Genomic DNA, 222,084 nt, shown 5'->3' on the forward strand with positions numbered 1-222,084 from the left:
GGCTTGGAACATCCGTGTGTTTGTGTAATTACTTTAATACTGTGTTTCACTCACTGAATATATAAACCTTTTATTAATTGTAAGATATTTAATATAACTTTATGTTGAGAGGAGGCTCAAAGCGGAACATTCAAGAGCGGGAACTAAAATCGTTTTCAGTTTCTTCAGTGCAGCCAAAGTGAAACACACAGAAAGCTACGGAGCTCACGAGGTAGCATTAGCTCCTCTTAGAAGGTAGTTTGAAAACAGGTTTGGTGTTTTCGGTAAATATTTCCGGGTTTTCAGTGAAAATGTCTTCAGTTCCGCCTCAGAGAGAGTTTATCAACGAGCAGGTAACTCCTGCTGGAGAAACATTCACAGAGTTTAAAGAAATCACGTTAAGATGGAGGAAGAGATGGAGGATCAGCGCAGACTGATGGATTTTACCCGGATACCGAGGATCATCTTACACCGGATAGGTACGAAACACCTTCATGTTTACTGATTAATCAGGTTTAAGAAAGACGAAGCTGAAGTTGGTTTCCAATTCAAGCTTCCGATTCGGGAAATGGCTAAAGGGCGATTCCACCTATTTTTTCCTTCCGCATGTTTATCGACTCTAGTTTAAAAACTACAACACCCAGACTCTTCAAAGCTGGACTGGAGTATTCTGCTCTAATACAGAATATTTAAACCCAGGGGCGATTCTAGGATCTGACCTTTAGGGGTCCTTAGCCCCAGCAGTGCTAAGGACCAAGAGAAGTTATTTGTTGGTGCATTTTTCTAAACTTCACTGCTTATTTACATACATTCACATAAGAAATTAAATAGTTTTGTCCAACTAAAACCGTTAACAACTACATACAGGTCTGGAAAAATGAAGAGACCACTTGCACTAAACCCCATTGAAAACCTCCTGGTTATTCCACCAAATATTGATTTCTGAACTCTTCCTGAGTTAAAACATTTGTTTTGTTGTTTCTAAATGAATATGAGCTAGTTCTCTTTGCATTATTCAAGGTCTGAAAGCGCTGCATTTTAAATTATTTTGACCTTTTCTCATTTTCTGAAAATAAACACAAAGTTTTTGCTCTGCAATTTCAGAGACATGTCAGTAGTTCAACAATCTTCATTTTATTTAAACATGTACCTATACAGTGAACCCTCGTTTTTCTCGGGGGTTGTGTTCCCAAAAGAACCCATGATAGGCGAATCCGTGAAGCATTTACCTTTATTTTTTACAATTATTATAAAGCATAATTACCACCCTACCCGCATTTTCCGCACTATAAGGCGCACCACATTATAAGGCGCACCTTCAATGAATGGCCTATTTTAAAACTTTTTTCATATATAAGTTGCACCGTGTTTAAGGCGCATAGGATAGACGCTACAGTAGAGGCTGAGTTACGTTATGCATCCATTAGATGGAGCTGCGCTAAAATTCATGTCATCAAAATAGTCAATAGGTCAGTCAAACTTTATTAATAGATTACTGTTGTGGATAAATACTATTTCCAAGCACTGTTCAGGTGAAATCACTCAGTCCAGGTTTATTCATATATTGTGCACAATACAGAGAGCTTGTAGGACAGTCAGTAATGAAGCAGGTCTGGATGAAAAGCTGTCAGGCAGAGAAACACATGAGTTTTATACCAAGGATAAAGATTTAACAACAAGAGGTGAGACAGTCTGTTCTGATGCAGCTGTAGAAAACAACTTCCAACCTTCTACATGTAACCCAAATAGTTCTTTTGGTGAAAGTTCACATAATTCATATAACATGACTAGCAGATGTGACCTTAATGTAATTTTTCCATCACATTTCCCCCCTTTTGATTCTAAATAAATATGATAATAGTTAATATTAATCAACACACATTTCCCTCCTCAGTCATAAGACATAACACAACACTATCCTGGAAGATGTAACAAAAACAACTAAACACATATACACAAGATACGAAAAACCTACCGGCATTCACCTGTTCAACCCTATAACAATATGACTGTGTTTGGTAGGAAAAGTTATCTTGCAAGCCCCTCCTTGCCAGGGAGGCGGTCCTCTATATGTTCTGTCCAGGAAAAGTGTGGAGGTATCATACCAATGATTGAAGACGTAAAAACCCAAGAAACAATAATAAAAGAAAATGAAAATGTAACACAAAAGCTAATTAAGGAGGAGAAAAAAAATTACAATAAAAAACATTTCAAAGGAAAAACAACAAAAATCAACGTCAAAACAAAAACAAAACCCCAAGCTTAATAGAAAATTTATATCTAATCGAATAAATCAGTCTAAACCACATCCCAACAACAATCCATAATCATGAAATACCTTACTCCAACTAAACTTAAAAAGAGAAAAAAAACTAAAATGTAAAAAAAGATTTCATTTCCAGATCAAATGAAAAATAAAATCAAAATATAAAATGCATATTTAGAACATGCAGAAAGGATAGGCATTTGTTTTTGTGAAACAGACATTTCAGTGAATTGCAAAGCAGTATAGGAAAGCTAGGATACTAGCCTGAAAATATCAATGATTAACACTACTTAAAGACAAAAAACAAACAAAAAAAACCCAAAACAAACGTTACACTGAAGGAAATCTTACAGCGAATACAGTTTACTGGAGAGACTGGTTAAACATCACTGTGTCTGAAAACTATTTAACAATCTGCACAAATGATAAATATTAAATACTCACTGGTTGGCTGTAAGGGCCAGCAGGTTCTTCTCTGCTAGACCTAAAAAAATAAAAATAGTAAAAGTCTCAATTATGTTTAATTTTAGCTATAATTTAACTTTTATTCTACAAATTAGTTGCTTATTGGTGTCATTGAGGTTTAATTTCCTACTTTAAAAAGTGCCTTAAACGCATCTCATATCGTTCTAAGTATTTAAAATACTTGGAAAGATCAACTTTGACCTGGACTGTTTACTATTCATCATATAATATCTAAATTACAGTTTGTGATCCGTGACAGTCTTATCTTATAAAAAATGTCTGTACTCCAGCTTTTAGTTTATGTATTCATCTTCAGTGAGTTTAATAGATGAACTCTCACCTTGCCCCATACCTGTCAAGCTGTAGGTTTGAGAATATGGGAAATGTTGCCTGGATTTGGGGGAGAGGAGGCGAACGAAGGAACATAAGATGTGTATTAAATTAACGTATTAAATTATTATATCATTGTCCATTTTCACCTTTCATATTTAATCTTCCAAAGTGTCCAACATTCATGTCAAATATTTTCAATAGGATCATTTTGCCATTATTTTCTGCATGTTAACAACAATCACCCCACTGTTACCAATTCTGCTGCGAATCGCAGGAAAGTAAAGGCTGAGATTTAGTCGTGCTTTTGAAAGTGTGTGTTGAGTGTGTGAGTGGAGCAATGTCTGACAATATCAGTGGGTCAAGATTTGAAAGCACTTTAGGGCTTTGCTTTAGAGATTTGATGTCATTCTTTGATGTGATATATATCCTGAAGCTACATAGAGGAAGAAAACGTTTTGTAATATTTGAATGGAAGCCACTAGATTAAGCCACTAAGTTAAGCTATCACCATCTTGTTTACTCACCTGGAGGTCCATAATATCATATTTTGACTCACATCTAGTTCCATTCTGGTCAGAAGAATCTCATTGGTTGAGTTAATGTTCATTCTTGTAAGATTGCGATTTTAGAATAACCCTCCAGAAATCCTGTTTTTATCCAACAAAATATTAAAATGAAGACTTCCTTGTTTGATTGACATTTAAAGGCTTTTGTTTTGTCTTTTTGTCCAGATCTCCCACAATGTTGTGTGTGTGAAGAGGAGGAGGTTCTCAATGAAACAGAACCACAGAGGAACCAACTCATCTCTCATGGCTCTGCAGAAACTGAGAACCAGAATCAGGAAGGAATCAATTCTGAAGACCCAGGAAAAAAGAGAAAGGAAGAACAAAAACAAAAGGAGAAATATGAGAAAACCAAAGAGCAGAAAGGCAGAACTGACACTTCAAAACAAAAAAAGCACAAGAAAGCTCACGCAGGGCAAAAATTATATTCTTGTAAAATTTGTGATAAAACCTTTTCTCGAAACGATATCTTGCTAAGACACATAAGAATTCACAAAGATGAGCGGCCTTTTTCTTGTGGGACCTGTGGAAAGAGTTACAGTAAAAGAGGGACTTTAACTCATCACATGAGAATTCACACAGGTGAGAAGCCCTTCTCATGTGGGACCTGTGGAAAGAGTTACAGTGAAAGAGGGCCTTTAACTGATCACATGAGAATTCACACAGGTGAGAAGCCTTTCTCTTGTGGATCCTGTGGAAAGAGTTTCTCTCGAAAGGACGTTCTAAATGTCCACATGATAACTCACACAGGTGAGAAGCCTTTCTCTTGTGGGATCTGTGGAAAACGTTTCTCTCAAAAAGGTGTTTTAAATGTTCACATGAGAATTCACACAGGTGAGAAGCCTTTCTCCTGTGGATCCTGTGGAAAGAGTTTCTCTCGAAAGGACGCTCTAAATGTCCACATGATAACTCACACAGATGAGAAGCCTTTCTCTTGTGGGTCTTGTGGAAAGAGTTTCTCTCGCAAAGATTATTTAAATGTTCATATGAAAATTCACACAGGTGAGAGGCCTTTCTCTTGTGGGTCTTGTGGAAGAAGTTTCTCTTGCAAAGATTATTTAAATGTTCATATGAAAATTCACACAGGTGAGAAGCCCTTCTCATGTGGGACCTGTGGAAAGAGTTACAGTGAAAGAAGGACTTTAACTCGGCACATGAGAATTCACGTAGGTGAGAAGCCTTTCTCTTGTGGGTCGTGTGGAAAACGTTTCTCCCTCAAAACTATTTTAAATGTTCACATGAGAATTCACACGGGTGAGAAGCCTTTCTCTTGTGGGACTTGTGGAAGAAGTTTCTCCCTAAAAACTAATTTACATGTTCACGTGAGAATTCACACAGGTGATAAGCCTTTCTCTTGTGGGACTTGTGGAAGAAGTTTCTCCCTAAAAACTAATTTACATGTTCACATGAGAATTCACACAGGTGAGAAGCCCTTCTCATGTGGGACCTGTGGAAAGAGTTACAGTGAAAGAAGGACTTTAACTCGGCACATGAGAATTCACACAGGTGAGAAGCCTTTCTCTTGTGGGACCTGTGGAAAGAGTTACAGTGAAAGAAGGACTTTATCTCGGCACATGAGAATTCACACAGGTGAGAAGCCTTTCTCTTGTGGGACCTGTGGAAAGAGTTACAGTGAAAGAACTACTTTATCTCGGCACATGAGAATTCACACAGGTGAGAAGCCTTTCTCATGTGGGATCTGTGGAAGAAGTTTCTCCCGAAAACCCAATTTAAATGCTCATATGAAAGTTCACACAGGTGAGAAGCCCTTCTCATGTGGGACCTGTGGAAAGAGTTACTGTGAACGTGGGACTTTAACTAATCACATGAGAATTCACACAGGTGAGAAGCCTTTCTCTTGTGGGACTTGTGGAAGAAGTTTCTCCCGAAAACATAATTTAAATGCTCATATGAAAGTTCACACAGGTGAGAAGCCCTTCTCATGTGGGACCTGTGGAAAGAGTTACAGTGAAAGAGGGACTTTAACTAATCACATGAGAATTCACACAGGTGAGAAGCCTTTCTCTTGTGGGATGTGTGGAAAAAGTTTCTCTCGGAAAGGCCATGTAAATGCTCATATGAAACTTCACACAGGCGAGAAGCCCTTCTCATGTGAGACCTGTGGAAAGAGTTACAGTGAACGAGGGACTTTAACTAATCACATGAGAATTCACACAAGTGAGAAGCCTTTCTCTTGTGGTGTCTGTGGAAAAAGTTTCTCTTGGAAAGGCAATGTAAATGCTCATATGAAACTTCACACAGGCGAGAAGCCCTTCTCATGTGAGACCTGTGGAAAGAGTTACAGTGAACGAGGGACTTTAACTAATCACATGAGAATTCACACAGGTGAGAAGCCTTTCTCTTGTGGGAGCTGTGGAAAATGTTACAGTAACACAAGTAATTTATCTCGTCACATGAAGACTCACTCTGATGAGAATCCATAGGTCCAAAACAGAACCGATCCAATTTGGCATCTAATCTTATGGAAAATCTGGTCAGATGATGTAAACAGCAAGTTGAACATATTAAAGTCAACAGATTCTTGCAGGCTGCTAGTGATTCACTGTGATTGTGTCTTTCACTGTCTGACCAAGATAAACCTGAGGTCTACTTTTGCCTAGCAGCTTGTTTTCCTTAATCCAGTTTTTTGTTTTAATTCTCAGTCGTATTTGTACTTAAGATCCCCATCAGTATCCCATTAGATACTGAAGTTAAAGAGGGGAACACATTCAGACAGGATTAATTTCTGTGCATTTCAGTTTTCATGGAGTTCTGTACCATATAGAATAATTGAGTTTAGCTTTTATTTGAAGTTTCTGTGTATGACTGGATGTAAAATACTTTAGAAATGAAAGCAGTGAAATGTTCTTGTTTTACCATAAATAAAACTCTATGATGTTTGTTTGAAAAAAATCTCTAAAATAATTTTGATCTGGTCAGATTTTGATTTAGAGCTAACCACACAGTGGTTTTTATGTTCCCAAATGTTTGTCATTGTTACACTTTGCTATGAGAAGCAAAGTATATTATTAAAAAGGTTTGTTAAAATATACACTAGTATTTTGAGTAGAATATGCTTTTTAATAACTGTTGACTTGAATAAATATTGATGGATTATTCAGTGATTGTCATCGTCATTAACTGTTGCCATATTTTTAAATGTCAGCTTTAAGTAAAGCATCTAAAGATCCTTGCAATAACAGTAAAACATGAGTTTTACACAAATACATTTTTTAAATTCTGTTATTGAAGAAATTAAAAAATTCAAACATTTTAAAAAAGCTCACATACATTAAATTTTACAAAATTCAAAGTATTTTTCATCAATTAGACTGATTTAATATTCCAATCTCAAATGTAATGTTTTCATTAGTTATTAATTAATTCTGCATTGTCAGAAACTACATCTTTATGGACTTTTCATGCACCTTTCAGTTACTGTATCCAAAGATAACATTGCAGACGATCTACAATACTGTAATGCGACACAAAAACAAGTCAGAAATATCTTTTGCATTTGAAGGATATTTTTTAAAAACCCATCAAAAATCCATAAATTAATGAACTTGCCCAATGCCTTCTATTGTTAAGAGCTTTGGATTAATGATCCTTTTCAGTTTTGTTGTCAAATTGTTGATTTTATGGCTTTAATTAAAGTGATCTGTCTTCTTCTGACATCATGTTTTCACTTCTTTTTTGGCATCATGAACCTTTTTTCCACAACAGTTATTCTCCATCTTTACAAGTCAGAACAACGAATCTCTGCGTTCCTCTATAATATATGTAGCCATTTACTGTTTAACTTCAAAACTGAATCACAAAATACAAAACTATAATATTAGACTCTGTTTCACAAGCTGAAACGATCACACACAAGAAATTAAAATACCTTCTAATATGGTTCTTTTGTAAGATTAAAAGTATCTTTTGATAACTGACTCCAAGCTCACATTTTTTAATTATTCTTTTTTCATTAGTGTCAGTATGATGTAATATTCTAATCATAAATTCTGTGTTTCCATTAAATGTGGAAAATCCTCATAATTAACAGAAATAAAAGGCTTGGAAACATCCGTGTGTTTGTGTAATTACTCACAGTGAGTGATTAACTCACTGAAATAAATGAACCTTTCGTTCATGTTCTAAAATATTTAATATAAAACTGTATGTTGAGAGGAGCTCAAAGTGGAAATCTTATTTAGATAATATGTATTATGGGTATGTCCAAGTTTATTCAGATTCTTCAAAAAATTCAAATAGCAATAATGGGGTGTCATTCATTGTTCCAGAATTTAGTATTAAAAAATGTAAAAGAATTACTGATGGAGTATCAGTTTATGCAGGAGAGATGATGGGAATCATTTTGGCTTTAGGATGGATTGAGGAAGTTCGTCCACTGAGAAGTATATGTTCTGATTCAAGTTCATCATTATACTCATTAAAAAATAATCATGCTATTAGTAGACCAGACCTTTTATTAGAGATTCAGTTATTAATTTATAGAATTTATTGGGTTTATTAGTTATTTTTACATGGATACCATCACATATAGGAATAAAGGGATAGGAGTTGGCAGACAAATATGCAAAACAAGCTACAAAAAATAGTTTTAATGTTATATTGGTACCATTCAGTAAAGAAGAAATCAAATCTATTATTAAACAAAAGGTTAAGGAAAGATGGCAGAAGCAGTGGGAAGAAGATAGAAGTGGTAGATGGCTTTAAAGTTTTCAAAGAAAAGTTGGTGTAATGAGGAGAACGGGACGAAATAGAAAAGAGGAAACCATAATAATCCAGATTACGTTTTGGTCATACAGGATTAAATAGTACATTATTTAAAATGTGAAAACATCCAACAGGAAATTGTGATTTTTGTCTTCAAGAAGAGACAGTAGAACATGTTTTGTTGTTTTGTTCTAAATATTCTGTTGAGAGAAGGAAATTAGTTTGTCGATTACGAGACAATAAATTACAGTTAAATATCCAAGATATTTTGGAACAATTTTCTACTTCTGAATATTTTTGTTATTTAAAAAATTACCTTAAGAAAACGAAATCGGTAGAAAGGTTCTAAGGTTTACTTATTTACTTTGGGGGGGAATAATATCATCCCGATCCACACTCCATTCCAGTAGATGGCGGTAATGCACATCAGTAAGTTGCTTGCCAACCGCCATAAGAAAGAAGAAGAAGAAGAAGAAGAAGAAGAAGAAGAAGAAGGCTCAAAGCGGAACATTCAAGTAGGAACTAAAAATCGTTTACAGTTTCTTCAGTGCAGCCAAAGTGAAACACACAGGAAGCTACGCAGCTCACGAGGTAGCATTAGCTCCTCTTAGAAGGTAGTTTGAAAACAGGTTTGGTGTTTTCGGTAAATATTTCCGTGTTTTCAGTGAAAATGTCTTCAGTTCCGCCTCAGAGAGAGTTTATCAACGAGCAGGTAACTCCTGCTGGAGAAACATTCACAGAGTGGAAAGAAATCAACGTTAAGATGGAGGAAGAGATGGAGGATCAGCGCAGACTGATGGATTTTACCCGGATACCGAGGATCATCTTACACCGGATAGGTACGAAACACCTTCACGTTTTACTGATTAATCAGGTTGAGTAAAGTTGGAGATCCTGTATATTAAAGAGTAACAGACTGGTTAAGGAGCGCTGAACTCAAAGAGCTTTTACACCAAACTGTAATGACGAATCCGCCCCAGCTGCAAATATTAAATGGTTAAAAATGATCAACTGCGACCCGGACTATTATTCATCATATAATATGACAATTACAGTTTGTGCCCTTATGCCTACAACCAGATTAAGGAAGTACCCGGTCAATTTATTCACTTCATGTTTGTCTGTGTGAGGTTGAGATGAAGCTGCACATGAAAACGGCCCTTCATGAACCATTCAGACAAACCAACACAAAAGAGACACAATCCAAACTGTCACATGACTTTATTACCCCCTGAAAATAACTCAGAAATAGTCCAAGTCGTTTGGATGTATTTTGTCTTTCCTTCTTAGGGAAAGTTTCTGTTTATATTTTAGCAGGGAGATGGAAAGCCCATGTTTGGCCTGTTTTGCGTTTACATTTTGCTCGTAGGTTTGTGGTGCATTTCTATCCTAAAGAAGAACAAAACTTCAGATATTTCACCAACGAGATAATAACATACAAGGAAAAACCTTATGAAAACATTATACAGTAGCAGAAAGTACAATGGCCACCGCAAGAAAGACTTTCAGTCTTCAGTTCTGCTGCATGAACCGATCAGTACGTTATTGCTGGGTATCAGATGACGTAGCGCTGACGTAACCCAATACAGACGGAGGGCAGGAAGTGAATGCAGCCATTTACTTTTATTGATCCAGCATCAAAATGCCTAAAGTCCGAGGCCTGTACGGTTGTTCCAACCGTTCTAATAGAAAGAAAGATGAACGTTATTTTCGTTTTCAAACCGCACAATAAATTTCATATCATCCCGGTCTGAACAAACGTAGCGGTACATAGCTGGTCGATGAGTTTCGGTGTGTGACGAACGAAGGTGCCGTAAATATCCCGTATTGCTCCCCCCTTTCTTACTTTCGTCCTCTGGTCTATTTCCTTCCCTCCCCAACTCCAGCCAACATTTCCCGTTTTCTCAAACCCAAAGCTTGACAGGTTTGGGGCAAGGTGAGAGTTCATATATTAAACTGACTGAAGATGAATACATAAACTAAAAGCTGGAGCATAGACATTTTTTATAAGTGTTTGTGAGCCTGCCTCTTTATTATTAAATTGAATATAATTTAAAATCTTTGTATAACTTTTCTTCAGGTTAACTTTGAAAGTGAGATATTATTTTTACAGGTTAATTTTCTAAACTACAAATAAATGCTGACTGATATTGATAGCTGAAAGTAACACTGGTGTTATGCCAGATTTACCAATATTTAATTTTATCAATTTATTTTATCCGATTACTCAATTACTAAAATATTCGTTTACAACAGCCCTACTATCCATCCAATTATCATTAAAAACAATTCATTGACATATTTCATGTATCTTGTCACATATGCTGAACTGTAGCTCCTCTGTATGTTGCAGACCTTTTATTGTGCATGCGTACTCAATGCATGTAATTTATTCTGACAGAATAACGACCCAAATTTAAGTTAAAGAAGGTCAGTGTTAGCCCCGCCCTCCACTATGACTGGGGAATTATTTTATGGTGACACTGCAGGAACTGGAACCGGGCGATAATAATAATGATCAAAACAATTAAATGCATATTTAATAATTGTCTTCATTGGCTGCTAAGTTTCCATTTTAATAATGTAATGACATATTTAATAAATTGTGTATTAAATTAACGCTTTAAATTATTATATCATTGTCCATTTTCACCTTTCATATTTAATCTTCCAAATTGTCCAAAATTCATGTCAAATATTTTCAATAGGATCATTTTTGCCATTATTTTCTGCATGTTAACAACAATCACCCCACTGTTACCAATTCTGCTGCGAATCGCAGGAAAGTAAAGCCTGAGATTTAGTCGTGCTTTTGAAAGTTTGTGTTGAGTGTGTGAGTGGAGCAATGTCTGACAATATCAGTGGGTGAGATTAAAAATTACTTTATACTTTTGCTTTAGACATTTTATGTCACTCTTTAATGTGATATACAGTACAGACCAAAAGTTTGGACACACCTTTCTAATTCAATGGGTTTTCTTTATTTTCGTGACTATTTATAAGGCAAGAAATCCCATTTATTAACCTGACAGGGCACAGCTATGAAGTGAAAACCATTTCAGGTGACTAAATCTTGAAGCTCATCAAGAAAATGCAGAGTGTGTGCAAAGCAGTAATCACAGCAAAAGGTTGCTGCTTTGAAGAAACTAGAATATAAGGGGTATTTTCAGTTGTTTTACACTTTTTTGTTTAGTGCATATTTCCACATGTTATTCATAGTTTTGATGCCTTCAGTGTGAATCTACAATGTCAATAGTCATGAAAATAAAGGAAACTCATTGAATTAAAAGGTGTGTCCAAACCTTTGGTCTGTACTGTATATCCTGAAGCTACATGGAGGAAGAAAACTTTTTGTAATATTTGTCAGGAAGCCACTAAGTTAAGCTATCACCATCTTGTTTGCTCACCTGGAGGTCCATAATATCCTATTTTGACTCGCATCTAATTCCATTCTGGTCAGAAGAACCTCATTGGTTGAGTTAATGTTCATTCTTGTAAGATTGTGATTTTAGAATAACCAAAGAAAATCCTGTTTTGTTGCATCTAGAGATTATAGTGAAGGATTTCTAGTTTGATTGACATTTTAAAGGCTTTTGTTTTGTCTTTTTGTCCAGATCTCCCACAATGTTGTGTGTGTAAAGAGGAGGAGGTTCACAATGAAACAGAACCACAGAGGAACCAACTCATCTCTCATGGCTCTGCAGAAACTGAGAATCAGGAAGGAATCAATTCTGAAGTACCAGGAAAAAAGAGAAAGGAAGAACAGAAACAAAAGGAGAAATATGAGAAAACCAAAGAGCAGAAAGGCAGAACTGACACTTCAAAACAAAAAAAGCACAAGAAAGCTCACGCAGAGCAAAAATTATATTCTTGTAAAATTTGTGATAAAACCTTTTCTGAAAACAGTAACTTGATGAGACACATGATAACTCACACAGGAGTAAAACCTTTCACTTGTTCAACCTGTGGGAAAGGTTACAGACAAAAACATGGTTTAATTTATCACATGAGAATTCACACAGGTGAAAAACTGGCCATGTGTGTGACCTGTGGAAAAGGTTTTCATGACACCAACTATTTAAAGAGACACATGAGAATTCACACAGGTGAGAAGCCTTTCTCCTGTGGGTCCTGTGGAAAGAGTTACAGTGAAAGAGGGACTTTAACTCAGCACATGAGAATTCACACAGGTGAGAAGCCTTTCTCTTGTGGGATTTGTGAAAAAAGTTTCACTGACAAAGGCAATTTAAATACTCATATAAAAATTCACACTGGTGAGAAGCCTTTCTCTTGTGGGACCTGTGGAAAGAGTTACAGTGTAAGAAAGCTTTTAACTCATCACATGAGAATTCACACAGGTGAGAAGCCTTTCTCTTGTGCCACCTGTGGAAAAAGTTTTTCTCGAAAAGACACTTTAAATGCTCATATGAAAATTCACACAGATGAGAAGCCTTTTTCTTGTGGGACCTGTGGAAAGAGTTTTACTCGAAAAGACACTTTAAATGCTCATATGAAAATTCACACAGATGAGAAGCCTTTTTCTTGTGGGACCTGTGGAAAGAGTTACAATCATAGACAGAGTTTAACTCATCACTTGAGAATTCACACAGGTGCGAGCCCTTTCTCCTGTGGGACCTGTGGAAAGAGTTACAGTAAAAGAAAGTATTTAACTACTCACATGAGAATTCACACAGGGGAGAAGCCTTTTTCTTGTGGGACCTGTGGAAAGAGTTACATTCAAAGACAGAGTTTAACTTATCACATCAGAATTCACACAGGTGAGAGGCCTTTTTCTTGTGGGACTTGTGGAAACTGTTTCACTAAAAAAGGCAGTTTAAATGCTCATATGAAAATTCACACAGGTGAGAGGCCTTTCTCTTGTGGGACCTGTGGAAAGAGTTTCATTGAAAGAGGCAGTTTAAATGCTCATATGAGAATTCACACAGGTGAGAGGCCTTTCTCCTGTGAGAGCTGTGGGAAAAGTTTTTCTCAAAAAATCGGTTTAAATATTCATAATAAAATTCACACAGGTGAGAGGCCTTTCTCTTGTGATACTTGTTTAAAAGGTTTCCGGACAAAAACAAATTTACTTGATCACATGAGGATTCATACTGGTGAGAAGCCTTTTTCTTGTGGGACCTGTGGAAAGAGTTACAGTCGTAGAAGTATTTTAAGTCATCACATGAAGACTCACACAGACTAGAAGCCTTTGGCTCGAAACAGAGCCGATCCGTTTGGTATCCGATCCAGTGGAAAATCTGGTCGGATGATGTGCACATCAACTAAAAAACGTTGACGTCAACAGGGCCTTGCCTTTCACTTTTGTTTGACTGTGACTGTGTCTGTCACTGTCCAACCAAGATTGATCTAAGGTCTACTTTTGTTTTCTTTAATCATTTTGTTTTATCCTCAGTCGTGTTTGTACTTAAGATCCTCATCAGTATCCCATTAGATACTGAAGTTAAAGAGGGGAACACATTCAGACAGGATTAACTTCTGTGCATTTCAGTTTTCATTGAGTTCTGTACCATGTAGAATAATTGAGTTTAGCTTTCTACATTTTTGGCGTTTCCATGTATGACTGGATGGAAAATTCTTTACATATTAAACCATTGAAATATTCTTTTTTTTCCCCTGTAAATAGAACTCTGTCATGTTTATTTTAAAAAATGTAAATATAATTGAGATCTGGTCAGATTTTTATTTAGAACTAACCACAGAGAGGATTTTATTTCCCCAAAAGTTTGTTTCACAGAAGTCATTGTTAGAATTTGCTATGAGAACGTGTTTGTACATTTAAAGGTTTGCACATGTTGAAAAAGTCTTAAACTATGTACCAGTATTTTGAGCAGAATCAGGCCTTGACCCAGAAAACTGGTTTAGCCCGGTGGTCGGGGCACTGAGGCGGTCCACTGTGTTTTTGTATTAAAAGATGTTAAGTAGACAGGAAATGTAAAAATATTTGTGGGTAATTATATGTTACGGGAAAATATCGCCAATGAAACGCTGTTTATACCCACAACTAGTCTTAAAAACAAAAACTACTATTAAAATGAATATCAAATATTTGCACTTCTGTTTAATCCAAATTATGTCAGCGGCTCCATAAAGACCCCCAGGCTCTTCCAGGTCGCCCCCATAAATGCTAATGTTTTATCACAGATACATAAATGTAACATTTATTTATTTGGATGATCAATGCTGCTAAATTTGATTTAATTGTTTCAGCATACATAAATGAAAAGATTTTAAATTATTTAACATTTAAATTTAAGATTTTACGGAGCTGGCAAGTTTACTTTGTTAAAGTTCAAAGAATAATGTTCGTAGTTAGATTGTTTTGTTACCATAGCTACAATCAGATGCTGTGAGTTTAATCTTTGAGTTTGAACTCTATTTGTTCAAAAATACAAATGAGTAAACTGATTGTTTTACTCCCCCTCTCCCAGATTAAATCTAACACAGAAGCTGTTAGAGATGCTGATGTTTTAGCAGCAAGAGGTCCCCCAAGTCAAATTTTGCTCCAGGCCTCGTACAGCCTTGGACCGGCCCTGCATGATGAGCTAAATCCGCGATCCGCACTGAGATAAACTTTAGTGCGGATCTCAGTGCACATTGCTTCCTGCGCTGCTTCTGCTGCTGCAGAGCAGGAAGCAATGTGCAGAGGCATCAGCTGCGTGATTGATCCGCGGCGCCCGGCTTTCGTGGCTCAACTGTAAACTCATCTTTAAGAAATAAATCTGCTTGACCAGTAAAACACTCAGAGCAGCAGAGACGCTTGCAATATGGCTTAAAAAGTAAGCAATTTTTTTTTTTCCCAATAATTTTTTTCTAAAAACAAAAATAACCAACCCTTAGCCTGGCGGGGGGTCAAGTAAAGTATGGCGGGTTGCCAGACTTAAAATACACCCTACAGAATATTCTTATTAATAAATGTTGATTTGCTAAAAATATTGATGGATTTTTCACTGATTGTCATAGTCACTAACTGTAGTCATATTTTTAAAAGTGGTTTTTAAGTAAAGCATCTAAAGATCTTTGTAACAGCTACATTAAATTAGTTCTTTTATACACATTTTTTTTTTACAAGTAATATTTGTAGTGGCTTTCAGGAATAATGCATTTGAACATTTTTAGATTTAAACTTGTGGACTCCTGGTGTTTATCCTTTGTTGTACTTATACTTTGTTTTATTTTCATGATTTTGGTTAGTGGATACATGTTAGATTTTACTGTATGCCCTGGTGGAGTCAGAAATGAATTGTGCTTTGAGAAAATGTTTTCTGAATGTACTTTATGTAACGTTGCAGAGGTTTCTCAGAATGCTGTACGACATACCCTGGACTAAAAGCAGAACGACGCCGTACTATACGATGCGGTGCACAAGTCAAATTAACAGACAATCTCAGACAAAGTAACAACCATTAATCTTTCATCACACCTACATTTCTTTATTACATTTGGGTTTTTTTTTAGTGGTTTGATGTTTGCTTGAATGTTGGAATTAACATTTATGTGTAAATTTATTTGCAGGTCTTCATGTAAATGTATTAATAGTCTTAAATGATCTTTTCCTCTGACCGATCACTTTATCAAACATTTTAATAGCACTCTGTTTTCCACCTCACAATAAATTTAATTACGACAGCGTTTAATTGTATTTTCTTTACAATCACCACCTGGAATAACTACATTATCATTTCACTAATCATTCAATAAATATCAGTACTATTAAATTAAAAGTTTATACACCAGTTATCCATGTGTTTTCTATATACATAACTGAATATGAGAATGAAAATATATCGGACATAAAAAACAGGCCAAGAATTTTTCAAAATAACCAGAATACTTTTGTTGCTTTGATGACTTTAATCAAAGTGATCTCCTCTCTTCTCACATCTTGTCTCATCAGTGACCTTTCATGTTTTCACCTCTTTCTATGGCAACATGAGGCTTTTATCACAAGACAATCAACTGCATTCCCAATCTTTTCAAGCCAAAACAACAAATCTCTTTGTTTCTCTATATGTAGTCATTTACTGTTTAACTTTAAAACTGAATCAAAACTACAACATGGTGTAACAATATTAGACTCTGGTTTACAAACTAAAAAGATTATACTCAAAAAAATTAGAATACACGTCCAATATGTTTTTTCTGTAAGAATAACATAATGCTCATAATTAATTTAAAAATCAGTCTTTGTGTAATTATTCTTTATACTGAGCTTCACTCGAACACTGAAATTAACGAACCTTTCAAAAATATTCAATTCTACTTATTTTACATCTTAAAAGGTGGCAAAAAGCGGAACATTCAGAGCGGAACAAAAAACACGTTTACAGTTTCTTCAGTGCAGCCAAAGTGAAACACACGGAAAGGTACATAGCAAAAGAGGTAGCATTAGCTGTTCTTTTGTTAGAAGGCATTTTGAAGACAGGTTTGGTGTTTTCGGTAAATATTTCCGTGTTTTCAGTGAAAATGTCTTCAGTTCCGCCTCAGAGAGAGTTTATCAACGAGCAGGTAACTCCTGCTGGAGAAACATTCACAGAGTTTAAAGAAATCAACGTTAAGATGGAGGAAGAGATGGAGGATCAGCGCAGACTGATGGATTTTACCCGGATACCGAAGATCATCTTACACCGGATAGGTACGAAACACCTTCACGTTTTACTGATTTATCAGGTTGAATAAAGTTGGAGATATATTAAAGAGTAACAGACTGGTTAAGGAGCTCAAAGAGCTTTTACACTAAACTGAAAGTCTCTGTAATAACAAATTCACTGCATCTGTAAACATTAAATGCTTAAAAATCATCAACTACTACCTGAAAATTATTCATCATATAATATGACAATTACAGTTTGTGATCCGCGGCGCCCTTATGTCTACCGAACCAGTTTAAGGAAGTACTGGTTAAATTTTGTGTTTAATTACGTCATGTGCAGATTTAAAATTAAAGTTCAGACACAAGGTCTAAACTAAAAAAATAATAAGACATTATCCTTTTTCTTGTTTTTAAAACCGATAACCTATAGTTTTCTCATTCCAAAGCCGATAGCAACAAAAACCAACAACATACCTGGAAATAAAAATGACTAGTGAACAAAAATGTAAAGTTTTAACATCAATATTCTAGACAAGAGCACAAACAGCTGACTTTTTAAAATGTATACAGTTTTGAAATGAAAATCTGTTAATCATTTTGCAAAAAATGTGTCAACAGAAACCAAATCTCAAATGAAAGAATCTATTTTAATAAGGTTCATTACTTCTGTATGTTAAAAAAGGTCTCTAGAATTAATCAGGGATGTTAAATAAATACAGTGAAAATAAAAATGGATTCCACCTGTTAAAATGTGTGAAATCTTTCCCTCTTCCAATGTATAATGAGAAGGAAGATTAATTAAACAAACTGCTTAAGAAATGAAATATATCTGATGTACATATGAGGACCCATCATGATTTAACTGTTTTTATAAACGGCATAATAGTAATATTAGTTTTAACAGTTAATATATGTAACCATACAGTGAGTGTTTGTGTAATCAGATGTAATGAATAACAGCAACAGACTAGAGTTTAACATAATGTTGACCTGTAATGTGTTTCACACACAGCAACAAACCGGCCTTTAGAAAACTTTCCACAGGTTTCCAAAGTAACAGAGTGAGTTGAGTAATGCTGTTGCAGGTTATGTTAGCGTGCGTCCACACCAGCCCTGATTAGTCCGCTTCAATTAGACTCTAATTCGTTTGTCTAGAAAGTCCGATTCATTTGGGGAGTGTGAAACAGACTAAAAAAGTGAACTCTGTACCGCCTAAAAACCTCGGACTCGGTCCGGCTGAAGTGAACTCTGAAACAATTTGTTGTTTCTGTTGTTTTATTTACTTTGTATATTTAAAATGCCGTTAAGTATTTCTTAGAATTTAAAGTTTGTTGATCTTTCAGAATGTGTTCTTGCATTATCATCAGCATTATATTGTTATTATTTTGTGTATTGCAATAAATTCTGAGACGATTCATCGTCCAGCAAAACTTATAGTGACAGTCCTAACATCACCCACTGAGAAAAAAGTCGCAGGTTTCTGTGGTGAATGACCCTCCATGTCATCATCTTAGGTAAATATTTCAGAACATTCAGTCTTTCTCTAAAAACAGATGATAATCTCAAATGCAATTTTCTACAGGAAGTCTTAATTACTCCTATGCCACCAAACAGGAAGTGGCTGCAACTTCCATCAAGAAGGTTTGGTGTCTGCCAAATTTTGAATACTCCTTTTTGGAGCTAAGCTGAGCCTGACTGAACATAATATAGAGTCTTTGTCAATGTATTGCTTAGTGACGATATGTAGAATTGATTGGTGGAGTTGGAGTTCGTCGATCAGCGACAAGTTGGCAGTTGCAACATGCTCCAGAGCGTTGCTGAGCTGCGAGGGCTATTTGAGGTTGCTTACAACTTTAATTTGAATTGTTTCAGTAATAAACCACAGATGTTTTATGCAGAGGATTGGAATGGAGACATGAAACCTACCAAAAGCATCAACAGGATTTAAAACGCTCATTTTATCTTTTTTTAAGGTGCACTAAAAAACAAACTGTACTGTTCATAAAAGGTAGAACTATGTGAAAGACTCTAAGGTACTATAACAGGATTAAATCAAGCTGCTGTTTGGAATATTTCTGTTGGGGAGCCACTAGGTTATCTGTCGCCATTTTGTTTCCTCACCATGAGGTCCAAAGTATATATTGACTGACATGAAGTTCCCTTCTGTTCAGAAGGACTAAATTGGTTAAGTTAATTTCCATACTCATAAATTTGTCATTTTAGTCTTTGAATTACTTGAAAAGGCTTCAAGTCATTAAAGGGAAGGGCTCATTCTTTTACTCACATTTAAAAGTTTTTGTTTTGTCTTTTTATGCAGATCTCCCACAGTGCTGGGTGTGTAAAGAGGAGGAGGTTCTGATTGAATTCACAGATTGTTCCAAGGAGGAGAACTCCATTTTAGAACAAGAGGAACCAGAAGCTCTGAAGATAAAACAAGAGCAAGAGTTCAAAGAGGAAGAGAAGCAACTCTGCATCAGTCAGGATGAAGAGCAGCTTGTGCTGAAACAGGAGACTGATGACATTTTGGTGAATCCTCCTAATGTGCAAAGAATCCACAATGAAACAGAACCACAGAGGAACCAACTCATCTCTCATGACTCTGCTGAGGATGAGAACCAGGATCAGGAAGGAAGCAATTCTGGAGATCCAGGAAAAAAGAGAGACAAAGAACAGAAACAAAAAGAGAGATGTCAGAAAACCACAAATTCTAAAAGTAAAACTGACAGTTCAAAGCAAAAAACACACAAGGAAACTCAACAACACCAAAAATTATATTCTTGTAAAATTTGTGATAAAACCTTTTCTCAAAGCAGATACCTGACAAAACACATGAGAATTCATTCGGGTAAGAAGCCTTTCACATGTTCAATCTGTGGTAAAAGTTACATTCAGAAGGTCAGTTTAATTTATCACATGAGAATTCACACAGGTGAAAAACCGTTTACATGTTCAACCTGTGGAAAAAATTTTCCTGAAAAAAGTACTTTGAATGTTCACATAAGGACCCACACAGGTGAGGAGATGTTTTCATGCATTAATTGTGGGAGAAATTTCAGTAGGCAATCAGCTTTAAACAATCATATGAAAATTCACACGGGCGAGAAACCTTACTCGTGTGTCACCTGTGAAAAAAGGTTCATGAGTAGACCCAGATTAAATCTCCACATGATGATTCACACTGGAGAGAAGCCTTTCTTATGTGGCACCTGTGGAAAAGGTTTCCGATTCAAATCTAAGTTACTTTGTCACATGAGAATTCACACAGGTGAGAAGCCTTTCTCGTGTGTGACCTGTGGAAAAAGTTTCGCTGTGAAAGATAATTTAGATCAACACATTAGATGTCACACAGGCGAGAGGCCTTTCTCATGTGCTATCTGTGGTAAAAGTTTTACTAACAGATCTGGTATAACTTGTCACATCAGAACTCACACAGGTGAGAAGCCTTTCACATGTGTGACCTGTGGAAAACGTTTTGCCCAAAGAACTGTTTTAACTTATCACATCAGAACTCACACAGGTGAGAAGCCTTTCTCTTGTGTGACTTGTGGAAAGAGCTACCCATCCAAATCTCAGTTAAATTGTCATAGGAGGAGTCACACGACTGAGAGGCGTTTCTCATGTGGGAGCTGTGAAAAGAAATTCTTCACTAAAATAGTTTTAGCCACTCACATGAGGACTCACAAAGGTGAAAAGCCTTTCTCATGTGTGACCTGTGCAAAAAGCTACAGAGCCAAGTCTCATTTAAAACGTCACATGATGATTCACACAGGTGAGAAGCCTTTCCCATGTGAGACGTGTAGAAAAAGTTTTCGAAGCAAATTTGAGTTACTGAGTCACATGAAGATTCACACAGGTGAGAAGCCTTTCTTGTGTGAGACCTGTGGAAAAAGTTTCCCTGTAAAAGTTTGTTTAGATCAACATGTCAGAGGTCACACAGGTGAGAGGCCTTTCACGTGTATTACCTGTGGAAAGAGTTACATTGCAAGAAGCAGTTTAGTTTATCACATGAGGATTCACACAGGTGAAAAGCCTTTCTCTTGTGTGACCTGTGGAAAAAGTTTTCGGTGCAAACCTCAGTTAACTAGTCATATGGTGGCTCACATGAGTGAGAAACCTTTCTCATGCACGAGTTGTGAAAAAAGTTTTTTAAATAAAATTAGTTTAACGTCTCACATGAGGACTCACACAGGTGAAAACCCCTTTTCTTGTGTGAATTGTGGAAAAAGCTATCAAAGCAGAACTAATTTAAATCGTCACATGAGAACTCATACAGGTGAAAAACCTTTTTCTTGTCTGACTTGTGGAAAAAGCTTCCATAGCAAATTTAGTTTAAATCGTCACATGACGATTCACAAGTGAGGAGCCTTTCTCATATGTGACCTGTGGAAAAAGTTTCACTCATAAAATGAAGCTTAACTGTTCATATAAGAACGGCATAATGTGAACTTTTCCATGACATTTTTTTTATTTGAAGTGAGCTATTAATCCAGTGTTTTAAGATTTTTTATGTATTTTTAAAAGTGATATTTGTAGTGTCTTAAAGGAATAATGCATTTGAATATTTTTAGTTTTCCATAAATATTTTTGGAGTCCTTGCGTGTTGATCCTTTGTTGTATTTATACTTGTAGTTTCATTATTTTGGTTAGTGGTTAGCCGTTACTGTGTGAACTGGTAGAGTCTCAAATGAATTTTGCTTTGGGAATAATATTTTCTGAATTTTAATTTAAATATGCATTATTATACATTGAATGTAGACGTACAGTATCTCAGCAATCTATGACAAAGACTACACTAAAAGCATGAAGATACGGTGTTATACGTTGTGGAGCAAAAGTCTAATAAACAGAAAAAATAACAACCGTTAAACATGCACAACACCCACATTTCTGTATTACATTTGTTTTTTGTGGGCTCTAGTTTCCCTTATATGAAAGTAGGCTGACAGGAAACGGGGGAAGACATGCGGTAAATATCGTCAGGTCCGGGAGTCGAACCTGTGACGGCCGCCTGGAGGACTCAAGGCCTCCAAACGTGGGTCTCGCTATCCGCTACGCCACCACGGCACGCCCATTACATTTGTTTTTTTAGTGGTTTGATGTAATGCTGCAATTTTAAAGGTCATGTTTTCATTACCTGTAAATGGAAAATCATCATATTTAAAAGAAATAAAGGCTCTCACATATGAATTTGTGTGGTTTTTATGCATATAATGTGTTAGATTTAGTGAGCAAATTTCTGGACTAAATGGGTTTTTAAGCAATATTCTAATTTATTGAATGAATGTACAAATCGCTGCGTACTGTGTGTTGGACAGTGTTGTCAGTAACACAGGAGCTCCACAAGGGTCTGTCCTCTCTCCCTTCCTCTTCACGCTCATTACGTTAAAGTTCAGCTGTTGCACTGAGATCTGTCGTCTCCAGAAGTTCTCAGATGACTCGGCTGCGGTCGGTTGTATCAGTGAGGGTGATGAGACTGTTCAATCTCTGTGTTCCTCTAAAATACATGTAGTCATTCACTGTTTAACTTAATGATATCCTACAAAACTACAACCTGATATAATAATATTCTAAAGGTAAAAAGTAGTTTTATTTATATAGGACATTTTCAGCAACAAGGCAATACAAAGTGCTTTACAGGAATTAAAAGGAAATGCAAACAAAATAACAAACCAAAGGAAAGAGCAAAAGAAAAAAAATCTAATGTTGATCTAAAGTATGTAAGCTAGGTGCTCCTGTTCAGGGTTACTTACTTTTTCTAAGTAATAAAAAAATTTAATGTTCCTGTTCTGGAAGATTTTATTCTGGATTCTAAGTTTGTTCTAATTCCTTTTCTGGGTTGCAGTAACAGGAGTCTCTCTGCATAATAATCTAAAAATGAATCTAAGAAGTTTAATATTAATAAAAAAAACTGTTTTACAAACTAAATAGATCATACTCAAAGAAATTTGAGTAAATACATACCAATATGGTTCTTCTGTAAGATAAAAAGTATCTTTTTATAACAGGTAATCCTCGTAATTAACAGAAGTAAAAGGCATTAAACGTCAGTTTGTGTATAATTACTCTATACTTTATTTCACTCACTGAAATAAATGAACCTTTCAATAATATTCTATTCTACTTAATTTGCATGTTAGGAGGTGACTAAAATCGCAAAATTCAAAGCAGAACAAAAAACTAATTTACAGTTAATTTAGTACAGCCAAAGTGGCACTGCAGGAACCAGGAAACAATAATAATAAAAACAGATAATTAAATGCATATTTAATAATTATCTTGATTGACTGCTAAGTTTACATTTTGATAATGTAATGACATATTTAATGTTTATTAAATAAACGCTTTAAACAACTTTACCATTGTCCATTTTCACCTTTCATATTTAATCTTCCAAATTGTCAAATATTTTCAATAGGATCATTTTGTCATTATTTTCTACATGTTAACAACAATCACTCCACTGTTACCAGTTCTGCTGCTTATCGCAGGAAAGTAAAGGCTGAGATTTAGTCGTGCTTTTGAACCATCTTTAGTCTTGGAGGTTTGGATCCTTTTATAAGTCATCTCTACTTATGTTAGGATCTTAGCAGAAACTCAGTTTCAGTTGGGAATCTGTGGTTTTTCTCTTGCCGTCTCTTTTCGAGGCTCGGCGACTGCTTTCAGAGGTTCTCTGCCTCGGGTAATTAGAATATAAATCCTTCCTGGATGGGTGAAGGTTTTCATTCTGGCATTTTAGAAACAAACGGGATCTGCTAAAGTTAAAGTAGCATTTTGATGCAGCCCTTTAAATGCATTTCTAGAGCTCATTCTAGGAATCTGTTGGTTCTGGCTCTGCTTGGGTTCTGCTGTGTCTCACAGTGAGGTTCTGTGGTTGCCAGTGGAAGAAACAGAACCAAAGTAAGGGCATTTTGGACTGAACATACCTATCAATCCACCACAATCAGCTGATCAAACAGAAGAAGAAATGTTGCAATGGATCTGCAGCGTCTTGCACTCATTACTGACCGTTTTTTAACGTTTTATAAGTTACAGTTGAGCTAAATAACATTAGCAGGTTCTGTTGTTCCAAGCTGAAGTTAATATCTGTGGTTCTTAATAGATCTGGTTCACTGTTGACATTTTCCACCTGAAACAGATGAGAACTGATGTCAGAACAGTTTTCTATTAGGTTATCAGCTGAATGTCTACTGGGCTGGATTTCCTCTGTGAATAAGAAGAGATCTCACCAGCTCGAAAATAAATTGTTTTGTGTCAAAATTGTTATTTTTTTTAAAAATTGATGTAATTTCATATTTTATAAATGTCCTGGTTTCATTTGTTCTGAATATAAACTCGCCAAAAAGTGAAATAAAAGCTTTAAAACATTTTAATGTGAGTAATTCATGTGTTTCATTTGAACTGAGCTACTGGAATAGCTCCGTACACAAGAGTGGATTGATATACTGAAATAAATGAACTTTCAATAATATTAATTTATTTAATAAAACTATTTTAAAATACGAGACTAAAAGTCGAAAATTCAAAGCGGAACGGAAAGTCGTTTACAGTTTCTTCAGTGCAGCGGCAGTGAAACACACGGAAGCTAAAAACAAAGAGCAGATAGTTAGATTTAGTTTAGTTAGACGGTAGTTTGAAGACGAGTTTGGTGTTTTAGATAAATAATTTACAGTAAAAATATCTTCGTTTCAGCCTCAGAGAGAGTTTATGAACGAGCAGGTAACTCCTGCTGGAGAAACATTCACAGAGTTTAAAGAAATCAACGTTAAGATGGAGGAAGAGATGGAGGATCAGCGCAGACTGATGGACTTCAGACGGATACCGAGGATCATCTTACACCGGATAGGTACGAAACTGCCTCGCGTTTTACTGATGACACAAGTTAAAGAGAGTTGTTTGGGGCAAAGCTGAACCCCCAACCGAAAGACTGGAACAACAAATCCCGTCCAGCCAGAAATATGAAATACTTAGTGATCAGTTGTGACCTTTTCTATTTACTGCTCTTCATATATTAACTACAGTTTAAGATCCGTAACACATTTATCTTTACTACAGATAAAGATAGTAAATATATCTTTACTATCAGTTTAAGGAAGTACTGGTAATTGTGGTAATTGTGTTTTCTGCGTTATTTCAACCTTACACACCCAGTTTGAAAACTGTACAACAAAGCTTGTGAAAGCTTCATTAAATTCGTGAAAACTCAAAAAAGAACCACTTATTCAGGACCTTAGATGTGATCTGTCTAGGATGAAACTATATATTACCCTGAAAACTTAAAAATGGACTGAATTATTCTACATTAGTCACAGAATATATAAGATACAGTTTGACTTCTTCAGTTTTCTCAAACTCAATACATTCTATATAGTTTCATACTGAACAGTTGCATAAAACGCAGTTTGGGATTTGTGAAAACTTCAAACAGGATATGAAACTCATGACAGTTTTTAGGGTATTTTTAGATTGACATCACCTGACCTGAAAGCAGGTTTATTTGGACCTGCTTTCAGATGCGTATCCAAACAGAAATGGAAACATATTAGAATCTTTCCTTTACTTGACATTATTTGATAAAGTCAGTGTCTATTTAACTTCCTGTAATGTTTCACTTTGTAACAAGGCTGTTAAGAGGCTTGTTACTGTTTTCAATTTGTCAAATGTTGCATTACTGATGGCATGCAGGCCCGGCGGCATGGGTGAGCATTGGGGGCCATTGCCCGCCCACAGAGTCAGCCGTGTCCCCCCCTGGACTGGAAGCTGTTTGTTGTTTTTACCTTAAAGTGGCCAACTCTCTGTTGTTCATATATTGATTTGATACAGTAGCGGCTTCCGCACTTGCCATATCTGTGCCTTTTGTCACTTTTTTCAGCAGTTAAAACCGTTTAATCCGTTGTTAACACGTCGTAACCTGCTTTTCCGAGCCGCCTTTAAACGCAACATGAGGACTGGGTTACACCTGTGCGGCAGCGAAGGAGACCTGCTGCTGTGCAGAGCTACTCAGGTAGAATCATGGCAGCAAACCAGCAAAACGAAAATAACTTTGCACAGTTTTTCTCCTCAGACTAACCGAGTGAGTTGAGTAATGCTGTTGGATCCAGGTTATGTTAGTAAAAGATGACTAGTTAATAACAATACAGGACTTTAAGCTTGTTAACAAGCAGCCTATAGGCTACTGATGTTGTCTATGTTCAAAAGTGTGTAGTACTTGTTACCTTCACTTGAGTAACTTTTTTGGGAAAAATGTATTTATAAGAGTAGTTTTACTGCACTGCATCTTTTTCTTTACTTGAGTTATATTATTATTGCTACATAGAATAATTTTGCCCCCCTGTAAAACTCGTCTGGAGCCGGGCTGGCAGCACGTTGCTCAGTTGTTTCTTTAACTGGATACTTGCTGCATTGTGCCTGCAGGTTTTTTGTATGTTTTTGTAAAAAAAAAAAACATCATACAACCAGTATGCATTTATTTAGCATTTATAGCTAAATTGAAAAGTTACCAGCCAACCCTGGTGATCTGTATTGTTGTGGGCACTCAAATGCGATAATTTACGTTTTAGAATCAATTCTCAAAAAGGTTGATTTCTAATTCAAGCTACTAAAGCATTACTTCTATCAATTAGTCTAAATTAATCTTTCTTAAATTAGAGCCAATTTGCTTCACCAACAAAACACAGCAGTGGAGTCATCTAAATTACTAGTTTTATTAATAATTGCCCTAGGCAATACATAGTTATTTACAGCCAAGCTAGACTCTGTCATTGACTGCCAATCCTCTGCTCACCATGTCGTTTGTTGCTTCACCTGTAGTCACTCATAAGATTCCCTAAAATTAGTTGAGCATTGGTTGAGTGTGGGATCTAGAACTTTATCTGTTATGTCAAAACCTGCCTTCCGTTATTGTATTCATTAAAATTCAAATTCAAAAATAGTTTATTAATCCCAAGGAGACATTAAATGTTGTAACTCCTTAATTTAGATTCTTCAAAGATTTATTGAAGATCGTGATGGATGTTGGCAGGGAAGATCTCTTGTAGCAGACTGTATTACAGCGGATCTGAAGAAGCCTCTGACTGAAGATGCTCTGCCTTCCCAACACAGTCTGGTGGATAGGATGCTCAGGGTTGCCCATAATTTTCTTCATTTTATGAAGAATCATCTCCAGAGGTTCCACAGTCATCCCCAGAACAGAACCAGAACAAAACCAGGCTTCTTTATCAGACTGTTGAGCCTTTTTATGTCCCTGGCTCTGGTGCTGCTGCCCCAATAGATGACAGTAGAAGAGATGACGCTCTCACCAACAGTCTTATAGAAGATCTGCAGCATCTTGGTGCAAACCTTGAAGGATCTTAGCGTCCTCCTGCTGTCTCTTCTTATAGGCGCTTCACTGGTGCATCTCCAGTCCAGTCTGTTGTCCAGATGAAAACCAAGGTATTTATATTCCTCAACCACCTAAACCTTCTTCTCCCATGATGGAAATTGGGTTTGATCTAATCCCGTTCCTCCTGAAATCAACAGTCATCTCCTTTGTAGTTATCATGTTACACACCCAGCACTTCCGATGCAAAACCCTGGTAAACTACAACTCTTTTCCCCTCCAAAGTAAATTTTCCTTTTGCCAGGCCATACCTTATTGCTTTTGTTTCGTCTTTTTGTCCAGATTTTCTCCAAAACTTTGTGTGTAAAGAGGAAGAGGTTCTCAATGAGCTCAGCAACCAGGAAGAGAACTCCACTTTACATCAAGAAGATCCAGAACCTCTGCGGATAAAACAGGAACAAGAGGAACCAGAACCTCTGCAGATAAAACAGGAGCAAGAGGAACCAGAACCTCTGCAGATAAAACAGGAGCCAGATAATCCAGAACCTCTGCAGATAAAACAGGAGCCAGATAATCCAGAACCTCTGCAGATAAAACAGGAGCCAGATAATCCAGAACCTCTGCAGATAAAACAGGAGCAAGAGGAACCAGAACATCAAGAGTACAAAGAGGAAGAGAAGCAACTCTGCATCAGTCAGGATGAAGAGCATCTTGTGCTGAAACAGGAGACTGATGACATTTTTAGTGATGTGGCAAAAAAAATGCACAAGAAAGCTCACCCAGAGAAAAAAAAGTATTCTTGTAAAATTTGTGATGAAACCTTTTCTCGAAAGAGTTTCTTGACTAAACACATGGTAATTCACACAAGAAAAAAGCCTTTTACATGTTCAACCTGTGGAAAAGGTTACAGTCAAAAACGTGGTTTAATGTATCACATGAAAACTCACACAGGTGAAAAACCATTCAAATGTGTTACTTGTGGAAAAGGTCACCATCAAAAAAGTGCCTTAAAGAGTCACATGAGATCTCACTCAGTTGAGAAGCCTTTCTCGTGCATCACCTGTGGAAAAAATTTCAATGACAAAACAATCTTAGAGAATCACATGAGAATACACATGGGTGGGAAGCCTTTCTCGTGTACGTCCTGTGAAAAAAGTTTTTCCAATAACCAAAGTTTAGTTGTTCACATGAGAATTCACACAGGAGAGAAGCCTTTCTCGTGCATGACATGTGGACGAGGTTTCTCTCAAAAAGGTAATTTAGGTATTCACATGAAAGGTCATACCGGAGAGGAGCCTCTCTCATGCACTGCTTGCGGAAAACGTTTCCTTACCAAGTCTTGTTTAAACATTCATATGAGAATTCACACAGGTGAGAAGCCTTTCTCATGCACAACCTGTGAAAAAAGATTTGCCTATAAACACACTTTAACCAATCACATGAGAATTCACACAGGGGAGAAGCCTTTCGTATGTGTAATCTGTGGGAAAGGTTTTGCTCAAAAAGGTGGTTTAGTCACACACACCAAAGGTCACATGGGTGAGAGGCCTTTCAACTGTAATACTTGTGGGAAACGTTTTAGTCAATCAACTCTTTTAGCTACTCACATGACAACACACACGGATGAGAAACACTTTTCGTGTGGGACCTGTGGAAAGAGTTACAGTAAAAAAAAGAGTTTAACTTATCACATAAGAATTCACACAGGTGAGAGGCCTTTCTCTTGTGCCACTTGTGGAAAAAGTTTCCGAGGCAAATCTAATTTACGTTATCACATGAGGACTCACACACGTTAGAAGCCTTTCTCACATGTAACCTGTGGAAGGTTTCAGTCAGAAAGGCAGTTTAATTTATCACTAAATAAGGGTTGATAACCCTCCAGTGTCATGCAGGATTCTTTCCACACTACCAGCATCAAGGTGTTCAATAACTTGCTGTTTAAAAGAAGAGTAATTACAATCACATTTTTATAACTGTCACAGCTTAGTTTAAAACACTTTTCAAATAGTAGGCTTTGCTAAAATACTTAGGAACATTCTCATTATTCTGGTCTTTGTTTTTTCCATTTAAATTGGAGTTTCCAAGTGAGATTTTAATGGTGGATTCTAGAGAATCAATGGGTATAAATGCTGTGAGTTGACTTGTAAAGGTTTTGGTGCCCTTAGTGTGTTTTTATCCTTTGTTGTATTTATACCTTGTTTGTTTGTTTTCTTTCAATGATTTTGGTTAATGGATAAATGTTAGCTGGTAGGTTACAATTTGTTTTCTTAATTTTCTCTATTCATTTCTGACTCAGGACAACAATACTGCTGATTATATGATGGCAACAACACAGATGTAAGGTTTACTAAATTATGATGAAATCTGGGATTGTTTCTCATATATATATATATGTATATATATCCTGTGGATTGAAGAGAGATGAGGTCTCTTAAAGCCGCGTGCCCTTTTACGAGTTTTTCTTTCTTGTGTTGTTTCGGGAATTGACAATCTGACGGTACCAGAACATCTAAACAGTGATGTCCAAGTTTAAACATTTTTTTAAACAAAAAACTGTTGTTGTTTTTTTTTTACCTATATTTTCTAAATCTGTAACACGGTTTTATGGTTGTGGTTTATATTTTAGGATACCAGAAAATGTATTGATGATATAGAAAAGTGAGTACTAAAAAAAATGTTGCTGTATTGTTCTTAAATATTAAAGTTAAATTTCCATAATGATGTTTTTTTTCCCCTCATTTTAGTTGTGTCATGGTTTTAGTGATGCTTCTGACCCACATGCAGATAAACTCAGGCAAGGATATGTTTTTAAAGGTTTATTTACAAAATGAAATGTGCAAATGTAGAGGTTGCAGAGGGGATGACCAGAAGACCACAGTGGGGAACCAGGATATTGCAGGAGATGCTTACTTTAAAGCAGTGTTTCCTAATCCTGGTCCTCAAGGCACACTGTCCTACATGTTTTAGAGGTTTTCCTGCTTTAATGTGCCTGATTCAACTGATTGCAGTTCAACAAACGCCTGTTAATCAGTCATCAACTGAAATCAGCTGGACTGAAGCAAGGAAATACCTAAAACATGCAGGGCAGTGAGCCTTGAGGACCAGGGTTGGGAAACACTGCTTTAAAGGAGCAAGGCTTCAGCCTGGAAGAGGTGAGCAGGATCAGGTGAAAGTGACAGGAGCCAACCCTGCAGATGAACCAGATGGCGTTTGGATAATGAGTTCGTCTGGTTTACTGACCAGGAGCACCGAGGAGAGCTGAGCAGGTTCGGGCACGGCGAAGTAACAACAGGATCGAGACAATCCAGGCTTGCCAGCCAGAAAGGAACTTGTCCAGAAGTTTCGTCTACAGCAACTGATCCAATGTGTGGAAAATGACTAGAGCCGGAGTCCAGGCGTCGATCTGGAGCCGGAGTCCAGGCGTCGATCTGGAGCCGGAGTCCAGGCGTCGATCTGGGAGACCTTAAAGGGTAAGTACAAAAACACTGGTAAACAACCAGTGATCACTTAAAGGAAAGCAAGATGTTGTGGGAGGCTAGGGGTTACCACAATGGTTAACACTCTGGTGTTGGAGCGTTAACCGTCACTTACACCCTGCTGATGAGGCCCGAAGATGCAGATCCCCCAACCGTGCTCCCTGATGCCATCTGGTGGAGAACTAATGGAGGTGTAGTAAACTTTAACTTTTATAAATTTGTAATCTCTCCCTGCCAGCTACTTTTTCTTAAACAATTTTTGTTGTTTACTTTAAACTTCAATTGGACGGTTTAGAAAAAAAACTAGTGATGGGTTTCTGTTGAATTATTAACCTCCAGCAGCAGAAAACGATGGGCGTCTCTTATCTGCAGGCCTGAAATGGAAGCGCTTTCATGCTGCCACCTACTGACAGGAACATGATACTACAACTGCATTGTTTCAGCTATGCAGTTAGTTCTGCAAAACTAATCGAGTTAATTCATTTTTCAAGCACAAAAGCTTGTATTTCATGCGTTTGATCTCTTGAAGAAGATGTTTCTATGATCTCTGTGACTGAATTATTTTAACACCAAATAATGAGTTTAATGAAAGGTATGTTTAATACTTAAACTTAAAGATTATATTCAAAAGGCTTCCTAAAATAATGGTGTTTCTTTTTAGAAAACTGTTCTAACATAATTTCCTCAGGAGTCTCCGGTGGAAAACAGTAACAGTGAACCAAATCTGTCAGGATATAACGTATTCTAAGCCTGCCTTCTAATTTGATTTAGTTCAACTGTAACTTAGCTAGTTAGGAAGGTCAACAATCATTCCAACACACTGCAGATCATTTTCTTCTTCAGTTGGATCAGTTGATTGTGTCAGATCAAATATGCTCAGTTTAAAATGCTCTTATTTTGAAATTATACCAAGAGGCTTGACAGTGAGCAGTGCTAATGTTATCACCTGTTGCTAGGTAACGTCAAAGTGCTTTGATCAGCTGTGAGATAATAGGCGGCGAGCGTTCCAACTCTTCCATTTACGCTGAATCTGTTTGTCAGAGAAGCACAAAGAGAAATCTTTTAGAAATCCTCTCAAAATGAATCGCTTTGTTTACGATAGTCTTCGAGACATGGGAATTTATATTCCCAAAGATCAAGCTGATTGTTTATACTGTGGAGACGGTTGGTTCTGCTTCTTCCACCAAGAACAGGACCTCACGGTGAGACGCAACAGACCGACCACTGCATTTCAAAAACTGAAAATGGATCGCTTCCTTAGAGAAACTCTTCGAGATATGGGAATTTATATTCCCAAAGATCAAGCTGACTGTGTCTACTGTGGAGGAGGTTGGTTCTGCTTTTTCCACAGGCAACAACAAGACCGCAGGGTGGACCAACCAGAGGACCTCAGGGTGGACCAACTAGAGGACCTCAGGGTGGACCAACCACAGGACCTCAGGGTGGACCAACCACAGGACCTCAGGGTGGACCAACCAGAGGACCTCAGGGTGGACCAACCACAGGACCTCAGGGTGGACCAACCACAGGACCTCAGGGTGGACCAACCACAGGACCTCAGAACCCCGACAGAAACAGAACCAACTACTGAAGAGACCCTACCGATTCCTAGTACAAGTTCTTATATTGAAGCCATACCAAAAGATGAGACATTGACCAGCAATGATGTTATCAGCACTAGTAAAACATTTGCAGGACTCAGGAAGTTTTATGCAAGCACCCCATTAACTTTAGCAGATCCTGTTTTGATTGAAATACCAGAAAGAAATCCTTTAATCACCGTAAGGTTGGATTTTTATTCTGACGAGATGAGGGAATTAATCGCTCATATCAGTCGTCGAGCCTTGACTGAGGCGACAGAAACTCTGGGAGCAGAAGTTTCACCTGACCGTGTTTTTACAGAACGTTCTTCCACCACCGATGTGGATCAACAGGTTTATTGCACCACTTTTATTGGGTCTTTCAAGCAAAAGGCAGGAAGAGTTTATCACAAAATTGATGAATATACTGCATCTATCTTTGGGAGAGCTGTGATGCCGTCTCCTAAAGTAGGCCTGGCAACCGTTCTGGTGATCCCACTACTGGTAGGTGGGCTCCTAAAACTGACAAAAAGTCGTCTTTGGCGCTAGTTACAGACTGGCAGGCAGACTTGGTCACTCTTTAGCTTATTTTTACAAAAACTGTAAAGAAACTATTTAACTGCAGAGACTAGAAGCCCAGAGGACCCTTTTGGATCAAGACTAATTTTTAGACTCCTGTTCTTCCAACCCAGAACTGAAATTAGACCAGATGATACTTAGCAACCCTGAACAGGAGCAACTAGCTTACATACTTTAGATCAACATTAGATTCTTTTTCTCTTTCTCTCCTTTTTTTTTCTTCTCTTTCCTTTGGTTTGTTATTTTGTTTGTTTGTATTTCCTTGTAATTCCTGTAAAGCACTTTGTACTGCCTTGTTGCTGAAAGTCTGCTATATAAATAGAATTACCTTTACCTTACAACATTGATTATTCTTTTCCACAATGCTGTTTATTAAAATGTTGCTATCCCTCCTTCAAAGCAGGCTGGCTTTGTCAGTTTGTTTTTGACTCAGTGAAATATTTAAATCATCAAACTGATTTAAATATAAAACAAAAATAAGCTGCATAATTACCAACATCTGTATGAAAACATTCTATATATATATATATATATGTGTGTATTATATATGTGTATATATATATATATGCATATATATATATATATATATATATATATATATACTGTATATATATATGTGTATATATGTATATATATATATATATATATATATATATATATATATATATATATATATATATATATGTGTGTGTGTGTGTATTGTATATGTATATATATGTGTATATATATGTATATATATATATACTGTTTATATATATATATACAGTATATATAAATAAATAAAGCGGTCTGCGCTGATCATCCATTTTAATTTCCTTCTAGCAAAATAAAAGCTAACTCTTCCATCTTTTTTTCTCTTTTCTCTCTAAATTTGCTCTACTGAACAAATTTAACTACTTTTGGTTCCACTTTGAATTCTCCCATCTGCACTGACTCGCCTCTTATAAATTAGAGAATATAAATTCTCTAATTTATGTTCAATAAATTAGAGAATTATTGAAAGGTTTATTTAACTCAGTTCGTCAGAACCACATGATCAGGCACACACGTTAAATGATGCTTAAAAGTCTTTATTTCAGATCAACTAATGAAAACATTACATTTAAGAAGAGAATATTACATCAGACTAATTCATAAAAACATTTCTACTGCAACATATAGGCTTGGAAATTATTTTACCTCAGTGTTAAGAAATTTGAGCTGACAAAAAAAAAGTCATTGTATTCTAAGTTAAGCAAATAAGTGTTTTTGAATACATCATCATCATCATCATCATCATACTTTAGAAAGGTAATTTATTGCACTACTGTATTTACTTTTGTTCTACTTTTAAACTCCTCTTCATCTATAGTTTATAATAGATTAAATTATATCTATGTTATATTTAATTCTAGCATATTATATCTAGATATGCTAGATATCTAGGTATTAGATATCTAGAATACATCATCATAGAGTAGTGCAATAATATCTAGCTAATCTATTAAGGAAGCTTAATAGATCCTTCCTTAATATATTAAGGAAGCTAATTGAATATCTGTTCCCCTTTCCATTTTCTTTCTGTAACCCAATTTCTTCTTCTTCCTGTAGTGGTGAGTTAGGACAGACGAGACAGAAAAAACACTGATCATGTCTTTTTGCTGTTCTTGCAATAATTAATAAGGAGCTGTTTGAGTGAAAATCACCGATCACTGCTTGGTAATTAATAGCAGGTAACGTTTGTACAATTAAACAAGCTCAAATGGGCAACATTAACAATGATAACATTTAAAAATATACACAAAACATAACAAGTTTACTGAAGAAACACTGCACACTATCACATTTGTCCAAAAATATATTGTAAAATGTGATATTTGTGAAGAAAACACAGAGCTTATTCTAATAGATGCCACAGTTAACGGACATCAACAGAGAAAGGAGACGAGCTGTCAGTTACCGGTTACTATGGTAACCACCCACCGCCAAGAGCAACATGACAAAACCAATATGTCACCAATAAATGACTTGTAAAAAAATAAAGTCAAAGAACAAATAAACAAATTTGGACAAACTTCACATTTACAACATTGTTGCATTAAAACCATGTTACATATACATCACATTTTTCACTGTGTGCCAAATTTATTGGCTCTCACTCTGAAAAGTGTGTTGATTTTTAGATCACTAGAGTATTCGTTACTTTATTTTGATTCCAGAACCATTCAGACGAGCCTTGTACTGTAGTTCTTGAGATACATTGGATCATTGGACCTGTCATATCATGTCAAGAAGGATGATGACCTTTGACTTCCTCATCACAGTCGAGGAAAGATTGACCTTAATGCTGCAACAGCTGTGATCAGTTTCAACCAATCTATATTCATTAACAAATGATCTCAGAAAATTTATCTTTTTTATGTTGTGACTTATTATTTTTGTTTCTTCAGTAACATTTTGCTGAATTTGACCAGATGGTGGCGCTCTGAGATTATAAATCCCTAGTTCTGCTTGAACTACGTCTATGAACATTTTGATTTCCTTTAAAAAGATCTGAATGTATAAACTTAATTAAATGTTTGCCACCTTAAAATCTCAGACTTTTCTAGCCTAAAACTAACCTTCACTGCTGCAGAATCTGTCTAAAATCTGCTTAGTAAAGTGGATTTTTATTTGTTCAGGAAGTGATTCTGTGGTTTAATCTGACAGTTTTAGTCACAACAAGGCGGATCATTCCTGAGGCGGAAGGTGTGGCTTCGGCTCAGTCAAAGTAAGGATCAGTCTAAAGATTTCTCTTTTGAAGATCAGCACCGAGGGACGGAGCAGTTCGTTTTGATTCTGTGATTAAGAGGAAACTCCTGAAAAGTAACGAACTAAACTAACTAAGCGTTGAAGGTGAGCAGAGTCACGCAAGAAAATTTGGAAATTTTTCTCTGCGTAATTTTACGTGAGTTGTTGCGCAGCTGTCTTTGCGCCGAATCGACCTTTATGTAAACAATCTGCAAGAAAATCTTCATGTCTGTGAAAAGGTTAAAATTTTCTCTCCTGGATTTGTCTGTTTTAATGTTCGTCATAACTGATGATAAAATGTTTATGATGTTTTTAACTCGCTGCTTGTTTAATGTTGTTTTATTTGTATTTTTGGTAATTAAATTTTTTAAAGGAGTAATTATTTTCATTTTGGTTACGTGTTTTTAAAAAAAATGTTATTTAATGTGCAGCTCATAATATATTCATCATTTCTAGACCTGATCCGAGTGAAAACATAAAAGTGAAACTGAACTCAACATTTAGTCGTTTTAATGACAGATGAAATGGAAGCAGGTTTTAAAACACGATTTAAAGTGAATAAAATTAACATCTAATTTCTTGTTTACAGGTAAATAAAAAATGTGGAGAATTGTCCCGTTGTTATCGGTGCTGATCGGGGCTCTGTGTCCTGCTGCACAGGGTGAGGAACTGATTTCTTCTGATTTGCTTTTAAAAATAATTTTTTTAGTTAATTATGGTTTTAGCAGATCCTTAACCAAACTTAAGCATAAATAATTATTATTACAGGGACTATTCCAGCGAAACATGGGACTTTTCCCATGTTTCTACATGGGAAAGTGCATGTAGAAACGGTAGAGTCTGTAATGTGTCCTTTAAAAGACATGCCATCATCCTCCTACCACTTCCTGTCGTTACTTGTAAGTTAGTTTTGTCTTATTTCAAGACAAATAAGACAAATATTAAAATATTTGCACTAGAAAATAGATAAAAACTACTTGGTAAAAGTTTGTGTTTTTGCAGCATGGCCTCTCAATCGTAAGGGAGTCAATACAGTACCAATTTTATTGGAGTGCCTTGATGACATAAAAACTTGGATGGCTCTGAATTTTTTGAATTTTAATGAAAGAAAGACGGAAGTTATTATTTTTGACCCTGGTACTACCTGCAAGTCCACTCCTGTGGATTTGGGTCCGCTATCACATTACGTAAAGCCATTTGTTACAAATTTGGGCTTTGTAATGGACGCAAATTTTAAGTTGGATAAACAAATCAGTGCCGTCGTGAAAACGAGCTTTTTCCATTTGAGGCGGCTTGCTAAGATTAGGAATATTGTACCAGTGGATCATTTTGAAATATTAATCCATGCTTTTATCACAACACGACTGGATTACTGTAACTCCTTATATGTGGGTGTCAGCCAGTCTTCTTTGTCCCGTCTTCAGCTGGTCCAGAATGCGGCTGCACGGCTCTTAACTGGATCGCGGAAGAGAGAACATGTTACCCCGATTTTATATTCTCTGCACTGGCTGCCGGTACATTTCAGAGTGCATTTTAAGATTCTTTTATTTGTATTTAAATCTTTAAATGGCCTTGCTCCCTCCTATCTCTCTGAGCTGCTACATATACACTGTCCTCCTCGAGCTCTTAGATCAGCGAGCCAAATGAACCTGGAGGTGCCGAGGACTTCCAGGAGGCAGAGAGGAGACAGGGCGTTTGCTGTTGCAGCTCCCAAACTTTGGAATTCTTTACCTATGTTGGTAAAACAGGCCCCCTCTTTAGCAATTTTTAAATCTGCTCTTAAGACTTACCTTTTTCTGTTGGCCTTTGATTCAGTTTGAGATGCTGCTTTTCTGTATTTATCTGGGTATGTTTATGTATTATATAGAGTGTTTTACGTCACTGCATTGTTGGTTTTTATGTGTTTTAATTTTGATTTTTATTTGTTTAATCTTGTGATTGTACAGCACTTTGGTCAGTGGTACTGTTTTAAAGTGCTATATAAATAAACTTGCCTTGCCTTGCCTTGCCATGGCGATTGGTGTGTAGTGATTTTAATTATGGAAATCTGAGTCAACACTGTAAATACTGTAAAAATGTGAACAAAGCTGTCAAATGTGTTTTGGAGGTTTTACAATTAAGCATTACGTATGTGAAAGTTTGATGTTAGGACACGGCATGTGTGGAAAAGTTAGAGACTTATGAAGCCAGAGAGCTTGGTGGTCACTTTGGGTTTGTTGTTTAGGTTTTAAGTCACTTTCTTCCCATCTTTAAAGAGAGTTTTTCAAATATATTGATGAGAGCTGACTTTATCTCTTCATTCTGACTCCTGCAGGAAGACCTCCGCTCGATGTGAACGACACTCAGCAACAATACCAGGCAGACGAACACTCGAACATCACACTGACGGTTTTGTGTCCAGTTAATTCTTCCTCTGACTGGCTGAACATTGATCTGATGACCGTCAGGCCACTGAGGAGTATTTATCAGTATGACAGCAGATTTCAGCCTGACCCGCACACAGATGATCAGTTCAAAGGTCGACTCCAGTGCGACCCCCAGCTCAGGAACGGGAGGGTTGAGTGTCTCCTGTCTGACCTGAGGCAGAGCGACGCAGGACGGTATCAGTGGATTGTTGCCACTAAAGGAAGAAGTAACCTCACAAAACTGGAGCTTGTAGTCAGAGGTAAGCTTAAAAAAACTGACACATGCAAATCAAAGTGTGACCAATATAAACCAGTATTATAATCACCTGCAAACAAAAGATACATTTAAAAATCTTTAATCTGGTTTTAATTCTGCTTTTTGGAAACAAACTCATGCATGTAACAGATAATGTCACAATATACAGGTGAAACCTGAATTAATGAACAAATACTCCACTTTTGTTTGGCAGAGAAAAAAAACTATCAGCTGTCTGCAAAAAATGAATTAAACAAAACTGATCAAAGCAGCTCCTTCAGACTAGCCAGCAGCTGTTAGCAAACACCCAGTGGAATTGCGTATCTGCTGAGCTCGCTGATAAAAATGTCGTTAAAGGGTTAATCTAACTTTCATAAATGAGTTTTTTACATATTTGTTGGAACTGCCACCATGTTGTGACAGTACGGTATGAGATGGAAGACACTGGGAACACTGCCTCCTCCCAGTGCTCTCAGTGCCAACTAGAAACATCCCATCAGAGCCAGGAGGCGAGTCTTACTGCTGTCAATGACCTGGGTGGTGCTGTTCATTCCGGCTTGCTCGCTGCTACGATGCAGCTAGCATAGACTGTTGTGAATGCTAAGGCTAGTTAGCATAGCCACCAATGACGAGAGATGAATGGTTTTCCTGTAGCAAAGAGTTGTTCCTCCGCCATTAGAACATTTAGCAGTGTGTACATGAGATTGACTGACATACTTTATAGAGGATCCATGTTGTGATGACGAAGGCGAAGTGTCTGAAAGAGCAGGAGCTTCTTAAAGAGACAGAGGCCCAATTTCAAGCCACTGAATTGCAAAGTTAAATTTCTTTTAAGTCATGCTTTATTTTCTGTCCTTTGTGGACTTTGAGATAAGCTTGTTTAGGTTAAGGTTGGATTTTCTATTTAAATGCCTCCATCTTGCTTTCCAATGCCTGAGCATCAGGAGGCTTCACAGCACCCAACCCCTACAGCTCTTTGACTTATTTTATAGTTTGAGCAAGACTATAAAATAAGTTGTGCCTTTGGGTCTTTACTGGTGTTAATCTTAATGTTCAAACATTGATCCCTTCAGCATTTATTTCTTTGTCTTGCTGCAGTCAGTCGATGGTTTTTACTGACCTGCTGTAAAATAGTTCCTCTTGCCACACCCAGGTATGTGAGTTTTTGTTTCTCAGTCACCTGATGGCTGGTTGCCCTCGGCAACATATTGTTCACAGAAGCATGCTCTTACGCTCAGGAGGTTAACTTAGTTCAAAGCCACAGCTGCCATTGAAAGCAGAATTAATTCACTAATTTAGATCAAATCAGTCTAATATTGGAGTTCTTGCTGGATTTGTTTATTGCAAACACCTGAACGATTTTACATTTTGTCAACAAATCTAATTTTCTGCAGGGTTGAGCCATTTTTTTGGAGTTGCTGAAGGTCAATATGGTTTCAGCACCTTTTTGTTCTTAAGTCTCCTGGTAAAAACAATCTGTGTGTTTGGTAAAAACTGCAATGATGAATTCATTCTTGTTTCATCTTTTTGCAGCTGTCATGTCTCAAACTCAGGAAGAACCTTCAAAGCCAACAGAACGGGAAAGGATTGGGTTGTATATGGCCTTTGGTTTACTTGCAGTGGTAATAGTTTGCCTTTTCTTGGGCAACATCATTACATTTTGCAACTTTACCCGGTTGATCAGTTGTCTGAGAGACAACTTATCTCAGAAAAACTAAGTATTCAAGCAGTGAGCTCGCAGGTTTCGCACACAGCAGCCAGCGTAGCTTCACGGCACCTAACCACTTCAGCTGTGCAACTACCTCATTCAATGTTCAAACAGCTGTAGTGGTGGTTACTGTTTGATATGTTTATGGTTTACGAACCATGTTTCTCTCTATGGTTTTAATGAAAACCATTTTTCTTCCCATTTTCATGGGGTTTCAAGCACTCAGTGTCCATAGTCTGACTGATTCTCAGCAGCTAAAAATGGTATAAAGCCAACGGCTTAGTAGAAAAATAAGCTCAATCTCTGGCTTCTTATAGCATTACAGAGAATGCATTATTTATTCCACGGAATAAAAAATGCAACCTGCACAAGTATTCATGTGATGTTCAAGCACAGTATTTTATGTAGCTACGGTTCTACTGATACCCACAAAGCGTTGGGAAGAAGTACTTTCAAAGTGTTTTACACACTCAACCAAGAAAACAGTATTGTAACCTACAAATTGTAGTAATTTTGCACTTTATTCTTGGGAAAAAAACACTTTGTTCAATTTATTGTGCCTAAGAAGTGTCGGAAATTCACATTTACGTGATCACTCAACAGCGACATTTCAAGTGGATGCAAAAGAAAGAAAAAAAGTCAGACCTACAAGTGATGCATAAATGCACATTGCTGGTCAAAACGAGATGCAGTCATGGTAAAAAGAAAGTACACCCACTTTCAGTTTTAGGGCTTGATGTGTGAGAACATGATCAAAACATATATCTGATCTCATTTAAATCTAACTGCTACTGTGCACAAACACAACAGGGTTCATATGTCAATATTTAGTAAACAAACATGTTGCAAACATGGAAAAATATCAGCAGTGATCTCAGAAAAGAGAACAATGCTGTTCTGCAATCTAGACAAAAAGGTCACTTCCAGGCAGTTTAAATCCTATTGTTCCACAGTTAGAAACAAATATTCACAAAATGACCCACAAATGTCAAAATCAAGACCCAAATAGAAACTTCAAGATAACAGGTGTGTGCTTAAATATTATTTTATCAATCAAATCAAAGTAGTTTTTATATGCATAGCGTCAAATTACATCAATGTCAAAAGATTTTCAATATCATTGAACTTTAAGGAATACCCTTCGAATGAAGAGGCAGCTTTTTATTTACATGTTAATGGGTAGTTTTACCAATACGTTCTGCCACAGCAGGCTGTTTGAGGATAATCATGATCTTGACCTCGACATCAGTGATTTAACCCAAAGGTTAAGATCTCAACATGCTTCACCCAAAGTGCCAAAATCGGTTCTCATTGACGTAGATGCATGACAAAAATGGTATCATTTTGTTCGCAAGGAGCCATCCGCTTGCCGAACTCGACACCAGGCCTCTGTTGAACTATTTGGACAGATCTCTGTGCAAAGTGTTGTGTGATTGTTAAGAAATCTGTTGCTGTGCTTTATGTGGAAATTCGCTCAGACAGCAATATTGATATTTCTCTTCAACTAGTTCGCTTCCACTGTCTGATTTTTGTGTTTGCAAGCGACATGGCTACTTTTGAGGAATATTTATCTGTTGCGATGAGGAATTATGTGCATTTTTACAATTCTTCAATAAAATGTATCGTCATTCACGGAGGAGGCTGTCTGCAGAAAGTGTGGCTCTTTCTGTGACCGTTTTGTAAAAGCTGAAGAGAGTCTGCGCCGTTGTAGGGAAGGTGTGCGCGAATACAAACGTGTCGAAACCACGTGACTGCGCTTCGACTGTTTGGCTTTGGGTGAAACATGTCGGCGCCCTTAGAGAAACGGCAAAATACCCAAGAGCTTCATCTCAGACGCTACAGACCTCAATAAGCATGTTAAATGTCAAAGTTCATGACAGGACAAGAACACTAAGCAAGTGTTAATTGAGCCACAAGTTGAGATGTTTTACTAAAGTATACAAGACTAGTTTAGCAAAAGCGCAAAAAAGAAAAAAATTGTGGTCTTAAAGACCTCACAGACAAAGTCATGGTAGTTTAGGCTGGTAATTTAACTCCATGAAGATGTCAGACATGAAAGGTGTCTGACATCTTCATCATCCTCAATGGAAAGAAGTGACACAGGAAAGAGGAATAAACTGATATCTCTCCCCAAACGTACAGTTCTTTTTACTATGACTGCAGGCCAGATGGGCCAACCAACTTTTATTCTGAAGTTTTTCAACTTTGGAAAAAGAAAAAAAAGCAAGGCACTAAGAGCAGGTTGCTCCGATTGTGTGAAATGACTGGTAAATCCCTGTAGTGGTATTCTCCACTATCAAGTTCAGAGACCTCCAAAGCACTTTGCACTACATTCAGTCCTCCAGTCATTCACTCAGACACAGATACAACAGGTGAGTGAGGCTGCAGCATAAAGCGCTTTGATTGGTCGGTACGACCAATCAAAGCTCTTCATGAGTTCATTCACCTTTCTGAATGTTTCATGGGTTCTTCTCAGATTTACTCAGGTCTGATGTTTCTGAGCTTTTCTCTAGTTTCTTTTTATTTTAGGGTTTTAAAGAATCAAATGTTGGTTGAAGGTTTTGGGTAAAAAATGTGTCATCGTTATTTTATATCCGTCTGTTTTTCGTTTATGACGATTTTAATCCAACTAAATGTTACTTTGATTGATTTTTTTTCTTTGTTTGCTGTTTTACTTTGTTAAACTTTCTTCCTTTTAATTTTTTGTTTCAGTCTGAATCTGTTGTGTTGCAAGAAATCGATGTAAATATTTGATTTGTGCTGCAAAAATAAAACTCCTTGAGGAAATTAAGTTGTTAAGTTTTTATTGGAAGAAGTTATTATTAAAATTTTAACACATTTTTAAAAGGATGAAACATTTCAATGCAGCTCATCTGCACTCCCTGTGAATTTAACCTAAAATAACACAAAATCCTGATCTGTTCATTTCTAATAGTTTGGTCTCCAGTTCATCCCAAAGTTCATATTTTTTAAAATGCAAACAGAAAAATGAGTTTGCATTTTGTTTTTAAGTTTTTTGACTTTTGAAACATGGAAAAAAAGCAAAAAATCTCTTTTTTCTACTTCTTTTTCTTTTTTGTGCAGAAAATCTAAATAATTTCATGCTATTTTCAGAGATGGATAGTTTAAGGACATTTAGTTTCGACATATTAGGTCAAATATTTTATGATTTTTAATAAAATAACTCAGACTCACATTAAATTGCAATGATCTACACTTATGTGTGCATCATTTAATAACTTTTTATGCATTTTTTTTGCTTTTATACAGAAAAAAATGTGCATTTAAGACTATTTTTGATTTCGAAGCGTTAAAATACTTTTTGCTTTAGACGAACCGAATGTTCTCATCAGAAAGTCAAAATGAAAATAACTTCCTGATAGCGTGTGAAACATCAACATTTCTGTTCCTCGTTCGGAGGTGAATCTGGTCCAGCAGGTTTTTATTCAGAGTTTAATTTTCTGCTGTTAGCTGCATGCCGCTGGGCTGCAGCCAAGAACATCAGAGGAGTGGCCATCGACTCCAAAGGTGGAAACACGAAACATAACAAAAGATCATCTTCTGGGTTAAAGTTTCTCCTGAAATGAAACTTGATTTGAGACGACTTTCTTTCTAGTTATGTTAAAAATTCTTAACCTTCCTGAAAGCAACCTGATCCACCTGATCCATTAACTGCATACTTTCCCTTTTTCTTTATGCTTTGCTTCCTGTCCAGCTACTAAAGAATAAAGGCCACAATTTATATACTTTATCACACCAAGAAAATCTTGTTATTGTGACCCTGAAATGTATCAAACCACAAAGGAACGTAGAGAAATCAGAGATTTTTCTCATTGAAAAGTGTTTTAATCCTGTTTTAACTCACTTGTTCTGTTTGTTCCTCTGTAACCGGATCGGCTTAAAGCAGCAGCAGTTTTAAATCTGACCTCAGATCAGATGTTTTTTTTAAAGGAGGGACCAGCAGTGAAGCGGTCCGACTGGTTCTGCAGTTCTTCCCTTTGTCTCTCTGACAGCAGCCAGCAGGAATGAACCATCAGGGTTTATTTTTATCACACCAACGTTTATCAAAAATTTATGGATTTTTCATCCATAAATATTTAAACTGACATGTTTATTAATAGTTTAGAGCTGGTGATGAGAGACACCAGTTCTGAGGTGGAACTGGACCAGAATGAAGCTGAACTGGTCCAACTGGACCATCAGTTCTTCTTCCTGCATTATGACCTGAAGCAGCTCGTCATGTGATTGGATGAGAACAGAACGCGGCAGATTCTCATTCGTTCCCACAGCCACCAGTGATCAGACCAGTCTGCTCCCAGTAAAACTCCTCCTCTTCTCTGCTCTGATTTGTCTTCATTCACAAATCTGGTTTGCTGGTTTGTTTTTATTAATCTGTCTGTTATGTATTTATCTGGAACAGGATTAGGTTCACTGGGGAAAAAATCTGATTTTAATAGATTAAAATTCTGAGATTAAAGTCAAAATTATTTTTTTTTTTTAGTCTCCTTAATCCTCTTCTGGTATATTTATGTACAAAGTGCAGCTTTATTATGAAGTTTATTAGTTTAAATGTCCACTAGAGGGCAGTAAAACACCATGACTGTATAAACAAGGGGCGACCAAAGAAAGAGAAATCTCTACTTGTCCATCACAGATGGTTGATGCAGAACTAGACTTGCCTTCCTTTTACAACAGAAAATGTGCAAAATAAATGAAAAAATAAAATAAAACCAACGTAACTGTGAATAAATATCTGCTGAGAGCGATCGAGTTATTTTATAAAACATATTGTGATCATTAGCGCCCTCTGCTGGCGAGGATCAAACACCGTTAGCAAATTCTTTCGCACTTTAAACGTCATTTCCCTCCAAGCTGCTTTAATACTCTTCAGTTTTTATAGTTAAAATATAATCTAAACCTCCACAAAAGGCCAAACTCTCTTTAAAAATAGTTTTCTTCAATTGTTTCCCAGATTTCTGGACTTTTCTGAAAATCTTAACGACTTTGGCTGATTTTCTTCCCCATTTTTATTATCCAGGCTTAATTTCACCTATAATTTAAACCACGTGGTAGAAGAAGCTGCTGAACGCGACGATTATCATTAATAATCGAACTTCTTTATAAATATCCTCAATCAGAGGATAATTTTCTAAAAACCAATAAACAATTAGCTGAAAAGTTGACATTCAAAAACAGTCAGAGAAATCTCTGGTTCTGTGTTGAGATTTTTAAAGACATTTCTTTAAGATATCGATCATCTCCTGATAATATACTAATATCCAGTGTTGTATAGTAACGAAGTAAAAATACTTCACTACTTTACTTAAGTATATTTTGGAGTACTTCATACTTTCCTCGAGTATGAAAATTTTTGATAACTTTCACTTTTACTTCACTATATGTCCGAACTTAATTGCGTACTTTTACTCCGATACATTTTCAATGTGTGGTTTAGTTACTCGTTACAAAAAAGGAGAGAGAAACAAAGTGTTTTGACCCCACCTACTGATTAGCAAGTAGCAAGCAGGCTACCGAACAAAGTCGGTAGCCTTACTTGCCTGGGCTTGTTCATCACCACCAATAGGATACACCTGCTTCGCTTCTCCCATTAAACACAAAGCAAGTCTCGCAATCAGCAGCAGCCACATGGAGGAGGAGACGGAGACCACAACGACTGCAACTACGTCAGACACGGCTCCAGGGGAACCACCAGCTGGTGATGAGAGCCCATGGCCTTATTTAAACACAATGCACTCTTTCGTGGGTGTTAAAGATTTTGTTGTAGCGCATGCAGTTTATGTTATTCCTGCCCGAAGATGTGGAAATTCTATCTTACAAAAACTCCCCGTCCAACTTGAAGAAACACATCGAGGTAACGTCTTATGAAATGGTTATAATCCTCCTGTTTCAGTAACTATAGCTTGGTCACTAGACACTACTGTATTGTGAAACATTGACCATAAATGAACTTTGTTTGGCATTGTTTCAGTTCCATACGTGGTGTATTTAGCTGAGGCCTAATGTTGACTGTAGCAGGCTACCTAGACTCCTCTGTTCAAGGGGGACAGAAGCCATAGCGATAGCAATTTAGACTAAATTTAACGAATATAGGAAAGGCATGCAAGTTCAAAACCAGGTTTACAGATGCCAATAAGCTGCATTTCCCTCCCAATTCTTTTTTTCTTTTGCATAATGACCAGTTGTGTGCACCACCTACTGACTGTAGCATTGACTGATTCACTGATTTGTGAAGTAGAGTAATCGTAACAGATCTTTTTCTTCATGTTGGCCGCATTTTCTATACTATTTATTTTTCTCATTTTCAGCACTGACCTTACTTGAAGGGAAAACTTAAGGCTTACAAAAACTTTGTATTTTCTGTCCTGGAGGGTTTACTAAGAAGCTGGTTCAGTTGTAAAGCAGGTTAAGTTAACCTTGTGCTATAGGTAAAGCACCTAATTTTCTTAACTAAATGATGCCTGCAGGTATATCTATTAGCAGGTTTAATTTTGCCTGCACTTGGTTGTGTACATTATTTTAAGTGTATTTGACAAGTTTACCAAAATATAAAAAATGTCATTCAAACTGCATTTGCTTTGTTTTACTTTTTACTTGTACTTTTCATTACATTACTTGAGTACATCCATTTTTACAGTAATTTCCATACTTAAGTACAAGAAGTTTCAGATACTTTAAGACTTTTACTCAAGTAACATTTCAGTCAGTGACTTGGACTTTTACCAAAGTCATATTTTGGAGAGGTACTTATACTTTTACTTGACTCTGAGATTATACAACACTGCTAATATTACTAATAATGAGATAAAACTGAAACGTCGTCAGAAAGTTTTAAGCTGCTCAGAAAAAAAAGCGTCAGAAATTAGATCAGGTAAGTTTTTTCATTTAATCTGTTCAACAAATTAAATCTAGTTTTGTTTATTCGGTCACTATTTTCTGTCCATTGCATAAAAATCCAGTCTGTCTTTAAAGCTACAAACTGTAAAAACCGTAGAAACTGTTGATTCATCCGCTTTTGTTATTATTTTTGCTGAACTAGCAGATAATTTCACAACTTCTGCTGCTGAAACAGAAATTACTCCACTTCCAGTTTCTGTCACCCACAGATCCACGGCAGGAGACGCGGAGCGGCCCGGTGCGTCCATTTCCACGCTGCGCATTTTACGCACAGAGCGCGATGCTGCAAAGCTGCTGCTGCGTATTTAAAACCTGCTCTGCGCCTGTATGTCTGCAAAACACCGCAGTCACTGCGGCGCAGGTTTATCCGTGAGGTTTTCCTCTCGTGTTCAGGAAACTTCGCCTGCTGAGACGGAATCGTCGGTTTGGATGAAATATTACGAGGCAGAAATGATCAGATATTTTCTTTTACGCGTTTATAAAACTTAAAGCATCAAATATTCCTGACTCAATCCAGTTTGGCTCATGATTTAAAACATTCAAACCGATCAAAACGGGACTGAATGAATATTTTAAAAACAATTTAAGACTTTCTTGTGTTACTTTTCGTTTTCTAGAATAAGTTCAGGTTCGCTCAGTTCTGTTAAACATTTCTGTACATTTAGAAACATTTTCATCGTTCAAACACAATTCCCTGTTTTAAAGAAACTATATTTAGTTTATAATCATTTAACTTCATCAGCACATCAGTCTAATAAATCTCCGGACACAAAGACGTTTCAGTTGCACAGATTCTCATTCTCATTCAAACAGGACAATATTTCATTATTTAATACATTTGAGCCAAAGAGCCGCTTCTGTTAGTCTAGAACCGCCTCTGCAGGTCTGAGGCTTTTTGTTAGCATGTTTTCTAGCATCCTTAGCTTGATATGAAGCCTGATCCAAACTGGCAACCCACGTTAATAAAATGGAGACATAATATTGACCACAAAACACTGAATTTATAAAAGATATCAACATTTTTCCTACACAAACGTTTTTAATGTTGAAAAAAATAAACGGTTTCTCTTCACAATATTTATTTATTTATTACTTTATATATTTGTATGATTTGTTCTTTAATTTGCCATCTATATTATTTTTCGGTCTCAGGAAATGACTGAGGGATGAAGTTCTGGTTCTTTAGGTTCTGACGGGTCTGCGGTTCCTCTCCTGATCCATTCTGTCTGGTATCAAACCCACTGAATATCGCCACGCATTTATTTTAATGCTCCTATTAAACGTCACTGTGGTTGTTCAGCCTGTTTCTTCCCGCCAGAGGTTTTATTTCTAAGGACGGTGTTTTATCGGGTGGACGTTTTGCGGGTTGATAGCAACTCACTGCGGCTGCGTAGCGTCCGCCTCTAGGTAACCATGACAACAGCGTCTTTCTCGTGCCCCGGAGTTTTATCTGCCGCTCCATCTTCAGCTCCCTGTGGTCGAGGCTTTACTACAAAGTTAAAAGGAAAAAAAAAAAAAACGCGCCTCAGCGCTTCTGAAAGGGAAGCTGCCTGTGTCGGAGGGGAGGGGGGCTAACCACTGCTGTTCCTCTGCTGCTGATCATTTCATACACAAATAGCTGTACTAGAAAAAAAAAAATCCCACATTGTTTTTGCCCCCCGCCCCCTAAGCGTTGCATGTTGGTTTCAGGTGCAGAGGGATTTTCAGAGAAGGATTTTAACCTGTGACTCAAAAACGTTTTCAGACTGAATCTGCAGCTCGTGGCTTAGTCACTCGTGTAAACTGGGTCACTTCTGTAACCTCATGTAACCTCAGAGAGGTCAGCATGGAGGACGGTTCATTGTCCCCAACAGTTTCTGCTTCATCTGCTTCAATGAAACGGAGAGAAGCCAGAAATCAAACCAGAGGAGCTGATAAAACCAGGCTGTGGTTTTTCTTTGCAAACATAAAAACATGCTGAGACACACCCAAGAGTAAAAACCGTAAAGTTTCATAAATCATCCAGAACAATTTCATTTATTACCTCTTTCTACCCACTGTGAGGTTTGTCAGATTGTTTCTCTTGCAAACAGCAAAGGAAGTTTTTCATTGTGCAAGGAAAAGTGTTTCTACTCCATGTAATAAATAAATGTTGGAGTTGGTGCCTATCTCCACCTTACACTGAAAAAACACAACAATGTGGTTTCTAGTGCAAATATCTTAGCATGATTGAAATAAGACAAAATGAACTAAAATAACTTTCCAGCAAGATGTAGCAGCTTATTTTAAGAAATAATTCCTTAATGTTGATGAAAAAAATCCAACACTGGCATTTTATCTCACTTACAACAAAACATTTTTCCCAATAGTGAAATAATCTGCCAGTGTGGGAACTTTTTCATCAACATTAAGGAATTATTATAAGCAAGCTGCTTTATCTCGCTGAAAAGTTATTTTTGTTTTTTTATTTCAAGTTTAATAAGATATTTGCACAATAAATTAGACAAAAAAACTGGCTAAAATGTTGTGTTTTTGCAGTGTTTTCCTGAACTAGAATGCATTTTGAACATTTTTTCAGACTGAGGTACATTTCAGTCAGTACAGAAAAGGAAGTCTGGTTTTCAAACCCACAACCACATTCAGTTAAATGATCAAACAGCCTGGGTTAAAAACATAATCATACTTGGCAAGATGTTGTGTTTTTACAGTGTATGGTTATGTAGAGCAGTGGTTCTCAAATGGGGGTACGCGTACCCCTGGGGGTACGTGGAGGTACTGCAGGGGGTACGTGAAGCTTTTCAAAATATCTTTAAAAAATCAGTAGGCTCCTCATAATAAGTCTTGGGAAAAATTATTTTGTAAAAAGTTCGATAAAATATAAATGTGTGTTCATACACTGAATTTTATATTCAGTATTTACAGGGTATTTACAGCACTGTACCTCTTTTTTATTCCAAAAATGTTTTGCCCGTGTCAGGGGGTACTTGATTAAAATTATATTTTTAAGGGGGTACATCACTGAAAAAAGTTTGAGAACCACTGATGTAGAGTATTAAACTGACCTAACTGTCCTACTGAGCATTCAGGGAAAACATGCAGAAAACTCAAAACCTTCAAACTGAAAGAAAACCGAGCCACCAAATGTACAACACAAATCTGGAACAAACTTCCACAAAACCGCAAAACTGCTGAAACACTGAGTTCCTGTAAATCTAGACTAAAAACCCAGCAGGTTAAAGTTGCTTTTGGTAACTGGATCTCTGATCAACATATTTGATGTTCATTTACATGATGATTTTATCAAAGAATGAAATGAATTTTGCTATAAAATCAAACTTGACCTATTTTGGAGGAAACTGCAACTAACTCTAAATTATAGCGGACATCATTCGCTTTGTGTCACCTGACATCCAGAACTTCACATTTTTCCTGCTTTCAAAGGTTAATTCAATCTTATTCTGTACGAATTGATCATTTTAGTTAAAATGTTGTGATTCTTCCTAGCCCTCATCCATAAAACTGAAATGTTTGAAAAAGAACAAACAGAAAACAGTCAGATGAAGATGAAGAAGATCTTATTGCTTATCTTCCTCCTTATCGCAGATCTGTGGACGCCCATCTCAGCCCGAGGGCGTCTGTGTGGTTCAGTTTGGGTTTCACTCACTCACTCACTCACTCACTCACTCACTCACTCACTCACTCACTCACTCACTCACTCACTCACTCACTCACTCACTCACTCACTCACTCACCTTTCTTTTCTCGGTATTCGTCTCTGAATTCTGCCACTTCCAATTAGCTGCAGTGCAGACGATGCTCTGGAAATGAGTCAGAAATGAGTAAGAGTTTAGCAACTTGCTCCACCGTTAATGTGCAAAAGCCCGGAGACACATGAAAGAAATTAGCAGAGGATGGCGGGTTTTCAATGTTTTCATATTTCACTCCACATAACCTCAGTTGCGCCGTTTAAAACTGGCAGTTAGCATTAAAACAATGGAGGGAAAATTCAAGATGGAGGCACCAGTTCAGCTCACAACCTTAAGTTACCTGGCGTTTGATTTAATGACCAGAAGAGACACAGTCGCATCATTTCACAGGTCACTTGCAAAGCGATGACTTGGTGCCGCCTGTGGTTATTACTCAGTAGAGCCCCGCTGTAAACACTCTGGTTATTACTGAGTATTACCAGTAATAACTCTGGTTATTACTGAGTAATAACCAGAGTGTTTACAGCAGGGCCAAGTCTTCGTTTTGATTTGTTGTTCCGTCGCCATCTGTGCTTCTCTTCTCTGTGGCACTTTGGTTTTTGTTGGGTTATTTGTAGGTTAAGCAAATAAAAAAAAACTAGCTTTGCAAACAGATTTTTTTAAAAAGTAAAATCTGTGTAGTTTGATTGGCTGCAGCTCAGCTCATGCACATACATGCAAAGTGTGGAAAAACGGAGACAGTTTCTCTTTAAGGCAGAATGAGTGGAGCGAATTATTGTGAGCATTTTTTTAACATGAATCTATTTTAAACTTTGAATTTTGGGTGAAATATCAGATTTTTGAGGAAACTGGTTCAAGTCACTGATGTAAAAATCACAAATCACTGAACATCATTTCAAATCAAGCTATTTATATGAATTGTTGTCATTTTGGTTTTTAAAATACCAAAATTTCCACATAGCTTTATATTTTGGGCCATCTGATTAGTAAATGATTGATAATTTGATCAGTTACTTGATTAGACTTCCTACCAAATACTTTTAACTCTTAACTGACTAATTTCTTGGACGGCTACTTTTTACTTTTACTTTAGTAAACGTATGTTGAAGTAGTGCTACTCTTACTTGAGTTTAAGTTTTGGCTACTCAACCCACCTCTGATAGTAACAAATCTTCATTTTAAAACATTTTTACAGCGTTTTTATGGTCGTCTGTTACATGTGGGATTTCCCCTCCAGTTCAAGTTGCTGCTGAGCTCCGGTGGGTTAAACAGGCTCAGCTGGTGTCACTCTGCCTCTTCATTAGCAGAGACTTAGACTTAGACTTAGACTTGTACTTTATTGATCCTTTGGGAAGACTCCCTCAGGAAATTGAAGTTACCAACAGCTCCCAGGCAAAAAACAAAGATAACACACAGTAAGCAAAAGTGCAAAAGAATACAAAAATACAAATTAAATACTAAGGTACACACTAAATGTGAGTAACCAAAACCTTAAATTATGCAAGAAACAAGGAATAAGAATATAGAATATAAGAATATAAGTAAATATAAATACAACACAAAAAAAATATAAGAATTTGGCGGATAGATTGACCAGTGATATCGTATTGCACTATGTGGTTTGACCTGATAAGTATGGAGAATAAGACTAGCTGGGAAACTGACTTTCAGAGCCTCATGTGTGCTGCAGCTTTGTGGTGCTGTGATGGAGGATTTGTCTACTAGAAACCTCGGTTTTTGTTGTTATTCTCCCCTTTCTTTTCTTTTAGGTTCTCATTTTCACCTTTGAGACTTCTTCCAGTCCCACTTAAAGAATAAACCCTTTAACTTTACCCTCCTGGTTTTGTCTCTTCATTTTTACCTGGTTTATCTATTGTTACAGCCCCCCTCCAAAACCCTTAGACTGCCCTGGGGATGTAACATTGTCTAAATCCAGATATCTCTATAGGTGACGAACCGACTCCTGCCACGGGTTTCAGACTAACAGGTTTTTGTCTGGAAGTTTGTTCAAGGCAGATCCACTGTTGTGTCAGCTTGCAGTCAAAGTAAACACAATAAAAACAGAGCAAAGTTGTTTTTAGGTGTTACGAGGAAAGCTTAAAAAATAAAACACTCATTAGGCAAAATTTAAATATCAAACTTTACTTGTGTCAACAGCAGATTTGGCTTCCTGTAAGTTACATCTACGACTGCAAATATGTGATTATTTCTGCTGCTGTGTTCATGTTTTAGAACATTTGGTTTTTGCAATGGTGTCAGATTATTCTGACAATTTGGAGATAAAATCAGCAAACTTGAAGGCAGCAGTCTGAGGCCTAAAAGTCCTGCAACACAGAGACATTTCAGTTCACATGAGCAGCACGTTGGTAACTCCTGCCCACAGAAAACATTTCTAAATCACGAATAAAAGAATGTGCAGTAATGCAGGTGAGATGAAGAAACAAATATCTATTTATCTGTTAGGAAAGAGTAAACTTGGATTTGTGCAAAACGGCACCAAACTTTTCCACAGGAGATCTAATGTGATCATCTGGAGATGCAAGCAGACAAATGTTTGAGTTTTAATTGATGGAGTTTTAAAGTATCACTTTTATTAAATCTACTAAAAAATGACTTTTAGTATAGAAACTACAATAAAAATAGAGATGAGCCATGAAATGAGACTTGAGGGACTCCATTTAACTGCATTCGTAGTGAATGTTATGTCTGCAGAAAAGATTTAGGTATAATGTTTCAGTTATGATGGGATTAAAATGTTAAAATATTGAGATATAATTTGGAAAATGAGCAGGATTATCCAAACTTTTTCCCACACGGGCGAAAATCATTAAGTTAAAACCATTATAGACCATTAAAAACCATTGTATGTAGACACAAATCATAAAAAGTTATAGCAAGATTGCACTATTTTCTACATTTGTGGGGTTGGTTGTGCTATAAAATTAGCTTTTTATTAAAATTAAGTCAATGTTTGTTAGTCTAGTTCATCCAAAATTAAGATAAATGCAAAATCTTCATTCATAAATGGAAACTTATTTTACTTTAAACATTTTTAAGTGTTAATGTTATTTGTCTGTAAAAAAAAAAAAAGTGTCTTTCTGACTTTCACCACCTATGAAACAAATCATATTTGACTTATTCTAAAACTAAGATTAAATTGCCCCAGAGTGAACTTTGAACTCTTCTGCTGTGGAACGTCGTTTTAAACTGATCCAGTTTTCTTCCTTCCTGCAGAATAAACGATGATCAGTAATCTGAGACCTTCACACAACATTTATAATGAGGTTTAATTACACACAGTAATTACCTGTTTACTAATTAAAGCCATTTGGTTGAACTAGAGTTTATTTTTTTCACTTCCAATTCTGCAAATATAACTTGATGGTTTTGAGTTGGTGTATCACTGAAAATCTTCCCCATTAAAAGTGAGCAATGTGGAGAAAGTCCAAGGTGTCTGAATACTTTTGAAAGGTTCTGCACATCCAGGTGTCTCGTTTCAGACTTTTATGATTCAGCAGGAGCCAGACCCGGAATATATGAGAGTTTCAAGTTTTCAATTACGTAAACAGCGGCTCCTTCTCCACTCACCGTGACCGTGGGAATCTGTCACGTCTCCACTCCGCTCACATTTCTCACAATATTTCCTAACATTGTGAGAAATATTAGGAAAAATATAAAGAAAAAGCTGCGCGACTTCATCCACTTCTGCTTGTTTTAGTGCGTTTATCTGTGAAGCTGTTTGTGTTGCGGTGCCGCTTTTGAATGAATTAAACTGAAGTGATGCCCAATCGGACTTTCCCTGATTCACTTCCGCCTTTACTGGCTTTCAGAGCGCGCCTCTTTTTTTTTTCTTCTAAGAATCCGCGAGAGGATTTCGTAAATGCTCGGCTCCGATTGGCTGACGGGTCGTACGTGCCTCTCCAGTGGTAATGGCGAGCGGGTTGAAGGCACCGTTGGCATTACCCGATGTTTTTTTAATTTATTTTTTATTTTCTTAGTTTCTGTCGGAGATTCCGCGACCCGCTGCAGAATCATCTCCATCATTTCCCTCCTGACTGCGTCTTACTCTGGTAAGACTGAAAATATCTACTTCCTCACCTTAAAACCCTCCAAAAGTAAATTTTAAACACTTTAATTGCAAGTATTAGACGCGGTGCAGCTGCAGACTGAAAGCATTATTATCGTTCTGGCGCATTTAAAGCATCTCTGTTAGTTTTGAAAGGCAGGATAGATGCTTAGTAAGCTGCGTGATTAGAAGGGAAATAGGAACTACTTTATCTGAGTGCATGAAATGCTGCGTCATCCATCGATAAATGATGTTGCAAAGTGTTCAAAAGTTCTCTCTACTGTTTGTGTGCGAATAAATATGAAGACAGAAGATGATTTTAATCGAGTTTAAGATGAAACAGGGAAGAGAAACGACATTAATTTCTCCTCTAATAGGAAACACGTGCAGATCCTTTCATTGAGAAAAAACAGAGCAAACTCGATACTCCAACATCATCTGTTCCTTTATGAACTTAAAGATGAAGATCTTTGCTCAAAACTTAAACTCTGTTGGTTTTTATTGTTAGTAGTAAATAGTAAACAAATAGAAACCAGATCCAGTGAGGTTTTCTATCCAAATAGTTTTAATAAAGGAAAGTGTGATTAGGAAAGTAGAAACTTGTTCTTTATTTTATCAATAATTTGCAAACTATCACACTTTATATTTAAAACATCAGTTTTAACCTATATTTTATTTGATATTAATGAAAAATGAAGTCATTTACTAAGCAAAGTACAGATATTATATGTAGTAAAAGCAGATTCTGTAGAGGTCATTGTTTAACTTTCATTTATACACATGAGACAACAAACACCAACCCGAGTTCTTACACGTCTTAAGATATTAAGTCATGGTGTTGGCTTCCCATTGAGAAAATAGTCCAAATTAAAGTTATTCCAGCTGTTTTCTCTGTGTTTTTATGTAGTTTTGACCCACATGGATCCAATATTTAGCAGGCAGACTGATGTGTTTTACAGAGAGATTTAATCTGAGCAAACTAGTGAGAAATTAAACAGAGGAGAAATATCAACCTTTTACTAAATCTGACTCTTTATCCCTTAAACTGCAACTATTTAATCAATAACTAATATACACATTAAATCCCGGACTTGATATGATGTTTTTAAAATGTGTGCCTGTGTGATGCTCAGGCATTACAGGGCGTCTGTAACACGTGACAAACCTTTTTCATGTGGACTAAAAGCTACATTTAATTATTTTCCAATAATATTTGCTACACATGTACATTTTTTCAAAGGAACTTTAAAGAAAAAAGTTTCATCTTCCATGTGGAGGAGCTTTCAGGAAACTCAGAAACGGCTGCGTCTACTTAGAACACGTGTCAAACTCGGGGTCCGGGGGCCAAACGTGGCTTTTTATGTGGCCCTCCAGACTCCAAATTACATCAACAAGTCCCTCCAGATTTTCAACAAATCTGCAAAACTCAAACAAAATTCACACCATCTTCAAATTCCCACATTTCTTTCTGATTTTTACTGCAAATTTTTCTCAAAACCTTTTGGTTTCAGTGACTGCTGCTGCCTCAGCCTCCCTTCATGTGAAGCTACAGCCCAGGATTGATATGGCGATTGATAAAAAAAAAGTCATGTTTAATGTCATACATTAGCACAAATATAAAAATATTTTTAAATTAGGACCACAAATCATGATCACTGATCATCGCAACCAAAATCTAACATTTTGATTGCAAGAAAAAACACAAAATAATCACGAAATCCTGGTTGGACTGATCCGTGTGAAAAGATGTTCAATATTATTTCATTTTAAGAAACACTTACTGAAACAACTACTTATTGGTATTTTAACTATTTAATGGGTTTTATCAATAGATTCTGGCTCAACCGGCCCTTTAAGAACATTCTGATTTTTGATATGGACCAAAATGAGTTTGACACCCTGACTTAGAAGATCCTAATTTATAGAACACATTCCTGTGAATTTATCATATTTCACATTTATCTTATTTTGTGTTTAGTTTATCCACTTGTTTTTTGTTTAAGCTACTTTAATTCAACATGTTCTTTTAAATTTTAAAGCGAATATGTTGTCCAAATTTAACTGCTGCATCCTGAACTGAGCGGCTCAGAAACTGGCCTTCACTCGGTGCATTTACTGTCGCTCCATCTTGAATCCTTTTTTTGTCATCTTCTTAATCTAGTTAAAGATTTAATCAAATAAAAAATAAAGATTTTTACAAGAAAAAGTTATAAGCAGGAGCCCGACAACACAACCGCTTTATCTTTTAGTTTTGTAACGTCAAATTTGAACATATTTAAACCTTTTCTCCTCTTTCTGCTCCGTCTCCTGTCTCAGCCGCCATTTTTAGGAGAAAGAAAAAAAATCCCCTTCTGGTGAGTTTGTCAGATAGTTTGAATTATATTTAAATATAAAGTATTTTAACAAAGAAGTACTGAAATGTCAGAGTTTAATACAGCTAACAAAACCTGTAGGTTGACGTGAAGCAACCCAGATGTTGCGTTTCTATGACGTCATGGCGACTAGTCAACTTTCATCATGTTGACCTTGACTTTAAAAATCATAAGCTTGTCACAATCAGCAATAAATCAATTAATCACAAAGTCAATCATTTTGATTTGTGCGATTTATCGTTTTTTTCTCTTTCTACTAAAAACTGGATGATAAAAACTTCAGCCTGGTGTTTTGGCCTCAACTAGCCTTTTTTTGAAGGATCATTTTGTTTACAGAGACTTAATTCATTTAATTTGTTTTTTGTTTTGTATATTTAAAATATTTTCCGGTTTCGGTGTTAAATTTGGGTTAAAATTCAAAGTTTATTGATCTTTGAGAATGTGCTCTTTCATTTTTATACCGTTACGATTATATTACCTGAAATTGGTCTCAAAACAACAACATTATCGTTTATTGTGATAACTTCTGGGACGATTTATCGTCCAGTTAAACGTTATCGTGACAGACCTATCAGTCCCTAATTCATTGTTTTTAGATTTTGTTTCGCCTCGTTTGCTTATTTGTTGTTATTTCTTACATTTGTTTTACTCTTTTATGCAGAGAAAGTTTTAATTTATTTATTTTCCTTCCAGTTGAATGAATAATAGACTAAATGAAATTTCTATCATTTACAGATGCACCGATATGATGAAATGTTGGGCTGATGCCTCTATTGATATTAATGTTGCTCTAATGGCCAATAACCATAAACTATTTTTACATTCAGTGTTTTTGTAACCTCCTTTGTTGATTATTTTTTTCTGTAGGTGTTGACATTTTAAGTGTTGACTAGTCGCCAGTCATGAGTTTTTAAACTGGAAACGTGACGGAATCAGTCGGCGGCTTTAACCTTTACAGACCTTTATGTGGTAACATAAAGGTCTGTTTGATTGATTTTTACTTCAGGCTTTGATCCTCCTCTTCTCTTTTGGCTTTGCTAAAATAGATGTTTAATTCATAAAACTCTGGGATCTTTTAAACATGTTGAAACAAGAACAAATGATGATCAAATCTTAATTTAGGGACAGGTGGATAGAGCAGCCAAAAACTGTACTTAGGTAAAAGTAGCACTACTTCAATGTATTTTCACTGAAGTAAAAGTTAAAAGGGTAAAATGGATTTGGTAAAAAAGTTTACTAAAGTACTGATGACTGATCAAATCATTAAATATTTAAAAATGACATCATCATGCAGACGGAATATAAAGTTAAGTGGAAATTTAGATATTTTAAGAACCAAAATGAATTACTTATAATCAGGGCCGGATTTAGGAGGATGGGGGCCTCTGGGCTGGAGTCAGGATGGGGGCCCCTGGGCTAGAGTCAAAAAAAAAAAAAAAAAAAATATATATATTTTGTATGTGTTTGTTTTGTTTTAGAGGATGAGCAGAAAATGACCGAACAGTAAGTTTTGACAACTTACAACTTTAATAAGCCAGTTGTCACAAACTACAAACAACTCTGAACTCTTTTCTAGAAAGACTAAACCACATGTTGGGGTTGAAACTAGAATATGATGCTTGCATCACAAAATAAAATCACTGAATAGTTATTGTTGCCTGGACTTCAACACAAACTATAAAACAGATTGAGTGCAAGAAAGTGCAATGCTCAAATATACTTTTACAAAGCAAAGCGAGTAAAACAATATTTATACAAATATCCCCAGCATTTACAAGTCCATATAAGTACAAGTGGAATATATCAAAACTCAAACTTTTTCTTTGGTTTTAAAGTTCTTGGTAAGCGGGGGATACTGATGTTTCTGCTCCATCTCCGCTAACAGGTTTAAAAAAGCCTGTCAGTTTAGGCATTTTGTTTGTCGCCTCTTTGGCGCGATGCTCTTTTTCTTTTCTCTTCCTTCTTTTCTGCGCTCCGTTGTCATATTTTCTGTTGTCCGCCATTGTAAAATAATATTCCCTTGACGCTCCTCCTCCCCAATGCGTAAGATGCGTCAAAAGTGGACCAATAACAAGCAAGCATTCAAGATGGACGTTTGCCAGAACAAATTGGAACATTTTTCATCGGTGCTGTCAAAATCATCGTAGTCATTGATTAAATTCTGACACTATCCATTCACAAAAATATATAACTTCCTTCGGGGCCTCCGAAATGCCGGGGCCCCGGGCTGCAGCCCCGGTAAGCCCCTGCTAAAATCCGGCCCAGCTTATAATTCATATAAGTAACAAAAAATAACAAACTCAGACAAAAGAAAATGTTTCCAAATTAACTTCACTCAGCATTTAACTATGAGTAAAAGATTTGTTCCAGTGATTTTTTTCTGTTACTCAGTTCGTTCTAAAATAAACTATTTTATGTTGTTTAAACTTCCTGGATGTTTAACGTTCCACCGCGTTGAAACCCCGACACCTTCTCACCTTTACCATTTTGGAAACTTCAATCAGCCAAATCTCGATTCTCATTCTGATTTTTTTATTCTCTGTTCTTCATTTCTGCGGGTCCATAAATTGCCGGTGCGTGTTCAGATTGAGCCCCTAACAGGAAACATTCAGGTCAGCACAGGAAGTGCGAACATCCGACGATAAATCCTGAGTGAAGTGAACAGACAGATGAATGAAAATGGCTTCGCTCACAACATCACCGCACTGAGGGCGTGAGAAACACCTGCGACTACAGAGCTGCAGAAACGTTTCACAGATGTAAGTATTAAAGTAATCTATTACTTTTAAGGAAGAATGTTTATTGCAACAAGAGGCTTTAATGAGCTCAGAAAACAAGACGTGGTTGCGTGAGTTTGCTAAAAAAATCCTTCAAACATCAACGTGTGAAAAGCTGCTTGAACAAACATCAGTAGAGCTTTGGGCTAATCTGTAATCTGACTGTTGTTTGGATTAAATCTGAGATTTTTACAGAAAAATCAGGTGAAGCTAAAACAGCCACATAAAGAGTTTAGGGCAAAACATTTACAGACAAAAAAAGTTATTTTATCTTAAATGCAAAATGTTTGTATTTATTGAACAGTTCTGTCATAATTAATGCTCTGACTGGGTTGGGTTTTCTTTATCAAATGGCCTTTGTTAGGGTCTATATACTCCAGTTAACGATTAATTGATTACTAAATTAGTTAATTTCAATAATCAGTTAATCATGATCGATCTGATTAATCGTTTCAATCCTGTTAGAAAGTCCAGTTTGATTGAGGAGGCCAGACCTCGGCCTCGGTTCGGTTGAAGTGAACTCTGGTCCTGTTTGAATGAACATGTGAAAACAGACCAGATATGGCAGAAAGTGGGCTGCGCAGGGGATTCTGGGTAAATGCAACCAAAAGAAGCGTGCTAGCCTAGCACTAGCTGGTGTCTTTGGAAATCTCTTCCTGTCGTGGAAAAAAAACTATTTCCAAGCACTGTTCAGGTGAAATCACTCGATCTGGTTTATTCATATATTGTGAACAATACAGAGACAGTCAGTAATGAAGCAGGTCTGGATGAAAAGCTGTCAGGCAGAGAAACACATTAGTTTTATACAAAGGGATCCTAAGCATGGGAAATAGACTGGTTCCCATGCAGCTTTGAAAAACAACGTCCAACCTTGTACATGTAACCAAAATAGTTTAACTTGGTGGGAATATACTGGAACTTAGAATAAACATATAGCAATACAACTAGCAGGTGTGACCTAACTTTAATTTTTCCACTACATTTCCCAAAGACAAAAGAGAAATCCTAGAGTTGCGCTCGGTGTATTCTTCAGAGGTTTTCATGTTGTTTCCTTCATCTGGCTCTTGTTGTAGCGCCCCCACAGGTGAGGAGAGGAACTGTTTAGTCAACTAAATGATCAAATATTTGGTATTTATTGATCAAAGTCTAAGATATATAATCTAATTTGAGATTATTATTAGAAGCAAATTGATTAAGATGAGCACAAACACCAGGCCATATTATTACATTATCACTTTCAAAAAGAACAACTTCTGTATTTTTAATAATTGCATGTATGTTAACACATAAAGTATTACAAAATATGTTCAAGGATATATTTTGTGTTGATTATCACATTTTATGACATTCTTCAGTTATATTTTGTAACTTCATGACTACGTAGTGCTGAGCCATTTTAGAAACAGCTGGTTTATTATAGATCATTTCTAAATAAATAGTTTTTATGCTAAACTTGTAAAACAAACCTTTATTTACACTCTTTTGCAGGAGAACACGATGTGGGAGATAATGTTCCTCCTCTTCATCTATGATCGCTGCAGTCAGTTTTTACTCTCACTTATTCTCTATTATCTTATTCTAATATTATTCTAATCAGATTAGAAATATACATGCAAGATGTGACTTATTTCAACTTTTTCTCCTTTGAAGAGATGTGTGCCACGAACAGCTTGAAGGTCTACAGAGCCAAAGAAAACGAGAACGTCACCGTTGTTTGGAGAACTCACATGAAAACTAACTGGACTCTCATCAACATGATCTGTGAATTTGTCTCTGACTCGGCTAAGATCGTTTTCGACACAGTAAGAGGCTCTTTGGTGCCGGCGGATGAGCAGTTTGCAGGACGGGTCCATTTGGACAAAGACGCTCCCCAGGAAGCAAAGATCCGGCTCAATCTGTCCGGAGTCCAAACCGAAGACTCTGGGACTTACACCTGCTACCTGAACGCCGACTTCGATGATGTCACCGGGAAATGGAGACTTCAAATGAGAGGTGAAAAAAAAAAAAACACAAATAAGATTTAAGTTTTTGTCAAACAAGAAAAGAAATGTCACTGAGCTGTTTCTTTCCCCTGCAGAACAATTTGTTCTGAATGTCACGACTGGAGGGAACGACGATCCGTCAAGAAACACGCTTTGCTGCGTGACTTCTCCATGTAAGTTGGTGGACTTTGATATAGTTTTCATACTTCCACTTAGGTTTCTGCTGCTCCTAAAAACAGCCCAACAATGTTTTGGCAATAAGTTGTGCTGCGTTCACACCGAAAACACGTGTCCAAAACTCTGAGTTGGACGCTTGACATTTTGCTCCAGACTCGTTGTTTTCCGTTGCTGGTCTCTTTGTACAACGGCGGATGAAATTGAGAGGTTGGCACCAAAATATTTTGTAGTGAAAGTTTGTACATAACTGAGGCTCAAATTTCTTTACTGAACATTTCGTGTTGAGTTTCTGCTGAACAAACGACGGCAGCTGATAAAGGAACGATGTACGTTCTGAGGAGTCTCTGGCCTTTTTCTTCCTTTCCTGGTTACTTTGAATGACGCCATTGGACACGTGTTTGAATTTCCCAGATAATTCAGAGGCGTTGTGAGTTTTGTGAGTTTCACAAGCTAGCTGGGTGCTGACGATGGTCGCTATCGGCGCTGTTTTCGTCTCACTCAAGCCCAGTTTGATGACCTGCTAACCCGCATCTCTTGGCAGGACACCAACTACATCACTACGTCTCATAGCGGTGTCTCTCTGTGATTGGTTGACGCTCCGCATACAGCAGCAAAAGTTCAGAATTTCCAAATCCAGCATTGAAGCGCACCAAGTGCTCAAAAAACTCGAAACGCTCAAACGCCTCAGCTGTGCAGCTCTAGACGTGCGATGTGCCTCCACATAGACTTTGACACTCCTGACCCTCAAATCACATACATTGTACGGGGGAAGAGAGATGTAATGGTTTCACTTTGAGCGAGGGAAATATTGTAACGAGGGAAATATTGTAACGAGTGGGCGATAAGTGTAGAGGAATACATGCTTCTTCATTTTGATATTAGGTTGAGTTTTTTAAGCAGATTTCCATCCCCACCAACCACAATAACCAGTTTGGTGCGTTGTTTCATGCACTTCTCCAATTTAAGGAGGTGTTAATAAAGTTACACCAATGTTGTGTAGTTTTCCCTGATCTTTTTAGAAACCTGATAAAACAGCATAAATCTTTGTTCTTTTAGTTTTTATTCTGATTCATTCATGCTTTTTCTCCATGCAGACGCCGAACTCGCTCCAAGCGGACCGGACCAAAGCATTAGATTGGCCGTAACACTTCCAGTCGCCTCAGTAGCTGTGGCTCTTATAGTTTACATTATTTACCGTTTTGCTCGATCTCGAAGGTAACTCTTTGTTGTGGATAGGTGAGAGGCGGGATCACGTGGTGTTATTAGTGATTGTTGTTCACCTGTTGCGGACTTAGTGACTTTAGTGAGTGGGTGATGGGGGAGGTTTACTTTTTGCTGACCGCCTTATGCTAATATGGTTTTTTGTCCTTGATCACTGTTTAAACCTGCGGATCCGGTTTTAATGCTTTTTTGGACACTGTTCTTGGATATTGACAATATGACAAAATAAAACCGTCTTAACTGCATCCTGGAATGGCGTTTTTGTTCAGCTGGCGCGTCAACAAGGACTCCCCTATTCAGCTGCTTGGCGACTTTGTTTGACAGTCACTAATACTCTTAATCTGTCTAAATCAAAACAAATCAAAGTTCTGCACCAGTCTTGTTCGAAACATTCAAAATATTGAGTTTAATTGTGGTAAATTATATGTAGCTCCTCTGACCTTCTGTGAGAAATTTGAGGTTTCCCTCGCCGCCTTCGACCTCATGGTGACATTTTTCATCAGACCCGTTTCAGAGGAGTGGGTGTTTCTGTATCAGCACTCTTACTGCTAACACACTGTTCTTTATACTGGTTTTTATGGTGAGTGCTAATCATTAACCAGTAACAACAGCAAAACCGCCGCACGGAAATCACACCAGCTGTAGTTAACTAATGGAAACGGTTGCACTAAATAATATTCTGTCTGTAGTGGAAGAAATATTAATAATGAGCTAAATCCTAAGTTAAATCACTGCACAATAAGGAAATCCACAGAAAACAGCTTTAAATTAATTTGTTGTCATGGAAACGTCATGATCCACACATGTCCCAGCAACACTTTCGATATTTCTTTTTAAATTTAAATTTTAAATTTTATTTCCGGAACACAAGTTTCTGTGTAGTTGGAGCAAAGTACAAAATTATTCACAATCCTGTGAGATTTAGGTTTTAAATATTGTTTTATTCATCCAGGAAGTTTTCTTCTGATTGAATTTGAGGGAGGCATCCTTAAAAAGAAAATCAAAGGAAACATGCTGGTCACATTAAAAAATATATTTTCATTTTGAACCTAAATATATCTATTAATATTAACACTTTTCGTTCATTTTTGACAAAGCTTATGCTAATTGTGGATTTAGCCACTGGGGGATTTTTGGTGCTGAATTAGTTTAGTTTGTGTTGCTTTTGTTCAGCAGCTAGTTTAGCTAGCTGGAGTCAAGCTATTTATAATAATAATTTTATAACTTGAATATGAATCGACATATTTTTGTACTGTTTTGTATATTTACTTATTTAGTTGTTGTTGTTTAATTTCTAAGCTCCAAAAACATTTTATTATTCAGTTACCAATTGCTAAGCTAGAAATTAGCATATAGCAGCTAAATAGATGTAAATAAAAAACAGTCGTCTTTATGCAACAGTGTTAGGGCCACACTAAGAAAATTAAAAAAGCATAAAATTACAGGAATAAAGTCAAAATAATACAAGCATAAAGTGATAATATTTCAACTTTATTCTGGTAATATTACGACTTTATTGGTGTAATTTTATGACCTTATTTTCTTGATTTTACTCCATCATATCTTGGTGCTGGAAGATTTTTGAAACCATTTTTATTCTTATTTTAGCAGATGGTTTAAATTATTCTACTGAGTGAATCAGTTTCAGTTTGTGTTAATGTATTCATGCTTCTCTGCTAACTAACCTGGTTCCATGATGTTTGGTTTAAGCTGGTTAATATGTCATTCAGGTCATGCAACTATTGAGCAAAGTTAGTTTGTCACGTTGGTGTTTTAGTTTTCAGTGGTCAGGTTTTGTGGAACATTACAAAGTGTTTCTGGGAAACAGACACTTGTGCCCTGAAGTGAAAGTGAAGACTAAAGAACACATTTCAAGTACAGACTGATATTTAATACGCTGCAGGGCTGCTGGAAACATTTATTTTGAAAGTCCAGTTGGACCTTGCTCAGTGCAGATGATGGATGGCGAGTAACTCCAAACGTTGGTTACTTAAAACCTGCGTCTCATGAGTGATTTACGACTTCCTGGCTCTGGAAAGTCATAAATCACATTGCAGTTTTTAGTAAATGTAAATTACCTGATTTTTGTTCAAAGAAAAAGTTCACTATTTTTGAGCCTGACTTGAAATAAACCTCATAATTTCATCAAACCGTGAAGTCTTATTGTGTGTGAAGCTTGCTACACTGTAAAAACACAACATCCTTCCAAGTATTTTTGGTCTAGTTTATGGTGCAAATACCTTAGTACACTTGAAATAAGACTAAACTATCAAGTAACTTTTCAGCAAGAAATAGGAGCTTATTTTAGTCACTCAATATTAAATTTAGAAAGCACTACTTCCTCTGGCACAATATTTCACTTATAACAAGACATTTTTTCATTTTCTTTGAAAGTTAGTTTTATCTTACGTCAAGTGGTATTTGCACCAGAAACTAGACAAAAATACTTCGTAAGATTTTGTGTTTTTGCAGCGTAACTCATCTTGTTTGTTATAATCTGAGCTCTTCAGAGCAAATAGTAGGGGTCCGAAGATAAAACCTTGGGGTACACCAGATGTAATTTTTGCCCACTCCCATGTAAAAATACCCTGTTTTATTACTTAAAAAATGTTATTTTGAAATACAATTACTAGAATACTACAATTTTGTGTTTTTGTAGTGTAATACCTAATAAAATAAGACCGTTGTAATCAAAAAGCATCAGATTAAGAAAATGTTTGACCTTTCTGTCACCTTTTTGTCTCGTCTCCAATGAACTTTATCCTGCCCCAGAATTTAGATTATTTCCTGTGTTTTGATTTGTTGTTGACAGAAGGAAGATATTTACACTTGAAACTAAACAAATATACTTGATAAAATTTTATGTTTTTGTCGCGTGGGGACAAAAAGTACAACTTAAGAAAAATATAGTTTATTTTAATCTTTGAAACGTCAAAATTCAAGCTAAATCTTATTAGACAATTCAGACAAAGTAGACGTGTCAGTTTATGTGAAAGTGTGAAGATGAATTATTAAACGTTCTGCAGGAGGCAGGTGGGACTTTCCCTTTTCTATGGGCACAATGAGCCGCTTGTCATATGACAGGGGAGAAAACTACCAGAGGTGGGAGGCAGTTTAGATTGAAGTGGTGCAACTCTGCTGTGTGTTTTTTTCTGTTCAGTTGAAGGTCAGCGAAAATGTAACTATTTCAGTAACAAAAAAAGAATTAAAAACGACCTCCATGGAAACGTTAAACAAAAAAAAGGCAAATTTAGGCAGAAATATGAAGCTTCTCATTAACTCCAGTTGCAGAGCATCTTCTGGGATGTGCAAGTTCTTATCATTCTGCCTTTAGTCACGATAAATGAAAAACCAGAAAGCAGAGTTGATGCCGCTGAATAAACTTTTGTTAAATGTAAAAACTTTTTTTATATTATAAAGGTTTTTAGAAAGAAAATCCAGACTCTGCAGACATCTGATTTGTGTCCATCTCTCTCTGACACACAATGACCACAGGAGTCGTTACGTGTCGCCTTGCTAGGATAGGAATGTGTTAGAGATTTTTTGGTATTATCATTTTATTTTCTTACTCTAGTTCACATTAAGTCTATAGATCTTTGTGATTTTCTGTTTAAAGTGTTCTCTTCTTTAAATGACCTGGAGGTCACTACTGTCTGTTCAATTTTACGAGAAATAGATAACACTGAGTTTCTCAGACTTTAAACCCTTTTGCAAGAACACCTCCTAATTTAGTAACTACCTGTGAACAGTCGTATTTTGTTTTCTTGACAGTATTGACCGAGATTTGAACCGGGCTCAGACCTTTGATCAGATATCACATCTGGACCTGGGTTGTTAGTTGTTTGGGTTAGAAGCTTTACGACCTCTGTTGTTTTTCCTGACTGTCCCCTAGGTAGAAATTCCTTAGTCGTAAAACTGTGTTTGATTGTGTTCGTTTCGGGGGCTCCTAATCTTGTCAGCACCAGCCCCCTTTGCTTTTGTTTTGTGTTAATAAAAAGACAAGCTCTACTGCAGAGTTTCAGAACACATGGTGAACTGGTCAGAGGACCAGTTCTCTGTGTTTTCTCCTTTTGCAAAAGCTTGGCTATAAAATTCATAATACGTTGTCTGTGGTTCTTTATTTTATATAGGTTCGAAAGGAAAAATACCTATCAGAATGTCTCATCTGTTTCCTTTGGAGTAAAAGTGGAACAGAAATAGTTTATCCTGCAGAGGATGAGTATCTCTTACTGTCTGGACGATTCTTAGTTTTTACGGAAACTATTAGAACAGAAGAAACCCCGAGGTCAGGCATTTAAAAACTTAAACATAGTCCACATATTTAGAAAGTGAAAGTGGTCATCCTTGCTGGAAAGTATGAGTACATTCCTGACTGAAGAGTAAAACACAGGTAGGAAACAATGATCTCTGTATGAGAGACATTTTAGACTTTTTAATGTCTTGTTTGCTTTGTATGATCTTAATTTCATTTAAAAACTATGTTAAAAACTATGCATTGTTTATTCATTTATGTGGAGCTCTGCTGCTTCTAAAAACAACTGAATCGCTTAAGATAAAACACCCAGACATTTTTTGGCAATAAGTTAATCTGTTTTGGTGTCTTTAAAACGAGCCGTTTCAAAAACGTCCAGCATGTAACGTTATGTTAAGTTGGACAAAATTCAAGACCAAACTTCAGCTTTAAAAGAGAACAAACAGCTTTAATTAACATTTGCAAATGGAGAAAACATACAAAGCCCACATCTCAGTGAGAATCGGATGAGTTCTGACTCATCTGTTCTGAACGTCCCCTCATTTACATAGGATGCATCACACATTACTTAGCCACACCCCCTGGCTCAAGTGTCAGGTAAAAATCTATACGTTACTTATCTGTAAGTTTCAGTGGAGCAGAGTTGCATACACATTCACAGCTCAACTTTAGGCATTTCTCCAAAATGCCTCTCTGCTGATTTCTAAACAGATACTAGAAACTGAATTTCTGCAAACTAGGCTCATCACCTTAGCCATGTCTCACATTTCTAACCGCTGAACATCCTGTTCTTCACTTCTTTGCAGAGGGTCAGAAGAGCATATATCCTGTTGAGCTGCAACTGAGTGCAAACCTTTAATAGAAACATCATAAAGTGTACATTCAAATTTATTTAAACATTGTTAATAAATCTTTCCTTTACAATTCCTCCCTTTGATTCCATTAAGGAATCACATTCTAGAAAATGATCACAAAATAAATGAAATAACTAAATACAAATTAAAAGATAACATAAGGTAAAACACATCTAATAGCCATAAAACAGTCTGTATTGATAAAACTTCAAGTTGCAACCGTCACTTGCTTAAGTGGTTTGGGATGTAAAAATCACAGGTCAATACATAGAAAACATGCTGTTTTTTCAAGGTCTTCTTGTGTCGCGTTGGTTAAAGCGGTGTTGTTTTCGGTGTGAGTGTGCAGGGTTACAGTTTCAGTTCTTCCTGGGTGGGTTGCAATGCCTGCAATTAGAAAAAACAGGAAAACCTTTTGTGTCCATGATACCTGTGATGTCATCAACAATCCTTTTTCATGAGGATGAAAAAGGATTGTTGAACAACAATCTGAACAATCTAAATTGGTGGTTTCTCCATCTCAAATTGCTTCAACGGACTGATTTGGACGGAGGGATGTTTCTGTCTGACGGTTTATTGTTCAGCGGCTAACCGAAGCTAGCTTGTTAGCAGCTAACCCGTTAGCAGCGGCTGTGAAGCTGTACTGGGACTGAAGCGACAAAACAACTTCTGAGAATACGCCAACTCTCCTTATCAAGACGTCGAAACTCTACTTTATCCTGCTTGGCTGAATGAAAGGTATTCATAAACAGCGATCCGAAGCTAGCCTGTAAGCGGTGGGAGCTAACTGTAAGCTATTCTGGAAGCCGGTGTTCTATCAGATAGCCATACATGTCAGAATAGCATACATATGGTAAGAGCGCATGCGCACGCATGCGCATTCTGCAGGAGGTCCGCGATATTGAGAGGAGTCGTCAGCTTGTCATACGCGAGAAGAGACACAATAAAAAGTAAGTAAATAAATTAAATTTAATGCTGCTGCAGCTGCAGTAAACTACAAAACACGCCCTGTACGCGTATGACGATCTGACAACGCATGGCTATCTGATAGAACACCGGAACATGAAGGCTTTTCAGGTTAACATATCACATACACGACATGCTATCCAAGTTAGCAGACATGTTATCCAACCCAAAAATATCAAGGAACTGGGGGACGTGAATTTAAACAGGGCGTGTTTTGTAGTTTACTGCAGCTGCAGCAGCATTAAATTTAATTTATTTACTTACTTTTTATTGTGTCTCTTCTCGCGTATGACAAGCTGACGACTCCTCTCAATATCGCGGACCTCCTGCAGAATGCGCATGCGCTCTTACCATATGTATGCTATTCTGACATGTATGGCTATCTGATAGAACACCGGTAGGCAGTGGAAATCTGGAAGGTAACTCGTAAGCAGTGGAGAGGAATTTTCATTGGAGAATAAATAGTAAAAAAAATAAATAAAGAAAAAAAGAAAAAAAGTGAAATTGAAAGAAAATGGGACCCAGAAAGACTCCAGCTTCGGAGGATCTGGATGATATCAAGAAATCCTTGGATTTTCTCTCGGAGGAAGTGACAGCTATACGGCTGCACCAAAACAACATTTTGGACTTAGTGAAAGAAGTGAAGTCGTTGAGACTTTCTAATGAGGAAAAGGATAAACGAATCGCTGCATTGGAGAACCGAGTGGCCGAATTGGAACAGTACAGTAAGATAAATGATGTGATCATCACGGGACTCAGAGTTAAGCCCAGTTCGTATGCCAGCGCTGTGGCTGCAACCAGTACTGTTGGTGAACCATCGGTAGAAGGGCTTGACTCCACAGAGAAACAGGTGACTTCTTTCCTCCGGACCAAGGGGATAGAGGTGGACTGTGACACTGTGGAAGCATGCCACCCGCTTCCGAGAAGAGGAAAAGATGATAAACCTGCCATTATCATGAGATTCACAAAGAGGAAATACAAGTTTGCTCTGTTAAAACAAGGCAGATTGCTGAAAGGATCTGACGTATTTATTAATGAGCACCTGACCAAGAAGAATGCTGATATCGCCAGAAAGGCTCGGTTTCTGAGAAAACAAGGAAAGATTCAAGCAACATGGACAACAAATTGTAAGGTTTTCGTTAAACTTAATGGAACTCCAGAGGAGGCAAAGGTTCTGGTTGTTCGAGACATCGCTGACCTGGATAAGTACAATTGAATGTTTTATGTTATATCAGGGATCTTAGATGATTGCATATGACACTCAATCACCATGTCTCAGTTAAACAACATGTTGTCCTCATCGGCTATGGATACAACATTAGCACCTCGAACTAAAGCAGACTACCCTGAACTGAAAACTTTTGACTATACTGAATATAAAAGCCAGGATAAGGAAAAGGAATTGGACCCAGAAAACAACTTTTTCTATAATAATGGGAATAACTGCTGCTACTACTCGACTCAACAATATAATATTACAGTTAAAACAGACAATAGATTCTCCATAATACATTTCAACAGTAGAAGTTTATATGCGAACTTTAACCACATCAAGGATTGTTTAAATCAATTTAAACAGCCTTTTAGTGTCATTACTATCTCAGAAACCTGGCTTACTTCGAATAAGGGAGCCGATTTTGAATTAGAGGGTTATGAATTTAGTTATATTAATAGAGAAGGAAAGATTGGTGGAGGAGTAGCTGTATATGTGGACAACAATTTCAGATATAAGTTAATTGAAAACATGACTAATGTGGTTAAAGATCATTTTGAATATTTAACAGTTGAAATATATATGGAAAAAAATAAAAATATAATTGTTAGCTGTATATATAGGGCTCCTGGTTCTAACATGAACCTCTTCATAGAATGGTTTGAGAAAACATATACAGCTATAAATTCAAAGAACTATTTTATTTGTGGGGACTTTAATATTGATCTGCTAAATGTCAACAATCACAAATTGACTGAAGAGTTTATTAATACCACATGTAGTTTGAGTCTTTTCCCTCAAATTACGAGACCTAGTAGAATCACAGCTAATAGAGCTACATTAATAGATAACATATTTACAAATTTAATAGACAACACCATAAGTGGATTGTTAGTTCATGACATCAGTGATCATTTACCTGTTTTTGTTGTTTGTGATATCTGCCACAAGAAAGTAATGACTAAAAATAATCCAATCAATAAAAGATTAAGGACGGAAAAAACTATAAATGCATTTAAAGAAGATTTATCTAAACAAACTTGGGAGTCAGTACTAAAAGAAAATGACGTGGATGAAGCATATGATAATTTTCTGAATATTTTCAAATTATTATATGACAAAAATTGTCCGATTGTAGAGTTTCCTTCTGAAAATAAATATTTTGATCATCCATGGATCACAAAGGGATTGCAAAATGCCTGTAAAAAAAAGAATAAGCTATACAGAGATTTTATAAGGCATAGATCAACTGTGGCAGAAAATAAATATAAGAAATACAAGAACAAACTGACTGTTGTTTTAAGAAAAGCAAAACAAGATTACTATAGTAAACAGTTGGACAGAAATAAAAATAATATTAAAGGTATTTGGAATATCTTAAACAAGGTTATTAGAAAAAATATTAAACATGTCAGTTATCCACAAAACTTCACAAACAATGAAGATAAACATTTAAATAATATGGAAGAGATAGTTCACAATTTTAACAAATACTTTGTGAGTGTGGGCCCAAAGTTGGCTGAGGAAATACCGCAGCCCACAGGACATGAAATATCAAAGGATGCATTAGTGAGAAATCCAGATTCCATGTTTATTACAGCAGTGGAGGAAAACGAAATTATAGATATAGTAAATAAATGTGAAAATAAAAGGTCAACTGATTATGATGGCATCGACATGATAATAATTAAGAAGGTGATTGTGGAAATTATTAAACCGCTAACATATATCTGTAATCTGTCATTTCAAACAGGAATATTTCCAAAAAAAATGAAAATTGCAAAAGTAATCCCACTATATAAATCGGGGAATAGACATGATTTCACAAATTATAGGCCTGTTTCATTACTTCCACAATTTTCTAAAATTGTGGAAAAAACATTTGTTGTCAGACTAGAAAGTTTTCTTAGTAAACATCATCTACTGACTGAAAGTCAGTATGGATTCAGGTCACAAAGATCCACAGCAATGGCAGTTATGCATTTAATGGAAGAGGTGACCAGTGCTTTAGATAAAAAGAAACATGCTGTTGGGGTATTTATTGATTTGAAAAAAGCATTTGACACAATTGATCATGATATACTACTCAGAAAACTTGAGTGTTATGGTCTAAGAGGAGTAGTGTTGCACTGGATGAAAAATTATCTCAGCAATAGGCAACAATTTGTGCAGTTGGGTAATTTCCAATCCTCATGCTTGGATATTGTTTGTGGTGTCCCTCAGGGCTCGGTATTGGGGCCAAAATTGTTTATTTTGTATATAAATGACATATGTAAGGTATCTAAGAGATTTAACTTTGTATTTGCTGATGACTCAACCATCTTTGGCACGGGTGAAGATTTAAGAAAGATGTTGTTTGAAATGAATCGAGACTTATGTAAACTGAAGGAGTGGTTTAATAGTAACAAATTGTCACTAAATTTAGATAAAACAAAGTTTATGTTGTTCGGTAAGTGTAAAGAGAAGAGTGATTTAATAATACAAATTGATAATATGATTGTGGAGAGAGTGACTGAAATTAGGTTTTTGGGAGTACTGATTCAAAACAAGATCTGTTGGAAACCTCATATAAGATATGTCCAATCTAAATTGGTAAGAAGTATTGCAGTCCTTGCTAATGCTAGAAAATATTTAAACTCCTCTGCCCTATACATTCTGTACTGCTCACTTATTTTACCTTACCTAAGTTACTGTGTGGAAATTTGGGGCAACACTTACAGAACGTTACTACAACCATTATGCACATTACAAAAAAGAGCCATTCGCTTAGTTCATAAGGTTGATTTTTACTGTCATACCCACAATCTATTTATAGATTCTTATTTATTGAAATTCACTGATTTAGTAGAGTTTCAAACTGCACAGATTATGTTTAAAGTCAGAAATAAAATATTGCCAGAAAAGATTCAACAATTATTTTCCGATAGAGTGGGGGGATATGACTATAGAGAAAACCTTAACTTCAGAACCTTGAAGGCTCGTACAACAATGAAAACATTGTGCATTTCGGGGGTTGGTGTGAGGATCTGGAACAAACTCTCTAAAGAGCTGAAGCAAAGTCCAAGTATGAGACATTTTAAGAAAGGTCTCAAGGCAGCTATTATTCAAAGTTATAAGGAAGAACAAGGGGGATAATCCTGGTTGGGAACCAAAACTTTAGGTAGGATGTCATCAAGTAGGTGGCATGTCGGCGCAGGTGTGGGTAAATATATAAAGGTATGAAAATAACAGTGTATTTTGTCTATAAGCAGATGGGTGTGTATATGGGTGTATGTACGTATATATGTTTGTATATGTAAATATATATATATGCATGTGTACAGATGTGTATGTGTGTGTATGCACTATTTTCATCTAGCTGAGGAAATCTTATTATACTTATTATTTCCTTTGTCAGAAAGGATATCGGACATTGAAAATACTGTGATAAATTACAGCTGGAAAAGGGGTATGACCACATAAGTTATACTTCAGCATACTCCTTTTCAGACTCATAATCACCGATGTGATGTGTTTTTTTTATTGTTTTTGTTTTTGTTTTTTTTTTTGTTTGTTTCTTTTTTAAAAGAAATATATTATGTACTTTGTGTCGTTTACACTGTCGGTGAAAGGTTTGTCTGAAATAAACTAAACTAAACTAAAAAAAAAAAAGACAAATTTCCCTTAAAGGTTTTTCTAATTCAGAATAAGTAGGAATGAAATGTCTGCAGTAACCACACAATCCTAAAAAGGACATCAGCTGTTTTTTGGTCTGAGGCAGAGAAACAATGGACACGTTTTTCTGAAATTGCCCTTATTAGAAATCACATGACCCAGAAATGTCACACATGGCTGCACAAATTGCACTTTTGATTTGTTAACCTTATGACCATTTTCAGATAGAAACCACAGCAGCTTCATGCTCTCAGAGCGGCATAGTTCAGCAGTGGGTGCTGCCAACAGCAGGTCATCCACGTACTGAAGCAATGCACAGTCTGGGTGCAGAGTCAGAACACTCAAACTCTGATTCAAGGCCTGATGGAAAATTGTGGAAGATTCACAATAACCTTGGCACAATCTGGTAAATGTGTATGTTTTCCCTTTAAACTGAAAAGCAAACCAGAACTGACTGTTAGGGTGAATTGGAACACTGAAAAAATGCATTTGCTAGATCTACAACAGTGAAAAACTGACTTCCAGATGGGATTTGGGACAATCGGTGCACGGGGAATGACAGCTTCATTAACTTTTCTCAAATCTTGAACAAATCTCCATTCATTCGGCTGTCCTTTGTCTCTAATTTTCTTTACAGGGAAAATAGGTGTTCTTACTGGTGAATCATCACAAGGAACAATCACTCCTGCTTCCAGCAATGACTGAAAAATGGGTGTTATTCCTGCAACAGCTTCAGGTTTCAATGGATATTGGTGCTCATGTGGTCTAATGTCAGATTTTGGAGTGATGTGAATTGGTTCTTGACCTTTAATTAGACTTCGACTTTGACTTAGACTGACTTTATTGTCATTTTGCATGCACAGGGTGTATACAGAACGAAATTTCGTTGCATACGGCTCAGGACAATGTTTTGGTCCTGTTGGATTAATTTGGTCCTAATTAATCCAACATCATATTTATGAGCTGCCCATAAACATTCAGGCAGTGTGTCCAAATCAAGATCATTTGCTTCCATTTTTGAGAAAAATTATCATGCATTATCATCAATCACCTCTTTAGAGGGCTTTGCAGCCAAATCTCTGGGCATAGTTTCTCTGTTCATTGATAATGATGGAGAGAAAAGGATGCTAGGAGAATGGTAAATCCAGTCTGTGGCTAATTGTGCTCGTTTAGCCAGAGGTCCCAGTGATTTCCACTTGTCCTCAAGACTTTTTTCATGTGAGAGAAACATGTGGAAATGACTCAGGAACTGTAAAAAATCGCTGTTGTTCCGAGTTGAGACAAACCAGTAAGAACGATGTGAAATGAGACCAACACGTGTGTGAGACATGCAGCGATGTCGAAGGGGAGCAGAGAAACTTATCACCTAGTTCATCAGTTGGATCTGTGTTTACCAAGGCTGTGCAATGCAAGTTGTGAATGATTTCATCAGCAGTTGGGGAAACTCTGTGTCTGGCCAGACGCAGGATTTCCTCAGCTTGTGAATCCACAATGAGCCATTCAAAAATATAGAGCAATTTTAGTGTTTTGAGTAGGCCTGTCGCGATAAACGATAAATCAATTAATCGTACCATAAATTAAAACTATCGATGTCATTTTAATTATCGGCATTATCGCCTCTTCCGGCCTTTTTCTCTTTCTGTTGATGACACCGAATAAAAAAAGGCTCAACTCCGGTGCTCTCCACTGACTCCTCCCTTCCTCATTTCCTTAGTGTAAAGCCCAGCGCACACGACACGATCTTAGAGCTGTCGGCCGATTGTCAGCCAATTTTCAAAACCTGACAGACCACACATTAGCCGACAGAAATCCTAGGTATAACGGTTCGATCGGGTTCGGTCCTGGGCACAAAATAATGGTTACAAGTTCAGTGAACTAATTTTAAAACCGGGCATTAATCAATGCTTTACTACAATCTACCTGCAATGCATGTGGCTAGTGTCAGCGTAAAGTCCTGACTGAATGAAAATCATTAGAACCTATTTATGTCACCTTAACGAAGAACAGCTGAAAAGTTACCGGGTTTATCAACTGCAGTAGCAATTTCGCTCCAACTCCTCCTCTTGTCATTTCTATATTCTTTGCATGTTGAATAAACATTAATGTTTCCACATATCATCTCCAATGTCCGCTGGACTTGGGGTTGCACCGTGTCAGTTGTTTGGGATTCCCCTCCGTAATTTCCCCTCAGAAAGCGCAGAGGGGAATCCTCGCTTTCTGATTGGCTACCTGTCACATTCAACAGGTGTAGTTAAAGCTCCCAGTCGGGGAAAACCCCTGGTTTGGATCGGAGCGGCAACAATAATCTACCGTAACACACCACACAATCTTAGAAAGACCAACAAGATTGTCTTAAGGGGAAAAATAGCAGCAAAAAATCATGTAGTGTGAACTATTGCATCAGGTAGTCGATGTGCCCATCTTCTCTATTTAAATCTAATTATTACTGAAGGGCAACATAATATACAGACTTCATAATCTGCACTCTTTTGGTTGAATGCAGTATTTATTTCCACTTTGGCTTTATGTTGTTTAGTTATTTTTCAAGTGCGTTTTTTGTTAATGGAGACTGAGAATCCATTTTATTTTTGTTTTTGGTTGTTTTGTTTATTTTGTTTATTAGCTGTATGAACACCTGGAAATTTCACTGACTGTAAACCTCCAAGTTATTTTCAGGTTTCGACAGGTTCAGCGTCGAAACTATTCAGTTTGTTTGAAGTGTGACTGTCTGGAGTAGTTATGAGTAGTCAGTATCTCACCAGCAGCGCATCCTTCAGAGGTGTGAAACTTCAATCTGGTTCAAATGGAAACGTCTAAATAAATAATTAGAATAAAAGCAGAAAGTTCTTGATCAAAACGTTAGCTTTACAAAATGTAAAATCAAAAGTAATCAAAAATCTATTAAAACATCTGAAAGCTCTTCAGTGGGACATCAGTAAATTTCCTGTCTGCAATATTCCAGAGCACAAAAAATGAAATATGGTGGAGCTTTTGATATTGCACGACTTGTTGAAAAGACAATTATCATGTTAGCTAAATATCGACAACAATTTTTAAATGATCACCATTTCGTTTCCAGTTTTAGGATTCAAAATAAAAACATTGCAAAAATGAGATGGGAAATTATGTAAAAAATAAAAAATTTGAAATATTCCAACCTAATGACAAAAAACCATCTAATCTAAACTCACATTACTATTACTTACTTTTGTTGTCATTTTTTGTGGAAACTAAATGCAAATATTACAGGAATAAACTAAAAAAACTTAATAAAAAACATGGGTTTGCTATATATAACTTTAAAAATATGAGCTGTTTTATTCTTTTTTTAAATTATTGTTAGCCAAAGTTAAACCAAAACTGTTTTTTTCCCCACTTTTCAACAGATTTTATCATAACGTGATGTAACAGAGCATTTAAATTAATGCAGAAAGATAAATGTTTTATTAAAATAAAACAATTTTCTTTTAAAAACAACAACAAATTTTCTTTTAAAACCAACAAAAAAACATTTTTATTTTAAAAACCAACACACAATGTGCTTCAATGACAGGAAGTTTGATTTATACATGTTAAAGTTCAGGTAATGATAAAACGACATCATTTCAATTAACATAATAAAGTTGGTAAATAAAAAATGTTCCACAGCTGCTTATCAGTTTGGATCAGAGCATTAATTAAAGCAGTGGCTGCATATTTTTACTTCTGTACAGTAAAGAAATTGTTCATAATAGTTAAAATAAAAACAATTCTTCAGAATTAGATTTGAAATTCAAAGCTTTCGGGTTTCTGTAATGATGTGAGGCACAAAATATAGATTTAATAAGAAGTTTTTACAAAATTGTACATATTGACGGTAATTAGGAGACATTAGCTTCTAGTCTTTATTTAGTTTATTTAGTTTGAGAAACGATAATGTGTAAACGGAAAGCCATAAAAACTCATGACTGTTAGAAACGCTAAACTAAAACAGAGTTTGATTCGACGGCATCAGATGTTGCAAGTTGCAGTTTTTCTAGATTTTTTTTAATTGTCTGTAAAAAAAAAAAAGGATAAAACCACTTGAGAAAAAATAACATTTCATCATCAACACAGTTCAAGCTGACTTTGGGTTAGCTTCGTGTTTAGCTTGTTGTCGTTTCAAGTAAGCAGGGAGGCATTTTGACGAAAAGAGAGAGAAACTTTTAAAGACCTTCTGCTGATTCTGGTGGGAAGGACGTTCAGTCTCTGCTTCTGTGGGAATGTTTGGTGCTATGAAGAGGAGGAGGAGGAAGAGGAGAAGGAGAAAGAAGAGAAGGGGAGGACCGAGGAGGTCGGCGGAGAAGTTAGGAGCTGATCGGACCAGGCCGGATCGTCAAGGTTTATTTCCACAAATGGGTCGGTGGAGCAAACGGCTAAAAAAGGAGAAAAGGCAAAAAAAAAGTTTTCATTTATTTGATCTACTCTAGAGATAAATATGTTTAGAAACAAAATTATTTAAACTCGAAAATCTTCCAGAAAAAACGAGCAAAATTTTATTTTTGCAAGTAAATAAATGAGTAAATGTCTAAGTCAGACATAAAAATGCATTTTCCAGAGTAAAAGCTCAAAATTCTACTAAACAAATAAAAATAAAAAATAGCAGCTAAAGTCCAGAAACAAATGAGTTTTATAAAACGCGTTTATCGAGATTTTCTCAAATGTCCTACATGGTCGGCTGAGTGATAGAAAGAGATGATGATTGTTTGGGATTTTTGCTTGTGGGTGAGCGCCACCTACTGGCCGATGTTTCATCATCAGAAACCCATTCAGCAGTGCAATATGTCATTTCCTCGTTCTGGAATAAACTATCTGAGTCGATAAAACACCAATGGAGCCAAAAATACTTGAATATATAAACATTCACACACACATAAAGTATCATGTCAATAATTATGATTCAATTATATCTTTATCTCCCTTTAAATCAGTCAAAACTGGACGAACGGCTACAAAATGTTAAAATGACCTTCAGTCAGAAGGAAAATGAAAATACAACCAGGGGTATGAATAATTTTGGTAGTTTTTTCAGCTGTTGTTTTCTTCTCTGGTTTTATACAGATACTTCAATAAAACAATACATTTAAACGATGGGAAAGATTTTTGATTTATGTCAGATTTTCTTTTTGCTTGCAGAGAAAATTATATCAAACTGGATATTCAAAACTACATATTAAATTTTAATGTTCAAATATAGATAAATATGTCATTTAAGCTTAATTTATAACAATATATTGAATTGATGTTAAACTAGACCTTAAAGTTTTTATTTTTCCATTTTTAGTGGAGCTCCTGCTCCTTTTGTTTCCAGATTTTCCACTAAAATAAAAGTTTTAAATCCTTTAAGGTGCCTTTAAGACTGAAGCTTTGATACTTTAGAAAAGAGTCAACATCTGAACTGGGATTCGGTTATTAGAAGAATATTTTTCCACTGAAATAGTTTTTATAGCACCTGTTGGTTGTATTTGTGTGGTATTTAAATGAGCTCACATGGATTGTTGTTGTTTCCGTTCTGTTGCTGCGGCTGCGTCTCCTCGACTGCATCGAAGAACAAGTTGTTGCTGCTCATCTGGTTGGATTTCGTCTCTGCCTGGTCGCCTCCCGATAACGAGCTGCTGCTGGAGGAGGAGGAGGAGGAGGACGAAGATCTCTGCGGGTTGTTTGCTTCTGGTGGATCCTGAAGAGCTGCAGGAAGGAAAGGAGTTAAAGAGACGGAGTAAATGTCTGAATTCACCAAAACTGAGTCTGGATCATCAAATGTTGCCTTAAAGGGTAAAATTCACTTTTCATACATCCATTTATTTTATTCTAACATTATAATGGTTTTTGTGTCTGGAAAACGAGCTGTTTCAAAAACCTCCTGATTGTTAAGTCACTCTGTGCCGTTACTGAGCAACCCCAGCCAAGCCCAGCCCGTTGCCTAGCAACGCAAGCAGAGCTTCAGCACTTTTAGTCACCTAGATTTACCAATGTATGTGCCGTACAATGGCTGCTGGAAAGGACAAGTGCTTTGTTGTTGACTCACCATCCATTTCTTCTTCCTCAGGGTCAGAGATGTACGGTCGTGCAAATGTGCATCTGTTTGTACCCATTTTCAGCTTATTCTGATTCTGAAAGGAGCTAAAATAGGCAGAACTGAGCAAATACAATCTAATTATGCTTCCTTGAAGAGGTTAGAATAGGTCTATTGGTGATACACAACATTTTTATAAAATTTTTTTGCACAAAATAATTCTTAAATAATGAGATTTCAGTCTGCTTAGTTCTGCCTAGTTTAATCTCCTTTCAGAATGAGCTGCTTCAGAGCCTCATGTTGATTAAATCCAAATAAGCTGCTGTTGGTCACGGCCCCCAACTCAACGTTTACACTCGCACGTCAAAATAGCTGCACATAGATGCGTAATTATACAACCATATATCTTTGAAAAGCAGAAGTGGAGCCTCATGCACAACCAACAAGAATGCAGCAGAACAAAACACTTGTCTTTTCCAGCAGCCATTGCACAGCGGTAAAACCAGCTGGCCAAATATGCGCAGTGTGACTGAACAATTGGGAGGATTTTGAAACAGCTCATTTTCCAAACACCAAAAACCATCTGGGTGTTTGTTTTTAAATGTTTGAGATGTTTTTAGAAGCGGTAGAAACCCAGATGGAAGCATAAAAAAGATGTGAAAACTGTTAATTTTGATAATCTGCCCCTTTAAACATGCAGGTATTTGCTAAAATATTTAAATACTTTAGATTTCCAAACACTTGACTGGAAAACAAAAACCAAACATTGGTACCGTTCTCTTCCCCGTCTGCGTTCTCCTCCGGTTGTGGGCCGGTGCCGTTGGGTACCGGTGTGGGGGACAGATCATCCGAGATCACATCTTTGTTAGCCGGTTGGTCTGAGAAACAAACACAGAAACAAAACAAAAACATTCTTACTCAGGTTGTCAGACCTTTTAAGACATTTAGACGGAGTTAGTTGGTTACCGAGGTCATCCAGGTAGACCTGACCAAAGGTGCCAGTTGGTTCGTACGGACCGCTGGAGGCCGGAGGGCGCTGGAGGTCAAACGAGTACGTCTGGAGAAGATAAATAGAAATCAAAACATTTAAATATTGATGGTATCATAGTGTGACAGGTTTTCTTTAAGGAAACATGGATTTATTTGTTGTTTCTCACCCTGGACGCCCTGCGGAGCATGTAGAGGATGACACACAGAGCGATGATCACGATGATTATCAACACCAGCAGGATGTAAGCTGCCGAGAACAAAATGACGAGGTTACCTCCTGATTGTCCTCATTTTAGATTAAAATACAGAAGAAACAATAAATATCTAATTTAATGGTTTGAAATATTCACATTATACTGAGTTAATTTGCCTTGTATTCTAGTGACCACTAGAGGGCGCTGGAACATTAGCAACATGTTAGCTGTAATTTCCTGAAGATTCCAACCAAAATGTACAAAACGAAACATCTGCATTCAATAAGAAAAGTATTAACAGCATGAATGACTTGCATCTATTTTAGTATAACTTTGGTTTGTTTTTGAAAACAGGGTGATGATGAAACACCCAGCAGGAGTCGGGGGGATAATTCACCTCCTAGTGAATAACTGGACTACAACAGAAAAGAAAAAATACTAAAACTGAGTTTAAAAAGAATCAGAGCGAAGATGAACTCAACAGATAAACTGGAGTAAAAAAAAGTGAACTTACCCCAAGATGAACGGCCTGGAGCCACTGAAAGAAACACATTAGATTTAGTTTTTCACTCAGGAGAAATCTGATTTAATGTTGGTTTCCTTTATTTATACTCTAGGTTAAAAGAGCAGGCGGCCATTTTCAAAACAAACGCTGAATACTATTGTTCTTAAAGGGACAGCGTGCGTTTTCCAGGCACAATCAAGTAATTATTGCCTTCAGTTGGAATTATGACTTTGTAATTTAACGCTTGTGTCTCCTTTAAAAGCTCCTGCTGTTTCTGAAACGGCGCCTTCAGGAAAAAACACAACATGGCTCCTCTGTTAACCTTTAGCAGCGTTTTTACCAGGGCTGCTCTGTAGCTCAGTTTCAGCTAGTTGCTGCTGCTCAGCTAGGAACTGCCGAGCAGCAGGCCTTTGTGGAAAAGGTAGTGATGAACGCTGACCTGAACCTTCAGAGCCACATAAAGATAATTATAAAGTCGGCCTTCCAACACCTGAAGAACATCTAGAAAAACTCTTTATCTTTAAATCTAGATTAAATCCCACCTGTTGAGAGTTGCTTCTGAAACATTAGAAATGGAACATTAATCAACATTTTGATGTGTAACGACAGCATTATGTGCATTCTATGACTTTATATTTTTGTGTTTTCATGAACGTTGAACTGCTTTGTTGCTGAAATGTGCTATACAAGTAAACAAGGTTGATCTATTAATATGCAACAGTGTCTAAAAATACCAGTCAGATCCAGAATGCTGCTGCTGGCATCCTGAATAAAACCAGGAGACAGAGCACATCACCCAGTTCTACAGTCCCTACACTGGCTCCCTGTAGCTCAGAGAACAGACTTTAAAATACTGCTGTTAGTTTACAAATCACTGAACGGCTTAAGGATCTGCTGTTATCGCCATAGCAACCTTCCAGACCTCTCAGGTCTTCTGGTTCTGCTCTGCATCCTCAGAACCAGAACCAAATATGGAGATGCAGCACTCAACTTCTATGCACCACAAATATGGAACAAACTTCCAGAAAACTGCAAAACAGTTGAAACACTGAGTTTGTGTGAATTAACTGTCGTAGGTAAGCCTGTGTCCTCCCTCCCTATGTTACCAAAACGGCAGAAATAATTACAGAGAAACAGTAAATAAATGTATCTTACATTAACAATTCATTTCTGTGGATATTCACACAGTTAAACTAAACAAAAACAAAACGTCTCTTTCCCATATTTAGTAACAAATTGCAGCCGGTTATCATAAATCTCGCTCCTGAAAATGGCAGCTAAGTGGTAACGTGTTTTTTTCCGTCCTGTGACGGTTAGCGTTCTGGTTTGATGGATTAAACTTGGCGTATCTGAATGTGCTCCTGTGGGTTCTGGTGAGCAGCTAGAGAGAAATCAGGCGTGTGAGTCGCTGTGGTTTGATGCAGGAAGACAAAACGAGGCAGAGAGTGAAGCTGCAGCCTGCATGAAGCTGCTGAGCTACCTGCTGCGGACGCTGTAGTCGCTGCAGAGGTCGACCCTTCACTGCTTTCTTCTTCTGGCTGTCAGAGAGGAAACAAAAACTCCATCAGTTAACTCCATCTAACATTCTCTTTTTTATTTCAACCTCCTTGCATTTGAAAGCATCTGATGGTTTGAAATGTTTGTTTCTTCTACTGGATTTCTGAGAACTGGCTTCGTGCTTCTGTAGCTTTTCTTGTTCATGGTGGGCTTTGCACTACGACCCAAAACTCACTTCCTGTCTGCTGTTTTTCTAGAACGGCAGCGGTGGAGTGGCTTGATTAAGCTCACCTAAAACTATTTTAAAGAACATTTTATACAACTTTATACAACAAGCAGCATCCAAACGACCACATCTGTATTTTAGGTGCCAAAATGTGAAGATATGAGGTTAATCATGACAAAACTTTGTTCATTGATGTTGTCCTTTGTGTTGTAAATAATATGTAGCTCACTGCAGGGATAATGGGGATCAGAGTTTGATCGTTTTTTATCTCCAGAAAATTAAAAAAAATCTGCAAAAGTGTGTAAAACGTTACAGATTGGATTCATTTTTAATCCTGAAGTACTTTATTAATACTAAAGAGAATATTTTTGTCATGGAGTTGTAGATGCGGCTCCTGCAGCAGTCTGTCTTCCAGCAAATTTGAAGAAGCCTCTGACTGAAGAAAGTTGTCCCTCAATGTAGCTCAAGATGGAGAATTTCTAACACAGCAATTCTGCACTTTTAGTAAAAACAGAGCAACCAAGGAGGAAAATAAATCATGTACATTCACATCTGTTTAATTTTAAGACAAATTAAACAGATTTGTACAGAAAACTGAAGAAAGTTTCCAGTGTAAATGATTCAAACCATCAGAGATTTTTAAAATTCAATAGAAAACATGTTTTGTTTTTTAGAAAAAGTTGAGTCAGTATTTGGTTCTGCTCTAGTTCCACTCATAGATTATTTCTCTAATAATATGGGAAAAATGTTTTGTTATAAGTTAAATAATCTGAGAATGGTACTTTTTCATCAACAATAAGCAAATACTGACTTAAAACAAATTCCTATTTCTTCCTGAAAAGTCTCTAATAAATTAATTTGGTCTTATTTGAATTGCACTAAGATATTTGCAGTAGAAACTAAATGAAAAAGCCTTGGTCGGATTTTGAGTTTTTGCAGTGTAGAGGTCTGCAGTAGCACCAACACGGTTTCTACTGTTAATATTAAATCATATTAATTAACTATTAAAATATGCAGGTTAACAGGTGACTGGGGTTCCTAATCCCCATGAATAATCCACCGGATTTCAGTTTCTGACTTTGATGAATGTTTTGGTTTGAGCTGCAGCCGCTGGATAAAAATATTCGTGTTACTGAGGACTGTTACCGTGGTTACTGGTGGTGAGGTTGGGCTCTGAGGCGCTGGGGGTGACGGAGTTGATGCTGATGCGTTGTTCGTCTTGTCCATAGTTCCATTAAAGTCCATCTCAGATGTCGAAGCATTAAAATAATCCGTGGCTAATACAAAAGAGACAAAAAATGAAGAAGAATCTCAAATCTTCAAATTAAAACTTCAAAATGTTGTGATAAGATAAAAACAGAGGCTAACTCTGTAAAATAATCCGGAGTTGATGGATAGGAAACAAAACATTCCTGCACTTTGAGTCAATAATATAAATACTTTAGTTCAGATTCTCTATTGAATTTGTATTGTAGTTCTCAACTCTAACTCACTGAAAATGATTATTTTTTAACTTTATTTAGGACAAAATATAGACAAATGTGATCTATTTTTCTATTATGATAATATATAATTAGATTGTTTAGTAGGCATCTACAAACTTTATCCAAATTCTGTCCTAAGTTTTAACAAAATGACTGAAAAGAAAAACCAGAAAAAAACTTAAAGGTCTTTATGATATAAACATAAATAATGAAAAGTATTTGTATCAATATCAGTATTGGTTAATTAAGTAAATACTTTGTATTCTGTATTTAGTGTGAAAAGATTCATACTTTTTCACTTTACATAATATTTAGTCATTTATAAACCATTTATTGAAGGTAAAATAACAATCATAACATTTTCATCAGTACATTATACTTTTTTTTACATTTATGGCATACATTTGCACTTTAATAAATCATTTTTAAATTAATTAGATACATGGAGATCATCTCAAACCTATAAGATCTGTCACAGAGCAGCAGTGGAAGTCATCAAGATAAAGAGATCAAAATAAAGGCAACATCGATCAACATATTTGACGATGCTAATCAACAAAATGTAACATTTGTTTCTGGTTTCTCAGCTGGATTCATAAAACTCAAAAAAAGACTGGAGGAACGAGAAGCAGAGGGAGAACGAGGAGAGAAGAGAAAATTACGTCTCTTGGTAGATTTGGGTTAAATTGAGCTCTTTATTTTATAGAAACATTGCAAAGTGTAGCAAGTTGTTATTCTGTCAAAATACTGAGGAGAAAAGACAAGAGGTGATTCAAAAATTAAACAGAATCAAAGTCAAATTAAATTTAGTTGATTTATTTAAAAATAATTTGAGAGTAAAATTTGTCAAGTAGTATTTCATCATCTTAAATTAACGCAATTATTTAATGAAATTTAATTCTGGAGTTACGCTCTGCTCCAACCTCCACACCAGTAGGAGGCGATAAAGCAACAATTTCATTGTTTGCCAACCGCCAAAAAACATAAAAGAAGAAGAAAAGGAAAAAGGAGAAGAAGAATCTGACTTAGGAAGAATATTTTTTACCATTTTCCTTAACATCCATGGCCGTTTTCGTGTCATTTAGTTGTGTGGGAGCGGAAGATGCTGGAACTGAATAAGAAACAAAAAACAATAAAATAAATATAAATAAATAGATAAATAAAGCTAGAAAATTCTAAATTAAGGAGGCAGATCAATGAAGGTTCGGTTGTGTAGAAGTGGTCAGAGTTTAAAAAAAAAATTATAAACAGAATTGTGCATTTTTTTATTAAGACTTTTAAAATGATTTTAGATTAGAAACTTTAGGCTACTGCTGTTAAAGAGGAAAAACCTTGGGGCAGAGAAGTCTGAGTACCAGGATGTAAGAGTTCAGCTAAATGTTAAAACAACCTGAAAAACAAAATACTTACTTTATCTGAAATTCATCAAATGATGCAGAATAAAGTAAAAAATTTGATGCTTGTAGCGATGATTGCGTCTCTTTGGAAACAGTTTAACAATGTAAACAGAGTTGGGTAGTACTTTACTCAGTTACGTTTATTAGTTTTAGGAGTATTTTTACTACTCTGGACATTTTATTTTTACTTGAGTAACTTTATTATGAAGTATTTCTACTCTTACTTGAGTAATTTTTCTGGATTTTCTACCAGCTGAATGAAAAACAAAAGCAAAAACTGACCAGACTCAGACACACACCTGCAGTTTCTGTTAAGGTTTGATCAGTTTTTCTGATTTGGAATTTTTTTTAGTCTGATTTTGTTATTTTTGTTACTTATATGATTTATCATCATTTTGATCCATAAATGCCAAAATTGCAACTTAAGTTTATATTTTGGTGCGTCTGATTTAATGTTTAAATATTAAATGATTGATCATTTGATCAGTTGCTCAATACTTGAGTCAGATTTTTACCAAATACTTTTTACTCTTATGTGTTGGAGTAGCGCTACTCTAACTTGATTGCAAGTTTTGACTGTAGCTTGTTCACAGTATGCTAAAAAAAAAAAAAAAAAAAATCACTTTTAAATTTGAAAATGAATTCAGAAGTGCTTTGAGTCTGTGACCAAGATAGAAACAAAAGTAGACTTTGCTAATTCGTTTAAAATGTCAATCAGGCCTTTGTGAAGCATCATTCATAACATTTATGTCGCTTTTTAAAAGCCTTTTAGTAAATTAGCATAATTTTACACTGATTTTTTCAGAAAAATTCACTGTGTGGGGTAAACAAATCCCACCTTAAGGAATTTGTGTTTTAAGAAAAAAAAGTCACAAAACAAATATAATTCTTCAGCATCTGTAGCTTTTACTTCTATTATTTGCCGTATTATAGAACTTACAAGATGTTGATAATAACATTTTCCATTATAAATCATGTTTAGTGTGTCGGTTTTTACCTGGAGCTACAGGAGGTATCGTCGTATTTAGTCTTTTTGAAACAGCAGAAGTAGCTAGAGCTGCAAAGCAATAAAGAGAAATATTATAAAAAACAACATTTTAACATTGAATTCAACAGCTTGTCCTTTAAATCATAAACATAATGTGAGCCGCATGCAGTTTACTGATAAGTGACTGAGTTTTCTGGTAGCTGCAGCTGCTTTCAGATGTGTGAAAAAACAACCTACAGTTGGTGCAACATGAGAGCAAAGTGTTAAAGTCTGAGACAACAAAACATTCAGGTTTTCTGATCACATCTTTATTCTGCTCTGTCTGCTGCCAACATATGACCATATAAAACCTCCTTCTAGTGCATTGCACAGTTGCTAACATTTAGCATGAATACTTTTAAATCAAAGTAAAAACAGAAACAGCAGCTGAATCTCACTAACATGTGAGGTTAGTGGTGATTTTTGTTTAAACTTTTAGAACTAAAAACTTGCTTTAATGTTTTAACGTCTCTCTCCTCTCACACTTTACCAAACATGTTAGCATTCTCTTATCTTAGCATAACGCTGCTAAACTACAACCTAGCATTTAGGTTTAGTTTCTTTTAAATATTTTAGGTGTTTTATTAAATATTTACAGAGTGATGTTCAGATAAAGGATGTTATATTATAAAGGTAATCTGCCTCAGAGTTACAGGCCCACCATTTTTGTAGTTTAATATTTTTTCTAGAGTTTGTAGTCTGACAAACACGAGGCAGATGCAACTGGTTAGCTGCAACAACTGAATACTTTCAATGTCAATGTTTAAAATATATTTAAAAAAAAAGGGTGTAAAACTGCACCAAAGTGCTGTACAAGAACGACAATAACACAAATTGATAAAAATAGAGTATCAAAACACTACTTCAAATAAATGCCAAAGAAAAATGAGTTTTGAGAAGCGATTTAAACTTTCATAGTTTTATGAGCTTTTAAAAACCGTCACCTATAGCTAATAATTTTTCCATCCTGAAAGCTCTAAGTGATTATTTAGTAACTAAACTCACTCTTACAGATTCTTGATCATTTTTTTTAACTTAATTTAATAATAAACATGTTTTACTTTTATATTCCTAAAAGGCAACACAGTTTAATATGTTCACTGCAAAAACACAAAATCTTACCGAGTATTTTGGTCCAATTTTAGAGCAAACATTTTATTACACTTGAAATAAGACAAAACTAACTTAAAAATGACTTTTTGGCAAGATAAATGAGCTTATTTAATATAAATAATTCCTTAATATTGATGAAAAAGTTCTATTTCACTTATAACAGGAAAAATGTCATAACTGAAACAATCTGCCGGTGGAACTAGAACTTCTTCATCAATATTAAGGAATCATTGATTTAAAATAAGCTTCAATATATTTCTGAAAAGTTCCTTGGAAGTTCAAGTGTAATAAGATATTTAAACTAAAATTAGACCAAATATACGATAAGATTGAGTGTTTTTGCAGTGTAATACTGCAAAAACACATTAATTGACATAAAAGCCATTTCCCATGATGCTACATTTTGATTATTTTTCCTGAATTATAAATGGAGTCAGTAGATTTCTAATTAGTAGATTCATGTGGAAGAAGTCCAGTCAAATCAAAGAGCATGCTCTTAGCTTCCTAAATCTAAACATTGATTAGAAAATATGCAAATATTACACTTTTGCACCTTCATCAGTTTGCATTTGAAAAAAAAATAAAAGTTCGTTTGGGGGAAACCTAAGCTCACTGCGGCGTATGGTGGCTTTGCATTACTTCCTGGATGGGAGGCATCAATTAAAGGCCTTTATATTCTGTGGAAATCATGCAAATGCAGATTTATGACTAAATTCAGGTTTTCCAGGTGAGTAAATAAATGACTAATTTATGTCCAGTAGCTCATTTTGAACAAACATTCCTGTAGCATTTGATTAAATTGAATTGAAGAAGTGAAAGTTTTAAATTAGTCGCCTCAGTGAGCATTTCTATGTTTTTAATATTAAAGATTTGAGTTTTAAAAAAAAAGGACCTGGGAGGAAAAGTCTGTTAGTAGTTGAAGTGAACTCACCCAGGAAGCAGAGCTGAGACAACAGCTTCATCATCTTGATTCAAACCGTCTCCCACACTTGATTGGTTTTTCTTTTTACAACAAAAAGCTGTGATCATCAGCGAAGCAGCAGCAGTTTCCCTTTTATTCGAGTTATTTTGTTCCTTTTTCTTTTAAGCTCCTTCCTCTGCGCCGTTCCTCAGTCCTCGACTTTTAGACCTGCAGCTCTGAAAGCGTCTCTCTTCCTTTCTCTCTCTGTTTCTCCCGCCCTCCCCCATCCTCTCTTCTCACCCGTTTTACTCGCCCTCGCCCTGTTTAGCCTCGCAGAGTTTCTCTGTTGTGTGTGTTAAACTTTGCGGTTTGAAGAATTCAAATTTGACCGGCGGGCTCCGAGGCCTGATTTCAGAAAGTTTTTTTGTCGTGACGAGGAAACGTGGATGAAATGTGGATTATTTTTGGACGTTTTTATTATTTTTCACCAAGAATTTAGTAAATATCTACAGAAAAGAGAGAAAATCTAATAAAAACACAACTTTATGTGCGTGAAATCTGTTGCTCTTTGTATTTTTCTTTCCATTTTAACCTTCCCCTTATCCCCTCTATTTTCCACCTATATTTCTTTAAAAAAAACAAACATCACTCTGAATCATCTTTTTCTATGTGCCACACTCGTTGGGCGTCTTTCTGTAAATCACTCTTGGTATCGCTCAGTTTTCAGGAACTGAGTCATCAGCCGCAGAGCGAGCGAGCGAGCGCCACGTCCCCCCACAGGATGCAACAGTAGCTCTGCTTTCTCGCTGCTTCTGCCTCACTAACGCAGGTGTCAACCCTTTTCAAGCTGCTTCCAACCTTTAACACACAGATAAACATTAACTGTGCAGGTTTCTTCAGCTCTCCAGCCACTTTCACCTCCTTAAATACCAGCCAAAATACAACTAGACGTAGTAAAGGTCACATGCTGAAGGTTAAACTGAGCATCAGAAAGGGGAGAAATGGGGATTTGAGTCATTTTGAAGGCGGCCCGGTTGGTCTGAGTAAAACAGAAACTGTCAATTTATTTTGGGTTTTCACCATCCGTGCCATCTCTCCACGTCTGAAATAGAGAAAAAGTCAAGTTTGTGAATTGAAAGGTCTTGCTGATGTCACAGGAAAATTGAATGGGATGAGGAAAAAGCACCCAGATAAGTGCAGGAAACTTTCACTGAGGTCACAATATGTCCAGGTTCACTAAAATCAGACGATAAAGGAGTGAAACCATGAAACCTGGTCAGAAGAGTCTGGAAGTCCAGATCCATCCTGTGTTGTATGCAGAGGTGAAGGTATAGAAATCTGAAACACTGGAAGGTTTAACAATAAAAAAAAACATTTTTCATATGACAGAGGTGTAATTGCAAGAAATTAAATTTAGAAATAACTTGGAATGTGTTGTAAAACAGTGTCTTACCTAAAGAAGAGGGATGGAGCGGCCAAAAATTACATCCGGTGTACCACAAGGTTTCACCTTCGGGCCCTTCCTATTTAATATCTACACAGTGGCTCAGATTACAACAAATAACAAGGTAAGTATAAATACTTAGCAAGTTACCAAGTATTTCAGTCAAGTTTCTAGATCACTTGAAATAAACCAAAACTAACTTACGAGTAAGTTTTAATCAAGATTTAGGAGTTTGTTGTCAGACAATAATTACTGAAGCAAAAAGTGGTTCTGCTGACATATTTTATTCACTTTTATAAGACATTTTTTCAATAATCTGCCAGTGGAGTTGATACGTTTTCATCTATATTAAGGAATAATTGGCTTAAAGCAATCAATCAAGTTTGTGTGTATAGCGTCTTTCAGCAACAAGGAGGTTAAAACTTCTTTACATCATAAAAACACAAAAATACAAAGTCATCAACAATTGAAGAATTACTTTAGCCAAAAGTCGTCATTACACATCAGAGTGTTGGTTTCATTTCTTAGGGCTCAAAAGCTGCTCTAAACAGCTGGGTTTTTAGTCTAGATTCAAAGAAACTCAGTGTTTTGATGGTTTTGCGGTTTTCTGTAAGTTTGTTCCAGAGTTTTGGTGCATAGAAGTTGAATGCTGTTTGGTTCTGGTTCCTGGGATGCAGAGCAGAACCAGAATAAGTTCCTATATCTTACCAATAAGTTAATAGTAAGTTAGTTTTCCTTATTTCAAGTGTAACAAAAATGTTTCACCTGAAATCAAATGAAAAATACTTGGTAAGGCTTTGTGTTTTTGCCGCGTACCGTCGTTACGCAGATGATACACAGCTCTACATCACAGTGTCACCAGGTAACTATGAGCTAATTTAGTAGAAACTTAGAAAAGATTAATGCATGAGGGTGCCATAACTTTCTCCAGCTGAACAGAAACAAACTGAAGTTATTTCAGAAACCTGCAAAACAGCCGAAACGAAGAGGACTTAAGCGGCTGTGTAGAGATGCTGAATGTTTCTGCAGCACCAGGCCTGAAGTTCATCCAGTCATAACGCCCAGACTGACTGGTGTGCATGTTGAATATTCATTTCTGCCTCTCAAACTTCCATCAAGAGGTTTTAAATGCAAAAGGAAGGAAGTTTTAAGCTTTAATTATTAACTACCCTCAACTTCTCCTTCATGTCTTCACTTTCTCACAAACTTTCCAAACGTCCTAAAAGTCGTTCAAAGTTGAGCTGCACAGTTTGATGAATCACAGTTGGCATTGCAACCTGGGCTACAAACATCGTAAAAATAGAAGCATCAACAAAATGTGGGCTGACAAAATAATATCACTGACGTCTTTGCAGTTTTCACGATTAAATGTCTCCAGATATTTCACAGCCTTATTTCAAAAGTTATTTTTGACCAAGTTGTAAGAAATGGTTCAGAAATTAAACATCCCGTATGCAAATCGATGTTTCACAAAATAACAAAAAATCATTTAGTCACCAATAAAATGTGACATTTTGAAGTGACTCCAAAACAAGGGAATGAGAAAAGTAATTATAGAAACCGAATAGCATAAAATGTGAGAAATATTGAACAGATTCAAAAACTAGTCACAAATAATTGTTCAATATTAGTGTTTTCAAAAAACATGCAGTTTTAAGAGGAGACACTGGCACCAAAAATGTGTTTTTAGCTTAAAAACCATGTTTAGAGTGTGAAGACGTAGAGAAAACAGATTTTAAATAATTTACATTTCCGCCAAAATACACAAAGAAAAACAAATACACAATAAATGTCAAAGGACCCAGAATGTTTTAGACCACATTGCTTATTTAAAGTTTATTACATTGTTGCATAATGGAGCAGAAATTACATTATTTGGTTCATTTTAACACTATTTGTTTATCTTATTTAACACCTTTTCAGCAGGATTATAGTTAACAGAAAAAGTCAGAATAAATGGTCTGTTTTTCTTCTTTATTATCATTATTTTCAGTCTTTCAGACACAAATTTAAGATTACAGGAAGCAGGCAGAGGCTGTATTTAGTGACAACAGCTCCTCTCTGTGGTGAATGTTTGGCGGCTGAATGGAGAGAAGGAGAAGAAAACCATCAAAATTCAGTTGGGAACTGGAGGAAACTATTCCTGTTTCATACAACAGAGTTTCAGTATTTACAACCCTGTATTACAAACTATAATACTGTATTATAGCAGTATTATATATATATATGCCGTATTACAATAAATACCTGGTATTTATTGGACTTTATTGCAGAAAACTCAGTAAAAATCACAGTTTGAAGATTGTGTTCAATATGTTCAGAATAGAATAAAAAGTCAAATATCTATAGAAAATATTTCAGTTACTGCAGTTTCTCCATCTTTGAAAATCCCACATTTAGCCAACGAAGGACGTTTTGAATTAATGCATCAAAATGTTTAAAGCAGGAAGTCAGGAAAGCATTATGAAGATTAGATTAGAACAGGATTTCCTCTTATGGGGAAATTCTGGTGCGACAGCAGCAGAACATGCATGGAAAGTAAGATAAGAATATGAAACGCAGAGAAACAGAATAAAGAATAAAACACTTTAATGTAAGGGCAAAATTTTAACAAATATTCTGCAGTAAATGCTCTTTTGTATATATTTCAATTAGCAGATCAAGAAGAGGTTACCTGAAGAGGACACATAGTTGTAGTTACTGCCAGATGTGTTTGTGCCATTGAATTCATAAAAATCGGGATAATAAAAACCCCAATAATCTTCATCGTCTGTCTGTGATGAAGCAACAGCAACACCTGCAGAAGTTGTAAAAGTAGCAAGTTAAAACCATCCTGTTCTGCTCTCTAATCTGAACATGGAAACAATACGGCACAACTTCAGACCCAACTGGTGTAGGAGGGCCGCCCTGGCCCTCCTACACCAGGGCGGCGGCCATGTTTAAAACAAGCATGGCAGTTCTCTCCCTGGATCAATTCACATTGACATAAACAGAAAGTAATAACTACCACCAGGGACTAAAACTAAAATATGCAGGACTTTAATCAGAAAGGAAACCTCTGCTGATGGGCTTTTTGTTTTCATTTGTTCTTCTTAAATTATCCTTTCCTATTTCTCAGGTTGTTTGAGTTGGTTTTGTTAGTTTCTGTGTTCCTTCGTTCCTCTTCTTTGATTACATCAGAATGTTTCAGAGTGGCCTACTCAAAGTCTGGAAAATTAAAATGCTGTTGCTTGACCTAAATCAGAATTTGAAACGGATTTTTGTGTTGACTGGGTATCTGAGGAATGTGTCAGGCATAAAAGCAGAACTCTGTGAAGGGAAGATACTTTTTCACAGCACTGCATGTGAAAAAAAATCACTGCATCATCTTCAAATACAAATAAAATCTGCAAAAATGACTTCTTTGAGCAAAAAGATTTCATTTTTTTCACCCATATAAAAATAATCTCAACTATTTTCCTAATAGAAACTCAGAAGCTGTTTTCCTTGTTTTTTTTACAAACTTTAACTTAGCTGGTTTGTGTCACTAATATCCCATTGGTCCTTAACTCCACAGTGTAGTTTGACCCATTTTGTGTCAGTTGAGCTCAAATCCTAACAGTGAAGCACTGGAACAACTGGAACAGTAAAGGCAGCTGCCACTTTTCCATCAACCTCCCCTAACCAAAAAGATGAAGCTACCAAGACAGAATAAAGACATTCAGACACCTGAAAAAAACTCACCAAGAACTGAGGCCAGCAGGAAAACCTTTAACGTTTCCATCGTCTCATCCGGTTCTCCTCGTCCCCTCAAATGCTCGGACTTTAAGTGTGACCAAACATTTGAGAACAAGAAATAAGGAACTAACTAACCGCAGTTCAAGCTTCATTAGTTATGTGCTTCATGTAGATGCAACAGTTTCAAAGTCAATACAAATACCAAAGTGTACAAAGACAAAGAGCAGCACCCAGCTGACATGATGAGATATAAAACATGATGAAAGATCCAGAATCCCATCAAACACCAACTTACTTCCACAATATGTCTCTATTGGGTGACATTAACTTGGTTCACTGAGCTAAATGTGAAGTGCTGCTGAATTTACAAGTTGCTGTATGCAGATTCTGTTTTATTAATATTTTCTTTCCAATTTATGTAGCTGAATTGTGTTTCTGAGGATTTCCAGACATCTTGTCCCGCTCCCAGACAACCACAGCTCGCTGTGCTGGTGATTTGTCTGAAGGTAGAAGCAGAAAGTCTGATGTTGAATATTGTTGGTGATTTTGCTCCACAGTCTGATGTAGAAGAGAAATTCTGGAAGGATCTTATTTATTCAGTCATCAAATAATAATCCACACCTCAAAACACTTCAACCATGTAAACAGCTTGACTGAAAAGGAACAGTCACTTAAAAAAGCCTAATTTCTGTTTTTGTTGAAACACACTTCTCTGTCTGCTCCATGTGTCTGGCATTCTCTGCATATTATCACCTTCCTCTTTCCACTTTCGATAACAGATTCCTGTTTCAGAGTGGCTAATATGTATTTCTGCTTATAGTTTGTCCTTAACTTTCCACCAAATCTTTACTGAAACCCTGTTAGTGGTGGTGACGCTCTAAACCAGAAGAATGGCCCAAATTTAATCTACCTATAAGGCCTCATACCAGGTTGAGTCGTACCTGAGACCAAGAGATTCATGTTAGCCTTGAAAATAGGAAGTTATTCCTGGTTTCCAAGGTATTAACCTCCAGGTGACCTCTTATGCTTCCTTGAAAAGGTTATTTTTGCTCTATGGTCTATTCAAAACAAGCTCATTACATAGTTTGCACAAAATCATTGTCGCTTTAAATCCAAATAAGCTCAACTTAAACTCAACGTCTGCACTCGCACGTGAAAATGGCTGCGAACAGATGCACAATCATACATCCGTACATCTTTGAAAAGCAGAAGTGGAGGCTCCTGCACAATCAGCAAGAATGCAGCAAGTGGTTTCTGGATGGCGAAGTCAGCAACTAAACACTTGTCTTTTCCAGCAGCCATTGTACAATGAATACAGCTGGAACTCAGCTTTGGTTGCTAGGTAACAGGTGGAACTCCGCTGGGGTTGCTAGGTAACTGAGATTAAACTACTCAGTCTACAAAGTAGGAGGCTACTGAAAGTAACATATTGTTTTGGATTTCAATAAGGAGGCTGAGTTCAAATGCTTAACGCAGTTTTTAGATCTTTATTTGTAAAAATAAAAGGAAATGGAATCCCAACGTGTACAGGAACATTTCTTACGGTTTATTTTCCCAACAGAATTAACCTGGGTAAATAGACAACATTGCATGGTAGAGGAAATATTATTATTATTTGGATTATTTTAATACACTTTAATCATCTAATTAAAACACTTTTCGACAAGGGACAAAACAATGAGTGTGAAATATTCTATAACTCTGAAAATGACTATTTTTAGGCTTTCATGCACAAATTTAAAATTACAGGAAGCAGGCAGAGGCTGTATTTGGTGACAACAGCTCCTCTCTGTGGGGAGTGTTGGGCAGCTGAAAAGAGAAGAAGAAGAAAGCCATTACTAGCTGGAATCTACTTCCTGTTTCACAGGATTAGTTTCATCTTCCAGTATTCAGTGAGAATATTTAGAACTAATGCAGAAAGTGTCATTAAAGTCACAATTTTGAAGAATTTGGGTACCAGGAAATTACATTTTCTGCTTTAATCTCATTTGATTTTAAGTACAAGTGAAACTGGATAATATGTGTGTAGAAAAAGTAAGTACACCTCACAATTAGCTCATTTTTTGCAGTAGTAACTCTTAAATCTTGATTCTTTAGCTATTTGTTACTTTGTTTGGGATTCTTTGGGACACTGTGGCTGCAAAACAGGCCCACATTATCAACCCTCCACTACTGTGCACTTAACTAATGAAGAGCTGAGCTAATGCATCAAAATAATCATAGCAGGAGGTTCTGAGCTCTAGCGGAGCAGGACGAGGTTACCTGAGGATGGAAGGGAGCTGGAGTCATTTCCAGCTGTTGGTTCTAATGTTGTTTCACCGCTTCCAAAAATCTCCTCCAGTCCAAAAAGCTCCTCCAGTTCATAAAGCTCCTCCTCTCCAGAAATCTCCTCCTGTCCATAAGAGTCATTATCAACGTACTCTTCTGAAAAGACGGCAACACCTACAGAAGGCGGGAAACGGAAGAAATTAAAACGGTCCAAACAAATCATGTTAATAGAGATTCATTTTTAAAGAAATTCAAGAACTCTTATTGGAAGGTTTTAGAAGTTTAAAGGTAACATTGCAGCAGAATGTTGGTTTATTGGTATGTTAGCAGCCTTTCATGCATGTGTCTCTAGTATTTGTGGTTTTCAGCACCACTTCCTACAGGAAGCAACCAGGCACATTTGAGTGGTTCATTATCTAAACTACAGCTGCTGATGTTTCTGATCAAGTGTGAGATAAATTCATCTCGCTGTAGTTTTAAGATCACATTAAATCGTAAATGTAGCAGGTTGATTGAAGAATAAACACAAAGTCAGACATAAAGCATAGAAAAAATGTGAATATTTATTACAAAATCTGACAAAACAACTTAAAAAATATTTTGTAGTTTATATACGGAGCTCAGGTGGGAGAATCAGAAAAGGCTATTCCATTTAATGCTTTCAATATTGTCACAATATTTCCTTCTTCTCTTAAACGCTAAAATCACATTTTTGTTATTTTAACTATGCACAGCTCTGACTGCAATCAGTTTAACTTCAATTTTACTGTAAATGAGTTGATACTAGGTCATTTTGGCCTCTAAACTATTACCATTTTAAACAGAAGGTGGTTCAGTGCGCCATTTTATCAGTCACAACAACATATCAGCCAATCAGCATTCACTCTTCTGAACCCACACAAACCACTATGTTTTTTTTTTTTTTTTTTATTAATCAGACCCAAATCTGACTAATGCCAAACCATTAAAATCATAAAACTAATTTTTTAAAAAATCAACTTTCTGGCAACATGAAGTAGGTGAAAAGATCTCAAAAGCGACATATCACGTCCCGATACGAAGAAATTCAAACCACATGAGCAAAAAGTAGATAACTTCTAATCTACATGTGGAGAAAACAGTGGAGAACATTTAATAACCAAAATTACTCCAGGAAGACGTAAACGACTCATCCAGGAGGTCACCAGACTTTTTCCATGTCCATCATTTTGATTGAAAGGGTCAAAAATATTCCATCATAAACTATTTTTACTCGTCCATTTTTAAAATTATAACATGTTCAATCATGTTCAGAGTTAAGAAGTAATTAGTTACATATACTTGAGGAGTTTTTTTTTGAGAAAATGTACTTCTAGGAGTATTTTTACTACGCTGTACTTTGACTACTTTTATTGTGATGAATAACATACATGTTTTAATCAAAATTTACACCTGCAGTTTTTGTTAAAGTTTCATAAGTTTTCTTTTTATTGAAAAAAATTGATTTGGAAAAATTAACTTTTGCCTGAGTTTGTTATTTTTTTGTTACTTACATAAATTATTGTCATTTTTGCCCTTAAAATACAAAAATTTCCACTCAGCTTTATATTTTGGTCCATCTGATGATGCAATTTTTAAATATATTAAATGGTTGATAAATTGATCAGTTTCTCAGTACTTTTTCCAAATACTTTTTCACTCTTGAGTCATTTCTTCAACAGCTACGTTTTCCTTTTCCTTGAGTCACAGTTTGCTGACGTAGTGCTACTCTTACTTGAGAACAACTTTTGGAAACTCTACCAGAGTCTGATTGCATTTAATTTTTATTCAGTTTAATTAATATTCAACAAGATGAAGAGAATCCACATCGTCTCATTACACATCAAGCAGATTAATACATGTAGCTTTTTCTCCACAGTGACAGAAACCACTGACTGTTGCCCCGGTAACTACATATGAACAATGAAATTAAACAACTCCACCAACAAACAAATTTGTCCGTGAGCGGACAAATTTACAACTTCTTTCTGATGCGCTTGGACCTGATTTGTGTTTAATCAAATATCCAAGAGTTTTGATGTTGATCTGGGAAACTGGGATTATAAACGGCACTTCGGACAAAGTTTTGAAATCAGGGAACATTTCCAATTGAAGTAATTATAGGTCGGGAACTCTGATTGTCTGTACCAAGGGATCTGGTGTTAATCTGTCAAAATTACATTGTTTTCTGAGACGGAAATCCCCTGACATGTCAAAGAGTAACCCAAAAAAACATTTAGATCACATCAGGCCTCTCTAGCCTCTGGTAATGGCAGCGCTCATGAACAATAGAGAACAGACTAAGCAAAAAACACCATTTATAGGAGAGTTTCAAGGCCAGAACCACTGCTGACCCAAAAACAAACACTCACATTTATCAACACACATCTTGATGATCTCCACACTGCAAAAACACTCAATCTTATCAAGTATTTGTGGCCTACTTTCCAGTGCAAATGTCTTAGTACATTTGAAATAAGACAAAACTAACTTACAGTAACTTTTAGCAACATACAGGAGCTTGTTTTAAGTAAATAATTCCTTAATATTGATTAAAAATAAGCTATGCTTCTAACAACAGTGAAACAAAATGCATGTGGAAGAAAATATTGTGGTGTGTGCCACGTTACATCTGACATAAAACTAACTGCATTTTAGAAAAAGAGCATTATGCCTAGAATGAAACATGGTGGTGGTGGTGTCATGCTCTGGGCTGCTCTGAACGACATCCAGTGACTGTTGGAACAAAACCCAAAGTTTAGCTTGTTTCGGCACAATGATCCAGTTGGTACACGTCCAAATGACTCAAACAAAAGGAAGCTTCTGAGTGGCCTAGTCAAAGTCTGAACAAAAGCAGATGATTCGTACCTAAATTTCTCCAGATATCCGCAAAAACACTCGTTGATAGTTATTGTAAAATCTTGACAGCAACCAGTCATGAATCATAGCGTCAGATCGGCTTCTTTCTTTTAACCAATCAGCATCTAAAACGGCTTTTAGAGTTTATATTTTGCAAGTGGAAAATACTTTTTTATGACACTTTATGTGAATTATCAGCTCATCAACATGAAAAAAACCGAGTTATTCTAAATCAGGGGTGTCCAAAGTGTGGTCCGAGGGCCATTTGCGGCTCTTTGAGTAGTTTTTGTGGCCCCTGGACGCAATTTTATGAGATTTTTAATAACAAATTTATATATTAAATAGAAAATGAGGGTTCTCTTTTATTAAGGCATGTTTTGATTTATTATTTCTTTTATTTTAATGTCATAGTAAGTGGGGCCACAAATCTCCAGCAACATTTAAGACCAAAACAGACTTAGTCACACAGTTAATGACAGAGTTCTCATTTTTGTTGATGGCAAAAAACTAAAATTGATATTTTGACAAACAACTTCAGAAACTGTGCAGCTTTAAGATCCCATTTTATTCAAAATATTACATGTTAATTTGGTGCTTAGCGGGTAAAAAGAAAAGAATTAACAAGAAAACCACTTTGCATTTTTAAGTGAAAAAATAAATAAATAAGTAAACTGTGGCCCTTGAGTGCTTTTAATTTGCTGATTTTGGACATCACTGTCCTAAATAATGATTTAAAAAAGCATCTTTTTAGCTATTTTCTGTTAGAAAAACAAGTTGTTCTCAATTTCCCTTCTTGTTCTCCATAAACTTGAGGTTTATTTGAGTTGTGTCACTAATTTTCCTCCGATTTTTAACTCTACAATGTAGTTTGGAGTCGCACCGTAACAGTAGCGGCAGCTGGCACTTTTCAGCTCCCCCTCCTTCCCCCCCGGTACCACAAGAGTGAAGCACGTGCCACCGAGACGCAGTAAAGACTTTCAAACACCTGAAAGAGACTCACCGAGAGCTGAGATCAGCAGGAAAACCTTCATCGCCTTCATCGTCTCTTCCTCCTCTCCTTGTCGTGTTCAGCTAGCACCTGGTGCAGCGCTCGGCTGTCTGACTTTATGAAGAGTGATTGAGCATTTCAGAAGGAGCAGATGAAGTCAAGCGTCAATACAGGAACTAGCTAACCACAGTGTGAAGACCTCATCAGCGACGTGCATCATCTTGATCCAACTGTATTGAAAAGTGAAGCCGACTGATTCACTGCAAAACATGTTCAGGTGCAGAAGCTTTTATACTTCCTGAATTTTTAAACTTTACTGCCTGATATTTTATTGTATTTTACCTGATAGAGAGCACAAAGCAGTGCATGATTTTAAGGTTTTATCCATCTGTGTGTCAACTCTGACTTCATCTGGGTGACTTCAGGGTCAAGGGCCACGACTTTAAAGAGGGGTATTACATATTTTCCAGACGCAGTGACATTTCATAGCACAATCAAGTACCGTATTTTCCACACTATAAGGCGCACCTAAAAACCTTCAATTTTCTCAAAAGCCGAGAGTGCGCCTTATAATCTTATATATGGACCAATATTGAGCCACAACTGGTCTCGCAACTACGGTAAGCAGCCGCCGACTTAATTTCCCCCGTAGAAGAAGAAGCGCGCGGTGCACGCTGGGTTTTGTGTAAAGACCCCAAAATGGCTCCTATTAAGAGACACGCTTACGACGCAGAGTTTAAGCTCAAGGCGATCAGTCACGCAATAGAACATGGGAACAGAGCAGCAGCCAGAGAATTTAACATGAACGAATCAATGGTGCGGAAGTGGATATATATTGTGATTGCACTAACGTTAGATTTACCGTAACAGTATCAGACTGTTTTTTACGTGTTTATTGAATCGAGGAAAAGTTCCCCTCCACTACATGTTACACCTTGCTGTAGTTAAAAGATAAACTGTGTCACCAAAATACCACGTCACTGACTTTACCTCGGGGAAAATAATAAAACAGCTGTTCATTCATTTTGGGAATGAACGGAGTTTTCAGAACGCTGGTTTGTAATCTATTAATAAAGTTTGACTGACCTATCTGACTATTTTGTTGATATTCCCTTTAGCGCAGCTCCATCTAATGAATGCATAACTTAACCCCAGCCTCTACTGTAGCGTCTATTCTATGCGCCTTATATATGAAAAAAGTTTTAAAATAGGCCATTCAATGAAGGTGCTCCTTATAGTGTGGAAAATACGGTAATTATATATTACCTTCAGCTGTTGTAATAATTCTGTATGTGTCAAAAATAACTTAAAAGAAATTCGACTTCGATTTAGCGCCGTATCTGATGCTTTGAAATTGGCCTCTGTCTCTTTAAAAAGCTCCTACATGTTCCCTCATCACAGCAATGCTTCTCCATGATGCAACCATTTGAAAATATTTTTAGGAGCTCAGACATGCAGAGTGAATTGCTGCTGCCACTAGTCTGGAGGAGCCGTGTGCTCTGTGGGGCGAAAACTCGACAGAGGACTGAAGCTCCAAGGCGGCGCTTTGGGTTATCATTTGAAATAATATAAAATAATATTCAAAGAAGTTGATTCTGTATAATAACTCCCCTTTGAACAAAACTTCGTACAAGAAAAGCTATTTGAGTAACGCCTGGTATTCTAAAAGCATGTTTGCGTAAGTCGGGAGATGAATGTTTGAAGTAAGTAATTAGCGGTTTAGATAACCTCTCATCTAAACGTTCTTTTCTTTTTGGTCTTTTACGATAATCACACCCTAACTTCCCTCTTGTGGCATTTCACCATTAATCAGACGAAGTTGTGTTTTTGGTCTAGTTCCTAATGCAAATATCTTAGTACACTTGAAAAAGGACCAACTAAACTAACTTTTCAGCAGCTTGTTTTAAGTCAGTAATTCCTTAATATTGATGAAAAAGTTCCACTAGTTGATTATTTCACATATATTGTGGGGAAAAATGTCTTGTTCTAAGTGAAATAAGCCGTGGTGTATTAAGGGATTTGTGTTGTTGTGTTTCTTTTAATCTGGACTTATCTAAACAAAGTATTGTTTCAAACAACCAGTATCTGTTGTTTTTTCATTAATAAAACTGTTTCTTCAGAAATTCAACATCTCACCAACTTTTTACTTTCAAGAACTGAAAGTTGCATCGAATAACTATGTCCACAAATATGTTCCAGGCACAGAGAGCCGGAGAGAAAGAGGAACGGGTTTCTAACACTGAACTTCGCCTTCCTTCCTAATCAGATGGTTTTGGGTCTTAATCAGCATTATCTCATCCGTGATGTTCTGCTTTCCGCTCAAGTAGAGCAAATACGTGTAAGATACCGAGTATAAATGTTACCACAGGAACAGAGAAAAATTTCATATTTAAATATAAATATACTTTGAGTGAAAAAGACGGCCCATCTACTGCTTCTAGCAGAAAATGTTGGTCTAAACTGCCTGGGCCAAATCGCCCCACTGCAACCCAAAATGAGCGGAAATAACCAGAAAACTCATCCAAGAAAACCATCAAACCACCAAAGCAAACAGCAAAACAATGGTGTTTTAATCTATCAGACTCAGATCTGCAGCAGCACTCATGTATTACGTGAGAAGTACACTTTTCCTTCTAAAACTCTACTTTCACTAAAAAAGACATTTCCTTTCTGACTGATCAGTCTTAGGGTGTATCCATGCCAGGCCAGCCATTTGGTCCTCTTGTTTGGTCTGGACCAAATGCAGACTGATTTTCATTTGGTGTGTTTTACTTTCACATTGTACTTTTTGCAGGTGAGCTACACCTTGCAACCAAATTCACATGGATACCAATAATTGGACAAAAATGACTTCGCCAGGAAAAAGCACAGGCTTCGACTTTTATCTTAATGTGGCATTGATTTCTAACGTCACAACCCCAGCTAAGCCCAACCCGTTACCTAGCAACCCCAGCCTATTCCAGCCCATTACCTAGCAACTGAAGGAGAGTTCCTGCATGTTTGGTCAGCTGGTTTTGCTGCTGTATGCGCTGTACAATGGCTGCTGGAAAAGACAAGTGTTTAGTTGTTGACTTACTATCCAGAAACCATCTGCTGCATTCTTTTTGGCTGTGAAGGAGGCACTACTTCTGCTTTTCAAAGATGTATGGTTGTATGATTGCGCATCTGTTTGCAGATATTTTCGCATGTGAGTGTAAACGTTGAGTTGGCAGCGTGGCCAGCAGTAACCTATATGAATTTAATGTGACAAGAGGCCCTAAAAGAGCTCATTCTGAAAGGAGATGAGGACTAAAATCTGATTATCTAAGAATGATTTCATAAGGAACATGTTTTATTTAGACCACAGATCTATCGTAACTTGTTCAAGGAAGTATAATAGATCATATTTCAACATCCATGTTCTTCCCTAGCTTGATTTTCCTCTGGAGAAATTACACACCGATTGGCATACATGGTCTCATTGCCATAGCAACCATCTTGTTATGAGATCATATTGCCAAATTGAGTTGGTTAGGAAATCCAGTATCTTGGATGTTGTCACTGCGGTTGCTATTTCATATCTACCCACACAAATCTCTCAAGCTAACTCAGGCACAGTGACTAACATGATGACATTTATAGCAACATCATCCTGTAAAAATAGCTGCAGTTGGTTGGCGAGGGATTTAGTTAAGTTTATAAGGACAATTATAATTTTGTCATTGTGAAGCAAAAATAAACGAAAAGATTTCCAATCTGTAAGTTTATTTTTGAAAGTGCAACGACTAATCTTCACTGTTTGTTGTGTTGCCATAGTTACAAGTTTCAGCTTTTCTCGATGTTTGAGTTCAGTTAGATCACAAATATATCTCAGCAGATAATAAAGTTTGTTTATTAGTTGGTTAGGAGGTTTCTGAACAAACAGAAGTAAAATGTCCCCTCCATTTCAACATCACAGTTCAATATAACCTTAAGATCTTTTGGGTTTTTTCTGTCAAAGTGTCGCCGTGTACGATATGCTTGTGCAACCGACACATTTACACCGTAAATTTCCAATTTCACAAAATCAAAAGAGAAAACCTTCAAAGGCTGCTACTTGTTTTACTGTTATCATTGTTTAGGTGATTTTTTATGAGACTTTTCTTCTCCTGACATTGTTTTTCACACCTTGCAACTCAATGAGGCAAAAGCGGTTTTGCTCATTTGCTTTGTGCCGAGCAGCCTTTTCATAATTTATTCCCTCAGTTAAACTTTTGCAAGAACTGGAAGAAATTTTACATTCAGATATTACCACATAAAATATTAGATAAACTTTTTATCTTAAGCAACAACAGCATGACTTCCTGCCTGTTTATCATGTTTCTAAGGGTAGAGACTTTTAGGAAACCAAGCTTTCTGCCGCATCATTTCAACATGCAGCATTAATGATAAGCTTATCAAATAGCACGTTTTCCTGACCTAAATATGTTGTAACTTTAATATTAACAAAAAATTGAAGTTTGTGATACGTCAAAACTCATAATTACTTCAAAAATGTATATATTTTGTTATATTGTTCACCTGCGCAATGCATTCTGGGTTGATGACACGTTCTGCACTGGAATCTGCAGAGTAAACACAGGAAGGCAAAAAAAAAACAAAAAAAAAAAACACAGGAAGTCTAACTTTACCTGAGTTGTTGTTTATCATAATGCGTTTGGTTTAATTTTAGGTAATGTTGAGTGTGTTCAGTTCTCTCCCACTGCTTTTTTCTTATGTGGGAAGCGGTTCAGTCTCACCTCACTATTTATTTTTATTAAATTACAGCAAATAGTGACGCAGTGTGGCATTACCAACCAGAAGACTTTGACTCATTTCTACGAGCAGAACTAAACAAGGCTCTAACATGTGGTCGTTACCTTCACAAGCTAAAAAACAAATAAATGCGGTGCCAACCGTTTTTATCCACAGAGATCCTAAACCCCGCCACCTAGCGAGGGAAAGACGCTGGTAGAAAAAATCAGACACGCAGTGTTGGGAACTCCTTTAGATGCTAACAGAGCTAATGCTACTTCCGCCGGTATGAAACCTTGGACCCTAAACAGCTGCTACCGGACCGGACACAGAGCTACTTGCAGAACCACTTACCGGATCACGCAGTCTGACCAGAGGTACGTGTCATTCATTGTTTCATTCATGAAGCTGAAGTTAGCGTTAGCAGCAGCAACTCTTCCTCTTCCTCCGTTTGGTCCTTCTCATCTTCATCACCTCTTGTGTTTTCTGAATTCCCGTCGTTTTCAACACGTTCCGGTTCAAATGAAAAAGGCTTGAAGACGTTACTTATCGCTGTTTGGCTGGACGGAGCTAGCGAGCTCAATCCGACCTAGCGTACGCCATTTACCCAGAATGCATTGCAGAGTAAACGGTATTTTATTAACATGTATAAACAGCCTACGGTACTACTGTAATGTTTTTACATCTAAAATAAATATTAAGCAAATAAACTCTAATGTTACAACTAATTGTAACAATAGACTTTTATTATTTATTTATTGAAACTTTTTGTAGTTCTGTTTTTGTTTATTATGGACCATATATCTCTGTAAATTACGTTTGATTGATGTCTTTAAACAGGTTCAGCTCCAGTTTATCACCTCAACAGTCTGAGCTGACTGCACAAAGCAGCTCAACCCCGTTGGGTTTAAAATTATTTTTAAAATTAAAGCACATTTTCCATATATTAAGTTGAATCTTAATATTTAAGATAAATAGTTTTTTTCCCCACTTTTATTTGTGTATTTTTAAAGTTAAATTCCAACGTTAGGGGCGCAGGAAATTTGTTGTAAATAATTTCATGCAAAGATTCAAGAAAGCACAGAAACTCAAATTTTCCACAAATTGATACAAAATTTAATGTCAATCATCTTCAAAATAATCTCCATCCAAACATTTTATAAATATAATCTATCTTCACATGGGGAAACATTTTCAAGTGCTGTCAGGCAGAAAAAAACAGTTCACATGCAGATTTACAGTAAAATCTTTTGAAATTGTCCAGATAAGTTGCATAAACCAGCAGGTTGATTTGTGATGAAGTCTTCTGCTATTGATCACTGCATCATTCCTCTGAACGGCAGTCCAGCGCCACGCTGTGCTCCTGAGCGATGGCCGCCAGCTCCTTCAGGAACTCGGCGAACAGGACGATGGCGAACACTCGGCTCTTGGCTTGAGGGGGGACGGCGGGGCAGGGAGGCAAGACGCTGAGGGGGGGCAACGGCAGGGCGTTCCTCACCGAGCCGTTGGGTCGAGACGGATCCAGGATGATGTCTCCGCCCTTAGACTGGAGCGCTTCTGAGAGAAAAGGTTCGAGAAAATATGAGACTATAAAACTGAATAAGTCCTAGTTTCACTGGCAGATTATTTCACTAATAATACATTTTTCCCATGTTTTAAGTGAAACTAGTATTTTTTAATCAATGTTCAAGAATTATTAACTTCACAAGAATTAAGGTTTTTATCAGAATTTTACATCATCACTGCTTAAGTTCCTCTGTCACTCAAATTTATTATAGTTTTTTTTTTCAAATTTTACTAATTATACCTTATCTTTTATTACAGATATTTTATTAAAAATATCTGTAATAAACCCTAATTGGCTTAGCATTTGTTTCATGATTCAGTGATTTATAGGTCAGAATTAAAAGAATTAACTAACTAAAACATTCCTCTGAAAACGGGGCAGGTTATGGACTAAAAATGAGACAAATTCAGACAATGTCAAAAGAAAAACAGTTTAAGACTAGTCTGAAAGATGACATGGGTGCTTGAAAGGGAAATTATAAAGGAATGAGGACTTGTTCAAAATGTTTTCAGAATGTGTTTGGTTAAATATTTCAAATAAAATTCTTAAAATCACATTCCTGTGTTTTAGGAACAATCAATGTTTTCTTGAATGATCAAATATTCCTGTTGCTAAAACTGTCCACAGCCTTCCTAGGCTGCCATTGGGTCAAGGTCATATTAAAGCCAAATTATCCACATGGGATAATGGTAAGGTAATTTTATTTATATATCATATTTTCAGCAACAAGGCAGTTCAAAGTGCTTTGCATGAATTAGAAGGAAATGCAAAGAAAACAGCAAAACATAAGAAAGGAAACAATAAAACTAATTACTGACTCTCCATGTTTGATAAGAATAAACTGTTCATAATTTATAAATTAATATGTTTTCTCTGGATTCTTGTTCTGATCAAATTAAATGTTGGTTTTAGTTGTTCTGGGTTGAGTTCAACATTAGTACAATATAAAGCTAAATGTTGGTTCTCCATGTTTGATTCTTGTTCTGGGTTGTTAAGCAGATGGTACTTTCTAAGTTTGTTCTAGACTGTAAGTTTAAATTTATTTGTGTGTAAAGGCAAATGGACCGATACTTTTGGCAATGCAGAGTAACTGAGTGTTTTTCAACCTGTGTATGTCTGTTCTGACGTTTGATTGTGTTTCCTAACCTCTAAATTTTCCATCCTGGTCTTTAGCCAACAGGAACCTCCAGGCCTGGGTGACCAGAGCGGGATATTCAGGTCTGTTCTCCACGTAGCGCTCGATCTGAGCGTGCACCGACACCAACACCTGCAGACACGGTTTATACGGCGCTGGAGTCTGGAACTGTTTCAGAAACATGAACCCGGTGCGCTGGTGCTACCTGGTATAACGTCCGTACGCTGTGCTGGTCGTGTGTTTCCGTGCTGAGCAGGAAGGACCTCAACAGAGGTTGCGGGTACGATGCCAGCTGGGCCAGGATCCCCGTCACCAGCAGGTTGACGGCGATGGAGTTTTCCAGAAGGTTCTCCAGTCGGGACAACAAGACGCTGATGAACGGACCTGGTGTGGTCGGAGATTACAGGTCAAGAGAAAACCGAGGGAATGTAGTAAATCTGGACGGAAAGAATGGCTGAACAAAAATCATAATTATGAAATAATAAAGAAACTTTGTTCCACTGCATCACAATCTCACCACTTCTGGTTCTGCACTGCAAAAACACAAAATCTTACCAAGTATTTTTGGTCAAGTTTCAACTGAAAATATCTAAGTACACCACAACTTTTCAGCAGTGTATAAGAGCTTGTTTTAAGTCAATAACTTCTTAAAATTGCAGAAAAAGTGCTAGTTACAGTGGTAGATCATTTTAATTTATAACAAGACATTTTTCCCATGTTATAAGTGAAATAATCTACCACTGTAACTAGCGCTTTTTCCTCAATATTAAGGAATTAATGGCTTAAAACAAGCTCCTACAGTTCTATGTTTTTCTAAAGAGTTATTATAAGTTAGTTTTGTCTTATTTTAAGTGTGCTAAGACATTTGCATTAGAATCGACACCAGTGACTGCGCATCCAAACACACTTTCTCTAGAGAAATTGCGATCAATCCTAAAGAAAATGTTTTTGCAATTAGTTGTGCATTTGTTTTATTAGCATCCCTCGCTTTACTGAATAACTTTAAACTGCATCCATTATGCACTGCACTGCTGTGCGACGTCTACATTCTTCTTCACTTCACACAAAAGTCTCATTGCATTTATATTTAGTTAGAGAATGAATAACAAAGCAAAAGAAAATCATATTACAAGAAAAAAATCAGAAATTAGCATGAAGACCTGCTGTGTAAACGTATAATAAGCCTCCATGGAGGATATCAAAGAGTCAAATTGGGCAGCAGGAGTAAAGTGGCGTCAGTGTGTGCAGGTAGCAACGTCAGTGTTAAATTTATTTACATGTTACTTTTAAAAACAGGTTGAAACTTCAAAGTGCTACAGAAACGATAACAAAAAAAATTGTTCCTATGTTAAGTTTATGTTACTTTTATTACATTAGCCTTCAATTCCCATCTTGCAAACACAAACCTGTAAATGGACCTCCTCGCATGTTGCCGCTCTTCTCTTCCTCCTCCTCCTCCTCCTCTTCCTCCTCCATGGCTTCCACCTCTCCTTCCTGCTCTGCTTCATCCCACGAGGAGCTAAACCCAAACTCAGAGACGAGCTGCTCCTCCTCCTCTGCCAGTTTTTGCCTCAGCGCTCGGACACGCCTCCTGAAAGTACCGACGTCGTCTGTGATGTCATCACCGTCTGGCTCCACCCCTAAAGAGAGCATGAGTTCGTAGTACTGGGACAGGAAGTCGTTCTTGGAGATCCGGTTTGCGGGAGGGATTGAGTTTTGGGTGTTTGTTGTTGAAATTCGAAGCGGCTCTGGTTCTAAATGTCCGTTTGTGAGATTGTTTGTCTCTGGAGAAGGAGTGACGCCGGTTTCATGCGTTGGCTGGTTGTGACCGTTAAAAGCTGGGATGTCATTCTGGATGCAGTTTTGTTCAAAAGACTCAGTTTCTTGATCAGAATCATCAAATTCACTGATGATGAGATTCTTTACATCAAAACCATTCAGTACAACATGCAGCTCTCCATCTTCCTTTTCCTTCGTGCCGAATCCCTCGCTTTTCCTCCTCGCTGATCTGTCACATTCTACACTTTTCCTCCCTTCCTCTTTCCCTCCATCCTCGCTCCTCCTCCTTGTCGACATGATGCTGTTAACCGTCTCCATCACCGTCCTGCCTGATTTCGAGAAGCTTTCACGCGACTGTCGGTTCGCCGCCTTGATCCGCTCAAACAGAGCCGTCGTTGTGTCCTTCTGAGCGACCAGATCATAGACGATGACGTCGTCCTGAAACTCAGACTCCTCTACGTAGGCGCCGCGCACCAGCTTGGTGGCGGTAAGCCTCATTTCCTGGATGTGGCGAGGGGGAAGCGGTGGTGGAGGAACGGGTGAAAAACTGCATCCGTCTGACTCCACAAAGCCGTTCGATACATTAAAGATGGCTGACGAGGAAGAGAGATCCTCCTCTGCGAAGATGTCGTCCCACTCCATCTCCATGGCGGAGCTGGCCCTGCCCGCCAGGTTGCTAGTGGAGACGGTATCCGAGGACGACGGCGTAGGGGAGAGGGCAGACAGAGGGCGAAGGACGACCAGAGAGCAGATGGAGTCGCTCTTTGTCCGCTGAATGAATTCGTCCTCGTCCTCCAGATCGTCTCCTGGCGTGTCGGAGCGGTACTCCTGAGGCGGCGGGTCGAAGCCGTCGTACGCCGCCGACCAAAACCTGCAGGCTCTAGAGACAAAACACACTGGATGCATAAAATACTCCAACACTTTCCCTTAATCAGTTCTGGAAAATCATTTTGCTTCTGCCTTTTAAATATTGATAATATGGACACGTTGCATGTTATTGCTTACACAATGTTGGACGGCATTGCCGTAGTAGAACAACTCCATTAATAAAATAAAACCTGGAGATGCAAATATTATTAATCTAGTGCTACGCGACACAGAAAAGAGAAAAATAACGCAGAAAAACCGTTAAAGAACAACTCAAAATCACTTTTTTCTCGCTCTCTCCGTCGGCTACGCTACACAGACTCATTGCCATAGCAACTGACAACAACGCTACTCTATCGGATTCAACACAAAGAAACACTCAAACATTTCCCACAAGAAAAAACAGAACATTCAGTCTGTTGCAGTTTTATGTTTTTAGGCTTGGACTTTAGTTTGGGATTATTAATAAGTGATCGCTGTGGCAGATTAGCTACAGTTGCTATTAGCTAATCTAACACAGCAGTAAATTTGTTTATATGTACAGATTATAAAAAACACTCCTTAGATTTTCTTTCCCTGCTTCATCTTTACATTGTAATAAATGTAATGGCAACATCTGTCCAGCAGATGGCACTTAAAAACTATATTTTTCAGTTTTTGCACAAGATTCTGCTTGACCATAACTGGTCAGCTAAAGTGTTGCAGTCTTGCAAAGTGAAGCTAATATACTATTTTGTCACATTTTTATAAATAATCTGTGTTTTATTTCTGTTAAAAATGAAAGGAAATCTACTTTTCTACTTTAAAAATCTCTTTAAACATTATTTTACTGCTTTTTTTGTCCTGATGAAGTGCAGATTAAGGAGCCAACAAAGAAAATGTAATTTTAAGTTTGTGTTTGTTTGTTTGTTTGTTTTTTAAATAAAAATCCAAACCACTGCTCTTTAGTTTTCTATTTTCAGTCACATTCAGAAGCAGGTCAGACAAACTAACCTGGAGGAAATGGAGATCGCCTGGCGGGCGTCGCAGAGGTAATGGACGTAGTTAACGTCCATCAGGAAGTCTGAGCCTCTGCTGTAGCCAACGCTGTCTGAAACCGACAGATCTGACACAAACACAGAATCACAGTCAGTATATCGCTTTCCTAGAAGGTTTTTCTTCATGTTTCATGTTTTAAATCTACACCAACCTGCTGCTTTAGGCCAGTGGATGTGCTCTGAGAGGGAGTGCCTGTTGTTGAGGTACATGGGGCACCAGGAGGGCAGGAGGAGCAGGAAGGAGGCGGCGCTGGAGGAGTAGCAGTCTCTCTGGTTCAGGGAGCAGCGCTGCTTCCTGCTCAGGTGGCTACAGGGGATCAGATACCTGAGGAGAAAACACAGCATATCTGCTGGTTTCAGTGAGACAAATTCAAGACTTTTTTATGCCACCAATTAAATTTATTTAAAACTATAGGGGATGTTTCTGGGGGAACTTGCTGCATTACAATCAAGCATAGCAAAAACTGTGAACCCAGCTTTCTGCTCATGGTTGAGACAAAAAAGCTAGCTAGCAAAATGAAAAAGGGAGTTAGCAAGGCAAAAAAGGTAGCATGTGAGGCAAACCAAGTAGCTAGCGAGGAAAAAGGAAGCTAGCTGGGTGTAAAGGTAGCTAGCGAAGAGAAAAAGTAGCTGGTAAGGCGAGAAAAGTAGTTTGAAGCTAATTGCTACTAACCTTAACCTTAACCTGGGTCACAGTATTTAAGACCAAGTTAATTTGTTTAATAAATTTAAGACATTTAAGGCCTTAAAGACTTTTTAAGGATGCATAGTGGAACAGCCAGCCTGCTCATTATTGCCCCCTGTGGCCAATTAGGAGAACGTCTGCTCTACAACTAGTTGAAAACTTCTATTTTTAACATGTTTAAATGAACAAAGACAGTAATGGCTGCCTGTGTGGGCCTTTCAGACTGACCTGAACACCAGCTGCAGCATAACGTCTTCGCAGAAGAGACCAATCAGAGTCCTGAACAGAGCCAGAGACACAGTTCCTAACTGAAAGCAAACAGAAACAGGTCTCAAACGATTAATCGGATTAATTAAAAATAATCCTCAATCAATTTAGTAAATGATGAATCGTTAACTGGACTATACAGACTCAAAAAAGGCTAAAATAATAACACAATCAGAGCATTAAATGAAAAACTGCACAAAAACAAATCCATAAATTTTGCATTTTAGAGGAAGAAAATTAAACTAATCATTAGTTGCAGCTCTAGTCAGAAACAGAGCATGAGAAATGGGTGATGTGAAGTGGTAACTGAGTGTGTTACCTGGAACGGCGTGTTGACCCTGCTGACCAGCGTGTCCAGGATGTGAACGTTGTCATGACGATGCAGCAGGATGAAGGACAGGAAGTTCTGCAGGAGGGCGGGCTCAGAGATGGAGCGCAGGAACAGATCCAGGTACGCAGTGGTGGTCATCACTTCCTCCACGGTCAGCTAAATGCACAACAAACAGGCGAGAGGAGACGGACAAATATATCCATCATCAAACTGACCACAGGGACAAACAGCTGTGTTTGATTTAAATTTAATTTAATATGCTTGATAACCTGGAGACACAGTAGAGAGACGTTTCATTTCTCTGGATTAGTAAAGGGAACAATGTTGATGACACCAGTCAAACAAAAACATAAAGAAAACTTCAGAAATCAAAAAAAGGAACTGTTTTAGACATATAAGATGCTGTTTCATTACTCCTGCCGTCTGCTGTGCGCCCTCTAGTGGTGAAAACATGTTAGAGTCATAAACCTTCTTTGCTGCCATTTGTCTAAACCCTCAAAGTTTGAATCCAAGTGCAATAAAAAGAAAAGTCAGCTATCGAACAAGAAGACAATTTTGACTTGGATGCCAGAAGACATTTCTTTCTGCCAACATGCAAATGAAAGACAGAATGAAATATCTATACTTCTTGTATTTTCTAAACACATTTTCTGCTCTTTTTTTAACATTGTTTGTCGTTTGGGCCAAGCAAAGACGTCCCCAGCATTTACACAGTAAATGTGCAAAGTGTGCAGAAACGGTAATCTATGGAAGAATATTAGGGCCACCAAAAAATGTCTAAAATTCAGATTTCTTTCAGAATTATGACATTTTCTCCTCAAATTTCTTTTTCTCAGTATTTTTACCTTTTTCACAGAGTTCTGACTTTAATCTCAGAATTTCAATTCTGCCCAAATTCTGGGCTTAAAGTCAAAATATATATTTTTTAAGTGGCCCTAATCCTCTTCCATAGTAATCAGCCCTTCGGTTGTGAAATTAATTAGTACTTTTTTGCTGTAATTTCCTTGTCTAGATGTTGTTACCTTGTGCAGAGCAGGAGCGAGAACAGGAACGAGGAATCCGTTGTAGATGTAACTCAGCAACTGGGAGCGGATGGAGGGATGGGCCACCTGAGGAAGAGGGACAGACGAAGTATGACCTGGTTTTATATCATAAAGCAGATTATAAAACCCAAACGTCTGGGGACAAACAGAAAATATGAGCTCAAACTGGATATGAAGCGATTTAGGCTTATGATGTGTTGTGTATATCTGAATATTTGAGTGTTTTAGTTCTGGTTTTCACCTTGGTGACAGCACTGCAGAAGTCCAGTGAGTGCAGGAAATGAACAAGAGCTGGAACCTGCTCACACAAAATAATATTCAATTATTCACACATTTTGTTATAGCTAAATAATCTCACTATATTACACATCATAAGATATTTTTGGGAATTTCTCTCAATTAATCCAACTATTTTGCTCCATCATTGAAGAAACTTCCAAACTTTTGAGTAGATTGTCTTTACCGTCATTGAACTTACTTCATTACTAAAAATTAAATTATTCTGCAGATTTTACCCCATCGTCAATTACTTAATAGTGGTTAGTTGCAGTTGTGCTTCTGTATTAGTTTATTCTTTACCACACAGAGGTCAGGTTGAGCTGAACCTGTCTAATAACAGACTCACCTGCTGCCAGTCTGCAGACTCCAGGCTGTGCCAGTCTTCACTGTAAACCTGCAACCTGGCTGGAAGAGACGAGTACAGACCAGACAGACCAGTGGCCAGAACCTGCAGAAACACAAAAACAGGAAAATTCAGACATGCAGAAACGTTACAAACTGAATGAAAAGCCTGAAACCTTCAGCATTTATAAATCAAACCTCTAGGGTCTGAAGCGTAAATAAAACTAAGTTTCTTCTCCTCCAGACTCTCATTTAGCTGCAGAAACATCAACCAGTGGGATGCAGTTAACAAATAAAATCCTGAAGAGACTTTACTGTATGCTGGTGTTTCTGTTTATTTGTGGTCTGTCAGTATTTTCAGGTAAAACAAACAGAATCACAAAAACACACACAGAGGCTTTCATGCAGATTAAACTCCTGAGCAGATTAGCAGAGATTTAGGGCAGATTGAAGGTAAAAACTGATGGCTGGAAAAGATACTTAAGGGAATACATTCGACTTTTTAGGGAAAATTATAAATAAACACTCAAATTATCCTTCAGCTTTTGATATAAAGTATCCTGAGAAGCAGGAAAAAGCTCTCTTAGCTTTCTAAAGCTGCTTCACCTGGAGAAAATCACAATATTCAAATTTTCTGAGATCCTGAATATGAGGTTTTTATTAACTGTAAAACATTTACAACAAATAAAGGCTTGAAATAATTCATACTAAATGTAATGAACCTATTTAAAATAAACCCATTCAAGAAATTTGAATATAAATAAAATGGTCTTTCATTTTATTAACTCCAACTAAACCCATCATATAGATAAATTAAACAAAGATGGATGTTTTAATGCTTTTATTTTTCTTAATCACTATTATTTTCTGCTAACAGCTTATAAAAAGTAACTAACAAACAAACTGCGTCCTTTATAAAAATATGTTTTCCTGTTTAAAATTAATTTTTAAAAGGTTAAAAGATTTATCACAACATATTTTCTAATTAATTGACTATGACTGAATGTGAGTTTCACTTTTTGAACTTTCCTAATTCAAATGATCGATATTAATAGATTATGTATTAATATTATAGATTATTCAGATTCTATAAACTGTTCCAGCAGGTTGACAGTTTGTTTTCTTACAGCTGTTGGATGTTTCTGGTCTCATAAAACCACAAAATTGAGATGAGTGCAAAACCAGTTCAATAAGTAATAAGTTTGTTATATTAAATATGTCTTAAAACTATTTTAAGATTAAGATTAGTAAAATATGTCACCCTAAAAGATAATTAAAAATTGTTAATCTGGTTTTGGACCACACAAAAAACATTCAGAGGGCCACCAATGGCCCCCGGGCCACACTTTGGACATCCTTCCTCTAACGAGAACTAAAGATTTTGATTGGCTAATTTTGATTCTTGGTTAACTTTTTAATGTCAAAATAATGCCTAGACTTCTACTTGTCTATATTTATAAACAAGCCAAAACATTTATCAAAGATTTTATATTTTACTAACACAAATGAAGGATAGCTAAAAAAGAGAGAGAAAAGAAGAAAAGAAAGATTAATCATCCATATGAGTCTAAACATCATCAACATCATCATCGGGGTAAACAGCTGCAATCTGGAGTCTTGCTAAAAATCAGGCAGCCGTCCAATCATGTGCAGCCTTGTTAATCCCTGCTGGCCCAATCCCTGGCTGATTTACTAATCTGCTCTCTTCAAACAGATTGAGGTCAGAGTGTGGTCACATGGGCTTAAAGCTGGAAAACTCCGACACGCTCACAGGTGGCACATGCAGAGCAGCTTGAACTGGTTTCATGTAAAAACCCTCAAAGTCTCTTTTTTCTCCTTAAACAAAAGGCCAAAATACAAACTGGTGGCCAAGGAGCCAACATGGCTGACTCAGTTACCTCTGATTCATTTATTTTAGTTTGTTCACTTTTATGAAACTTCTCTTATTGTCTTATGGTCACAAAGTTAAATGAATTCATCCTGAATGTTCATATTCTTACTAAGCCTTTCAGAACTGAACTGTTACCTAGCAACCAAGCGGAACTCCAGCACATTTGGTCAGCTAGTTTTACCGCTATCTGCGCTGTACCGTACAATGGCTGCTGGAAAAGACAAGAACTTTGTTGCCGACTTACCATCCAGAAACCACATGCTGCATTCTTGTTGGTTGTGCAGGAGGCTCTACTTCTGCTTTTCAAAGATGTATGGTTGTATAATTGCTCACCTGTTTGCAGCCATTTTCATGTGCGAATGTAAACGTTGAATTTAAAGTCATCATGAAACAGCTAATTCTGAAACGAAATCTCATTACCTAAGAATGATTTTGTGCAAAATAATGTAATGAACATGTTTTGTATAGACCATAGACCTATCATAACTTTTAATGTCCCAAGCCTCAGTCTATTTTTTTCTTATTTTGCTGTCACTCGTTCTTGGATTTCCCTCATTAGTTCCCATTAGTCGGCTCAGGTTTTCTTCTCCCTCTCCGTACACATTCAGTCTCTGAGGAGGCATTACGAGCTCATTAGTTTATTACATAACTCGTGATAATGAGATTACAATGCAGAGGGGAGATGAATGTGGGAAAAGCTCATGCAACACCCTCCATTCATTTGAACAGCCGTTTGATTCATGAAAATCTGTTGAATAATCACCAATAACAATCTGCTAGTGAGATTTTTGATCTAAAAAAAAGCAAGAAAAAAGGACTATTTTACTCAAATCTTAAGCATTCAGTTCACTTTTATTTTTTAGTTCTTTTCTAACAGGTGTGAAGGATAAATTAGTATCTTCAGTCTGAAACATTTGGCTGATCTAATTTGATGGGAATGCCTGAGATTATTTTGGCAGAAATGGCCGTGAAACATTTTGCTGTTGCCTTGACATGAACCATCAAGGACTTACAGTATCAGTGCTGAAGGATTTTTATATAATTACGTTCTTGTCTGTGTGTGTTTGTGTGAACTCTTACAGGACAGAAGTATGTGTTTTCTGCGATGTGCTGAGCGACTCGAGGCTCCGAGGCCGACAGAGACATGATGAGCAGCAGAGCGTCTCGGGCCTGCTGGCCCACCAGACCCTGCCTGAAACACAAAAACAGTCTGAAATCACTTCACACCAACAATATGCTTTCATTCACCTGCCACACTTTTCTGTTACCATTTCATGTAAATAGTTTTTAGATTACATTTTTTGTACAATTTTCAATGGTTTCTTTTGGACTCTAGCTGAGTTTTTGCTTAATTTCTGTCCAATACCAAACCAATTTCACTTACAGTAACTTTTTATATGTTTTCTTAAACAACTAAACATCCATTATCTGACTTGTTACAGAAAAGACAAAGAAGACGACAGGAAGTGGGATGATCAGTGATGGCATGACATGTTTTGAATTATTAATCACATGAACAAACTTATTCAAGTGCAATTTTAATTGTGTTTCTTATTTAGTGGAAACACCACAACTGCAAAATTGCATTTTATTTCAACAATAATGGAATTTTGACAACATTTTGTAAAGGAAACGCAGCTACAGTCACATTAAAGCTAGCATGTAATAAGATAATGTTAGCGTAGCATTTCAGCTAACTGCTCTGCGTTAAAAATTTGCTACATCTTTCAGTAAACGTGTTTACTGAAAACTGCACGTATTTATTTTGAGGAAAAGAGATGACACATCCATCCATCCAACCATTCATCCATCCATATTCACTAAGTAGAACAACTTTATAACGTTTTGTTTTGCTATGAGCCAAATCATCAACAAGTCATATAAAAACCGAGAGTTCATTTGCTAACATTAGCTTAGCACTTCAGCTAACTGCTATGCAAGAAAAAAATGTCCGAAGGAGTAATGTGTTTATTCAAAACTTTGTTTAGAGACAAAAGGCTGACACATGAGTCCATCCATTCATGTTAGATTTTAACATCCACTCTCAGAGTCAATAAATGAGTAATCTAAAACGACTCGGATCGTTTTGATGACAAACAAAATTCTGATTGGGACGTCGTTAGCTGCTACCTGTGTGTGTATGGTATGAGCAGGGAGAAGAGCAGGAAGTTGGCCGCTCCCTGGTCCTGACTGGTGTGGAAAAACAGTTCCAGCACCGACGGATCTTTGACCAGAGCCACACAGAGCTGGTTCAGCAGCTGGACCAGCTCGGCCTCCACCACCCCGCCGGTGTCTGCAGGGAGCAGAGTTAAGATCTAGCAACACATCCAGCTGGTGGGATCCACTGTTAAACTGCTATTAAACTGCTAAACCATCTATAGAAGATTTTATACTTCATCTAAAGCTGTCTTTCAGTGACGTCAGCGCCCCTAGTGGTCCGCAAGGTACTGCATGGCAATTTCAAGCTAGGTGATCTGTGATAGTTTGTTATAATGAGTTAAGTGGTCCTCAACTTGAGAAAGTTTGAGAAACACTGATCTAAAAGGATAGTTTAACAGCTGGAGATCCAAGTGAAGTAAAGTAGAATTTAATGTTCGTTTCCCGTTAGATTAATACTTTGACTATAAACTGACCAGTCGCGGCTCCAGCGCAAGAGGTGAGCAGCATCATGAGCGGCCGCAGAACCGGTTTATGGTGCAGCAGTGGCTGCTTGGCCTGAGATAGCAGCATCTGGTACATCCTGAGCTGCTCCAGCTTCATGTCCTCGGTGAACTGCCTCCTCAGGCTCCACAGGAACAGCCTCTCCATCACGCCCTCCAGCACCACGAACTCCAGGATGGGACCCATGGCTCCTCCTGGCACCACAGGGTCAAAAATACTCACATTCAACACGGAAATAGAAATACAGATACTTGCATGAAAATATACTGTAGTAAAAGTACCGGTTGGACTGTTTTACTCAAGTAAAAGTAAAAACAGCACAAGTTTTGAAATGTACAAAACGTAAAAAGTTATGTTTTAATGGTCCAGTTTTTCTTCAAATCAAATCTCAATCAGGATCATTTAAATTGCACAAAACGCAGCACATTCATCACTAATCGTTCTTCGAGAGAAAAACATGGAAGGATTTTTTAAAATCAGGCTACAGATGGGGAATGTTTTGCGTCTCTCAGTGTGTTCCTCTGTTACTCTGGTTAAAGTCTCCATCCATGTCGTTTCTCTAAATGCCACAGAGAAAACATGAGAAATCTGCTTTGCTTTGGACAGTTATCGCCACTTTAACACACCTTTTGTGCGAGAAGTGGATTTTTTCCGATTTGATACGACTCCGTATCATTATTTTTTTCATCATGGAAGTTTTGAGCAATATGTGAGGAGAAGAAAGTACAGATATTTCTCTTAAAACGTAGGGAGTAAAAGCAAAAAGTTGGAAAAAACAAAGCTACTTACGTACAGTAACGTTGTACGTTTACTTTTTTACCGTTACTTCCTCCTCACCTTGCCCCGCCTCTTCCTCCATCAGCAGAAACAGCATGTGCTCCACGTAGTTCTGCACGGCGCTGGCCTCGTCGGCGGGGATCGGACCCAGCTGCAACGCTCTGGAGCTGCTGCTGCTGCTGCTGCTGTTCCCATGGTGACCGGAGAGAAAGCTAAGCGCTCTGGAGGTGCTGCGACTCGGTTCGTGTTTCTCCAGAATCTTCGCCACCTTCACAGAGAGCAGCAGGACATTAACCTAAACTTTGTTTTTTTAAATTTAACTTCTGAAGTAAAATAAGAAATCTGATACTAAATAAATAGGAAAACACTGAAAAAACACAAAATCTCACCAAATACTTTTGGTCTAGTTTCAGCACAAATATCTTAGTACCCTTAAAATAAAATGAAACTAACTTTTTAGCAAGAAGTGAGTTTGTTTTAAGTAAATAATTCCTTAATATTGACATTAGTTTCACTCCCAAACTATTTCATTTATTTTTTCCAAGATTTAACACTTTCTGTATTAGTACTTTTTCATCAATATTAAGGAATTACTTACTTAAAACCAGCTATTATTTCAAGCTGAATAGTTATATGTATGTTAGTTTTTCTCATTTAAGCTGTACTAAGATATTTGCACAAGAAACTACACCAAAAATACTTGGGAAGATTTTGTGCTTTTGCAGTGAAGATGGAGAATAATTTAAATAAATGTTTTATTCCAGAGAAAAAGAAAAGTCTATCGATCTTTATTTGTTTAACAGGTAAAAAGTGATGTCACTGCATTTCTTTATATAATAAAATCTTATTTAGTTCATAATTCAGTTCATTTCATTGGAGTCTAATTCAAATCTGTAAAGTCTGATTCAAGCAGTTTCACATTTACATCTGGCCTGCACTGTAAAACACTAAATTGCAAAGTATTTTTGTCTAGTTTCTAGTGCAAATGTCTTGGCAAACTTAAAAATGGCAAAACCAAATGAAGTAACTTTTCAGTAAGATATAGGAGCTTGTTTTAATTAAATAATTTGTTAATGTTGATGAAAAAGTACTGGTTCCAGCAGCAGATTTCATTTATAAATAGAACATTTTTGTCAAAATTAAGGTATTATTGACTTAAAACAAGTTAATATATCTTGTTGAAAAGTTACTTGAAAGTTAGTTTTCTGTTATTTAAAATGTACTATGATTGTTGCATTAGAAACTAGAAACTAGTCCAAAAATCATTGGCAAATACTTTGGAGTGTACATGTGTCATATCCTATTTTTAAACCCTAATTAAAATAGAATATAATAAATTAGCAAGAAATAGAGCAAATAAATACACATTTAGTCTTTTGTCTGAACTGTCTGTTGACCTTTGACTTTTAAATCTTCAGACACACACAGATACTGAGTGCATTTGGGGTTTTCTTGGCAACAGCAGACAGAGATGTGCTGTAAAAGGATTCAGTGTTTCCGAGCCAGAGTCTGGGTCAGAACGACTCGGTAACAAACCAACACACAGACACACTAATTCACACACCGTCCACCAGCCACGGTGAGACAAACCCGGTGTCAAAAACTGAAAACTGGTCAGTTTGTTACCTGCATCCAGTGGTTTTTGAACACAATCATGCAGGTCTCCGGGTCCACCCCTCTCAACGTGAGGGACTTCTTCCGGTTGCCCCCGACAACCACCGAGGCCATCATTTTGACGGGCTGTCAGGCGGCTACTCCATCTTCCAGCTGAAAGTGAGGAGGATGTTCGGTTCTGACGGGAGAACCTGGAGGCATCACCAGGTCGGTCGGCCTCTGTGTTCAGCGAGCTGCAGAGGAAACTCCTGGAAAAACACACACAACCCGCTGGGTCACCAACAACACTTCAAAATAAACACACTTTACTATGAAGGCTGCGTGGAAGACAAAGTGCAAATGGCTGAACCAGAATAATTCTTCTCTATCGGAAAAACAAATCGTAAATCTCTTTCTCTATCACCCTTGCATTTAGTTTAACTTTGAAGATGTTTCTATTATCTGCATATGGTGAAATATGCAAATAAGTCTAAGAATAGATTATAAATACCCTTTATTGTCCCACAATCGGCACGTTTCTGTGTAATGGATGGATGGACGAACATCAAACAGACTCACACAAAGGTAAAATATAAAAGGGACTGCAGATATGAATTAGTTACAGCGCATCAAACGGGGACATTTATGTTGGAGTGATAGATTGTCCCTTTTTAAATAAAGTCCTCCAAAATCAGTGGTCATCCTTGGCAGTAACTAAGACACTAAAAGTTAGTTTTATCTCCTGTTTGCATGAACTCGACTCACACTGTGGCGTCAGTGCGAACAAACAAAGAGCGTCCATGTATTGTCCACGTCGCGGTTTGTTTGTGTAGATTTCCTTCCATCAGGCAGTTTCTGGTTTAATTCAGTCCACCATGTTTTTAAAATCAACTTTCAAAATCCACCACAATGAAATATATTTTTAGCTCTGCTGAGACAACAACTCAAAGATTTCAATCATTTATGATCTAATGATAAGCAGCTTAAAAATGTCTGAATAATATCTCCTATTTTACTCAACTTGGCATCTTTTAATGTGACTTTCTTCATGTTTGAAACAGGAAGTACAGGCAGGCCGTCAGCGGTAACATACAAACAGGAAAAAGTGACAGCATGTCTGCGTCCCACCCTGGGCGTTCCGGGAAATTCCAGGAATACCCAGAGAGGATTCGAAGATATCGCAGCGATGCTACCCCTGTTCAGCTGCCAGGAAGACACTGAGGAGCCAACATGACACCTTTTATCCTGCAGAAAAGGAATTATATCCAAGAAAGCTTAAAGGAAATAGCAATAAAATTTAAAATAAAGCCTTTTGTCTACACTTTATAACTGTTTGAACACATAAATGTCCCATAAGAAGAGTCAAACTAATTCATCCTGAACCATCTGGGCTCTAATCTGTGTGGGTTTGGATGGGATAAACTGTTGGATTTTGTTCCTATTTCCTGTTTGGTCATCCCAGGTTGTGTGTGTTGGTGTGTGTGTGTTTCTGTCTGAGCATTTTCTCCAGCTCAGCGCATTTGAGATGAGATAATTACACAGCCATTAATTTAAACTGTGCAGCTTTCATTATTTTTATTAGCATGTTTTGTGTAAAGTCTGGTGTTAAAAATTAGCCTTAAAGAGCATATTATCAACTTCTCTTTTTGCTGGATCACATAAAAAATGGATTTTAGAAAATATGCAGCAAATTGTTTGGTCGCACTCAGAAACCTCGCAAACCGACTTGACTGCATTCCTGCGAGCCAACATGGCTGCAGACGTTCAAGTCGAACATGCAGCTCACATTACCACTAATATAATGGGTGGTGTGTCTGTAGACAAAAACCCTCTGATTCAAATCCTAGTTGCACACACAACATGCAAAAAATCCAGAAAACTTCATGACAAAAACAGATAAAATTATCATCTGTTATCCATGCAATTATAAAAGGATTCATACTTTGTTTACCTCTGCAAACCAGCAAACCGATATTAAAATATTTGGTGAGTTTTTGCAGAACCAAACTGAAACCTGATCATCCTTTCAAGGTTTGAATCTGATTTGAGATAAGAGCTGAGGAATGCATCAGGTCAGCGGTGGTCCTCACAGAGAGAGAAGAACCAGTGTGTTTGTTTCTGTTGCAGACAGAGATGGGGAGTAATCTGAGATGAGACGATGATGTTTAATCCCAAAGTCAGTCAGTCAGACGGCCACATGCCTTCAGAGATTAAACAAACGACCAAACACAGTTACCTGGACTCTCTTCTGACCCGTTTTAATTCAATGTTTTAGGTTTTAAGCTGATAATAACCTAATTAAACTGCAGTAATTAAAAAAGTGGAGCTTTATTTGACTGTCTGAAGAGTTTGAGCCGTACCTCAAATTACACAGACATTATTACAAAATCAGCTTAGAAAACTTAGAAAACTGTCATAATAAAGTGTTTCTAATTAAAACAGTCAGAAAAACTGCTGAGGAAGACGATAAAAATATTGAAAATGTATTTAAAAATCCATCAGGCAACTGGTGCTGGTCCAAAATGCTGCTGCTGGAGTCAAAGTCCAGCTCACTCCTTGTTCCCAGGAGGAATAATCAACGGCAGGAAGTATTTAGTTTCTATGATCTCTAAACAAACTCCTGAGATGTGCAGAAACGGTTTGATCCATTAAATCAGAACTAGAAATGTGAATGTTTACTGCAACTTTCCCTTAAAGTCCAACGATTACTTTATCATTTGCTAGCAAGTTTTTAATGTTACTTATTTTTCATATTTTTCTTTTATTCTTTTGCAGTATCACCTATTTGTAGCTCAATTTTCTTCACATTGGTTCATTTACTTTCTTGTACTTTGCACTGAGCTCATGTGTCAATAAGTTGCGTTTAATTTTGTGGTACGTTTTTTAGATTTGAAGTCATTTTGTTTTGGATTCATATTTTGAATTTAAACTGACAATCACTGTTTTTTTTTTTAGAGGATTCTTCATGTTAAATCAGATTTTTCTCTCCACTATCCCCTTGCTCTTGCTCAGAATAGAAGTGATAAATGATAGCGGCTTTTTAACAACAAGCCTGAATCAGATAAATTAAAATTTTATTTAAATGAATTAAAATGCACGTCATTTGACTGAACTCCATTTAAATGTATGAATAACACAATTCATGTATTAAGCCAGTATTTGGAGTTTCAAACATTATTAATAGTACTAAAATAATGGTCTGAAAAAATTAATTGCAGCCATTGTAAAATGTTTAAAAAGTCTTAAAATGCTTCTCCTTTTATTTGTGATTAAAAGTGTTGAGGAACTTTATAAACCCATATTTAGCTTCACTCACCTAATGTAAATCTCCAAATCAGTCCACAATCCGAACTAAGAAAATGACAATAAAGTATTTGTGTCATTTTTTTAAAATCAAAAATTAAATATCTATTTATAGATCCAGCAGATCAGACAGTTTGTGTTTACAAGGCCACAGGAGAAAAAAGTCAAACCAGCATGTAAAGCCGGTGAAATTGACAGAAAACCACTCATTTTAAGGATTGTACTGATTCTGTAATTTGAAATTCTGATGTCAAAAAGATACTGAAAAATAAACCTATTAATCTCTTCGGAAACATTTCCATTTTCTGATTCTGGTTGGGTTTTGGACAGCAGCGTTCAGAGCAGAACTTATTTGTTTAATGTTTGTTCAGGTCAATGAATCCTCCTACATCACACAGAAACAGGTGGATCAGCATTGCTCAGCAGTACAAAACAAAACAAACCTGGATATTATTATATTAAACAAGTCAAACTGAGGAGATGTGACCCTTCTTGATCCTTCTATTGAATATTGCTTTTTATTGCTGTTTTATTCTTATTTACCCCTTTGCCTGTCGTTTTTGTACATCAGTAATTCAGTCTACCTATAGGTGTCTGTCGCAGTGATTTGGTAACAGCTGCTAGATGTTTCTTACCTCTGTGGTCGGCTGTCTGTTGCTCCAAGTTGCTAAAAGAACTAAAAAAAAGTTCCCACAGACCGTTTAAAATCCAGAAACGTTCATAAATCCAGAGGTTTGTTGGGTTTGAAGCTCAGAGGTTCTGCTGTTTCTGGCCGCTGTGTCATTTATGAGGCTTTAAGCGGCTCAGCAGTCACTCATTCTGCTGCTGCCCGACAGGCTCGCGTTAGCCACGCCCACTGGCCGAACAAACCACGCCCACTTGGAGTGGAAGCCCCGCCCATTCACGTAATACAATAGTTATAAATAGACTGGTTTGCTTTGTTTTGAGAGAAATTATGACTTCAGTTACATCTGAACATTAGAATATACAAATGTTGAGGTCATATAAATATATAGAAGTGTGTCAGACAGGAATTCAGACAGTTTCATGCAAAGTTGTCTGTATACTCAATTAAAATAGTTTTAATTACACTCAAGTTTTAATTACATGATCCAGCTTTGGTCACCATATCACCACCTTAATGAGAATAAAACATTTTTATGTTTGATGCAAATGATTAAAATTAGAACTAACAGTTATTCTGAGACAGGTTGTACTTCAATAATGTTTTATTATTTCATTTTATTATATTATTAGGATACCGCCGCCCTCAATGAATTTTACATACCTGTATTATTATATGCTTTGTTAGATTTCTCATTTTAAAAAAAAGCAATTTAAATTAAAAAATTAAGTAAAATAAATTTCATATTTTTGATATTTTGGTTACACTTTTACTATTGTTTGTGTTTTCATCATAAATTAAATGTAAATTCAAGATTATTTTAATTATTTTTTTGTTTTATGGTTGAAAGTTGTTTAAAAATTTTGCATTTTAAAATTATTGCAAAATGCTCTACAAACAGAAAGAAATTTTAGTTATTCACTTTCACTTTTTAATCTGTCTGATTGTTTATTTACTTAGTTTAACATTTGGTGGTGTGATTATGGTTTGGATTCTATTTGCTCTCAATCTGTTTTGTCATTTCATTTTTTCCTGCATTGGGCGCCATAAACTGTCTTCTACAAATAATATGATTGATCGATTGTCTTTATTTTGGCTATTTACTTTTTCTTTTTGCCAAAAATAATCTCAAACCCTTTTATTTTATTTTTGTTTTTAACAAACTGCCAGTTGTACAGTTTTTCTGAGGATGTAAACTAACGTGATTCAGCGCTTTGTTTTGTGTGCTACAGCACCATCTTCTGGCAAGAACCTAAAACTGCAACTACTGTGTGTGTCAGTACAGTTGAAAACATCTGCAGTTTTTTTCACTGATATGCTGCTTGTGTCTCTTTTTAAAATTATTTTTTATTTATTTGTTTGTCTTTTTCCCCACTAAGGTCTTCACTGTCTTTATTTGAAGGCCTATTATTAAAACTAACGTTTGAAGCACTTTGTGTAAAGAATCATGAACAATCTAGTGAAAGTCTAAAAAAGTTGATACATCTCAAAGGAAGGCTTGTTTACATTTACAAAGTATAATTAAAATCAAAAACCCATTTTTTTCTAGACGAATACTGAGAAAACAATTCATGTTTTTGTCAAGCTTCTCTAAATGGTTTATTGTTTGAAATGTTCAAAAATTAACATAATGTTAAAATATGATTAATATTAAAGTATTTTGAGAAAAACTGATTAGTGTGGACTAATATACCACATGATAAAATAAGTTTGACATTTTTTTAAATGATAAAAGTCGTTACTTTCCAGTTAAGTTGCAACAAATTAGGCGCTGCTCGGGGATCTGTGGCCAGCAGGGGGCGCCCAAGACACTTCAATAATATTAAATTTGCTCTATTTCTTTCTGAAAGGTAAAATTAAGCTAATTTACATCTAAATTAACTAAAAATTAGAAACAATTTATACAACGTGTAGAGAGGGAAATCCTAAGTCATAATTCCACACCACTTTTGAAGCTGAACAATTTCTGCTGCTTGTATTTCATGCAAGTGACTGTTTTAAAAAAAAAAAAGAAAGACTTTTTTTAATCGCTTGAAAGCAAAACAAATTAAACATGTCCACTCCTTCCAAGCTCTCCAGATTTTAGCTGCAGAATTGACCCGGTCAGAATATTAGCCCCTCTCTCTCTATTTACAACTGTCACTCTTTATCCATGTGGCTATTTAAATCTGGAAGCTCCCGGCCAACTTTTGAAAAATATATATATTTTCTGAAATATTTTTTACTATGCTCTACATTTTACTTTTACTTGAGTATTTTTATTATGAAGTATCACTACTCTTACTTCAGTAAACTTTCTGGATACTTTACCCGCCGTGAATAATTTCACTGAATGAAAAAGAAGCTTGTTTTAACCAAAAAGGCACAGATACATACATGAAGTTTTTGTTAAAGTTTCATATTGAAAGAAGATGATTTGAAAAAAAAAAATGTAATTGCATTATTTTATGAATTATTTCCATTTTAGTCATTAAACTAACATTTTCACAAGAACATTTTAAAATTGTAAAACACTTTGACATTTTTAAGAGGCCCCTAATTAAAAATGACATTTTGGTTTGGGCCCCATTAAAGCTGGTACCGCCTCTGCAGTTAGATTACCTTTTGTCATCTCCATTTTTTTTATATTTTTTTTTCAGTTGGTGACGTCACGAAGTGGCAGCTCGTGCGGCTCCGTATCAGGAGCTCGCGGGGAAACGGGGAAGCTTGAGGAAAGTCCTCAAGCGAAACAGAGCCAGTTCCCACCGGATAATAACCGGAGGTTTTCATTTCATGCAGTTCCTTCCTCCGCGAATGACTTCCGAGCACCGAGGCAGAGTTTCTACCCAGACCTGGAAGTCGTTTGGAGCTGAAAAGTTATCGGTGCTTAGGTGAACTTGTCCCGGGTCGACGCTGTGTTGTGGTGGATGTTAGCGACGAAGAACCGGGGAGGGGAGATGAAAATGTCGCAGCGCTTTCCGCGCTGAACCGGGGCTCAGTTTTCACACAGGGAAGCGAAAAATATTTAAGTCTAGGAGACGTATAAAGGGGGTTTAAAGATGGCAGAAGCTCGGTCAGAAGAAGAGGAGGAAAACCTGCGAAGAGACACCCGGGATCAAGTGGTCCGACGACAACCGAACAGCTCCGGAGGTAAATAAAGGGCAGAAATGCTCTGATTACTGCCCTGTTTTGCACCTGCTCACGCTTCAATCTTTCAATATAGTTTGTATAAAATCAGCTGTCACAACCGAGTAAGCTTTCTTATCCAGGAAAAAATAATTGTAGTCTATAATTAGTGTCCATAACAATACATGTTGGGTGAAAACTGGATTAAAGTGCGCTGTCTCTTTAAATGAGCGGCTCTTTTGTAGCTTCAAATGGAGCCAGCTGTGATATTTGGAGTATGACTGTGAAATATTACACCATGCTGACAAAAACTCATCTTCCTCTCATCTCTAGCTGGTTTGTCAACATTTTAATGCGTCACCATAAGTAACCAGAAGCATTAAATCCTCCTACAGTCAATAGACTTATTAAAGAAAGCATTTACACACTTTAAAAATTATTTTTGAGCCTCTTTGAACGTTTCTGTGCCTAATTAGTGGAACATTGAGTTAGCAATGCTTTAGGACTTTCTAATGATCTAATTATGGTCCACAATTCCCAACAATATGTAAAATTTATGAAACAGAAATTAAAATGTAACATTTAGTCTCTTTAGTAGCTATAATAAATGTAATTTTGTAGACTGTTGTCCATTTTATTCGGTCAAAGATCAAAGTTGTTTCTATAGATTGTATTTTCACCATTAAAACAATGATAGAGAAACAAAATGACACTCAGCTTGTATTATTTTCAAATTCTCTTAAGGTACATCAAACTAGAATAGTTTGGTCATTCTCAATAGGAATAAAAACAAGTAGATAAATAATATTATACGTATGTTTACCAGAGATATGTAGGAACTTCCTACATTTATTTGAAAATGGTGTACTTCTGGTAGTTTGGCTACACTGTGCTTTTTACTTTCACTTATATATCAATGAACAAACACATTTTAGCAAAACATCCATAAAATTTAGATTCAGCCCTACAGTTTATCATAGAGTGAGACCTCTTGTCTCTACACCAGCTATGTTGTAACTTTATTGAGCCTTTGGAGGTCAAATGATTATAGATAAGTACCATTTATTGGAAGTACTTTAAACTCTGTATATTCTCTCACCCCTCGTTCCCAATTGGTTGTGGCGCTCCAAGTAAAGTGTTTTATCTGCTTAAAATTTGATATTTTTATAATTATATTTGTAATTTTAGTTTTAAAATGGCCATAATTTGCTTATGACTTTGTTTTGCTTGACATCATTGTAAAAGACAAAATCAAAAGAAATCAAATGTTACTCTGTACTTAAGTTCAAAATACTTTTTTACTCCTACTTGAGTAATATCCTGGGCGGCTACTTTTTACTTGAGTACAACGTATTGGTACTCTACCCCACTCTGATGTTTACTTTATCAGGAAATTCTTTAAACTTAAGTTCACTTTTTTTAAAGTAACGGTGCATCCAGTAGCGTAATTACTGGTTAGTTGATTGGAGCGACCGACTGTAAAATGTCTGCTCAGATCTGTAATAGTTCAGTGATTTTCAGAATATTTAATCGCCCAGATATTGGTGCTTTTGTCGATTGACCAAAAATGTTTTTTGATTGATTGGTTTTCTTTATTTTTATCCTCTTAAGTTGTAAATACTGGAGTCCTTGCTGGACAAATATGCATTTGCGACAAGTTAGCTTCTTACTATTGTTTGAAATTACATGAGCCAAATGTTTAGCCTGGTATCACATAAGGAAAACATCTGACAGGATTATCGATATTATCACACTATAAATCTGTTTCGAAGGTTAATGTTTGAATTTAGCTGCTTCCTTTCGGCACTCCGTGACTCAGAGAGAGTGTGGGTAAACCATGCGGTTCCACAGTGGGTGTGGACTGATTCAACCCAACGCCTTAAATGCTTAAGACAACATTCAGTCATATCACTGTACAGGTCAAAACTCGCCCAAACCAAACTAAGAAACCGCTTTCTCCTCCTACACTGACGGCTATTTGATTACATGCATATGTTGTTGCTTGGCAGAATGTTTTTTGCACTCAATCTTAGAAACATAAGGTAGTAATTTTACACCTTTTACCTATTGTTGACTGTTGTTTGTTACTGCCTAAGACAACCTAACCTGTGGTTAAGGTGGCTGTAGAAAAATTACACACAATACATGTAACCAGGTTTTTAAACATCTATATTCCACCATGACACCATTTTTATGTCGTAGTCATTGTTTTGTTTCTCCTTGAGGTTGTTTTTACAGGATTTTGGTTTGGAAGTCAGCAGGATTTAAAGTGTTGTGGTGGCGGCTTTAACCGCCAAGAGCCACTGAGAGTCATAATGCTGCTATTTTCAACTGTAAAATTATAACTTACTGAAAAATATGGTGGCTGTTCATTCCTTGATATAAAGTGACAGTTTTAGACTTTTGTTTCAGCCCCAAATTCAACGGCCTTGGTGTTTAGTCTCACATCTGCAAAGTATTCTTATTTTGAAAGGAAGAAATAACTTTATGTTGAAATGTTTGTAGCTAAAAGAATACCTGTGTGATGAATATTATTGCTCAGTTTTACAGGTTCTATCAGCCTTTAAGTCAGAATATATTGGATATCTCTAGGCTCGTCCCGATAAATTGTCCCAGAAGTTATTGCGATAAACAATTCACATCCTTAAAGGTAAATGAGCTTTAAATTCAAATGAACATTTAACACTGGAACTGAAAGACATTTTAAATGTCCAAAATAAAAACACAAAACCACAAAAACAAGGAATAAAATTGATCTTAAAAAAAAAGGCTAGTACAGACCAAAACAGCAGACTGAAGATTTTTATCATCCAGTTTTTAGTAGAAAACTGCATAAAATCATGCAAATGGAAAATAGAGTTTTTTAATTTAACGTGTGATTAATTGATTTATTGCTTGTTGCGACAGATATAGATGTTTCAGATGTAATTTAATGTTTAATGATTTACAAAGCTGTAAAGAAACAAAAAATGTAAACAAAATCATGTAAAAATATTTAAAAAAACAATACACTGCATTAGACCAACTCACTTTGAAGCAGTTTAAGTGAAAAAACAGAAGAAAAAGAAGAAAATGTTGATTTGAATCACACTAGAACTCAAATAGTCTTGTAGTTTTACTGGGTTTTCCTTGAAAGTCCAAACATTTCTCCTGCTAGCCAAAATAAAACAGTAACCAAGGCAACGGTCACACAGCAGGAAAAATTAAACCAATATTTGACTTTTTTAGGGTAGTCTGACAGGCCCATTTCAGATCTTTTCACCCTCAAAACATCAGATTTGTTCCACTTTAACATGTTGTGCTGAATTGGTAAATATATATCAGATGGATTTGGAAGTTCCTGCAGTCTGAACGGTGATGTCGCATTTTACGTCATTCCACACGTAAGAAGACAGACGCAGTAAATCTAGATGTAAACAGTGGCTGAAGGTAACCAATGCTTATTAATCAAAAGAAAGCAAAAAAAGCAAACAACTATGCACTGTTTTGTGTTGGTCTGTCACTTAAAATTTTAATAAAATGCAGCAAGTTTGGAGTTTTACTGTGAAACACAGTGAAAAGACTCAATAGAGAAGAGAGTCATTCAGTTTCATCTGAGATAAATGAACAAATTAATGTTAAAGGTTCAATTTAACTTTAACTTTCATTTATTTAATAAAACATAAACCTGGGAGAAATAGGTGGAAAAAAAATAAAATAAATTTTATATATAATATATTTAAAAAGTCTAAGATCATACAGTTTTGAACTCGTTGACTGAACCAGTTTGACAACTTTTGGCTTTAAAGATGGCGGCGTCCATTATTACTTCCGTAAACAGTCCTGCTGTGTGACGTCAGAGTTCTTCTTCTGCACATGCGGCTCGCTTTGGGGTCGTAAACCGTTCACACAGGAGTCTGACTGCGGTTGCAATTAATTAGTAGTATTAACGAGCATTAAAAAAAAAACAAAACTTGAATTTCAGCAAAAGATCGGAGCATTCATTTGAATTTTTTGTGAATGTTAAAGTCCACAGCAAAGACATTTAGAAGAATAAAACCTTGATCCTAAACATGGATCTAAAGTGAAAAAAGCACAAAACATAACTGTTCCAGTCATTTTCCTCAGGTGTAATGCTGTAATGTATTCATGTTGTGGAAGTGTGTTGAGTAAAGGAAAGTATCCGGGTTGTATAACAGGCCTTAATAAGAGCAGAGAGCTCATGAATAAAGGAAGGTCAGCGTCTCACCTGCTTCACAGAGACAAAAACCAAATGCAAATGAGACCCACCAGTTGGTCTGACTGGAGCTGCTGCTTGTTTTTAACCTGCTTCTCCTTTTCCACCAGGTCACAACCTGCAGCAGGTTTAAAGTTGTTCTGTACAACAGATTAAATCTTTTTTAACATTATTAAAAACAGATTGGCTGTCCTGTTGAACAGCATGTAATATATTTAATGCATTATGCATCTAATCTCTGCTTTTAATAATATATGAGGCCAGGTGGTTTTAAGTTTTAATGTTTATCCCACTGTACTGTCAATTTATTCACTGCAAAACTCCAAATCTTACCAAGTGTTTTTAGTCCAGTTTCTAGCAGAAATATCTTAGTACAGTTAAATTAAGATAAAACTAACTTAAAAGCAATTTATCAGTAAGATATATAAGCTTGTTTTAAGTAAATAATTTAAGTAAATGAAAACGTACTTGTTCCACTGGTAGATTTCACTTACAACATAGGGAAATTGTATTAAGTAAATGTATCTATATCTTGCTGAAATAACACTTGTAAGTTAGTTTTGTCTTATTTCAAGTGTAATAAGATATATGCACTAAAAACCAGACAAAAAATACTTGGTAAGATTTGGTGTTTTTGCAGCGTTGCTTTTCTTCTCAATAGATTTGGTTTGTTTTTTGTAAGTAATTGAACTTTTATGACAGCCTTGCTACTTGTTTAATATTTATTTATTTGTATTTTTTTATTCCCTTGATTGGCATCATGCACTGGAACCATTCAAGCTTTCTCTCATATATGTAAAATATTCATATTTTGACTATTTTACAAAATATTCACATATTATTAAGCTTAATAATAGTAGCTTTTGGTAAGAAAATCCTCCTTTTTCTCACCAAAAGCTACAATTATTTTAACTCTAGTTTTAATTGTTGATTGTTGTTTTGACTTTACACAATAAGTCCTATTTTAGGAGTCAAATATGTTTGTCAACAAAAACAAGACATTTAATTAAAAAACAGCAACTACTTAGTTTCTATATCATAAACATTTTCTTTAGTTTTTATCCTTCCAGGTCAGAAATATATTATCAGTTTGATTTTTAAACTTTATTTCGTAGCTATTTCACTATTTTGTTTTTTAATTATGCGATTATTTATATTTGTAAAAGTCTTGTAAAGAGCGTTTGGCAGCACGGCAGCCTGTTGCTGGGTTTCCTTGGTAACCGAACAGGATGGATGTCAGACCTTCAGGACAGGAAGGAAACATGAGCAGGTGACGTCAACGGAGATGTTTTTACAGTTTAATCACCAGACAAGCTGTGGAGGCAGACATTATTTTATTAACTATAAAACAAGATGAAAATATAATAAACAAAAATAATAGCTAATTAATTTATTTCTGTTCTTTCAACTTGATGAGTAGAACAACTATGAATTATTTGTTCTAATTTGTCAAAATAGATATTTTACGTATTGTTTACATAAATGCATCAGTTCTGGTTAAATTATGTATTGAAAGTCCTTCATTATTCTTTTGGATACAGAGACCGATATATCTCAATATTTAACTCCTGGATTAGCTTAAATAATAAACCAGATGTTTACTTTATATTCAGGACATTTTGGATAGTTGACCATGAACCCGAATGTTTTTGAAAAGATGCACATTAACTCATGTTTTCTGTTCTCTAATAGATTAAAACTGCTGCGACGGAGTCGGATAGATGTCTCTCTGTGATAGTTACCACGGCTGCAGAAACACTGATAAACAGAAGGATGTGAAATCAGTTTTAACTGTTGGAGTAATAAGATTAATCATGATATCTTCTCATCTGTCTTTCTGACCTTAAAGAAAACAAGTAGAGAACAGTCCTGTATGTTTACAGTTTAACTATTACATTTTATCAACAACAAACCAAAATATCATTCCCAGACTATTTGACCATGAGAATAAATAACACTCTTCACCCTGGGCTAAAATATCCTTGAAATAAATGCGCATATAAACCTTTTAACTGTGACCTTTCACACTGAAAAGTTTACAAAATACGACCTTTAATCATCGAATACTCACACCTCCTCTAAAAGCTCTTATTACTGCAGATTGTAATAGTATTAAAACATCAAATATACTTTATTACGCATAAATACAATGAAAACCATCTTAGTGCTGCCACAGAAGCTAACATCCATAGTCTTCCTTATTTCCCCTCTTCAGCCAATCAGAGCCAAGGAAAATAAATGGCGCTCCAGGATTGGCTGCTTTTCAAATGCCAGCTAATAGCGTGTCAACTGGTATTGCGTCACTATTTCAGATTTCCACGCTGCATTTCTTTCCTGAATATGTTTGATTTTCTCCACAAACATTGGAGTTACTTTCCACAAAAATATCAGCGAATACTGAACTGGACATAAACGACAGAGATGTAGTCAGAAAAAAAGATTTTAAAACTTTTCATCACCGTCCTGAAATTTAAAGTCGATTTGTTTGAAAAGATTAAATGAATAAACTCACTGATTCCCCTCCCCTACCTGTTGCTGGCTGAAAGAAAACTTCTTCTTTTTCTTCTCACACAAGGACAATTTATTCCTTTAGTAAAGTGAGTATTTACCAGAAAGCAACATTTTAATGCATCATAAAGATAAAATGTTAAGGTTTTCTGCATTATTACCACATTCTGTGTAAAACAGAAAGAGATTTTAACGTATCACAAGAATCTGAGCTCCATTAAGATGCTCTTCGGATTACATCATTGCTATTTTACAAATCTGTTTTAAATCAGTGCTCTCATATTTCCACTTTTATTTCTTGTGACTCCAGTATTTAGCAACACAATGAAAGATTAAAACTGAACTATAAAAAAACGTGTCAGATATTTTCTGCTCTGCTCTGCTTGCATGCAGAGTTCAAGCTTTAACGCTGTTGCGTCATTAATTGTTCTGGCATCTGAGTTGTTGTTTTATCTTTAGGGGCGAGTTGTTGTGAAAACCGTTTGATCAGCCGCTGTAAGTTAAGCTCCATTTTCCATCCATTTTATCTGAAACATGCTGGAAAATAACTGGCTAAATGCTAAAACATTCAACCCACCTTTCCAACAGATGTCTGTCTGAGTGAAACAGGTGTTAGAAGTTAAACATGTGTGTTTTGGTTTGTTGAAAGCTGGTAACTGACTAAATAATAATAAGTTTTAAGGTTATGCATCTTAAATCCAAGTATTTTACCTTCTATTAACAAGGATTTAAGAAAATAAGCCGCACTGGATTTCAGAGATCAATTAAAGTAAAAATGTGATCAGAAATTTTTGCAAACTCTTTTTAAGTATTTTCCCCTTGGTAGATGTAAACTGCAAAATACAGCTGGAAATTTCTCCAGCTGTATTTGACCTCTGACCTCCTCTGACCTCCTCCTGAGAGAGCAGAAAGCATCCTGATGACGAGCGCGAAGTGAAATTTGCTGCGTTGGTTGTCTGCGTGTTGCAGCACAGCTCCAGCTCAACGCTAAGACAAACATCTGGAAGTGTTAAAACCCTGATGACTCCTGCAGAATCCGGCTGCAGCCAATCACAGCCCCACTTCCTGGAAGCTCCCAGCCAATCGGGTGAGCCATCCGGAGCTAACGGGCGGTCCGGTTAGAGTTTCAGAGGCTGGGAAATTAGAGGAAAAGCAGACACAAGCCTGAAGGGATTAACTTTCAACTTTTCAATCCGCAAAACGTGAAGAAAACTAAGAAGTAAAAAAATACTTTTTAGGCTTTAAAGTTTAGTTTTCTCTAGATTCTTAGAGAAATGAAGCTGACCTAGTTTACACTTTGGACTGTGAAGAAAAGCAGTGGAAAGGAGGTAGGCAATGGAAACGTTCACATCCAGAAAGGAAAATCTTTTCCTCTCTAGTTTTTTCTTTTATCATTAAATTTAGGAAATGTGAGACTAGTTTGTGTTAACAGTTTAACACGTATCTAAACCGATGTTTTGCTACAAGACTAAATAGAAAACTGCTTCATTTGATTAACATATTCTACATTTTAATGTTGTAACTTTAGGTAAAATACAGTGACGGTTGAGTGACATTTTCCACCTTAATGAATGTCTTTGTTCGTTATTTTGTTTGAGAGAGAAAAATGCAAATTATGGCGAAAACAGATGAGAAAGTGTTGGTTTAAGGAGGGAAGACGGTGGCGTCCATGTTAATGCTGGAGCCATGAGTGGGCAGATAAAAGCAATGATTCATCTGGTGGAAAACAAAGTTTAGATGATCTCATCATTTTCTCTGTATGCTGCAAAGCTACCAGACTGAATAACGACACATTTAACGTTTAACATTCCTGGATAACATGTTGTTTAAGCTCAGATTGGAAAAGAACGAAAAATAGCAAGAAATGTTGGGTATACAGAGCAACAAGTCGACTCTGTTAAAATTTGTTTTGGTGTGAAACTATCAAGAATCATCATAACTGGTTCAAAGGTCAGATCTGGGTTTTTCTTCCCCTGCTTCCCACAAATCATAATATTTATGCTTAGAGATTCATTAAATGACCAGATTTGACCCATTTTTCACTTTAGCAGATATTCAGAACATAAACGGTCTGTACTCTTTATCCAAGAGCTAACAGATCAGGCTAACAGTCTTCAGTGTGGAAGCTGCTACTGAGTGGAGAACTTGAAAGTTATTTGATGCTTTTTTTGTTTGTTTGTTTTCTTTAAAGCTGGGACTTTAACTTGTGAATTTTGATTAATTACTTGCATATTTTTCAATGCATACTTTTTTAAAAAAGCAATTAATCACCTTTTTTTTTTTTTACATACAAAGGTGGTTTTATTTGTGTGTTTCTGGTACGCCCTTAAATCTGACGCACAAGTGACATCTGCAAACAGGCCTTCTGTAAAAAGTAAAAATTTTATTCAAAAATGTACTTAAAGAATTGGGATTGTCACTTTTTCATTGTTCCACATTTTATTCAAATTTCCATTAATACTTTGTAGATTTACTGATTGTATTTCTAAATTTATGATCAATTGATTGTATTTTTTTATATGCTATTTGGGTTGATACTTTACATAAATCCATTGGGCTTTTGCCTCTTCCTGCACTGTTTTTCTTTTTTCTTAATATTTGTGATCTGTATTTTAATTGTTGAAAATAAACTAAACTGAAACTAAACAACGATGGATGACTAAACTTTTTCTCTTGGCCCATTATTGGATAACTTTTGCTTTACAAAACGATATAATTGGACGGTGGAAAAGACTTTTGTGTTCAAGTTGTGCTAAAAGGAGTTGGAATAAATAACATTACAAACAATAAATGCCTCTGTTGTTGAGCTCATATGTCTGTTTCATATTTAGCAGCAAAAAGGAATTTTGAATGGAAAATATTGCTTATTTTGTCAGTATGGTTTCATACTAGTAAAATGCTAGTATGAATCAATTTTATTGATTAAATTTAACTTTTTAGGAAAGAAAGTTAGAAAAAATTTACTTAATGTTGAAAATTGGATCTGGTATGAAAAGAAAATAAGATTTTAAGATTAGGGGTTATTGCAATATTCTTCAGGCTATTGAGATTTTATGTTTTTCTAAAATTGTGAAGCTCATTTAGCTGCTAATTGTTGCAGTTTCCAGAATTAATAAAGTAAATGTTGCTTTGTGTTTCTCCTCAGGTCGTCCTGACAGACGTAAGCCGGAGCATCGCCACAGGTACGAGGTTTCTCTCCTGGCAGCTTGCCTGTCTGCCAACAGGAAGTGTGTTTTATTCCTCCCACATGTAGGAAACCGCCTGGTCCATGAGGTGATACTGTTTGATGCTGAATCTTTTTGATCATTTCAAATGAACGTTTGGATCAAGCAAAACTTCAGCAACACTTTATTTGAAAAGATGTGCATAAGACTGACATGATGACACTGAAGGAGTCTTCATGAATGTTTACAGTTGTTGTCATGAAGTATCATTTGGTAAATAATGACACTTTTAAAGCAAAGCTTTGCATCCTCAGAACCAGAACCGAACATGGAGAAGCAGCATTCAGCTGCTATGCATCACAAATCTGGAACAAACTCCCAGAAAACTGCAAAACAGCTGAAACACTGGTTTCCTTTAAATCTTAATGGTTGACTATGTTCTATGACTTTGTATTTCAATGTTTTTATGATGTAAAACTCTTAGAAATTCCTTGTTGCTGAAATGTGCTATACAAATGAACTTTATTCTTTCAAAGTTGACTCTTTTAATTAAAGTTTTAATGGAACTTGTCATTATTTACCAAATAATGTAAGTGGACACTTTTAATGGACTTTTAATGCAACTTTTAGTGCAACTTTTCATTAAAAGTGTCATTATTTACATTCATAAAGACTCCTTCATGTTTATGTCGGTGTCCTCATGTCAGTCTTATGCACATCCCTTCAAATAAAGTGTTACTAAAACTTCTTCCGATGTCCAGAAGTTAAAGTGGTCCTGCTGTTTTTCTGCAGCTCAGACGTTTCTCCTGTTTCTTTGCAGACTTCCAAGTTTAACTTCCCTCCCATTTGGTCTCTGCTTCTTACACACTCCTCAAAGTATTTAGTCTGTTGCCTGGTTGGCATAGCGACCTGTAAAAGTCACTGGGTTAAGGGAGCCTGTGTGTGTTTATTCAATAAAAAACAGGGGAACTTGATCCATCAGGTTTTGAATAATTTAACTGGTTTTTACATGTTAATTAAGTTACCTACTTTTTATTATACTTGGACTGCAGTAATTGCTTTCAGCAGCTAACCTTCAGCAAAATGTGTTTAAAACAAAGGCGACTTTGAGTGGAGAAGTGAACCAGTGCAAAATAAAAGCCCACAGAGGATGACTCAGAGCCTTAAACTGCATCGTAAAGCAATTAGAAATGACTTTTCTCTCCTGTAAAACCGAACCCTCAGAACATTCAGAAATGAGAGCCTTAATTTATAGACAAGTGGTGACGCATTAAATGGTAAATGATTAAAGGATCGTTTTCTGTTCCTTTAATTGGTGTGAATGTCTGAATTCTGCTTTACATCCGATGCCAAGCAATAGAGTATATTCCAGTTTTTAATTTGAGAGTAATCTTAATGTAACCCCAATGTTAAAAAATGTTTAAGCAGTTGCTAATAAACTCTGGTCTGCTCTGCTGTCAGTTACTCACACACACACACACACACGAGTGCACCCCCCCACACACGCACAGACACAGACACGCCTAAACATGATGTAATGGAGGGAAAGGCTTCAAAACTGTTCTCCAGTATCAACACTTAAATTAAGCTCTTAGAAATAAACAGTTAATGCAACGTCATTTACTGCAATTACTTAATTCTAATTAGGGATGCAAGTTATCAATTAATGAGTTAATTGATCGACAAACACTCCAGTTCTTAAGAACTGGTCGGCCCTCCATCTTTCCATAACATTCATTTTGTACGTCATTATATTTGAACTTTTTTTGTGTTAGTTGTGTTAAATACTGATTGAATAAACAAAAAATTATGTTTTTCTCAAATTATTAAACTTTTACAGACGTCAAAATCAACCGTGATTATTGTCATCGTGTCTTTTTATATAATGTTGCAATTTTTCTGCGTCTTCTCAGTTTTTCTGTCTTCGTCACATCGTCGCCTTCCTATAAAGTAACTTTGGTTGAAGCTGACGTTGCGCCATCATGCGGCGCTATTAATGTGAAACTTAAGGAGAATGTTGGGTGTTTATATCTCAAAACAGAATCATATGAAGTGCATTGTACGTCCCAAATGGACCTTACCACAGGGGCTGCTTTTCATTGGCTGATGCCCATTCTACGTGGTAGCGCGGCTACCACATGCGTGGCCGTCTCACAAACACACGCTTCCCGTTAGCTAAGTACAGCATAATGGCAATCGGATACAACTTCCGACTTACCCAGCCTTGCAAGAACAATAGGCATCAGTGATCTTGTCCACGGCTATATTGATGTAGAGGGTGTGTGGATCTGCCGTTTTCCTCATCGAGTGAAAGCATTTTGCTGTGACGTGCTCAATGTTGGAGGCATCGCGTGGCTCAAACACCTTGATCTCATCCAAAAAGGCCAGGCCACGACACTGTCCATTGTAGTAGCTGATACATTGTGAAAATCCGGTAGAAATGATGCACTAATAGAGTCAGAAATACACTGCAGAGAATCAGTGGAAGTGGAAGACATAGAAACAACGCGCCATGAGGCTTTGTTTGTGAGACTTGCAGCCACGTGGGATTTTCTAGGTTGGTTGTGGGCGGAGCTTGGTAAGGTCCATTGGACTCTGTCTGGGCCGCTTCTCTTTACTGTTCTGGTATGGCCCCGCCGCCATCTTTAATTCTGCATCGGCTGGCTCCGCTTCAGGATGACCAGCTGCGCCCCCTGCTGGATGGCGGAAAAACTACAACATGAAACAAGGTCCGAGCGAATGTTATTAGTTAATCGAATGGAAAGTTTGATCTAATAAACCATTGTCAGTTGATTAATTATTCGCATCCCTATTTATAATTTTTTATTTATCTTTGTATAACTTAAGCAGTAAAATTTTTTTATATAAAGAAGAACACAAAATGAATTGGTTCGTTTCCATCAGTGTAAATGAGTTTGTTTTTGTTAATGGGGAAACTCTTGAAAAGAGACCCAAAGAACAGAGTTTAAGGTCCAGGAACATCTGTTGTCTTGTGATGGATCCATGATTTCTGTCTGTTTTTATTCAGCTTCAGAATATTTATCTTTAAAAACCAACAACTTTGGCTCAGTTTTAACCTGTTTGGTGATTGAAGTTTGATTTTAGTGTCAAGGTAAACATTAAGTTCTGTGTTCATGTTAATTATTTGACAAAAAAATCATGTAAACTTTATGATGGCTGGTAATTATTGTTGCATGTATTTCTTGATATGCTGGGTAATTAATATTTAATCTATCCTTATTGGTTGATGCTTGCTTTGTTTTTAAACATTAAAGGATGACCATTTTTTGCAAAGGTCAAGTTTTTTTTCTAGAATTTGTTATAGGAAAATAACTGGCTTAAAGTCTAAGTACTGGAGAATTGGATATCAGGATAATTTGCCATTAAAAGTAATAAAAAGATTTTTAACAGTAAAAGATACAGAATGAGTTGGAATAATGTTGTTTCCTGTCTCTGCAGCCAGGGTCCTCTCTCGTCCATCAGAGCTGTCATCAAGAGAAGTAAGTGACAAACTTTATGACCATTTCCTGTGAAGTAGAAACACAAACACTCGCAGCCAGGAAGCCAAAGTAGGGAAAGTTTAACTTTGATTAGAAAAGAAACTGTTTGGCTTTTTCTGGGCGATAGATTTTTTATTTTCAGATCTGACTTTCCAATTCTGTTTTTCTATTGTCAGATAATTAAGTCAGGTTAATAATATATATATATTTTTAAAACAGAAAAAAATACAACAGAGGTAGTATTTTTATTCCAGAAGAAAATGAAAGACTTACTTGATTTTACTAACTTTTTTGTCTGAACTTTTGAAGATAGAGTTGAGTTAATCGAACTATAATTATTTGCATGGTGGATGTTTATAAGCCATAAACAGTGATTCATTTACTGGACCAGAAGCAATGAGTTTTATCAGTATTTGACCTGATCAAAGCTGATCCCAGGTTACATGCTGTTGATTAAAGAAATTTAACCTCCACACCAGAAATTCAAACTAAAGCAAACTTTCCATTTAAACTGTTTACAGAGTTGCTTAACTCTTAGTTAATCTGGAAAAATGTTGCCTTTAATGATGGAAAACATCCAGTGTGACCTTTTCAGATATAATGAAACCCAGCCTGGCTCAAAGTTTACAACTTAACGACTTCCCACCTTTTGCTTCCCCTTTGCTTCCCTCATGTTTCTCTGAAAAATGTCACACAGGGTTCTAGTAACCTAAATAACCCACATGTCTTCTTCTGCAAATCTGAAGCTTTTCCAACTGTGTCAGGTCAAAGTTTTGATGTTGGACCATCTTATGGAGTGCTATAAATATCTTCGACATCTGGTTGCATATTCTGGTATCTTGCAGTTTTAAATGCAGCTGTTTGGACCTGAATTAAACGGATCTCGTCTGCGTTATAAATCAAAACATAAAGAGTTGACAGAAGGGGGGGAAAAAAGCTCTGGGTTTATTTCAAGTTTTCTACTTGAAGCTTGGTCCAATTTAAAACGACTGTCAGTTTTGTTTAAATGGCACTTTATGCCAAAAAGACTGGATAAAAAGTATAAAAAGACTAAAACACATAAAGCATAAGGAAAGGTGAAGAATAGAAGCAGGTTATCAGTTTTAACTTGATGCAATGGGTTTCTTTTTAATCTAATCTGAATAATTAACTGAGCTTATTGTTCTGTAATGTGTGATTGAATTGAAAGTATTTTCTTTTAAAGTTTATCTCAACATTTGTTATGAATTGGGGCGCAGCTGGTCCAGCTGGGGGGGATATCTAAATAAACTGAAGGCCAGTAAGTAGAAGTGTCTAAAAGAGTTTGAAATATTGTCGAAAACATCTTTAATGCGTAAAAAATAAACCATTAAATCCAACTTCTGGATTTGAGGCATTTTTCTACTAACTTTAGATTTTCTGGTGACGTTATTAAAGACGTCGGTTCATGCTTTGAAACATTGTTCAGGTACATCATGATAATAATATGGGGTTTATCTTTCTTGAATCATTTATATTAAACTTTCAGCTTTGTTGTTGCTTTATTTTAACTTTGTTTTAAATCTCTCATCAGCTTCGAGGTCCACGTCTGTCTCAGAGACGCACAGAGAAAGAGACAGAGAAAGAGACAGAGACAGGAGGTAAAACTCCCAGATAATTATTATTTATTTCAGCTGAAGTAAATGCAGTAAAGCCAGTGTGCAGCAGGACTAAATTATAAGACATTTCTGTCATTTTTACAGGTTGGACAGACATAAAACAGAAAAATATTAATTGAATATTAAATATTAATATTAAATATTAATTATAAGAAAGGATCTATTTTTTCTTATTGATAACTTTGACTGATCTTTATTAACACAAACTATTTTCATTGCTTGAATAGAAAGACACATAATTGAATTAATCAGCTGAAGCCATTTTTATAAACTGACTCCTTGTTCTTTTTATAAACTAACTGATTTGATTTGTGCATCCCTGCCACATCTGTCTCTGTCTGCCACATCCCCTTCCTGTTGTTTGTCGGTTGCCAGGCGACCAGAGATCACCATCTTGGCAGCAGAGCCTCTGCCCTCCACATCCTGGTTTCCTGGAGCCGTTGGCGGGATTCCTCCACCTCCTCCTCCGCCTGCACAGATCTGGGGACCCACAATCGCGCCGACGATTCAGGTGAGGCTTCGATGATAAACGACAACTTTAGAGTTCATTTCTACATCACACTATTATTTACTTGTGTGTTTCAATTACATCCTTTCTTGGTGTTCTGAGTTGTAACTGCTTGGCAACCTAAATACGAAGTAAGCGTGGCAATTAATTGTTTATCATGATAAATTTCTTAACTTAAGAATGTTGATTCACAATAATGATGTTTAGAGTCTACAAAACTGTTCCTATTGTTCATATTGTTAGTTTTATTATTTTCTCCATTGTTTGTCAAAGAGGGTATCAATAAATATCAATAAATTACAAAATATGACTAAATGCGGTTGGTGTGTGTAGTTTCTAAATGTAACGTCACAAATGTTCAGACACTGCCCTTGACCTAGTAACCCTACAGAAGCCCCACCTGTTACCTAGCAACCCCAACAGCTCCAGCATGTGTGGTTGGCTGGTTTTACCGCCATATGCGCTGTACAATGGCTGCTGGAAGTGACAAATATTTAGTTGTTGACTTAACATACAGAAACCACTTGCTGCATTCTTGTTGGTTATTCTTTTCAAAGATGTCTGGTTGTATAATTCTGGATCTGTTTGCAGCCATTTTCACGTGTGAATGTAAACGTTAAGTTGGGAGGCGTGGCCAGCAGCAGCTTATTTGGATTTGAAGTGACAAGATGCCCTAAAACAGCTCAAAATAGGCTGAACTGACCAGAATAAAATCTCATTATCTAAGCTGATTTTGTGTAAAACTGTGATAAAGATGTTTTGTGTAGACCATAGATCTGTCCTAACCTGTTCATGGAAGCGTTATAGGTCACCTTTAACCCTTGTTTTGTTTTTTAGCCGCCTCCTTCCTATGAGGAGGTGATCAGAGAGAAAACACAGGAGCAGGTTCTCCATCCTCCTCCAGCCTCTTCCTCCTCACCTTTGGTTTGTAGAACCACCATCGCCACACAGACCGACCCAGGACCCGCCGCTGACCCACAGGAGACTCGCGGTAAACCAGGAAGCTGATTGGAGGGAGTTCTAGATTTGAATATTTATTATTAAAAGGAGTGTTTTCTGTTCTCAGATAGAAGATCAGCGAGGCCCCCCCGGCCACCTCCCCCCTCCTGCACTTCCAGACCTCCGAATGCTGCTGATGTCATCACCTCCAGCCAATCAACTGTTAGCTCTTCTGAGGCGAACAGCGTAGCTACCAACGCACATACTGAGCCTCAAACACACACCTCCACACACACGCAATGCTCCGACTTCCTCAGTGACCAGCAGTTGCCTTCAGCAGCAGCATTGCCTGACCCATCCCCAGATGTGCCCTTGGAGCGCCCCAGGCCACGCCCACGCACTAGGCTAGCTCGCCAGCCAGTTAGCGACGAGGTTAAAGTTCAGACTTTGGTTAAGCTGCGTGAGGACGGTTTGGCTACGTTAGCGGCGCGTGCAGCCGGCGACTCCACCAACCCAGAGGGGAGCAACGGGAAGTACCTGCAGGAGCTGCTGGAGGCGTTCAGCTCCGACGACTGGGGCTTCCCTGATCACTGCAGCGACGACAGCGAGCGCAGCCAATCGGAGAGCGAGGACGGAGCGGAGGAAGAGGACATGGCGACTCTGAGAGCGAGGATACAAGCGTTCGAGCAGCAGGTCGCTGATGAGAGCTGTGGAGACTTCAATACTGGGAATGTTGAGGGTTTCGCTGTCACAAAAAGACCAGAGCCTCGACCTCGGCCTCGTCTCCAGGGGCAACCGGCCAAATCGACCCCACCTGTCATCGCTCCAAAGCCCAAAAGCTTTTCACCTTCCCCCAAGCCCTCCAGCAAGGTATTCTGGGAAGACGAAGGCGTTGCTGTGGAATCAGGCAGCGTAGAAACGGCAGAGTCAAACCCTGAAGCTCCGTCTTCTGCAGAAGCATCAAAATCTGATCCAGGGTCAGACATCAAACCTTCCCAAACCCCTGAAAAGCCCGCCATAACTCCAAAACCACAGACTGTTACAGAACCGCTACCATCAAGCGCCCCAGTCCCGGCTCCCAGGCCGCCTCCACCCAAACTCACATCCTCCATCAGCAGTGACTCCTTCCCCCCGAACCCAGGACCTCCAAAGAGGCCTCCAGTCGCCCCCAGAGCTAGCCTGGGCGCGCCGCCGCAGAGTGGAGGTGAAGCTACGCAGAACACTGTGACCCAAACTGGTGAGTTTTAGTTGGGTTACATCTCCATTCTGAACAACTTTTAACCAGTTGAGTGTTGGGACTCAATTACAATTTTTATTAAAGTTAATTGCATGGTCTTTATTTAATTTTTTCAAAGCTTTTTTTAAAGTTTGTTTTTATTTTTACCTGACAATTTTCAAAGATTAGTATTTTCTTCTGCCTTCTCAACACTTCATTCATTTAAAAATACAAACAAACTTGAAAAATAAAGCAGAATATCTTCTAGTTTTATCAACAACTACACATTTTTAATAATTTGTTTCTCAGTCATTAGGATCTCAGTCAGGTGTTTCGATGATGATACTTGGCCTCTTTGATACTCAGTGGAAAATCTGTGGTTTTCTCACTGAAACTTCTGTTTAGTCTCCATGTCAGGAGGGTCATTACATTTTTCTTATTCCAGTGATTCTGCAACGCTGCTAATATTTTCAGCTAACGCTTCAGGTTTGTGTATTGACCTTCCTTTTGCCCAGCAGCCATTGTGGAAGAGCTCTATAAACTTACCTGGTTAATTTGATGTGGTTGTGAAACTCTTCATGTCTGTTAGCATATATCTGCTAAATTGTCTCTGGTTACTTTCCAAATATTTGCTAGAAGGAAGTGTCCTTCTTCCTGTTTACGCTGCCAGATAGCCTGAATTAGCAACTGCTGCTGATAAGGAAGTTAAGTTATTGACTCAACTCCACAATGACATGCAGATGAGCTTCATGTGAGATCATTTTCATCACCACTGTTTACTCTGAAGTTGCTACAGTGCTGATATGGTGTTTAAAAAAGAGACTAAAATCATAAAATTAGCATCAGTCTTCCAAGTTGTGGTATTCTTTCTAAACTGGATATTTAATCAAAGGTCAGCAGAGCAAATAAAACTAAATAATAAAGCTCCTCTATTACAAATCTTTACAACAATCACCAAATAAACAAAATTATTGATATCAAAATGACCAGTATCATTGATGCTAACATATTAGCATCACATTTCTTGCTTTTTCTACACTGCTGCCTCAGCGTTACTTGATGTCAAGTTTTAATCCTCGATTGATGTGGCTAGTATCAAAAAGCCACATTTACCATCATACCGCAGTGACAGATTGCTGCACCCTAGGTGCACATAGAGGCGTCATCGTATATCCTTCCTCACAGACTCAATAACTATTACAGCTCCCAACAAAGACAATATGTGTTTACATCCCTGCTGGTATTTGCATAATAATCTACTCTGCTTTACTTATGTTTCTTTAACGTTTCTGCAGTTATTGCACTTCTGCTGTTCAGTAGTGAAATCCTGTAGGGACCATTTATTGAACAGCAAGATAAACCTGAACTAAAATCATAAAGTAAAAATATTTATCCATATTCTATATAAGAATGGCTAAATGTATAAATGTCTTCTGTCTTCCTAATTCAAGGGAAACTAATTTTATTGCCGACTTCATGCGCTACAATGTTGTTTTTGTTTCTCCTGGTTTTAGTCCAGACAAGGAGAACCTTTATTTATCTATGGGTGATAATGGCGGGCTTGTTTTGGCGAACTCAACAGTCAGGAATTATAAACAGTTTGCAGGACATTATTAAAGAATGCAGTAAAATCTCTGGCATTCCTCTTGACAATCTTATTGACCTCTATAGTGTCACATCACTGACGAAAGCTACGACACTACGGGTCAAGTTTGAACTGTCAAGATGATAGAATGACGCTCTGTAGAACCAAAATACAGACACAGTCTGGAAGCAGACTTTGTCTTGTGTATGCTTAAAGATTGTTAATGAGGTTGTTAGTTTTTTTTGTGTGGGCCTGCTGAATGTGCAGCAACTTGCCCTTCAAGGACAATAAAGTTTAACCAAACTTTACTAGTGAGGTTGCACAGAGTGGTGTGGTAGACAGTCTACGGCGAGCTGTGTACCTTATTGTTGCCGATAAATGCTGGTTCGGCCTATTTCTCTTTCTCTCTCGTCACTTTAGCTGAATAAGAAACGTTAATATTTCCAGTTAGCAGTCTTTATGGATTGCTGGGAGTCATCTTTGTTTTGTTTTTGATGTCATTTTTTAAAAATGTTGCGCAACAGAAAGTTGGCTTGCTTTAAGTTGTTCATCAAAGAGACAACCTGGGGGAAGAAACCATCTCTGTGGCAACAATTTATTATTTTTTTTCTGCAAATGGCGCTCTGTAGCACTAACTTAAAGGTAAAAGTTTAAGCAGTTTGTGTCCAGGATGTGTGTGGTCTGCAGAGATGTTCGTCTGGTGAATCCTTACTTCCTGATGCTGTGGTTGATATCTGAGTTAGGACAGAGCAGTGAGGAAAGTAGTACAAACTGCCGCTGCCCCCTATCAAGCAGTACAGCAGCTGGTTGCCATGGAGACCAAACAGAGGCAGATGAAGAGGCATTGTTGGATATGGAGTCACTGATTTTATTTTTGTGACGGTGTTTCTTCCTTCCCAGCTGCTGTTTGAACTTGATGCTGCTTAATTAATATTATCTACAGGAGACAAATACAAAGTCACTTTATTATATTTAAAATAATAATATTAATAAAATAAAATAAGTTATTGATTATAAATTTCTGTACCTAAATGTTTTCTGGTAAACTGTTGTAACTGTGAAAGCTAGCTCTGATTTCTGTGGTTTTTATTTGGAAAATGAAAAATTCACAAAATGTTTGATTTTAACTTAAAATTACACATTTAAAGTTAATTTATCTTATAAACGTTTTAAATATGTTGTTTATTTAGGTATTTATTTAGGTTATCTAAATAATCTAAATATTACGTAATACTTACGTTATTTAATTTTGATGGTTTTATTTCCCTATTTTACAAAGAGATAACTATAACGATTATAAAGATATTTTTTATATGGTTCTATGGAACCTTCCTAAACCCTGTTTAGGGTTCTATAGAACCTAGCGAACAGCTAATATATAGCAGCAAAAACAACAGTTGTTTTGGGGATTAGTTACACTTTGAATGATTTTCCATGTTGTGTTTATTTCCTTTTTCAGTGAAAGGAGGAAGTATCCGTTCCACCGTCAAACCGGCAGCACCAACTTCCCCTCGCAGAGCCAGCGGTAAGACTACAGGCCCTGCTGTGTGTCCGAGTTTCTAAGACTCTGATCTGGATGTAGCTGCTGCACAATGGGGCGTTTGAGAGCTTAGAGACACAAATGCAGCTCATTTGTTTTGTGGCAGAAACATGCAAACATGTGGAGAGGTTTTATGTGCTAAGTGTTTGTATGTGACTATGTGCTTGGGTCCGGCTCAAAGAGGGAGGCCTGTGTGATGCAATACAAACTTTGTGGGAGGAAAATGGGATGATTGTGTGAGAAGAAACAAGCCCCCACTGTTGTTGTGTGCTTGAAGTGTGTAGAAGTGTTGGTGTGTGTTGCTGGCTGAGTCTTCAGCAGTTTTATTGCCTCTTTAAGTTACCAGTCAACCAATAGATGCAGAAGTTTGGGGGCTTTTGTTGATACCTCGTGGTAGAAATAAAACCGAATCAGTTCTTCTTATGTGTCCAATGTCTATATTTTCACCCTGGAAAACATGACATTCTATTAATAAGTAGTGATTTGAGCCAAATGTTGCCTTTCTATCATCAAATCAGAGGCAAATTTTATGTTTGGTTTGACATTCAACAAAGTCAAGCTAAACATAAAAGTTGCCTTCAGTCTGCGCTGATTTGATGACAGAAAGTCAACATTTGGCTCGAATAAACCTTTATTAATAGGGCTGAAATTATTAATCGTGATTAATCATGACTAATTGTGATTAATCATGATTAATTGAATTTAAAAAATAATCATCAACTAGCTTAGCAATCGATTAATTGTTGACTGGAGTATACAGATTCAGACAAGGCCATCTGCTGAAAACAACACATTCACATCTTGCATCTAATATAAACAAAACCATTTTTTGTAAACATGTCAGAGTTTCAGAAAACAAGAGAGGAGAACTCGCTGGTTTCAAATAGATCCTTTAACTTATAATAATAACATAAATATTCTCCAGTTTTTCTTCATACAAAATTTAATTTAGTGATAGAAAAACCGTTTCACTTTTTCACAGCAAACAATCAGAGCAACCAAAGCTGCTGTTTTTTCTTCTGTAATTATTAGCATCATTTTGGATCAATAATAACATTTATCATTTAGCTAATTATTAATTACTTAATAGGCTCCAACACTCACCTTTTAAACAACAAAGCTTTTCAGAGTTGTTGCTGACCATTTTCTTCCCTTAATGACCGCAGTACACTCCTCTTCTGACAGTGCACTATCAGCAGAGGAGTGCATTCTTCTGAGTGTACTCAAACAACAAAGTTTGAAACACTTTGTTGTTTCAAAACAAAGTGTTTTGAAACTGAGAGGTCACTGTGCTCCGATGACCTCCACAGTCTCAAGATCTCAAACCAATAATAGAACACCTTTGGGATTTAGCAGGATGACTAAAGAGTCACATCAGGAAAGTTCAGCCAACAAATCTGCAGAAACTACGTCATCCTGTCACAGAGAAAAATCTCAGGAATTTTCTATGAAGCTGTGCCACAAAGAATTAAAGCAAAATGGTGTCCAGCAACACACAACTAGCAACTAATAATCTGGTCTTTAGTTTTAGTTCCTGTCAACTTCAGAACCTATTTTTGATTATTTCTCATGCTGAACTTGAACTATTTTTTTATTGGTTAAATGTTAGGTTTTCATTAGTTATTAGCAGAAAACCATTATAATTGAGTAGAAATAAAGGCTGAAAAACAGCAATCTGTTTAAATAATCTATATAAAGAGTTTCACCTAGTGACACAGTAACTAATATTCTGAATTGTTGATGGATCTGTATAAACTGCATGCAACAGTTGCATGAAAATCTAAGGCCAATAGAGGGCGCTAATTTCCTATCAGAGATTATTGTAGCAACACAGAAATTAAAAAACTCAAAACGTTACAATCACCACACTAACTGTAATGGAAGTAGCTACAGATCTACGTTTTTTATTTACCAGATTTATTCATCTTAGGTTAGTACTTACATGATGAATAAATATAATTAATTACCTGTTTTCCTCCTCCAGCTCCTAGTCTGGCCCCCAAACCGACTGCAGTACCACCGGCGTGTCCAGATCCAAACCCAGTCCCTCTGAAACCTGCAGCGGTCGGTCCTGCTGCACCCACCAAGCCTCCAGGACCGCCCAAACCCCCGACTCCGGCTCCGGCCCCCGCCATGAGGAAAGCCTCCGTTCCCCAGGCCAAAGCTGAAGCTAGCATCCCTGCTAACCCAGCGTCTTCTGGGCCAACTCTCCCTCAGCGGTAAGGAAAGACTGAATAATTGGGCCTAAACACTTTGATTAAAAGCCTCATTCTGTTTTTGTGGATGGAGATGACATTTTGTTAAGGTTATTTATGTAGAAAGTTTCTATTTCAGGCAATAAAATGTCCTTTTTCTTCTCTTAATGTATTTATAACACTGTATAAAAACACTGATTAATCCTCAGAATTAAGATTAATCAATAGGTAAAATAATCATCAGCTGCAGCACTGTGTGGCTTCTTCACTCCATCTGCAGAGAACATGTTTAATCTTACTGTCTGTTTGCTCTCTGTTGAATCCAAACTACAAACTGGTTTTCCTGCCCTGTTAAACAATGCATTGTAGTATCTGTGTCATATTAACTGTATAAACTGTGTTTGTATAATGTTTTTTAAAGTAATCTTTTTGTCCTACAGGAGTAAAGATACATAATCATAAGTTCAAACTGTTTCATTCATATTTTGTCTTTTTCCTTTTCTCTTCCAAGTCCACCAAGTGTTAAGCTCCTCCCTCTACGTCCTCCACCAATCAAATCCGCCCCCAGCAGACCGCCTCCCCCTGCAATAAACTCCTCAACCAATCAGATCGCTGCTGCCAAAGCTGTACCTGCTGAGCAGTTTTCATCAGCCAATCAGATGCAGACTCAGAGGGTGTCGAAGAAAGGACCGCCTCTGCCTCCTCGTCCCAAACCTGGACACCCTCTGTACAACAGCTACGTGGTACTCTCACACAAACACACATCAAATCATAATAAAACACAGAGTGTTGTAGTAATTTAAATTTGTTTTCCAGAAAGAGGAAGTCCTGATTGTTCTGGACAATCCAAAACCTGCTCCTGCTGATTCGCAGCAGGCAGGTGAAGGGACGGATCAGAGCAGCGTTACAGCCGACATCAGCCCGTCTCAGTGTCTCCTGGACCTGGACACCCAGCCAGAGACGGTCCAACATCAGGACGGCGAGTCAAAAATGGCCATAGAAGACCTCAACCAGTCAGACTTCCAGGTACCGACCAGACGGATTTTATTTATTCCTTTTAAAAAGTGTAATTCCTGGAATCTTAATGACTAAATATTTAAAGTTTTTAGACAGTTTCAACAAGCCTTCCTCTGTCGGATAGTGAAAACCCAACACAGCTTCTGGACGTAGCTTTTGAGCTGAACAATAACAGATTGACACGTTGACTTGAAGCAGAAAGAGATCTAGGGTCATCCATTTAAATATATTGGTTTTTATTTTTTATATTTTAACAAAAAGCCACCTGAGAATCAGTGTTCATATTTTTACAACATCAACTCAAGAGGATGAGTTTAAATATAAAGAAATGTATCCCCAGTTAAATCATCATTCACTCCTTAAAGAACCAACGTTGTATAAGTTACACCACTAGGTGGCAGACTAACTTTTTTGAAGAAAAAAAAATACTTTTAGAAGCATTTGTACTATGCTGTACTTTTTACTTTCATTTGAGTAATTTTATTATAAAGTATTTCTACTCTTACTTGAGTGACATTTCTGGATTTTCTACCCACTGAATGAAAAACAAAACATGTTTTAACCAAAAATTCACCAGACACAGACACACACTTGCAGTTTTTGTTAAATAAAAAACTTATGAAACTTTAAAGAAACTGATTTGGAAAAATTTTCTTTTGCCTGATTTTATTTTTTGGTACTTGTATAAATTATAGCCATTTTGAAATACCAAAACTTCCACTTAACTTTATATTTATGTATTTTTTAAATATTAAATTATAATTTGATCAGTTACTCAGTACTCAGACGTTTTACTCTTACTTGAGTAATTTCTTCCATGGCTTCTTTTTACTTGTTCTTGGGTAAAGAACAGGCCACTTCATCACTACTTCACTGATGAAGTGGTGACACTCTTACTTGAGTTTTTGGGTATTCTATCCACCTCTGGATAGTCTAAAATATTTGTGTCTTTTCTGCTCACTGATACTTGCCGGGGTTTTATTTACATATTCACACAGACAACAAATGAGACCAAACACATGTGGAGACAAAAGAGTTTTGCTGCTTTCTTAATATGAAGAAAAGCAGATTCTAGAAAACATTCCACTACATTTAAAAAATAAATGATAGATGGAAAACCATGTAATACTGGCAATTTAAATCAGAAGTTTTTTAACCAAACCACCAAGGAGTCCATCATATTTACATGATATTTACATTTAAAACCCATTTTTATTCTTTGCTGTTTGATTCAAACAGAGTTTAAGTTTCTTTTATAATAATAAACATTTTAAACATTACTTTTAAATGTATTTTTCTTGTTCTTATTGGTGAATTGTGCAATACTTTTGTCAACATCTGTTGTTTTAATCTGCTATATAAATAAGTTGACATTGACATGGAAACTAAAGCGTAATAAGCAGAACTAACTGGATTTAATGAGAATGTTCAGTCGGTTCTGTCTCGTGTTTTAAATGTTTTTTCTTTGTTTTTCTTCAGTCCATTCTGCCTGTCCAGCCTGCTGAGCTCAAAGAGCAGCCAGACCCTCCTGCTGTCAGGTCAGAGAGAAACGATGCTCACAAAATGACGAATTGAAGCTGAAAGCAGTAAAAAACCAGACGTGCTGTCTGTCTCTGCAGCGGCCCGCGATGCGTCGCTCTGTTTGACTACGAGGGAGAGGATGACGACGAGCTCACCTTCTCTCAGGGCGACGTCATCGGCCTCCTGGAGCTGGTTGGCGAGGAGTGGGGCCGGGGCCAGATCCACGGCCGAACGGGAATATTCCCACTCAACTTCATGGAGGTGGTGGAGCCCCTTCCAGAGCCGACGCCGGGAGAAACTTCTAAACAGGAGGCAGCAGAGACCGGAGAAACGGAAAGCTCTGGTGAGACAAAGAAAACTTTTACTCTTTTAGTTTTACGTCAATGTTAAACACTTTAATCGCTGGAATGAATGTTTACACTCACCTGAGTTAATCGTAGCTCACACAGCAGATTTTGATTTGTATTTCATTTCTCATAATCAGTGTAGAAAATCTTGGTGTTCTAGACCAATGTTACCCTGAGGCAACAAACCCAAATCTGGTTCCAGGAGGTGTCAGAGTCCGATTTTATGATTGACATGTAATTAGGGACCACCAAGCTCCCAAAGAATGCAGGAAAATATTTTTTCCCCCAAAAAATAAAAAGTCATGCCATAGAGGGTTAATGCCGATTTTTGTCAAAATTTTCCCTTAAGGTACCTCAATTGTTAGGATAGTCTTAAGAGATGGGCCTTAATTCTATTTAAAGAAGACAAGACAACCATCACGGCACTAGAAAGTTTTTCTGTAGTTTTTTCTCTGTCTGCTTTTTCTCAGTCGAAAGAGAAAGGAAATGTGTTTTGGTATGTGATCAAAACTGGCAACAAAATATCACTACACAAAAATCATATTTTAAATTCTATGACTAGAAGGAAATAAAAACATTTCAGATTGTAAGAAACAGCTGATAAATAAGCTCTTGTAATGCTTGTGTACTTTTGTGATGGAGCGGTCAGGATTAGATAAGTAGCAGAGAGAGAGAGAGCAGCTAGCAATCATCAATTTGGACTTCGTGTTTTCTTCTAAGGTCAGTATCTGAATGACGCAGCACCAGACAGAAACATGTTTATATAGAAAACTACAACATTCTTGATGTAACTAAAGCCTCAGAGTGTAGAAACTGTAGAAGTTATTAAATATAATTCTTTTGGCACAATAACAGAGAATTGTTACTATTTGTATTCACTGTCTGCTAATCTAACTTCAAGTTTTTGAACAGGTTATATAAGCATCTAATTGAATAAATATGATTTGTTCTAAGCTTCATGTTATTTTCTCTCTGCTTTCATTTTTTTAAAGTTTTTAATACATTGCTTTGTCTTTAAAAACAACCTTTTTTAATTTTATTTGCATATTTTTCCTCAGCAACACTAAAACAACCATCAGAATTAAAGGTGAGTGTGTTTAGCTATACTTTCTATGTACATCATTAAAACTATATTATTCATAATAAAGTCTTATAAATTTTCTCCTTAAACGCAGCACTGATTTTAGTCAGTTTATGAAATTATAAACGCTCTAAAACTGAGTTGTTTGTGTAAACAGACAGACGAGTGGGTGATGGCTCTGTTCGACTTCCCGGGTCAGACTGCAGATGACTTGTCCTTCCAGAAGGGGGCGCTGATTCAAGTGACGGAGCATGTCGATGCAGAGTGGAGGAGAGGACGACTGGATGGGAGGGAGGGACTTTTTCCTGCTGCTTTCACACAACCCAGTCAGGGTACGAGAATACACTCATTTATAAAGCTGTTTAAGCAATTATAAGAGCTTTAGACAACGGAGAAAAATAAAAATAAAAGAATAAGATGAGTTTACTGATACATTTTAAGCTCAATTTGTGAAAATTTAAGGTGTTAATCTGATATTTCATTAAGAAAACTTTGTTTTTGTTAACTTTTTAAAAAGGCGACTTCTGTTTTTAATCTATTTTATTTTTTTCTCATCAGCTCAGCCAATCACAGGCCAGCAGACTGCAGCTAAAGGAACGGCTAAAGCTGTGTTTGATTTCACAGCAGAGAGCGAGGATGAGCTCACACTGAAGGTGTGCGATTTGAAATTACTGTTTTCCTAGGATTAAATCCTCTGCTGAAATCATTTTGAAAGTTTTATTTTGTTTCGTCTTCTGCAGGTCGGTGACATCCTAACACAGGTGGAGCCGGTTGATGAGCAGTGGATTCTGGGAGTTGTAGGCGGAAAACGTGGGATTGTGCCTAAAAACTACATTTCATTCCTCTGATGAGGAGTTTAACAGATTTTTGAACTTTTGACGACACCACAGGGATGTTTTCTGTGTTGTTTTTTCATCTAGCATTTTTGGATAAAAACATGAATAAATCCATTCCAGTATTTCTATTTTATTTTATCTTTTATTGCCAGGTGGATATTAAAGGACCTGAATGAGCCTGGATAGTTTATACTGTTACTTAGCTGGAGATGGAGGGAGTCTGTATGTTTCGAGAGATTTAGACATCTGAGATTAACGGAAACGATTACACATTGATGGACTGTTGATAGTTTTATTACTTTGTTTCCTCTGGACTTGACAATTTCTCTTTTTTTTCACTGTTTTTCCTGACCAGTAGCAGGACTGGATCGACCTTCAATTTTAACGCCATCATGGGATTTGATCACTGCTTCAAAGATCCTTCTCATCATTCCTTTTCTCTTTATTCTCTTTTTGCAATTATGTCAGTAAATACAAAATTTGCAATTAATTCACTTTAACTGAACTGTTAATTGATTGTGCAAAATAAAGCCTTTCATTTCCTTTTTCCGATGCAACCATTTGCTGGTTTAAATGATACATGAATGGAGCTAAATGAACTGTTCAGAGAATATGAACTGTTCAGAGAATAGTTCTCTAATGGTATCTGCAGGTAGGAGGTTTTTTCTGGCTCCTGTAGTGTTTAAAGTTATAAAAAGGATTTCAAACGTTTTCTATGTGCTCCACAGCCATATATTTCTACTATTTAAATGATATTTTTATGACTAAAAGCATTTATCTTAGTTAAAATCACCTCTCAAAACACTGCTGTGCTTATTTAGTCTGGTAAAGTTTTCTTTTTCATTATGTTCTAAAAATGAAAATCATGCTGTAAATAATTATAGCAACTATCCAGATCCTAAAGCAGCACAGATCATCATACTGCCACCACCGTGTTTCATTGTCACTTTGTTCCCGTTCTGAAATACGTTTTAACATCAGATTTAACAGGACACATCTTTTTTTATCCAATTTTGTCTCATCAGTTCACTAAATTATTTCACATAAATTTTAAGTCAAAGTGTTTTATTTTTAGCAATTGAGAATCTCTTTGGGTGTTTTCACACCTGGTGTGTTTAATCAGTTTCCCCCGCTTGGTGAGGTTCATTCGTTTAGATGTAAATACAACAGTCACACTAGGATACGGGCCAAAACATACAGGCCAGAACCAGAGATGGTTCGTTTATAGCACAGACATAATCTGACCTCAATCCGACACAGCTTGAGCCAAATATCTTCCCGTATTCAGGTTTGCATTGCATTGTGGGATGCAAGTAGAGTAAACAAATTAATAAAGGCTGTGTGTCTTTTCTTTAAAACATAAAGCCCCAGCCAACTTTCAAGACGTCTTGTTCTCAAAATCACTAAATGTACTTCTCCTGTACTTATACCTGAAATAATACCTAGAAACAAACTAATGATTTTAAATTCTCCATGTTTCCTAATCGCTCAAATCACAACTTTTCATATCTAGGAAAAATCTTTACCAGCCTACACTACAAAATGTACTAATTCTTCGCAATAAAAAAATTACCTTACAAAGGATGGTTCATAACATGACAAATAATGGTAACAAACAACAAAGGTATTATTGTTGAACATAGAAATTAACCAAAAAAGAAAATTACCAGCATTTTTTTTCTGTTATAAAGTGCAAAACAAAAATGCATAAGACATTTGCTCATTCTCCCAGTGGGTCAGTTTGAAGAAACTACATTAATGTCAATAGTGTCTATGTACTATAATCAGATTTTTGTTTAACTTTGGGAAAAAAATGGCAGTAACGCCTTACTATGACTGCTTATCTGCAGGCCTGTTTAGTTACTATATTGAGAACTAAAGACTTTAGTGGAAGGAAGAAAGAAGCAACTGTTGGTCAATAGTGCAATTCAGCTTTTCAACAACAGATATTAGAAGTTGTTGAAGACTTTTCTACGTTCTTGCATAGTAAAAGGACATTCTCACTTCAGATCTAAAAATGAGTTTTAAGAAATCAGTCATGTAACTTAAATGAATAATTTCTGCTGATTATTGCACAAGTGTATTTTATTAATGTAGCACTTTACAGAGATAAAATAACAGTAACAAAATCAGTGATCATGGAAAATAATAAAAATTCGAAATTGTAAAATGATTACATGAAACACAAGCATGTTATGAATATACTTTAATGTTCCCAGATTAACCTGAATTAAATACCATTGAATAGAACTGTGAGCTATGAAAACAATGATTTTTTAAATTTTATTTGAATTTGTACATTATATCCATGATAAAGGCTCGATCATCTCTGAACATCTAAGACCATCTGGTTTGTTGAATCCTATCAGTCGAGTTGAACTATGACTGACGAAAGTTTCAGTAGGAGCTCTGAGGTTAACTTCACACATTTAAATCATTATCAGTACACACACAAAAGCAAATACAGAATAAAATGTTTATCTGACTTATTTATTACACTACTTTTTCTAAAATTAATTAAAAAGTTCTACAGATGTTTGCAGACATACAAACATCAGTATGTCTACAAATCACAGACATACGATGGTGTCAAATCACAGGTGATCCCAAACTAACCCTCTGTCCCTGGATTTGTTCTATTTGGCTTTAATGAACTCAGCTGTGGTTCCATAGTTAAAAAGCCAAACCCCAGCATACAGAGGCTGAGTGAATCTGGTCTGGACTCTGTGGAGGAGAGTCATTGTAGAAAGACAGACGCTGTAGAAAGACAGAATACCTGCACTGTGATCCAGGTACACTCCTATTCTGGAGGAAACTGGACCTGATACTGGAGTTTCAATGTTATTGTGCCAAAATTGATAACTATTTTTGTCACAACGTAAAGCCCAAGATTTATCGTTTCGTCCAAATGCGGATTCATCTGACCCTCCTCCACGTCTGATGCTTCTGTATGCAACTGCTAGACGAACTCCTTCCCCTCTCCACTCCACCTCCCAGTAACAACGTCCAGTCAGACTCTCTCTACTCAGAACCTGATCATAATAAGTGAATCTCTCTGGATGATAAGGATGAGACTGTTGTTGTTTCATCAATGTAGTTTTTCTGTTACCCTCAGACAATAACAGATCTATGTATGCTGTATTTGAATCCAGAGTGATTTCTTGTGAGTATTTCAAGAAATCATGTCTGGTTTTAGGTTCTGGCTCTAACTGTAGAACGCCCACTTTGATGGCTGTCAGAGAGGTTTTTGTCCTTTTCTGTCTCAGGATGTCCAAGAGTTTGTCTCTGAGCTCTGACACAGCTGCTGTCACATCCTTAAAGTTTTTCCGGGGTTGAATTTTATGTCTGGAGTGTGTAGACTCACTGAGTGCTGGCAGTGAGGGGTAGTTGAGGAGAAACTGGTTGTGATCCTCTGTGTGTGAGAGCTGCTCCAGCTCAGCGTCTTTCCTCTTCAGCTCAGTGATCTCCTGCTCCAGCTTCTCCTGAACATCTTTGACTCGACTCACTTCAGTTTCCTGCTGGGATCTGATCTGCTGCTTCACATCAGAGCTTCTTTTCTGGAGGAGACGGATCAGATCAGTGAAGATCTTCTCACTGTCCTCCACTGCTTTATCAGCAGAGACATTGATGGCCTCCACCTCCTGTTGAAGCAGCTTCACATCTTTCTCTTGGTCCTGGATTCTTTGCTGGATTTGTTGTCGACTCTCCTGGAGCTTCTTCTGCTTCTCAGCCCTTTCTGTTGCAGCTGGGACTGTTTCATGGCCTTTATGTTCATCCATAGTGCAGAGATAACAGATACACTGCTGATCAGTACGACAGAAGATCTTCATCACCTCATCATGACGAGAGCAGATGTTCTGCAGAAGTTTAGTAGACGCTTCAACCAGATTATGTTTTTTAAACGTAGGTGATTCATAGTGAGGTTGAAGATGATTCTTACAGTAGGAAGCCATACAGACCAGACAGGATTTGACAGCTTTCATCTTCCTCCCAGTGCAGACATCACAGGCCACATCTTCAGGTCCAGCATAGCAGTGATCAACTGGTGCAGTTTGGAGTCCAGTCTTCCTCAGATCCTCCACCAACTCTGCTAGCATGATGTTTTTCACCAGTTCAGGTCTTGGTATGAACTCTTTCCTGCATTGAGGGCAGCTGTGGATTCTTCTCTGATCTTCTCCATCCCAGCAGTCTTTAATACAGTTCATACAGTAACTGTGTCCACAGGGAATAGTCACCGGATCCTTCAGTAGATCCCGACAGATCGAACAAAAGAATTTCATTGAATCCACAAGACTTCCTGGTTGTGCCATTTCATCTCTAAACAACTACTGTTGCTGTCTATGTTACTTTCTCTTGTAAAAGTTTCCTATAAAAAGTCAGTTTTCTTCCTCTTATCTTCCGCAGTAAGACTTTGCTAATCGCATTCTTCAAAGCAGAGTTTTTCGCTAAACTCGACCTGTCAAGACTAGTGCGAGAGGAGGAACCAGGAAATGTCAGAACTGAACTGTTGTGAAAACAGGGAGGGACTCTCCATGGTTTCATTTTGTTTTTTAACAACTTTGATGTCATGTTTGTCTATAATCTTCAGATCAGAAGAACTTTTTGAATGTCTTTATTATTTGCATGTCTTGTCAAGTTTATTTTTATATGACTGAAGCAATTCTGCCTTCAGTCAAAACAATGGCAGAATAAAGAGAAGTAATAAGAATTTACTTATTACTTGTCCACTTAAACAAATAGGTTTTTAGCCTTGATTTAAAGGAACTTTGTGTTTCAACATTTTTGCAGTTTCTGGAGCATAGAAACTGAATGCTTTTTCTCCATGTTTAGTTCTTATTTTGGGGATGCAGAGCAGACTTGACTCAGAAGACCTGAAGAAGAACTGAAAGCTAAATATGACAACTTGTCTTTAAAGTAATTTAGTGGTAAATCATTCAGTGATAACTGAGACCTTAGTTCTTTAATCCTAAAAATGTTCTTCAGGTGATGGAAAGCTGTCTTTATGTGTCCTTGAAGGTTCAGGTATGAGTCCATCGCTATTCCTATATTTCACCCTGATTGTTGTAATAACTGAATCTTATTCTTCATGTTTTCTTCTTTAGGTCCAAATATGATTTGATTAGTTTTGTTTCATTCACCGTAAATGCTTGGATGGGTTCAGAGTCACCTGGTGACATGGTAATGTTGAGCTGTGTATTTTCTCCGTAGTTATGGTAACAGAACTTGTCTCTCGTTATAAGCTGAGCTAATGGGAGTATATAGATATTAAACAGGAGGGGTCCCTACTTGTGACTTCTGTCTGCTCCGATAAGAAGTTATCTATTGAAACTAATAAATTCCTCTTCTGTCAAGTTTAAGTACTGTACCAGAGTCCAATCCAACTATACAATTGCTTTCTAATGGTCAACAATGTCAAATGCTGCATTGAGATCCAACAGAACCAGCACTGTGGTTCTTCCACAGTCTGTGTTTATATGGATGTCGTTGAACTCTTTGACTAGGACAGTCTTAGTACTGTGGACTGACATCGGACTGAAAGACGTCAAAGCGATTGGCCATTGATAAACCATTTTTCTGCTGAAAAAACAGCTTTTTAAATTATTTTGCTGATGAATGGAAGGTTGGAGATCAGCCTGTGGTTCTACATTAATTATTTGTCCAAATTGTTCTTTTTTTCTTTTCTTTTTTTATCAGTGGTTCTGTTTTTAAAGCCTGGGGGAAAACACCTGATCAGAGGGGTGAGATTTACTATTTGAATCAGATCAGATGCAATGATAGGCATGTATTTTTAGTAAAAGCTGTGGGTTGGACATCAAGACAGCAGGAGCAAAAGTTTAATCAAATTTTTTCTCAGTTTTTGTGGTTGAGTTGGTAGAATTGTCATATTGTCTACATTTGTTTTAATAAGACATGGAATTGGAGCTGGATTTGATGACATGAACATGACATAACAGTGTTGTGGAGACACCTTCAGGACTTTTGGACTTTTTATATTTGTTGGATGTAATGATTGATAGAAGTATTGTTACATAAAGTTTATGCGTATTCCTGTTTGCTGTTCAGTCCATCCAAACAAAGTAAAATTCAGTTTGCAGATTTTTAACCTGGCAGAAAAGAATGTTTTTGAAGATTAATATTTTTTTGACTTTTATCAGATTATCAATCTTTTTTCCACATTGCCATAATGAGGTATTTGTAGAATCACAAGGGAAGAAATACATTTAACACTATTTGGAAGAAGCCTGTAATGTAACAAAATGTGGAGAAAGTGAAGCACTGTGAATACTTTCTTAATGCACAGTATTATGTTGAATAAGCTCTTTAGCCTGATCTCCCTTCAACAACAGCTAATAAAACTCTAAATAAAACATGCTTGTTTTAAAGTCAGATTTCTATTTTTGTTAAATAGAATATTTTAGTATAAGTGGTTGCAGTCACACCTATTTCTTTGTGATCATAACTTTTTGTAACAAGTTTAAAATCAATCAACTTGACACTGACGGAAAGCAAAACAACTTTATTATTTTTTTAAAATGTCTGATTACTACAAACACAGTCATACAGAAAATGTTCATTAATTTTGTTATTAAAACAACAATTTCCTATATGTTTTATTTTCACTCAACACCAAATTTTGGATAATAAAATCTAATATTTGGATAAATAAAAAAGCACCCAAATCAATAAGAAGAAGAAAACAGTTTTAAATTGACAGATTTACCGGTAAACACCATCTGATCACATCAAATAAAACACAACTTATAAAATTATGTATAACAACAATGCCCTGCTATGAGTTGAAATTGAAAACAAAAACCATAAAATCTATAGTTATATCAACAACTCCAAGATGGAAATTTATTGCTAAATTACTGTGAAATGTAATTAAAGCCATGATATTATGTCTGATATTTAGCTTTATTTACATTTGTACTTGCCACAACATTGATTCACAACCCCAGTATTTTCATCTTCCAGAATCAGTATTTAACCAGTTAACAAGGAATTATTTTTGTTATTATTGTTTACTCTAAAATTCACCAAGAAAAGTGTATTTACACCTTGATAACTTCTCAACATTTGAAATGATAAAGTTTTAAGATAATCTAGAATAAAACAGCTATAAACTGAGCTACTCAGCTCCAGTTTATTTTAACTGAATGAATTCTGCACTGTTTGCTTTTGAACGTGAAAGCCAAATCCCAGCATGTAGAGGCTGAGTGAATGTGGTGTCGGCTTCATGGAGGAGAGTCATCTGAGATCCATAGACGCTGTAGAAAGACAGAATACCTGCTCTGTGATCGAGGTACACTCCTACTGTGGAGGAATAGGGGTTTGTGACAGGAATATCCACTTTATCATCATCACCATAATATGTATAGTTATACGGCTGGCAAGACAATGACCAAGAGTTCTCATTCAAACCAAAGGAACTCTCTTCTGTGTCCCCTGTTCTTTCTATGTCATCATAAGCTACGGCTACTTCGACTGATTTCCCTGCCCACTCTACCTCCCAATAACAACGTCCAGTCAGACGTTGTTTACTCAGTACCTGCCATCTTTTAGTGAATCTGCCTTCGTGATCTTCATAATTTTGGTTCTCATTGGTCATTGTTACTTTTCTGTTGCCTTCAGATAATTCCAGAAATTTGTGTGCTGTGTTTCTACTCAGTGTGAGTTTCCTTGAATACTTTAAGAAATCCTCCCTGGTCTTTGGTTCAGATGGTTGTGGTAAAACATCCACTTTGGAGGCTGTTGGTGAACTTCTTTTTAGTGGATCTCTCAGGATGTCCAAGACTTTACTTTTGAGCTCTGATAAAGCTGCTGTCACGTCTTCAAAATATGGAGGATGTTTATCAATGCTGGATGAGCGTGTAGACTCACTGAGTGCTGGCAGTGAGGGGTAGTTGTGGAGAAACTGGTTGTGATCCTCAATGTGTGAGAGCTGCTCCAGCTCAGCGTCTTTCCTCTTCAGCTCAGTGATCTCCTGCTCCAGCTTCTCCTGAACATCTTTGACTCGGCTCACTTCAGTTTCCTGCTGGGATCTGATCTGCTGCTTCACATCAGAGCTTCTTTCCTGGAGGAGACGGATCAGCTCAGTGAAGATCTTCTCACTGTCCTCCACTGCTTTATCAGCAGAGACATTGATGGCCTCCACCTCCTGTTGAAGCAGCTTCACATCTTTCTCTTGGTCCTGGATTCTCTGATGGATTTGTTGTCGACTCTCCTGGAGCTTCTTCTGCTTCTCAGCTCTTTCTGCTGCAGCTGGGACTGTTTCATGTCCTTTATGTTCATCCATAGTGCAGAGATAACAGATACACTGCTGATCAGTACGACAGAAGATCTTCATCACCTCATCATGACGAGAGCAGATGTTCTCCTGGAGCTTCTTGGAGGGATTCACCAGCGTGTGCTTCTTTAGTCCAGGGACATCATAGTGAGGTTGGAGGTGATTCTCACAGTAAGAAACCAAGCAGACCAGACAGGACTTGACAGCTTTCATCTTCCTCACGGTGCAGATGTCACAGGCCACATCTTCAGGTCCCACAAAGCAGTGATCATCAGGAGCAGGTTGTGGTACAGACTTCCTCACATCCTCCACTAACTCTGCTAACATGGTGTTTTTCACCAGAACAGGCCTTGGTGTGAACTGCTGCCTGCACTGAGGGCAGCTGTGGATTCCTTTCTTGTCTTCGTCATCCCAAAAATTTCCAATACAGTACATGCAGTAATTGTGTCCACACGGGATGGTCACTGGGGTTTTCAGTAGATCCAAACAAATCGAACAGGAGAATTTTACAGAATCCATCAGATATCCTTGCTGTGCCATTTCTCCTCTGGTGAGCAGTTGCTGTGTGTTAGGTTTCGTTTCCCCCGAAGCAAATGTGCTGTGCAACAGCTCTGTTAAGTGTCGTGTGCAACAGCTCTGTTAAGTGTTGTACGTAACAGGGGAGTAACCAGGAAAAGCAAATAATTTTTAGTCACACCAATTGAAAAGATTGTCAAATGTTTCCTCCTCCTGGACCAAAAACTCCTCCCTTTTCTCAGAGGGACTGGATGAGCTCCTTTTCTGGGAAATCTGTTGTTTTGTGGTTTACTATTTCAGCTTCATTTTGTATAACCATGTTTTCCTGGCTTACATAAGCTCTACCTTTTGATTATTTTTGTGAGAAATCAGTTGATTAACTAAAATATGTCCCCACTCATGACAAATATTCTGTTCTGTTCTATTGAGAATTACCATATATGACAACCATTTGGGAAAAAGTCAAGATTTTATACATTTACAATCATTTTATTAGTGCAACTCCATACAAATATGCATGTATTTATTGTAAACATATGATTGTTTTCATGTGTAAATCATGAGTCTTAAAAATTGATGTAAAGTCCTTTGCTTCCACCTAGTGTTCATTGTTGGGTACTGCAAATGACCTGATATAAGACTTGGTGAGATAAAAGGATGAGTCATTTCCAGATATGTAAATATCTGGTCTTGACTGTATGTGATACAGCTACATAAATAAAAAAGCAGCTGCTGTACAATCATTGAATTTGTTAAAGATTAATTAAACTCTTGACCTGTCTTCGCTACCTGCTGTGAGACAGTTTTGACATTTGTTTAAGGGAGGTCATCAGACAAAAATGATCAAACTAAAAAGGGTTTAACAATATTTTAGGCTGCCAAACCTTTTTGCATCCATTATGTCTGGTATACATCTGGCTAAGGCAGATGTATACTCTGATGGATACCACTACAATCAATCATTTCTACTTTTAAATATACTTAGACATGTTTTGACATTAGATTGGTCTAAGTGTTTCATTGGACTCCTAAAAGTCATTTAGAAATTAAATGACTACAATTGTTGCCTTCACCTCCCTGCCTTTAAGATAAATTAGAAGAAAAAAAAACAATAAAAAAGCATTGTGGTCTCAGTTAATTGGTTGAATTTTGTCTAGATAAACTTCTTTATCAAACATTTACATTACCGCCAGACACTGAAAAGAAAAGGAAGCCAAACTGAATAAAGTTTCAGTTTTTAAAATCTTATTGAACATTTAAAATGCTAGAGATGGTCTCCTCTGATGGACTGGCTACCTGCCCAAGGTGTGCACCGCCTCTTGACCAATGACTGTAATCGCTCGGCACCAGCTGTGCTGTAATGGTAAGCAGGATGGATGAATTGATCTGGTTTCCTTGCTGTGCCATTTCACCTTTCAACAACAAAACTTGGATTTTCTAAGCAAACAGGTGTATCCCATAGAAAACAAAACCCAGCTTTCTTTTCTCTTAAATTCACCGAGTCTTTGGCTCTACTTACTTCATAAAGGTTATCTCCTAAAGTTATCTCCTAAAGTTATCTCCTACTTCATCTGACATGACGAAAGCAGCTCACATTGATGTAGACCTTGAATAAAGAGAAAGAGCTGAAAGACGTTTCAGGTCTTTCACATTACATCACACTTATTATGTTCGAAGGGAAGGAACCAGAAATATGTTCTCAAACTATTTCATTTAATCTTTAGAGATTATGAGACACAATCTACAGTGTCAGCATAGATTGGTGCTACCTTAATCTGTAATTCCAGATTTTATTCTATAGTTCCCTGTTCATATACAATATGTTTATACTCTTAAATCAGTCAGTCAATGCCTTTTTTCTGTGATCTTTAAGGAAACAAAAGGGGGAAAAAAAACTTTTGTCAGGCTTAAAATTTAAGTACTGACATCTTTAAAGTGATATACTGGTTTTGTACCAGTACCAGATAACTCGCTGTAAAACACCCTTCGCATTGCTAATGTTCTTTCATTTCCACGTCTTTGATATGTTTTGGTGAATTACCACATTTTGTTGGTATTCAGCAGAAGTGAAGTTGACAGAAAAATATGTTCACACTTTGGACAACTTTTCACACCGTGTGTGTGTGTGTGCAGATAGCTTAGCAGTTTACATGTATCTTAGTGGGACCTTTAAGCAACTGAAAGAAACGTTGTGTAACTCACCAATGGAGGAACTGGAAGGTGTGAGGTTGTGGTCCTTCAACAAAGTTTTTCTGCTCTTGGTACAGAGATGGTATAACTTTTCAAAAGTTTTTGTATTAGTGTGTATTAGGGGAAGTATGTTGTGCAAGGATGAGTTATCATGCTTGAGTGTTTGTATGTGACTGAGTGAAGCTGAGGCTGTGCAGCGAGAAATAAACCCAACAAACCTACGAATTGTCTCAACCATCTTTATTAGCTTACCATCAGTTGTTGAAATCAGAATGATCATATTTTATAAATACTCAGAATATTCTTAATGGTTCTCTGCATGTATTCATGAACACATGGATTCATTAAAACAATAGTTCAAAGTCTTATAGAATGGTAAATGTGTTTGATCGTTTGCAGCAGTCAGTAGCTGTAATTACAAGAGACATGAAATGATCACCAATGAACAGAACAAAATAATAGAAAAACATAATAGTCATGATTCTGTGAAAATATTGAACCAGCATACATTGAAGGTATCAGTTTTGTTAAGTACAGTAATGTTTCCACACCTAAACACATGGACAGATATATTGCTTTTGTTTTGTTACTTTATGAGCTTGAGTTTTTCCTGACAATTTATGAGAATTAATTCCTATCATATCTACTGATTCAAAATCAAACTTTAGAAAGGCAGGCAGAAAATAATACATTTTATTTGAGGGACGCCTTTCAAAACTCAAGGTCACGAAAACAAACCTGCCACTTTTATCACTGTGCATACGCATATACAGCTGAATTTAAAACCTCTAAAGTCCAATTCAGATTTTTTTCATTAATTTCTACAATCAAGTTGATCCTTATCCAACGAAATAGTGACTGATGTCTCAGTGTCACTATTTGAGTTTGACAAACTCGGTTGAATCCCCATTAAAGAAAGGCCCAACTCCAGCATATAGAGGCTGAGTGAATCTGGTCTGGACTCTGTGGAGGAGAGTCATGGTTTCAGAGACGCTGTAGAAAGACAGAATACCTGCTCTGTGATCCAGGTACACTCCTATTCTGGAGGAAACTGGACCTGATACTGGAGTTTGAACTTTGTTGTGCAAAAATGTGTAACTGTCTGTGTCACAACTAAATGACCAAGATTTGTCATTGACTCCAAATAAACATTCATTTGAACCTCCTCTGCTGATGTTCTTGTATGAAACTGCTACATTAACTCCTCCTTCTCTCCACTCCACCTCCCAGTAACAACGTCCAGTCAGACTCTCTTTGCTCAGAACCTGAAATGAATCTGTGAATCTGCCTGGATGATCAGGATATGACTGTTCTTCTTTCATTGCTGTGACTTTTTTGTTCGCCTCAGATAATAACAGAAATCTGTTTGCTGTGTTTGGATCCAGAGTGATTTCTTGTGAATATTTTAAGAATCCAGCTCTGGTCTTTGGTTCTGGTTCTGAGAGCAAAACATCCACTTCAGTGATCGTCAGTGAGATGTTTGTCCATGTGTCTTTCAGAATGTCCTCCAGTAAATATGTAATCTCTGACACAGCTGTTGTCACGTCCTCAAAGTATCTCAGAGGACGGATGTTGATGCTGGATGAGTGTGTAGACTCACTGAGTGCTGGCAGTGAGGGGTAGTTGAGGAGAAACTGGTTGTGATCCTCTGTGTGTGAGAGCTGCTCCAGCTCAGCGTCTTTCCTCTTCAGCTCAGTGATCTCCTGCTCCAGCTTCTCCTGAACATCTTTGACTCGGCTCACTTCAGTTTCCTGCTGGGATCTGATCTGCTGCTTCACATCAGAGCTTCTTTCCTGGAGGAGACGGATGATCTCAGTGAAGATCTTCTCACTGTCCTCCACTGCTTTATCAGCAGAGACATTGATGGCCTCCACCTCCTGTTGAAGCAGCTTCACATCTTTCTCTTGGTCCTGGATTCTCTCCTGGATTTGTTGTCGACTCTCCTGGAGCTTCTTCTGCTTCTCAGCCCTTTCTGCTGCAGCTGGGACTGTTTCATGGTCTTTATGTTCATCCATTAAGCAGAGATAACAGATACACTGCTGATCTGTGCGGCAGAAGATCCTCATTACCTCCTCGTGATGTGGGCAGATGTTGTCCTGAAGTTTCTTGGAGGGATCCCCCAGTTTGTGTTTCTGTAGTGTAGGTACCTCATAGTGAGGTTGGACATGACTCTGACAATAAGACACCAAACATACCAGACAGGATTTGACAGCTTTAATTTTCCTCCCAGTGCAGACATCACAGGCCACATCTTCAGGTCCAGCATAGCAGTGAGCAGCTGGAGCAGCTTGAAGTCCAGCATTCTTCATATCCTCCACCAACTCTGCTAACATGAAGTTTTTCTTTAAGATTGGCCTTGGTATGAAAGTCTCTCTACACTGAGGGCAGCTGTGGTTTCTCCTCTCATCTTCTCCATCCCAGTGGTCTTTAATGCAGTTCATACAGTAACTGTGTCCACAGGGCACAGTCACTGGGTCCTTCAGTAGATCCAACAGATCGAACAAGAGTATTTTGCTGATTCCATGAGATTTCCTTGCTGTGCCATTTCACTTTTGAATGTCTATAGTTCTTCTCTCCTTGTTTATCAACAAGCCAAATAAGGATTTTTCTTTCTTCTTTACTCACTGATTTGCAGCAGGTTAACTTGTCGGTTCTTGATCTTGATTCAACAGTGATTCTGAATTTGTCTGATCTGAGAATAAAAGAACCAAGAAATAAACTGTTAGGCTGTCAGTGTTTGAAACAATGGGAGTGGTTATCACTGCATGTGTCATTAAAGAGCAGTTTAGTGCCACTATACAGCGGCGCTAATCTTAAGACTTCTCTGTTGAACGTATGACTCTATAAATCCTCCGTGAGTAACTTTTTAAGCAGTAATCTGATGAAGTATTTTTAAGGTCTTGGGACAGTTTTATCTGTGATGTATGAGAAATCAAAACAAGAAGAAAATTTCATGTTTACCTTGAGTCACGTCTTTAACCTGCTAAACTGGTTAGGGTTGGACTGATGTCTTGCACCTTCCTCCAGGTTATAACCCAGATGTATAAAGGATCCAATTACTCTCCCTTTTTCTTTACTCACTGATTCCCAATGTCTCTTCTCTATGATTGTGACTTTAACTGGTTCCCTTCCTGTCTGCCCTGGCCGGATCAGTCTTCATATGTATCCTGTGTGATTCCTCCCCATCTTTCACAACCACTTAAGATGTTGTACAAGCCTCTCAACGGAGTGTATTGTACACAAGCAATTTGATAAATAACGGACTGAACTCATTGATTACCCAATGGACAAACCTTGCAAACTCCAAACAATGTCTTAACCACCAGTGTACCAGTAGACATGACATCTATCCCACAGCTGCATGATCCTGAGCAGCGCCAGCAGCAGTATGCATCAACCTTTGGACTGGAATGACCAGCCCGGTTTTCTCGGAAGAATGGGCACAAATTGAAGAAGTGAGTAATGGTACAGCTCTCATCAACATTTGGCTGGAACTATAGTTCTGCCCCGGATTGTGTAAAACACCATATTATTCTAGCTCGGATACGTCTTTTGATTGCATTAATTGTAATTCCCAAAGGTTGTGCATGTTTTTAAAACAACAACAAAAAAACTAAACAAGGATAAGGTTAGCGCCTGAAATCATATGAATCATTTGAAACAAATATCTATCCCGTCAGACTCAACCTGCATCTGCAACTTTTGTGTTCCCTTTCTGTATTTAGTTAACTCAGCAGTGGTTTCATGTGCTAATTCTCAAACTGCAGCATGTAGAGACTGAGTGAATATGGTCTGAACTCTGTCAGTATGAAACTGTTCCTACATTGAGAGCAGCGGGGGACTCTCCTCTGATCTTCTTGTCCCCAAAATTCTTAAACACAAGTCACAGTAGCTGTGTCCAAGTGGAATAGGAATCGATTACATCTGTTTAAATCGAGTATATTTAGACAGATGGAGCAATAAACTTTTTCTGAATACATCTGATTTCCTCTCTGAGCCATTTTGCTTCTCAAAAACACTGAATCTGTCAAGTTTCTATTGATTCTGTAGTTGTGTCTCAAGAAGCCAAACACCAGTTTGTTACTTACTGATCAGCAGCAGTTGTTCAGCTCAGTGATCCTACCAGTCATAAAGCTGTCAGATGTGAAATGAGAGGAACCAGGAAATGTAGCAGCAGAGATGAGCTGTGTGTTTAATAGAAGGAATAACGTAACAGCCATTGTTGGGAGGGGCAGAGGATCTACAAACACGTTAGACTGCTGCTGTATTTCTTATTCTTACTTCTTCATACTTCACTTCTGAGTCTCATGCAAGTCATCAGTTCCTGTTTTTTTTTTTTGTTGTCATTCTGAATCCACAGCTCTTCTGTAAAATCGCTGATTACAATTTCTCCAAAATGCCTCTTAAAAATTACACTTAACTTCTGTAATAATCTCTTCTCTTATAGCTGATAGATGATGAACACTAGCACCATGACTGAATTATGAATATATGGGATGTAACTGCTTACATCCAGCACTGCCATGAATTTTAATGACTTATCGTGGGAACTAGCTTATTCATGTTTGATTTTAATGTATTTCTTATTTAATGGAATAAAATGAAAAACATTTTTTGACATTAGCAAAATACAGACAAAGATTTGCACACATTTGTAATGGAAATGCAGCTAGTTTCTGCATTCCAGCTTAAAGAATAAGCTTTTCCTGGCTTATTCATAATTTTGCAGAAGGAAACTTTGAATTATAGATTCTCCTAACAGAAACGATGTCTCTGATTCAGTTCCTGGGATCATAGATAATGTATTAAGGGAACATAAGGATCCACTTAAATAGAAAATCATTTTGCAGAATCCATCAGATTTCCTCGCTTTGCCTCTTCAGCTTCCATCAAAACCTTTGCCCAAGTTTCAGTTTCCTCATATCAAACGTTTGCCTCTCTGAGTCAGACCTCAGAGCTATAAACTCACAGAAAGAAGCGTGAGGTTTTAAATTCTCATCTGTGTTCTTGGAAAAAGTAGATAACTTTTTGCTAAATTTAATAGTCTTTAAGTATTTAATATTTCTGAAATAAAATTAGCTGGAAATCCAGTTGGGATTTAGAAAACATGTTAATAATTTTCCTATGCAATTATGTAGCTATGTAGACTATAGTTATTCATAGTCTAAGCCAGACCTTTGTTGCACAGTCAGTTTTAATAATTACACACCCCTCTTCCAAACCTCAGAGATCTGAAACCACATGGTAAGCAATAAGTTACACATCTTGGTGTCGCCCTGGATTCAGGTTTTAGCAAACATCAACCGCCTTTTGCAGAGATGTGTCTGGACTTGCCCCTTGTCTGTGCCATGGATTTGCCTGAGGGATTTCCCTGTGATAATCTTTTTTCCTTTGAAAAGATGCTTAAATTTATTATTATTGCTGTTACCACAGTAGTTAAAACACCTCTTAACTACTTGCAGCAAATTTTATGCTTATCTGTAAGACAACTCCAAGTCCTTCCCCTTTCTCTGGTTTCGCTTGCTGCAGCATGACAAGTTGCTCAGCTAGATTCAGTCAGGGTGAGTCACAAACAAGAAGCAGTGCTGAGAAAGGGGCAGGCGTCAGAGACAGACAGAGAAAAATTACTGTTTTTCATTGGCAAATATACATTTTACAATATCCATCCTGCCAGTTTCAGCACTAGCTGTCAATTTGTCTTTTTCTGTTTCCACCTGTCCTGTTGCAGCACTTCAGATATAACATAATAAGCTGGTTGCCTTCATGTCCCAGGACTGTTTTACTCTACAAAACGTGTATCTGGAAATGGCCTCCTTATTTACTAAATTAAGAGTTTATTCGGGATCAAAGGCTGGCCACATTAATGCAATAATAACCTGTGTTTGCATGTTGTTAAAAAGGAGAGAATAGCAAGCCTGCTGCTCCAGAACACCACTGCGGTTCAGTGAAATCTATTTAAATAATCTTTGAAATTAGTGTACTACCAAAATTTAATTTACTCTGAATTTTGTCTCTAAAATCAAAATTTTGTATTTAAATTAGGACCTGTAGTTTTATCCATAAGATAGTATTTAGAAGTTTATTTAATCAATAAAAAAGGCAGCGGTGAGAGATAAATGCATACTGCTTTTTAAAACATTTCCTGGAAACAGCAGGAAGCATAATCTCATTGTAACTTTTAAATACTTTCTCAAGAAAATATATTAATAAACCCTCATATCATCTCAATGTTTGGCTATATTATCTTGACATCATCTAGTACAGCAGAAATAGATGGCACCCATATAGGCTATGTTTCCTTCACACTCTACACACATCAGTCAATTTAATTCAGTTTAATAAAATAGCACCGATTCACAACAAATCTTAAGGCAAGTTACAAAACAGATTCCGATTCATATTCAGTCCAATCTTACAAACATTCCAGTTACAAAACATTCCAGTTACAAAACATTGCAGTTAATTTCAGTTTAGTAAGGCAGCTGACGTGATTTTTTTTAGCAATCCTTCATGATGAGCATGTATTTGGCAAAAGTGAAAAGATAAAACTCCTTTTCCTCCTTTAAATAAATATCCAGCACAACAGAGGCTGGGGATTCACCTGCACCACCTGTGTGTGAGACTAATGGTTCAAAAGTGCAGCGTGTCAAAAACACATTGTGGCTTATGAATCTGGAAGTTTTGACCCACATCAGCAGACCAGTTGCATTCACTGACTTGCATTTGTGTTTGGTAAAAAGGATACTGAAGTGCTTTTTGTGGAAAAGATAGAATTCAATTTGTGTACTTAAGAATCAGTGACATGACAGACAAAAAATGAACATTTACACAACTCCTGCCCTCATTGTTCTGACTCCAAATTTACAGATAAAAGTGTATATATTTTTGCCTTAAGTCTCTGCATAGCCCAGTCAGTTAAAAATGACAATTAGAATGTCCTTAAGTGTTTTTACATTTTAACATTTTTGTGTAATGATCTTTATATGAAATTCATGAATATTAACTGCATTGCCCTGTCATTGTGTCATCAGGACTAGAACAGATGTCATGTTGGAGCTAAAGGTAACTTAGAAAAATTGTGGATTTAATTCCAGCTTCTCAGTGTGACTTTGGGTGCATGGATACTTAGTGTTAAACTGTTTTGAGCTGTTAGTTTGACTAGAAAAAAGTTTTGTTATGTATGTTCAGTTACTCTATTTAACCGCGATAAACTCAGCAGTTCCTTGATTAAACAGCCAAATCCCAGCATGTAGAGGCTGAGTGAATCTGGTCTGGACTCTGTGGAGGAGAGTCATGGTTTCAGAGACGCTGTAGAAAGACAGAATACCTGCTTTGTGATCCAGGTACACTCCAACTCTGGAGGAAACTGGACTTTTAATGGAAGTACTTACTTTGTTGTGCCAGAATGTGCAACATTAACTGTCACAACGCAGTGCCCAAGATTTGTCATTAAATCCAAGCTTAGATTCATCTAATCTTCCTGTTCTGCTGATATTCTTGTATGAAACTGCTACTTCAACTCCTCCCTGACTCCTCTAGTCCAGTCTTCTTAAGATCCTCCACCAACTCTGCTAACACAATGTTTTTCACCAGGCCAGGCCTCGTTGTGAACTTTTTCCTACACTGAGGGCAGCTGTAGACTCCTTTTCGATCTTCCCGATCCCAGCAAGATTTGATGCAGTTCATACAGTAGCTGTGTCCACAGGGGATAGTCACCGGACTCTTCAGGAGATCCAAACAAATACAACAAGTTAATTTAGCAGAATCCATCTGATCTTTCTGCTGCAGAGTTTCAGTAATACTGTGTGACTCTTCCTTTAGGGAAATGAACATGTCACACGTACCTTTGCTGGAGCTGCTGTTTACCTGTCAGGTAAACAGAAGCCACTCCCTTCTGTTTACCTGACAGAGGGAGTGGCTTTTATTGCTGTTATTAGTACTCTGGAGGACAGAGGTTGTTGTTGTATCTGAATGAAGAGGTATTGATGGAAAATTGCACACCTGATGCCTTAAAATCACTAGGTCAGATTCATCCTTTTAATTTCATTTTATTCATTGCGTTATAATTGGGAAGATTTGTAACAAATCTCTTAAGGCACTTTAAAAGGACAAAAATGTTTGTATACAGTACTACATGATCAATCTATTCAAGCAGATTTAAATTAATTGAAAAGCATTTCAGTATTTACAATGACTCCGATATTGCAATTAATTCTCATGTTGTGCAGAATTAGTGCAACATGTTAAAACCAGTTTTCTCTCTATTATTCTAGTATTAACAAACTGTCCCTCACTGATATGCGTCCTGACTTGCTAAAATTGCATTGTTATTCATTAAGATCAAACATACAGAATATATATTCGGGAACAACATAGGAACACAAGGATAAATATTTTTATCTGTTTTTTATGTTGAGCAATACTACAACAATTGTTTAGAATTATTTGATTTGTAACTAAAGTTTTCAGTTTTACAATTTCAAAAATAAAGAATAGTTTTGCTTCTGATGTCTTGAGAATCATTTTAATAAAAAACATCACTCAACATCAGCTGCCTGCCTACCAGTATTGTTCCTAAATTTAGTGAACTTGGCAGATTCCAGTTTCTAATATCCAGCATGTGGCATCTGAGTGAATGTGGTCTGAACTTGAATTTACTTTTCAGTTGAACCCAAATATATCAGAACCTTTAACCCAGTTAAGTTCAGCAGGTTTCTGTTCTTGTTGATTCATTCCTACCAGTTTAGTACAGAATGTGACCTTTGTTCAGTAAAATGACTGATATCCTGATTGATGACAGTGATAAAGTTTATATCTGCTTATCTGTACATAGATATGGACAACAACATTTGGTCTGACAAATCAATAAATAAAATAATTAGTTTAGGTGAATTAGATCTTCTTGAGCAGTGACAGCATTCATGAACAAAACAGAAACTTGAAGATACCCAAACAAACTCCAACACCAACAAAACCACAAATAAGATGACAAAGTAGCTCCATAAACACAGCTGATCTCTAAGCAGTGAAGAAATGACAACAGTGATGGAGACGAAAACAACTGAAACTGCAATAAACATTTTAAACAACTACACTTCAGATCACAACTGACTATTTCAACTTAAAGAACATAGCAGAGTCTCCATAAGAGAAAGGCCGGATCCCAGCATGCAGAGGCTGAGTGAATCTGGTCTGGACTCTGTGGAGGAGAGTCATGGTTTCAGAGATGCTGTAGAAAGACAGAATACCTGCTCTGTGATCCAGGTACACTCCTATTCTGGAGGAAACTGGACCTGATACTGGAGTTTGAACTTTGTTGTGATAAAATGTGTAACTGTCTGTGTAACCATACAAGGACCAAGATCTGTCATTGAATCCAAATGCTTCTGTTCTGTTGATGTTCTTGTATGAAACTGCTACATAGACTCCTCCGCCCCACTCCACCTCCCAGTAGCAACGTCCAGTCAGACTCTCTCTACTCAGAACCTGATTATGAACGGAAAATCTTTCTGGATGATCAGGATAAGGCTGTAGCTGTTTCATTCTTGTTACTTTTCTGTTCCCCTCAGATAAAAGCAGCTCTCTATGTGCTGTGTTTGGATCCAGAGTGATTTCTTGTGAGTATTTTAAGAATCCAGTTCTGTTCTTTGGTTCTGGTTCTGACAATAGAACACCTAAGTCAGTGACCTTCAGTGAGATGTTTCTCCATGTGGCTCTGAGGACATCCTGCATTATGTCTCTGAGCTCTGACACAGCTGCTGTCACGTCCTCAAAGTGTCTCAGAGGACGGATGTTGATGCTGGATGAGTGTGTAGACTCACTGAGTGCTGGCAGTGAGGGGTAGTTGAGGAGAAACTGGATGTGATCCTCTGTGTGTGAGAGCTGCTCCAGCTCAGCATCTTTCCTCTTCAGCTCAGTGATCTCTTGCTCCAGCTTCTCCTGAACATCTTTGACTCGACTCACTTCAGTTTCCTGCTGGGATCTGATCTGCTGCTTCACATTAGAGCTTCTTTCCTGGAGGAGACGAATCAGATCAGTGAAGATCTTCTCACTATCCTCCACTGCTTTATCAGCAGAGACATTGATGGCCTCCACCTCCTGTTGAAGCAGCTTCACATCTTTCTCTTGGTCCTGGATTCTCTGATGGATTTGTTGTCGACTCTCCTGGAGCTCCTTCTGCTTCTCAGCTCTTTCTGCTGCAGCTGGGACTGTTTCATGGCCTTTATGTTTATCCATAGTGCAGAGATAACAGATACACTGCTGATCAGTACGACAGAAGATCTTCATCACCTCATCATGACGAGAGCAGATGTTCTGCAGAAGTTCAGTAGACGCTTCAACCAGATTATGTTTTTTAAATGTAGGTGATTCATAGTGAGGTTGAAGGTGATTTTTGCAATAAGAAGCCAAACAGACCAGACAGGACTTGACAGCTTTCATCTTCCTCCCAGTGCAGAAATCGCAGGCCACATCTTCAGGTCCAGCATAGCAGTGATCAGCTGGAGCAGATTGGAGTCCAGTCTGCTTCAGATCCTCCACCAACTCTGACAGCATGATGTTTTTCTCCAGGACAGGCCTTGGTATGAACTCTTTCCTGCACTGAGGGCAGCTGTGAATTCTCCTCTGATCTTCTCCATCCCAGCAGTCTTTAATACAGTTCATGCAGTAACTGTGTCCACAGGGAATAGTCACCGGATCCTTCAGTAGATCCAAACAGATGGAGCAAGAGCATTTAGATGAATCCATGTTTATTCCTCGCTGCTCTGCGTACTCAGCAGTTGTCAGTTCCTGCTTTTTACAGTACAGCAATTGTACCAAAACCTCACATTTAAATGGTAGGAACCAGGAAATAACTTCTCAGATCTGAACTTTGTGTTGCAGAGAAGGGAGTGGTTCTCTCTGTTTGCTTTACGACAGGTCAAAGTCAAGTTTGAGTTTACAGTAGAAACATACATTTATCTCACTTTCACCTGCTATCTCCAGAAGTATTCAGTCAGTTTTCAGGCTTTGTTGTATTTATCTCACAAAATCATTTGTGTGTGTTAATGTTACAGATCAAGTAAAAGGCATTTCTACTGGAAATACATTGCACTGCTTTAGCTTGTCTACACCACCAGCTGCTGCTGTCTTGGTTTAAAGGATTTTATGTTGTGTAAAACTCATATTTGGATGTCAGCTTCTTCTGCTGAAATATGTATTTTATATTCAAGTTTATTTTTACTTCATTATTTTGTCACTCTAAGTACCAGAACCCGGTATATTCATCTAGTTGGTCTTTTTGACGACCAACAAAAATATGCTGCAATACTCTTAGTATAATTTTCAGTTCTCTAACTGCTGTTAATTACTCACAGAATGATTTTTTCAAGCCTCGATTTTTATTGATCATGATGATTTTATGCTTACAGCTAACAAAAAACATGACATTTAAGATTAGAATATTATATCAGGCAAAACAAACATTCTAATACAGAAATATGGACTTAATGAAAATTACGTCTAACACCCAATTAAAGATTATTGTCAAAATGGTACTTTTAATGAGACAAATGAGCCTCATCTGAACACATATTGTTGAATTTGACTATGTGTTTTTGAAAACAAGTATTTGTATTCAACAATCTACTAAGTGCATTAAAACATGATGTATTTTTAACAACAAACTTGATTGGAAGACTTATATGAGATCTGCAACAAACATGTATTAATTCAGTGCAGAACTTGTATGAAGTTATCAAAAATAATTGTGAAGGGAAATTAGGAATTCAATGAATACAGATGCTTTTAAATTTAGTCCAACCCAAAGATCCTGCATCAGCCAATCACTTCCTGGTTCTCTTAGTGTGACACTTAATACACAGAAACCTGCCATCCAGAGGATAACCTTGATATTTATCTACTTCAGATGAAAATGGATGAGCACAGTCCTCACATTGGTAACACTCGATGTGGTAGTTCTTTCCCAGAGCCACCAGTTTTACCCTTTCCTCACTGCCCGGAGCCAGAACAATGGGTTCTTTACAGGTTTCACACTGAGGAGAGAAATGCTTGTGGTAATCCTGTACGCAGTAGGGCTTGTTGTCTTCACCTGCAATAAATGGGAGTCCATCCAGTGTGCAGGAGCAGGTGCTGCACAGGAAGCATCGGACATGGAAGCACTTTCCCATGGCCTTCAGGATATGGTCAGTGATTTTCTCTCCACATTGAGAGCAGGAAGCCAGGGAAGTCACATAGCAACGTTTACATTCTGGTGAGCCTTCCTTGTCATAAAACTGCATGCCCTGCAAGGGGCGGTGACAGCTCATGCAGCAGAAACAGCTGGGGTGGAAGACTTTGCCCATTGCCTTCAAAGCTGGCTGAGTGCTGGACAAATCCTTGCCACATTTCCCACAAATCTTTGTTGGAATGGAGGTGGGAACAGGTGCTGGTTTGTCTTTGTTGAAGTTTTTGATCAATTTCTTCATGTTTGGAGCTACACCACCAACTGGGACTGGGTCTGGACCAGGAGGTAACGGCACTGATAAAGGTCTGCTCTTCACCCTCTTTTTGTCAGAGGAGGGAAGTGACGCCTCACTGTCCTCCTCTGCTTTATCATCAGAGACGCTGATGCCTCTCATCTTCTGCGGAAGCAGTTTTACATCTTTCTCTCGGTTCTGAAGTCTCTGCTTGAGTTGTTGTCGCATTACTTCAAACTCCGGCTTCTCTGTCCTTTCTGCTGCATTTGGATCTCTTTTATATTTATCAAATAAAATCTTCCTCACCTCATCATGACGAGAGCTGAAGTTCTGCTGGGGCTTTGCTGAAACTTCAACAAGTTTATGTTTACTAAAAGTAAAAGACTCATAATGAGGTTGGATGTGTTTCTCACAAAACGAGGCTAAGCAGACCAGACAGGACTTTACAGCTTTCATCTTCCTCCCACTGCAGACATCACAGGTCACATCTTCAGGTCCAGCATAGTAGTGATCAGCCGGAGCCACTTGTAGTCCAGTCTTCTTAAGATCCTCCACCAACTCTGCTAACACAATGTTTTTCACCAGGCCAGGCCTCATTGTGAACTTTTTCCTGCACTGAGGGCAGCTGTAGACTCCTTTCCGATCTTCCCGATCCCAGCAAGATTTGATGCAGTTCATACAGTAGCTGTGTCCACAGGGGATAGTCGCCGGACTCTTCAGGAGATCCAAACAAATACAACAAGTTAATTTAGCAGAATCCATCTGATCTTTCTGCTGCAGAGTTTCAGTAATACTGTGTGACTCTTCCTTTAGGGAAATGAACATGTCACACGTACCTTTGCTGGAGCTGCTATCAGCCACTCCCTTCTGTTTAACTGACAGGTGGGAGTGGCTTTTAGTGCTGTTATTAGTACTGTGGAGGACAGAGGTTGTTGTTGCAGAGTGAACTCCATGATAAGGTAGTGGTTAATGAAGAGGAAAATTGATGGAAAATTACATACCTGCTGCCTTAAAATCACTAGGTCACATTCATCCTTTTAATTTCATTTTATTCATTGCATTATAATTGGGGAAATTTACAACAAATGTCATAAGGTACTTTTTAAAAGACAAACAGACTTAGAACTACATAATCAATCCATTCAGATAGATTCAAATACAGTAAAATGCATTTCAGTATTTAGAACCACTTTGATATTATGATTAATTTTCTTGAAGGTTGCATGGGGAAAGAAGTTATATAATTATAACGTGTTAAACCAGTTTTCTCTCTGTTACTCTTGCATTAATGAGCTTTCCCTCAGAGTTATGTGTCCTGTCTTGCAAAAGTCTCCGCCCAGTTCAACGTTGGATATTTTCTGTGTTTAGTTTTATCATGTGGGCTGCACAGTGGTGCAGTTGGTAGCATTGTTGTCTTGCAGCAAGAAGGTCCTGGGTTCAATTCCCGCCCCAGGGTCTTTCTGCATGGATTTTCCATGTTCTCCCTGTGCATGCGTGAGTTCTCTTTGGGTACTCCGGCTTCCTCCCGCACTCCCTAGGTGTGAGTATGTCACTGGTTCATTTATGCTGTTCTGACTCTATTTGACTTTAATGAACTCAGCAAAATCTGCCTCATCAAACAGCCGGATCCCAGCATGTAGCGGCTGAGTGAATCTGGTTTGGACTCTGTGGAGGAGAGTCATGGTTTTAGAGATGCTGTAGAAAGACAGAATACCTGCTCTGTGATCCAGGAACACTCCTAGTCTGGAGGAAACTGGACCTGATACTGGAGTTTCAATATTGTTGTGATAAAAAGTGTAAATGTTTCTGTTGCAATATAATGACCAAGATTTGTTATTAAATCCAAATGCACACTTATCTGACCTTCCTTCTCTGCTGATGTTCTTGTATGAAACTGCTACAGCAACTCTTCCTCCTCTCCTCTCCACCTCCCAATAACAATGTCCAGTCAGACTCTCTCTACTCAGAACCTGATTATAATCAGTGAATCTGTCTGGATCACTGAAATGATACCGCAATACAGAAGATGAGGGAAGTTTTGATGTTACTTTTCTATTTCCATCTGATAAAAACAGCTTCCTGTGTGCTGTGTTTGGATCCAGAGTGACTTTTTGTGAATATTTTAAGAATTCAGCTCTGTTCTTTGGTTCTGGTTCTGACAATATAACATCCACTTTAGTGACCTTCAGTAAAATGTTTGTCCATGTGTCTCTCAGGACGTCCTGCATTATGTCTCTGAGCTCTGACACAGCTGCTGTCACGTCCTTAAAGTGTCTCAGAGGACGGATGTTGATGCTAGATGAGTGTGTAGACTCACTGAGTGCTGGCAGTGAGGGGTAGTTGAGGAGAAACTGGTTGTGATCCTCTGTGTGTGAGAGCTGCTCCAGCTCAGCGTCTTTCCTCTTCAGCTCAGTGATCTCCTGCTCCAGTTTCTCCTGAACATCTTTGACTCGACTCACTTCAGTTTCCTGCTGGGATCTGATCTGCTGCTTCACATCAGAGCTTCTTTCCTGGAGGAGACGGATCAGCTCAGTGAAGATCTTCTCACTGTCCTCCACTGCTTTATCAGCAGAGACATTGATGGCCTCCACCTCCTGTTGAAGCAGCTTCACATCTTTCTCTTGGTCCTGGATTCTCTGATGGATTTGTTGTCGACTCTCCTGGAGCTCCTTCTGTTTCTCAGCTCTTTCTGTTGCTGCTGGGACTGTTTCATGGCCTTTATGTTCATCCATAGTGCAGAGATAACAGATACACTGCTGATCAGTACGACAGAAGATCTTCATCACCTCATCATGACGAGAGCAGATATTCTGCAGAAGTTTAGTAGACGCTTCAACCAGATTATGTTTTTTAAATGTAGGTGATTCATAATGAGGTTGAAGGTGCTTTTGGCAATAAGAAACCAAACAGACCAGACAGGATTTGACAGCTTTCCTCTTCCTCCCACTGCAGAAATCACAGGCCACATCTTTAGGTCCAGCATAGCAGTGATCAGCTGGAGCAGCTTGGAGTCCAGTCTTCTTCAGATCCTCCACCAAATCAGCTAACATGATGTTTTTCTCCAGGACAGGCCTTGGTATGAACTCTTTCCTGCACTTAGGGCAGCTGTGAATTTTCCTTTGATCTTCTCCATCCCAGTGGCATTTAATACAGTTCATACAGTAGCTGTGTCCACAGGGAATAGTCACTGGATCCTTCAGTTGATCCAAACAGATGGAACAGGAGTATTTAGCTGACGCTGTCTGATTTCGTCTCTGTGCCATTTCACCTTTGAACGTCGGTAGTAATCCTTTCCTGTTTTGCAAATAGATGTGCTGTAAAATAAACCAAACCAGAATTTGTCTTTCTCACTGAACTCCAGCAGGTTGATTTGTCAACCTGCTGCAACCTCAACTTCACAATGCAGTCGGTTGGACTGTGTCTGAGGTTTAAATGAAAGAACCAGGAAATAAACTGTTAAACTGCCTTTTTTTCAAAATGGGAGTGGTGTCATGCCATATTTCAATCCAGGTGAAAGATCATTTTAAATCTGCAACATTAGCATACACTGGTGCCAATCAGTGTATGCTTCATCTGCAATCTTAATACTTGACTGTTAAACATATTTACCTCATTTCTTTGGGTAACTTGGGGTCTGATCTAATGAAGTATTGAAAAGGTTTTGGACACTTTTATCTGTGTTGCCTGAGGAAGGCAAACAACACAGATTTCATGCTTGAAATACGTGTCATGATGTTTTTAACCTGCTAAACTGGTTGGTTTTCTATAGGAAACACAAACGTATAAACTTCAACTTTAATTTGATTATGGGCTTATCTTAAGGCTCTCCCTTTTCTATTTTAATTAAAGAAATACGAGTTCTTCAACCCATTAAGTCACTAAGAAACAATTTATAAGATTTTTATTTGCAGAGTAGATTGAAATTATCCGAGACAGAGAATCCATTGCAAGGTCAAATTACAAATGAGGCAGTTAAGCAAAGATTATAGACAGAACATTTAGGAAATTATACACAATAAATAAATTCTAGACTGTTCTAGAAATCCACTAATAAAGAAACATAAAACTGTAGTTTTCAGTCGCTACGATTTTCTCCCTTTTTGACCAGAAGGATGCAGTTAATATATGGCTTTTTTCAGTGGGTTTCAAAAGTCTGGACCTCTGCGTGATGAAAAGGATAACAAGCTCAAGACCAAAGTGACATTATGAGTGGCGATGAAAGAGAAACAGAGGAAGAGTGTGTGAGGCCGGAGAAGCCTGCAGGATATTATGGGAGGACACGAACAAAAGCCGCCAGCGCACCTGATCAACATGAACGCAACCACATTCCCCAAAGCACATCATGCGTGTGGTGCACAAAACCAACACGATGCACCTGACCCACATAAATATGGGACACATGCGTGCGATGCACTCGGCATATAGAAAATGCAGCATTGCACCTGACGGTCAGTTCCTAAGCAGTAGTAGGTGAAGCGACAATATTTGTTTTGTTTCTTGTCTTTTTGAGAAACATTTCAGTGACACTTAGTTGTTTGAAAGTCTGTTTATTTTTGTTATCTTTATTTAGTCATCTAGTCAAATGTAACTTTAGCTTATGGGAAAATCACCAGCCAGCAAATAAACAAAAGTAGGCTTTTGTATTTTAGGATGTAAAGTACTTTGTTTACATCCTAAACAAAAGTTTTTGTTTAGGATGTAAACAAAGGTTTTTGTTTAGGATGTAAATGCACCCACCCCCGCAGATGTAAACAGATATTTTTTCCGTACTTTGGTTGATGATAAATTTTTCATTTTCAAACATTTCCTTAGATATTCTGGGTTCTGGTTCTGCTGTAGCTTTGACTGGTTCATGACCTTTAAATTCAGCCATAGTGCAGAAATAACAGATACACTGATGATCAGTACGACGGAGGATCTTCATCACCTCATCATGACGATGGCAGGTTTAGGGTTAGGAGAAACCTGAAGCAGTTGGTGCAAGTTGGAGTCTTTTTCAGATTTTGCACCAGCAGGACTCAGTATGAACTATTTCCTTCACTGAGGCCTGTTGTGTTTTCTCCTTTGATCTTCCCAGAAGTCTTTAACCTGCAGATGTAGAGAAGTTTGTTCATGCCTTCGTCCTCTCCAGACTTGATTACTGTAATGAACTTCTCGTGGGGATTCCTAGGAAAAACATACAAAAATTACAATAAGTACAGATCAGTGCTACCAGGACCCTGAGGAGAGTACCTTGACTTTATACACATCATTTCCCTTCTTCATTCTCTCCACTGATTTCCTGTCCCTGCTAAGATCTACAAAATCTCATTTTTTACTGTCTTCATGGGAATGCACAATTTTACTTATAGTAAGTTTGTCTTGGTTTTCTCTGGACTTGATTACTGTATTTTTACTTACAGTTAAACAAGTTTTGAAAAATTCCACCAAAGTGGGTGGAGCTAGGAGACACTAAGGGGCGTGGAGTGCAGCAAGAGTGCAGCTAACTGGAGGGTGTAAGTGCACCTTTGGTCAGGACCAAAGAAACACAGTTGACAACTTAGAGACTTTGGCATGATATTTAGTGACTTTTCAGACCCTCCTTCTCAAAAGAGCAACAAGCAAAAAAATCAAGCCACTTTTTTCTGTAATTAGAGAATTTTATGACGACTTTTAAAACTCCAATCCCTCTTCAAAAGCTGTTCTGAGTGAGCAGTAAGGTCCCTCCTGCAGTCAGTCTCAGTCAGCTGTCCTGCAGCAAACCAACTGCAGGACATGCATGAATGGAAGCCCATTCTACTCTGTGTCCACTTTGCAAATGAATCACATATACATGCAAAGCTGAGAAAAGTCACTAATACTCACCATGCTTGCTATTCCTAATCCGCACTAGCCATGGAGGCTTGTCTGAGTTAGATGGTTTAATAACCAAATGCAGTGCTGTGTGACAGACATCAACCAAGCTGTACTGTTTGTAACCAACAGGAAAATGTAACTGCAGTAGCAACTGTTCAACCAAAGAGGGCAGCACTGAGATGTTTTTTGGCAAACTATTGCAGAATTAAACAAGTTGCAATGATCAATGTTGTATAGTAACGAAGTAAAAATACTTCACTACTTTACTTAAGTATATTTTGGAGTACTTCATACTTTCCTCGAGTATGAAAATTTTTGATAACTTACACTTTTACTTCACTATATTTCCGAACTTAATTACGTACTTTTACTCCGATACATTTTCAATGTGTGGTTTAGTTACTCGTTACAAAAAAGCGAGAGAGAGAAACGCAAGTGTTTTGACCCCACCTACTGATTAGCAAGTAGCAAGCAGGCTACCGAACAAAGTCGGTATCCTACTTGCCTGGGCTTGTTCATCACCACCAATAGGATACACCTGTTTCACTTCTCCCATTAAACACAAAGCAAGTCTCGCAATCAGCAGCAGCCACATGGAGGAGACCACAACAACTGCAACTACGTCGGACACGGCTCCAGGGGAACCACCAGCTGGTGATGAGAGCCCATGGCCTTATTTAAACACAATACACTCTTTCGTGGGTGTTAAAGATTCGTCGTAGCGCATGCAGTTTATGTTATTCCTGCCCAAAGATGTGGAAATTCTATCTTACAAAAACTCCCCGTCCAAACTTGAAGAAAACACATCGAGGTAACTTCTTATGAAATGGTTATAATCCTCCTGTTTCAGTAACTATAGCTTGGTCACTAGACACTATTGTATGGAGTGAAAATAGTGTCAAAAAGATTTGTGTGTGCGTAAAATGATTTGTGTGTGCGTAAAATGATTTGTGCGTGCGTAAAAAGATTTGTGCGTGCGTAAAAAGATTTGTGCGTGCGTAAAAAGATTTGTGCGTGCGTAAAAAGATTTGTGCGTGCGTAACAGGATTTGTAAACCTTAAAAATAAAATACATGTTGAAAAAGTACACACAAATCACCTGGTACGCACACACAAACTGCAGTTACACACAAATCCGGTTACCAGTGCACAACCATTTTTGAGACTCATTTCACGCCTCGGTGGAAGCTCCAAGATTTGTGTGTAGATGGTGCGTTTACATGCTAGTAAAAGCTGGGACATCTGAGTTTTCTTCGGAACTGTTTATTTTTTCCATAGTTCAATACGTATTTCTCTCTTTACTTGTCTCGTGGCTTAGACATATTTTTGTGAGAGAAAAATACATATGTCATTACACCCACGTCTACTTTTTAATACTATAAGATTGTTTATATATGAATCCCCATTTGGGACCTATACAACTGTAATTACTTGGGTAAAAAATTCGACCACTAGGTGGTGGAAGTTTATTCCGCTCTGACTGGGAAAAGCCTTCATTCAAACTGAGAGCAGAAACAAGAGAATGGCGGGTCAGCCGAGTGATCGTGTTCGTGGTCTACCGTCCGAAGTTAGTGGATGTTAAAATTTGCACGTTTTACTGACCGTTGTAATGCGTATTTTTTAGATTATTTCAGATTACGTTTTACGTTTCAAGTAGTTCGACCCAAAGTTCTCGCCCTTCTATGTTAGCAATAGCTCATGTCTACGTTAGCTAAGCTACTATTAGTCCTCATTAGTATCGGTCCAGTTTAAAACAGTATCTTCCTGGCCCATTATAGCTATGTCTACGTTTATCACCATGCTCAGCTATTTTTATGATGCCGACAATAATGTAGGCTTAGGTGACGTCTTTTATTATTTGAAGGATTCATCCCAGTTCTCCTCACTAATTGTAGTTTTTGATTTAAATTTTTTTTTAGTTCTGCTACAGACTTATGTTTCGTCTATCACCTATATATTTTATATCTTACTGTAATCACTTAAGATTTACTCTTCTCTACATTTCTGCCTGGAACATGATGGTCATTGCTTTCGTACCAGAAATAAATACGTAGAACATCTCTTAACAAATGTACAAATGTATTCTATGCCATACATATACATCTGCACCGTTTTTTTATATTAGTTTCATGCAGATCATCAATATTTCAAATTTTGAAAATATAACCTCATCCAACACTGAAGCACTTGTAAGCAGCAGAATATAAGTGTAGTAACTCGGCTGAATCTTTAAAATATTAATATTTCTGTTACTTCATTATGAGCAAACCACATTTCTCATTACTTCCATGTGATGACTTACATTTTTGGACAGATAATATGTTAAGTTGTGCTTCACATTAACTAAATTGTAATTGTAGCCATCTAGTGAAATTATATTTCTATTGTCCCCAAAAAGTGCTAATAATGTCAAACTTATGATAAATTACTGTATTGACAGTGTAATGGTCAACTTTAACAAACTGTTCTTTAATTCATTTTTATCTGTTTTGAAGGACTTGCTGACGCTCATTTAAGAAAATGGAGAGAGATCAACAAGATCAGTTGGTATGTTGCTAAACAGTAATTAAACAATATGAACAATTTGAAAATAAATATTTTTCGCTTGATAGTGCCATGGTCTTATTTTTCAAGTCGCAATAATTAAGCCAATATTGTGATAAAAATAGTCTTTAGTATTTAGGAAACTTATAATGTTTTAAAACTTTAAGTGATGAAAACCATGGGTTCTCTGGCTCATTTACACACATACGCACACATAGATATATCTATATATGTATATCTACTTATCTATGTATGTTTATATATATATATATATATATATATATGCGTGTGTGTTTGTCTTATTTTCAGTGAAATAAAAATATGTTAAGTGTCTGGTGCTATTTTGTAAATATTTTAAATTTTAATTTAACAAATATTTCTTTCCATAGGACTTGCTGAAACAGCATATCTTGCAGAGACTGCATCAACGTGTCACACAAGCACTTCAACATATTCCTCTGGATATAGACTATTTGGAATTTGTTTGTAATCAAGAAATGGTTTTTATGGACAGCCTATCCCAACATATTCAACTGTCTGAGGATGTTGTCGATAGGCTGACAGATCTTCATAATGCCATCCAACAACACAAAAGCAGACAAGAACCTCAAGAAGTTGTTAGATTTGAAAGACTAACAACAAGGGGACGTCCAAGAATAATAATCTGCACTGAACAATTGGTTCATCTACTTGAAATTGGACTTTCTGTGAACACAATTGCAAAGTTATGGGGAGTGTCACATTCAACTTTGTTTAGAAGGATGACAGAGAACAATTTGTCAATCAGTACTTTTTACTGCAAGTGTACTGATGCAGAACTGGATATCCTTGTTGCAGAGATCAAAAACAGAATGCCACATGCCGGATATAGATTAGTAAAAGGGACCTTGAAAGCACAAGGGCATAATGTTGGTTGGGACAGAGTTAAAGCCTCTATGCACAGAGTAGACAGCTTTGGAATATTGTCTCGAATGACTCAGCTGGGATGTGTTGTCCGGAGAACATATTCAGTGCCCAGTCCAAAGTACCTAGTGCACATAGATACAAATCTCAAGCTCATCAGGTGAGGTTTTTGTTTTATGCTAATTAATGACAATGTTTTAGGTTAATATAGAATAACCACACTGTGAAATGACTTATTGTAATAACAATAAGAGCGTTACAATTTACTATTGTAAAGGACATAGAAATGTAATAGTTTCTCTCCGTTTTTTTCCTATAGGTACAACATTGTATTATTTGACGGGATTGATGGTTATTCTCGCAAGGTAAGAAGGTACTCCCAAAATTTCCAGTAATTACATGAATTTTTAATATAAAAATAACAGACCCAGACTCTATGCACAGATACGGAACCCTCTATGGGACATGTGGCCAAATTTGTGTTTTGCGTTACCTTGTGTAACATTTAGAGCTAGGCAGCTAACTGCGGCTACAAAAGCTGCATCATAAGATTGTCCTTTAAAATGAGCTTAAGGTGTGAATGATAAACAGGAGGTAATGCTTTTGTTTTTGTTGTATGTATATTAAGTGATTTGCATAAAACATTTGACAATTACAGCAACACAATGAGAGACAATATAATTGACTCAGAATAAATTCATTCCAAAATTATAAAATCCATTTTCTTTTTCCTAGCTTGCCATATTCATATTCAGATGAGGATGAGTTCCAACAGGAAAAAAAAACATCTAAAAATTCAGAACAACCCATTAAGTTTTTTATCCCAAAAAGAAGTTCTCATGTGCAAACATATAAATACATAAAAATGTAATTTAGGCATTTGGTTTGTGCATATGAAATGCACATGCAATTGTTAGATTTCTAATAATTTTGACATGATTAAACATTTGAATAATCAGGTTAAATTAACCATAATTTAAATTAAGAAAAAAGTGTCATATTTAAAACGAATCAATTTAAAGTGCAGTTTCAAAATATCAATCAAGAAAAATAGATTTAAAAAATTTTCAAATACTCAAGAATAGTGGAAAAAATAAATGAATATACTGCGCAATATAAAACTTAAGTGTAGCTATATTCTGTTCTAATTTATTTCACCGTCATTTTAAACTTCACTGCCTCAGCATCCAGTACAAAAGTGCCAGAACATGTACAGAATCATTGATCATTGATGCACCAAACAATTTACTTCCAGTGAGCAATGTCCATTTAATGGACAACCTGCAGCAAGACTTAGAAATTGATGCTCACAGCTGCTCTCTGTCCATCTTACTAAGCTTGAGATATTTTTCAGAGAGGAATTGGCTAAAACTTTCAATTTCTCGATGTGCAAAGCGGATACAAAAGATCCCTCAAGGCTGTATTTGTACCTAAAAATGCTTCTGCAAAGTATTTACAAACTCAATACAAAATGCACACTTAGCTTTCCAATTTTATATTTATACAAATACCTGTATACAATTAGTGGTAGGATTTGAAATAGTTTTTTATCAAATTAATTTCAAGGTCTGCAATTATTTTAATCAAAAATAATTTTAATCAAAAACAATACATCAACAAAACAACATTTCCAACTGGAAACCCCTTTTAAAATAATTGAATAAAGAGATGTGTTTTAATAAGTTATTTAGGTCATTCAACCATTGTACTAGGGCAAAATGCTATTATTCAGCTTTTTCTATGAAAAACTACATTAGAAATGTGGACTTAACGCTGACATTAGCGTTGCAGATGTTGTTGCTTGCTGTAACATGTTCTGCATTGTAGTGGCATTTTAAGCTTGAATAATTTCTGTCTCCTGTTAGCACAACTTACACATACAATACTTTTTTCCCGCGTCCCATCAGATTGCTTTTGAAGTAAAGCTCATCTCCCAGAGGATAAAGAAAGGCAGCTTTGTTGTCCATTACTGTTGGTTGTGCGTCATATTTAAGGGTGTACCAGAACCACAAAAATACGAAAGTTCCAGTTGGAAACTTTGTATGTGAAAAAACAACAAAAAACGATCAATGGTGTTTACCTTTTCATCACATTAAAATATATCTAATCTAATCCCCACTAATTCCGAAGTATTCCTACTTTATATGCTGGTCTATCATCTCAGATTCCAAAAAATCCATTTGAGATTCAGGGTGTAACATGACGTGGAAAGGTTTACGTGTGAATATTTTTTTAAATTACTGTGTTGTGTGTTTATTGTGTAAACACTATAGGATATTACTCGTGCCACTAAGAAATGGCTACACACCCTCACAGACTCCATTGATGTCCCTCAATCAATAAAGTGTGATGTCAAACCGGAGGGATAAAGTTGAAAGGTTTACAGTCAGGCAGTGCAGTAAGAGTGTATGTGCAATCACATCTTATCCTTTCAGATTCATGTTTTAATAAAGATGACAGTTTAATGTAAATACTTGTCTGACACAATGTGTCTGTGTCAACAAATTTGGGTCTCAGACAAAAAATTGACTCCCATCACTGAGGCACTCACCTTGCAAAAGTGTGTAGAAGTTGCCAGAGGCAGACAAGTTGGTGGTGACTGTGATATCCTCTCTACTGGAGCCCTCTGTCTGGATGCGGACCGAACTGTCGGCTTCTGTGCGGTAGCTGCTTACTCTGCCAGTGGGGTAAGTGATGTTGGTTAGTCGCCCGTAACCGTCGTACCTACAATAGAGAATATTTGAAATAAGGCTCAGCTGTATGGAACAGAACCAATTTGAAAGAAAAATGGCATCTACTTCAGCAATTATGACTTCTTCTCTGTTAAGAAAATATTTCAGTACTAACTTTGTTCCTTCCTGGTGTCACAAACTGCAACATGTGATTGTAAAAAGGCAGAAAATCAACCAGCGTAGAAAATAAAATAAAATAAATTATTTAGTCACCTTTAATTGTCGTGGCACAACAAGCTTTAAAAGTAAAATTGTCTGAGGAGTAATTATACAACCGTAGTTTTGAAGCTTTTACCTTTTTCAACATTACATGGGGAAAAAAAACATTAATTGAATTACTTCATAATGCGTAACTTCTAATGATAGAAACCTGTAATCAAGCATTGCATAAATAAATCTTTGCACCTTTTATTGCAAGAGTTTTCTGCTGATTTCCTTCTTATAGTCTCAATAAATGCTCAACTAAAACAAAGTAGCGTTTTCAAATAATTATGTTGGTCTGTCATAATTATATAATAATGAGGCTGTTGTTTGATCTTGCTGTTTATAAAAGGCCATCTGCACTTACATTGGAGTCTCATATGAGGCAGCAAGAGATGATGTTTATGTAAAACAGGGTTCACTGACGAATGCTATGTCAGAATTTGGAGTGTGAATCTGTATTTTTATCTTTTTGAAATACCTATAATTAGCAAAAGTGGTTTAGTTAACAGACAATCATTTTCTGAAGTCACACATCTATGGCAATTTTCCAGCTACCTTTAATTCAGTGGCTGTTGGATAATATGGCAGAACTCCAAAGTTGTCCCAAATGTCCGCTTTTGTTAGTTGTGTTTGAAATGCTACAGGAGAAAAGGGTAAACTTCTTCTAAAGAGAAAGGTTTCACAGCAAAGATGAGAAAGCACACACCTTCTTGCATTTGGAAAACATCTTATTAGCTTAAAAGATTAGCAACATCACCTAATCCCATTATGCAGCCTATGAAAAAGGAGCACTGAAGTGCAAATCCTCTGAGAGATGCTGTCTCTCTCCAGCCTACAAATCAGCTCATCACATACAAGAACATGAGTGGCCAGATTGTTTCATTCTGCTCAGAGAGCACGTCAGCATCGAACAATTTGAAATCTTTCAGATTGCCTGTTCGAGGAGTGAGTGAGCAGTACATTACTTAGAATGAAGACTTTTATCTGTGCACTGAATACATATTAGAACGCCCTCCTCTATGTTGCTGCCTGCTACAATAAAGCCTCTAATAAATGAGATGGTGGGTGCTGGTTTACAGATATTTCCTCAGTGCTCCCATCTCAAATGTCTAATATGGAAAGGAAGAGTGGGAGAAGGATCATCTTAGAGAGATAAATGTTATCTGATCCAAGCTGGTGCAAGGCACTGAGATTCATGCACATTTCTTCCACTTCAGGAAATAGAAAATAGCATCGTAATTAGCATCTAAACATATGATCCTCCCTGTGTTCATCTTGTAAACAAACTTAAGCTTTGAGAGCATACATTACTCATGATCTAAATTGTACAGTCTAACTGCTTAATTTATTCAGCTAGTTTGCCTTTCTCACAAAAGTCCAGTGGACAAATCTTATTCGCATTAGGTGGCTTGATCACTGACCCACACTCTCTCTGTCTCAAATATAAGCCGTGAGCTAGCTAGCTGAGCTGCTAATGGCTTCTGCCTGCCTCGGCTCAGCTGCCCATTAGTTTGCTTTCTCTGAACAAGAGGGGCACACAGGGGCATCAAAAGAAGCAGAGAACCGTTTCCCCATGGTTGGCCATGAGTCTATTCGGATCGCATCAGCTCTGTGTGACATGCTAGCTCCATGACCTTTCACGCTAGGGCCCAACAATAGGCCGAACACTTCATGTCAGCATCACCTGCAGCACAGTAAATGTCAATTTTACAAGGGATTCTCTTATTTTGCTTGCTGCCTTGAATTTGAGGGGATAAAAAAACAAAATGAAAAGCTTATTGTTGCAATACATCAGCTAAAGCTAAAGACTTTAGAGTGCATGTGGCAAACTCAAGACCTGTGAGCTGAATATACTGTAGCTCTCCATAACTATTTCTGTGGAAACAGAACTTCAGCATATCACTTATATGAGATGAGTAGGGAGTGGTCATACAGCCAATGAGAAGATAGAATCAGGCTACTGTTTGTGCCTGTTTAAGAAATCCCCTCCCAAGAAAAACCTACTGATAAGCTCCTCCCTTTTATCCAACACAGAGATCAGCTCTGCTGCTGCATTTCTGGTTTTTCCCGTTTCATCTGAAAGCGTTAGTATCAATAGGATCCTTGAGCTGAGCACACAAACTGCTGCAGATCAGTAACAACTTGGTGTTTGGCTTCTTGTGAGACATATCTACAGAGGGAAAATAAACTACAGACATTCAGTGTTGTTGAGAAGTGAAATGGCTCAAAGAGGAAATCAGATGGATTCAGGAAAATTCTCCTGTTCCGTTTGTTTGGATGTACTGAAGGATCCGGTGACTATTCCCTGTGGACACAGCTACTGCATGGACTGCATTAAAGACCACTGGGATGGAGAAGATCAGATGAAAATCCCCAGCTGCCCTCAATGTAGGAAAGAGTTCATACCGAAACCTATCCTTGTGAAAAACATCATGTTATCAGAGTTGGTGGAAGATTTGAAGAAGACTGGATTTCACGCTGCTCCAGCTGATCACTGTTATGCTGGATCTGATGATGTGGCCTGTGATGTCTGCACTGGGAGGAAGATGAAAGCTGTCAAGTCCTGTCTGGTCTGTTTGGTTTCTTATTGTGAGAATCACCTCAAATCTCACTATGATGTCCCTGGACTGAAGAAACACATGTTGGTGAATCCCTCCAAGAATCTCCAACAGAACATCTGCTCTCGTCATGATGAGGTGATGAAGATCTTCTGTCGTACTGATCAGCAGTGTATCTGTTATCTCTGCTTAATGAATGAACATAAAGACCATGAAACAGTCCCAGCTGCAGCAGAAAGGGCTGAGAAGCAGAAGGAGCTCCAGGAGAGTCGACAACAAATCCATCAGAGAATCCAGGACCAAGAGAAAGATGTGAAGCTGCTTCAACAGGAGGTGGAGGCCATCAATGTCTCTGCTGATAAAACAGTGGAGGACAGTGAGAAGATCTTCACTGAGCTGATCCGTCTCCTCCAGGAAAGAAGCTCTGATGTGAAGCAGCAGATCAGATCCCAGCAGGAAACTGAAGTGAGTCGAGTCAAAGATGTTCAGGAGAAGCTGGAGCAGGAGATCACTGAGCTGAAGAGGAAAGACGCTGAGCTGGAGCAGCTCTCACACACAGAGGATCACAACCAGTTTCTCCTCAACTACCCCTCACTGCCAGCACTCAGTGAGTCTACACACTCATCCAGCATCAACATCCATCCTCTGAGACACTTTGAGGACGTGACAGCAGCTGTGTCAGAGCTCAGAGATAAACTACAGGATGTACTGAGAGACCCATCAAAAAACATATCACTGGAAATGAATGATATGAATGTTTTAGTACCAGAACCAAAGAGCAGAGCTGGATTCTTAAAATATTCCAGAGAAATCACTCTGGATCCAAAACACAGTACACAGTAGGCTGTTGTTATCTGATGGGAACAGAAAAGTAACTAGAATGGAACAACAACAGTCTTATCCTGATCATCCAGAGAGATTCACTTATTATGCTCAGGTTCTGAGTAGAGAGAGTCTGACTGGACGTTGTTACTGGGAGGTGGAGTGGACAGGAGAAGGGAAAACAACAGTTCATGTAGCAGTTTCATACAAGAACATCAGCAAAGCAGGAAGATCAAGTGAATGTTCACTTGGACTTGATGACAAATCTTGGGCATTATCTTGCAACACAAACAGTTACACATTTTATCACGACAACATTGAAACTCCAGTATCAGGTCCAGTTTCCTCCAGAATAGGAGTGTACCTGGATCACAGAGCAGGTATTCTGTCTTTCTACAGCATTTCTGAAACCATGACTCTCCTCCACAGAGTCCAGACAAGATTCACTCAGCCTCTATATGCTGGAGCTTGGATTTTAGATGATGGATCCTCTGTTGACTTCAATAAACCTAAATAGTCAGCATTGATCAAATGTCACTGTGTTTGATATACCTTTTAGTTTCCGATTCTTTAGTCTCCATCATTGCTGCTTAGAACTCATTGTTGCCATTTCAGACTAAATGTTGTTCAGATGCATGTATAGGTGAGCTGATGGAAATTGTAATCATCATCATCATCAGTCAGGATATTATTCTATTGAATAAATATTACATTCTGGCTCAACTTGACTGTGTTTAACTTTACTTCTGAAATGCTGTCAGCACCTCTTGACAGGAGGATTCTACTCTACTTAATATTACTACAATAAAGTTAACATGTTTCATGTTTGTACAGGGAAAACATAAATCCAACTAGAAGAATATACAAAATGAATTTTAAAGTAATTATAACAATGAAGAGCAGTTGTCTTTAATCCTGAATAGTAATGGCTCTTGAAAACATTGAACAAATGCTTTGACTGGTAGAATAACGCAATGTTGTCTAACTTGAGATGTTGTTAAACAGTGAAAATTGACAAAAAAAGACTTGAAAAATGTGTTGTTTTAGTGGGATATGAAAATATAAGTTGACTTTTTTCAATCTGTTGTTCCCACTCCTTAAAATTGTACATGGTGTGACCACCTGGAAACCCTCTAGCAGAGGGGTCAACCACACTTGAGGCCAACTCTGACCATCCCAATTTCAGTGCACATAATTGTTGATCTTCTGGTAACCCCTAAGGACCTTTCCCCAAAACTGATTGGGCCCAGGAGTTGACTACAAAGGCATGAGTGGACTTGTAAAGCTGCACCTGGTATAATGGCATTGGACCCTCCCTAGTCCCACTCTCTCACTCCAAAAACTTGATTCATTTCCCCTAACACTAGTTATCAATTATGAACTCAGCTGATAAACAGTAGTCTGGCCCACACAAAATAACGGGGGTCAAAGGATACAGTCAAGATCTCATACTGTTTGGGACAGTCAGTTTCACAAAATGTGATATTATTTGCAAAGCTGCTTGATAAATCTGTTACAGTATGATTCATATTTTCAGTGTGAGGTGTGCTTTTTTTAATGATTTAATATTTCACGCAACAGAATGATATAGCTCAGAGGCCTCAAATGTAAAAACATTCTCAAGTAAATAATTTACTAACAGCTATACTACACAACAAATATTTTACAACTGCAGAGTTGGTAAATTTACTCACACAAATTAATATCAATACTGCTTGCAATGCATGTAAATTGTAGGAACAATTCTGAATATATAAATGATAATAACACTGATTATGGTCAACTGGAGGCCAAAGTGAGTGTCTCAAATAAAAAGTTTTAAAAAGCATAAAGTAAAGTGAGAAATGCAGCAGCAATCAGAAGTCTTTGGAAATCCTCTGCTGCTCCCAACAACACCTGCTGTTAAGTTCCTCTCTTCCACTGAACACAAAGTTCAGCACTGCTGCTGCATTTTCTGGTTCTTGATGTTTCACTTGTCCAAAAGCTTTAGTATTGGTAGAACCACTGAGCCGACCAGACACACTACTGCAGATCAGGAAGCAACAACCTGGTACTTAGGTTCTTATGGGAGACATCTACAGGACGAACATAAACAAGAGACATGAAGTGTTGTGGAGAAGTGAAATGGCTCAGAGAAGAAATGAGATGTTTTCTGGTAAATATCCTTTTCCATCTGTTTGGATCTACTGAAGGATCTGGTTACTATTCCCTGTGGACACAGTTACTGTATGTACTGTATTAAATACCACTGGGATGGAGAAGACCAGAGTAATATCCACAGCTGCCCTCAGTGCAGACAGACCTTCATACTGAGGCCTGTCCTGGTGAAAAACATCATGCTATCAGAACATCAGGTTATCAGAGTTAGTGGAGGATTTGTTATGCTGGACCTGACGATGTGGCCTGTGATGTCTGCACTGGGAGGAAGATGAAAGCTGTCAAGTCCTGTCTGGTCTGTTTGGTTTCTTATTGTGAGAATCACCTCAAATCTCACTATGATGTCCCTGGACTGAAGAAACAAACTAGTGAATCCCTCCAAGAATCTTCAAGAGAACATCTGCTCTCGTCATGATGAGGTGATGAAGATCTTCTGTCGTCCTGATCAGCAGTGTATCTGTTATCTCTGCACTATGGATGAACATAAAGGCCATGAAACAGTCCCAGCTGCAGCAGAAAGAGCTGAGAAGCAGAAGGAGCTCCAGGAGAGTCGACAACAAATCCAGCAGAGAATCCAGGACCAAGAGAAAGATGTGAAGCTGCTTCAACAGGAGGTGGAGGCCATCAATGTCTCTGCTGATAAAGCAGTGGAGGACAGTGAGAAGATCTTCACTGAGCTGATCCGTCTCCTCCAGGAAAGAAGCTCTGATGTGAAGCAGCAGATCAGATCCCAGCAGGAAACTGAAGTGAGTCGAGTCAAAGATGTTTCAGGAGAAGCTGGAGCAGGAGATCACTGGTTCAATCAGATTGAAATTCACAAATATGGTGCTGGGGCTTTGTAATGTGAAGCAATAGCCTTTCTGTGACCTTTGACCTCCAGGTGGAAGGGTCAAAAGTAAAAACAAAAAAACTTTTGTGAATAATAACTCTAGAGCGGTATACCCTTCTGGAAACTTATTTGCTGTGACACATTCTCTAACAACTTCAACCCCCATGCTGAAACGTAAATGGGTGTTGAAGGATACAGTCAAGTTCTCATGATATTCAGAGCGGTCAGCTTCACAGATCCCGATGTTGGTTGTCAAGCTGTTGTCAACAAACATGCATAATCTGCCTCTGACACTTAGAAAGCACTTTCTTTTTACAACTTTTTGTAACATGTAAGTAGTACCTCTAAACACTAGATGGTAGTAAAAGACAGAAACCAGGGTAAAGGTTTCTAAAGCTGGAACTTATTCAAAATATGAATGAAACAGCTTATCTGTAAACCGGGGCTTTGTTTTTACTGTTTTTTAATAAAAAGGGATCTACAGACACATTAACCTTCTTGCTGTATCATTGTTGCCTGACTGGGTGAAGAACCAAAGTTTTAAATGATTAGAACGACTGTGGACTAAACACTTTCATTTCCAGGGAAGAAAGATCCAGTATAACCAGTTCAACCACTCAAAAACAGAGTCAGGTTCAAACAGCCCATTTCCTGGTTCTTCCCCTTAAACAATCTGAAAGACAAAGGATCAGAATATTCAGCGTCAGGTAGAGTTCAGGAGCACAGCAAATAGAAAAGACGAGGATTTGGCTGCTTCTGTCACACTTTAATTTGATTTGAAAGATCCCAGTGTTACTCGGAACTGAAATGGAGCAGCCAGGAAATCAGATGGATTCCATAACATTCTCCTGTTCCATCTGTTTTGGATCAACTGAAGAATCCGGTGACTATTCCCTGTGGACACAGCTACTGTATGAACTGCAATTAAAGACTTCTGGGATGGAGACGATCAGAGGGGAATCTACAGCTGCCCTCAGTGCAGACAGAAATCCAAACTGAGACCTGTCTTGGTGAAAAATGTGCTGTTAGCAGAGTTGGTGGAGGATCTGAAGAAAACTGGACTCCAAGCTGCTCCAGCTGATCACTGCTATGCTGGACCTGAAGATGTGGCCTGTGACGTCTGCACTGGGAGGAAGATGAAAGCTGTCAGATCCTGTCTGGTGTGTTTAGTTTCTTACTGTCAGACTCATATTAAACATCACTATGAGGTGCCTGCACTGAAAAAACACCAACTTTTCAACCCCTCCAAGAAACTCCATGAGAGCCTCAGTTCTCTTCATGATAACATGATGAAGATTTTAATGAATGAATTTGAAACAGTCTCGGCTGCAGCAGAAAGGGCCGAGAAGCAGAAGGAGCTCCAGGAGAGTCAACAACAAATCCACCAGAGAATCCAGGACCAAGAGAAAGATGTGAAGCTGCTTCAACAGGAGGTGGAGGCCATCAATGTCTCTGCTGATAAAGCAGTGGAGGACAGTGAGAAGATCTTCACTGAGCTGATCCGTCTCCTCCAGGAAAGAAGCTCTGATGTGAAGCAGCAGATCAGATCCCAGCAGGAAACTGAAGTGAGTCGAGTCAAAGATGTTCAGGAGAAGCTGGAGCAGGAGATCACTGAGCTGAAGAGGAAAGACGCTGAGCTGGAGCAGCTCTCACACACAGAGGATCACAACCAGTTTCTCCTCAACTACCCCTCACTGCCAGCACTCAGTGAGTCTACACACTCATCCAGCATCAACATCCGTCCTCTGAGACACTTTGAGGACGTGGCAGCAGCTGTGTCAGAGCTCAGAGACAAACTACAGGATGTCCTGAGAGACTCATGGACAAACATCTCTCAGAAATTCAGTGAGGTTGATGTTCTACTGTCAGAACCAGAACCAAAGACCAGAGATGAATTCTTGAAATATTCAACAGAAATAACTCTGGATCCAAACTCAGCACACACACATCTGTTATTAACTGAGGGGAACAAAAAAGTAACAATAATGAAACAACAACAATCTTTCTCTCATCATCCCGACAGATTTACATTTTATGATCAAGTTTTGAGCATCCAGAGTCTGACTGGACGTTGTTACTGGGAGGTGGAGTGGAGAGCTGAAGCAATCCATGTTGCTGTTTCCTACAAGGACATCAGCAGAGACGGGACTTCAGATGAATGTGTGTTTGGATTCAATGACAAATCTTGGGTGTTAAGTTGTTACACAAAGGGTTATACATCTTTACACAACAGAGTTAAAACTCCAGTACCAGGTCCAGTTTCCTCCAGAATAGGAGTGTATCTGGATCACAGAGCAGGTATTCTCTCTTTCTACAACGTCTCTGAAACCATGACTCTCCTCCACAGAGTCCAGACCAGATTCACTCAGCCTCTATATGCTGGGGTCCGACTTTTTGATCTGGGAGACTGTGCAGAGTTCAAAATAGCCGAGTAGAAGAGCAACTCAAAGAATTGCAACAAAATACTTACCTATCATACAGGTCAGAATGAAAGATACTGTACCTTTCAATAGATTATGTACATTTTCATTTACTTTTAAACAGTAGAAAAGAGAAAAACTTCAACAATATTTCTGCTTTGAAATATTCACATCTGCTGAAAACAAAATCAATGAAGGAAAATGTTTTAATTTACAATCCTATGTCAGTGTTAATGTAGATTTTGAAAAGTGTGTAAAAATTAATTGTTCTTAAATAGGCTACATGAATTATATAAAGTACTATGTCTTACTCAAATATTCTTGTTCAAATTTAACAGGTTAGAATTTATGATTCATATTTTCAGTATGTCAAATATTTTTTCTTATTTCCTCCAGTGTGTACAAATGATTTGAAGACATTTTTTATTTTAGTAAGTTAATCAAATATTTTCTTGTTGCTTTATACTTTTCCAACTGTAATGCTAATAAAAGTCTCCACAGAAATTAATGAGTCTCCACCTTATTTACAATGCATCTACCTGCTAAAGTACAGACACCACTTCAACATTTCACATTACAACCAGCTGTAAAATTAGCATGTTAGTTATTGCAGATAAAATTTGTCATGTAACGTTAGATAGCATGCTAGCTTTAGCTAATAAATTAGCTATAGCTAGTAACAGAATGTTAGCTAAAGGAGGCTAATGCAGCCATTAACTTCTTACTTTTCTTACATAGAAGGCTCTCCTAGACCAGTTCTGGTTCTGGTTTATTGCCTTTATGAGTTTTCCTGTTTGCTGTCACTACATATCTGCTCAGAGAGATTTCTGCAAAGCCAGCAGCACAATGCAATCAACAGTCTGGTTGCTAAATGCTCATTAATGAGAAGTTATTGCTGCAAGTCAGTGGCTTGATGTAATCTGTTGTGTTTTCTTAGAAAGAAAAGTTTTTAACTAGTAAGTTGAAGTTGACTGGTTGGATGGACTTTTTATGTGTTATTTAGTAAGAGCAATGCTGTATAAAAATAAATATACAGAAAATGGTCAACTGGAGACCAAAGTCTGAAGTAAAATGTTTAAAACACAAGAAATGACGTGAGAAATGCAGCAGCAGTCTGAAGTCTTTGCAGATAATTTGCCCCTCCCAACCGCAGCTCCGGTTAAACTCCTCCCTTGTGTTCAACACCGAGTTCAGCTCTGCTGCTGCATTTCCTGGTTCTTTCGGGTCACTCCTCTGAAAGCTTTAAAATCAGTAGAATCACTGAGTTTATCGCACAAACTGCTACAGATCAGTAGGTAACAAACTGGAGTTTAACTGCTTATAGGACATATCAGGAAGAAAAACCTGAGACATTCAGAGTTAGTGAGAAGGGAAAAACTCAGAGAGGAATCAGATCTGTTTGGATCTACTGAAGGATCTGGTGACTATTACCTGTGAACACAATTACCGCATTAACTTTAATAATAATAATAACAACAATAATAATAATAATAAATTTTATTGATAATGCACTTCATATTTACTGAAATCTTCAGTAAACATGTTCAACAATCAAATGCAAATAAGTATATTTTAATAAGTATAATAAAATATAACAGGAACCTTACAGATTAAGTATTAAAACAGGATGTTTTGTTTAAAGGGAGAACATGGAAAAACATTTTATACAAAGAAAAAACTGTGTATTTCAGTTGAGGTACAGGGCAGGAAACAGCCCAGTTGATTATGTTGTGGGTGCAAATCCTGGGAATATGAAGAAGGTTCATGTTAGAGGAATGGAGAGTGAATGATGACATTCAAGAGTGAGGAGATCTTTTAAAGAGTAACTAAATTAAAAATTAACATTTTTTGCAGATAAGCTGTATAAATTTTGCCTTAAGTGGACTATTTTTGTTATTGTGCACATTGTATATGGAGTGAAAATAGTGTCAAAAAGATTTGTGTGTGCGTAACAGGATTTGTGCGTGCGTAAAAAGATTTGTGCGTGTGTAAAAAGATTTGTGCGTGCGTAACAAGATTTGTAAACTTTAAAAATAAAATACATGTTGAAAAAGTACACACAAATCACCTGGTACGCACACACAAAACTGCAGTTACACACAAATCCGGTTACCAGTGCACAACTATTTTTGAGACTCATTTCACGCCTCGGTGGAAGCTCCAAGATTTGTGTGTAGATGGTGCGTTTACATGCTAGTAAAAGCTGGGACATCTGAGTTTTCTTCGGAACTGTTTCTTTTTTCCATAGTTCAATACGTATTTCTCTCTTTACTTGTCTCGTGGCTTAGAGAAGTGCTGGAGGTAGGTCACGTGGACAACACTCCTATGCAGTCTAGAGATAGTCCAAATGGCCTGAAGGATTGTAAGTACCCTTAAGTACCCTGGTAATGGCCTCAACGCATCTCACAGTTGCACAATTGTTCCTTAGACTTAGACTTCGACTTAGACTTAGACTGGATAATGCAGCACAACATCAGTTGCAAAAGGTCACATCTCTCCAAAAACACTTCATGTATGCTTCAAAACTAGACTAAAGAGCATTACCTACAGGAGATCAGATCTCCTGCTGGTATCATAGATACCCACCCCCAACATGGACTATTCACACTCCTACCTTCTGGCCTGACGGTCAACGGCCACATTTACAATTGAAGAATGGATGCTAATTTGAGCCATCAGAGCCATCAAGAGTCGTTGGTTCTTTTGGCACTGTTTCAGTAAGTCTAGGTAGAAATCGAAAACCTAGTACTTCTAGTGTTTAAGGCTTCAGGTTGCAGTTAAATTTGTCACTTCATGTTGAGCTTTTGAAATATTTCTATTCAGACTGAAATTGGCCTCCATTTAACCATATTTAATGTTCCATTTATTTTTTCATGCATCTTTACTTCCACAAATTCATTTACCAATAATAATATTATTCATCTATGTGAAACATTTCCCAACTCTGCAATAGTAAAATGTTTGTTGCACAGTAAAGATTTATAAGTGTATTCCTTGAGCAAGTTTTTACATTAGAGGATTGAATTTTACCAAAAAATGTGTTGCATAGGTAAGAGGTCAAATTAACCAAACCTGCATGTTTCATGCTGAAAATTCAGTCAGTTAAACATTTAACAGTTAATTTGAACATTTCAGTAGTAGCTACTGGATTATGTCACGGTTTTTGAAACCGACAGTGCCAAACTTTATGACATCTTGACTGTGTCCTTCCACTCTCAGGAGTTCAGACAGATCACTGCTGTCCTGGTTTATGTGCGTGGACCAGACTACACTTTAACAGCTGAGTTCATAACTGATAGATACAATAAGACACAACACTACTTCAGGGAAAACCTAGTTGTTCTAATGGGGGATTTTAACAGACGTAAAGTTTCCAATTTTCTCCCAAACTTTATAATAATATACAATGTCCAACAGAGAGATAAAATACTGGATACATGTATTAACGTTTACGTATCCAGGTGTTGTCCACCACTCAACCAGTTAGACCACAATGCCATTGATTCTTTTGCCGAAATATGGTTATACTGTATGTTTCTTCACAGAAAATAGAACTGTTTCAATTCACAATTATTCAAGTTGTTCAGATATTCACTTCAGCACCCATTCTGGAAACAGTGATACAACAACAAAGTTTAATATGTTTGTGAATAATACAGTACAATATTTAGAAATAGTAACCTAGCCATGGTTTATTAATAAGTTCCTTAATTAGTATCAGTCCTGGTCCAATAACCTTTACCCTGGTTTCTCTGCCTTATACTGCCATCTACTGTTAATTTACAGTACTAGACAAAACCTATGATAAATTATGCTCTTTTTTTTACCTTTTACAATAATTAAAATAGACAAGAAAAGATCAGCTTTGCTTTTATTTGATTCCTTCATTAATTTCACACTAACAAGTTTTGTTTAGCATAAATAACTGTTTGTTTTTCTTGATGTGATGAATATCTCACCATGTCAAATTCTGCAACAATATAACACAGACTGATAGTTTCTTACATGCTGGAAAATAAAATAACAAAAATAATCGTTAAATGTCTGTGTGGTAAATTAGACCTGAGAACAAAAAACACAGGATTTTCTAAACTGCACCTTTGCAATGTTATAGATGACCTACCATTGGTTACCTTTTTCATGCCCTTAATGAGGAAATATTAATTTCAGTCGTTACAGATTTGAGACTCTTGACTTGGAAAATGGGACTTTTTATAAAGTCTGGTTCACCCTGAACTCCCACTGTTACATGTGCTGTAGAGACATTGATTGAGGTTGAGACATTATTTTCTTTGAACATAAATTACCATTTGTCTTTTATGTGATTAAGAATATACTGTATAAAATTTTGAAACAGCATAACGTAGACTGTATTTGCTGGGTTGCAAACACGTGACCCGGCTTATGCATGAAATTCAGATGGGGGTCAGGAAGTGGATTCTCTGGCTCAAAACAGAGCAAAAATTGATCACAGTGAGTACTCCAATGCCCTAAATGGGCTGGCACAGATTATGTATCTCGAAAAAATATGCATATATTTAGGATAATTGTCTCGGTCAAAAAGACTTGTCATGTAATCTTGAGGATTTATCTGGCATCTAGGCAATCAACATAACTAATCTGGTACTGCAGACCTATTTCTTTGTGCTGGATCTCCTGGTAAATTATTTATTTAGTTTCTGTAAAGCCAAATTCATGCTGAAGTTCTATTAACATAAGTTTTGTGTAGTACCTGTAAACTAACACTAGATGCCAGTATATGGCAGAGAAACCAGGGTAAAGGTTATTGGACCAGGGACTAATACATGAATTAAGCAGCTTATTTATAAACCATGGCTTGGTTACTATTTCTAAATATTTATTGCATTATTCACAAAGACATTAAACTTTGTTGTTGTATCACCATTTCCTGAATGGGTGCTGAAGTGAATATTTGAACGACTTGAATAATAATTACGGATTGAAACAGCTCTGTTTTCTGTGAAGAAACATACAGTATCCCGACCCAACTTACCAGTCATTTTGGTAAAATGTCATGATCAACAGTGTCAAAAGCTGTGGACGAACCATGGACTGTGGTTCTTCCACAGCTTTTGACACTGTCAAAAGTCTGTGTTTATTTGAATATCGTTAACACTTTGACGAGGCCAACCTCAGTACTGTGGTGAGACCAGAAGCCAGACTGGGAGGAGTCAAAGCGGTTGGTTTATCATTAGGAAGCTATTTAACTGCTTAAACAGCTTTTTTCAATAACTTTGCTGAAGAATGGGAGGTCAGAGGTCAGCCTGTAATTCTGCAGTAGTGATTTGTCCATACTGTTCTTTATTATCATTGGTTTGATTACTGCTGTTTTCAAAGGCTGGGGAAAAACACCTGATGAGAGCGATGAGTTTACTATTTGGATCAGTTCATTTGCAATGACAGGCAGGACTTTCTAAAGAGAAGTGAGGGTAGGACATCAAGACAGCAGGAACTGTAGAATGTTGATGTGGTAATTTAGACCTGAGGGCAAACAATATTGGATCTTCTCACCTGCACCAATGCAGTTACACAGGTGGACAACATTTCATGCATTTGATGAGGAAATATTTATTTCAGTCTTTACAGAAATTTCAGAAATCAAAATTAAAGAAAATTTCTTATTTTTTATAAACTGTCTGCACAGTTCAGACAGTTGTAATGTGTGAATCAAATCTTTCATTAAAAAATGAAAGATTTTCAGTATAAAACTTTTAGTTTTACACTATTAGATGATCAAAATGATTATCATGATGATGATGATGATGATGATGGTGCTTACAGTTTTCATCCGTACTCACACCAAAACACTTTTGAATTTGCTGTGTGGATTTTAACAACCATTTGTTCTGATAAAGTAATACATGTAAATGTAATTAGCTTAGGTGAATCAAAATCCTCCTAAGCAGTGACAGTCACCATGGCTGAACAGAAACTGGAAGGGGAAGCACCCAAACAAACAACAAAATTAACAAAACAACAAACAAGATGAGGAAGTAGTTCCATGAAGACAGCTGATCTCCGACCAGTGACGAAACGACAACAATGATGGAGACTAGAGAGACTAAAACTAAGATACACATTTTAACCACCTGACTATTTAGGTTTCATCACCTCAGCAGAGGACTTATCATTACAGAGTCCAAACTCCAGCATACAGAGGCTGAGTGAATCTGGTCTGGACTCTGTGGAGGAGAGTCATGGTTTCAGAGACGCTGTAGAAAGACAGAATACCTGCTCTGTGATCCAGGTACACTCCTATTCTGGAGGAAACTGGACCTGGTACTGGAGTTTTTAATGTTGTTATGCAAAAATGCAGAAAATGTTTCTGTCACATCGCAAAGACCAAGATTTGTCATTGAATCCAAATAAACATTCCTTTGACCATCCTGCTCTGCTGATGTTTTTGTATGAAACTGCTACATCAACTACACCTCCTTTCCACTCCCACCTCCCAATAACAACATCCAGTCAGACTCTCTCTGCTCAGAACCTGAAAACAGTCATTGAATCCTGTCTGGATGGTGAGGATAAGAATGCTGTATGTCACCCACAATTACTTTTCTGTTCCACTCAGATAATAACAAATTTATATTTACTGTATTTGGATCCAGAGCGATTCGGGTTGAATATTTTAACAATCCAGCTCTGGTCTTTGGTTCTGGTTCTGACAACAATACAATCCACATCAGTAATTGCCAGTTCTATGTTAGTCCACGAGTCTCTCAGGATTTTCTGTAGTTTGTCTCTGAGCTCTGACACAGCTGCTGTCACGTCCTCAAGATCTCAGAGGACGGATGTTGATGCTGGATGAGTGTGTAGACTCACTGAGTGCTGGCAGTGAGGGGGTAGTTGAGGAGAAACTGGATGTGATCCTCTGTGTGTGAGAGCTGCTCCAGCTCAGCGTCTTTCCTCTTCAGCTCAGTGATCTCCGCTCCAGCTTCTCCTGAACATCTTTGACTCGACTCACTTCAGTTTCCTGCTGGGATATGATCTGCTGCTTTCACATCAGAGCTTCTTTTCTGGAGGAGACGGATCAGCTCATTGAAGATCTTCTCACTGTCCTCCCACTGCTTTATCAGCAGAGACATTGATGGCCTCCACCTCCTGTTGAAGCAGCTTCACATCTTCTCTCGTTCCAGGAGTCTTTGCATATTTGTTGCCGACTCTCCTGGAGCTTCTTCTGCTTCTCAGCTCTTTCTGCTGCAGCTGGGAACTGTTTTCATGGTCTTTATGTTCATCCATTAAGCAGAGATAACAGATACACTGCTGATCAGTACGACAGAAGATCTCCATCACTTCATCATGACAAGAGCAGATGTTCTGTTGGAGATTCTTGGACGGGCTCACCAGTTTGTGCTTCTGTAATGGTGGATCAACAGTAGTGAGGTTGGAGATGATTCTTACAATAAGAAGCTGAACATGATAAACAGGTCTTGACAGCTTTCATCTTCCTCCCAGTACAGACATCACAGGCCACATCTTCAGGTCCAGCATTAGCAGCGATCAGCTGGAGCAGCTTGGAGTCCAGTCTTCTTCAGATCCTCCACTAAATCAGCTAACATGAGTTTTTCTCCAGAGCAGGCTTTGGTATGAACTCTTTCCTGCACTGAGGGCAGCTGTAGATTTTCCTCAGAACTTCTTCATCCCAGTGTGTTTTTAATGCAGTTCATACAGTAACTGTGTCCACAGGGAATAGTCACCGGATCCTTCAGTAGATTCCAAACAGATGGAACAGGAGAACTTCACAGAATCCATTTGATATCCTGGCTGCTCCATTGCAGCTCTGAATAGCAGTGAGAGTCTCTGAAGTTTAATTTCTTCCAAAGAAAACAAGTGAGTCACTCCAGAAGCCAAATCTAGCTTTTCCCCCTTTCTCAACCTCTGACTTGTCAGCTCTTGCCTTTTGCTGCACAGAGATGATAACGATCACAAAGATTTCTCATCTGTTAGAAAGTAGGAACCAAGAAATCTTCGGAAAGAACTGAACAGTGGTGGAAATGCTAAACGGACTTTACTTGATGTTTGATTTCAAGAAAAGAAACTTTGCTTTTCCGGCTCACCCATAGGCGTAAATCCCAGAGGGCTGGCGGGGGATGGGGGGAGTCCGGACCTCCCCAATCTTGGAAAAGTCTAGAATTGCCCCCCACCCCCAAAAAAAGTGAATAAAGTTTGCATTTAAACAAGATCAATATGAAAAGGCAAAAAAAAACAAAGAATTAAATAAATCGGCCATTCATCTAAGAAAATACGAATACATTTTTAGGTCTCCCCCCCCCACCACCACCATTATTAGAGCAATGGTTCCTTCCAACTTGTAGGAGGATCAACAGCGGCACAGGCTCCCTTAGAGCCGCTGAAGTGGGAGGGAGGGGCTGAGGAGTGACCGACATGCGTTTGAGCTGAGAAGAGAGAACAGACAGAAAAAACAGAAAGCTATCCCTTTATTTCTCACTGTCTTCAACGTAAAGCCTTTAAAACCCACAAAATAAAATCTGAATATTTTTCTTTATAAACCCTGGTGCTTTAAGTGTTACGTTTAAATTATGATACTTCCCAGACATTAATTTCTATCTACCTGTTGGTTCTCAGTCATCCAGGACATGACAAAACTAAAAAAAGGTTTAAAAATAAAGCAACAAGTTATAATTTAAATAGCCCATAACTTGTATTGGGAGCCATTTCAATAATATGATTTAATAAAACCTGCTTTTAGCAGTTTTTCAGTTTATTGTGATATAATTGCAATGAATCTTTACAGCGATACTGAAAATACCAGAAATAATTTTTTTGATGTATTTTTTTCTTACAAATGGCTTAGAAATTCAGTGGTTTTTCATAGTTTTACAAATATAGAAGGAAATGCATCCATCCTCTTTAAACAAAAGATTTTTTTTGTTTTTATGTATTTTAAAACATAATAATATAAAATGTAATTTCTTAAAATTGTCAAATTTCTTATCTTAGATATAAAAAAAATTAGCTTTTTTTCATAAGGCTATAATTAATAATAGATCAAAAGGTGTGTTGCATGGGATTCATTAGTTTGTACTCCAATATGCATGTAAGCATCTTTTTATAAGATTTTTAACATTAGTGTAGATAAATTGGGCAGTTTTAGCTTTTTAAAAAAACTCCTTTGTTTTCACCATTTCGTGAAGTAAAAACCACTATAAGTTAAAATTCAAGACAACTGCAGCAGTTTCACTTGTTATGCCATCCTCATCTAATAATAGTTGATCCTAAATCTGCTGACTGTTATGAAACAGAAGGAATATAAAACCCCAGTGTTGGCCTCACTGCACTAACTTCCTCTTACACACAGAATAAAATTTAAAATTGTACTTTTTCTTCTTAAATCACTTAACAGTCAATCCCGTTCTTTGTTATCTGAGCTCCTATTTTTTACGCTCCAGTAAGAACCATGAGCTCCAGCTCACAACTGACTTTATTTATTCTAAAGTCTTGTCTTAACTTGCTGCAGCTCTCAGACTCTGGATCAGTCTGCCTCTAAATATTAGTTCTGCACAAACACTGGGACATTTTAAATCTCTACTACTGACACAATTTTTTGGGCTGACCTTTAGCAGAGGTCATCTGAAACATTGTTCTTTACCAGCCTTAGTCACTGTTTTTCTAGTCATATTGTTTAATTTTCTAGTTGTACTAAATTCTTTTATATATGTTTATTACACGACTGCTTCACATTATTGTATATTTTTATGTTATTTAGTTGGTAAAGCACTTTGGGCAGCTGAGTGTGTGGAAATGTGGTAAATAAATAAACTTAACCTTGACACTGATCTGAGGTCACCTCTTCTGTTTAGTGTTGATCTTTCATGTTCTCCATAGATTTGGCTTAATTGAGTGTCTCTTGTTTTTAGGTGAGTTGCTCTTTTGTGTTGGAAAAGTTTTTGTAGCAGCTGCTTAGTGTTTCTGCACTGGAATGTGTTTACCACTATTGTGCTACCATGAAAGTGTCGCTCAGTCAGAATTACCTTTCAGGAGGCTGAATAATAGTGAAGTAATAAGTAACCATGAGTAAACATTTCTTTTTCCTTTTTTATTATATATCCTTCCTCAATTCATCTTCCACTTTCAACATTCTAGTATCAGTGAGCAGAGATAAAATGTTCAATAGATAAAATGTTAAGTATAATGAAAAATATTCATCATATAAGAAAACATGACCCAGTAAATTAAATGTATTTGTTTTTGTGATCAAAACAAAATGAAACAAGTTATTTGTATAAAACATTTAAAAGAAATCAAAAGCAAACAGAAGGATCAACTAAACAAAACAATAAACAGTTTAAACTGTTAATAATTCGTTAGTTTCTAAAATGATTCATGAGTTAATCAATCATCCAATCCACATCTGATTAAAACACAATAACACAGAGTCCAATTATATTAAAGCTGATTACATTTTTATCTAAACTTTACACAATGCAAACAGACTTTCACCCCCAGATTTGTGTTAATATGACAATAAAGTTCAGAAGCAGAGGACAAGGAAGATATATAAACATTTAAATGAAAATCTTTCCAGTTTCTATGATCTGAGTTTAAATTTTTTATGTTTCCTGTCAAAACAAGTAAAAATGAAACCTTAACAGCACTCTTAAATGTCAAAGTTCAAATCTTGACCATTCAGTGTAAAATTTTCCTGAATCATCTTAAGGAAGTTATTTCCATCCCATATTAATCTTTTAGATTAGTGCAACACTTTCATCAGGCTTTAAGTATTAATTTATCAATTAATTTAATGATATGGCTTCATAAACAGTGGACTCTTATGTTAATGAACAACAAATGCATGAGTCTGAATAAATCGAATACATAATTTCTTATCAGTGTGAAAGTGAGGGGTAATTATTCTTCTTATCCAGTGAGCCTTAAAAATTCAATTGTATGATTGAATGATAATAAGGAATCACATTACTGCCAGAATCAAAATTACCTTGTATCTTTGTGAATATTTAATTACCAAAAGTCTCTCTCTCAATACAAAAACATGATGTTGCACTAAATTAAAACCATATTTTAACAAAGTTAAATCCAGACATGATTGATTAATTTCAGTTGCACCATAAGTGTTTTTCTTACTGTTGGCACGTCATCCACTTTATGTTATGAGATGTGCATAAGACTTATTTGTTTGACACTTTCATAAATATGGAGGAATTTTCATGAATGTTTATGATGGTTATCAGGTAGTGTCATTCAGTAAATAAAGATTTAATGTAACTTTTGATTGAAAGTGTCATTTTTTTAACCAAATAAAGTAATTAAAAAACCCAGTTTGCATTGCTGTTGGTACTCTATTTAACTCTAATGAGCTCAGCTGTGGTTCCGTAATCTAAAAGCCAAAGCCCAGCATAGAGTGGCTGAGTGAATGTTGTCTGGACTCTGTGGAGGAGAGTCATTTTCTTAGAGATGCTGTAGAAACACAGAACACCCAATTTGTAATTGAGGTACACTCCTACTCTGGAGGAAACTGGACCTGATACTGGAGTTTTAACATTGTTGTAGGAACAGGAGTAACTATTTGCGTCACAGTGCAAAGCCCAGGATCTGTCGTTGAGTCCAAATCCACATTTTTCTGATGTGCCTGCTCTGGAAATGTTTTTGTATGTGATGGCAACTTCAATCTCTCCCCCCTTCCACTCAACCTCCCAGTAACAACGTCCAGTCAGACTCTTCTGCTCAGGACTTCACAAAAATAAGTGAATCTTTCTGGATGATCTTCATAAAGCTGCTGTTGCTTCATTAGTGTTACTTTTCTGTTTCTATCCGATAACAACAGAAATTTGTTTGCTGTGTTTGGATCCAGAGTGATTTCTTGTGAGTATTTTAGAAAGTCAGCTCTGGTCTTTGGTTCTGGTTCTGGCAGTAAAACGTCGACTTTACTCACTGTCAGTGAGATGTTTGTTTTTATCTCTGTCAATACGCCTTCTAGAACGCGTTTTGCATCTGACACAGCTGCTGTCACGTCCTCAAAGTGTCTCAGAGGACGAATCTTGATGCTGGATGAGTGTGTAGACTCACTGAGTGCTGGCAGTGAGAGGTAGTTGTGGAGAAACTGGTTGTGATCCTCTGTGTGTGAGAGCTGCTCCAGCTCAGCGTCTTTCCTCTTCAGCTCAGTGATCTCCTGCTCCAGCTTCTCCTGAACATCTTTGACTCGACTCACTTCAGTTTCCTGCTGGGATCTGATCTGCTGCTTCACATCAGACCTTCTTTTCTGGAGGAGACGGATCAGCTCAGTGAAGATCTTCTCACTGTCCTCCACTGCTTTATCAGCAGAGACATTGATGGCCTCCACCTCCTGTTGAAGCAGCTTCACATCTTTCTCTCGATCCTGGATTCTTTGCTGGATTTTCCTTTGCTTTACCTCAAGCTCCTTCTGCTTCTCAGCTCTTCCTGCTGCAACTTGGACTGCTTCATGGCCTTTATGTTCATCCATTAAGCAGAGATAACAGATACACTTCTGATCAGTATGACAGAAGATCTTCATCACCTCATCATGACGGGAGCAGATGTGTTCCTCGAGCTTCTTGGATGGATTCACCAGCTTGTGTTTCTTAAATTGAGCAACATCATAATGAGGTTGGAGGTGACTTTCACAGTAAGAAACCAAACAAACCAGACAGGACTTGACAGCTTTCATCTGCTTTCCAGTGCAAATGTCACAGGTCACATTTTCATGTCCAGTAAAATAGTGATCAGCTGGAGCATCTTTGAGTTCAGTCTTCTTTGTATCCTCCACCCACTGTTCTGGTATGGTGTTTTTCTTCAAGGTACGCCTCAGTGTAGAAGTTTTCCTGCAATAAAGGCAGCTGTGGATTCCCTTCTGGTCTTTTCCATCCCATAAGTCTTTAATACAGTTCATGCAGTAGCTGTGTCCACAGGAAATAGTCACTGGATCCTTCAGTAGATCCAGACAGATGCAACAGGAGACTTTAGAATCCATCTGAACTCCTTTCTGTGCCATATCCCACTTCAACAAAAAGTTTGTTAAACATTAATTGCCTCTACTGCACATAAAGCCACCTGCATGCAGAAAAATGTTCTCCTTCAAAAAACAGAAGCATTCAGTCCTGTGACTTTTCAAGTTCTGCTGTGCAGCTCTGTGAATCTGTTAACCTACTTTTTAGAAGGGAGGAACCATTGCAGAGATTTAAATGATGTTATCAGGTATCAGTATTTATGAGTACATAACAAGCACGCCCTTTGAACTTTTATGGCATGTTTTGACCACTTATGAACCTGCAAAAATATAACTTAGATCATGTGACAAATGTGAGAAGAACACTCTTCTATAAAAAATAGACGTCTCCTCTAAACATTCACAGAATTTTAATACAGTTTTCCAACTTAATTGGATGTTAGGCCAGTTAAAAAAATGAGAACTTTAACTTCACCAAATCTTTAGTGGCTGAAGTCAAGGACTGCAAAACAGACTGAAAAAGACTAAACTTTTTCAGATCGAAGGTTTGTTCCAATTCAGTTCTTTTAGAGAAAGTGTGGTAAAAAGTGTAATTTTAACAGCTGGTAATGCTTACAAACAATAAAGATATTAGCTTAAGAGAACTTGCACATTTACTAATAATACCAGAATGAGTGTGTATGTGTTTGGATTCATGAGTTGATGAGATTAGAAAAAAAAATAACGTATTGATTTGAGTTTATTTAAAAAATTATTTGGGGTACTACTCTTCATCTGTCTTGCCTCTTAATGAGAAGAGATGGAAGTTAAAAACTTATATACTTGGGTATTCTGCAATTTATTGTCCTCAAAGTACAAACTGAACTGAAGAGGTTTTTAAGATTTTGGCACTTTATACCAGTGAAATCTTACAATCTAAGCTTCACCGTCAAATCCCTGTTAAAATACAGGTGATATTTTGTTTTTATGACACTGTATTGATAATGTATTGTAAAATAATTCTTTGATTTCAATGAGTATAACTTGGTTAAATTAAACAAACAATTTTCCTGTCTTAAAGTCACTATAAACCCAGCTAGGGACAGATATGGCTACACTGCAAAAACACTTAATCTCACCAAGTATTTTAGTCTAGTTTCTAATGCAAATCTTAGTTCACTTGAAATAAGACAAAAACAACTTACAAGTAACTTTTCAGCAAGACATATAAACTTGTATTAAGTTAATAATTCCTTAATATTGAAGAAAAAGTACTTGTACTTTTACCATCGGCAGATTATTTCACTTATATACACGGGAAAATGTCTGATTATGAGTGAAATTATCTGCCATTGGAACTGGTACTTTTTCATCAATATTAAGAAATTAATTACTTAAAACAAGCTCCTATATCTAGCTGATAGTTCTACTTGAGTAAAATTTTTATAATGTAGAATGATACACTATCTTTGTATGTGTAGAATGAAAGAGCTTGGATGAAAACAGACTTCCACTGGACTGAAACTGGACCTAATCCCAGATGCTTAAGCATTCTATGGATTACTTTATACACTTTCTTTTGAATGACACTTTTGTACAACGAGGTTCTTAATAGCTATGACTAGCTACACTGCAAAAACACGATATCTTACCAAGTATTTTTGGTCTAGTTTCTTGTGCAAATCTTAGTATACTTGAAATAAGACAGAACCGACTTACACGTTTACAAGCAATAGAAGCTTGTTTTAAGTAAATAATTCCTTAACATAGGTGAAAAATACTAGTTCCATTGGTATATAATTTCACATATAACAATACATAATAATCTGCAAATGGAAGAAGTACTTTTTCAATATTAAGGAATTATTTACTTAAGACAAGTTCCTATTTCTGCTTAAAAGTTACTTATAGGTTAGTTCTGTCTTATTTCTAATTCACTAAGATATTTGCACTAGAAACTAGACCAAAAATACTTGGTAAAATTTTGTGGATTTGCAGTGTAAATACTTAAAATGTCAAAAAACTTAAAAAAAATTAACTACAAAGTAACTGATTGTAGGCATGAACCCAAGCAGAATCAAAATGTGATTCAGCAAACTGTTAAATTCAACCAGGTTACTGCCTTGTTTTTTATCAACACATGCAGGAAATAGGTTACATTAAAGGTGGAAATGTTTCTTTAATTATTAATTTTGTCTGTCCAGCTTATTAAACAGGGTTTGTATGTTTTCGATATCCACTGTAAGTCTGCAGATGTCTCGAAAACATGAGGAAGTGGAGCCCTAAGGTGTTTTCCCCTCTCTGCAGGAAGCTGATACTAAAAGATATCACAGCTGTAGGATGTTTTTTATATTTAAAAACACAACAGTATACAGCTGTGTCAGCAAGATTTCACAGTTTAATTAATCTTTTCTTAACACAAATAAGGGATTCATCCTTTCCACCCACGATCCCAGCAAACATACACATTTTCACCTCGACACACATAAACATTACAGCTTATTGTGAGATTAAAACATGTCATTAGAAAACACTGCTGTTCCCACGCTTCCTTCATGTGAAAACTTGACTCATTTTATCAAAGGCATCTCAGGAAGAAAACGTTCTACCCAAAATTATCTACTGTATATATTTCAGTTATTACTATGTTGTAGCTGAGTTAAATGAACATGAAGCTCAGTCTCTGCATTTTGGAAAAATTAGACCAATTTCCTTCAAAATTGGGATTTTTGTCACTTCATGTAAATGAAAATTAATTTCAATCAATAATAATGAGGCTTGAAGTGAACACACACACATGCACACCCCCACGCACACACAATCAGGGCCTAGTAAGTAAAGCCACCTGATTCAATCTGCTTGGGAAAAATTCAGTTCAGCTATATCTTATCTTTGCTCTCTGCATTGGACGGTCCAGCACCAATAAAACCTGAACACTGCATGTCAATAAAGTTTTATCAGTGATTTAAAGAGAAGTGGCCTCAACGTTTCAATGGGAAGTTTAGAAAGATGAGAGAGTTGCTTCTCTGCTTTTGGTTACCTGTCAGTGAGACATAAAACGCAGAAAAAAGTGGCAAAAACAAAACAAAAAAAAATCAGTCAAGCTCTGATTTTTGGACAATTTACTGCAAACTTAAATGCAAATGATATTAACTGTTGCTGCATACATACTTTTACCATTTAGTATTAGGGTCGCACTAAGAAAAAGTTAAAAAAAATAATTATGAGAATAAAGTCATAATAATGTGAGAATATAGTAATAAAATTACAAGACTAAAGTCATACTATTACAATAATAAAGTTGTGCAAGAATTAAGTCATAATATTTCAAAAATAAAGTGGTAATATTATGACTTTTTGTGGTAATACCAAGACTTTATTCTCACAATTTCATTATTTTTTTTCTTAACATGGCCTTAATACTTTCAATATTTTCTTTCAATTCTGGATTCTGTTTTTTAAGTTTTCAGTTATCTTAATGCACCACTTAAAAGTTTATCTGCAAGACTAAATAAATTTGGTAGAACACTTTTTTTACAGAGAGTTTGAAAAAGTAAAGCATTTTTTTCAAAGATTCTCATGAACTGAACAGATTTCCTCTCATTTTTGACTCAGGTGCTAGCAGGACAAACAGCAACAACTGAAGGCTCCTCTTGGTTTGGTATAAAGCAAAGAGAAAAGAATTAAGACCACTGGGTACATAGCAGGCATAGAAGGTCAAAGGTCAAGTCGCCAATCCAGAGTTTGGCTGAAGTTTTTCTCCAGGGTAACAACAGCTCAGAAAGACGGGCTTGTTAGAATCTCAATAACAAAAGTTGATGCAATTTTACACCCCAGTGATAAGTAGAGTAGTCTGGGATGGTTGATAACAATCTGAGCTCATCAGAAACTTTTACTACCAAACTTCAGATACATATTTCTGACTGAATACATTTACGAAACTAAAACATTTGACTGCAGACATCTAAATGCAGCTGAAAATCTGTTTGAATCAGCAAAAGTCAGATTTTTGTTTTCTCAGATAGAAGATCAGCGAGGCCCCCCGGCCACCTCCCCCCTCCTGCACTTCCAGACCTCCGAATGCTGCTGATGTCATCACCTCCAGCCAATCAACTGTTAGCTCTTCTGAGGCGAACAGCGTAGCTACCAACGCACATACTGAGCCTCAAACACACACCTCCACACACACGCAATGCTCCGACTTCCTCAGTGACCAGCAGTTGCCTTCAGCAGCAGCATTGCCTGACCCATCCCCAGATGTGCCCTTGGAGCGCCCCAGGCCACGCCCACGCACTAGGCTAGCTCGCCAGCCAGTTAGCGACGAGGTTAAAGTTCAGACTTTGGTTAAGCTGCGTGAGGACGGTTTGGCTACGTTAGCGGCGCGTGCAGCCGGCGACTCCACCAACCCAGAGGGGAGCAACGGGAAGTACCTGCAGGAGCTGCTGGAGGCGTTCAGCTCCGACGACTGGGGCTTCCCTGATCACTGCAGCGACGACAGCGAGCGCAGCCAATCGGAGAGCGAGGACGGAGCGGAGGAAGAGGACATGGCGACTCTGAGAGCGAGGATACAAGCGTTCGAGCAGCAGGTCGCTGATGAGAGCTGTGGAGACTTCAATACTGGGAATGTTGAGGGTTTCGCTGTCACAAAAAGACCAGAGCCTCGACCTCGGCCTCGTCTCCAGGGGCAACCGGCCAAATCGACCCCACCTGTCATCGCTCCAAAGCCCAAAAGCTTTTCACCTTCCCCCAAGCCCTCCAGCAAGGTATTCTGGGAAGACGAAGGCGTTGCTGTGGAATCAGGCAGCGTAGAAACGGCAGAGTCAAACCCTGAAGCTCCGTCTTCTGCAGAAGCATCAAAATCTGATCCAGGGTCAGACATCAAACCTTCCCAAACCCCTGAAAAGCCCGCCATAACTCCAAAACCACAGACTGTTACAGAACCGCTACCATCAAGCGCCCCAGTCCCGGCTCCCAGGCCGCCTCCACCCAAACTCACATCCTCCATCAGCAGTGACTCCTTCCCCCCGAACCCAGGACCTCCAAAGAGGCCTCCAGTCGCCCCCAGAGCTAGCCTGGGCGCGCCGCCGCAGAGTGGAGGTGAAGCTACGCAGAACACTGTGACCCAAACTGGTGAGTTTTAGTTGGGTTACATCTCCATTCTGAACAACTTTTAACCAGTTGAGTGTTGGGACTCAATTACAATTTTTATTAAAGTTAATTGCATGGTCTTTATTTAATTTTTTCAAAGCTTTTTTTAAAGTTTGTTTTTATTTTTACCTGACAATTTTCAAAGATTAGTATTTTCTTCTGCCTTCTCAACACTTCATTCATTTAAAAATACAAACAAACTTGAAAAATAAAGCAGAATATCTTCTAGTTTATCAACAACTACACATTTTTAATAATTTGTTTCTCAGTCATTAGGATCTCAGTCAGGTTTGTTTCGATGATGATACTTGGCCTCTTTGATACTCAGTGGAAAATCTGTGGTTTTCTCACTGAAACTTCTGTTTAGTCTCCATGTCAGGAGGGTCATTACATTTTTCTTATTCCAGTGATTCTGCAAACGCTGCTAATATTTTCAGCTAACGCTTCAGGTTTGTGTATTTGACCTTCCTTTTGCCCAGCAGCCATTGTGGAAGAGCTCTATAAACTTACCTGGTTAATTGATGTGGTTGTGAAACTCTTCATGTCTGTTAGCATATATCTGCTAAATTGTCTCTGGTTACTTTCCAAATATTTGCTAGAAGGAAGTGTCCTTCTTCCTGTTTACGGCTGCCAGATAGCCTGAATTAGCAACTGCTGCTGATAAGGAAGTTAAGTTATTGACTCAACTCCACAATGACATGCAGATGAGCTTCATGTGAGATCATTTTCATCACCACTGTTTACTCTGAAGTTGCTACAGTGCTGATATGGTGTTTAAAAAAGAGACTAAAATCATAAAATTAGCATCAGTCTTCCAAGTTGTGGTATTCTTTCTAAACTGGATATTTAATCAAAGGTCAGCAGAGCAAATAAAACTAAATAATAAAGCTCCTCTATTACAAATCTTTTACAACAATCACCAAATAAACAAAATTATTGATATCAAAATGACCAGTATCATTGATGCTAACATATTAGCATCACATTTTCTTGCTTTTTCTACACTGCTGCCTCAGCGTTACTTGATGTCAAGTTTTAATCCTCGATTGATGTGGCTAGTATCAAAAAGCCACATTTACCATCATACCGCAGTGACAGATTGCTGCACCCTAGGTGCACATAGAGGCGTCATCGTATATCCTTCCTCACAGACTCAATAACTATTACAGCTCCCAACAAAGACAATATGTGTTTACATCCCTGCTGGTATTTGCATAATAATCTACTCTGCTTTACTTATGTTTCTTTAACGTTTCTGCAGTTATTGCACTTCTGCTGTTCAGTAGTGAAATCCTGTAGGGACCATTTATTGAACAGCAAGATAAACCTGAACTAAAATCATAAAGTAAAAATATTTATCCATATTCTATATAAGAATGGCTAAATGTATAAATGTCTTCTGTCTTCCTAATTCAAGGGAAACTAATTTTATTGCCGACTTCATGCGCTACAATGTTGTTTTTGTTTCTCCTGGTTTTAGTCCAGACAAGGAGAACCTTTATTTATCTATGGGTGATAATGGAGGGCTTGTTTTGGCGAACTCAACAGTCAGGAATTATAAACAGTTTGCAGGACATTATTAAAGAATGCAGTAAAATCTCTGGCATTCCTCTTGACAATCTTATTGACCTCTATAGTGTCACATCACTGACGAAAGCTACGACACTACGGGTCAAGTTTGAACTGTCAAGATGATAGAATGACGCTCTGTAGAACCAAATACAGACACAGTCTGGAAGCAGACTTTGTCTTGTGTATGCTTAAAGATTGTTAATGAGGTTGTTAGTTTTTTTTTGTGTGGGCCTGCTGAATGTGCAGCAACTTGCCCTTCAAGGACAATAAAGTTTAACCAAACTTTACTAGTGAGGTTGCACAGAGTGGTGTGGTAGACAGTCTACGGCGAGCTGTGTACCTTATTGTTGCTGATAAATGCTGGTTTGGCCTATTTCTCTTTCTCTCTCGTCACTTTAGCTGAATAAGAAACGTTAATATTTCCAGTTAGCAGTCTTTATGGATTGCTGGGAGTCATCTTTTTTTGTTTTTGATGTCATTTTTTAAAAATGTTGCGCAACAGAAAGTTGGCTTGCTTTAAGTTGTTCATCAAAGAGACAACCTGGGGGAAGAAACCATCTCTGTGGCAACAATTTATTATTTTTTTTTCTGCAAATGGCGCTCTGTAGCACTAACTTAAAGGTAAAAGTTTAAGCAGTTTGTGTCCAGGATGTGTGTGGTCTGCAGAGATGTTCGTCTGGTGAATCCTTACTTCCTGATGCTGTGGTTGATATCTGAGTTAGGACAGAGCAGTGAGGAAAGTAGTACAAACTGCCGCTGCCCCCTATCAAGCAGTACAGCAGCTGGTTGCCATGGAGACCAAACAGAGGCAGATGAAGAGGCATTGTTGGATATGGAGTCACTGATTTTATTTTTGTGACGGTGTTTCTTCCTTCCCAGCTGCTGTTTGAACTTGATGCTGCTTAATTAATATTATCTACAGGAGACAAATACAAAGTCACTTTATTATATTTAAAATAATAATATTAATAAAATAAAATAAGTTATTGATTATAAATTTCTGTACCTAAATGTTTTCTGGTAAACTGTTGTAACTGTGAAAGCTAGCTCTGATTTCTGTGGTTTTTATTTGGAAAATGAAAAATTCACAAAATGTTTGATTTAACTTAAAATTACACATTTAAAGTTAATTTATCTTATAAACGTTTTAAATATGTTGTTTATTTAGGTATTTATTTAGGTTATCTAAATAATCTAAATATTACGTAATACTTACGTTATTTAATTTTGATGGTTTTATTTCCCTATTTTACAAAGAGATAACTATAACGATTATAAAGATATTTTTTATATG

At 37.2% G+C, this 222,084-nt stretch overlaps 16 protein-coding genes, 3 long non-coding RNA genes and 3 pseudogenes across 22 annotated transcripts in view; 10 read left to right on the plus strand and 12 right to left on the minus strand.

The window, feature by feature from the left end:
- Nucleotides 1-3,759: 3,759 nt before the first annotated feature.
- Nucleotides 3,760-4,745, plus strand: LOC116733148 (gastrula zinc finger protein XlCGF57.1-like; the record flags this gene model as incomplete). The annotated part of the gene is made up of 1 exon (XM_032583952.1): nucleotides 3,760-4,745. A coding segment is annotated over exon 1 (573 nt), but the record flags the coding sequence as incomplete, so codon positions are not given.
- A 252-nt stretch (nucleotides 4,746-4,997) lies between these two features.
- On the plus strand, nucleotides 4,998-6,199 carry LOC116733147 (gastrula zinc finger protein XlCGF57.1-like). The gene has a single exon (XM_032583951.1). It carries the CDS (start codon nucleotides 5,013-5,015, stop codon nucleotides 6,048-6,050), a length of 1,038 nt encoding a protein of 345 aa, XP_032439842.1. The 5' UTR covers nucleotides 4,998-5,012; the 3' UTR covers nucleotides 6,051-6,199.
- Nucleotides 6,200-9,124: 2,925 nt separating this feature from the next.
- Nucleotides 9,125-33,291, plus strand: LOC116733100 (oocyte zinc finger protein XlCOF6-like). Of its 2 annotated transcripts, XM_032583807.1 has the most exons (5): nucleotides 9,128-9,170; nucleotides 30,501-30,652; nucleotides 30,703-30,727; nucleotides 30,858-30,924; nucleotides 32,060-33,291. In XM_032583807.1, the coding sequence occupies exons 4-5, from the start codon at nucleotides 30,858-30,860 to the stop codon at nucleotides 32,860-32,862; spliced, it is 870 nt and encodes a 289-aa protein (XP_032439698.1). In that variant the 5' UTR covers nucleotides 9,128-9,170; nucleotides 30,501-30,652; nucleotides 30,703-30,727; the 3' UTR covers nucleotides 32,863-33,291. The 2 variants fall into 2 exon arrangements, with proteins under 2 accessions (XP_032439697.1, XP_032439698.1); XM_032583806.1 differs by lacking the exons at nucleotides 30,501-30,652; nucleotides 30,703-30,727; nucleotides 30,858-30,924; nucleotides 32,060-33,291 and adding an exon at nucleotides 19,260-21,809 and having other exon boundaries at nucleotides 9,125-9,170.
- On the plus strand, nucleotides 12,126-14,759 carry LOC116733118 (gastrula zinc finger protein XlCGF26.1-like). The gene has a single exon (XM_032583850.1). The coding sequence runs from the start codon at nucleotides 12,245-12,247 to the stop codon at nucleotides 13,532-13,534; it is 1,290 nt and encodes a 429-aa protein (XP_032439741.1). The 5' UTR covers nucleotides 12,126-12,244; the 3' UTR covers nucleotides 13,535-14,759.
- Nucleotides 24,793-27,715, plus strand: LOC116733171 (uncharacterized). The gene is made up of 2 exons (XR_004341969.1): nucleotides 24,793-27,513; nucleotides 27,600-27,715. It is a non-coding gene; the product is annotated as an uncharacterized LOC116733171 (long non-coding RNA).
- Nucleotides 27,970-29,975, plus strand: LOC116733125 (gastrula zinc finger protein XlCGF8.2DB-like). Its single transcript, XM_032583861.1, has one exon. The coding sequence runs from the start codon at nucleotides 28,019-28,021 to the stop codon at nucleotides 29,051-29,053; it is 1,035 nt and encodes a 344-aa protein (XP_032439752.1). The 5' UTR covers nucleotides 27,970-28,018; the 3' UTR covers nucleotides 29,054-29,975.
- Nucleotides 33,292-34,349: 1,058 nt separating the features above from the next.
- On the plus strand, nucleotides 34,350-49,033 carry LOC116733154 (uncharacterized). Of its 2 annotated transcripts, XR_004341949.1 has the most exons (6): nucleotides 34,351-35,766; nucleotides 36,251-36,322; nucleotides 37,976-38,326; nucleotides 39,856-40,946; nucleotides 41,668-42,224; nucleotides 49,023-49,033. It is a non-coding gene; the product is annotated as an uncharacterized LOC116733154 (long non-coding RNA). The 2 variants fall into 2 exon arrangements; XR_004341948.1 differs by lacking the exon at nucleotides 49,023-49,033 and having other exon boundaries at nucleotides 34,350-35,766; nucleotides 41,668-42,817.
- A 29,020-nt stretch (nucleotides 49,034-78,053) lies between these two features.
- LOC116733026 (uncharacterized protein DDB_G0271670) lies at nucleotides 78,054-94,836 on the minus strand. Its single transcript, XM_032583669.1, has 13 exons — nucleotides 94,695-94,836; nucleotides 93,646-93,768; nucleotides 89,558-93,052; nucleotides 87,484-87,543; nucleotides 86,135-86,200; nucleotides 84,752-84,882; nucleotides 83,363-83,420; nucleotides 81,892-81,915; nucleotides 81,351-81,430; nucleotides 81,160-81,250; nucleotides 80,967-81,071; nucleotides 79,671-79,865; nucleotides 78,054-78,556 (listed from the first exon to the last, which is right to left on the minus strand). The coding sequence occupies exons 3-13, from the start codon at nucleotides 89,589-89,591 to the stop codon at nucleotides 78,414-78,416; spliced, it is 987 nt and encodes a 328-aa protein (XP_032439560.1). The 5' UTR covers nucleotides 89,592-93,052; nucleotides 93,646-93,768; nucleotides 94,695-94,836; the 3' UTR covers nucleotides 78,054-78,413.
- Nucleotides 90,411-125,938, minus strand: LOC116733025 (protein FAM160A1-like). Its single transcript, XM_032583668.1, has 19 exons — nucleotides 125,766-125,938; nucleotides 121,861-122,096; nucleotides 120,295-120,502; nucleotides 119,430-119,651; nucleotides 118,927-119,089; nucleotides 117,877-117,988; nucleotides 114,910-115,011; nucleotides 114,526-114,582; nucleotides 114,264-114,350; nucleotides 113,230-113,397; nucleotides 112,872-112,951; nucleotides 112,111-112,283; nucleotides 111,915-112,026; nucleotides 109,682-110,934; nucleotides 108,481-108,659; nucleotides 108,287-108,407; nucleotides 106,894-107,130; nucleotides 103,948-103,952; nucleotides 90,411-90,421 (listed from the first exon to the last, which is right to left on the minus strand). Exons 2-17 carry the CDS (start codon nucleotides 121,963-121,965, stop codon nucleotides 106,898-106,900), a joined length of 3,375 nt encoding a protein of 1,124 aa, XP_032439559.1. The 5' UTR covers nucleotides 121,966-122,096; nucleotides 125,766-125,938; the 3' UTR covers nucleotides 90,411-90,421; nucleotides 103,948-103,952; nucleotides 106,894-106,897.
- Nucleotides 125,939-128,392: 2,454 nt separating this feature from the next.
- LOC116733318 (SH3 domain-containing protein 19-like) lies at nucleotides 128,393-157,220 on the plus strand. Its single transcript, XM_032584125.1, has 17 exons — nucleotides 128,393-128,884; nucleotides 138,730-138,766; nucleotides 142,208-142,248; nucleotides 143,801-143,867; nucleotides 144,261-144,396; nucleotides 145,231-145,384; nucleotides 145,460-146,569; nucleotides 149,593-149,658; nucleotides 151,658-151,892; nucleotides 152,380-152,611; nucleotides 152,685-152,894; nucleotides 154,365-154,423; nucleotides 154,505-154,749; nucleotides 155,812-155,840; nucleotides 155,992-156,166; nucleotides 156,393-156,487; nucleotides 156,575-157,220. The coding sequence occupies exons 1-17, from the start codon at nucleotides 128,794-128,796 to the stop codon at nucleotides 156,680-156,682; spliced, it is 3,090 nt and encodes a 1,029-aa protein (XP_032440016.1). The 5' UTR covers nucleotides 128,393-128,793; the 3' UTR covers nucleotides 156,683-157,220.
- Nucleotides 157,221-158,859: 1,639 nt separating this feature from the next.
- Nucleotides 158,860-162,793, minus strand: LOC116733330 (tripartite motif-containing protein 16-like). The gene has a single exon (XM_032584139.1). It carries the CDS (start codon nucleotides 160,978-160,980, stop codon nucleotides 159,307-159,309), a length of 1,674 nt encoding a protein of 557 aa, XP_032440030.1. The 5' UTR covers nucleotides 160,981-162,793; the 3' UTR covers nucleotides 158,860-159,306.
- Nucleotides 162,794-163,443: 650 nt separating this feature from the next.
- On the minus strand, nucleotides 163,444-165,604 carry LOC116733328 (tripartite motif-containing protein 16-like). Its single transcript, XM_032584137.1, has one exon. The coding sequence runs from the start codon at nucleotides 165,498-165,500 to the stop codon at nucleotides 163,818-163,820; it is 1,683 nt and encodes a 560-aa protein (XP_032440028.1). The 5' UTR covers nucleotides 165,501-165,604; the 3' UTR covers nucleotides 163,444-163,817.
- Nucleotides 165,605-167,889: 2,285 nt separating this feature from the next.
- On the minus strand, nucleotides 167,890-170,231 carry LOC116733333 (tripartite motif-containing protein 16-like). The gene is given in 2 exon segments (XM_032584143.1): nucleotides 167,890-170,157; nucleotides 170,160-170,231. Coding segments are annotated over 2 exon segments (1,668 nt in total). The 5' UTR covers nucleotides 170,212-170,231; the 3' UTR covers nucleotides 167,890-168,541.
- Nucleotides 170,232-170,279: 48 nt separating this feature from the next.
- Nucleotides 170,280-171,972, minus strand: LOC116733350 (uncharacterized). Its single transcript, XR_004341998.1, has 2 exons — nucleotides 171,755-171,972; nucleotides 170,280-170,358 (listed from the first exon to the last, which is right to left on the minus strand). It is a non-coding gene; the product is annotated as an uncharacterized LOC116733350 (long non-coding RNA).
- Nucleotides 171,973-173,986: 2,014 nt separating this feature from the next.
- On the minus strand, nucleotides 173,987-178,909 carry LOC116733338 (tripartite motif-containing protein 16-like). 2 transcript variants are annotated; one of them, XM_032584149.1, is made up of 2 exons: nucleotides 177,103-178,909; nucleotides 173,987-175,199 (listed from the first exon to the last, which is right to left on the minus strand). In XM_032584149.1, exons 1-2 carry the CDS (start codon nucleotides 178,410-178,412, stop codon nucleotides 175,082-175,084), a joined length of 1,428 nt encoding a protein of 475 aa, XP_032440040.1. In that variant the 5' UTR covers nucleotides 178,413-178,909; the 3' UTR covers nucleotides 173,987-175,081. The 2 variants fall into 2 exon arrangements, with proteins under 2 accessions (XP_032440040.1, XP_032440038.1); XM_032584147.1 differs by lacking the exon at nucleotides 173,987-175,199 and having other exon boundaries at nucleotides 176,457-178,909.
- A 115-nt stretch (nucleotides 178,910-179,024) lies between these two features.
- LOC116733340 (zyxin-like) lies at nucleotides 179,025-181,001 on the minus strand. The gene has a single exon (XM_032584151.1). The coding sequence runs from the start codon at nucleotides 180,944-180,946 to the stop codon at nucleotides 179,489-179,491; it is 1,458 nt and encodes a 485-aa protein (XP_032440042.1). The 5' UTR covers nucleotides 180,947-181,001; the 3' UTR covers nucleotides 179,025-179,488.
- Nucleotides 181,002-181,565: 564 nt separating this feature from the next.
- LOC116733326 (tripartite motif-containing protein 16-like) lies at nucleotides 181,566-192,110 on the minus strand. Its single transcript, XM_032584134.1, has 2 exons — nucleotides 191,954-192,110; nucleotides 181,566-185,287 (listed from the first exon to the last, which is right to left on the minus strand). Exon 2 carries the CDS (start codon nucleotides 183,382-183,384, stop codon nucleotides 181,699-181,701), a length of 1,686 nt encoding a protein of 561 aa, XP_032440025.1. The 5' UTR covers nucleotides 183,385-185,287; nucleotides 191,954-192,110; the 3' UTR covers nucleotides 181,566-181,698.
- A 2,269-nt stretch (nucleotides 192,111-194,379) lies between these two features.
- LOC116733242 (E3 ubiquitin/ISG15 ligase TRIM25-like) lies at nucleotides 194,380-201,301 on the plus strand. The gene is given in 6 exon segments (XM_032584023.1): nucleotides 194,380-195,721; nucleotides 195,723-196,234; nucleotides 197,940-198,081; nucleotides 199,488-199,565; nucleotides 199,567-199,626; nucleotides 199,628-201,301. Coding segments are annotated over 6 exon segments (3,468 nt in total). The 5' UTR covers nucleotides 194,380-194,557; the 3' UTR covers nucleotides 201,140-201,301.
- A 5,392-nt stretch (nucleotides 201,302-206,693) lies between these two features.
- LOC116733243 (tripartite motif-containing protein 16-like protein) lies at nucleotides 206,694-207,831 on the minus strand (annotated as a pseudogene).
- A 165-nt stretch (nucleotides 207,832-207,996) lies between these two features.
- LOC116733348 (tripartite motif-containing protein 29-like) lies at nucleotides 207,997-209,233 on the minus strand (annotated as a pseudogene).
- A 3,200-nt stretch (nucleotides 209,234-212,433) lies between these two features.
- On the minus strand, nucleotides 212,434-214,328 carry LOC116733325 (tripartite motif-containing protein 16-like; annotated as a pseudogene).
- Nucleotides 214,329-216,336: 2,008 nt separating this feature from the next.
- LOC116733244 (SH3 domain-containing protein 19-like) overlaps nucleotides 216,337-222,084 on the plus strand; it is a 13,477-nt gene continuing 7,729 nt past the window's right edge. The window contains 2 exon segments of the mRNA XM_032584025.1: nucleotides 216,337-216,357; nucleotides 218,096-219,200. Coding sequence (XP_032439916.1) covers nucleotides 216,337-216,357; nucleotides 218,096-219,200 — 1,126 coding nt within the window.

This window comes from Xiphophorus hellerii, chromosome 14 (genome assembly GCF_003331165.1).
Source record: "Xiphophorus hellerii strain 12219 chromosome 14, Xiphophorus_hellerii-4.1, whole genome shotgun sequence".
Lineage (NCBI taxonomy): Eukaryota > Metazoa > Chordata > Actinopteri > Cyprinodontiformes > Poeciliidae > Xiphophorus > Xiphophorus hellerii.

Excerpts from the sequence above, each read along its gene's own strand:
- LOC116733147 (XM_032583951.1), top strand. The coding sequence starts at position 5,013 with ATGAGAATTCACACAGGTGAGAAGCCCTTCTCATGTGGGACCTGTGGA.
- LOC116733100 (XM_032583806.1), top strand. The coding sequence starts at position 9,128 with ATGGATTTTACCCGGATACCGAGGATCATCTTACACCGGATAG. Across the intron at positions 9,171-19,259 it reads GATCATCTTACACCGGATAG|ATCTCCCACAGTGCTGGGTG; the intron begins GTACGAAACACC and ends CTTTTTATGCAG.
- LOC116733118 (XM_032583850.1), top strand. The coding sequence starts at position 12,245 with ATGAGACACATGATAACTCACACAGGAGTAAAACCTTTCACTTGTTCA.
- LOC116733125 (XM_032583861.1), top strand. The coding sequence starts at position 28,019 with ATGCACAAGAAAGCTCACCCAGAGAAAAAAAAGTATTCTTGTAAAATT.
- LOC116733026 (XM_032583669.1), bottom strand. The coding sequence starts at position 89,591 with ATGATGAAGCTGTTGTCTCAGCTCTGCTTCCTGG. Across the intron at positions 84,883-86,134 it reads CATGGATGTTAAGGAAAATG|CCACGGATTATTTTAATGCT; the intron begins GTAAAAAATATT and ends CTTTTGTATTAG. Across the intron at positions 83,421-84,751 it reads CCTCACCACCAGTAACCACG|CCAGAAGAAGAAAGCAGTGA; the intron begins GTAACAGTCCTC and ends CCTCTCTGACAG.
- LOC116733025 (XM_032583668.1), bottom strand. The coding sequence starts at position 121,965 with ATGATGGCCTCGGTGGTTGTCGGGGGCAACCGGAAGAAGTCCCTCACG. Across the intron at positions 119,652-120,294 it reads GGAGGAAGAGGCGGGGCAAG|GAGGAGCCATGGGTCCCATC; the intron begins GTGAGGAGGAAG and ends CTGTGGTGCCAG. Across the intron at positions 107,131-108,286 it reads CCAGGATGGAAAATTTAGAG|AAGCGCTCCAGTCTAAGGGC; the intron begins GTTAGGAAACAC and ends CTTTTCTCTCAG.
- LOC116733318 (XM_032584125.1), top strand. The coding sequence starts at position 128,794 with ATGGCAGAAGCTCGGTCAGAAGAAGAGGAGGAAAACCTGCGAAGAGAC. Across the intron at positions 146,570-149,592 it reads GAACACTGTGACCCAAACTG|TGAAAGGAGGAAGTATCCGT; the intron begins GTGAGTTTTAGT and ends TTCCTTTTTCAG. Across the intron at positions 156,167-156,392 it reads TTTCACACAACCCAGTCAGG|CTCAGCCAATCACAGGCCAG; the intron begins GTACGAGAATAC and ends TTTTCTCATCAG.
- LOC116733330 (XM_032584139.1), bottom strand. The coding sequence starts at position 160,980 with ATGGCACAACCAGGAAGTCTTGTGGATTCAATGAAATTCTTTTGTTCG.
- LOC116733328 (XM_032584137.1), bottom strand. The coding sequence starts at position 165,500 with ATGGCACAGCAAGGATATCTGATGGATTCTGTAAAATTCTCCTGTTCG.
- LOC116733338 (XM_032584147.1), bottom strand. The coding sequence starts at position 178,412 with ATGGATTCATCTAAATGCTCTTGCTCCATCTGTTTGGATCTACTGAAG.
- LOC116733340 (XM_032584151.1), bottom strand. The coding sequence starts at position 180,946 with ATGTTCATTTCCCTAAAGGAAGAGTCACACAGTATTACTGAAACTCTG.
- LOC116733326 (XM_032584134.1), bottom strand. The coding sequence starts at position 183,384 with ATGGCACAGAGACGAAATCAGACAGCGTCAGCTAAATACTCCTGTTCC.